We start from the raw sequence: 288358 nt of genomic DNA on the forward strand, positions 1-288358 counted from the left end.
CTTTTTCAAAAGGCAACTGGGCTTTCTTTGTTTTTCATTGAAGACTTCTCATCTAAGAAGCTTCTTCAGTTCAGTTCAGTTCTGTTAAACTGAAGAAGCTTCTTGGATGAGAAACGAAACGTCTTCAAGGAAAAACAAAAAAAAAAAGAAAAAGCCAATTATCTTTTGAAAAAGCACCTTCAGGACTCTTTTTTTGGATTATATTCGATATAGATGAAACCTTGCTAATTTTTTCCCTCACTTGACATTTTTGGCAAAAGGTTGAAAATTTATTATTACAGTCATGATGACATGACAGTGGGTGTTATTTTTGTTGCCAGTATAATCAACATTCCTTGATAGCCAGTTCGTTTGCTAAAACTGTGTTAATTTTATTTTATACTGAAATTTAACAAAATATGAATTATATAAACATGTGGTAGATAATTTTTAATAGGAAAAAGTTACACATTTGCATTTCTGACTTCTGTGCTGCTATTTAGCAATATTAAAAATCTAAGCAGTATGTGAAGCAAAGCAAGAAAAACTAAACAAATTCTCAAATAATCTTTTAAAAATAATAAATGACAATTTAGCTGCAAAATGTTGAAAATACACTCCTTTACTCACCAGCCCTTTATAAAAAATCCTGTCTTGCATGAAACTGTTTTCAACTATTTAGGTCAAATATATGCTTAAGGCATTTTCTTTGTGATTGTGGGTTGGACAGATGAATATTGCTTATATCACTCACAAACTTTATTTTTTTTCACAGGCTGCTTTTTGGTTACATTAGGCTAATATGAACAAAACATGAAAAATATGACCTAATATTATAACAAAAGGAAGGCGGAATCAGAGAATTGGAATATGCTAAATCTTTATCCTGTTGCTTTTTTCTAGTATATCTACTTGCTTATACGGAGCAAGAAAAATAACAGAACATTTTTCTCCACACTCTAAATCAAAGCACTTCTTGATAAAAAAAAATAATAGGTCCTAGCTGTGCCTAGCAGAAGCCACAAGGGGCAGATTTCCCAACACCAGTGGTTGTACGTATGCCTGGAATGTGGATGAGCATGTACTGTATATAAGTGTGAGCTGGAGAAATTAGGAATGTGTATTAGAGAGTGACAAACCCCCCAAAGCGTTTAATGTATTTTTAATGGGTTGAATAGAGTTGTTTAAAAGTTGTTTTGCTTTTCTTGATCAGAAGGAAAGTTGGTTTTTATTATTTTTATTTTTTATTATGTTCTTATCACTGCTGTGAACCACCCAGAGTTATGGCCCATAAAACAGACGGCCATATAAGTCTCATATACAAATAATATTACTCTTTTTCGTTGCCCGGGAACAAGATAATAATATAAATGATAAGCATGCAAACAGACTCTTCTGGGATAGGAAGAGGATGGGGTTTTGTATCAAGAAGTACTCTGATTCCGATTCTGTTTATCCTAAAACAGAAGTGGGATTGCACACACTGATTTGAAGGTTTTGCAAAGTTTTGTGGCTGAGATCCCGGACTCCACCCCCTGGCCTTGGCCATCTCTCTCTGCGTTTTGACATCTCCAAAATGGGCCAATACTTCTAAACAAATTTCTACATGCATATTCATCATAAAAATGTACCGTATATTGAACTGATGTCATGGTCTTGATGTTTCTCTTGCATATTAAATTTACTTCTTGCTTTCTGACAATAATTTAGCCTAGATGGTGCTGGATAGCTCTGTGACGGTTTATCACCTTTCTTGCATAGTGTAGCCAGGCGGCTGGAAAGTATAATTACTTGTTTTAAGATGTTTAACAAGAAAAAGGAAAACAAAACATACACATACCCTGGAGGCACATACAACCACTCCAGACTATTGTGGAGTTTAGCCTAAGTGCCTCCTGCTCTTCATACCAACCGCATGAGCTTCTCCCAATGGCCTTGTCTATGATTCATCTCTGCCACCATCATACTTCCCAAAGCTTTTTACACATGGGAAAGCTGATTTATGTCCTATACCTGAATCTTTGTGCTTTGTCCAGGTCTGCTTAGGCCCGCTCATGTATGAGTAGTGTGTGTGTGTGGCTGTCTTAAGAACATACATGTTAGCAGGGCTTTTTTTGTCATAGAACGCTCAGAACGGAGTTCCGGCACCTTTTTTGGATGGAACCTTGTAGGGTAGGCAAGGTGGGTTGTATGACACGTGTGAGTTCCGGCACCTTTTTCTTTTACAAAAAAAGCACTGCATGTTAGGGAATGCACGCATTCCTTCTCACGATCACCATGCTCGTTCCCCTTTTCTTTCCTGGCCACAGCCCCAGTCTCTGATTCAAGGTCTCCTTCAAATCGCATCACCTACGACACTTCCCTAGTTCGCATACTTTTAAATGCCAGGAAAATAGCTTCCTTCGACCGGGTGCCCTCCAGCTGCCTCGGACTGTGACTCTGCCCCCACCACCACCACCACCCCGGTTCGGAGAAGCTTGCAACTCCTAAGCCAAGACGCACGCCATGATACAGGCACCTGCACGGAGACAAAGAGCCTTCGCTCTCCGCCCCTGGAGAAGCGCGGATCCAAATCCCCGCGCGCTTTTAAGCGGCCGCCGTTGCGGTTGCGAAGGCTCCTTCCAAGCCCTCCCGGGGCTCCGAGGCTGACGCTCCCCCGGGCACCGGCGCAGAAAGAGGTTCCCGCGGGGGATCGGGCTGGGTGGGGGTGGTGGGGGGGTTTCCCCTGTTTGCCGTAGGAGCAGCGCTGGGTTGAGGCGCCCCGGAGTTTTTTTCTTTCTTCCGAAGGAGGTGGAGCTTCTTCGAAATCTCCCTGGCTGGACTTGGGGGGGAAAGCAAGCCCCTTTTATTCCTGAAATCGCGGCGGAGAGAGAGAGCGCGCGTCACCTCCGATTCAGCTCTCCAAGCTCGGCTTCTCGCCACGGCGGCGCCCAGCGCTTTATGCCCGGCTGGTGCGTGGGGTCACAGCGGCGCTTGAGCAAAGAAAGACGTACCGTCAAGGGAACGAGGGAGAGAGCGCCTGTTCTGCCGCCCGCAGGGCCCGGGGACTACGATTAGGGCTCAGTTGGCGGATTGGTCTCTCCGGCTAGCCGGCGCTCGGCGACTTGTTGGAGAGGCGCCTCTCTCTCTCTCCCGTTGCACTCCCATGGAGGAGGACGTTCTGGACAAACTCGAGGACATGGCGTCGGTGCAGGACTTCGACCCTCTGACGGGCAGCATCCCTGCCACCAAAGTGGAGATCACGGTCTCCTGCAGGTAAAGGGAGGCCGGCGTGGTCGGCGAGGAACGGGTGGGGTTTGCGGATGAGGAGGAGGATGGAGGATGAGGAGGATGGGGGGTGTGGGTGGGGGGGTGCTCAGTTGGAAGTAAGCGAGCGGCAAGTTTCCCGGCGCGTTAGCTGCTGCGAACGTGGCACGGGAGGGGCGCCGTGTTTGCCGCCAGTTCGAAGTTTTTCTGCCACGGCAAACCTTTCGGCTTTTGCGCGGCTGGCTGCTTGGGAAGCGGCTCGGGAACTTGAGGAAGAGAAACAACAACAACAACAACAACAACAAAACACCAACACAACGAAACGAGGTTGGGGGAGCCCGTCCCGCGCTAGCGGCGAACTCGGATATCGCTCTGTTTGCGGAGGGGGGTCAGGTTCGAAGGCTCGGTGTGGTCGACCCCCTGCCCCCCCCTCCCTCCTTCCCCACCCGCCGCATTCTCCTGGTTCGCAAATAAGAACAAGGAGATTTGCATGCACGTGCGCAAGTTCCAGGACGAGCCCGTGGGCGTGGTCTCGGGGAGCTGGCAGGTAGGGGGCGGGGCTCGTAGGTTCGGGAAGATCTCACCTGTAGAAGTACGAAGAGGAAGCCGGGCCCTTAATTAACCCTCTGGATGTGCAACTTGGTGTGACTGATTAAAGTTTCCAGAAGTGACTCTTCCGTTCCAAATCAAAATGAAGGTATCCCCCGCCCCCATATTATAGGTCGTTGCCAGGCAGTTAGTGGGGGAGGGGGAGGGAAAATTTTGGTCACTATACTACAAAAATGATGTTGAGACTTTGGACAAAGTTCAGAGTAGAGCAACTAAAATAATCAAAGGCCTGGAGACTAAAACATATGAAGAAGGGCTGCAGGACTTGGGTTTGGCTAGTCCAGGGGTCGGCAACCTGAAAAAGGAAAAGAGCCACTGGGAACCGGTTCCATCACACATAAAAAAAAGTGGGAGCTGCGTGCGTGTGTCCATGCACGCGCATGCGCAAAAAATGTTTTGCGCATGCGGAAAACGGGTTTTTCTTGCGCATGTGTGGACGTGCGCGGTTGCCATTTTTTTTAATGTGTGATGGAACTGGTTCCCGGTTGCGCGACGGCGACGGCCCGTTTGCAGAGCTACCGCCTTCGGCAGCCTGTAAACGGGCCGCGACAGCTTTCCCAAAGAGCGGTGCCGCTGCCTGTTTGCACGGAGGTGCGCGCGCACCCCTCCAAAGGTTTGGGGAGGTGCGCGCGCACCTCTCGGAATGGGCAGCGGCGCCACTTGTTGGGAAAGCTGCTGCGGCCCGTTTGCAGAGCTGCCGCTTTTGGACTAGAAGACCTCCAAGGTTCTGTTCTGTTCTGTTCTATGCTATGCTATGCTATGCTATGCTATGCTATGCTATTCTTATCAACTTTTGGGGATCAACTTTGTCAATCAACATTTGGGGATAGGATTTCATGGTAAGAGCTAGATCCCGAAGACCTGCTTTGGTTAAGTATCCCATTATTTTCAGTGTTGCATATATTCTGCTGGAACAGCTGCATGTGAAAAAGGGAAAGCCTGTATGTTCAATTAAAAATGAATTCTCCTGGTCTCAAGAAGGCCCTACTTGTATCCTTGTATCTCAGCCAGCAAGGCCAGGAAAGATCTGGAAAGTTGCCTCCAACAGGATGAAGGAGCTCTGAGTTACACGAACCCATTTACAACTGTTTCATATGTTAACAAAGATTGCCTGTGTGGCTCCAACAAACTTAATTCAAGGAAATGTTTTACCTAGATTGTGCTGTGTAATAAACTGTGAGAGACGACCTATTCACAAATAATGAAATAAGGATGTATTTGGGGAAGAATAAAAACTCCTGAGCTATTAAACCTGCATTAAAGCATTTTTTTATTACAGTATGCTGAATAAAAGTGGCTTTTGTAATACGAGAAGTCTACTGTTATACAAATTAACTTTAAAGCACTTTAAAATTCCAGGAAGTATTACAGATTCACTAACTGACATGGATCTAGGGCTTATGGAAAACATGGAGTATTTCTGCATGGAGAGCTAATACTGAACTCTTTCACACATTTTTGAGGTGGAGGAATGGATGGATAGCTGGAAGTTGGCGTAAGATAGGTTGCTGAGGACTGGAAAGATTATTAGCCACTCCCCACCCTGTTATGGAAGCTTACTAAGTGACTTTAGATCGCTAGTTGGTGTCCTTTGACTCAACCTACCTCACAGGACTGCTGCTGTTAAAAAAATTGGAGGAATGGGCCTCAAATGTTCTGAGTGAAGCTCTCAACTTCAGCAATTTTAAGATGTTTGAAATCAACTTCCAGAATTTCCCTGGCAAAGTGCTAAGCTGGTGAATTCTGGAAGCTGAGGTTCAGGCAATTTAAAGTTGATATAGTTGAGAATGCTGACTTAGAAGAAATACGGGATAAGAATGAAGAAGAATATTTGTACCTCAGGGTTGAAATGAGGGGTCCTTGGTGCTCTCTGAGCTTGCTTGTTTTCTTGCAGATGTTTCATTATCCAAACTAGGTAATATTATCAGTGCTTGGATAAGAGTCGGGAACAAAATATAAACAATAAGTAAGATATTTTGCAACCTAAATATATCTCTTTGGAATAATTAAGAACCCCAGATTTTTACATATCTGCAAATGCTGAATATGGTTTGTGGTTTGCAGTTTAACCAGGATTGATGTTTTTGCATATATTATCCAAGATCATCTTATAAATTGCATCATAGGAGAGATAACAGGTTCTCAGAACTATATTTCATAGTGATAAATATTCTGACTCTGACTGTTGTTGAATGATTTATCCCCTTGCTAAGACCCCTGTGCCTGGCCTGTATATGTGGGTACTATCACTGTTAACAGCCTTTGCCAGATAGCAGAACTCATGAAAGTACCTTTTATCATCCAGAAGTACCTTTATTTGCATGCAGAGAAGATTACAGTAAACAAGATGTAGATGATGAATGGACGGTGTTCCAAGGTCAAAAGACAGTAATGATCCTGCCTGTCCACGTGTATGGTGGAAGAGTGAAGCACGGAGGAAGAAGGAGCAGGAAGTACGTCCCAGAATGGGAGGGGTGAAAGTACGGGGTTAAGAAGGAGGAGGAAGTACCTCACAAAATGGGAGGGATTGGCTGACCACATTAACATAATGTTGTAATTCCCCCAAACAACCACATGGTGGCAGCATGATATGCATTACATAGTTCTGACGTGACAGCACAATAAATCTAAAAGAATCCACATCACAAATTCCCATGTTTTGGACAGATCTACACAGCAACCTTGTCCTTGGGTGAAGAGGGCCACTATCTGTTTGCAGAGAATATTTCTGTATGCTGTCACCTGTATAGCATTGCCTAGCCATGGCTGAGGCAACCTGGGAATGTGCTCCTCTTGGGAAGTTTTTTTTTTCTCCCTGTGCTCTCTCACTTCAGAAGTTGTATGCTGGCATTGCCGAATGTGCTGAAGTGACCTGATCTGTGTTGGCAATTGATTCTTCTAGTTTCCTGTGAGACCATCTCTTCCATCTGGTTTCTGACCTGTATTTCTATCTCTCAGCTTTGAGGGAGATCAGAACCCTGGTTACCATAGCCACTTGCCCTCTCTCCCCTTTTTAAAGGAGTTGGTTGTCTGGTTACCCAAGAGAGTATAAAACTGACTAGGATGTCCTTGGCTTAATGCATATAACTGGAAGTGTTACAGAAATAACTCATCTCTTGTTCCTGTAAAGCCTGCCTAGCTGGAATGTCCTTCCCAATCAATCGCTACTGCCACCTGGATCCCCAGTTCCTTATTTCTTCTTTTCCCATAATGTTCTTTGAGTAATTTACATTACTTTGGGTAATTTACATTAATTTACATTACATTACAGCCTCCCCTTTACTGAAACTCCACTTATTCCATGGTACTTATCTAATGACTGTCCAAATCCAGACAACCACTAGAGAGCAGCCAAGAGATATAAAATCCCAAGTGCTTGCTGCCATCTTTTGGTCAATATAATAAATAGGCAAGCAGCTGATAAATTGAAATATTTTTTTTAAAAAAATAATCAGTTGGCATTATAGTGGGAAAGAAAACAAATGGGTGTGTATTGTGTTTGTAATGATTGTGCATGTCAGTTAGAGCAGGATTTTCACATAGTGGATACTGTTTGACAGGGCTGGAACTTCAGCTGAGAGAACATCTCAGTTTGAGTGTTGTGCATTCAAGCTGTGCAGAGAAGAGCACAGCACAGAACCTTCTGGCTGCATAGTAAAAACAGCAAAACTCTAGGGCAGAGTGGTTTCTGCTGGCTCTGAGGCAGGAAGGGAGCTGTGTTGATGTAATCTTCCAACCTTTTGTTGTTGTTAGCTGCGAAGTCATGTCCGACCCATCGTGACCCTATGGACAACGTTCCTCCAGGCCTTCCTGTCCTCTACCATCTTCTGGAGTCCATTTAAGCTCACGCCTACTGCTTCAGTGACTCCATCCAGCCACCTCATTCTCTGTCGTCCCCTTCTTCTATTGCCCTCAATCTTTCCCAGCATTAGGCTCTTCTCCAGTGAGTCCTTCCTTCTCATTAGGTGGCCAAAGTATTTGAGTTTTAGCTTCAGGATCTGGCCTTCTAAAGAGCAGTCAGGGTTGATCTCTAGGACTGACTGGTTTGATTGCCTTGCAGTCCAAGGGACTCGCAGGAGTCTTCTCCAGCACTACAGTTCAAAGGCCTCAATTCTTTGGTGCTCAGCCTTTTTTATGGTCCAGCTTTCACTGCCATACATTGCAACTGGGAAGACCATAGCCTTGACTATACACACTTTTGTTGACAGGGTGATGTCTTTGCTTTTGTGCTGTCTAGATTTGCCATGGCTTTCCTCCCCAGGAGTAAGCGTCTTTTAATTTCTTGGCTACAGTCCCCATCTGCAGTGATCTTGGAGCCCAACCTTTTACACCCCTCTACTGGTGGAGCAGTGGGCTAATGCCTCCTTAAGTAACACCAACTGCCTGCAATTAGTGCAGGTTCGAGTCCCACCAGGCTCAAGGTTGACTCAGCCTTCCATCCTTCCGAGGTAGGTAAAATGAAGACCCAGATTGTTGGGGGCAATAAGCTGACTTTGTAAAAAAATGCTCCTGGGGGGGGCGAAAGCCCTAATAAGCAGGCATATACATAGAATGAAGGCTATTGCTAAGCACATTGATTTGTGCTTCTTAGATTGTAAGCCGCCCTGAGTCTTCGGAGAAGGGCGGGATATAAATGGGATTTAAAAAAATACCTATGCTAAAAGGGACATGGTGGCTCAGTGGGTTAGGACGCTGAGCTTGTCGATCAGAAGGTCGGCAGTTTGGCGGGTCGAATCCCGAGTGCTGTGTAACAGAGTGAGCGCCTGTTACTCATCCCAGCTTCTGCCAACCTAGTAGTTCGAAAGCACGTAAAAATGCAAGTAGAAAAATAGGGACCACTACGGTGGGAAGGTAACAGCGTTCCGTGCGCCTTTGGCGTCTAGCCATGCTGGCCACATGACCATGGAGACGTCCTTGGACAAGCGCTGGCTCTTCAGCTTTGAAACGGAGATGAGCACCGGAAACAACTAGCATGCATGTGCGGGGGAACCTTTACCTTTACCTTTAAATACCTATGCTGAATAAGGTATCTTATGGGAAGGGTCAGTTTGGTACACACCTTTTTGGAAATAACTGTTAAGTTCCATAGGACACCTTCCTAGCAACATGGGTAGTAGTCTATTGATTTAATATGAAATTTACAAAGGAAAGGGAATTATTTATTTATTTATTTATTAATGGGATTTATATCCCGCCCTATCTCCCGAAGGACTCAGGGCAGCTAACAACAATAACATATAATAAGTACAGAAATTAAGATAAAAATAAAATTAAAATCATCTGTGCAATAAATTAAAATTAAAAATTAAAAATAAATTAAAAATTGTAAACATAATTAAAATGTCTGTCAGTCCAGGTCAGCCAGGTGGAAAAGGAGTGTTATGGCAATGTTGAACAAATGGTACTTATGACCAATCCCTGAAGTTACGGGGGAAAGCCATGCTGTGATGTGTCATGTCATCATAATTCAGGCGCTTGGCAGTCTGCTCACACTTACAATTGTCACCAACCATAAGCAAAGTCTACACTGCTGGCACTATTCATTTGGAGAAACAAAAAAAGTCATGAAAGAATGAACAGACTCAACCTGCTTGCTATGTTATCTCAGCTGATGAAGAACCCTAAACAAACTAAAAGCTTGCATACTGTTTTTATGATATTTTGGTTGGATTTCAGGTGAAGGAGTGAATGGATGCTTCATACAACCAGACTAGTCAGGTTGTATGGGAAAAGAGGATGAGAAATTGAGAGAAGACAGTGCAGTAGGGGCAGAGAAGTCATTGTAAGATTATGCATTCAAATATAAGCTTGTATATGTGATATATTCCATGTGAAGGTGTACATCTGCATACCATAGAAGAAACATCCTTTTTCACTCCCTGCTAATTAATTGATTTGGAAAAAGAAATCCCATTTCAGTGCTAATATTCAACCGTTTTTATCTTGACCCAAATACATTCCGTACATGCAGTTTTTGTAATTCTTTTTTCCACAGACAGAAGTGGAAGAGTTCTTTTGCAGACAGATTGGATTCAGAGTATTTTTAAAGCAGCAGGCCAAAGAATTTCTTTAGATAATCAGAGCTGCCTAATCCATTTGGCAACTTCAGTACCTCTATTTGCACGGACACAAGCGAACATCGTAATGTTTGTGGTACACTTTTGTGACTCAGGACCTCGGTCTGTTAGTTTGTTAATGAAAACATTCCAAATAGTGTAGGAACTTGTGAGTAGTTCTGATTTTTCCCTTTGCATTGCAATTCTTTAAGGAGTATGACATCTTGAATCTCACATTCAGTCTGAAGTATTGCTTTTCTAGGTGTTGGCTAATTGGGTATAAGTAGCAGGGTCATTATGAAGTAAGCAGTGGATTGAATCATATGCAGTCAAGGTTTTTAACAATTTGAACAAAATGAAACAAATGCTTTCCATCCTGAGTCACTCACATTCATTCAACCATCCTTGCCCTGCTTTCAAATGGAGAGAACTCTTCTGAATAGGGCAGTAAGACTATATTCAACACAATTAGTACCATGAGGTGATTGTGCCTTGTGCTTCGCTGCCTGTCTGGGGGCTGAATTAAAGTGGTTTGTTGAATTAGCACAGTTGACCAACTTCATCTATCATTTTAAAACATAGCATGTTTTCAAATACTTATGTTACATTTCCATATTAGTCAGGTTTGGGTTGTTTTGATTTAGTATGCTGTGTGAACACAGTCATTTTATTTATTAAATTTGTATGACCACCATCTTGACACATAATTCTAGACAGCTAACAATCAAATCAAAATTATCCAAAATAGCTATTTAAAAAGCAATGTAAAGCAACATTAATGATCATGAGTAGATCCTCACAGTTTTTGCTATGGTTTAAAATGCAACTTTCTGAAACAGTTTGGGTGTCTCCTTTTTCCCCACTAACTCTAAACAGGACCAGGCCCATCCTCTACTTTTCCTACTTTAGGAAAGGAAGTTCTTCCTCTTAAGCTAAACCTTAGTTTGAGTTGTGATTTTAAATATAGTTACAATATTTTAATGTTTTATTTTTACCTTTAGCCAACTTAGATGGCCTATGAATGGAACAGCAGCAGTCCATCAATAATAAAGAATATTTAATTGTCCATTTGTTCAAGTTATATAGCTATCTAAATGCATATATCATTGTCCTTTCCTGCAAAAGAGTAACATTCAATATCTGATACATTTCAGGGTAGGATCCATATAAAAGTGCATCCATGTTCTGTCCATCCACTGCAATTTGCAGAAACTGAATCTTCCTTAGCTGCTTAAAACTAAAATTCACTGGACTACCATCACATATCACAGAACAGCTCAGATAATGTAGCTTTAGTGTCACTAGTAAAATCCCTTTGGTTGCTTAACTATATGTTGACCTCAGCTGTAGCCTTACAGCCATAAATTCTAAATTATTGTAAGAGCAAGTTGGCAACTTCCAAATTGCCTTCCCTAAAGAATTGCATCATAGCGTGAAGCTATTCTGTTACAAACATCCTCCGGCATTTAACTTTATGCCCACAGTGGAACTGCAAATGTAAAAGCTGCCATTTTACTACATGAATTTACATTCAATTTCAGAGCTTGAATTAAGGTTACAGCATGGGTCCCCAACCCCCAGTCTGTGGACCAGCACCGGGCTACAGCATGCCAGAAATCGGGCCACACAAACAAGCAAAATCCCATCCAGGGAATGCAGGCAGCACAGGGAACCATGCCTTCTCCGTTCTATGGAAAAACCTCTCCCTGGTGCTCAAAAAGTTGGGAGCACTGGTTTACAGCAATGAGAATTCATTCATGTTTGGGTAAACTGATGGCATTTACACTGTGCTACAGTTCATGTGTAGCTATGAGGTACTCAGTGAAGAATCCATTTAGTATATTCTAGGGTCTTTTCAACAATTAGCTAAGTCCAGGGTTCCATACATGGATAATGAAGTTGAGCAGAAGTCCTGCATTTTGTTACTGTACCACTTTACTGATTGTCTTCAGCCCAGATGTTTTAAGGAGAGTATATACCCTTTGGAAGCGCAAAATGCATGTGCAGAACTCCCAAAATCATTATTTCCTCTGTAAACTTGAACAGATAGATTTTCTGTTGAGATTTTTCTGTAAAGATTTTCAAGAACTCTTTAATTGCCCTGAATGGAAGCTTATATCCTTTAAAGCACAATTCCTGAACTTTGTGCAGAAGATTTTTCTTCTTTTAGGATGCTTGCATCTAAAAATAAGGTTAACGTGCCTAAATCTTCATTGCTTAGCTCTTTGCTGCTATATAGTGGTCATCTGGATTCAAGCAGCCCAAACATGATACCTTTAAGCAAGAAGGCATTGCTCGGCTGTTCTGTAACTAAGAGCTAGCTCAGATATTGTTAGCTACGGACAAGCCTATTATGCCTGAAGCTCACTCTTCAACTTAGCAGGATTCCCACACCTGCTAAGATGTTTGTGTCTGTTTCGGGGAGCCAAATTAGAAGTGGCAGTTAATTGTGAGAATGTATTTAACCTGCTCTTTAAAAAAAAATAAGTGGCAATTTCAAGGGAGCCAGGGACAATTTATGTTCTATGGTTCAAACAGAGTTCTTGATTTAGAAAGCTATAGGGAGCAATTGATATCCCAGCAGAAATAACATAAAAGAGTTGATGAACTAGAATTAAGCATTGAAACCAGAGAAGCCCAGTTGCCACATTCACACATCTCACATTTTCCCTGCCTTTACTCAGTTCACCTAATTTGCAGACATAGTGCACCACAAACTTGAAGGGGCGAGTTTGGACAGTATATATCAAGCTTTGTGGTTTAACAAGTTTGTGGTTCATTGTATGGCACAAAGGCAGGCAGAGGTTCACAGTTCTGAAAAGCTTTGAGTACAAAGATGGCCAATTCTTTAGCACTGAGGATCCTTCAGCTTCCGTGTTTATGAAGGAGAGGTGTTTCATTCAAACCTGCATCAATCTGAATTGGGGAAAAAGCACTGATAATCATTCCTTCTGTGCAACTGTTAAAGCAGGGTTAAGCCTTTTGTGATCTCACAGCCCCACAACATTTCCAGATTCTTTCTGTCTCTGTTTATGTATTCTTTAAAACCCCTGACTGCAGTGCTGAATTTAACAATTCCGTCATTTTGAGACAGGAAGCCCATGAAAAATAGTATTATAAAATAAAACTAGATAAAATCTTTCTTTTTCTTTCTTTCTTTCTTTCTTTCTTTCTTTCTTTCTTTCTTTCTTTCTTTCTTTCTCTCTCTCTCTCTCTTTCTTTCTTTCTTTCTTTCTTTCTTTCTTTTCTTCTCCAACCCTGCCACAAACCCAGATAGTTTAAGTTTCATCCTGTTGCATGTCATGGTCCATTCACTTTGCATCACCCTTTTGGAGCTTTTGTCCCCACCCCACCACCTCATTAAGTGCATAAAGAAGCTGTCTGCCAAACGTTTTCAGCCCTGTTAAAAGGGGCCAGATATTGAAAGCCTGATAATCTTTTTCCATAATTCAGTTATATTGTATTACCCATATGGAAAACCTCTGAGATCTAGTCCATTATTGATTGCTTTGGCTTCTGACAGCTCCCAGAGGTATAGGAAGATATTTTCCCACATCTGCCCCAGGAGTTTATATTACGGACAAGATACCTGACTTTGGATGGATGTGTTCTGCCAGTGCACAGTACTGAGGGTTTCTCCAATATACTTTTTAAAAACACTTCCATATATTTGGTTTTGATTGTCTCTTCCCTACCCAAGCATTTGCACTGGAACTTTGCTAAAATATTTTTGTGGCATTTTATGCTTGTTGATTCTTTGATATGAAGATTGAAGCTGTGCAGTATTACAGCGTAGATATGAGCAATTGATGAATTTCATATTCAAACAGTTTCAGAACCCTTGGTGAATGGTACCAGAGATTAATATCTTGTTACGGTATATTGTTTAACTTATCACTTTATCCTGAAAACTTCTATTGGTTTTTCAATTTGTAATTGTCCCCTTTCCCCATTATTATCTGAAAAACAAAACAAGTTGGAGTGAGTGTCTCCTTAGTAACCTTTTTCCTAAAAGCACATTTTAAAACTCCCATTCATTTATCTGTCATCAGTGAGTACCTAATGGAGTTTGGTGGCCCCCATGGTCTTACTGTTTGTTCCAAGGCATCCCTTTTAGATAATTGTCTCTTCCATGTGCTTCAGTTCTTTAAAACCTGAAACAGTTTTAAAACAGATTCATGCCTACGCATCCTTTTTCAAGGGGAGACTATGAAGAACTGAGGCAAATGGAGATGGCAGAAAATGAATCTATAGACATTATTGACATATTAAAAATAAATCACTAGGAAAAGAGAGGTAAAACACTTTTCTCACAATTTAAATATCTAGTTCAGATAGGTTTTACTAGCCTTGATGTAGAAATGTAGTAGTAATTTGATTGTCTGAAGGCTGTCCAATGCTAAATTAACTTGGTAGTCTTTTGATATGATTTTTGCCCATTTTAACGGCAACAGATTTGTGCTCTTAAGAAAAGGAAAGGAAGACACTTTTTGCCTCAGAGAACGAAATACTGTAGACATAAATGCTGTGCATGTAAAGCTCCAAGACATTCATCTTAACGGAAGTGTAGCAATATATTTCAAAAAGATCCCAAGTGCTGCTATGAGCTGCTAAACTATTAGCTAAAATAAAAGTATATGCATGGGTTTGTTTATTATACAGTAATTGCTTAACATCCATTGAAATTAAATATGGATGTCCTAGCTGCATGTGATGGGCTATACATATTTTTCGCATATTCCTGAGAGCGCCTAACATTCCTAAGAATGCCTAAAGTCCACTCTTTCTACAGCATTTATTCTGTAGTTGGTCCTACATCCATGAGAGTAAAAGAGGAGAACAAATCGCAGGAGGAGCCAAGATGAGAATGTGCAGCTAATCTATTCAATATTATCATAATATAATAAAAATGCAAAATTCAACAGAGAGAGGCTATGAATGTAAATTCCAGACTAGAATGTATAATCCAGAGCCATAATAGATGGCAGTGATAAATTATATTTGATTTAGGAGCCCTAAAATAACAGTTCATTCCTGTAGTGGCAAAAAAACTCAGTGCTTGGCCTTTTAACACACGTAAAAGCAGAAGCCAGTTCTTTTGGCACGCCCTCTGTGTTCTGCTTAGAACTTGGTTATATAGTGATTATATTGCTGCTTCCAGTTTTGTATTGATTAAAAATGTGGTCTCCCAGCTCTTTTAGCTTTTAGGATGTGCAAATGTAAACCTTGTTATAGGTTCTCTGAGTACTAGATGCTAAGTGCCTAATAGTGAACTGCTGAGTATCGCAAGGGAAACAAATTAATTAGAGTTATCCAATATGGGACACAAAAATCTAGATGACCTCTGGATGGTAGGAGAGAAAGAGAGAGAATAACTGAAAACTCAAGGTCAACATCTTCATATCTGGCTTATGTATTCCTGGAAATTTTAAGCTGACATCTTGCTGGGAATGTAGTGATCTGGCAAGGGAATGCTTACAAGGCTAGCCTGATAGTATCTCCCGCGTTATGTAAGATATGATGCAGAACAGGGATTTTTCCCTCTGCCTACTTCTTTTTATACTCAAAGTATATGAAAAATTGTGTGAACAAGATAAGCTCTGATGGGACTTGTAGGAGCACCTGAAATATACACTATACTTGTGTGTGTGTGTGTGTGTGTGTGTGTGTGTATTGCTGTTTTTAATAGGTTAAGGAAGTGCAGAGCAAACATCTTATTTTTAAATGCCCACTTTTGCCATTTTTATTGGCTTGTATTGTTTTTGATGAGAGGAGTCATGGGTTAAAAAAAATTCAGAATTAAAATACAGGATTAGATTTGGAAATCTGCTGTCTCCATAATTCATTAAACTCTCTTCAGCTCTGATTTACATTTTTAAATTGGAAGAGCACCTTTTCCACACAAACCCCCCACCACCACAAACCCATCAGTTTGTTGAAAATCCATAAAGTTTGCATTGCTCAATTTTTCTGATTTTTTTTTCTTTTCCTCAAGGGAGGCATCAGAGGGCATTTTGATGCTTAACATATATAAATCCTCTGATATATTTATTTCAAAGCACTTCAGATGCATTATCTAGCTCTAATCTTTGCAGCAACCCTGTAAGCTGTCTTCACCTTAACTTTCTTTGGCATAAGAGAGAGGGAGAGAGAAAAAAAAAATACTTCCAGGCTTTTAAGATTCGGTTATTATAGCCTATATCAACAACATAAAGTTTCAGTATTTCTTCTGGAGTTTGTTTCCTGACCTGGTCTACTTTAGGGCTGACACTATTTAGAGAAGTTACCTGAGTTTAATTTTTGGACATTTCAAGGAGAATCATAGAAATCAGTGTAATAATATTTCTGTGAAACAAACAAAGTATATACTTCCCTTGGAACTTGATTATTTCTTGTATTTGTAGTCTTCATGGGTCAGACTTGGATTAAATATAGAGGGGCATCTGATTTTGTCACCAACTGTTCTTACCAGTTGACAAGTTTTATTTCTTATTATTACAGATACTCTGGCCACACGGGGAGAGGGAAAGCACAAAGGAATTAGTAGTATAGCAAATAGATTGGTTAGCCTGGTGATGAAAAAGAAGATCCTACTAGATCTTAGCAATTCATAATGATTAATAATGGAGGAAAGATCTCCTGAACTTTATCTTGCTTAAGGACAAGTAGTGGTGGTACTCTATACATAAATCGCTCATACAACGTATGTCTTGAGCTTCAGCTTATTGTGCTTTCCTGCTTTTCTATAGATCAGTGACAAGATGATGGAGGACTAGCTGGGGGTTATCCTGGAAGGTTAAAAGAATGCCCAGCTTTTCTATAAAAAGGTAAAGGTAAAGGTTCCCCCGCACATGCGTGCTAGTTGTTTCCGACTCTAGGGGCCGGTGCTCATCTCCGTTTCAAAGCCGAAGAGCCAGCGCTTGTCCGAGGATGTCTCTGTGGTCATGTGGCCGGCATGACTAGACAGACGCCAAAGGCTCACGGAACGCTGTTACCATCCCACCGTAGTGGTCCCTATTTTTCTACTTGCATTTTTACATGCTTTCGAACTGCTAGGTTGGCAGAAGCTGGGACGAGTAACAGGCGCTCAGTCTGTTACGCAGCACTCGGGATTCGACCCGCCAAACTGCCGACCTTCTGATTGACAAGCTCAGCGTCCTAACCCACTGAGCCACCGCGTCCTATTCTGAAAGTCCTCTGCAATGCTTTTCTGCTGCTGTTTTACTTTTTTAAAATGAGTTTTCTTTTGTTCTCAAGACTTCCAGTCTTCATTTCCATGTGATATATTAAATCATGGCTCCTGCTTATACTGGGCTGCATAGCACAGATGAAGATAGACCGAAAGCACAGTTACAGGAGAAAGTGCTTGGCTAAAGGGAGAGTCTCATTAACTGAGGAGTCCTTGAGGGAGTAGTAAGAACAGCTTCGGTCCTCTTTCAAGTTGCTTGGTTTCTGAAAGGAAGCAAAAGGTTGAGATCCTAGCATGCCTATGGGATGCCTGACAAATTATCCAGTCTGAGGTTCTTTCTCTTTAGTACAAAGGAATCTGGATGAAAGCAGGGTGATTTATCCTATGATGATGTCCCAGATTGTGCTTTCCTGGAGCAATTGAGAATGCCAAGCATGTTACGAGGGCTCTGCTTTTGGAATTACTATCTCTCTATAACTGAAAAACAGACATCAGAAGTCCGATTGGGTTTCGTTTTGTTTTTTTAACACAAGGAAATATTAAAAGGAAGGGGCTAATTTCTGTGCCAGCTTTTGGCATCAGAAGCATTTAAACAGAATTCTCCAAGGATACTCAAATTTCCCTCTGCATTCTTCAAGAGATATTAATCCCTTCCATCCATTGCATAGGACCACATGTGCTGTCAAGACAAAATATATAACTTGAAATGTGCTTTCTTGGTGTTTTATTAGTGTAGCTACTATTCCAGCACAAAGAGTATTTCAGTTGTAAAACCAGTAGGAGGGGATGGTTCTTGTTGCTTAGCATTAGTAAATGCAGAAATAAGAATACCTTGCTGCGTAGAAGAAATTGCATCCCAGAATATTTTTAGTTTTCTGAATATATTTGGTGATCCTGATTAATCACAGATCCTGGCTTTCTTGGGGTTAAGCTTCTTGAAAAGCATTCAAAATAAGGAGGAAATAAAATAGAATGTAAGTGTCACATTTGGGAGACTTGAATTTTGGTAGTCTTGCTTTGTCATGAAACCTTGGGTGGTCAGACAATCTCTTTCCATTTAATCCATCTTGTGGAGCTATAAAGATAGTATGGAGGATGACAACAGGTAGCCATGGACAGCTGTGGAAGGCAAGAGGGAAGGGTAAGAGATGTCATGAAACAGTCATCATAGACTGTGGTGGGATTCAGATATGTGAACAACCAGTTCTCTGTGTGGATGCCACTTCCAGAACTCCATTCTGGGCTTGGGCAACAAAAAAATTAGCTACCGGTTCTGCTGAATTGATGAGAACTGGCTGAATCCCACCAATGATTATAGATGATATTAGGGATTGCCTCATTGCAATAAGGACAGCGAAACCAGTTTGGTTCAGTGGTTAAGTCACCAAGCTAGAAACTAGGAAACTTGAGTTCTAGTCCTGCCTTACGCATGAAAACTAGATGGGTGGGTGGTTTTGAGCCAGTCACTTTCTCTCAGCTCAAGTCATCTCACAGAATTGTTGTTCTGGATAAAATAGGAGGAGAGAGGAATATTAGGTATGTTCACTGCCTTAGTTATTTATAAAAGTAAGAAAGGTGGGTTTAAAAAAATCTTTTTAAAAATATTTCTCTACCCTTAATTATAGTTCACTGATAGCAGTACAACGGCCTTGTTTAGGGTGATCCCATCCCTACTAGTCAGTGACCAGGTCTAGAACCATCTACAGGGCTGTTGTGAAGATTATTTTGGATATTTAGTGGATAACATTGCTCAGGTCTGCTCCAAGCTGGACTCGACCTGGGCAGATCCAGGTGAGGTGCCTGGGACGCAATCTTATGGACTGATCTGGGATGAGTTTGAACATAGTACAGAATTCTCTGTGCTGAAAGCCTGGCCACCTGTTTGTTGGATACAGATCCCTACTGAATCATGAAAGCAGCCAGGAAGATGACCTGTATGTGGGTCCATGCTGTGGTGTCAGCTTCTTTGAGGGAGGAGTAATGCCTCTAGCCTTGAAAGAGGCAATGCTCCATCCCTTTCTCAAGAGGCCAAGCTTGGACCAAGCAGTCTTTTTTTTAAATACAGTTTTTACTGAAGAAATTTTTAACAAGATAAAAACAATACAAATGTTTGAAAAGAAAAAAAATAAAGAATTTGAATAAGTAAGAAAGAAAATAGAAAAAGAAATCGAAAGGAAATAAAGAAGCAACTGATCTTTTTGACAGCAGTTATAAATGCATTTAGGTTTCACCCTCTCTCTCTCTCTAAGGTTACATCAAAGTTTCCTTTTTTCCATGAGTTATCTTTTCTAACATTCAAAACCATAAATCATAAGTTTGGGTTTTTTTTCTTTTTTCATCTTTTATTCTCCATGTACTTGTTCTAGCAACTCTCGGGAGGATAACCATTTTTCTTTACCTACTGTTTCTTTCTTGTAAAATGCTTCTTATGCTGAAACTCGTAAAGGTATTTTCAGGCACAGTCTGGATTTATATCTGTTCCACATTCTTAATATGATACTTCTAATATTATGAATCTGAAAATCTACATTCACCTTAACTTTATTGTGCCATGGAAAAAACATAATCTCTAAACCTCATATTGTGCCCTTCCAGTCTTCCTTGTTCTTTTGCATCTTGAAGCATTTTATATTTAACTCTTAATTCTTTCTCCTTTCCATTAAAAATTAGTTATATCTTTCTGCCATTGTTTAAATGGTACATCAGTTGTCATTATAGATATTGTTTGAAATAAAAAAAACTCTTCCAAACAATGACAATTGTAGTTTCTCCTATCTGAACATGTTCCTCTTGATTTTATTCCATGTTTTAACATAATTATTCTGATATAACATACAATTCATGTTAGTTATAGTAATACCAAAGTATTTCATCTTTTCTCAATCTTAAAACCATTTTCCATCAATTCTGTTTGCTTTTTGATGTTCATATTTCTTACTAATACCTTTGTCTTTGGGTTATTAATGTTAACCCCAAGCTAATAACCCCAACCCCCAACCCCTATGAAGCCCTACAGCACCTTATAGAACTAACACCAAAAAATGATGTCCTTATCATCATGGGGGATTGGAATGCTAAAGTAGGAAGCCAAAAGATAACTGGAATAACAGGCAAGTTTGGCCTTGGAGTACAAAATGAAGCAGGGCACAGGCTGATAGAATTTTGTCAAGAGAATACGATGGTCATAGCAAACACTCTTTTCCAACAACCCAAGAGACGGCTCTACACATGGACATCACCAGACGGTCAACACAGAAATCAGATTGACTATATGCTCTGCAGCCAAAGATGGAGAAGCTCTATACAGTCGGTAAAAACAAGACCAGGAGCTGACTGTGGCTCAGACCATGAGCTTCTCCTTGCAAAGTTTAGGCTTAAACTGAAGAAAGTAGGGAAAAGCACTAGGCCACTCAGGTATGAATTAAATCATATCCCTGTTGAATATACAGTAGAGGTGACAAATAGATTTAAGGAATTAGATCTGATAGACAGAGTGCCTGAAGAACTATGGACAGAGGTTCGCGACATTGTACAACAGGTAGCAACCAAAACCATCCCAAAGAAAAAGAAATGCAAGAAAGCAAAATGGCTGTCTGAGGAAGCTTTGCAAATAGCTGAGGAAAGGAGGAAAGCGAAAGGCAAGGGAGAAAAACATAGATATGCCCAATTGAATTCAGAATTCCAGAGAATAGCTAGAAGAGATAAGAATGCCTTCTTCAATGAACAGTGCAAAGAAATAGAAGAAAACAATAGAATAGGGAGGACCAGAGATCTTTTCAAGAAAATTGGAGAGATGAAGGGAACATTCCATGCAAAAATGGGCATGATAAAGGACCAAAATGGCAGGGACCTAACAGAGGCAGAAGAGATTAAGAAGAGGTGGCAAAATTACACAGAAGAACTATACAAGAATGAGCTTAACGTCCCTGATAATCACAATGAGGTGGTCACTGACCTCGAGCCAGACATCCTAGAATGTGAAGTGAAGTGGGCCTTAGAAAAGCTGAGCAACAACAAAGCTAGTGGAGGTGACAGTATTCCAGCTGAGCTATTCAAAATCTTAAAAGACAGTGCAGTAAAAGTGCTACACTCAATTTGCCAGCAAATTTGGAAAACTCAACAGTGGCCACAGGATTGGAAAAGATCAGTTTACATTCCAATTCCAAAGAAAGGCAGTGTCAAAGAATGTTCAAACTATCGCACCATTGCACTCATTTCTCATGCTAGTAAAGTCATGCTTAAAATCCTACAAGCTAGACTTCAGCAGTATGTGGATCGAGAACTACCAGAAGTACAGGCAGGATTTCGAAGAGGCAGAGGAACTAGAGATCAAATTGCCAACAAACGCTGGATCATGGAGAAAGCTAGGGAGTTCCAGAAAAACATCTACTTCTGCTTCATTGACTATGCTAAAGCCTTTGATTGTGTGGATCATAACAAACTGTGGCAAGTTCTTAAAGAGATGGGAGTACCAGACCACCTTATTTGTCTCTTGAGAAACCTATATGCGGGTCAAGAAGCAACAGTGAGAACTGGACACGGAACCACTGATTGGTTCAAAATTGGGAAAGGAGTCCGGCAAGGCTGTATACTGTCGCCCTGCCTATTTAACTTATATGCAGAGCACATCATGAGAAAGGCAGGGCTAGATGAATCAAAAGTTGGAATTAAGATTGCTGGAAGAAATATCAACAACCTAAGATACGCAGATGATACCACTCTAATGGCAGAAAGTGAAGAAGAACTAAAGAGCCTCTTGTTGCGGGTGAAGAAGGAGAGTGCAAAACTTGGGTTGAAACTTAACATTAAGAAAACCAAGATCATGGCATCTGGCCCTCTCAATTCCTGGAAAATAGATGGGGAAGAAATGGAGGTAGTGACAGATTTTGTTTTCCTGGGCTCCAAGATCACTGCAGATGGGGACTGTAGCCAAGAAATTAAAAGACGCTTGCTCCTGGGAAGGAAAGCCATGGCAAATCTAGACAGCACACTAAAAAGCAGAGACATCACCCTGTCGACAAAAGTGCGTATAGTCAAGGCTATGGTCTTCCCAGTTGCAATGTATGGCAGTGAAACTTGGACCATAAGAAAGGCTGAGCGCCAAAGAATTGAGGCCTTTGAACTGTGGTGCTGGAGAAGACTCCTGCGAGTCCCTTGGACTGCAAGGCGATCAAACCGGTCAGTCCTAGAGGAGATCAATCCGACTGCTCTTTAGAAGGCCAGATCTTGAAGCTAAAACTCAAATACTTTGGCCACCTAATGAGAAAGAAGGACTCACTGGAGAAGAGCCTAATGCTGGGAAAGATCGAGGGCAATAGAAGAAGGGGACGACAGAGAATGAGGTGGCTGGATGGAGTCACTGAAGCAGTAGGCGTGAGCTTAAATGGACTCCAGAAGATGGTGGAAGACAGGAAGGCCTGGAGGAACGTTGTCCATAGGGTCGCGATGAGTCGGACACGACTTCGCAGCTAACAACAACAACAACAATAACCCCAACACAATTTTTTCCATTAATATTTCTATTCCTTCCAGAGGATCTTCCAAAATAATCACAAGGTTGTTAGCAAAAAACCTTTAAAATGTAAGTTTCTTTTTTAATCTTCACTCCAGTAATAATCTCATCTTGCCTTATATTCAATACTTCCGCAGCTAAAATAAATGGCAATGGTAACAAAGGGCATCCTTGCCTGATCTCTTTCTGTATCTCCAGGGTTTTGGTAATTCCCCATTCACAACTACCTGTGCCTTTTGTGAAGTATAAATCCATGTTACCCATTTGATAAAATTCTCACCAAAGCCTGTATCTTCCAAAGTTTTAAACAAAAAATTCCAGATCAAATTGTCAACGGCCTTTTCTACATCAGGAAAAATCAGTGCTGCTTGCTTTTCTTTATGTTGTTTTAAATACTTCAAAATATCCAATACATTTCTAATATTGTCTCTTCGAACCAGTGTTCCTGAATGATGGGACTTCTCCTTGTGTTTTTTTATACAAGTTTTATTGATTTTTTTAAATATTTACATATACATGTATTTGTGAAACAATATGGTAGTTGGGTAGTTAAAATAAGAAATGACCAGTTGTAAATAGTTCAGGTTACATCAACAGAGATGCCCTTTCTAATCCCCTTAGTTATTACATAGTCAAAATAAGCAAGTTAGTACATTTCTAGTCGTAACCTAGTCAATTAATAAAATTCAAAATATATTTTCACTAATACATATCAATATCCTGTTTTAAATTTTATCTAATTGCAATAGAATAGCATTAAAAATATTCTAGAATAGCCTATAGTATATAGGAAAAAGCTTAATTTTGGGGGTAACCCACAATTCCCTATTTCAATAAAGAATAATTCTTTTGTCTACAAAACTTACATTGTTCATTACAAAACATTCTTATGTTTTACCATTAAAGTCTAGTTTTCATCTTAACAAATCACCAGTTATTAGAAATATATTTTTTGTCTTAACCGTTCAACAATTATTAAAATACTATCTTTTATATATAAAATTCTAGATTCTATACTATAGTTCAAAAGTAACCACTCAATATTCTATAAGTCATCTTGACTGTACATCAATTATTAAAATGCTATCTTTTGATATGTCATTCCAAGTTCTATAATATAGTTCAGAGTTATATTCTAAAAGCTAACTTTTGTTTTCCTTTACAGATCTAAAAGCTAAATGTAGAGATTCCCCTTAATCCATAGCAAGATATTTTTATAGTCTATCTTTAGGAATCCCAAAAGAGAAACAAGTTCAGTTTTTTAAATCTAACTCTTGCCTTCCTTTTGTGCCAATCATGCTTCCCTCTTGGCATTTTTAAATTCTCAAATGTATCTTCCTTTCTTCCTATACCCTTATTTGAATCCAGGGAGCGTATCCAAATGTCAGTTTTGCAAGGAAGATGTCCCCTTTGTAACCATTGTATTTTTGCTTTGATAATTCAGTTTTTGATGGTTGATATAATATAGTTGTCATTAAATCAGTCAAATCTTTTTGTTCTTCCAATTCTATCTGGGTTAGGTAGAAAGTAGTAGCTGGTATTATGGTTGTCATTTGATTAATTGAATTCTCAATATAGTGTATTTGAAGGCTTTAGTGTCTTCACTCTTGGTGTTGCTTTCTTCAGGTGCTGTTGCTTTTTGGCTTGTACGTTTTGTAGTTGCCATTAAAGTTTGGACTTTAAAGTTTTCTGTAGGTTGCTTTTGTTGTTCTTTGAAATCTCTTATTTTAGTGTTAGTTTCCACTTCTTCTATTTGGTTTTGAATTATCTTTTCCTCATTTAAAGTCAAATTTTGATTTGGTGGCTTTACGTTCTCAGATTTTTCTTGCAGTTTGGCTTTAATTTGCTCTGTCATTGCCAAAATCGTGTCCAGTATCAGTTTATAATCAAGTGGTGGGATGTATTCATCCATTTTGTTGTTGTTTGCAGTTAAATCTTCCATGGAGGCTATTTTAATAATAGTCAAAGATTTTCCACCTCCTGAAGAGTTGTATTCAGTGCCAGGTGTTCCCACACTTATCTTTAGGCATAGTGTCAAGGACAGCTCTGTTATTCAGTCAGCTCTCACAACAGAAAAGGGAAATTTACTTGCTGTACCAAGTTTCGCCACAAGATGTCATCAATAACATATAACATGCAATGTAAGAATTTTCTTTTCTCCAAATTAATATAGAACTTTTGTAGGATTAGTCCAAATTTTTTCCTTAATTCACAGCTTAGAGAGAAGATAGTATAGTGGATCCCCAGCAACAAATAGAAGCTTTTTAGTAAATACAGATGAAATTGCTTAATTTATTTGCTGAATTAATTGAGTTTCTTTTGTAGCTTTAAGGCTTTAAGATTTGTTCCCAAAGTAGATATTCGCCGTTTTCTCAAAAAATGGGGAAGGAAATTTTCAGGAAAGTCCCACAGGAAAATGGTTGAGGGAATAGGAAAGGTAAAAGCTCACCCAGGTCCTCCATATTGCTTCTTAGTGCTAGGTAGTGCTTTTGGCTTTCGGCAGGGAGCGGCTTAGTGATCGGCCATCTTTATGGCCGGTCTCTTCTTCGGGCCAAAGGAGATGATCCCGGATTCTAGGGGAGGGCTGCCGTCCTTCCACGATCACAGAGAAGTCCTCCTCTCAGTAATCGCCCCTCCAGGGCGATTTTTGACCCTTTTCAGGGTCCTCCCAAAAAGAAAGAAACACACAACAGGAAGCAGACTGTTCCTGCACGTCCGGAAGCGCCGTGCGTGCGAACCGGAAGCCGGGACTTCTCCTTGTTGAGAAGTTGGTTGGATTGCCATGTTTAGAAACCCGGAGGAAGCAGATTATCTCAACGTGTTTCAGTCAAGTGTCAGGACTGGATTCAGGACAGAGACAATCTTGGTTATGCTTGTTGAAGACCTTTGGCAAAGCTGGGATGGAGGTGATCCATCCTTGTGCTTTTTGATTTCTCAACTGCTTTCAGTACCATCAACCAAAGTATTCTTCTAGACTGGCTCTGGGCAGTTGGAAATTGAAGGCAACATCTTGCAAAAGTTCTTTTCCTCTCTTCAGCTTCGGTTTGCATTAGTAATGGTTGGGGATGGAGAGGTCACTCTCCAGGTCCTTCTTTTGTGGTATTCCACAGGGCTTAATGCTCTCTTTATTCATCTTCAGCATATACATGAAACACTGGGTGAAGCTATGTGCTAGTTCAGTAACATGATGATGATAATCAGTTATATCTTTTGACCACAGACCAACTAAGTGCATCTATCAAAGTCCTGTCCCAATGCTTACATACCTGAATGGGGAGGAATCCTCTAAGTTCTACAAAGACTGAGAAGCTGTGGATATTAATGTCACCTAATTCTGAGGAAGTTCCAAACTTAACCTTGAGTGAGATTGCACTTCTTTATTCAAGGGTAGTGCACAATCTGGGGGGTCTTCTTGGACTCATCGTTCTAACTGGAGCTCTTGCTTGTGCTGTCTCCAAAAAGGTCTTTGCCCAGCTCCATTAGTACACTAGTTGCATACTTTCTTGGATCAAGAGGCCCTTCAGACAGTGGTTCATGCCCTAATCACCTCAAGGGTCAACTACTGCATTGTGCTGTATATGGGACTACATATACCTTGAAATTCACTTGGCAGTTTCAGCTGGTCTAGAAAGCAGCAGTGGAGGCAATTGTTTTCTCTCGTCCTTACTCTATTTGGTTCAATTATATTGTATTTTATTTTCTTTATTATGTTCTGAGCCACGTAGAAGCAGTTCTGGAGTTGGGCAATACCTAAATTAATTAAATTAAATTATGGCTTCTACAGGCCACCTACATGTACAGAGCCTTATGGATTTCTTGGAGGAAGGACAGGTTGATGTAATTAAATAGGCTTGAAGAATCTCTGGTCTTCTAGGTGTTCCTGAACTATAACTTCCAGCATGTCTCCTTACTGGCCATGCTGCTTACTGGGAACTGTAGTTCAGAGCTTCTCGATGACCACAGATTCCAGTTCTAAGAGCAAATGTCATTTTTGTTTGTTTGTTGTAAAAAAATAACTTTATGCCTTTCTTTAATGTATTTGCAACCAAAATGTTAATTTTTTATTATTTCATATCTTTTTAAGATTTAGATTGTAGCAAGTAACTGTTCAGTGTTTTCAGGGACAGAGGGGCAATTAGGTAGATATGGCATAGCAAAACCTTTTTTTTATTTAGATGTATATTAACATTCAGCCACATCACGGTTGCATCATAATGGTATTTTCTGCTCTTATTTATTCTGATTCTTCATTTAAAATAGCCTCATTACCATGAATGTGATTACAAAATTGTTATGGGTCCTGGAGGAGTTTGCAGTATCTAGCTGATGTGACTTAGCTTTGTCTGATGTATGTTAGGGACTGAATGATTACAATACAGCTATTATCTATTTGATACCAGCTGTAGAATAATCCCATGATATTGCTTCTCTAGTGAATCCTCCTGAATTCGTGGCTCTTGATGGTGGCCTCTTTCTCATGGAAAGTTGGGAATGAATTAATGTTAATGAATGAATTAATGTTCAGTGGCTTTTATAAGATGAGATGAAATGGAAACTTTCCTGGACTCATTCACCATGCTCGGTTTGTCAAAACAAAAATAAATCCTGTGACTGAAGAATATCCCTAGTTTATATTTTAGTATTCTCATGATCATTACTCCTGAATCAAATGCTGTTCTTCATTTCTTTCCCACCCCCCCACCCCTTGTTATATAGATACATGCCTTCATTAAGATTGTTGTGGCATTTGAGTCAAGCCAACTCCTGACACCCATCCAGGCATTTTTTGTGAAAGTAGGACAGAAAGAGTATTCAGTTTCTTCTTCTAGAACATTTTCTCCTTTACTGAGTCTAGCTTACATCACTAGGATCTTCTGGGGTCTCCCATCCAAGCACCAAAAAGATCCAATCCTGCTTAGCTAACATTATCTAGGTCTGCTTCCCAGCTCGGCATTAGATGAGGTTCAAATTCATTTTAATCTAGTAGCCTAGATTAAGACTGTTCTCGACTTACAGAGTGGCTGCTTTTATTGTTAGTTGAATAGTTCCATTAGAGTAATATTTACAGTCACAGCCAGCAACTTATCCAAGGTGTCAGAGCAGTAGGTCTTTCTGGATCTAAAGTGGAGATGCCATTGACTGAACATGGGTCCTAAAGCTGCAAATCAGGACCTCTACCTCTCAGCTGTGATTCGTCTTCAATTAATTGTAAGGTTTCTATGGATGTTTTGGCAACTGGCAGAGAGAGGTTTTAGCAGTTTCATTTTGTGCAGCAATGAAAGGGTCTGTCGAAGCTTTTAGCTTTCTATTTTCATCTTATAAAGGAGAGACAATATTGCAGGAAAAACTACAGTGCTCCCACTTAAAATGGCCCCCTTTGAACTGTTTTTTAAATTTTCCATTGGATTAAATCAGAAGTCCTCAACCTTTTGGGCACCAGGGACTGGTTCCATGGAGAAAAGTTTTTCCATGGACTGGAGAGTGCCTGGGTTAAATGCTGCCTGCATCTCACGGATGGGGCTTTGCTTGCTTATGTGGATTGCTTGCTGGCATGCAGTACCGGTCCATGCCCAGTACCGATCCATGGACCGGGGGTTGGGGACCCCTTGATTAAATTATAAAACCCAATTGCAGATTGTTGAATGAGGATCAGGAACTGTTTCATGTGGAGGAATTATAGAGAGAGTCTAACAAATGATGGCATTAAAAAAGTGTGAGTGGATTATGATTATAGAGTCTCAGGGCAGGCAAGTTTTATATTTTATATTTATAAAATATGTACATTTGCTAGACATTTCAACATAAAATTCACGATCATCTCTGAATTTTCTAACGGGTGAAGTGGCACTCATTCACATATCACAATAAGCCTCACCTAATTTAGCATGTTTATTGACTAAGCCAAAACCAAGCCAAAGTCAGTCATGTTGAAAAAAAAAGTGCAAGGTTGTTTTTTTCTTTTCTAGCCAATGTTCAGTTTTTCCTCCTTTATAACTTCCCCCATTTTGATCTTGTGTTGATTTAGAGATAGGAAAAGAGCTTGGAAACAAATCAGGGATAAAATGTGCAGAGATAAAGTTATTATGTAATTATAGTCACTCATTGTACCAAGCCACAATTGCATATAATAGCAATTACATGTAATAAGTGAGGTAAACAATAATATTTATGACAAGGAGGAAAGAACTGTACAGTCTTGCTGAAGTTCTTTTTTTACTTATAGAAGTGACTTGTCACAAAAATTTGCATGGAATTTTTAGTGTTGATTCTTTGTGATATATGAACAGTTTTAGGGGAAAAACCACCATGTTTTTAATTAGTATTTATTGGCTACAAAAAAGAAGACAAATAGTTAAGTCTTGCCTGGATGGCTCTTCTGCTCAGTCACTCAGCTCTATTTATCTTTCCATATGCTCTCTTTTTGGTTGGCAAATCTGCTTTTGGAATGATGATATCTGTGTGGCACCAATGCAAACTCTGTATACATGATATGCCTCTAAACCAGACCTGTCAAACACAAGGCCCGGGGGCCAGATCCAGCCCGTGAAGTAGGTTTCATGTGGCCCCCGAAGCCATCCTGGAAACAGTGAGGGAACGGTCCCCGCTGCCTTGGCCCTGGCTCAGAGACCCTCCTTCTGCCAGAGACCCCCAGATCTGTCCCACTCCTGCCCAGGCCCCCATAGGCACCCTTGATGCAAATGATGTAGAGCTGGCCACGCCCACCCAGTAGGCCATACGTACTCCAGCTGTGCCCACCCAGTAGGCCACGCCCACCCTAGCCATACCCACCCGGCCCCCTGAGGACAACCACAATGCTGATGTGGCCCTCAATGAAATTGAGTTTGACACCCCTGCTCTAAACTAGCTAGCTAGTGTAATTTAAAAAAAATATCTTACAGAATCACATTTTCTCGATCAAATTTCAAAGTTAACGTAACCAATTTTATTTGTTTGCAGACTTAAAGCCAACTTGGGGTGGTGTACAATTTCCATATTCAGATTAAAAACAAACAAACATATAAATAATATTGACAGACCACATCAGTAGGAAAAGAAGAAGAAAGAAACAAAATGGGAATGGACCAACAATTAAAATCCTACTCTTCACCAGAGTGAGGAGCAGCCGCATTCTATGGCCTGATGAAACAGTCACAATTTTACAGACTTTTGAAAAGCCTGCCAGGAAGGGACTATTCTGATGTCTGGAAGCAGTTATTCCAGAGGAACAGAAGGATATATGACAAGGTTTCTGAGTTTCCTGCATGTGGAGTCTCCTTTACTTGAGTCAGGCCAGTGTCATTAGGATTCTGGGAGAAGGTGGTCCCGTAATTCTGATTTTAACAGCCAGATTTTCTCTTTCCAAAAATGGAAAGCTTCCAAACATTTTCTTTCTTTCTTTTTTTCTTCTCAGTAAGCTTTAAGAGAGCTGCTAATGGAACCTAACATTGCTCTCTGTTTGATAAAACTAAGTTGCCTGGTTGGAGACACCACCACTGAATAATCAGACTCCTTCTGATTTATTTATTTATTGCTACCATAATCTGACACAGCTCTCCTTCTACAGGATCTCCATTGAATAATGTAATGTGCTTTATTGATCGGACACACTTCTCCCTTCCACAAACTATTTGACTATATAAAAAATTCCTGACAGTCCAAAGGGCTGCAGTGATTAGGAAATAATAAGTGTACCGCTTTTATGGATTTTGAATTGTTTTTCTCATGTACAACATAGCTACTGTTGTTTAACATTTTTAATATTATTTGAATAAATTTAAGAACATAAGGAAAGGCTTGCTAGATCAGCTCAAAACTCTCCTTCCTCACCCAGTCCTGAGTTTGCACCATGTTGGAAAAGGAAAGTAATCAGGTTGCACAAGTGGAGGTCTTGTTCTGTCAAGAAACAACTATTCTAGACCCATTTTTGTCTTTGCTTATTCATTAACACGCACATAGAAGCATAAGTTTTAAAAATGACAAGGAGTAAACAGCCAGAATGAATAATAAAGCAATTAGCAAAGCAACACTGACTCCCCTTAGAAATGTGCAAAGCCACGAGAGAGAATAAAACAACTCTTTCTCCTGCACTTGGGTGTCAGAAAGTTGAAAAGCTGTATGAGGTATTTTATTTGTAACAAAACAGAAGGTATTTGGCGGGTTGAAGGGACTTGAGTTAACCAACGAGAAATAGGCAATTATACTGAGATTTCAGCAATATTGCATGCAGAACAAAAACGGATTATCTTGGGAAAATGCTTTTATCAGGGCACCAGCCTCTCTCTCAGAATGCAAAGTTAAGCAGAAAACGAGAGGGTAGACTGAGTTGGAAACCAAGCATCGCTGGTTAAAACAGTATCTCACTGTTATGGTCTGCAAATAGAGTTAGAAGACTGACAAATTTAAGATGCTAATTACAGGCTGTGATGTTCTTGAATAGTGTGATAAATACAAAATGTAATCAGAGCTCACTGCTTTTCAGGAGAGTATCTATGCAGCCCTATTATAGTGCTATAAGAAACCTGTTTAGCTTCAGCCTTCCCCAGTAGGATATGTCTTCAGGGGAGAATTTAAAAAAGTGACATTGGCAGCATGACTGTGTAACTAAAGGCCTGCTCCTTTCTACATGTCTTCCTTGATGCATGCCTGCAGTGTTGAGGTTACAACTCCCACATTTCCCAAGCAATTTCCACCAGGGATGGCATGGAGGATCATAGGAAACAGATTCTCCTAGCTAGTTTCTTAGTGTCCCAAAGGTGCATATGTATAATTTACCCGGCAAAAGATAAGCTATAAAATTTTAGTCAGTTTTATAAACATATTTTTAAATTAAACATTCATTCAAGTTGTTTTTAAACTTGAAGGGAGGGCCTTCTCAGGGTGCCGCCGGTAAAAGAATGCCGGCGGATAACACCCAGGGGGAGGGCGTTCTCTGTGGGGGCGCCAGCCCTTTGGAACCAGCTGCCCGTGGAGCTTAGGACTGCCCCCGACCTTCGATCATTTCGCCGAGACCTGAAGACCTGGCTCTTCGAGCTTTCCGGCCCAGGCTGAGTTTTAATTGGGGTTTTAACTGGGGTTTTATATTTTTTCAGGGATTTAGTTTAATCTTTTTAAATTGTTCTTAATTTTTGTATTGATGGTTTATATACCCTGTAAACTGCCCTGAGTCCTACGGGAAAGGGCGGTATATAAATTCAATAAAATACAAATTCAAATTAAAGATAATTAAATCTGAGCCAAAACGACTTACCCAACTTCATGTTCATTTTTTTCCAGCTTTGATGAAAAGTTTTTTTTGCTTGGTTACTTGATTGCATTTGCTACGTGATTGCTGAGATGCTGCCCTTCTTGCTTTTATTTCCCACCGTTCTCTTTGTCTTCCCAGGTTTTAAAATTTAAAATTCCATCTAATGGGCTTCACTATACAGAGGCCCATAATTTTATTAATAATGTCATCAGATCATATGCCTGATGTTATAAACAAAGATATGCGGGTCAGTAAGATTAAACATCACTGGATGCTTTAAGGAGGATGAGAGCGGTGAAAACGAAGGAGAGAAAAGGAAGTAGCATTGGGTACGAATGAACTTTTTGCAAGATTTTAACTTCATCAGATCATCATCTTTTTTGTAATAAATGGTAAAGTTGGAAGGAATACACCAAACATGATTCTAAGTAATGAAAATGACTAGGGAGCAATAGCATGATTTTAAGAGCTATGAATATTCATGGGGGTAGAAGAGGAAAACCTGGCCAAGTGTTTTTCCATTGAGGTTAACACTTAGATGGGGTTGCAGACCTGAGCTACAAAGTCTGGATAACCAGTAGCTGGCAACAAAGCACTAGAGCTTTCTATATCTCTTTGCTACTATCTGGTGGTCTTCTGAAATTTTACCGCCCAGGTCTGGTAGACTGGTTTAAGGCACAACTTAGTATAACGTGGCCAAACTCCTGAGAAATGGGATGGGGAACCTTCATAGTAGAATTCTGAACTTTCCCAGAATCATCAGGATAAAAAAGATCTCTAGACAGTGGCACTAGCCTAGAATATTTTAGTGCCAGAGACAGAGTAGAAAGTGATTGCTCAAAATGCTTAAGGCCTGTCAAGTAATTTTGTAAGCTCAGCAGAAAATGGCTTCCTTGATAGCGTGAAACATTACCCGGCTGCTTTCTATTATGTTTTATTATTATTATTATTATTATTATTATTATTATTATTATTATTATTATTATTTATTCAATTTCTATACCGCCCTTCTCCCGAAGGACTCAGGGCGGTTAACAGGGCATATATAAATAACAATACAAAAATTAAAAAGAAATTAAACAAATGCCCAATTAAAATACAATAACAATAAAAACAGTAAAAAAAAACCATTAAAAAACCCTAATATTCCCCATCAGGCCAGACCAGCTAGTTCAAATAAGTGGGTCTTCAGCCCGCGCCGGAAGGAGCGAAGGTCTGATGCCATCCGGAGCTCAACTGGCAGTTGGTTCCATAATGCTGGAGCACCCACAGAGAAGGCCCTCCCCCTGGGGGCCACCAGTCGACATTATGACCCTCAAATCAGGTGCCAAAGGCCATTCAGGGACCTGCCAACTGTCCATTATCTTGGAAAGGTAGAAAGAAGAAATTTTAAGTGCACAGGCATAGATTTATAAAGTCTCTGGATTCTATAAGCAATACTATACACAATCAACTCTTCTGTTAGGGCTTCTTCTTCTTCTTCTTTTTTGTCTGCAGTAAAAATTCTAAACTAGTTGTACTGTGTCTTGGAGGCTTCTGTCAAGTCTATCCAAGAACTGAATTAAAGAGCTGAGGATCTAGAAATCTGTGATTTCCTGCAAGCCCAAGTGTTAAGGCTGACAAATGTAATGCATCATTCTGTCAGTGGCTGGCAGTGCTGAGGTTATTAAGCCAACATTAGTAACAGTAGAACAAATGGATCCGCCAATACTGAAATTGTTATATATCTAATTTTGGTCCTTTCTATTTATGTGGGGTTCTTTTTACAGTGCCTTTCTTTGCCCCACACTTTCTGGTATTTAAAAATTTGCTTGTAAAGTAGCCATATTCTTAATGCAAAAGGGACGTGACACGGCTTATTTTTTTCCCCTCTTGATTTGTGCCTTTCTCTTGATTTATGGGTCATTCAAGTAATACATAGCAGCCGCCTACACACATTCTCCTGTTTCTGTACATAATAGCCAGGCAGTGAGTGCAGCTTGTCAGTAAGGGATAGGGCATCTTGTTCAATGAAAGTGGATTATAATTGAAAGTCCTAGGATTCTCCAGGGAAAAAGCAGAGCTCTTTTAAGTGTCTGACCCACAAAGTCCCCTATCTTCACTGCAGAGAATGCCAGGGGTCATGTGGAAAAGGGTATCTGGGGCATTACTTAGAAATCATGCTTCTTTCTTATACTGTCTATTATATTTGCTTGCAGGTTTTGGTGAGGTCAAATGTATAGCTTAAGTACGAAAGATCAAAGAAGGGACCTATTCTCTGCAATAAGTTCTGGGATATCACTTCATAGCTCTTCACATACAGACACACACACATACACACACCACATACACACATAGAGATATGCAAACCTAACATTTCTATTCTGTACTCTTCTATTTGCACTCCTGGAGACTCAGCTGTTGCACTCCAGAACTCCTTGTTAGCTTTATCTCATATTACTGGACAGGGCATTTTTCTCCTTAATTATGATTTTTTTAAAAAAATAATTTAAAAATAGGAGGTAGGCTTTCTTGGTTAATATAGCTGGGTATCACTTCCTAGAAAAAGAGGATAAATAATTGTTCTCTAGATGCTAAATATTTGAGCCTTAAGAATGAATAATAATGGGTGACTCACTTGGTAGTTATTTCCAGTAGTTTCTTGTACCTGATACTGAATATTCATCTCCCCAATATGACTGATGTATCTTCTACTGCGCTCTGCATTCCCACCTTGCCTTGGGCTACATCATCATGGTGTCTTCTAGAAGAGTTGAAATTACAACCCCTAGGATTTCAGCCATGCTGGCTATAAATTCTGGAAATTGTATCTCCAAAACTCTTAGAGCACTCCACATTGAGGAAGGTGGGAATCACATAGGAAAAAGGTAAGTCTTATTTGATTGCCCTGGTTACTGATCTGCCCAGTTCTTTCAACTCAGAGCTGCCTCCTCCTTTGCCCAAATGCAACAGCTTGACCTGCTGTGATCTCTGAAGTTTGTTTGTCTTTAACATAGTGAAAGATTTCTTCTAGGAAAAAGTGTGCCAAGGAGTTGAAACAAGCTCCCTCTGCATTCAGTCTGTGTATCTTCTTACATTTAATTGGTGTTCTTGCGTGCTTCAAAGATAAGCTATTGAAAGGCCTGGATCTGAAACTGAAATGCTGTTAAGCTCTTTCTAATCCTTCATTATTTCTGCTATTCACTGATGGCACAATATGCCATTAGCGTAGAATCTAAAATTTAACCACATCAGCAAAGAATCCTATACACTTTTATGAACTTTATTTCCTTCAAGAATTTGCCAGTTTTCAAATAAAAATCTTAATAACAAGTATTGTAACTTTTCTAAGCGCTGTCCAGCACTTGCATAAGACTGTCGTGTCTTATTGTAATGCTTTCATACTGTATTCAGCACTTCAAGTACTGGACAGCGCTTAGAAAAGTTACAATACTATAGTTGTTATTAGGATTTTTATTTGAAAATAGGCAAATTCTTGAAGGAAGTAAAGTTGTTAGGAAGTTTCCCGAGACAAAATCTTAGTATTGTGAGATTTATGACAATTTTAGGAAAGATTACACCACCTGGCAGAGAATAAAAATGCCTTTTAAGTTTAAAGAAAGAAATATTTTTTTACATTTTTTATTCCATCAGTTATCAAGATACTAACTTGTGAAAATATAGTCGTTATAGTCTATTAGCCATCATCAACATCAAGAATTTGTGAATCAGTTATGGCTTTATTTGCTGTGAAAAGGACAATCTGAATTGGACAGTAATGATATTGGTGCAAAGTGCCAAAACAACATAATTTGTTACCTGGCTAGATAAAAAAAATTTCTGTACTACTTACAGAATGATTCAAGGCAACAAAATATGAAGCTGTTGCTTAAACTATTCTTGAATGATTACTAAGCATTTTGGTTCAGGCTGATTAAAGTTTTTTTGTGGGCTTTAGAGGGTCACAAGTAACCATTGTGAAGACTGAGACATGAATTTCCATTAAAAATGAATTAATGAATTCTAAATTACAGTGAAATTTGGTATAATTCCTTGACATATTCTTTTTAGAAAATAAAAGCTAAAGCAGAAAGGAAGCCAAATATCTTAACTAATGTGCCTTCAGTGCTGGCTCATTTAGCAAAGTAACTAGTTTAACATTATGTTAGTGACGTTTCCTCCAGTTGTGTTCATTTGCATGTGCTTTGGTATAGATACCTACACTTTGGCCATCATTTGAATTGATGTTCTGCAGATATGTTTCAGCTTTCATCTTCCCTGGCCATAATGGGTAAAAGCAATATTAATTGAAATTATTAGAGCTGTATTCCAGCTTATCTAAAAAGTGCCAATTAAGGGAAGCTGATTAAACTGGTCCTGGGAGATCATATGAAATACTAAATAGATTGAAAGAAAGTGTTGTTTCTGAAGACAGAAAACTTGTTCATAAGCAATAGTGAATTAGAAAATGCTTGGCTAATGTTAGGAAGCATATAATCTAGAAATAGCCATTCTGTTACAGTTGTTCTGTATGCCAAGCACAATAAGTATGATTTGGAGTATCTCGTTGGGCAATCAAATGTTCTCAGCCTATAGATTTGCCTGCTGAGTCAGCATGGTTACTGAGTAATTGTAAGTGAAAGATACCTTGCTTGAATGGAGACTTGGTCTGAGAAACCCATTCTTCTTGGCTTTGGTGTATTTATTTATTGCATTATTTGGTCTGATTCTTCAGCTCTAATTCCCTAGGTTACTTCTGATAGCTGTCCTGTCAATTTCATCAGAGTTCAATCATTTCTGGGTGTGTATAATTATTTGAAAAACAAAACACTTAATATTATTGTTTTTTTAAAAATCAGTTGAGAATCAGTGCAAAAAAACAACAAAACAAAACTAGGGAGGTTTTTGTCAATTCCATTTCTGAACTGAAAACACATCTATCCAGGTCCTACATAATCCTTTCTATTTTTTCCTCCCCTCCCCACCCTCCACCCCCCAGGAATCTTTTGGATAAAGATACATTCTCCAAGTCTGACCCATGTACGTAAGTGTTGCATGAACTTTTCTTCAAGATGAGTTTTGATTACAGTATTTGCATTTGTTCACAAAATTTCTTGTCCCCAATATTGCAAATGTGTGCAAATTACAATTTTAGGGCAAAATAAAATCCAACTTAAATATTTTTAAGAACCATTAATTTAAATCTGGGAAACATAATACATAATTATAATTACTGGGATTTACTAATCTTGGATTGTACATAGAATTAATATCTCCTGGTTTAAAATAAACAATTATTTACTACTTTAAAATGTGTTGTTGGCTTTAGTAAATGCACAAAAATGCATTACATGTGTGGATGATTGCAGTTTTCACTAGTCAGGTGATTCGCTTTGAATGCATAAAATGAGTATAGACAGAGCGAGTTTCTCCTTTGTTTTAAACAGAAACAGCTCTGAAAGGTAGATATTCATGCCTACATAGCAATTACTATGCCCAGCATGGGTCTCTAAGCTAGATTATACTGTATATATAATTCTTCTCCTGGTATATATTTCAAGCACATTTGAAAACCAGAATTAATAGCTTATTATCTCTGGCCCTCAATTCTTCAGCTTGAATAATTGCATTGCCTATATTTCTGAGATATGTGCTGTCCAGTGTTTTTATTTTATTTTTATTTTAGTTCTATATCATCCTTTTCCCAATAGAACGAAGGTAACAGTGCATTGATTGCTAATATATGTTAACTGACTCTCCTAGTCTGATACTTATGTATGCAAAATAAGCACCATCTGTATCCATGACACAGGGAAATAACTGGTTTTGGAGAAGCTTAACCTAAACCACCTTGAGTGCCAGAATAAACAGAACGAACACAGTATAATATTAGGTATATGAGAAAAGTTGTCAGAAATGCCAAAATAAGTTAGATTTTTAAAATTATGTCAACTAAACGATGCCACTGGGAAGGGAGACAACTCACAGAAACCAGTAAAGCAGGAGTGGGGAATGATGGCCCTTTTATGATTTGTAGAATTGAACTCCCAGAATTCCTGAGCTAGCCACCCTGGCTTAGGAATTCTGGGAGTTGAAGTCCATAAATTATAAAGGGGCCATGGTTCCCCAACACCACCGCTGCAGTAAAGATTGGCCAAACTTTGGAGTCTTAGAATGTAATTAGCACAGTGGGGGATAGTATGGAGTAGTTTGGAAAAGTCATAGAAGATGTTGTGACAGTCTAGATTTCTGAACAGTAGTATTTTGCACTGTAGCACGTTGTTGCAGATTCAGCTTGTGAAGTTCTAATTCCTTTGATTAGCACTGAGATTACAACTAGTATGTATAAATCCTTAGGCAGATAAAAGACATGAACAGCAGAACATGAAAAAAACAGCTTAGTGGGACATCATTTGCTCTCTGGCAGCTTCTCTTCATTAAAGTCTCATTAATCATTTTTACATTTTTGCTATGCTTTAGTAATGGGGAGCAATTGAAAGTGAGCCAAATATATTAGTGAAACACATTATTGGGTAATTTAAAAATCTTGTTTGGTTTTCTGTGATTTCTTTGCAGAGAAATGAGCTACAGTTCTCTGATTCTGCATTTAGCATAGTAGTAGGGTAGGCTTTGATAGGAGGTAGCCACAAGGAGATCAGATGGTAAAAGCAGCATCGCTGTGTCCCAATTCGAGTTATTTTTTAAAAAAAATGCATGTCATGTACAACCTTGTGATGTTGCTTTTTTATCTTGCCTTTATTTGTATAAATAACTCAAGGCAGCAAAAAAACCCTAATATTCTTTGTCCTCTTATTTCCCCCACACACACACACACACAACAACAGCAACCCTGTGAGGGGAATTGGGATGAGAGAGAATGAGTGGCTCGGAGTCACCCAGCTGTCTTTCCTGCCTAAATTGGGAATAGAACTCACAATTTCCTTGTTTCTAGGATGGTGCCTTAACCAGTAGACCACATTGGGTCTCTTGTCATTTTGTTGAAAGTATTTGACTTATAGAAGCAAGTATCTGCTTCTCAGTGGGAAAAAAACCAACAAGGTAATTTCTGAGCACCTCTCCTGTGGCCCTTTTTCTACTTTACAGCCCAGCTGCTTCTTTGCTACTTATACAGAAGGGGAAGCAAGAAAAAAAAAGTTTGTTGTAGGAAGGGTCAACCCAAAACTGGAATCAAAAGAAACATGGCAAAACTTTCTCTTTATGGATTTAGACAATAAATTAAGGCTACAACCCAAAGGCTATTGGTTTAGTTATTCCTTTTATTTACGGTATATTCTATTTTTATTCTAGGAACTCAATGTCTTCTCCCCCTACTTTGTATTATCTTTACAAAAAATAGGTTAAGCTGAGAAGTTTTCACAAAAAATATATAGCTTAAGCTGAGAGAAGACAGTGAATCCTCAATCATCAGGTTTTTTTTATTGCTGTTGAGGAACTGGGGATTAAATCTGAATTTCCCATGTTTGTTTATTTATTAAACTTCTATGCTACCCATTTTGCCAAGGTGAGTCTAGTTTTATTCAACAGAGTAAACCCACTGAATCTAATGAATTTGGATGGAATTAAGCTGCAGTGTTTTTTATTCTTTCTGACAAGAGTTCTAGTGACACTAATTTTAGTATAGGACTTGCCTTGGCATGTGGTAATTCCCAGTTGAATGTGATGCAACTTCTGATTCCAAAAGAGCCTTCCTTTTTCCTCCTATAAGCTAAGGCAAATAACTCTTGTGCTACTCCATTATGTGGGAAGACAATAGCAATCAATCATACTCGTGAAATTTATGTTACTCAGATTAATGGAGCTGAGATGTAAAAGTAAAGGATCCACTCTTTTGAGCTGCTGTATGGGACAGAGTGGTTAGGATGCTGAGTTGAGATACTTGCCTAACCAGTTTCTGTCAGTCAGTTTACCTCATAAGATTATTATTTATTTTTATTTATTTATTTATTTAATTTAATTTATATACCGCCCTTCTCCCGAAGGACTCAGGGCGGTGTACAGGGCAATGCAATAAAATACAATATACAAAAATTAAAAAAACATTAAATACTACAGCCCTATTCAATAAATTAATACAAAACTATAAAATACCCCTAAACCCATCAGACATTATGAAGATCAAACACAAATACAAAAGAAAAAAAGAAAAAGATGGTGGATGTTTAAGATGTCACACAGTTCAAAATGTGCTCCTTAGATGTGATTTGAATCTAAGGCCTGATCAAATCATGAGTTCTAGCATTTGTTGCAATTCGTTTCCATTCCAGTTTTCCATTATAACCTAGACCTAGAATCCACCCCCTTCTTGCCTTTTTGAGCTTGCAGGGAAAGGCTTTTCATTAATAGCAAAAAGGAAAAAAGAAATTTAGATGCTATTTTGGGGTTCATAGAAATAATCTTTTAAAAGAAAAAGGGGTAGAAAAAAGAAATAATGCACCATAGCTTTACAATTTTCAAGAATCCAGCCCTCTCCCCCTTCCCCAATCTCATCAGTGGGGGAATCAAGCTTCAGTAATTGTGTTTAGCTTTTCATCTTGCAGAAGCTTGTTAAGTCTACCTAATACAGTCTGTGCTATGTGACACTAGGGCTAAATTCTTTTCTTTGTGCCTGTGGCTTAGTAACTTGTGATTTTTCCCCCCTCTTTACAGTGTGTGTGCTGTATACTCAGGGCATAGAGACCAAACAGTGGAGAGAGGTATGTAACTTGTGTGATAATGGAAAATTTTGTGTCTCAGAATAGTAGTGACTCTCCAGCAGATCGTATCTCCTGGATCTCATTCTGCTTTCCTGCCTCTTACAATTCTTGCAAATCCCATTCTTGCCTTGTGCCTCAATCTCTCTCTGTGTGTGTGTGTGTGTGTGTGTGTGTGTGTGTGTGTGTGCACGCGCGCTTCTTTATCATCTGAAAACCAGACTAGGTTAAAGGCATTTGATGAAAATTCAGTTGGTTAAAAATGGATGAGATGCCTTGTTTACCTGTTGATCAGAGTGGTCACTGAAGGGTGTGAAAACTTCACTCAGAAAGCTTCACGCACACTCAGTATATGTCCATTGGATTACTTATGCTAGCGGAGCACAATATGGCAGTGTTTCTCAACCTTGGCCACTTGAAGACGTCTGGACTTCAACTCCCAGAATTCCCCAGCCAGCCCTGGGGAAGTCCTGACGTCTTCAAGTGGCCAAGGTTGAGCTACACTGCAGTACGGCATTGGCGTAGCTGGCATAAAGCTGCAAAAGGCTGATGGAAAGGTTCCAATTCATCCAATTGATGTGAAAGAGAATATGGGTAGAATTGGAAGTGTGTTGCAGAAGGACAGAAATTAAGGCCAAAGTGGGACATGAGAAAAGTAACTCTGGCCGTTGAAACCCAGCACATAGCAGCCACATGGCAAGATGAATTAAGGGGCTGAATTTTAGACATAAAAGAGAGGTGGGGGGAAAGCCAACCTCCATCAACTTTTGTGGGTTGTTGTTTATTCTGCAAGGGACACAGTGGCTCAGTGGGTTAGGATGCTGAGCTTGTCGATCAGATGATTGGCAGTTTGGCGGGTTGAATCCCGAGTGCCGCGTAGCAGAGTGAGCACCTGTTACTCGTCCCAGCTTCTGCCAACCTAGCAGTTCGAAAGCACATAAAAATGCAAGTAGAAAAACAGGGACCACTACGGTGGGAAGGTAACAGCGTTCCGTGCGCCTTTGGTGTCTAGTCATGCCGGCCACATGACCACGGAGACGTCCTCGGACAAGCGCTGGCTCTTCGGCTTTGAAACGGAGATGAGCACCAGCCCCTAGAGTCGGAAACGACTAGCACGCATGTGAGGGGGAACCTTTACCTTTACCTATTTATTCTGCAGACTCTCACTTTACTTTCTGCTAGGTCATGTCTGAGATTGAAATGCCAAAGGGGAGAAAAAGTAACCTGGAATGAGAAACAGAAGGGATAGAAGCCACAGATGGGTGGGCAGGTTTCCACTCCTGTCGTCTCCCTGAAACGCAAACTTGTTGCTTTTAAAAATAAAACCTCCTACTCTTCTTTTCCTACTTTTACATATTTTCACACACAACTGCTGCTGTGTGGGTGCTGGGGGGAATCCTAGGCCTTATTTCTTTGGCTCCACGATGTAACATTATGAGTGGGAAAGACCTGGATGATAAAGGTACTTGCTCCCCCCCCACTTGTCCTTAAATGCAAATTGCACTGAAGGGTCCAAATAATTATCCTTTATGTTTACAAGCCTCCTTATTTTCTTCACAGGTTTTTCTGCCCCCTTCCCCCCTACACCCCCAAAATCATGGAGAAGAAACTTGTAGATATTTTAGTTTTGGATCTGTAAATTGTTCTTGGCACTTATCAAAGCGATCGTCGCAAGAGACGGCACTTACACATGATTGTGTAGTGTTGAGTAATTTAGCAGTTTGCAGAACCCTGAGGACTGTGGAACTTGTGGATGACAATTTTCCTGATGAGAGGATATCCATGGATATCTGTTCCCTGAGGTCTTTCCTCTCCCCCAGCTCATGAATAGCTGAGCTACCCAAGTGACTTGGTGCCCTTGCAGGAAGCTTCAGGGCAGCTTAGCAAGAAGTTTAGGAAGGGATATGCCTGCCATATTGCATTGGGGAATGAGCCTAACTAATTTTCTACTGCTTTTACTTTTATCTAGGGACTTAGCTTGCTTTAGTGAATCATTATTGTGTTGCACTTTGTTATGAAATTGATATCCTGAAGTGGCTAAACTTCAAGCTCTGTGAGCAAGATGGGGTAAAAAGTAATAGAATAAATAAATAAAATATTGCTTCTCCATTTAAGGTACAGGGAGGGAAGTGACATCTCTCCACACTGAATGCCTGTTCTGCACTTAAAAGCTGCCTTCGCATAGACTTATTTGATTAGTAAATTAACCTGTTTTTAGATTCATACAATACGCTTTTCCTGATGAGTATGTTTTATTTAACACAGGTTTATGAATCATGCATTCCTGGAAGCATGCAGTTCTATGTAATGGCTGTTATAAGAAATGAATTTCCTACTCCATTTTACAAAGGAATGGGAGAGGCCTCAATAATTTTGCTGATTGCCAATGTAGTTACTTTTTGTAGAATAGCAAGAAGGGAATATGTTGATGATGCCACAATATGAAAAAGAGCAGATGGTGCTCTCCCACCCCACCATCCCAGTCCAATCATGTTGAAGCCTATCTCTCTTTCGCTCAGATACGTGGCTGTTGCACTCCCGTGAGTGCTTTCTATAAAGACTTTCAGTAAGGAGAGAACCTCTCTGTTCGATGAAATAAACTATTTGGAAACAGCACCACAGAGGTTTTGTTATTTGTTTCTCAGGAGCAATTCCATTATTTCTGCAGAAGGAAAGGGCCCCAAGATTTTTCTATAAGCACTTAAGGCTGGCTTAGCAACTACATCACATTTGGCAAAGCAACCGATCTGGTCAGGCTTTGTAATGTTGCTTTCTAAAGATTTTGGATCCCAGAATTCTCAGCCAGTAAAGGCAATGCATCTGGAGTCCCTCATTTTGGGAAAAAGCTTGCTTCTTAGAATGTGGACTCATCTCTACTCTGTCATTTACCCATTTCAAAAGAATTTGCCATTCTTTAAGGAGTACTTTTAAGGGCAAGGTTCACACTTCTGTTACTTTTGCATCAGGACAATAAGCATTATAGGGGCTATGTGACCCATTTTTAAAAAGAGCCTTGGTGGAGCAGTGGGCTAATGCCTCCTTAAGTAACACCAGCTGCCTGCAATTAGTGCAGGTTCGCATCCCACCAGGCTCAAGGTTGACTCAGTCTTCCATCCTTCCGAGGTAGGTAAAATGAGGACCCAGATTGTTGGGGGCAATTAAGCTGACTTTGTAATAATGCCGCTTGGGGTGTGTGTGAAAGCCCTAATAAGCAGGCATATACATAGAATGAAGGCTACTGCTAAGCTTGTAAGCCGCCCTGAGTCTTCGGAGAATGGCGGGATATAAATGGAATTAAAATAAAAAAATAAATAAAAATTTTTATCTTGAGATTCTCTCATTTTACCAAGCTAAACTTCAAAAGTGGAACAGATACATCACTGTTGGATGTGCCTTATTGTGATTGTTTTAGATCAGTTGCTATGGCTTTTCCAGACTTGAAGTAATCTAGATATTTTTGACGATAGCTGTCACCATCCTTAGTCATTATTGGCTAGGGGTGATTGGAGCTAGTATAACACATACGAAGTGCATATGGTTAGCGAAGGCTTCTTTAGCGAATTTGGAGCGAACAGTTGTAATCAAAGAATGAGCATGTGTGTCTTTCCTTATCATTATCAAATTCCCAATTCCCCAAAGAATCTTTCTGGCTGTTGGCAGTGTGTTAGTCATCCAGCATTTTCCCCCAACTGACAATTGTCTCTCAAAATTGGTGTCACAATCTGTGTAATTATTGGACCATATCACTGGATACCGTTTCTACTAAGAGTTAAAGTAGTGACGGAGAGCAAAAGTACAAGGTGCTTAACCAAGAGGTCCCTGGTTCAGATCTCACTGCACGTGTGAATTTGGGTGAGTTCAGCAAGGCCTCCCCCATCCTCCTATTGTAATAGAAATATACGATAGATAACAAAGATACAAAATTTCTGTAGCTGAAATCAGGGCATCTCTTCAACACTGCTGATTGAGCAGTTGAGCTGATGAACTCTGAGCTGAAGATCACTTTGCTGCATTTCCTCTGGAATATTAAAGTGGGCGATTTCCCAGTGGAAACTGCCTTCTGGGATCTATTCTCTTTCCTAGAGCCAAGGTGCTGTCTTTGTCCAGATCAGGGGTAGGCAACCTCGGCTCTTTTATGACTCATGGACTTCAACTCCCAGAATTCCTGAGCCAGCATAGCTGGCTCAGGAATTCTGGGAGTTGAAGTCCATGAGTCATAAAAGAGCCGAGGTTGCCTACCCCTGGTCCAGATGCTCTGTGTTTGTTCTTTCATTGCTGTGTTTTGGACAACCAGAATCAAGTGCTGTATTTTTCCCCATATTAGTCATAGATAAAAAGTCAGTGTGCACTGCCCTGTATCTGAATATGTTTTGGATTCCCTGAGATATATGTTATTTGGTTCCGCACTCATAAAATCGTGACTTGAAACGTATTTTCATAGATACATTCCTTTGCCTTTCCTCTTTTCCCCTCTCGCCCCTTCCCCCTTTGCTCTTTTCCTTTACCTTTCACCCTGTTGACACATCCCTTTCCAGTCCTGAAACTTCTCCTGGATTGTCCCACTGGAAAACTGTAAGAGTAGGGTCCCCTATTCAAATATAAAATTGCATGTGAGAGAGACGGAGAGGGATTAACTTTTCCCTCCAACCTATCCATTTTTTTCATATGGTGGATGAGATGAAATTAGAAATGAAACGTTCAAGCTTGCGACTTGTTCTCTGAAATGACATGGTCCAGGGGAAAAAAAATCTCTTGATTCTCCAACATGTACATGGGAAACATTAGCTGAAAGACAGACATCTTTCAGGCAGATCAGCTTCTCTTGTTATTTCTCTTACAACCAAATTTATTCCCTTTGATTCATATAGAATACTGCGAAGCTGAATTGCCGTCATCTTCCTAAGTTGAGAATTCAGTCCATTTAATACTTCTGTTGAAATACAAAGTTCCATTGGTATAGAATTAGCTTTAATTATTAAATGCAGCCTTCCCCCCACACAACACTGAACAATTCATCTGCTGCTCGTCTGGATGTTTTATGGTTTTTTGCATTTCTCTGCTGTGGACATAGATTACTAAAATGAAATGATTATTAATATTATAACTCATCACAGACATAGTTCCCTAAAGTATTGGTTCATATTTGAAAATAACATTTGAGGGTTATTTTGTCCTTATTTTCCCCCCTCCCAACTCCCATATAGCTAATCTGTGTATATTGCTATTCTTTGTCAGTCCCCAGCAACTCACTTCCCAACAGAGGATTTAAAAAGCCTAGAAAAAAAATTGAAAAGGCAGTAACTACCATGGCAAGACATGGAGAATGAACTAGGAAACTGAACTTGTTCAATACCTGAACAAATGCCCCTGGCTTAATTACAGCCCCCAGTTATAAGCAGACATTCAGAACAATTTGCTTGTCACTGCAGTAGTTCAGAAGTGCTCCTACTATAGGTCAGTGTTTCTCAGCCTTATCAACTTTATGATGCGTGGATTTCAGCTCACAGAATTCCCCTACAAAATGGGCTAAGTTTGAGAAACACTGTTCCGAATCATAGAAAGAAGCCAATTGAAGTTTAAGGTGACTGGGGATGCCTGAGATATTATACCAGTTTGATATCTGGAATATCTGGGAGGAAGGAAATCTCTCATTGGCCTTTGTTTCCAAACTAAAGGTATGATTTGGACTAGATGAAACAAAGGTTAGAGAGAACCTCTTTCCATATTTCCCTGGACATTTGAGATCTCCTTTTGGAAGCTGCTTAGTAAACAGGAGAGTCATACTGAGCTACACAGGTTGGGTATTGTGTGTTAGTGTGTGAAATAGAGAAGAGAGATAGTGGTGGTGATGGTGGTATGAATGTCTATGAGACTGGAGTTATGAAGATAATATTTTAGTACAAGAATGGGGGAATGCCTCAAATCAAAGGCAATACTTGGGATTGGGGGCATGTGATATAGAAGGAATAAAAAGCGACCTTAGATATTAGGCATGATTGTTGGTAGTGAGTTTTGCTCTGAGCCTAACCACATGGCTAAACATAAATATCCCCATTGTTAGAAGAGTGAAGGTATTTGTACTTGTTTTTCATATAAAGTTAGAGAGGGGGAAGAGTCCTTCCCTCATATGGACTGAACTCAGCTGATCATTTGTTACCTCTTAATAAGAGTTGAACTAAATGTGATATTCAATGTGTCTCTGTTGAAGGTAGATATTTTTAAATTGCAAATAGCAGTTGGTGGGTAGGAGGGACTGTCATAGCAATTGTGATGGGGGAAACTTAAGCCTTTCCTTCCCTGGAAAGCTTCTGGAAAATACGTTGGTTGAGGGAGAGAGGGGGAGAATTGTGTTTAAGGGATCATGTTTTATCACTTACTTCCTAAAAGTTTCATTTAAAGCTTGGTTCTTCAATGTGAGTAGGGTAACAATTTGTCAAAGTCTTCCTAGATCTGATTAGCCTTGCAGTTCCCACAATTCTTGAATTCCATTGACATAATAATAATAATAATAATAATAATAATAATAATAATAATAATAATAACAACAACAACAACAACAACAACAACAACAACAACAATAATAAAGTTGGAAGGGACCTTGGAGGTCATCTATTCCAACCCCCTGCTCAGGCAGGAAACCCTATACCATTTCAGACAAATGGCTGTCCAGTCTCTTCTTAAAAACTTCCAGTGTTGGAGCATTCACAGCTTCTGGAGGCAGGTTGTTCCACTGGTTAATTGTTCTAACTGTCAGGAAGTTTCTCCTTAGTTCTAGGTTGCTTCTCTCCTTGATTAGTTTCCATCTGTTGCTTCTTGTCCTGCAGCAGAGACTTTTGGTTCTAATCATCCGGAGGTTTCATGTTGGGCAAGGCTGGCTTATACATTATGAGTAAGCTAGATACGTGGCAGCTTGTAGATCTGAAAAAGTTCACTCTGAGGGCAATTCCAAGGTTCTGTCAGTGGCATTTATAGAAGTCACAGATAATCTCAATTCATCTCTACTCATCTTAATAGAATAGGATGCTTGGTGGAAACTGAATGCCAAACTGACAGGTTTAACCTTTTTTGAAGAAGAAGTAAGAAGCTTCAAATATTAACCCTCCAAGTGGAATCAATTTACTTTACTTTTCTATGCAGATAGCAGCACTTGGCCGGCCTAGTCTCTGCTCAGGAACTAAAGAGGGTCACACCTATTTAGGACTCAGAAAGGAGACCACCTGAGAACCATAAGCAAAATTGATCTGTAGGCAAAATTGGGGAGGTACCCTTCTCCTGCAAACCCCAACTCTGTGAAAAAAGCATTGGCAATAGAAAACCATGGTTGCTAAGAAAAATACGTGGTTAGACCTGTGAAGACATCAGGAATCAAACTTGACTCAAGGGTGTTTTTATTTTCACTGCAGTCACAGAAATTGTAACTGGGTAGTGAATCATGTTGCAGTTCAAGCTTAGATCCAATCATCTATCCCAAGTAGGATGCCCTCTAGCATCGAGCTTAAAACTGCAGAAATTAGCCTCAAGCCAACACACGGTGCCTCTGCCTTCCCAAAAAGAACAGATGCTCAGTCCATAGCAACATGATCCTTTGGGGGATTTGCTAAAATCATCCCATATTATTATTATTTTAAGCTCTGTGTTTTCCTGCTAACAGATGCATACCGAAAGTGACTCAGTTACTGCAATGAAGTTCAGCATCTCTGTATGGCAAGCACACCAACTGTATGGAAATTAGTTTTAATTATATATTGTGTTTAGCTACTTCTTTAGTCAACAAAGTGTAAATATTTTGAATAAATCAATGTGGATTCTTTGCTAAACAAAATGGTGAAGGGGAAGGAGAGAAAGGCAGAGAGCTCTGATGTTGTTCCTGGGATCTATTGGAGCCACGTGTCATATATGTCCACATGTCCACAGTAAGCCGCCCTGAGTCTTCGGAGAAGGGCGGGATATAAATGGAATTAAAATAAATAAATAAATATAGGTATCAGTTTTTAACTTTTTTATTACAGCATATTTAACACCCTCTCTTTTTACCTTTCTTTTCTTTTTCCCTTTCACATTTACTACATCTTTATTTGAAAGTACTTATTATATATGTAAAATCTTTTAATAAAAACTGCATTAGAAAATATAAAAAAATACATTAAAAATCAAAGCTCATAACAATCACATTAAATTTATACTTTTTAAAACATGAAGGCTTAAATTGCCTGAATTACACAAGAACTTTAAAAAAGAAGAAGAATCCTAGTAAATATACCTGGCTGGGAAAATTGTTCCAAAACTTGGAACAAAGGCCCTGTCCCTATTATTTAGCTGTCTCATATTGGAATATCAACCTCTCTTTCAACCTTATTAGGGTTAGGGTTAAATTTGTAATAATGTAAGAAAGTTGTTTTTGACCCACCTTTCCCAATAAAATGCTTATTCAGGTATTCCCGAGCTAACATAACCCTAATTCAAGAAGTTACAGTCTTTAAAAATCTGGTAGGCTGCTGTTTTGGCAGCGTTTCTCAAACATGGCAACTTTAAAATGGCTGGTTGGGGAATTCCAGAAGTTGAAATCACATCTTAAAAGTTAAAAGTTTGACAAACGCCGGCTTAAGGAATATCATTCTAAAGCAACTTTCTTGCACTACCCAACTCCTAACTTGTAGCTCTTGATTCTCTAGGGCAAGTTGAGGCTAGTGGGCACATTTGGCATTTTTGAAAACTGGGATTTTCAACACATTTGGAGTTTTTGGAAGCCCTGCAGGGCAAGGTTTGCCCAATTCCAAAATGGCACCAGAATTCTACCTGCCATTCCTTCTAGTTCGCCATCTTACAAACTTGTATCTCTGCTTTACCTTCATCCTTTTTGTGGGCAGGTGGATACAGATTTGAACAGCAGCCATGTCTAATATTTATTTTCTAAAAAAAAAAAGCAACAGAACAAATTTGGGGCCTATATGCGCTCTTCAAGGTGAAGTTAAACAGAAGTCTTAATATAAACTACAAAAATATTAACAAATGTTTTTTTTTTAAAATGCACAAATCAGGGGAAGGGGAATCAGAAAATTTCTTGGTGATCATGTTGGCATCATGTTATATTTTCAGCTCTGATAAGCCTTGTCTTGTAAACTGTGTCTGGGCATAGTTGGAAAGTTCATTCTAAAACATGCAGGCGTTGTTGGTTTTTTTTGAAGGAAACTGACAGGATGACATTTTCTACGGCACATGATAAATAATCCAGACCACATGTGTAAATAGCATGCCTGGTATATCTTCTTAACACAAATTTATAACTTGCTCTTATTCCCATTTATTTTACTTCCTCTCCTTTGCTCTTCAAATGGTCATAAAAGATAAGTGCGGCTGTACTCCTATTATTGGGGCATCTGCCAGCATAAATTATACAAGTAAGCTAAAGAGGATTCTAGCCTGTGCTGGAATATGATGGACTAAGGACCAAAATGCTTTGCCAGCAGTTAATTTTGCACTATTTATCTGCCTCTTATTTCACAGTATTGCATATCATGTGGGTAGGGCAAAGTTCTTGGAAACACTGTTTGCACTCCAGCTGCAAGTTATCTTAAATGGCAACCCCCAATTCTGGCATTATCAGAACTACTGGCATCCAGAGGGGGCATAAATTCTTTATTCAATTTATTTTTTGCTATATTTTATATCCTACCTTTCCTTAAAGAACTCAGTATAACAAGACCTACTTCCAGTTTCCCCCCACTACATCAAAACTGAAAGACTGGGCTAAAAGATATCAACCCAACATCACTCAGTAACCACAGCTAAAGGTGACTTGAACCCAAGTCTTCTCATTCTTCACCAACATCATTTATAAAAGTACTGCATCTAAGCAGTGCTAGCCATATTAGGTTTTATCTTGTGTTCTTTAACAGTGAACATTCTGTGGGATCCAATTTGGATCACTGGGACCAGAGGTTTAGTCTTCTGAGATTTCAGATTTGTGCTGGAGCCCAACCTCAGGGAACTTCTGTCACACCAGAATGTGTCCCTCTCACATTCCTGTGACGGAGAAATTCCCTGAGAATGGGCTCCCGCACAAGTCCGAAAAGTCAGAAGACTAAAGCTCTGGTCTTGATCATCCAAATTGGATCCTGCAACATTATCCTAGGACATGTATATTTGCCTTCATCCGTGAGTGAATATTCTCTTCCTTTCTGTATAACCATTTGCGTCATCCTTAAAAATATTCAGGTGACTGTAGCCTGATGGACACATTGAGCTTAATAGCAGAATTAGAGGCTGTCCTTGACTGTTTCACTCACATAGTTATAGCTTAAGTTCTGCTCTGAATGTTTTTGAATGATTACTATCTGCTCTTTGCTCAGTTTTCTAGAGTACATTCTCTTTATTTCATCAACAATACTTTCTTTTATTGCTTTTTAGATAACACCAATTTAAAGTTGGTGTCCCCATTTTCTTGCTCCCATTTGTGGACTTTTTCCCTTTGGAAGGCTGGCTTGAGGATGCAAAATCCTGAGACTCCTCTGTGACAAATACTCATCAAAAGCCTAATCAAACTTTTTCTTTTTTCCTCTTTGCTTCTGGCATCACATTTCATCACAGAAAGCAAGAGGATAGCTGGCAATTCAGCATGAAGTATGTAAAGACAAACAAAAATCCTGTTTCTGTATTTTTACTTAACTTTTCTTTGCCTTTTAAAGACACCTAGAATTCCCCTTTTATGGGAATGCAATTTCAGATCCCCTCATCTTAGCTAGCTGGATATGCTCTATTCTCTCTTGGCCTTGAAAATCTCTGCTGCCATTTGATGAAATTCCGCTACGTCCAGAGGTGGAGGTTCTGGAAATTCATCCCTTTGTTGTGTGAACCCCTGAGGAATGATGGTTCTAATTAATATCTGACTAATTGAAGCACTTGGAGGACTTAGTCATATAGCCTTCAGATATTCTCACTAGGCTAGCTTTGTCTCAAGGCGACTACCAGTTGTTGTGATGCAAGGAGGAAATTAGCAGTTCTTGATGCAACAAGCTTCTGTCTTCGCAAGTGATTTTTTTCCTCCTCCCCTTGGGTGATTTCACCGTTATATTTTGCCCTATCCCCCCAGCTGTGCCTATGTAACTGTGTGCTGCTTTCTGTGTGCGTCACTTGCTGTAGTGTCTCTAGCTTGCACCTAAATGTGGAGCATTTCTTCCAAATGTGCCTGCTGGCTTGGCAGAGTTCTAGCTTTCTGGAAACAAATCAAACAACTTTGGCTGCCAAGCTGAGACATTCTGACATGCTGGAGGTGGCACAGATTTTGATAATTGAAATATTATAAAAACAGTAATTTGGCTGAACCTCAGTCAATTAAATACTGTTTCTTGTTTTGCTTTCTTGTGTTGCATTCTTCTCTGAGCTGATTGATGCATATTCTACCTGTTTCTGCATTCATATTTATTATCTGCAGTGCTGCATAACTAGAAACAGCAGTGCGAGTACATCCAGCTTTAATAACTAAATCTTGACGATCAAATGTAAAGTGCAAAAGAGCCATGCCTTTAAAGGAAAAGATTTTTGATAAGGAGAAAGGGAAAGTTAACGAATCTTCCATGTTCCCTCTTTCTTCTCTTCTGTTGATGTTGTTTTATTTTACTGCCAAGACTAAAATCTTTATCCTGAAGCAGGAGCAGGCAAACTGTGGCACTCAGCCCAATTTCTGAACTGTCTGTAAGTTATCAGATCTCTGAAAGAAGCCTCTCCCCAGCCAGTGTGGCTATTTCTCAGCATGCTAGAAGTTGAAGTCAGCACATCTGAAAATTACTCACTCTGGGGACTAAGAGATGAAAGAATTATTTCCTGCTCTTAAGCCTAGAAGGCGGCAATTGATGAAGCGTGTAAGAAGCATAAAACAAAGATATTTAATGTTACCTCTTATTTAAATGTATCCAGCCTGGCCTGCATCCCAGGATCAGTTTGGAGTGTGATAAAATACTGTTGTTGTTGTGTGTTTTTTTCAAATCATCTTGCTAGTTGTTATATTGCTACTAGACTTGTCACGCTCATTGTGTTCCCTTTCCCTTTTCAGTTTGGCAGGACTGAAGTCATTGACAACACCTTGAACCCCGACTTTGTGCGGAAGTTCATCCTTGATTACTTTTTCGAAGAGAAGCAGAATTTGCGCTTTGATCTGTGAGTGACATATTTCTTGATTTTCTAGAGACTGAGCATGTGAAGGGAATATTAATTTGGCTGTATCCCGTAATTGGTGAGATTCTGTGAAGAATACAGTATGCAAGTGCTTTGCCTTATCAGGGGGTGCTCTGAAAACAACAACAACAACAACATGTGCAATGAGATCCAAGGGGGGCGCTCTCTTTATTCTGAGCTGCAAGGGCAGCAATAATTCTAAGCACATTAAAGGCAAAGTTTTCACTTTTCAGCGGGTTCCAAATTTTGTGAATATAATACATTGCATTCAACATTTTTATCTTCATTTTTCCCCCCAGTGTCATACTAATACCATTAGCATAGGGTTATGTTTCAACATCTGAATGATGTAAGGGAAACAGGTCAGAAGAAAATTAAGACACCTATATTTAGGCCTATTTTATGCTGACATTAAACTTACATAATGTCAGTGTAAAATAGACCCAAATGTAGGTGACCTAACCCTTGCTAGATATCCTTTGGGCCCTGTACTAGACATAGGAAATATTCTGCTGTTTTATTAACAAATCATTGCGTACGAATTTAACAATTAATAAAATATTAGCCCATTGATTTCTTAAGACAGAATATTCCAACTCATTACTCTAAATTATCTACAAATTACCCCACATCTATCTTAATACATCCTTTCACTTATAAATAAATTAACTATAGGTTTAGCAACTTTGAAAACATTTCCAATGATATCAGTAGTTTAGGAATTCAGAAATAACTATTTCTTGAGACCCAATACACCTCCAAAAGATACTTTAATCAAATAAGCAAAGATCAAACAGTCTTAGTGTGTTGTATATGTAAACAGTAATAATACTTCATTAACAGATTGTAAAAACTAGGAAAGCCGCCTGACAGAAAAAACACGCGGGAACTTTGACAGCTGTCAAAGTTCCCCGCACAGCGCAGGCGCCACCACTGACAGCTCGCGGCTGTCAAACACCGGACCAGGCGGAAGCCTGAGCTGTCAAAGTTCCCCGCACAGCGCAGGCGCAACCACTGACAGCTCGCGGCTGTCAAAACACCAAACCATGCGGAAGCCGGAGCTGTCAACAGAAGACGACGCGGATTGGTCCCGGTTTGACGCGGCGCCAAAATGAACACTCCTGATTGGCCCTCGCTGCCAGCTGCCGGCTATAAAAGCCGGACAAGTTATTCTATGTTTGCCTTGTACTAAATAAACCCTGTTGTTAACTAGCCTGTCGTCCCGAGTGGTCCTTAGGCTACTTCACTGGCGACGAAGGTGGGATCGCTCCGGAGCTGAAGTCACGGCCGAGGAAGAGAGTTCCCGGCAAGAGCTGTCACGGGAAGTTTTAACTTCCAAAGGAGCAACCCAGGACCGGACGACATGGCAAACTTCGGGCGTGTGAGGGAATTTGATACCCGCCATCCCGAGAGATGGCAATCACACTTAGGCCAGGTCGAGGGATTCCTCCTCGTCAGTAAAATCACTGACGACAGAGCAAAGGCCGCCGCTCTTCTGTACATCAGCGGACCTCCAGTGTATGATGCAGCCGTTGGCCTGTTCAGCCCGGTGCCCATCACAGAAGTCTCCTACGCGGACCTGGTGGACCAGCTGAACAAGTACTATATGCCGGCTCGCTCAGAACTGTACTGGCGGGTCCAATTCGCCCAAAAGAAACAGCGGCCGGACGAGCCCGCCAACGAGTTCATCGCCGGGGTCAGACACGCCGCACGGAACTGCTGTTTCCCCGACCTGGAGGACCGCATCAGAGACCAGGTGGTGATCGGTCTGAGGGACGAGAAGCTGCAGAAGAAGCTAACATCCAAAACCGACATGAGCCTGGCAGAGCTGACCAGAGAAATAATGGCCTACGAGCACAGCCACAAGAAGAAGCCGACAACCTCGACCCCAGAGAGCCCAGCGACCGTCTTCCAAGAGAGCGCAACCTTCAGCGACAGCGAAGAGTCGGTGGATTTCACTGACGGAGAAGCCCTGCAGCGCAGAATGGAACGCAGGCAACCAAGGAGAGGCGACACTTCAGACCGCCGTAGGTCCAGGAACCCCCCTCCGCCGCCGCCACGTTACGAGCAACGGGCCGCCTGTGCCAGCTGCGGGGGCAACCATGCCCGGGGAAGCTGCCGATTCAGAAACGCTAAATGCCACAATTGCGGAAAGACCGGCCACATCAAGCCGGTGTGCCGCAGCAAGGGCCGTGACAACGTCCATGATCTGGAGGCAAACTCCCCAGGTAGGCCAGCTACCCAGGCCAGCAGAGAAAAACCGCCAGGGCCCCTGGTAGAGACAATTGACAGGGTAAACAGCCTAAGCGCAAAGGTTAAGGTCTGGGTAAAAATTCAGGGGGTACCCTGCCACATGGAGGTGGATTCAGGGTCAGCAGTCTCCTTAATTTCATTAAAAACGTATCAGGAGATCTGTCGGCAAGGCAAGGGACAAATTCCCCTGAGGCAAACCCAAGTACACCTAGCTGACTTCCAGAAAACCCCCATTCCTCTGGAAGGGAGGGCTAAGGTCATAGTGCAGTACAAGGGGTTCAAGGGTCCCTTAGAGGTTTTAGTTACGCCAGGGAACCGCACCAACTTGATAGGGTTAAACTGGTTCGGGCCGCTAGGGATCGCCATAACGGGGGTAAACACAATTCAATCACCCAGCCTAGAAGCCGTTTGCAACAAATATGCAGACGTCTTCGATGGCACTTTAGGAAAATACACTGGACCCCCCATCTCCTTACAGTTAAACCCAGCAATCCAACCAATTAAGATAAGAGCTAGGAGAGTACCCTTTGCCCTAAAAGAAAAAATAGAAAACGAACTTGATCGCCTCATAGGCCTCGGGGTGCTTGAACCAACGGAGGGGGGGACCTGGGAGACCCCTATTGTCACCCCAATTAAACCTAATGGAGAAGTGAGAGTCTGCGCAGACTATAAAGCGACAGTCAACCTAGCCCTCAGCCCCCACGCTTACCCGGTGCCAGCGGTAAGGGACGTATTTGCTTCCATCCGTTCTGGCGCCATTTTCGCCAAACTCGATCTCACGCAGGCGTATTTACAACTGCCTGTCACTGAGGACACCGCGGAAGCCCAGACAATTGTCACCCACCGCGGTGCCTTTAAAGTAAAGAGACTCCAATTCGGCATATCGGCGGCCCCAGGTATATTTCAGGGTATCATGGAGAAGACCCTGAAGGGAATACCCGGGGTCTGCCCCTATTTCGACGATGTTCTCATCGCCGGAGAAAATGAAGCAAACTTAGCTGACAGGCTGTCAGCTGTGCTGAGCCGGCTCAGAGAAGCCGGCCTCAAACTTAAGCGAGAAAAGTGCTCTATTGGAGTCACATCCACTGAATTCCTAGGGTACAAAATAGACGGCCAGGGCATCCACCCCACCACAGAAAAACTAAGGGCTATTCAAACAGCACCCAGCCCAAGGAATAAACAAGAGCTTCAAGCTTTTTTAGGGTTATTAAACTTCTACCATGCCTTCATCCCCCATAAAGCCACTATCGCGGAGCCCCTGCATAGGCTCCTGGACAAGGGTACTGTTTGGTCCTGGACCAAGATACATGAGAATAGTTTCCAATCATTAAAACAGATTATCTGTCACAGCTCAACTATCACCCTATTCAGAGAAGATACCCCAATATGCATCGCTTGCGATGCCTCTCCCTATGGAATCGGGGCTGTATTAAGTCATCTATTCAAGGACGGTACACAAAGACCTATAGCCTTCTATTCACGCACTCTGACCAAAGCAGAAAGAAATTACGCACAAATAGACAGGGAAGCCCTAGCAATAGTTGCAGGGGTCAAAAAATTTCATGACTACCTTTATGGGAGGCCATTTACTATATTTACTGATCACAAACCCCTGCTGGGCATATTCACTTGGAATAAAACTACACCACAAATTCTCTCTCCGAGAATATTACGGTGGTCCACATTCTTAGCAGCCTATTCCTATCAACTAATACATAAACCAGGAAAAGAATTAGGACACGCAGACTGCCTCAGCAGACTGCCCATGCAAAACAAGGACTCTGACCCAGCCCCAGCTGGTCTGATTTTAGCAATCTCCCAACTTCCAGATTGCCCCCTGACTGCAAACATTATAGCCAACAATTCAGCCAAAGACAAAACACTTACCAGAATCCTCAAATGGGCCACAACAGGGTGGCCAGCTCAAAACCCACAACCCCAATTCCAACCATATTTTAACAGGAAAAATGAGATCTCCACCCATAGGGGATGCCTGCTGTGGGGAAATAGGGTCATCATACCAGAGAAAAACATAGACCAAACATTACACATTTTACATGAAGGACACCCAGGCATTGTAAAGATGAAAGCGATGGCTAGAAGTTATGTATGGTGGCCAGGCATTGATAAACAAATAGAAAAGTACGTGGGAGGGTGCTATACCTGTCAGGCGACCCGAAACGAGCCACCCCAAGCACCGATCCACAAATGGGAAACTACAAGGAACCCTTGGTCACGTATACATTTAGATTTTGCAGGACCTATCCAGGGCCAAAGTTTCTTAATTGTAGTGGACAGCTATTCTAAATGGCTAGAAGTCACTCCCCTTAGAAAAACAACGTCCGAATCCACTATTCAAGCCTTAAGAAAAATATTCGCCACACATGGCCTTCCAGACACCATAGTTTCAGACAACGGACCTCAATTCACCTCTCGTGAATTTCAGATGTTCGCTATGAAGAATTGTATTAGGCTGGTAACGTCGGCGCCGTTCCACCCATCGTCGAACGGGATGGCTGAAATTATGGTACGGTCCACAAAAGAAGCCTTGAAAAAATTCGTTAAAGGGAATTGGCAGAGGCGTCTCAGCCAGTTCCTCTTGTCACAACACACAACCCCATGCACAACAACGGGCAAATCACCAGCGGAATTGAGATGGGGGAGGAGGCTAATAACACGACTCGATAGACTGCACCCTGACACATACCCAGAAGAAAAACAGCACCCCTACCCAAACCGCACACTCAACCCAGGACAATTGATATGGGCACGGTCATACACGGACAAAAACAAGTGGGTCCAAGGGACAGTACTAAAACAAACCGGACCCATTTCATACCTTATTACCACACAAGCACACGGCAACATACGCCGCCATATTGACCAACTCAGACCCAGACAACCACCACACAACTCTGAGCACCCAAAGCATTCCGAGCTACAACCCCCCCCCGGAAATACTTCCTATGCCAAACCAGGAAGAAGAACAGCAGGGGAACGAACTACCAGAACCAGACAATCCCCCACCCCTTCGCCGCTCCAACAGGAATCGAAGAGCCCCCACCTACCTAAGAGACTATCAGTGGGCAGGTTCCAACGTCCAAGAGGGAGGAAACGCGCCAGGGGAGGGGTAAGGGGTGTGTTGTATATGTAAACAGTAATAATACTTCATTAACAGATTGTAAAAACTAGGAAAGCCGCCTGACAGAAAAAACACGCGGGAACTTTGACAGCTGTCAAAGTTCCCCGCACAGCGCAGGCGCCACCACTGACAGCTCGCGGCTGTCAAACACCGGACCAGGCGGAAGCCTGAGCTGTCAAAGTTCCCCGCACAGCGCAGGCGCAACCACTGACAGCTCGCGGCTGTCAAAACACCAAACCATGCGGAAGCCGGAGCTGTCAACAGAAGACGACGCGGATTGGTCCCGGTTTGACGCGGCGCCAAAATGAACACTCCTGATTGGCCCTCACTGCCAGCTGCCGGCTATAAAAGCCGGACAAGTTATTCTATGTTTGCCTTGTACTAAATAAACCCTGTTGTTAACTAGCCTGTCGTCCCGAGTGGTCCTTAGGCTACTTCACTTAGATAATCCAAAATGGGGTGTAATTTTTCCAAATATTGAGCGTTTTTGAAGAAATTATTAACAGTAACCTGGTTCAAATATTGTTACCTTTTTTTGTTCATGATTTCCACAATAATTATTTACCAGCAATCTTCAGGTTAGATTTTCCCATAATGTCAATTTCTCATGAGAGTTGGATCAGATTTTAATTTCCTTCCCAATATATAAATCTTGAAACTTTTAATGTGAGAAAACCAATTAAAACAGAAATCAAAATGTTGCCAAGATATAGGTAGGCAAGGTAGTAGCTTTCTAATTGTTCCCAAAATAATTTTTGAGATAAATCAGTTGAATTCCAAAAGCAGTATAGATCATAATATATGCCCAATGGTATAATTGAAAATTGACAAATTAAAATTCCCGTATTCAGATAAAAGTAATTCTAATATAGTAAATCTATGAGTCTGACAGCGCCATGAAAGTTTTCCAGTATTCTATCAATCTAGCTAAAACACTTTACAAATATTAACATAGAATTCTCTCTAATAATATACATCAACTTTGGATTTACTTTTATATTGATATTTATTCTTCCCTATAGATGCCTGGAGATTTTACACTATTTGTTTATATCATTATTAATCTGATTTAAGCAACTGGGGACTATTAAGCTAGTTCAACAAAGGAATCGAGGAATCATTATTCTAAGATATGTAAATGAATTCATACAAAATATGAAGCTATATTTTTTCAAACATTCATTGAAACTTTAGAACCAGTAAACAGTATATTAGATATCTCCTAATTAACGGAGCAACTTGAAAATGTTTACTAAAGTATTGTACTATAAATGGAATCCATAAATATTGGTTAAGAATATTGGTAGTTATCAGCAAAGGATACAGTATCATCAGCATGTAATAATATTTTGTAATTATCATCCCTTCAGGGTTGGCAAGGTGAGGAAACAGGGGCAGCAGGGATTTCAGGAATGCTCTTTATTGTAGGGTAGCATAACAAAATATTGAAAACCTGTCAAAAGATATATATATATTTAACCACACTTTATACCAGACATGTCAAACACAAGGCCCGGGGGCCAGATCCGGCCCGCGAAGTGGTTTCATGTGGCCCGTGAAGCCATCCTGGAAACAGTGAGGGAACGGCCCCCACTACCTTGGCCCTGGCCCAGAGACTCCTGCCAGAGACCCTCAGATCTTGTCCCACTCCTGCCCAGGCCCCCATAGGCACCCTTGATGCGAACGATGTAGAGCTGGCCATGCCCACCCAGTAGGCCATACACACTCTAGCCACGCCCACCCAGTAGGCCACGCCCACCCTGGCCATACCTACCCGGCCCCCTGAGGGCAACCGCAATGCTGATGCGGCCCTCAATGAAATTTGAGTTTGACACCGCTGCTTTATACCAATCAAAATCAAGACAGGGTTCTTTTGAGTGTCTTTCTCACACTTTTCCTCTTTCTTGGTTCTAAGTGATTTTTTTTCCTCCTCACTTAAGAGTTTTTTTTACTCCTTCCAAATGCAGATCCCATTTCCACTAATATTCTTAGATATTTATGTAGAGGCCAATAGTTCCAACATCACATTAAATAAAAGTAAACAAAAGTGTTAAAATAAACACTCTTGATGAAGGAATAATTCCTGTTGTGATAACCCTTATTACGGGCTAGAGAGCCACACTTTACTCCAATTTTTAAAATTTGAAGGGAAAACCAAATATATGATTTACTAGTACAATCAAGCCCAAAATTTCCGTTGTTAAGCAAGACAGTTGTTCAGTGAGTTTTGCCCCATTTTACGACCTTTCTTGGCACACTTGTTAAGTGAACCACCGAAGTGGTTAAATCTGTAACACGGTTAAGTGAATCTGGCTTCCCCACAGACTTTGCTTGTCAAAAGGTTGCAAATGGTTATCACAGGACCCCAGGACACTGCAACCATCATAAATATGAACATCTACCAATTATCTAATATTGTCTATTGCTTGGCATCATTTAAAGAAAGCAGATTGTTCCAGATGAGGTCTCAAAGGTTGTATACTTTCAGTGGCGTAGCGTGGGGGTGCAGGGGGGGCGGCCGCACCGGGCGCAACATCTGGGGGGGTGCGCTCGCACTGAGCTGCTCAGGGAACCCCAAGGGCTGCACAGAGTCGGCTTGGCTCCGCTCTCGAGCTGCTCTTTCTTGCAAAGCGAAACGAGTCCGGCAGGTGAGATGGGCAGCCACATAAACTGAATAAAATAAATAGAAGCGCCCAACTCCCCGCCCAGGCTCAGGCCAACTGCAAGCGCTCCGCAGGCGCCCCGGCAGGCTTGGCCGAGCGAAGATGGACCCGCCGGCTGGCCTAGCTTCATGCGCATGCGTGGCTTTATTTAGCGGGGCTCATGTGCGAGCTTGAATGCAGCGGCTCTTGCAGGTCGGAGCCCCGCCCAGCCGCCTTCGAGAGGGACCTGGAAGCATCCCGCATGCGCGCGACTCTTCTTGGAAAGTCTACGCCGCTGCGGGGTGCGTCTTTTCGGCGGTGCCGTGATGTCACCGCCCGCCCACCCCTCTATTTCCGCTTCCGTTTGTCTTGCCCCGGGTGCTGACAACCCACGCTACGCCACTGTATACTTTATAGCCTATAGGCCAAAGATTTGTCAATATTGTAGCATCCACTCTTAACAAAGGAGTTAATCTATTCATTAGTGTTGAACTTAGCTTCAAAAGTATAGCTATAAATAGAAGAGGGAAAAACTGTATGAAAAAAGGATTTTTGTATTCATGCGTTCAACAACATAGAAGGGGGAGGAAACAATGAATACCTTGCAGCTAAGTTCTCAAATTTGGACTGTTACAAATGATGCCTTCCGATTTTGTGCAAAAATGCCTTGGCATTGTTTAAGTCTTAGTAAATATATGTGAACTATTGCTAAAAGAGATTCACTCTGTAATTTTGTGGCAAACCATTCTCCTTGTATCCTTGGAATGAGCATCCTCCAAATAGCTATCCTTTATTTTATCATCCAGTAATATTTTATTTCAGTATCTATTAGTGAATGATGATGGAACCCTCAATGGAAGTGCATCTACATGGAGGGAAGTGTGTAGTGGGGTGCCCCAGGTCTCTGTTCTGGGCCCAGTGCTCTTCAACATCTTCATAAATGATTTGGCTTAAGGGATAGATGGGGAACTTGATGAGGGTGGCGAGGTGTAATTACTTCTCTACCCTCATCGCGTCCGCAGATAATCGCCCGGCCACCCTGTTTAGGGTGACTCGCTCCCTTCTTAATCAGGAGGTGAGGGAGGATCCCTTGCAGGGTCGTGCCGAGGAATTTAGTCAACATCTGTCGGATAAAATCGCTCAGATTCGGACCGGTTTGGACTCCAGCTGTGCAGAGTCTGGCGATCAGGACACGGGCGGTCTTGACAATGTTATTTGGGAGGAGTTTGATTCTGTAACCCCTGATGAAGTGGACAGGATTATGGGGAGGCTGAGCTCCACCACATGTTTATTGGATCCGTGCCCTTCCTGGCTGGTCTATGCAGCTAGGGAGAGGACACGAGGCTGGCTCCAGGCAGTTATATCTGCTTCTTTGAGTGAGGGTTATTTCCCCACCGTCTTGAAGGAGGCGGTGGTGAGACCTCTCCTCAAGAAGCCTGCCTTGGACCCAGCTGTATTGAACAACTTTCGTCCAGTCTCCAACCTTCTCTTTCTTGCGAAGGTTGTTGAGAGTGTGGTGGCGCATCAGCTCCCCCTGGTCCTGGATGAAGCGGATTATCTGGACCCTTACCAATCGGGTTTCAGGCCCGGGTACAGCACGGAGACGGCATTGGTCGCTCTGGTGAATGATCTCTGGAGGGCTCGGGATAGGGGATATTCCTCTGTCCTAATCCTATTAGACCTCTCGACGGCTTTCGATACCATCGGCCATGGTATCTTGCTGCGGCGTCTCAGGGGATTGGGAGTGGGAGGCACAGTTCTTCAGTGGTTCTCCTCCTATCTCCTGGGGCGCTCGCAGTCGGTGTTGGCAGGGGGGCAGAGATCGGCCCCTAGGTCTCTCGTTTGTGGAGTTCCTCAGGGGTCAGTTCTCTCGCCTCTCCTGTTCAACATCTACATGAAACCGCTGGGTGAGATCATTCATGGTTTTGGAGTTGGGTATCATCAATATGCCGATGATACCCAACTTTTCATTTCGACCCCAAACCACCCCAGTGATGCCCTCGCTGTGATGTCCCGTTGCCTGGAGGCGGTTCGGGTCTGGATGGGGAGGAACAGACTTCAACTCAACCCTGACAAGACTGAGTGGCTGTACATTCCGGCATCCCGGGACATTCAAAATGTTCCATCACTTTCTATGGGGGGTGAGCTCTTACCCCCCGTGGATAGGGCTCACAACTTGGGAGTCCTCCTAGATTCACGACTTACCCTGGAAGACCATATAGTGGCCGTGGCTAGGGGGGCTTTCACCCAGGTTCGCCTGGTGCACCAGTTGCGGCCCTATCTGGACCGGGATGCCCTGTGTACGGTCACTCATGCGCTCGTGACCTCTTGCCTAGACTATTGTAATGCTCTCTACATGGGGCTTCCCTTGAAGACCACTCGGAGGCTCCAACTGGTACAGAATGCGGCCGCAAGAGTTGTCTTGGGAGTTTCCCGGTACTCCCATGTTACACCTTTGCTCCACGAGCTGTATTGGTTACCAGTTGTCTTCCGGGTGAGGTTCAAGGTCTTGGTTATGATCTTTAAGTCCTTACATGGCATGGGTCCGGGATACCTCGAGGACCACCTGCTGCCGGCGTCAACTCCCCTCCGCCCTGTGCGTGCCCACAGAGAGGGCCTCCTCAGGGTGCCTCCGGTCAGGGAATGTCGACTGGTGGCCCCCAGGGGAGGGCCTTCTCTGTGGGTGCTCCGGCATTATGGAACCAACTGCCGGTTGAGCTCCGGATGGCATCGGACCTCCGATCCTTCTGTCGCGGGTTGAAGACCCACTTGTTTGAGTTAGCTGGTCTGGCCTGATGGGGAATATGGGTTTTTAATTGGTTTTTATTATTTATTATTGCTGTATTTTAATTGGGCATGGTTTAATTCTCTTTTAATTTTTGTATAGCTATTTATATATGCCCTGTGAACCGCCCTGAGTCCCTAGGGAGAAGGGCGGTATAGAAATCGAATAAATGAAATGAAATGAAATAAATGAACTCATCAAATTTGCAGACAGCATCAAACTGGCAGGAATAGCCAACATTCCAGAAGACAGGCTTAAGATACAGAAGGATCTTGACAGACTTGAACATTAGGCGCTATCTAACAAAATGAAATTCAGTGGTGAAAAAAGTAAGGTTCTACATTTAGACAGAAAAACCAAATGCACAGGTACAGTGTAGGTGGTACCTTGCTCAATAGTAGTAACTGTGAGAGGGATCTCAGAGTCCTAGTGGACAATTACTTAAATATAAGCCAGCAGTGTGCTGCAGCTGCCAAAAAAGCAAACACAATGCTAGGCTGCATTAATAGAGGGATAGAATCAAGATCACGTGAAGTGTTAATACAACTTTACAATGCCTTAGTAAGGCCACACTTGGAATACTGCATCCAGTTTTGGTCACCACGATGTAAAAAAGATGTTGAGACTCTAGAAGGAGTACAGAGAAGAGCAATAAAGATGATCAGGAGACTGGAGGCTAAAACATATAGGGAATAGTTGCTGGAATTGGGTATGTCTAGTTCAGGGGTGTCAAACTGTCAGCCCACAGGCCGGATGCATCACGTGGAAGCCACACCCACCCCATTGCCGGCAATGGCAAAACTGTCCCGATACATTGCGCGATGTCACGTGACATCATGAGTTTGACATGTCTGTTCTAGTTTAATGAAGGGAAGGATGAGGGGGGGACATGATAGCAGTGTTCCAATATCTCAGGAGCTGCCACAAAGAAGAGGGAATCAAGCTAATCTCCAGAGCACCTGAAGGCAAGACAAGAGCAATAGATGGAAACTAATCAAGGAGAGAAGCAACCTAGAACTAAGGAGAAACTTCCTGATGGTTAGAACAATTAACCAGTGGAACAACCTGCCTCCAGAAGTGGTGAATGCTCCAACACTGGAAGTTTTTAAGAAGAGACTGGACAGCCATTTGTCTGAAATGGTATAGGATTTCCTGCCTGAGCAGGGGGTTGGACTAAATCGCCTCCAAGTCCCCTTCCATCATCATCATCATATCATATCATATCATATATCATGCCATATCATATCATAGAAACATTTAACCACATTCATCATTATTTGCAGTAATGTTTCTATGAAGTACATTTCTCAATATCCTCTTTTCTACCTTAGTGACCATAAGAGCTCTGAGTCTTCAGGGAAATTCCCAGTTCATATAGAACAATGCAATATAAACAAAGAAAGATTCATCCCAGAACACATTCAATGCTCAGCTTCTGGAAGTTTCCCAAACTCAAGGTCCTCCAGGGGATATTTGGAAGTCTATAGGCATACTCTATTTGTTAAATGAGTCACATTTAATAGTATTTATAATAAACAGCATTTGATAATTAAAAAGATAATGGAATTATGTGAAAAGTATTAAGTGTCTAGGTAATTTGTTGTTAATATAGAATGATAGCTCAGAATTTCTCAACACCAGTCAGGAGATAGGAGGAGAGGCCTCAGAAAACAGCCTGTCCTCCATTTTTTATCCCGCTCTTTCATCAATCCCCAAGAACATCAGGACCACTTCACAGGTTCACCAGGGAGTCCATACTTAAAGAAACCTGTAGGATAAAGGATTTAGGAGTTGGAACATTTACATCCCAAGAGCCTATCCAGAAATAGATGGAGTCCTGGAGGACATACTGTATAAGGAGTCCTCCTAACCAACATGCTCAGATTGAAGAAGCTACTTGGATAAATGAAACGTTTCAAACCAACAAGAAAAGAAGTCCAGTTGCCGTGACTCAACTTCTAGACTACTCTACCTGGATGACTGAGAATCTTCATCAACATCAATACAGGGATATTAACAGTTCTTACAGCATTCAATCTTTGTCATATTCTATCAGCTGTACTCTTATTTCCATTTGCTGGATTTGCCATTTTTTTCTAATCTACTTCTTCCAGATGCATTCAAATTCAGCTGGCATAATCTAACAATATTATCTTTTGGATATGACTATGGGAGATGAAGTCTACAAATGACTGGAGAACACTGTTTTAAGTAACAGACAGGGAAAAGGATTCTGCTGTAACAGCAGAAACCTAATCTCAGAAACCCATGCCGAAGAAGTGAAAATCTTGCTCTCCAACCTGTTTCCTTCTTCATAGATATTGTACAATGTCCCTGTTGTGTAGGTTTTGCAAAAGAGAAATACCAAGATTCTACATGATTGTAATGCAGTGTGTGATCTCTTCTTCTTCTTCCCTGCAGTTATGATGTGGATTCCAAGAGTCCTGACCTATCCAAACATGTAAGCTAAGTATACATTTTCTTCTTCATTTGCATGGTGTTCTTGAGATACTTACTCTTTGATCCATTTTTTGCCTATAATTCAGTACATCATATTCATGTAATTCAATAAGCCTCAATTGTAAAAAAAAAACCCTCTTTGATTGATCACTCATATGATATATGCTCTACAGGCTTTTGGTTGCTTCTACTTAGCTGTATCTTTCATTGAGAGTATCACAAATAAGCCTGGATCACTATCTGTGTTTTGTTTAGAGTAGTGTGCAAATCAAGATTTCTAATTTATTCTTCTCTTACAAACTAGGGTCTAAAGCTATGTTTTTCTCTTAGCTTCTTGTTCTGTTTTTCCAGAAATAAATAAACTGATTCACGTAAACTTGGTTCACATTTAACTCTAAATAAACCATGGATTATTTAACTCTAAATAAACCATTCAGGTTTCATAAGCCACTCCCACTAAGAATGATAGCCAAGTGTAATTATGAATTGGATAGGAGCATGATAGTTATTAAGTTAAACTTCTTTACAGATTTAGTTTACCATGTGAAGCTTCCTGATATTGGGTTAACTTATTTAACTATAATGCATAATAACACCAGTTATGATTTAATGCAGTTGGCTAGGAATACAGGCAGAGAGATTTGTTACCAGACTTGGCTAAACTAAAGATACTAAGCTAGATTGCTATGGAGTTACAATTGTTTCAAATCCAGGCAGCATCACATATACTTGCAGATGCCCCAAAATTATTTAATACACTTTTATGTGAGATTATATAAAATGGCTGAAATATTGCAAAATTGACAAATCACGAAAAGGTTTTGCCAATCTCACCTAGAGATCTCCCTCAGGAATCCTAAAATCTTGGTCATCTTTCATTAAAAAGGGGGAGAGAAATTCAAATTTCAATCTTCTTGCTTCAAAATCTATAAGAACTTATGTAAGAACAACAAACAAAAGGATTATTTTTAAAAATTATTTTAATAGACTCATTTCAAAATATTGCATTTAACTGTGGGGTACCACAAATGCCATATACATGTACTGCAGGAATTTTGATGCTTATGGGGGAATGAATCTGGGTCTTTCAGAATGCAGTCTATGCACTGTAATCCTTTGAATAAAGGTTTCTCTAAGTTGTGAAATATTGCTAAAACTGCATTTTATTTTTGTCCATTCTACACATGCTTTGGTTCATTCTGTTGCTTTATCCTGAATTACTATAATGTTTTACATTTCAAATAAGTAAAAAAAAACTCCAAAAAAGTGTATAGTGAATCCCAGTTTTTATTTTTTGCTAACTACTTAAAACATGTATAAGTAATTTTAATAAGTACTCATTGCAAAGTGTAGGCTTATGGGGTGACAGCGTAAATTATAATAAATTGGCATGATTTGAGGAAAGAGATATTAGTCAAGTTATGCTGGAGAAAAAAATACCAGCCTATTTTTTAAAATCTTCTGTTTTACTAACATTACTAGCAGATTTGAGAATATGACAGTCAAAATGATCTCAACTATGCTGCATTCTGGATCTACAGAACAGAATCAAGGATGCCAGAGGCTGAAGCACCTATTACACCTGGACAGACATGGACTAGGCCAGGAGGTGTCAAACTCGCAACGTCACGTGACGTGTCGCAACATATCATGGTTTTTTTTTGCCATTGCCGGCAATGGGTTGGCACGGTTTCTCTATGATGCATCTGGCCCGCGAGCCAGCAGTTTGACACGCCTGGACTAGACACTGAGCCTGATATATAAAATGTTCTTGTTCCATGCGATTATCCTCATGCTACTATCTTTCCACCAGCCTGATTTTTTTTAAAATTCAGCAATGTTTTTAACTCAATACATATAAAAGCACGTACTGTGGCCAGATTCATAAATTTCAAGCTACTTAATCCCAGACTTCTGTTGTGAGAACTGTAAAAAGGAGCTACATGAGCTGACTGAAAGACTGTTCTTCTCCATAAGTTAACCAGAACAGAAGTTAAGTTTTTAATAATGTTTTGCCTTCAGTCTCTAGGAACTTTAGTTGGCCCTGCTAGGAGGAAAACTTTCATAACATTCATGTCAATTTCTTTCATCAGGATTTCCTTGGTCAAACATTCTGCACTCTGGGGGAGGTTGTTGGATCACCAGGAAGTCGCTTGGAGAAGCCTTTGATGTGAGTGTCTAGTAGTCAATGTCAACTGTGATGCCTTTAGTGGGCCTTCCAGCTTTTCTTATTCTGCAGTGGGTTCATTCCATCCCACCTAGTGATGTGTAAGGCATACACTGAGGTTTTTAGATAAATTCTATCAAAAAGGTAGGCTAAAGATTAATTTAACTTTGGGTAAAACCAGCAACCAGATATTAGCTTCTTTCCCATTCGTTATTATGTCTATGTCAGCTTTCCCCAACCTGATGCTCTCCCTAGATGTGCATGAAACTACATAAATAGTGGGTCTCTGATACATGAAGGAAAGCCAAATAAAAAGACCACATGTTATAAATTCTTCTCAAGTTTGTGAAAGTCAGCGTGTAATATTTTGTTCTAAACCTAAACGCACTGAAAATAAAGTCACCAAAACAATTTAGTCATTTTAACATGTTCAAAAATAGTAAATACAAAAGTCTATTTGTATCTCTGGTGAATTTGGGTTCACATAGATGAACCTCAGAGTAGGTCTATATCTTGAATCTTTTCTCCTATTTCTCGTATATGTAATTTGCACACTTTATAACTTTTTATATTCCCTCTCAGATGCATTAATATTCATCTCAAGGACATCTGCCTTTTACTGAATTTACCATCTGCATTAGCTTGTTTTAGAACTAGCTCTGTTAGCTACTTTTTCTTCATTTTGTAGAGAAATATGATTGTTTTTTTTTAAATTCAGTATAGCACTCCAGTTTTGAAAAAAATATTTTTAGTGCTGATTCTATAGGTCAAATGGATTTGCAGCTAATTCCAGCTTCATTTTTTGGCACATTTTAAACTCTATACCGTCTCCTTCTGCAGCTAGAATGCTAAAAAGAAGCTGGGGCTTATGATCTCTCAAAGAAAAGGAAGAGAGGCATGAACACGATGGCTATGTGATTTACAACAAATTGCTCTTTGCAGTGGCACCTAAATATGTTGAACAGTGGTTTATAGAAAACATGGTTTCTTAAGATAAAGATAGTCCTTGACTTAGGATTGGAACCAGATTTTCCATTGCTAAGCAAAGGTGGTTGTTCAGTGAGTTACACCAATTTTACAATCTTTTTTTTTTGCCACTGTCGCTAAGCAATTGTTAAGTGAATCATAATGGTCATTAAAATGACTCTGGCTTCCCCTGTTGACTTTGCTTCATGGAATCTGGCTGGGAAGTTCTGAAGTGGGGATTACACAGACTGCTGCAACCATCCTAAATACTTGCCGGTTGCCGAGCACTTGAATTTTGAATCATGAGGATGTGCAGTGCTCATAAGTGTAAGTCACTTTTTTCGGTGCCATTGTAATTTTGAAACATTGCTATCCGAATGGGTGTCAGTTGAGACCTACTTGTAGTAGATTATTTTTCAATGTGAGGCAGAAGTAAGATGGAGCCAATGTCTGTGAGAAAACAATGTAAAGAAAGGTAAATTCTCCTGCTGCATGTAATCTGGATTGTGGGCCACATCTTAAGATATGGGCAGTATTCTGAAACAAGCCTGAAGTCATATCTGATGTAGCCTTAAGCAATTTACTTTTGCTGCTTGCTTTGCTTCTTCTGATGTTCTGTTTTGATTGCACTCCTGATGCTTCTCTTTGGTTTCATTGCTTGCTGGAATTATGGATTTATTTTTAGATTTGATTGGTTTTACTGTGGATCCTTTTTAATTTGTTTTGCAAATTGGGAGCTGTTAAATTTGAAGGACAGTCAGGACTTTGCTTAATAAATAAATATAATGCAAAGTTTTGAACACATAGCATTCTGCACTTTCTACCATGCATCATGTCAACGTGCTGCAGTGGTTAAAGACCATCTTCACTGGATGGAATTTTTCCTGTTGTGCAGCGTCTTTAAAAATTTGAACTCAGAATCCCTTAGGAAAACAGGATACAGCAAGGCCTGCCAAGATTTTAGGCTACATCTTCCACAACTGATCATGTCTTCTGGGGTTGACAACATCTAGGGGACAGTCAGTTGCCAGCTCAGGAATATCATAATGAGTCCTTCATAATACCAATATGTTGGGTCAGAGCCATTGGTATTTTTAGGAGAAGCAAAGTGGGATCAGTGACATCCAAGGCAAACCATAACAATGCCAAAATTACATACGCAACATGACATCATCATGCAAATTCTTCTATTATGTAATGATATCCTGATGTCTGATGCAAATACTCAATTCATAGCATTTGTATAATGATTTTGTTATGGACACATTATTGTTCTCCACTCAGCAGAGAACCTTGAGGAAGATCCCAACTTCTTGGGCTAAGTCAAATCTCATCAAATCCTTGGTGAGAAGTTGATGTTACGAGTGCAAAATGTCACTAATGCAGCAGTATGCATGCAGCTTCCAGACCCAGCAAACGACACCTTTTTCCTCATTGTCAGAAAACAGCTCCAGAGTCTCCAGAAGGAAGCAGGTGCCAACGCTCTTCTTGCAATTGCCAGCCATAATTGAAAAAGAGAGATACATATAGCGAAAAAGAGAAGCTCTCTGCTGTCTTTTTGAGAAGCAGCTTATTAATTCAGATGCACCATGGGAGGGTAAATGCAAGGTGCAAAGCAGCATGTACAAGTGGTGGGGGCGTTACAGAAGCCCACTGTGGAATTAATTATCATTGCTGTTGGAAAGAAGCCAAAGCCCAAGGCTTCTCCCTTGAGAAGCAGCAGATAGGAAAAAAAAAACATAAAGAGAGACACAGAGCTCTTGATTCTGAACACCGTAAATACTGCGGAAAGAAGTTCACAAAAGAGGGCTTTGCTATGTACAGTTATCAAATTTAAACACAAAAGATCAGGTGTAAAAATGAGCTGTACAAGCATTAAGACCCGATGGGGGTTAAGAACATATATATTTTATTAAGGGATTTGTTTCTGAGCTTTTTTGGAAGCTTGCTCAAGATACATTGTCTTTTTGCTCACCTAAGATTTGCAGGTGAGCTGCAGCACATGGTCTCCAAGCAGTTTTCTCTAAAATGGAGAAGTCCCCTTCATCAAGAATTGGTTTTCCTGAAGTACTTCAGAATGTCATAATTAGTTCAGATCTCCTGACTATTTCACACCCTCATCAATGCAAGGTAGAGTTTTCCTTCCAGTAATGCCTAAGCATGCCCCACACTTCTTTGGGAAGAGGCCCCAAATGTTCTGGACTCTCCAGTGTCCTCCAATTATTCTTGAGCTTTAATTCCAACATAATTAACTAGCAGCCAGGTAGAAATGACTAGTAAAAATGAAAGTTACTGGGAGGAGGAATACATTTGGTGAGCAATATGGCACGTGTGTAGGATGGGTGCATGGTTATATTTTGGAACTGCAGCATCACTAGATGGTTCCTCTTTGTAGATCATTCTCATAATCCAAATTCTCTTAAGGACCAAAGCTGGGTTCTTCAGGTAGCTACTGAAACTAAAGAGGAAACTGGACTTCCTTGTTTTTCTTTAAAAGAATGCAAACAACAGCTGTCTGCAGGGAATATAAATCCTTCCATTCCCCACCATCCAGTTAGAGCGGAAGAAGCTTCTTGGATGAGAAACGAAACATCTTCAAAGAAAAAACAAAGTCCAGTTCCCTCCTGAAAAAGCACCTTTGGGACAACCATGACCTGGATGACTGAGAATCTCCATAGACATTTACTGAAAATAAACTGTCCATTCTGTTACTTTGCAAACTGTGTTCTGGTAGCAGCACAGTTTGCAAAATAATAACAATTATCCATGCAACAATTTTGGGCATTATTATTAAAATAGTTCAGTTCAGAAATAGAGTAGCTCATTGATCTTCTGAAGCACTGATGCTTTTTCTGTGTCCTAAAACTTTCTTCCTAACACTTCTAAATTACTGGATAAAAATCAATATTTTTGTTTCTTTTCTCCACCTTTCCATTAAAATTCCAGCTAGTGCTCCTGAGGTCTGTAAGTTAGGAAGGATTTATATGCCTTGAGTCATTCAGTTATATATTGGAAATCTTGATAACAATGACCATAAAATTTATTGTAGACATTCTTTTTCTCTCCCTTTTCAGCTTTCATTACCAATGGCTTTAAAACCAAAGATCCTCACCTTGAGGTGATCAAGCTACCTGCAGCTTCCAAACATTTTGGCTGTAGCCCCCCACAGAATCTATAAAGATTTTTATGTGGCCAAATATAATATATCTATGTATGCATATGAGGGACACGGTGGCTCAGTGGGTTAGGACACTGAGCTTGTCAATCAAGAAGGTCGACAGTTTGGTGGGTCAAATCCCGAGTGCCGCATAACAGAGTGAGCGCTTGTTACTCGTCCCAGCTTCTGCCAACCTAGCAGTTCGAAAGCACATAAAAATGAAAGTAGAAAAATAGGGACCACTACGGTGGGAAGGTAACAGCGTTCCGTGCGCCTTTGGCGTCTAGTCATGCTGGCCACATGACCACGGAGATGTCCTTGGACAAGCGCTGGCTCTTTGGCTTTGAAACAGAGATGAGCACCGGCCCCTATAGTTGGAAACTACTAGCACGCATGTGCAGGGGAACCTTTACCTTTACCTTTATGTATGCATAGCAATATATTTGAAGAATAATTTTAAATACTGTATTTTAGTCAAATAGGCAAGTGAACATATATCAAAGGAAAGTTAGTTTTTGTTAGCTCATGAATAATCTTGTGGAGTGTCACCCCCAAGTTACCCACAATACAATACATGCTGATTTACGGTCAAGTCATCCTGCTCTAAGCTGAAAATAACTATGCAGTCAATGTTGCAACTGAAGACAATATTTACTTGTTACATTTTTTAAAAAAACATCTACCTGGTTACGGATATATCTTAGTGGATTACATAAGCAATTGCACTCAGGTGTTCCCAAGTCAGTCTAGTATATTGGCGAAGGTCTTGAATTAGGATCATAGAAATCATCAACCATAGAGGTCCGCCTAATGCCTTAGATGACTTAGGATCAGTTATTCTCTCTCACACCAGGCTACTTCACTGAGTTGCTATTATGAGAGAAAAACTTAATTAAATAATTTAATTAATTCAGCTCAAACCCAGGTACTTTAGCAACTTTGTGTGGTTTACAATAAAAAAAGAAAACAATACATATAGAAAAAATTAGCTGAGCAAAAGACTAATTTAATAATAGAAAATAAAAAAAATCCAACTTGTAGAGACTCCACAACTACAGTTTCCCAAGGCTGGGAGACAGCCAAGTTTTTAATGATTTTCAAAAATGTGAGAAATGTATGGATCTCCAGGGAAGGGGGGATTTTGCAGGTGTCGCAACAGAGAAAGCGTTCCTCCTGAGTTCTGCAAGATGACACTGTTTAATCAATGGGACCTGGAGCGCATTTGCTCTGTCAGATCTCACTGGATAGCCCGAATTAATCAGAAATAAGTGATCCCTCAGAAAGACAGGAGTTCTGCCATGATAACCACCCAGAAGCCAACTGTCCAGACTGTCAAATTCTGAACAAACTGTAGCTTCTGGATGATATTCAACACAGCCTCATGTAGTTTTCTAATCATGAGTGTGACCAGAGCATGAGTGTCTATCTAAAGGGCTGTATACCCCTCTACAAACCTAATAAAGAAAAAAATAGTGTCACCTGAGTAGAATGTGCTATCATCTGGAACTTGTTGCTGTAGCCTGAAGTCTATGCCTTCTTAAGTCTCTCATTCACAGGAATGACTTGTGGATCCTAATGAATAGATGATATTAGAAGCAGACTTCCAAAGGACCAGTGTAGACCAATGTCCTTTACTTCCCAGTTCATTGGGCCCAATCAGTCTGTTCTCAGCATGGACTGTTTGATGGCTCCGCAAGAGCCATAGTTGGGAGGCTGAGGTTTCTCAAAGCAAAATCACAACAGTATTGATTTAATAAGAAGTAAAAAAAGCTGACTCTATATGGGCACAATTTATGTTCTGTTTAGATTTCCTGGAGCTGTGAGCAGGCCTTTCGAGCACACTTTCTCCTGTTAGTGCTCCTGCTACCTCATGTTTCACTCCAAAAATCTGGCGTAATAAAATTGGACAATTTGGAAGAGCTGGATAGCCTGTGAAGATCTGCTTGGACCTCTGATTCCAAACATCTGTCTGCTGCTTGCTTCAGTAAAAGTGAGGGCACCACAGGACAAGGAAGTCAGTGTGCTAATTTACAACTCTCATCACAGAAGTCCCATTGACTTGGGAAGATGAAGCAGAACATTTAAGTTCCATCCTCCTTAGAGGAAAACAACAATGTACATTTTTCTGGGTTACATTTAAATATTATCATTTAAGAATTAGGAGGCTTTGGAATTAGGAGGCTGTTCAGCTCCTGGCCTGGTGTTTGGCATCAGATCAGAAGCTCAGAACATCTCTGCAAAAGAAACTGGATGGTCTGGAGGTCTTTTACTTATTGTGGATGCTCAGTGGATTTTATTTTTTCATTTGGACCTCTTCTGACAACAACAGAAGACATGCTGGTAGTGAAAATGGCTCCCCCCCCTGAATTATGTTTCTCAATATAATTCCAACAGGCTTTAATAATAAAATGATGCCCTGAAGGCAGCAGGTTTCTTAAGTATGGTTTGGGCTAAGTTAATTCAAGATTATTTCCCATGAGATTATTATTTTTTAAGTTACTTTTTTAATGAAATTTTTAAAAGTGTGGAGCAAATGGTCCAATCTTCTTCAGCCATCCTTTAAATCCACCCATCCAATTGTTCATTTTTTCCTCCCCCCTCTTTCACAACAACATACACATACAAAACACAGCTTAGTAGTTATTTGTTATTGGAACCTCGGTTTCATTATGCAGATAACTCTTCACAGCTTTCCTTGAGTATGAGCTGCTTGCTGCCCTGTGCAATGTTCAGGTCCACTGAATTCAGATATACTAGTGAAAGAATGCTGCCATTCAAAGGGAAAGAAGCCATATTCATCAAGGCTACGAAAGGGCCATGTGGGATGGGGGCACAGTTCAGCCTCAGGGCTAATTTTGCAGGATGTATTGAGGATGAGGGTAGACATGGAATCAATCTGTCAGCTCCTCTTTAGAACAATCAGAAAAAGGGATACAATTCTGCTTGCTTGCTTCTGCAGCTGGTTCCCATACGAAATACGATGCTGTGGGATCTCCTTCATTAGCTCTTTCTAGTGCAGAAGTTTAGATTCTTTATATTTTCTTCTTCACGCAAGCCAGATCTTAACATACTACTGAATCTTGAAACTTTTGATAGGAGACAGACAAGACCTCCTTGAAGTCTCTCTGAACTTCACATTTATTTCATAAAATGAAGGCTGCTTAGGGCTGATTCACAATTTATGCTTGCTCCAGCATGAAAATGGGCTATCTATTGTGTCAAATGGTAGAACTGGATGGTGTTCTCGACATGCCCTAGGCTGCTGGACAATCAGCCTCCATCAGAGATATTTATGGTCTTCTTCTGGTGCGAGTAGAGCTATCTGGTTGACATGCTATACTTCATTCCATTGTGTACAAATGTGTCTGTTCCAATTGGCTGTGGGTGCTCTGGGAAATATTTTTCTATGTGCCTGCTCTCTGCCTTCAGTAGCAATAGCACTTAGACTTATATACCGCTCCATAGTGCTTTACAGCACACTCTGGGAGATTTACAGGGTCAGTATGTTACCTCCAACAATCTGGCTCTTCATTTTACCAACCTTGGAAGGATGGAAGGCTGAGTCAACCTTGAGCCAATCAGGATCAAATCCAGACTGTGGGCAGAGTTAGTCTGCAATACTGCATTCTGACCACTGCGCTACCAGGGTTTCAATACCTGTTTTGCATAGGGATGCCTCTCTTGAAAAGCTGAACTTTGGGTATGTGGGGTTCTTTCTTTCTTTCTTTCTTTCTTTCTTTCTTTCTTTCTTTCTTTCTTTCTTTCTTTCTTTCTTTCTTTCTTTCTTTCTTTCTTTCTTTCCAGGTTCAAAGGTTGATTGGTGAAGTGCTGGCCTTCCTTCCTTCCTTCCCTTCCTCCCAAATAGAATTGACAAGACATTGCCAAGTTTTTCATTTTAGCCCAAGCAACTGAAAGAGCCATAAAAGAAATTAGCCCATGTTTTTCTGGGATTGGTAGGAGAATGAAGCTGGAAAATTCACTGATCAGGCATTGTTTTAATAATGGCCAAGAGAGGAATCCAGGCTATCAATGTGGCCAAAATGAGGAAAGGGGATGAAATTCAGAAAATGGTTTCTTAAACAATCTATTTATGTATAAGAGAGAAACAGCTGAAGGAAGCAGCCCTTAATCCTCCACTGACTCAATAAAAAAGTGGGGCAAGCAGGGAAAATTCCACTTACAATAAGGAATAATCACACTTTGCTGTCCCTGCCATCTTACTTCCATAGTGATGGGGTGCTGATTTTTATGGTGACCATTGGAAATTTGAAAGCATTCAGTGCATTATCAGGAATCTTTGTCTCAGTTTGCTGATCTGCAAAAAGCTGTGACTGATTTCCTCTGTCTTGGCTTATTAAATTCATCTTGTCAGCACAGACTGTGAAAAACGGAAGCCTAGAAAGATTCTGGCAAACCATTTTCACATAGGTTATCTTTATTGCACCTGAAATTGTTTTTATATCTTCTGCAAATCCGTTTCTTTCTTTTCTTTTCTTTTCTTTTCTTTATTAGTTTTCCAATATTACAATAGTATCTTTAAAAAGCAACGTGGTGTCTGGGTTACAATAGTTCCATTTCAGACAAATACATATTACCGTATTTTCCGGCGTATAAGACGACTGGGTGTATAAGACGATCCCCTACATTTCCTGTTAAATTATAGGGTTTGGGCTATACTCGCCGTATAAAACTACCCCTCTTCCAACGCACACCAAATAAAAATTAAAAAACATCAGATTTGATTTTAATATGGTAATTTTAATTCAAATGCTTATGACATGCAGGTACTTAGTAGGAAAACTGTCACTTGTAAACATAAGGCTGTTTGTCATCAAACATGTCAACATAAAACAGTGCAAGTGGATTAAACTTTAATAATAATAATAATAATAATAATAATAATAATAATAATAATAATAATAAGAAGAAGAAGAAGAAGAAGAAGTTGGAAGGGACCTTGGAGGTCATCTAGTCCAACCCCCTGCTAAGGCAGGGAACCCTATACCATTTCAGACAAATGGCTGTCCAGTCTCTTCTTAAAAACTTCCAGTGTTGGAGCATTCACCACTTCTGGAGGCAGGTTGTTCCACTGGTTAATTGTTCTAACTGTCAGGAAGTTTCTCCTTAGTTCTAGGTTGCTTCTCTCCTTGACTAGTTTCCATCCATTGCTTCTTGTCCTGCTTTCAGGTGCTTTGGAGAATAGCTTGGCTCCCTCTTCTTTGTGGCAGCCCCTGAGATATTGGATCACTGCTATCGTGTCACCCCTCACCCTTCTCTTCTTTAAACTACACATACCCAATTCCAGCAACCCTTTTCCTATTTTCCTAATTCACTTTTTCACTTTTCCTAATTCACTCTAAAGCTTTCCTTGCACAGAGCCTTAAGTAACCCCAGCTGCCTGCAATTAGTGCAGGTTCACATCCCATCAGGCACAAGGTTGAGTCAGCCTTCCATCATTCCGAGGTAGGTAAAATGATGGGAGCAATAAGCTGACTTTGTAATAATGCTGCTTGTGGGGGGGGGTGAAAGCTCTAATAGGCAGGCATATACATAGAATGAAGGCTATTGCTAAGCACATTGATTTGTGCTTTAAATTGTAAGCCGCCCTGAGTCTTCGGAGAAGGGTGGGATATAAATGGGATTAAAAAAAAGACCAAATGGGAGATCCGCTCCAGGTTTTCCAGCCAGCCCGCCCAGTTCCTGAGTCAAATGTGTCCTTAGAGCAAAGCTGCTGCTCTGCTACACATTCCCCACCTGCCTTTCAAATTGCTCTTGCATTCCCCACCTGCCTACAGCTGCTCTTCAACTTTAGAAGGAAAAAAGCCCAGACCCCAGCCTGTAAAAAATCACAGACTGCAGCTTCTACTCCAATTGGTCCCGCTTTCCCTGCGCAGACTAAATGGAAGATCCGCTCCAGGTTTTCCAGCCAGCCCTGTCCCTAAAGTTTCAGCACCTGGCGTATAAGACGACCCCTGACTTTTGAGAAGATTTTCATGGGTTAAAAAGTAGTCTTATACGCCGGAATCTACGGTATTACAAATCTCCAAATTGTTGTAACCAATACTTCTTCTCTCTTTTTTCCTTTAATATATACTATCTCTTATCTAAATTAACATACTTCTCATTGCTATCCATCAGTCTTTAAAACATCAAACACCTTATATATTTTTCTAGCTTTAATTTTACATTGATATTAAAATTAAACATTTAAAATTTCTCATTTTCATATTGCTAAATAACCTCCTTTCCCTTTATACAGTTTTCTCCAATACCTAGTAATGTAATACACTTCTTATTTATCTCATTTCCATATCAATATTAGTAGTACAATATTAGAATAGTAGTCATTAGAATAACAATTGCAAGGAGGAGAAAGAGGAGGAGGACAATATAATATTCTTATTTCTCATTTATAGTTTCCACATATTAAAAAGTAACCAAAATTTCTTCCGTTTCAACATTTAATACATCCTCTCATGTCACTACATCCAAGTATATTAGTTAAATTCTATCATTTTTAACATATATACATCTTAATCCATATCATTTAAGGAACTCAGTATTTCAGTGTTAGTATTCATACATCTGTGTTTTATTTTTATTTTTTAATTAGTCAGTATTTTTATCTACTCATCAAAACAATCTCTCGTAATCCAAGTACAATCCTGTCTACTTTGGTATTATCTATTTCAGGCCTCTTAAGAATGTCCATATTTCTTCAATCTTATTCTTGCTTTCTTCCTTTGCCTTGTCATTTTTCGCTTCTTTGCCTCAGGGTTATCAAAGTATTTTTGTGTTGTTATATCATATTGAAGTGGCCCTGCAGTCTCCATTTTTGAAGGATAGAGGAGTCTGTTAACAGCACCAAATCTTCTCATTATTTTCACCTCTTGATATAATTGTCCTGGTCTGAATAGACTTTTTTCCACCTGTTTTCCATTATAATCTTCAAAAGTCTGTATTTGTTGAATATTTAATTCTTCTGCCAATGTATTTGATTGTTCAATTTCTTCTGTTAAGTTCTGTCCCAATAAAATATTAGTTGTAGTCACGGTTTGAGTTTGTTTCTTTGAGATGCTTTCTAGTTCTTTTCCAAAAGCTCTTATTTCATTGCCAGCTGAAGAAAGGAACTGATAAGTTTGGTAAGATATTTCCCACATAGCATAGATTTGTTTTTGAAACTCTTCCATAGTGAAGTTTCACATCTGGTGTTCAAGGTTGATCTTATCTTGTTTTTCTTAAATATTTTCTTGATTTTTTTAAAGAGAAAGTCAGATTACAGTTTCAGCTTTAGCCACTGGGTGTTCCCCAAGTACTTTGAAAATTCTTTTCTTTTAGCCCATTTCTTTTTTCAATGTTTTTTTTAAAAATACCCCTGGGTTTGCTCGCCGCTTATTTGAAGGGAAGGTTGAATTCCCCCCTCCCTCTCCACAGGGGGGAAGGTACTTAGCAGCTTATTTAGGTGAAAATAAGAAGATTAAGGTATATGAGAGGAATCTTACACCACCACCCCGCCGCCCCGTCTCTTCCACACTGCTTTAATGTTGCCTGATGGTAAGTTTGACTTTGGCTGTCTGCAGCCTAGTAACTGGTCATATTACTATGGTCAGTCTTTCATCTGCCGGTACAAAGGGAATGCAGGCACCAACAGGGGGGTTGCGGCTCCCCCGCATTTCTGCAAAAGCCCCTTCTATCTGGTTGCCCCTCCAAGTTGGCTCTTCGGCCCTTTTAGGACCCCCCAGTGATGCGAAACTGGACGTGGAAGACGAGAGCCATCCTCCAGACGTCTGTGTCGGCTGACTTAGCAAACCGGAAGCCCCCGTTTCTTTCTTTTCTTTCCCCTCTTCTAGAATTAGCCATTTTCCTGCTTTACTGTTTCAGAACCTGTTTCTTTCTTCTTTCCTGAGCCCAGTTCTTCAGGAAGTCTGACTGTACATGAGGTTCCTTGGTCTTGCTCCTGCATGTACAGTTCACCAGATCCTTAATATGTACAAATTTGCAACAATACAGGCAGAATTTGCTTTCCCAAGTAGAATCATTTATCCCAGTGTACAGTGTAGGACAACTTTCCGTAGTCTGGCTGGGTGATTATGGGGGTTGAAGTTCAACCTACTTGGAGGGCATCTGTTTGAGGAAAGTTGATATAAGTAATTGGGGAGATGTTCAGCAGAGCAGTCATTTTCTCACCAGTTCCTTAAGTGCTACTGAAGACTAATTGGTTTGAGCCTTATGAGTTAATGGCAAGGCCTGGGTAAATTTTCAGTTTTTGCTAGAGAAATGGCATCTGGCAAAGCCATGTCCTTTGTCTCTGCAATTTGTTAGTCAGTGCTCTCCAGCTGGTAGGAGAAAGGTTGCCACGCTTCACTGTCAAGTAACTGCAGCTAGGGCAATCTGTCATCTCTGCTCATTTACCACTACCATTACTCAGGCAGCATGGTGATCACAATCTTAATAAGAGACTCAAGAAGCCTCTCTGAGACTCAGTAGCAGGAACTAGCCTTGGTGAATTTGCTCCCTTATTGCTAATAATGGATTAGCATCATATGGAGAAAGCCACATTGCTTATTTTGCAGAGGCTGTCTACCAGTCATTGTGCTATCTGAGATATATCTAACTTGAGTTCCTTGTTCTTGGGCTCAGAATCAGGTAACAATACTGACTGCACTCTGATCTGTGGACTTCAGCTTCTGAAATTTTATATTGCCATTGGAATAAATTCCTGGATTTGAAGTCCTCACATTTGAAAGATGCCCAAGTTGAAGAAGACTTGTTTATTTAGGCAAAAGTTAATGATACGTCTGAACAAACCATAGCTTCTGCTAAGTAAACTTTTAGAGCATTTATACAGAAGGGATTCCTTCTGTTGTTCTCCATCTCATTGCCCCGCCAGAAATAGGATGGGAAGAACATGTGGACTTAAAGCTTGCAAAGCTTTCATTCAGAGCATGTCCACAATCTGGTGTTATCCAGATGTGTTGGAAATCAATGCTTCCACTGGTCAGGTGGGCTGGGAATTCTGGAGAGTTATAATTCAGCATATCTGAAGGACACCAAGATGGCAAGGCCTGCTTGACATTATGTGTAAAATAAACAGTAGTGGTGCTTCATGCTACCATCCCTGCATAACCCCAAACTTTCAAATTGCAAAGAGAGAGAGAGAGAGAAAGGAAACATTGAGAACTAGGTTATGCCACTGAATGTAGAAGGAGCAGAACAATAGGGAAGGGGTGAAATAAAACAGCTGGATAGTTTTGCAGATCACATGAAATAATCTTGAGACTAGGGAGATCCAAATTCAAGTCTGCCCTTAGCTATTGAAGTTCATTAGATGACTTTGGGACAGGCATTATCTCAGCTTAGCCTACCTTAAAGGGTTGCTATTGTGAGTATAAAGTTGGGGAAGGAGAAATACTATGTATGTCTTGAGCGCCTGGAGAAAGCACAGTTTATGAATCTAATGAACCTGAAGGCACAGGTTCCTAATAGCTAGCTGTAGAGCAGGGGTCTTCAAACTTGGCCCTTTTATGACTTGTGGACTTCAACTCCCAGAATTCCTCAGCCAGACTGAGGAATTCTGGGAGTTGAAGTCCACAAGTCATAAAAGGGCCAAGTTTGAAGACCCCTGCTGTAGAGACTGCCACCTACCAGATAGTACTTATCTAATAGTACCTAATACCTATTGATCAAACTGACCATTAGAAGACAACTGGTTCAATCAATTCAATGCAATGCTATTTACTGAACCAATCCTGCTAATGAATAAAAGGGATGGAAGACACTCCGACTGACTGTAGAAGCTATTTTTCCCCAGTTGCCTCCCATTCAGCTGAATGTATGAGCGGAAGCAGCCAGAGAGAAGACTCTGCAACTGTTGAACATTCCAGGAGAGGAGGAGGAAACCTCAGTCAAGTTCTATAAATATTGTCAAGGAAATTGTATCAGTGTAAGAAAGGAATTAGTCACTGTCTCTGTAGCTATGGCCCCATGCCAAGGAAATTTAGAAGGTATCATTGTTGCTCTTAGGGGAGATGCTGGAGGGAAAAATTCAGGCCCTATTGTAGTGGTTTTCTACCCACCCACCCCCGCCCAATATACATAAGAACTAAGGGTGCTTCTTGCAATGGTTTTTACTGTCTAATTGTCATGCCTTGCAGATTTTTAGTGGGGAGATGGAAGTGTCATTATAGCAGCGTTTCCCAACCTTAGGAACTTGAAGATGCGTGGACTTCAACTCTCAGAATTCCCCAGCCAGCTATGCTGGCTGGGGAATTCTGGGAGTTGAAGTCCACGCATCTTCAAGTTCCTAAGGTTGGGAAACACTGCATTATCGCATCTATCTACTTTTTCTTCTCTAAGAAATTCATTAAAGAGGGGAATACAGAAAAGCTGAATGGTATAATGTGACTGGCAACATTAGGTGCCTGCTGTCTGGAAAGTACCCAGCGTTGCTAACTTATATTCTAGAACTGAGACCTTTTGTCAAGGTCATGCTGTGTATTAAGCATTGGCAGGCATGCAGATTCTACAATTATCATATCTCTGTGCTGCATGTGATCTCAGGGGGATCTTTGTAAAGGAGGAGAATCGGGACAGGCGAGTGAACAAAAACAGGACTCAGGGCATCATGGCCAGAAGAGTCTCCTTCCTCGTTCATCATATAACTGCATACTGGGAGATGTAATTGGGAACTTCGTAAGGGAAATTCACTTCTGGATTTCTGCTGCAGTGGATGAGTTCAGCTTGTGTTCAAACAACATCCCCAGATCTTACTGGAATTTCTGTTTATCCTTTCAGGGGCTCCTGTTGTTTGTTATAAAATGTTTTTGTCAATTTTTGCACTTCTAAATCACTCACCTTACAGTTTCAATTGCTTACACTGAACTGAGTCTTTGATTTATGTGGCTTGATGTTGGTTTATTCAATAACACAAATAACCTAGCTAACCACAGTTTAGCTTGGAATTGTGAATGAATCTAGCCTATATTGTTAGTTTTTGGCTTATTGAGCCATATAGCCTGAGAGAATGTTTCACACACATGCAGTTCATTAATTTACACAGAGGCAACCTCAGACTTCCTTTAAAGTGGAACGTTGCGTTGTATCACTTAACCAAGCCCACATCCAAAGTTGCCAATGACAATCATCAGTAAATGTGATCAGTTTATAACAGAAAACATAGGCACAGTGCAGCTGATAGACTCAAGAATAGTAAGAAAGTTCAATGTCAAAATGTCAGGCCAAGATAGATGAGCTAGAAGAGTTTTACGTGATCATCAAGGATAGAATATGGATGGTTTTTGAAAGTAAGAAACATCACAATTAAACAGATGTTTCCTACTTTCCTATTCCAATGAATCTCAGTTAAGTCAATGCATAGTGAAGATATTGCCAAAGAATACAAATGTTTACGCTTTTATTTCATCTGGAAATATTTATGAATGGGGGTATGTGGACAGCATCAGGTTCACCAACTCATATTTTTTTTACCCTTTTGATTAGAGAAATTCACATATAAGTATGATTTTTTTTACTTCTGAGGTGTCTCTGATCCTGCAAAATTCCTATAGGCATTCTTGGAAAATAAAAATGGTGGATACTTTGGAAGGAAGATGACAGGAAGTATTTTTAGGCGGGTGGGGTGGAAGGAGAGAAGTGAAACGATGGCAAGGTATAAATTGAGTACAGGTAATTCTTGACTTACAACAATTCATTTAGTGACCGTTTGAAGTTAACAATGGCACTGAAAAAGTGACTTATGACCATTTTTCACACTTCTGACCATTGCAACATCCCCACGGTCATGTGATTTAACTTCGGATGCTTGGCAACTGACCCACTTTTATGATGGTTGCACTATCCTGAGAGATCACGTGATCACCTTTTTCGATCTTCTGACAAGCAAAGTCAATGGGGAAGCCAGATCCATTCTACAACTGTGTTACTAACTAACAACTGCCATGATTCACTTAACAACTGCGCCAAGAAAAGTCATAAAATGGGGCAAAACTCATTTAGCAACATAAATTTTGGGCTCAGTTGAGGTCAAAAGTTGAGGACTACCTGTAATTCATGTTTGATAATTCAGCATTTTGCAACTGCCATTTTATGAGAACACCGATGACGGGGCCCTTCAGATGTTAGAAATGCCTATTGGTTCAAAAGAAGCTGACAATTTCTGATTTATGGTGTTGAATTATATGTGATCTTATTGCTGAATGTTTATTACTTCAGGGCTCTGTGCAAAATGAGAAAACCAACCAGCCCTGGGTTATTGATAATGCATTAGTTGAGAATGGAGGGAAAAAATCATGCAGGGTGTTATGAAAAGAGTAGAAATGGTACTTGTGGAAATTAATACTGCATTTTTGTTTTATTCTCATATACTGTTTTTTCATGTTCATTTTGCATTAGTATATTAACATATTTAATTGTGTTCACCCACAGAGTGGCTTATGTGAGATATGCAGACATATATACTGAATAACATAAATAAATTATAATTTTAAGTCTGTTTTATTCTTTTTTTCAGTATGGGAGCATTTACGTTGCATTCCAAAACTGGGAAGCCTATGCCATCTGTCTCTAATGGGTAAGTCATATTTAAGCTTTCCTGCAGATTAGAAAACAGAGAAGGGTTGGTGCATTCCACCCATTCAAAATATCAATATAAACTGCATGAGGAATCAAAGTCTTTCTTGCCAAATTATGAGATATCTACTTATTGTTTTTTTTTTAAAAAAAAATCCTACAGTGTTATCCTAGCATTAATATTGGTCAAAATCAAAGTAATCTAATTTTGCTGATGGAGTGCTTCATTTATGCTTTGATGGAGAATTTCATGCAACAATATAATGTAATCAAACTCAGTTTATCATTATTGTGATCAAGTCCATAACAGCTCAGATGTGATCTTGACAAACTCAGTCTATTATTGTTGGCTCTTTCTCTCATTCTTTTCATTTTTAGTGAGAATTCAACAACTCTTGTCTCATTTATTCCCATAATAACTCTGTTGATAAAGTGTGGAGAGAAGGGGAACGCACATATCATCATTCCTATTTAATATTCAAAGCAGGTAGTACAAAATCTGTTGGGCTTCTCCTCCTCCTTCCTGACTATAACATCCAGTGTAGGACTTGATTGAGCTTGGATCTTGAATATCGAGTCATCTGTCTTTAAATATATTATGTATCTTCACAAAATCATCTGGATAATCACACGTATTTGGTAAATATGTGGATTGTTAAGCATGTAGCCAATTCTTATAATCAGGAGACTAGATAAGTGTTGTCTAGAAAAAAAAAATCAGAGGTGAGTGTTTTTGCCAGACAACATTAACAAAATTTATTCTATGCTTGATTTAGAATTCCTTGTGGTCTTGAATTGTTCTTCTTTTCTTAAATCTTCAACAGAAAGCTGAAATATAGTAAACAAACATGAATATCTCTTGAATCTTTCTGGGAAAAACTCGCCATGGCCAACTTGTCATGGAACAACTCACCATGGGACAAGAGTTACACTAAGAAAGGATGCCAAAGGAGGGACAAAATAAAATGTGAATGACAAAAAATTTAAATAATATTTTAATTATTTTAATAATTGAATTGTTTAATTGTCCTGCAATGAGTTGTCCCGCAGCGAGTTGGCCATGGTGAATTAAACATGGCTGCTCTGACTTATCCCATCCCAACTGGAAGTCACCACTCCTGATATGTGTGGACAGGCTAATTGATACTTGCTTCCCTTCAAATACATGACATGTCCAATTACAACCCTACAACTGTATGACAGTGTTTTCTATCATATGGAAATATAACACAAATTTAACACACACACACACACACACGGCAAGTGGCAGCCCTATAATATGAATGAATGAGCAAAAAAGCTCTTCCCATTTAATAATAATAATAATAATAATAATAATAATAATAATAATAATAAGAAGAAGAAGAAGAAGAAGAAGAAGAAGAAGAAGAAGAAGAAGAAGAAGAAGAAGAAGAAGAAGAAGAAGAAGAAGAAGAAGTTGGAAGGGACCTTGGAGGTCATCTAGTCCAACCCCCTGCTCAGGCAGGAAACCCTATACCATTTCAGACAAATGGCTGGCCAGTCTCATTTATCTGAGGAACTTGGACAGCTCAAGATTGAAAGATGCCCTTTAAAGAAAAGTGGTGGTAAAAGGGAACATAGATGAAGTATAAGGCGGAAAATAAACAATAACAACCTATAAGGAATAATATCCAAAATTGCAGCAAAGATTACTGCGATATCTGTTGCATCAGCCAGACATAATACTAAAGCTGGCTTGTTTTGGTTAAGGTCATGTTACTACATGGACAGCTCCGGGTAGTTTCTGACTGTAGAACCGATTGTTTCCTTCAAGGAATGTTTTCACTTCCCAATCTTGCCTGGGATCTTAGTGGTCTCCCATCCAAGAATTAATTGCATCCAGTTCTTCAAAAGTGATTTGAGATCAACCAAATCTTGCTATGTGCTGCCACCTGCTGGGCCACATTCAAATTGATACATGGGAAAAACTCATCACAGTTGGTAGCCATTACCACAAACCAGGATTTTGAGTTCACCACTCCATTACCTTACTCCATTTGCCATTTGAAAGATGATATTTAAAATCAAACCTTGCCTATGAAAGTAATGCAAATTGTTCATACTAACCATTTAGTTCTGACTTTGACTATGAAGAGAGTTTAGAGTTTGGAGCTGTGATCATTAGGCATCAATCGCTATGTAGAATAAGAAATAGAATATTTTCATATTTCCATTCATTATTAGTTGAATCTGTATGTATAACCATATCATTTTTCTAAACTAATCCTTTCTTCATCTATTGGTGAATGAAAATAATACACATCATAAGTAGGGTAATCCTTCTGATATAATTTAGGGCTTTATGTGATTTATATTTGAAAGATCATATTAGTTATTCACTGTCATACTTCTAATTTCCATACTCCATGAACAAATAGACTTGTCATCAGCTCTGAAAATTAAATCCATTTTGAACCATCATTATCCAAGACATCATCTGTCTGTGTGGAATTAAATTGACAAAATCATAAAACTGACACTTTTTTAAAAAGGAAAAAGAAAAAGTGGGTTTCAGGTAAACCACTTTTCCTCTTAGCTTTGTTCTATCTTGAGTTATGTCTCTCAATAGTCAACTTGATATGAGCATTCAAATAAATAGTTCAGTTCAGTTGCTACACATTCAGGCAGTGCTTTAATTTGCCCCAAACCATCATATGGTTTTAACTTGGGAAAAAACTTTCTTTGGTATTCAGATTTTATACCACCTTTGAACATATCTGATGTTTGAAAGAACTCATTTTAATTTGTAATATTTAATATACTTTTACAATGTCAGCTGTCAGCAAAATGATAGCTTGCAGCAAGCCAACAACCAATTCCACATAGAAACACACACATAAAATCACCCATCAATAGTAAATTAATTAAACCCCCTAGAAATGGCTCCAGTATTTTAAAGAATAAGTCTGATGCTTGAAAAAGCTACACATTTTAGATATCTTGGTTTATTTAATCCACCTATCAGAGTTTCCTGAAAAATGTATAGGGTTACTGAGACATTTATAAGGGAATCCAAACCATGCAACAGTAAAATAATTAATAAACAGAACATGAAAGAACATGCTTATTACTATGTACAGTATAAAGCCTATATCTCCATCTAACACAGGCACTCAGTAGTTAAACCAAAATTGTGTTATGTGGTCCTGCTTCACTTGATGGAAGTGGAGCTTTGGGCTTTAACGCAGTATGTTGAAAGGGAAAAGTCAAGCATTTCACCTCTGTGCGGGCCAACTTGCTTAGCCCAGCTGATCTGCTTTGGCAAATATATCTTCTATGCACGCACACACATTCATCAGAGATTGTCTGGGGCTGATTTCACAGGATGTTTTCACACAGTACCAAACACAGGGCACCTTTATGCTTCATGGAGCTGCATTGAAAGTGTGTTGATCAAAGCTTTAATCAAAACACAGTATTGTCAGCCCTAATGACGGATTTGTGCAAGTCTGAACATGCTTTCCCCCCCTCCCTCCCAGTATCTTGATGCAAACTATGGGTTTGTTTACTTGTATTACATTCTAGCCCTTGACTCATCCTCTAATCTGGCCTTTGCCTTGGTAGTGGCTCTTTAGCCTGTCCCTCAAAGCTATCTCTTCTTCTTTCTACTCCATTGCAGAATGTAGAAAAGAAGTTACAGGTTTGGAAAACTCAAACTTAATGCTGACATTTTGGAGTTTCATAAAAGGAGACACTGCAAATGGAACAGAAAAATAAAATTAACATTATTCTATACTGGGGGCAAAGATGGATGGAAACATCAGTCAAACTGTCTCTTTCCTCCCTTTTCTATACACTTCATAAACTATTTTCTCTCTTATTATAGAGGAATTCCAGGGAAAAAGTGTGGCACCATCATTCTGTCAGCTGAAGAACTGGGCAACTGTAGGGTGAGTCATTCTTTTCTCTTTGAATTTCTGTTCATGTCTTTGCTTTCAAAAAGCTTGTCAAAAGAAGAAAGGATGTCTTTGAATTCAAAAGCCCCAGTGCTAGGGAGTCCCTGATGGTCTAGAAAGTTGTTCTATTAAAGTTACACAGATATGCCATGATGCATCCGAGTCAGAGATATCACGTTGTGAAAGATAATGAGAGACTCTGATATTATTTTTTTGTGATGCAGAACCACACATAAGGTATATATTTAAGCAAGTTCCATCTAAAAACTGCTACTCTTAAATGCTTTTATTATATGTCCTGACCCACACAACTGCAGTACTAGCAAACTGGAGATCTCTTCCCCTCCTGGGGGAAAATGCTAGCTGTATGTATACATATAGACCTGTGGGTATTTAGTAAAACCATTGAAATTTACTTATTTATTTATTCAATTTCTATAGCCACTCAATTCAACCAAGTGACTCCGGATGGCTTACCATTATAAAATTATAAAATACTTAAAACCATTTTTAAAACTGTAGAAACAATGAAAAACATCTACAAAATAAGGTAAAGGTAAAGGTTCCCCCGCACATGTGTGCTAGTCGTTTCCGACTCTAGGGGCCGGTGCTCATCTCCGTTTCAAAGCTGAAGAGCCAGCGCTTGTCCGAGGACGTCTCCGTGGTCATGTGGCCGGCATGACTAGACACCAAAGACGCACGGAATGCTGTTACCTTCCCACCGTAGTGGTCCCTATTTTTCTACTTGCATTTTTACGTGCTTTCGAACTGCTAGGTTGGCAGAAGCTGGGACAAGTAACAGGCGCTCACTCTGTTACGCGGCACTCGGGATTCAACCCGCCAAACTGCCGACCTTCTGATCGACAAGCTCAGCGTCCTAACCCACTGAGCCATCATGGTTAATCAAATAATAGTGAAGGCAAGTAACAGGATACTTAATACATTACAAGCCCAAGGCCTGGGTACATGGACATGTTTTTAAAGCTTTGTGAAAAGCCAACAGCATTGGGTCTCTTCTAACTCTTCAAGTAGAGAATATTCTACAAGGCAGGGCTATAGCAGGAAAAAGCCCATCTTCTAGTTCTAAATGAAATATAACATACTTTCCTAGCTAAATACTTTGATAGCAGCCAGCAATATGAGTAAAACTCTCAGCAGGATGTACCATGCAGAAGTAAATCAGGTGAACCCCTAGTAGATCAGCAGGAGTAAATCATATGCAGAAAAGTAAGCTGGGCAGCCCCAAGGAGTCATAAGGCTGCAACAAGATATTTCACCCTACTTCTCAAAAAAAGGGAAATTACTGTAATTGTTAACTGAACATTTCTCATCATAATTATGGGAACATGAACCAAGATTACAGTCAACATTAGTACCAAAAGAATGCTTATAGCTGAAAACTAAGAGCTAAAATTTGTGTTGCTTAAAAGATAATAATGGGTGCTCACCAAAAATTGATGAATATCTTAAAAAAATGGACAGAGGAAGATTGTGGGCTTGATACCTAACGGTTTTTGAGATATAAATCTGGGATTGAGTTGTGTAACTTCATATCCCAAGTTATCATGGCACTGGAAATTACAGCATGAATATTGGTGTGGGGGGGGGGCTGGGGAGTTCTGCTTTCTGTTTTTTTTTTCTTTTTGTTGTGTTTATTTAGTTAGACTATTTTTTGAGAACTTCATATAAGTGCCTGAGTGGCAAACAAACACACACACACACACACACACCAAACCAATAAAATCACTTAAAAGTATATAATTTATTATTTATTTATTATTTAAATTTGTATACCGCCCTATTCCCGTAGGACTCAGGGCGGTTTACAGGGAAAAATTAAAAATACATAACATACAAAGTTAAAATCGATTAAAACTAAGATTAAATTAAGTCCCTGAATTTAAACTAAAACCCCATTAATAAATAATTAAAACCCCCTCAGTCTGGGCCAGACAGCTCAAAAAACCAGGTTTTCAAGTCCCTGCGAAATGAGCGAAGGTCGGGGGCAGTCCTAAGCTCCGTGGGAAGTTGGTTCCAAAGGGCCGGCGCGCCCACAGAGAACGCCCTTCCCCTGGGAATAACCCGCCGGCATTCCTTGACCAGCGGTACCCTAAGAAGGCCCTCCTTGTGGGAGCGCACAGGACGATGGGAAGTTGATGCCGGTTCCCACAAAAATTATCCTAATCACATAATAAACATATACACACAGAGACTTTACTAACATCCTAGCTCCAATGCCCAGGGCAGAAAAGGCAAGTCTTTAAATCTTCTGGAAGACCACAGAGTTAGGCTACCTAAAAGGGAGGAAGTGGTTATTCCATATGGTTGCCCCCATGACAGAGAAGGCACATTTCCTAGGTCCCAACAAATGACACTACTTCACCAAGGGGAACCAATCCACACCCACTTTGTCATGTCTGGTGGGACAGACAGACACTATTAGGAATAGACAATCCTGCAAGTAATTGGGATTCTTGCCATGTAGAGCTTCAAAGCTAAGAGTCAGCACCTTAGATTATACCCAGAAGTCCCTGGGAGCTAGTAGAGCTCATATTAGAGTTATGTTAAATGGGCCTGCTGTGATATGTCCAATATTGAACAAAAGTTTCATGTCAAGCCATTCTTCATCTGGATGAAACAATATCTGTAAGATGTAGGAGACATATAGTGAGCTGCATTACAGACAGGCAACAGAGAACCCATTAGGTGTAACATTTAAGGCACTAAACAAGAAACCAGCAGACCATGAGTTCTATAGCCACTTTCAGCACAAAGCCAGCTGGGTGATTTTTGGCCAGTCATTCTCTCTCAGCCCTAGGAAGTCCTCAAAGTCAAACTGCTTTGCAATCTTGTCACAAAAATTACTAGTCCAAGCCATTGCGAGGAATCAGTGCTGACTCGAAGGTGCACATGCACAGATCGTGTTGACATGCTGCACTAGGTATAGAAAGGCCAAGATTTCATTCTCAACTACGAAGCTCACAAGATCAACTTGGAACAATTATTCTCAGTGGACCCACATCATAAAAGGCAGAGTTTCACTCTTTTCTGAGAACTAGTCAGGCTGAGTATGTATTTGAAGTCTATCCCATCAGGAGAAAGCTGCTGTGGATTTTTTTTTGCACAGCCTATTTCCATTATAGTAAATTGACCTAAAAAATGCTGTCAAGTTTGTTTTTGCCACAGACAGAAGAAAAGCATGCTTTCTTCCACAGAAAAGGTTCAGAGCATCTGGAGCTTTAAGAGTTTGGCTGAGTTGTGTTGGTGACAAAAGAAGAGAAAGAGACTATGCTTGAGTGATCCCAACAGTCAAGTATTGGTGGGCCAGTAGAGGTTCACTATCTCTTTACAACCAAAGAGAGCAAAATAAAGCAATGGCTGTTTCTAGAAAAGCATCAGCCTATCTAAACTCCAGCCAAGCCAGATATTTTCAATCTCGTTTTCTCCCACGTACAGAAGATAGCACAAACAATATCACTATCTCACCTCATCTCACCCACAAGTCTGATGTCTACAAGAGGAATAAAATCCTAATTTCTCTCCTACACACGTTTGTACAATTCTTTGTCCTCAGACATACCCATGTTAAATTCCCATGCCTTCAAAACATGCATGCCGATCAGCACTTTCTCACCCTGTAAAAGACTTTTGTGTGTATACCTGTGGAAATGGGTGCACATACCATGTACATGGTGAAAGCTTAGGTGAAGAGTGAGGAAGATTCTCAGGGATGACTCACACCCTGGACGGTATCTCTTTACTCTCCTACCATCCGGTAGGAGATATAGGAATATAGCCAGCCGTACCAACAGGCTGAAAAATAGCTTTTATCCGTGGGCTGTTAGGCTTTTAAATGGGACGTAATCTTATGCAGAATTGACTTGGGAGGCCGGTGTGTGGTGTAGTTGGTTCAGATAGTGTGGTGGGATGGAGGGTTTTTTGTCACTGTGTGTTGGGGGGAGGGAGCACGGGGGGAGGCTCAGCTAATCTCAATGTACACATGTTGTACTTTGACAATAAAGGTTTATTATTATTATTATTATTATTATTTTATTATTTGTGCTTAGATTGTAAGCCGCCCTGAGTCTTCGGAGAAGGGCGGGATATAAATGGGATTTTAAAAAAAATTATACCATGTTATATTTTATCTCTATTGCTTTTTTGTGCTTGAATGCTTATACACACTCCCTGTTTGTTATCTAAAGTATGTGGAAAGGTTTGCATATTTGTATTTACTCTTTCAACGCACAAAACACACAGCCTTGCTATTGCATGCTACTTTCGACATAAGATCCACTCAGAATTTCAGGGGTACGCTTGAATGCATTTGAAGCAGCCCATCTGTTGTGCTGTAAAGGGAATTTAACTCCCCTTTCCATCACAACAAACCGAGACCTAAGCAATTAGCTTTACATGAGCAGTCCTGCAGCCTGTACTAGAAGTTGGGTTAACTCTTTCACTTGCACAAAGATGATTAGAAGCAGGAGATGACTCTGCTTCTTCACCCAGGGCCATATCTCCCTGCCCGTGGCTTACTAACTTCACTCTAACGTCGAAGATCTACTCATGACTACAGCTTGGAAAAGGAAGTCAGTCAAATGGACAAGAAACTGTTGTGTTGTACCTGCTAAGGAGACTAAATAATGTTCCAAGATGCTTCTTCCACTGAAGCCCATGTGATGCATTAATATTCATTAATTCAAACAATGTCAGTGAAGAAGCCATTATACTGGAGAGCCAGTAGTCCTAAGGACTCACTCTAATGCCCTTCCCAAGGACATCTTTTGTTTTCAGTGAGACATGGTCTGATTATTTGCTAATTTATATAAGGAGTTTTCCTTAAATCTGTTTTACATATGCATATCCCCCCGAAACACACATTTTTCATATATTTTTCTATGGGGGGGGGAGATTGTACTGCAACATTCTGGGAAATTTTAATACCATAGGACAGGGGTATCAAACTCCATTTCATTGAGGGCCACATCAGCATTGTGGTTGCCCTCAGGGGGCCGGGTGGGTATGGCCAGGGTGGGTGTGGCCTACTGGGTGGGCGCAGCTGGAGTGCGTATGGCCTACTGGGTGGGCATGGCCAGCTCTACATCATTGGCATCAAGGGTGCCTATGGGGGGCCTGGGCAGGAGTGGGACAGATCTGGGGGTCTCTGGCAGAAGGAGGGTCTCTGGGCCAGGGCCAAGGCAGCAGGGACTGTTCCCTCACTGTTTCCAGGATGGCTTCGGGGGCCACATGAAACCACTTTGCGGGCCAGATCTGGCCCCCGGGCCTTGTGTTTGACATGTCTGTCATAGGATAATTGGATCCCAGTTCCATATTGATTTAGGAAGGGTAATTTTATTACATTTATCTCCAAATGCAAATTAATCAAGATTCCCTTCCATTTCTAATCCCCAAGGATATTTTTAGGTTGAAGTGCAGCTTTCTTAAGTGGAAAGATGCATTTTGTGTATTCTTGGCATCCTGGGTGCTTATTCATATACCATTGCTCCTGAGATTATATCTTATATTAATGTTATTTGTCACCCTGTTGTCCAAGTTCAGTGCTTCATTCCTTATGCATTTTCCTGTATGATTTGCAAGGTACATTAAACAGAAATGGCAGTGATATTCCATTTCTTAATGCTTTCCAAACTCCCTTAGGAAGCATGAAAACATGTGCCAGAAGCAGAGATAAGGAAGCTTGCTCATGTTCTCATAAGTCAACCTGTCTGGATTTTTGCCTCTTTTGAACTACAATTTACATTTCTGATCTGTGGTTGTTATTTTTCCCCCCCTTCACTTTAAGCTTCAAGCAATCCTAGGTATTTGTTTATAAACTATGAAGTCCAGATTAGTAAATAAAAATAAAAAACCCCAGAAAATCAGAAGGGCCTTACCAGGTAACAACCACTCCTAAAAAGGTAAAGACAGCAAGACTCTTTCTTTATTTTACCCTGCATGCTCTATTCCTCTTTTTCTCCCAGTTAAAGTGGTACTTTTGGAAAAATTCAGTGTCCATACACACATAGTGATTCGCTAAATTTTCTCCTGGAAAATACCCACTGCTGACTGCCTCCAGCAGCACTGGCAGAGAATTTTGCAGAACAAAAATGCCTTGAGTTGCAATCAGAAAGGTTTGATAAGTGGGGTACTCATCTCTTCTGGCCTGCTTTCATGCTTCCCTACTGGTGGAAAAAGTCTCATAAAACTGACTTTTCATCTCAAACATGACACTTCAAGACACAGTGTGATCTTCAATGGTTTACGGCTTGAAACATTTGGCTTACAACAGCAAGGCTATTATTTCCTTAACACAGCAATATCTTATAGAGTATCTGCAGATAGTTCAAGCCAAATGGTTGGTCCTGGCAAGCATGAAGTAAAAAAAAAATGTATTATACATGAACTCCTGCTGACTGATTGTGATCTTTGAGAACTCCTGGCGGTGCTGGAAGGCTAGATAAGAGCAACCAATATACAAAATGGTAGAGGGAGCACCTGAGAAAATAATGCACCTCTTATTTAGTATCTCTGTTAAATAAATTGTCAAGCAGTGTGGCTATGAGCATTTAAAAAAGAATGCTACCATTATCAGGAGCTAACTGTGATTGTTAGTTGTGTGTTGTCTTTCTATTCCAACTTGAAGATGTATTCAATTCAATTCTGGGAGTTGAAGTTCACATATCTTCATGTTGCCAAGTAGAAAAATGGTGGCATGGTGTTTCCTCTATTTATGAAACATGAATAGTTTAAAAGACTGAGGATGCACTGTGGATGTAATATACTTTGATCTCGGAAAAGCATTTGTCAAGGACGTTCATTATATTTTTGTGGACAGAAAGGATAAATGTGGGCTAGATTGTTATATACTGGGTTCGTTGCTTGATTGACGAGATGAGACGAGTGAGTTCAGCAAGAATCATTCTTTATTTGCTTACAGGAACTGAACTGAGAAACAGGGCTGTGAATGCAGCTATTTATACCCTGGCCTCTAGGTGGCAGCCAATAGGTTTAAAGCAGACATGTCAAACTCGTGACGTCACGTGACGTCGCGCTACATATCGGAGCTTTTTCCCCATTGCTGGCAATGGGGTGGGTGCGGTTTTGGTGCGATGCGTCCGGCCCATGGGCCGGCAGTTTGACACCCCTGGTTTAAAGCAACCTATTGCTGCCCTAGAAGCAACCAATGGTGGCGCCGGAGAAGGGTTGTCTGAGGAGCTGGGAGCCGTTAGCCAGCTTCCCTGCTTAAACAACCTTCCAGCAATTAACCCCACGTGATACTCTTTAGTAAGACAAAACCCAATACATTACAAGATGATACTGTGATCTGTTAGATTTGTAACTGGTTGAACAATCACATCCAAAGGGGCCTTGTGAGTAGTTCTGTATTATCCCGGTGGGAAGGATTAAGTGAGATTCCCCAGGACTCTATCCATGGCCTCCTGCTACTCAATATCTAGATAAATGGTCTAGAAATGCAATGGAAGGCACTCTTATCAAATCTGTAGATGATACAGAGCTAATTGAGAAATATCTCAGAGCACAAAATCACAGCTCGAAACTACTTTGATAAGATTGAGCATTGGACCTAATCCACAGGATGATGTTGAACTATGGCAAATAGGAAAGAGATTAGGGAGACCTGATTTAGCAGCAATGTATGGAGTATCTAGGAGTACTCCAGAAAAGCTTCATCTACATTAGGAAAAATATTCATAAAATGCACCGCAGGGGAAATTGTACATAAAATCCACACATTCTTGCAAGTGAAAATGCAACTTATACAAGAATTAGGGGGAATATTTTAGCAAGTTTATTGTATTTATGGAATGCCAATCCTAACAAGATTTTTGTGTGCATGATCACAGAGCAGCAGTGACAGTGATTGATAAGTATATAAAGGTATTTATATTTTTCTAACTCATGGAAGCGGCTAGTTCCATTATAATCCTAAGGGCCTGGATTGATTTAAATGCCAGGAAGTGAAAAAGTGTAGTGGATGATTTATCTACTATGAAAATCATTGGCAAGCTATAACTCTTCTATGGGGAGTTCAGTTTAACATGCTTCAGTGCGGGGAAAGAAAATGCCCGAGTACCAAGGTCTATGAGTAAAAAGTCTTAGTTGTAGGTTCAGTATCCTTGTTTGATGCCAAACTGATAGCTTTCCCAGATTTTTCAAACCTTGCTCATGCTATTATAGTCCTTTCAGTTACACACTGGATTAGAATTTCTTTCCATGATGAGCTTCAGTCTTATTGGGCCGATTGCAAACTCTGTTATGTTTATGTGTAGTACTTTACTGTACCACTTTCCAGTATAACTTCTTAAAATTGCTCTGTTAGCTCAACAGCAATAGACAATATATTTTCTTCTTCCAATTCTAAGGATGTAGCCACAATGCAGTTCTGTGCCAACAAGCTGGACAAGAAAGACTTCTTTGGGAAATCAGACCCTTTCATGGTATTCTTCAGAAGTAATGAAGATGGAACGTGAGTACAAGTGGGTTTTTTCTGGGAATAGATTTGTTCCAATTTTAACTGACTCTTCACTAGCACACAGTGAAATTTTCCATTAGCACTTGCTGGTCATTCTGGAATTTTGTTGATGATTTCCCAGTCTGTCTTATAAGTCTGCATTTTCTGATGATCACTCTTTCAAATGCCAGTCAGATCCAAAAGGTTTTTGTTTAGGTCAGTCAGTGTAGCTGGTAGCTGCTCCCTACTTAGGGTTTCCTTAGTAATCAATCTTTTAAAAGCTTCATATAAAGAACTTGTCCAGGCTAATGCGCATCACAGACAAGACTATTGTAGCCATATGTAATCTGGCTTGACCAGTGCTTTTTTGTAAAAGAAAAAGGTGACGGAACTCACACATGTCATACAACCCGCCTTGCCTACCCTACAAGGTTCCATCCAAAAAAGGTGCCGGAACTCCGTTCTAAGCGTTCTATGACAAAAAAAGCCCTGGGCTTGACACTAAAACAATGGGTCCCTTCTTCTTAAATGTTCTTTACCTCACATTACAAAAATACAGTCATTTTGGTTAATTGAAAAGATCATCATTCTGCAATAATATCAAAGAAAATAAAGTGAAGATTGATAAGTATTTTTTTTAGCATTCTTCCAGTTTTGCAGTCTTAAGAATTAGGGGATCTGTATTGTAAAAAAAACAACAAGATGATGGCTATGATTGTGTGATTGAAGCTTTACCTGTTCTTATGCATGATCATGCTGTGATGGCCACCATGTCAATTGAACAAACTTTTCTTGTGAGTTGGGAAGGGTTTTTTGGACCAGTTCAAGTAACAAACTGATTTGAGGAGAAAATAAAAAGACTATGCTAAATATGCTAAGTTTTCAACTTTCAGGATCATTTTAAAAAGATGATTTATGGATATCCCTGAAATTGTTCATTAAGCCAGTAAGATGTGAAATGAGAAGTTGTGTTTAATAGAAAAAGGTTCTGGGCAAAAGTTAGCTAACAACAAGACAATTCCCTAGCTGACAATTCTGAATAATTAAATAGGCAAATGAAAGTCAGATCTCCTTGAAATTGTGAACATTTCCCTCAATTTTCAAAGTGCAAGGCTAGTGCTGAAATAAAATATTGGCTTGCATCCAAATTCCCAGGCTCAGACCCTAACATTTTTTGTGTGAGCAGGGTTGAGATCCATATTCCCAGAATCAAAATCTGATAGGTTTGGTAGTCTGGAACTAAGATAGGCTACCACTGTTCTAGGCAAACGCTTTCTCATTGAAATGTCCCAACCAAATTACAGCAAGGATGGTCAGAATGCCAGATTTGGGTAATTCATGTATTCTGTGTTTCATGTAGCCTTTAGCATAGCATCAGAGGATTTTTGCAAAAGGATTGTTTTACGTCGGTAGCAAGAGTGATCTGTCCTTCCAAAAAAAGGTCGGATGGGAGGAAAGGTGGACATTATGGAAAGTTGAGCTAATAGAAAAAGAGAAGAAGAAAAGAGTGATCTGCCCAATTTTGGCTCCAGTCATTACTGGAACATGGCTCCCAGCAGATTATTTCTTAAAAACACAGCCCCTGCCTGGAAAAAAAACTTCCCCCTCCCTTGTTTGAGAGAATGTGAGCTTCTCCTTTCTAGAGATATTGCCATATCTTTCTGGTTATTGCTATTAAACTGGTTCCCAATATACTGTAGTTCTGCTTTCAGTAAGTTTTGTCTCTGTAGGAATGGATATTGCACTACTTGTGCTAATAAAAGTATAATTTTAATAGAAAATATTTATATCCTCTGAAGAATGTTAGCTAATATTGCATGAAGTTGGTGCTTATTTCTGCTGCAAGTGCTTAGAGAATGCCAGTGTTTACAGCTATTAAAGTAATCCATTTTTGTCTTGATCCAACCCGGTGCCAATTTTCATTGTCCATGGTGGGTTGGAGAAGCATATTTCAAAAACAAAAACAATGAGATTTTTCTTTCTTCTCTATTGTTGTCAAACCCAAGGCATTTTTCAGTTTCTGAGAATTAACTTACAAACTAAATGGACTTTCTGTATCTTGGTAGATTTACCATCTGTCATAAAACTGAAGTGGTGAAGAACACTCTGAATCCAGTATGGCAGTCATTTGCTATCCCTGTGCGAGCCTTGTGCAATGGAGATTATGACAGGTACAAGTTTTATAGAATTAGAGTTAACATCTGGTATGGTTTGTTCATTAAAAATGATGTTAGGACTGGTGTCCACCAAATTACCCTCATGGTTCCTATTTCCTAGAATAGCTGGAGGTAATCCCAACATACCTAGTGGGACCAGTTTGGAAAAGATCAGCTTAGAAGAAATGAATTACAAACAGCCCCCTTTAGTTTAGCCAATATCCCTAGACTCCAGATGTTCCTCAGCCATCTGGGACAAACTAGAGCCAGCCATGCTTAGATTTCTAGATCAGTCAAAGTTGGCTAGTTATTACCATCTGTAATGAAAATGAAAGCCTGTCATACATGCTTAAAATGTACTAGAGTTACTTGTAAGCACCCATTAGCAACCTTGGACCTTAACTTAATGCACAAAGAAAGCTGAGGATGAATTTATTAGACCTGGTTGTAGAAAAAATTAATGGGGGGCAAGGAGCTTCCTGCAAAGATAGTTTGGATAGGTAAGACTTGTCCCCAGACTGGGGTTCACTTTACTGTAGGTATAGATGGGCAGAAAATACATATTTAATATTTCATATTAATATCTAAATACTTTATATATTAAACTCAACAACTTCCATGGCTGCATGAATGCACCGAACATGGCAGAAGCTGTCACATCCAGGAATTTAGTGATACAAAAGACTTTTCCTCCCTAAAGATTCTTAAGGGGGTTTAAAAAACACTGACAGTCCTCAGAGCTGTTCTAAATTAAAAAGGTAAAGGTAAAGGTTCCCCCGCACATGCGTGCTAGTCGTTTCCGACTCTAGGGGCCGGTGCTCATCTCCGTTTCAAAGCCGAAGAGCCAGCGCTTGTCCGAGGACGTCTCCGTGGTCATGTGGCCGGCATGACTAGACGCCAAAGGCGCACGGAACGCTGTTACCTTCCCACCGTAGTGGTCCCTATTTTTCTACTTGCATTTTTACGTGCTTTCGAACTGCTAGGTGGGCAGAAGCTGGGACGAGTAACAGGCGCTCACTCTGTTACGCGGCACTCGGGATTCGACCCGCCAAACTGCCGACCTTCTGATCGACAAGCTCAGCGTCCTAACCCACTGAGCCACCGCGTCCCTATTGTTCTAAATTAGGGAGCTGTTATTCTGTCAGCATTAGTGAAAAGACAAAGGGGGGGAGCAGCTGGGAGGGCTCCCCTGGGAAGGCTGTTTCCTGGCTTCACAGATGCAACTGAAATGTACTTAGGGAGTGATGAATGGATGGGAATGAACCCAAAAAGTAGAACAGGTTTGTTGGGAGAAGCATCGGCAATAGATTACTACTACATTGATAAAATCTGCCACGGCTGTCAGTCCACCGCAAAGGTCTGTTTCAATTCAGGAACGAGAGTCTTGCTGATGACGGATGTCCTCAAGAGCACCCAAGGATGATTGGCTCCATTATCAGGGCAATATACTCTTCACTAAGCTTGATGATTTCCTACATCACAATTGAATCTCTGCATCTGTGTTCGTTTGAGAACTACGCATTAACCGTAGCTTTTATCAGCATATTTCCTGTTGATTAGCAGCTCAGGCCTCTATACTATTTTCACATCAGTGCTTTGTGTTAATAGAACGCAACTTATTTCTGAGAAAGCTCTGTAAGAATCAAAAGCAAGAAATGCCCTCTGACTTTTCCAGGAGAAAAGTAAAAAAAAAAAAACTATACTGATTTTAATTTAAATTCTTTTTTTAAAGCACCTTTTTAATGCAACTCCCTGTAAATTTTTCTTAAAAGAGATTTTGAAGAGATGAAAGCAAATAAAATTCCTCTCTTAATTAATTTCATACAAATGTCAGGATGGTGTTCTGATGAAGGTGTTGAGTTGGGCTTGATGAGTCCCTGGTTCAAGCCAACTCTCTGCCATGGAAATTGACTGGATGATTTGGGGCCACTCACTCTGTCATGGTGCAGCCTTAACCATAGGATGCAATGCTATGTACATCACCCTGAGCTCCTGGGAAGAGGCAAACATAGATCTAAGAAATATGTAAATAAATAAAAAAAATGAATAGAAAATCTATTTATTCACAATAGATTTATTTTCCTAAAATGTCATAGTTGCACTTTTAGATGATTCTCATCTGCTGCAGAGACTGGCTTAAAGTAAGCCTTTAGTTACATGGGTCTGACTTTTTTCCTTGCTTCTACTACTATGTTCACCTAATGGAGCTAAACTTCCTGTGAGAATTTAATTTATCCACCAACTTTGTATGTAGTATTTTGAATTGGCAAAAGTTAGAAGTGTTAAGAATTTAAGCCTTCAGTCCCTAACACTTCCTTCCGTAATTAATTAGAATACCTTATTATTAAGTAATCCAGTGGCTTGGGAAAATTGGTTTCCATATTGTATCTTCACACCAGCTGTGTTTATGCTGGCAAATGTGCCATGTGGAGCATGAAGCTTTGTCTGTAACTAATTTGAATAAGATTGGTTCACATATTGGACTAAGCCATATTGATGGATAACTTTGTGTGAGATGACTGATATAGAGGTCTGCAATTGGTGTCAATGGACTTTCCCAATCTTTTCCTGGGGGTGAGTAGAGATTTAACCTTGGAAAGGGAAATAGGAGATCTTTGGGAAGCAAATTATTTCCATTTCCCTTCCCCCCCCCCTCTTCCATACCTCCTTAAGTGTCCTGAAAAATTGTTGTTGAAACTGAGCTGATCAATTGCTAAATGTTGTTGACACATTTAGAACTATTTGGGGTGGTTGTGATATTTTAAGGATCAGAAAGAGGATAGTTTGCTTCCCAGAGGGCCCCCACTCTTGTTCCCACCTAAAATTTTGGGGGGGAAACTCCAAACAAATAATATGGTGCTGAACTTCAAAATCTTGTTGCTTCAGGATTATGTGCAGCCATAAACCAAAGGTTGCCTACCCATTATATCAGAGAACCCAGCTATGGTGGTTTGTAGTTATGGCTTAATATCACTAAAATCCATTTTTAATAAACTAATATATGAATATGGATTTACCCTAGCTTCTCTGGAAAAGTTGCACTCATTAATTTAGCTATAAAGTGGTCAGCAATCTGCCTTATTTACAAAATGGAACCTAAAAGGATGGGGACTAAATCTGCTTTTTCCTCCATCTTCTCCATCCTTCATTGCTTGATATTTTTCCTCCAGATCTTTCACCTTCCTGAACAGGGGCATCTTCTCTCTCTCTCTCTCTCTCTCTCTCTCTCTCTCTCTCTCTCTCTCTCTCTCTCTCTCTGTGTGTGTGTGTGTGTGTGTGTGTGTTCTGCTCCTACCCTTTGTGAGTTCTATTTATTGATAAAGATTGAACCTACTTTATTTATTTTTATATTTTTCTTAGCTGCCCATCTCCCTCCCTTAAGCACTATTGTTAAATTATTGGAAACGATGATGAATATTTTTAAGAAGTTTCAAACATCTCTAGAACATAAATTATATTATTTGGTTGTGATTCTAGCAATATTATCTACTACTGTTTTGGATAGGTACATTGTAACCAAAAGTGGCTTGCTAAATCTACCTGGTGTATTCATGATAAAGGTGAAAGTCAGACTGGGAATACATTATTTGAATTTCTTTAGCCAGAATTCACCCTTAAGCTGGGTTCTCATGACTCAAAAGACCACAGATTAACCAGGCACATGTTGGGTGAATCCACCTTATATGGATAGATAGCCTCTAATTAAGTGATTTATGAGAATTAGAACATTGAATAAACCATGGCTCAGGTTTATTGGGTAAGTGTGCTGCGTGAATTCAGCCATAAAGTGCTAAACAAACATGCAATCCCGAAATGCTTACTAAAAGAAAATAAATCAGAATATTTGTCAGGGTTCATGCCAAGGTTTCCATCCAAAGCTGTAGCTCAAAACATTCCTCCGGTAGTGCCAGCATTTTTCCATGATATTGTCATAGTATCATGGAAAAATGCTGGCATTACCGGAGGACTGTTTGTTTAACCATGCAAAATATTTAATCACAATCGTTTCACAAAAGCTATCTGAATTAGATCTTTGTGGTTGTATTTCCCAGGAGGTAAACAGCCTTTAGAAATATGAGCCCACACAGAAAACATTACACTAATGAAGTAATTAGCAACCATATTTATGTTTTGTAAACCTTTTAAGTGCTAGGCACAGAAATGTGGAAGAGAGAGGGAGAGAACTTTGACCCCCTATTGGCTGCAGAAGCCTATGCAGCAAGTTGGTTCCTGTCCCCGATTCTTTTTACAGTTCTTCATTGCTATATGTACGTATGATTCCAAAGTAAACTCTTCAAAGTTGCAGTCCTTTATATTCTTATTGGAAATAAGCCTCAATGAAAAAAATAGGATGTATGCATTCAGTTGAAGCCTTTATAGCAGACATGTCAAACACAAGGCCCGGGGGCCGGATCCGGCCCGCCAAGTGGTTTCATGTGGCCCGCAAAGCCATCCTGGAAACAGTGAGGGAACGGCCCCCACTGCCTTGGCCCTGGCCCAGAAACCCTCCTTCTGCCAGAGACCCTCAGATCTGTCCCACTCCTGCCCAGGCCCCCAGAGGCAGCCTTGATGCGAACGATGTAGACCTGGCCACGCCCACCCAGTAGGCCATACGCAGTCTAGCCACACCCACCCAGTAGGCCATGCCCACCCTGGCCATTCCCACCCGGCCCCCTGAGGGCAACCGCAATGCTGATGCGGCCCTCAATGAAATTGAGTTTGACACCCCTGCTTTATAGTATACACAAAGGAAGAAACTTTCATCTATGGTCTTGACTTTCTCCAAACTTAAATTCTGAAGTCATTATTAATCATCCAGCAAGGTGACAGACATTTCCCAATGTTAATCCAGCATTTTCTATTTTTTGGGAAAAGTGATAACTGCTTAGTTAAAGCCAGTTGGATCCTGAGATTTTGAAGTGTTCACTGATCTTATGATATAACTCTTTTTATGCTGTTAGATTAAGAAACAAATAAAAATGTGTGTTAGTCCATTTTTTTAACCTTCTTAAATTATCTTTTCAACTGTTTGATATCAGAGAATGATTTGTAAAGAGTTCATTTTATTTCATCAGACGCTTTCTTTCTAGTTTCTAAACATCTGAATACAGGCATCCTTACCAAAAGGCTACATTTTTCAAGTTCTCTTTTGTAAAATCCATGTGATTCCTATATTTAGTATTCTTTTTTATTGAAGGCAGTAAGATATAAGATATGAAGGCAGTAAGATAAGCTGCAATCTGAATATGTCTCCTTAAAACTGAAATAGTAAAGTTGTCTATTCTCTGAGTTCAGTGGAATTTACTCCAAGAGTAGTATATGCATGAATATTGTATATACACTGGGATTAAGCCCTGTCAAGCTTAGTGGAATTTATTCTGAGTAGACATGCATAATGTGCTGATAATAATCTATGTTACATCAGATCCATTTTTTACAAGTTTGAAAATTATTCATTTTATAATAATTTCAGGGACTCAGCGGTTGGTTGTATAGTGGTGGTTTGAAACTCATGTGATTGAGAACATTAAAAGAAAATCCAAATAAAACTAGATAATTGATTTTTGGCTGTCTTCAAGATAATGAGAGGGTGCTGATATAATGAGTTTTTCTAGGAGCCAATTGGGAGGGAAATATTATTTATGTAAAAAGCTGCTTTTTTCCATTATACTGTCTGATTTGTACAAGATTGGGGAAAGTTTGCACTAAAATTTAGAAACTGGGAAGTAATACTAATTGGCTCAGTTAGGACATAATATTAAACCATAATTTAGAGCTATGTGTATTAAACCATAATTTAGAGCTATGTGAGCTTCAGGCTATCATGCACCTCTCTAATATAAAATAAGCTTTAGTTAATTAGAACAAATAACCGATGGCTATTTTCATAACTGACAGATTTTAAACTATAACTTCTAATGTGCACAAAATAATAGATGACTTTTAATGAAATGTCACTACTCACTGGCTTGTACTGACTGAATAAAGGAGAGTATTAAGCCAAGTTCATGATAACTTTGTCCTGCTCTTGACCATAATGCTAAATAAAGGTGTGCTTCCTAATTTTCTTGGATAAATGTATGTTGTATAAATATAAATAAGCCAGTGGATATTTCTTAGCTGTATGAAAATAATAAATTTTAAAAAATGCTTTTAATCCAAATATCATTGTTATACTTTTAATACAGATAATAGATTACCAAGACTTATTTGTATTTCTTTATTTTATTTGCTAATTAAGTGTATATCCTCCAAGAATAGAAATAAAGGATCCTGATACTGTGCTTTAATAAGATGCAGATCAAAGTCATCACAAAGTCTATGCAATCTTCCTGCATGTATAGAAATCATGCCTCTAATTTTCTAGCTACAAGTTTATGAAAAATGAAACCGACATCACTAATATTATTCCTCCTTGAGATAAAAGGTAATTCCCAAATGATAGGCTAGAATAATAGTACTATAAATGTAGCAGGCTATTTTATTAAGCCTGTTCTTGATGCTGCCTGATCCCTATCCTATTTTGCTTAGAGTAGAAATGAGAGACTCTTTGATGGCTACAAAAGTCTTGATCAGCCTTAATTATTGTCACCAGCTCAGCAGTACCATCCCTCTTCATTCCCTTCTCTTGGAGGAATTCAGAATTTGTTGTGGCTTACTAATTCATGTCAGTGGCTACATCCATGAGGTGAGAACAGAGCTTGAAAAGCTGTTTACCTGATTACTGTACTTGCAATTTAGTGTATGTTGTATATGCATACATGTGTGTGTGCAGAGAGACACAAATAGTTATGCACATGTGAACATGCCTCTAAGGTCTGTATGAAAGAATGCTGTTTGGTTATGTTGCCTCAGCTCAAGTGATCTGTTTTGGGACAATATCTTGATAAAAAGTTGCTTCATCTTAGGCTTCCAGTTGCAATTCCAAAGTAGAGTTTGGAAAAGTTTAGAAACTGGTGGACATTCCTTGAGGTACCTCATTGCGGGGAGTTTAATAACAACAGCTTCAGTTTTTGTATTCCCCAGTATATTTTTTTTTACTTTGTCATAAGGATATTAACTTTGGCTATCAGTTTCCTATAAGGTACAGTTGTTATTGTTTGCATTTATAAATCACATTTTATATGGATCCTCTAATTTTCTTTACTTTATAACAAGGATCTTCTAAGGTAGACTAGAATAAGAGAGCAAATGGCCCAACATGAGATTGGTAGAGACTTGAATATTGTAAGTTGATAGATTAAGTCTGACACTTAACTGGATGTATGTAGTCAAAATATGTGGTTGCATGGAATAATTTAGGAAGTTGAAAAAATTCCACCAGTTTACTGTAATCTTTATAATAACACTGCAAAATAAGTCTTTATTATTCCTGTGAAACAAATATATGACAGTGGAATAATAAGATTCTTTTCAAACAAGGAATATCCCATTTGAACATAAAGCTCAATATTTTCCTTGTTCTCTTGACCATGAAACAAATTTCTTCATATTGCTCTTATCAATAATTAAGATAACAAATATCAAGATAGCTTTTGGGTATCCTATATCATGATATTATCCTTAAGTATTGTAACATTATCGCCAAAGTTTACTTTTAACACCCAATACTTTTTCATCTTAAATTTAAATTCTTCTGCCTTCTGGTGTTTGATACATTACCCCAGAGCTATGAAAAGTGCAAGTGGACTCATTTTTAACTATTTGCTAAAGTAAAGCGTACGTATATGTCACTCTGTGTATATAAGTTTGGGTTTACTTATATTTGTAATCTGTTCAGTCATTGAATCTAGACCATATGAGGCTCCTAATCCGGACCACTGTCTGGTGCACAATGCCAGATATCTTGAACCAAAATCATTATTGGAGAAATAAATGCTTTTTCACTTGATCACACTCATATGGAAATGTGGCCTGAGGAATCCCATTTTCCAACACAGCTGAGCCTCTTTTCCACAGTGGTTGACGGAACTGCAAGCTTTCTATCCCCAGAATCTGTTGTTTTCTTCCATCTTGTTTCATCACCTCCTGAACAAGTCCAGAAAAATTATTAAAATTACTTTTTCCTCATTATGATTGCAATTTGATCTTTATTTAGTTTGTTTTGACTGCTGCGTGGGCCTTTCCCCCATTTTAGATGGTATATTTTTAGCTTTGGTTGCTATGGAAACGTATGACATTGGGACCAAGCTAGTCACAGATCAAGACAACAGACGCAATAGTCTCATTCTGTTTCCTGATTGAAAGTATGCTTTAAAATATTAACCTTTTCCTAGTCCAGTGGATGAATTATAAAGCTGCTACAAATCCTTGCTATCTGAAGAGTCGACGTTTATAAAAGTAGGAGGAATTAAAGATACCTTTATTTGGCATATTCTCTGGTGTGCCATGCTCTGAAATCTGTTCCTCTATAATCTGTAACCAGAGCAACACAATCATACTGCCAGGCTTGAGGCTAAAGGCTCCCCTATCTTAGCATTTTGTGTTACAACCAAAGGTATCCTAAAAGCTCACAAACAAAATATGGGGATGATGCCCTCTTCCACTATTGTTCCTCTTCCACTGTTGTACTAAAAGATTACTCCCTGTTGTTCAAGGAAACAATCTGTGGATGCATTAACATGTGTAGCTATTCATTGTCCAATCGTCCATGAATTGTTTTCTCCCCTTTGAAAACCAGTTAATTCAATGCCAGTAGGCATATATGATAACAGAAAACTATTCGTTGGGTAAATAATTACTTCCTTTTATTGAGGAAAGTCTTGAATTCTTCCAGTGGTAATATTAATTAGATCACTTTGGGATCTAATATTGTTGGAGAAACTATCATATTTTCTATACAGTATAAAATGGTATATATCACCATCTTATTTCCCATGCCTAATGTTGTTATAAAAATAATAGTCTAGTAGTTCAACCCAAACATCTTTATGACTGGTTTTTTCCAGATCATTCCCTTTTGTGTAAAATCAAAATTATATATGTTGTTCCCCATGATTGTGGTTTACTTCATTGTGCTTGTAATTGCTTCTTGGGTTCTTTATAATATTGACTGCTTTTCTTATATTATTTTCCAGCTTTATAATATCCTTTTTGAGGTGCAGTAAATAGAACTAGATGGTGATTTTTAGTGCTGCCTCAGCCCAAGGCTTCTTGCGGGTACATGGTTATTATATTGGCAGTTTTCTGTTTCCTTCCTAATGATTTCAAGGATTAATGTGGGTTGACATTTTCATGGAACTGTTGATTCCAAGTTCCCTTTCTTGATCTTTTCTGATCAGTTACTGCCAACTCAGCCCCCACTTTTGTATATATGAAATCTGAGAGCAGGAAGTGTTGCAAGAGGGTGCCATTGCTTTGCACTTGTTTACATTGAACTGGATTTTCAATTTAAATCCCATTCAACAGAGGGGGAGGGATTTTTTGAAAGCTCTCTCTAATCCTATTTTGATGTTATCAACTTGAGTAAATTAGTATCATCAAAAATCTTGGTGACTTTATCAACATTTGAAATAAAACAAAACTGCAATCCTGATGCAGTTTCTTGACAGACCCTTTTTTGCATACTTATCTAATCTGAAAGCCTTTTATTCTCATTTGCTTTCCATTCTTTAACCATTTACCACCCTCTAAGAGACCTACATAAGGGACGCGGTGGCTCAGTGGGTTAGGACGCTGAGCTTGTCAATCAGAAGGTTGGCAGTTTGGCGGGTCGAATCCCGAGTGCCGCGTAACAGAGTGAGCGCCTGTTACTTGTCCCAGCTTCTGCCAACCTAGCAGTTCGAAAGCACGTAAAAATGCAAGTAGAAAAATAGGGACCACTACGGTGGGAAGGTAACAGCGTTCCGTGCGTCTTTGGCGTCTAGTCATGCCAGCCACATGACCACAGAGATGTCCTCGGACAAGCGCTGGCTCTTTGGCTTTGAAACGGAGATGAGCACCGGCCCCTAGAGTCGGAAACGACTAGCATGCATGTGCGGGGGAACCTTTACCTTTACCTTTTAAGAGACCTACTGATTGGGGGAAAACTCAACAACCTACAAAGAGAAAAAAATGGGAGAAAACAACAAAAAGAGTAAATTCGGGTGCTAGTATAGATAGTCCTTGACTTACAGTCACAATAAGGACCAGAAAATTCATTGTGGTGCAATCATTAAGTGAGGCCTCATGTGACTGCACTCAATTTTATGATCTTTTTGCTGTAGTCATTAACTGAATCACCTGCTTGTTAAGCAGTAGCTCATACAACTGCAACTTGCAGCCTCCTGCCAGCTTCCCCTTTGATTGTGCTTGTTGGAAGCCAATTGGTCACAAATGGCAATCATATGACTGTAGGATGCTGCAACCAGTTGTTGTTAAATGCAGGCCAGATGCCATGCATCTGAATAATGATCATGTGACTGTAGGGATGCTGCAACAGTTGTAAGTGCAAGGATTGGTTATAAGCCACTTTTCATCATGAATTCAAGGACCAACTGTAGATATAAAACTGGGAGAAAGAAATTGAAGAGTTTACAGAGGCAGATCCAGAGAACCAGTGAATACTTTTTACAGTTAAGCTACTGAACCAGGAGCTGGGGATTTAAATTGTAGTTCTCCCTCAGCCATGAAAGCTCATTGAAAGTTATTCTCAACCCAACCTACTTCATAAAGTAGTATGGGGAAAATAGGAAGTTGTGTGATGCAAATCCCCTTGAGATCCTGTGCAAAAAGCTTGGATATAAGTGAAACCTGGATGTCTTTTAAGTCCCAGCTATGTGACAATTGTGTTACTCATGTGCACACAAGACATGTTCCATCCCTATAATAGTTTATTAAATATATATGCTGCCCAATTCCCAGGGACTCATCATACTATTTTCCCTGAAAAATCTGTGTTTATACTTGGATTGCTTTTATTTTAGGTTTTGGGACAGTTGGAGCTTTTGTATTTACCAAGGACACCTTGTTTTCCAGTTGCAGTACTCCTAACTTTACTTACAGAATCCTACTAAGGGAATGGTGCATACTGTTTATGCTAGCAGTAAAAATCAAATGGCAAGTTTTCAGTCAACATTGAAAAGTTGAAGTGGAATAACAATATAAATGAATTTGGTTTGTCTAAGATTTGGTTGTGAAATTTGCCAGCAAAATATATCAGGAAAATTAAGAATAAACAAAGGTACATCTGAATTCCTGATTTTTTGAAGGTTTTATTTTATCTGTCCAGGATCAAATGTACTGAACATAATTCAAATCTCTGCATTCTACACGATTCACTGTAATTTTTTTTCTTCAAAATCTCCCCAGATTTCTACACTCTAAAGTATACACATATGCATTTAGTAAGCAACCCAAGAAAAGGTTGCCAAACCCACTTTGACTGTTTAGAAAACAGCCTTTAGTGGAGCTCAGCAAATTCTTCACTTGATCTCTCTGAATTGTTGTTTACCAACAAAATCACCTCAGGTTTGGTTTTTTTTAAGAAAGGATTATTCTCCATTTTGGGGAAGGGAATAAAACTGAAGCTATCAGTCACTTTGAATACATTTTGTAGAATGCAGTAATTGTATGAAAAACCTTGGAATCAGTCTCCAGGTGCTCAATGCTGTAAAAGGATACTCTTCTTGAATGTTAGTTTCCAGGGTGTGACTTGCCATTTTCAGGGCATTTGTGCGTGAGATCTCTCCTAGTTAACAGAATGATAGAATACTTATTATCAGTTGTGTTTATTGACTTCAGTGAATACTCGTTAAAGTTTTACCTTTTTCAAGAATGATTTTTTTTTCATTGTTGCCCATCTCTGCTCGTCTATTATAATCTAGTTCAGAGGTCCTTAACCTTTTGGGCACCAGGGACCAATGCCATAGAGAAAGAGTTTTCTGTGAACAAGCGGGGGTGTGGTTTTGAATACTGCTGCATCCTGATGGAGCTTTGCTTGTTTGTGCGGCCCACTTGCTGGCATGCTACGGACCAGTGTTGGTCCACGGACCTGAGGTTGGAGACCCCTGATCTAGTTGAAATATTGGAATTGTTTGCCATTCTTCTGTTTTGCTTTGCTTTTATAAACATGAGCCTTTTCTTTAAATTGCTGGTGTGTGCAATAGTTTGGAAGTTTAGTTGACTTCAAGAAGCACTGAAAATATTGAGAAAGCAATTCTCAAGTCACAGAAGTGGGCAAGGGTGAGGGGATGTGGCAGTCTCTGCAAATGAGCTCCAAATGGAACTCAAGTCTGGTCTGACATCTCCACTCATTCCTGTGCCTCTGAGGATTCACATGTCACCTGTCAGCATACATACAGCCACAGGCAATTTAATCACTGTCATTTTGCTAACAAGAGTTTAAGAAGCCACTAGGCTGGAGTATTTACTGAGAATGAGCAGTGCCTGACATTGAAAATTGCATTGGAGTTAAGGGTAAAAGTGCCAGTGTCCCCATTGCCTACTTGGGAACAACAAATACCTCTGGAATCCTTGTAAGACATATATTAAACTGTTGGGATTAAATAATGTCAACCAGCCATTGGCAAATTTTGTCTCAGAAGCCTGTCTGTTTAGTAACATTTAAATGGTTCACATCTCTCCAATGTAACCCAGACAAAATAGATAAAATACATGTGTGGAAATCTCCCTTTTTCCTCATACTTTAAAGACAAACAACAATTTATATGCATTTAATACAATAATGTATATCTCATCCTTCAATCTCACAGAGAAACATACAAGTAACTAAAACATTACAAAAACACGGGAAAACAGAAATAATTAGCTGATAATAGATGCAAAGAAATCACATGTAACTAAAAGTTGAGAATGTTATTGCTTGACAAATGCAGTGTAAAATGCCACAGCTGATCAAAATTCTGTCTGAAGTTGTCTTCACCTGCCAGAAAAGGCTAAAAAAGACAGGAAATCAGACCTTCAGAGAGAGAGAAAATGCTTTTTTTTAGTATTTTGGGGTGCTATCAGAAAAATGATACATCACATGTTTCTGGCTAATTTGCAGCTATTCATCTTGGAACACAGAAAAATAACTTTCCGGTTTTATGTATTGGCAGGAAAGTGATCCAAAGACACAAACCTGGTAGAGCCTGGGTTTAAAAGAAAATTATTTTGATTTCTGCCTAGATGCTTATTGCTAATGATGCTGTTTTATTTTCATTTCCTCTTTTGAAACAGAGTAACTTTGTTGCCTTTCCACATCTGAAACCTTTTGGCCAGAGCTGTTATCTGAACATTAATTAACAAACTAGGACCAAGAGAACTCCCAAACTGTGGGATTAATTTTAAGTGGGGAGACCCTATCAATAAGCCCCCTCATTAAGAAAATTAACTCTACTGCCCTTTTTGAGAGAGAGAGAGAGATTCTCTGTCTTGTCTAAATTAAGCTTTTAATGAGTCCCTTCAAGCACATTATAGGCAGCCATTTTCCCAATAGAACCATGTATCATCTTGTGCATCCCAACTCTCTGGATAAAGGACATACTTTAATTTACCAAGTAGAATGGTCCAGAGGAAGCAAAAAAGGCTAATCTTAAAAAAAATCTGGCACCCTTATAATCTATTACATGGCTAGCAAGGAAGTTGTATCATTGTATCATGTTCTATGTTGAGTCAGAATAAAGATAGGGAGTAGTTCGCCCCCTGGTAATTCTGTTTTCCCTACATGGTGAGAGACTTTGATATAATCATGTGCTTATTTAATACATTGGTTCCAAGATGCTTATCCAGAAAAGGCAAGAAGGGCAGTTGTAGGCTTACTTAGGAGATTTTGTCCTATTTAGGGTAGCTGGAATAGTGTTGATACAGTATCCCCTAAATCCCACTTGGCTTACTTGCTCAGCTTTCTTAAAAAGAAAAAAAAATACCATCTCTAATGCACAGCTTGACACTTTTTCATGTCTGTGGTTTTCTCAGAAGAAAACTGTAATAGGAATTGCAACTTAACCACTAATGTCATTTTTTGCAGAACCATAAAAGTAGAAGTGTATGACTGGGATCGAGATGGCAGGTAAGTAGCATTTAGTTCCTTCACTTAGTCATTTTTAAAAAAATAAAAAATAAAACCTACATTGATAAAAATTAAATGAAAATAAAATGCGGAAAACGCATGCAGCATGCTTGAATTTACGGGCCTGCGTTCCCCACAAAAGAGGAAAGGCTTACTATCCCACCAGAATTCTAGCTGTGATGTTGAGAATGATGAGAATTATAAATCCAAACACACCTCACAGCCCCTAGATTTGTAAAGGCTTTATAAATCAACTTTAATGAAGAGTCTAAGTAAATGATGGGGAAGAATGAAAAGTAAACTAGAACTCCGTATATTGGTAGTTGGACCAGTATATACAAATTAAGGAAGTGAGGAATAGGCAGAATTACCACTGATTGGCTATGACATTTTGTTATTCCTCATCTGGACCAAGGTATAAAGAAATAGGAATCTTTGTTGTATATCACCTCTCACAATCCTATTTTCTGTTAACAGTCATGATTTCATTGGAGAGTTTACAACCAGCTATAGAGAACTGGCACGAGGACAAAGCCAGTTTAATGTCTATGAGGTGAGTAGCTTCTACAGGTGCCCCTTAATATTAGCATCCAAAGTTAATTGATATTGATGGATGACTGAAAAAAATGGTTGAAATGTTTTAACGAATTCTTGCGTTGAGCTAGCAGCCAGACTTTATGACACACGTGGTTCATTCTATTAAGACCCCTGCATTCTGTGCTGCTTTGATTAAAACCATGGGGTTTTTCCCCCCATGCCATCACTCTGCTGAACACTTAATTCCCAGACCACTGTCTCATTTCTCATATTTTCTCATCTTCTCATCTTTTCTACTATCCTCTCCTATTGGTTTCTTATGATTTATTCATTGTTGTTTGTAACTTATGATTAATGATTGTAACTATGGTTTATAATCTATAACCTATTACTTGCTGTTTATATGTACACTGTGAGCTTATGCACTGCAGACAAATTCCTTGTGTGTCCAATCATATTTGGACAATAAAAAATATTCTACTCTACTCTACTCTATTCTGTACTATTCTCAATAGTTACATGCTCTCCTTGAACCACATTTCTGTACTTATTACAATCTTTCCCATCCAAATAACCAAATTAACCTGTATGGTTTCTTGTCATTTAAAGTGTGAAATTGTAGGAAATGGCAGTGTAAGCCTTAACATAGGCTTAACTTAATTTTTTAGAAAGACAAAGCAAAATTTCCCTCCCTCTTCAAATTCAAGATGTCATTTATCAACTTCGCCCATCTGCATGATGAATTATGCTACTTTTTCCTGGCTTTATGACATTCTCCCTAGGCCTTTCCGAAACCATAGATCTAGGGGGGGGGGAGTTCCCATAGAGCATCAGTTCTTCAGTTTATTGTTCTCAAGATACATTGGACTAGTCCAGGGGTAAGCAACCTCGGCTCTCTATGCTGGCTCAGGAATTCTGGGAGTCGAAGTCCACGAGTCATAAAAGAGCCGAGGTTGCCTACCCCTGGACTAGTCCTATACTCCCTATTTTTAAAGGGGCTTTAGCTCAACACATTTGTTGGGCAGCTGGTTGGGGAAGGTTGTGTTAGGAAATCCCAGCTTAATTTTAATTAAAATGAGTGGGAGTTACATAAGACCACTATTAATTCAATAAGGTTTCTGCAGACTGTGATCTAAAATATCTTAATAAATAATAGTTGAACAGCAAATGGTACCCTTTAGCTATCCAAGTTATAGGAAGTGATACCCAAAGCCTGGTAAAATATTTTATTACTGTAAGGGGAGGAAATATCAAAGATCATCTTTCTCCCAAGCAGATAAAATACAAAGCGAATAAGGATAATTTCCACCTCTTTCATGACTTTCAGCTGGAGGCAGTTACTTCAAAGTTCATAATAGTATTGCTGCCCCTGTCAGAAAATACTGTCCCATTGAGGTTTCATTTCATCCTTTATCAGTTCGAACCCTCCAAAACTTTCGAATTTCAACACCCATTAACCCTGCCAGTGTGATTCCTGACTGGGAATAATGCAGGCTGGAAATGATGGCAATTGCAAGGAAAGAATCAGACTGTGGAAGGGTGATCTATTAACATTTTTTCCTCTTTTTTATCTATTCTGTTCAATCGTGCCAACTTTCTGAGACTGGATGGACGAGTTCCTGCCGTTTTCCTGGCAAGGTTTTTCTGAAGTGATTTGCCTCTGCCTTCTTTCTAGGGCTGAGAGAAACTGATCCAAAATCACAAAACCAGCTTTGTGCTTAAGGTGGGACTAGAATTCACAGTCTCACTGTTTCTAACCTGGTGCCTTAACTACTACACCAAACTGACTTTTATTAATATTATAGAACAGTTTTTTATAGTTACAATTGATTCCTTTGATTCCTGGAGCAGTAGCAGAAATTCTTCTCTCTTGTTGAATAAGATTCTAATCCCAACACAGGTCTTTCCTCTCACAATCAGTCTATTTTTAAAACTTGTTTTAGACTACAACACCCTTTCCATTTCTATGCATCATGTATCAATATAGTTTTCTCCTCTGCTAGGGGAAAAAATTCTAATATAAATCTTTCAAAAACCATGTATACTCCTGAAATACTGAGGCTCTAAGCCAATGGAGTAATGCTATCTATCTATCTATCTATCTATCTATCTATCTATCTATCTATCTATCTATCTACCTATCTACCTATCTACCTATCTACCTATCTATCTATCTATCATATTGCTATATATCTTCAGTATTTTCTAAAGGCTATTGGCCAAATTCTGGTCTACATAAGACAGGTAACATTCAGCAAGGAATGAAATGTTTATCCTGGTACATTAACCACGTTTTCTAAATGTGGTGCCTCCAGAGTTGTTGGCCTAAAACAAAGGAAATTTTTCTGCCCTATAAATTGAACTTGGCCCCTAAAAATATATGCACACATTCCTTGTATTTATAGAAGCATTTTCCCCCCATTTTTCAGTTGGGAGAAACAAACCCTTCAAATTCTCCCAAAATTTTCCATTTAGACGAGTTTCAGACCATTGCTTCTCTATACTATATTAGCAGCTTTCACAATCCTATAAGAAGATGTAAATAAAATATTTACAGTCTGGTGTTCACATGGAGAATACCCTCTGAAGTATACACCTGTTATTTTAGATGAAAATACATTAGTTTAAAAATGAACAATAACTTTTGAGCCTGACTTATATCTTTACGCTAAACCCCTTTTTTCTACTAAAATACTAAGAAGTATATCTGCTCTAGAGCTAAGCAGATATCAGTAAAAAACCACTGATAGGGCATTGGCAACCACAGTACCGTGCTAATTTCAAATCTCAATAAAAACATAAATAAGGGATTGCCAGTATGAGAGTGGAGAGAAGTAATTTCAGCCAGATTGTATGCAGTATCATAATTAGAGTGAATTGGTAGCTTGACTATTATCCGCTCCAGCTATATGATTACCAGTCTGTCTGCCCTATTCCTTTTTTAGAGAAAGCCATTTGAAAGATATTAACTCTATGCCTTAAAATGTATATAGCTTTTGCTAATTTTCTGTTCCAATTCATCCAGGAACTCAAGAAATTAATGTGGATTCTTTTCTCTTATATGACTTTTATATTTTTTTTGGTCAGATATTGTAAAGTCTCGGTGACGTTTCCCCATTTATGATTCTTTTTCTGATCTAAAAACTTTCAGACTTTTCAGCCTGAACTTCCCATTGTTTGGAATGGGACTACCAGAGCTTTATGCAACAGTTCAGTTGCACTCTCACCACTGAGTTATATAAAAGCATTATAACACTTGCTGTTCTATTTTTAACCTATTTCCTGATCTTCCCAAACACAGCGTTTGCCTTTTTCATTTCTGCGATTGCATGCTGAGATGATTTTTTTTTAACCTATCCACCACAACCAAAATATCTCTTTCCTGTTGAATCATTAGAGCTTAGGCTACCTGTAGATCTGGCAAAGAATTCTGTTTTCCTAATCCAGTTTGAAGGGGTTGCTTTGGCTTTTGTCAAATTGTAGTTTCACCACCTTGAATAATTTAGTGTTCTTGGCAAGCTTGGCAACTTCAGGGCTCATCTTCTGACCCCGGGTCATTGATGAATAAAATGCATAACATGAGGGGAGGGGTATGTGGGAGAGGTGTGGGGAGGTCATCACTTGTTCCATTGCGAAAACTGTAATTCTCTCCTCAATTCCATGTCATGCACAAACATTCTTATGAGATAACTTATAGGTCATTACAGGAGTCTGTGGGAAAAGCTTTTCCTCAAAAACTGTTTCCAAGTTGAAGAATATATATTTCCCATGTCTGTACAGCATTTGGTAAAAGCACTGCTGATGTTATATAATTGGCATAATTTATGTGATAGTGTCACGATATGCACAGATACCCGTGCATATCTACATACCTCTTGAGACTATTGACATGTAAGGTTAATATTGAGCTTTAAATAGTGCTCCACAAGTGCCAAGAGTCTGGAACTAGATTTGACTGAGTTCACACAATGCCAGCCCCACTTAAGCAGACCAGAACATGAAATCAAGTCTGTGAGTTGACAAAAACTGCTTTTATTGAAAGTGATCACTATAATAGAATATTGCACATGCTAAGTGTGCTGTACTTTGCCCTCCTGCCTACAGTTCAGTGAATTCAAGAGGCCTGAGCCACTTCTGAACGTTAGCTGAATGTTCCAGACTTAAAAATGTTTTAGCCCCTTTTACCTAGGTAAGTTTTTCAGTGTCTCTGCCAGGGCAGCTCTGTTCATATGGTGAACTAAACCACTATAAGTTGAATCCTGCCATTGTACCTTGTAAAAAATGATGAACAATTTAATATTAAAAAATTCAACCATTTTTTTTTATAAAACATGATTTAAAAATCACATCTTGGCATGACATGTGATCTCAGCCAATAGAGTTTGTATCCTGTCACTAGTTCTAGTTGTAATATGCATTGATGGTGCCTTTCTGCTTGAGTTGAAGATCTGACTTGACCAACAGATGACAAAGTCCATGTGCAGCTGAAAAACAGAGCTGCAGCAGTGTGCACGCCTACATATGTGGCCAGTTAGTTCAGACCCTGGGGTTCCCGTTATTACCAATCGTTTTTTGCATCGTAATGTCTTATGCTCAGTAGTCCTATCATAATAGTATCTAATGTGACAGTTCTAGGACAATTTCTCATATGACTGGCCTGACTAGGCGGAGGGAGATCCCAGCTGCTCCTCTCAAAGAGTTTGTCTCCTCAGCACGGGAAAAATGGGTAGGAGAAGAAGAAAATAGAGACGAGAAATTTGCATAGTTTATATAATTCACAAACTCTGCTCTTCCAGAGGACAGAATGCCATGAAATTGGAAAAGGAATCTACATTTCTGTTTTTCATAATAATGAAAAGAAAGACATTCTCTTTGGCAAAGGGCCATAAAATCAAATCTGATATTTTTTCTTATTTCTTTTCAAAGGAATGAAGGAACCCATATATAAGATTATATTTAAGCCATTAATAGGAAAACTTGTGATTCTCCAAATATTGCTTGACTGTAGCCCTTGTAACCCTCCCTACTGACTATGCTGGCTGAGATTGCTGGTGGTTAAAATTTAGCAAGAGCTTCTAGAAAATATATGATTAGTAGATACTTATTGTGTTATCTTTTTATAATGGAGCTAGCTGAACCCATTCAATGGAAAGCTGAATATTTCAAACTTTTTCTCCCAGAAATCATCTGGGTCTTCACACTTTGGCCTAATGTCTTGCTTTAAAATAGTTACTAACTAGTGCTGATATCTGTTGCCATCACCCAATTCCCTACTTGACACACTTCCTGTAACCTTTCTGTGTCATTCATTCATTCATAACATTTACATAACTGCCTCCACCCCCTTTTTTTTTTTACAAAACTCTGGGCGGCTTCCCATCCCAATATATGAGAAATACGGGATTTTCAAACCTTTTGTTCCCTTTCTAGCTATTAAAAGGTTAAAAAAATAAAATAGAATATTTCCTATAACACAAGCTTCTGAGTGTGTAGCTTAGAGGCATATGGCTAAAAGATTTCAGTCCTTGCTTGGTATATGGACAAATCTCACAAGATATAGACAAAATCAAATTTTATTATGAGAAGGAGATAAACTACAATGCTCCTTTTGAATGTTAAAGTTTAAATTACACATGCTTAACATTCTAAAAAAAAGTTACAGAGTTGCCTTAATCAGGGTCACCAACTAAACCACAGGTCTGCAACCCGCGGCTCCGGAGCCGCATGCGGCTCTTTAAGCCGTCTCCTGCGGCTCCCAGTTCTCTGCCATGTGCAGTCCAAAAAAAAAAGTGTGACTAAAAAAGTTCAACCAATCAATTCAAATATGCAGGGTAGGTACATATTTCGCCTTGACTCCACTCTTCAGTCAAACCCTGTTCTTCACATGTGCGCATGTACACGCATGCGCACACAGCTTTTGCGGCTCCCAGTTTTTCCTTTTGTGAGGGAATCAGTTCCAAATGGCTCTTTCACTGTTTCAGGTTGCTGACCCCTGAACTAAACCAAAAAGCCATAGAAAAATCAAAAGAAGGTAGGCCACAAAATGGGGTGGACCTGCTACAAATAAACAGAAAGCATTCCAGCAGACTCTTGAAAAGGGAGAATACAAACATTCCAGATGAATATATAATTTTTAAGAAGATCCTAAAGAAAATATTCACTCTTCATGCCCCTGCTATATGAACAAAAAAAATAATCTCAATTTTTTGAAGTAAGCAGCAAAAATTAATATTATTTTTCTGCATAGTTTAGAAAACTGGGTTTACCCCAATTTTTTATTCTTTTCCATGCAGAAAAAGCAAAGGAAAAAAAACAAGCACAGTTTTCTAGCTGGACCCTTATGTATTTCAAAAGAAATATCTAAATAGTAGTTTTCTGCATCCTCCAGCTTTGGGGGAGACTAATCAGAAGAAGTAAGGCACTCTCAATCTTTTTCATTCCTTTTCCCCTGTTCAACTACACACACTGCTTGAAAAAAATCCCTTTTTTCTTTAGAAGAGAGAGGGACTCAGTTTAACTTTAAATGTGGCCAAGAATCATGGTTCACTTGTGGATGTGGATTAACTGTCTGACATGAATTTGGTCACCTATGAATGCCATATTTTAGCCTGCCCATTCACAATATTTCCTTTCATTTTCCCTATCCCCATTTAAAATTACCCAGCCACTGTTATTTATGGATTAGTGAATTCTACAGAGAGTCTGCATTATGAAGGGCACTTCCATTGATTAGCCTTGACCCTCCCACTAATCTGCTATAGTACCTTTTCTTATGTCCAATAAGCCTGTATAAAACTTTGGCAATGAGCACTTTAAAAAAAAACATTCACAGATATGAATGAAGCATTCTTCACCAAAGTTTTGGAAAAGTCACATTACTTAAAAGTTTCATGTAAAAGCTTTAGGTCTTTTTCCAGTTGTCTGAATGTGTGCATTTGTATGCAGACTGTGACCTACTGAGATTTTCAGTGAACTGGGGTGACCACATGGATATATCTATGCTGCAGTAAGCCTTCAAAGTGGCCACATAAATCTTTTAAAGCTCGCAACCATTTTAATGCTTTGAAGAGGGATATTTTGCTGGCACCAAGGTGCCTTGCAAAACCGCCCCTTTCAAATGAATATGCAGTGAATTGTCTTAACACGTACAAATTCCAAATACAGCCGTGTCATAAATTGGTATAAAATATTATGGTGGGAACTTTATTTTCAAATTTCTTTCTAAAGATCCTTCAGAACAGGATTTCTCTTACATTTGCATTTCCAACTTTAAGTCTATTCTCATTTATTGAAATATTATATAATAAGTAGAAAATTATCTCAGAGTGGTTAATTTAGAATTTGATCATTGGCATTAGAGCTTAATTCAGAAATATTTTCTTTTAAACTTAGAACTGTCATAGTTCAATAATCTTCTATTGGAAAGAAGTCAAATTTGCACACTTGCTATGGTCATTTACAATACTAGATTACATAGTACACTTTGCATTTTCAGTTTCTTTTCTTTAAAATAATTTTATATTTCATAGCCGCATTTCATGGATTATATCCCAGGAGACATTTATGATTTGAAACAGAAGGAAACACCCAGTTTATTTGAATGTTGGGTCTTCCATCAGAGTATCTAATAATTCCAATAGCCAGATGATCTGTTGAACGAAGCAGAAGGACTGCATGGCCTCCAGCATAGTGCTTTAACTGCTGAGATAGTAGCAGTCTGGTGTGTACGTCATGGTAAAAATGAAACTTTTGCTCCAGAATATCTCAAATCTGTTAGCAAGGAAATCTGAGTTTCCTAATATGAATAAATTATACACTTTTTTTCTTTACTTTTTAACTGGCTTTGAGAAGAGGATAAGCAGGGCATTTTAACCTCATTCCCAAGCATTGGAAGCCTGATGCAGCTGCAGTACTAGCTGCTAAGATTTAATAGGTGTTGGCTAAACATTAGCTCCCCTTCATGGATTACTGCCTTGTCGTGGCGAAGGGGCTTGCGTAATTCAATGAAGCTATGAGCTATGCCGTGCAGGGCCACCCAAGACGGACAGGTCATAGCAGAGAGTTCTGACAAAACGTGATCCACTGGAGAAGGAAATGGCAACCCACTCCAGTATCTTTGCCATGAAAACCCTATGGACAGTACCAAAAGGCAAAACGATATGACGCTGGAAGATGAGCCCCTCAGGTCGGAAGGCGTCCAATATGCTACTGGGGAAGAGCAGAGGGCTAGTACTCGTAGCGCCAGAAAGAATGAAGCGACTGGGCCAAAGCCGAAAGGACGCTCAGCTGTGGATGTGTCTGGTGGTGAAAGGAAAGTCCAATGCTGTAAAGATTTTTTCTCCATAGGAACCTGGAATGTAAGATCCATGAATCAAGGAAAACTGGACGTGGTCAAACAAGAGATGACAAGACTGAACATTGACATCTTAGGTATCAGTGAACTAAAATGGACAGGAATGGGTGAATTTAATTCAGATGACCATCAGGTATACTATTGTGGGCAAGAATCCTTCAGAAGAAATGGAGTAGCCTTCATAGTCAATAAAAGAGTAGGAAAAGCAATACTGGGATACAATCCTCAAAATGACAGAATGATCTCAGTTCGAATCCAAGGCAAACCATTCAATATCACAGTAGTCCAGGTCTATGCCCCAACCACCAGTGCTGAAGAGGATGAAATTGACCAGTTCTATGAAGCACTACAGCACCTTATAGAACTAACACCAAAAAATGATGTTCTTATCATCATGGGGGATTGGAATGCTAAAGTAGGAAGCCAAAAGATAACTGGAATAACAGGCAAGTTTGGCCTTGGAGTGCAAAATGAAGCAGGGCACAGGCTGATAGAATTCTGTCAAGAGAATACGATGGTCATAGCAAACACTCTTTTTCAACAACCCAAGAGACGGCTCTACACATGGACATCACCAGATGGTCAACACAGAAATCAGATTGACTATATGCTCTGCAGCCAAAGATGGAGAAGCTCTATACAGTCAGTAAAAACAAGACCAGGAGCTGACTGTGGCTCAGACCATGAGCTTCTCCTTGCAAAGTTTAGGCTTAAACTGAAGAAAGTAGGGAAAAGCACTAGGCCACTCAGGTATGAATTAAATCATATCCCTGTTGAATATACAGTAGAGGTGACAAATAGATTTAAGGAATTAGATCTGATAGACAGAGTGCCTGAAGAACTATGGACAGAGGTTCGCGACATTGTACAAGAGGTAGCAACCAAAACCATCCCAAAGAAAAAGAAATGCAAGAAAGCAAAATGGCTGTGTGAGGAAGCTTTGCAAATAGCTGAGGAAAGGAGGGAAGCGAAAGGCAAGGGAGAAAAAGAAAGATACGCCCAATTGAATGCAGAATTCCAGAGAATAGCTAGAAGAGATAAGAATGCCTTCTTAAATGAACAGTGCAAAGAAATAGAAGAAAACAATAGAATAGGGAGGACCAGAGATCTTTTCAAGAAAATTGGAGAAATGAAGGGAACGTTTAATGCAAAAATGGGCATGATAAAGGACCAAAATGGCAGGGACCTAACAGAGGCAGAAGAGATTAAGAAGAGGTGGCAAAATTACACAGAAGAACTATACAAGAATGAGCTTAACGTCCCTGATAATCACAATGAGGTGGTCACTGACCTCGAGCCAGACATCCTAGAATGTGAAGTGAAGTGGGCCTTAGAAAAGCTGAGCAACAACAAAGCTAGTGGAAGTGACAGTATTCCAGCTGAGCTATTCAAAATCTTAAAAGACAATGCAGTAAAAGTGCTACACTCAATTTGCCAGCAAATTTGGAAAACTCAACAATGGCCACAGGATTGGAAAAGATCAGTTTACATTCCAATTCCAAAGAAAGGCAGTGCCAAAGAATGTTCAAACTATCGCACCATTGCACTCATTTCTCATGCTAGTAAAGTCATGCTTAAAATCCTACAAGCTAGACTTCAGCAGTATGTGGATCGAGAACTACCAGAAGTACAGGCAGGATTTCGAAGAGGCAGAGGAACTAGAGATCAAATTGCCAACATACGCTGGATCATGGAGAAAGCTAGGGAGTTCCAGAAAAACATCTACTTCTGCTTCATTGACTATGCTAAAGCCTTTGATTGTGTGGATCATAACAAACTGTGGCAAGTTCTTAAAGAGATGGGAGTACCAGACCATCTTATTTGTCTCTTGAGAAACCTATATGCGGGTCAAGAAGCAACAGTGAGAACTGGACACGGAACCACTGATTGGTTCAAAATTGGGAAAGGAGTCCGGCAAGGATGTATACTGTCGCCCTGCCTATTTAACTTATATGCAGAGCACATCATGAGAAAGGCAGGGCTAGATGAATCAAAAGTTGGAATTAAGATTGCTGGAAGAAATATCAACAACCTGAGATACGCAGATGATACCACTCTAATGGCAGAAAGTGAAGAAGAACTAAAGAGCCTCTTGTTGCGGGTGAAGAAGGAGAGTGCAAAAGTTGGGTTGAAACTTAACATTAAGAAAACCAAGATCATGGCATCTGGCCCTCTCAATTCCTGGCAAATAGACGGGGAAGAAATGGAAGTAGTGACAGATTTTATTTTTCTGGGCTCCAAGATCACTGCAGATGGGGACTGTAGCCAAGAGATCAAAAGACGCTTGCTCCTGGGGAGGAAAGCCATGGCAAATCTAGACAGCACACTAAAAAGCAGAGACATCACCCTGTCAACAAAAGTGCGTATAGTTAAGGCTATGGTCTTCCCAGTTGCAATGTATGGCAGTGAAAGTTGGACCATAAGAAAGGCTGAGCGCCAAAGAATTGAGGCCTTTGAACTGTGGTGCTGGAGAAGACTCCTGCGAGTCCCTTGGACTGCAAGGCGATCAAACCGGTCAGTCCTAGAGGAGATCAATCCTGACTGCTCTTTAGAAGGCCAGATCCTGAAGCTAAAACTCAAGTACTTTGGCCACCTAATGAGAAGGAAGGACTCCCTGGAGAAGAGCCTAATGCTGGGGAAGATCGAGGGCAATAGAAGAAGGGGACGACAGAGAATGAGGTGGCTGGATGGAGTCACTGAAGCAGTAGGCGTGAGCTTAAATGGACTCCAGAAGATGGTAGAGGACAGGAAGGCCTGGAGGAATGTTGTCCATAGGGTTGCGATGGGTCGGACACGACTTCGCAGCTAACAACAACAAAACATTAGCTGGACACCTGCTCGATAAATATTCCTTTGATTAAGACAAAAAAAACACAGAAGAAGATTTTTTTATTCTATACTAATGCTATATTTTTGTCAGGCAGTGAGGCACACATGTAACTTGATCTATGGCAGCCCATGATGGAGGAAAGGTGATACCGCAGCATGTGTTGGCCATCATGTGCTTGATGCAGAGTGCAGTGTCAGATATTATGGGTGTTTGGTGTGATAAGATTAAAATCTGGGGTCGGGGGAGGTCATGGCATAAAAACATTGCAAAAATGTAGTCAGTGTAGGTGGGATAAAGGACTGGATAGTCATAGGTACCAAGTTCATCCTAACGCATATACAATATTACAACTGATTTAATTCATATTTCATATTTGGCATGCTAGGAATTACACCTACTGTCATACTTATTTTATTATTTTATTTTATGTATACAAAGAAACTTTTATTTAAGATGAAAAACCAGTTTAAATTCCATTGATATTATGGTAAAATACCTCCACTTTAATACATACCCCCTCCCCAACTCCTTAAAAGATACCTGCTTCACAGGGCAAGAACAATATAAATTGGTTTTGGTGTCATATTAAAATAAAATCTTATTTTTGTATGTGTCATGGAAAAGGAGTGTACACTAATTAAGATTAACCTGGATTAAGATAACATCATTTGCCTTTTTAGAAAGATCTGTTGACTGTAACAGATGTGTTGATCTGTTTGGGACCTCAGGTGGCAAAGCTTCACCATCTCCTTGCCTGGAGTAGTTTAATTGGTGTCTCAGTTTTCATTCTCATTGGGCTTCTTGCGGGATAGTTGCAAGGACAAGAACAAGAAAAGCTGAATTCTTCCTATCGCTTTTCAAAAGTGTTTGTTTGTTTGTGGGAAGCTTTAGCATAAGTCCCTGCTCGCTGCATGGCTGAAATAGAACTCTAGCATATATAACTAAAGCAGAAGCCGGATGATTTGCAAATGAAGTTGTTTACAGCATACCCACATTTTGTTCTCTGGCTTCCTTTCCCACTTGCCTCTTCAGTCCTAGACTTCCTTTTTGTTTAAATAGAATTTGTAAACTCCTTGGGGCTGCATCACATCTTTTATTTTGTTTCCCAGTAGCCCTCTGCAAAGTGTCATAGATAGAGATGGAATTAATATAAACACCAGGAGAGCATCTACTGCTTCTAGTATACATTGCAGGTTCAGCCAGACCAGATGTCTCACAGAGATGTTTATTTAAGCATAATTTTTCTTCTTTCTCTCAGGTGGTAAATCCCAAAAAGAAAATGAAGAAAAAGAAATACTCTAATTCAGGAACAGTGAGTAACATTAGTATAAATGTACCTGATGTATTAAAATACTTCCCCAACATGTTATCTGAGTAATTTTGAAGTTGGGATTTCTTTTTTTTTTTTATTTGAGCTGCAACCATAGAAAATAGACATCAAATTGTATATATTGATGTAAACTAAACAGCAAATAATTTTTTTATTTTATTTTAATTCCATTTATATCCCGCCCTTCTCCGAAGACTCAGGGCGGCTTACAAGCTTAGCAGTAGCCTTCATTCTATGTATATGCCTGCTTATTAGGGCTTTCACACGCACACACCCAAGCGGCATTATTACAAAGTCAGCTTAATTGCCCCCAACAATCTGGGTCCTCATTTTACCTACCTCGGAAGGATGGAAGGCTGAGTCAACCTTGAGCCTGGTGGGATGCGAACCTGCACTAATTGCAGGCAGCTGGTGTTACTTAAGGAGGCATTAGCCCACTGCTCCACCAATAATGCATGACCTTCGCTGTTGTTTTCCCCAGCAGTTGTATTATACAAATACCAGCAAGAGGAAGGGCCAATAAAAACAGGTGGCTTTCAGTCCTGTATCCAGGATTCCACAATTAAAATAATAGACAATAGTGCAATCTGATTTGAATCAAAGGCAGACAGAACTGATAAATATTTCAACACAGAGTAAATGTAGAAAGAATTTTGAACTAATGTTAATTCCTGCACGCAAAGAAAAATGCAGGCATTTGGGCTGATTGATACATTTGCCAGATAAATCCAGATTATTTTGTTGGTAATTGTTAAATCTGGCTGATGTCTCTGGCATGATATATTATGGTAGCTTGCTCTTTGTTCCTTGTCCATAGGAGAAAATGATTAAATTGTTAGATATATAAGGAAGAGCCATAGTAGTAGATCCCATACAGAAAGTCTGAGCTTTAGTTCCCAGTATGAACTTATGGACCAGAGAGATTCCTGTTTGAAAAACTGGTAAGCCACTGTTAACAATGATGTTCTTTAATTAAATGATCTAACTCACTCTGTTCCTTATGAGTACAGTGACCATATGGTCTTTATTATAAAGAACACCCTTTATTTTAAAAAGTTATCCTTTAGATTTTATTTTTCAAAAAGTCGCTTTTGACCTTTTAATTTAGTCATTTAAGTTTTACTGTAGAAATGATACCGTTTAATGCAGTCTTTCACATTTGTGTGAAAAATATGAACATTGAATTATCTTTTTTAAACAAATTTACATATACTGTTTCTTTTGAGAGATTCTCCAACTGCTGTGACTGGTCTTGTGAGTCTGAGTTCAAATTTTCAGTAAAGAAATAAATGTTTCTTTTGGATTTTTGCAACCCAGATTTGATAATGTTAAAAAAAACAGGTGTGTGGTAACCTATTGGACTGGCAGTAAACTGAAGATGGGATGGCCTTGGACATGACTGCAAATCATCCTTAGCAACAGATGCTCCTGCCCCAGTAACAATTATTTCATGGGTCCTTATGTGACATACATCCTGTTTCTTCCTTTTCAAGGTAACACTGCTGTCATTTGCCACAGAATCAGAACATACATTTCTTGATTACATCAAAGGAGGGTAAGTGGTTTCTCTTACTAAAACACTGAAACATAACCCAGACATCATGGAAAAGACTGTTGGGCTAGGTATTCCTACCAACCTGTGCTTGCTGTAGCCTAATTGGTACAGAATGCAGCCGCGAGAGTTGTGTTGGGAGTCTCCCGATACTCCCATGTCACACCTCTGCTCCGTGAGCTGCATTGGTTACCAGTTGTCTTCCGGGTGAGATTCAAGGTGCTAGTAATGGTGTTTAAAGCCCTACATGGCAGGGGTCCGGAGTACCTTAGGGAACACCTGCTGCCGGCGTCTACTTCCCTCCGCCCTGTGTGTTCCCACAGAGAGGGTCTCCTCAGGGTGCCACCGGTCAGAGAATGTCGACTGGTGGCCCCCAGGGGGAGATCCTTCTCTGTGGGCGCCCCGGAGCTATGGAACCAGTTACCGGTTGAGCTCCGGACGGCGCCCGATCTTCGCTCCTTTCACCGCGATCTGAAAACATACTTGTTCGAGCAAGCCGGCCTGGCCTGAGGGGGGATTGGTGGGGTTTTTTACTATTTTTATTGGGGTTTTTTACTATGTATTAACTGTATTTTTAATCGGGCATGTATTTAATTATCTTTTATTTTTTGTAAATCTCTATGTTTTATTCTTGCCCTGTACACCGCCCTGAGTCCTTCGGGAGAAGGGCGGTATAGAAATATTAATAAATTAAATTAAATTAAATTAATTAAGATGGAATTGTATTTCAGCCAAAACAAATAAATAGAATAAATTATGCAAATGGCTAGTGTTAATTTGCTCTTTCATTTTCAAGATCTTGAAGAAGGCATAGTATGATTAACCCCACCATCAGATTTAGGGTTAAATTATTAAAACTGGATTACTTTTAAAAGCTATAAAGTAAGGTTTATGAATTCTGATTTGTTTGTAATATTAATTCTAGGTTCAAATGTTCCTCAGTGGCAAGCTACAGCCTGCTACAGATTTAGCAAGTCTGGCACCCCATTTATAGCCTCTAAAACGTCCAGAAATTTCTCCTGCCAAAACAGAGTGTCAAAATGATAATATTTAGTTGTATGATTTTAGGTATGAAAATATCTAAAGAAACAGTGGGAATGTTCCCCAAGTCTCCAGGAAGCGAAACATGTCCTGTTAAAATTCTCCAAAATCTTCAGAAGATAGATCCAAATCATGCTGCCAAAAGATAGCATCGAAATGGCCAAAGATTTTCAGCTGAAAAAACAGAAATAGAGATGGGAATGCAAGGATAAAGTTGTAGTATTGTGAAATGCTCCCATTTCCAACCCAATCCACCATACACCAAAGAAAACAAAACAGGCTAATATTTTTTTTATCCCTGGTCTCTCTGATCCCATCATTGACATCACTGGAGTTGTGGTCCCAAAGATCAAAAGATGGCTCCCATATAAAGCTTTCTTTGCTTCATTTCTCCAAAGAGAAGAAGCAAACAGAAGGGATCCAGCTGTTGCACCAACATGATTCTTGTTCCAGCAATGGTTTATTATCCTCATTAGACATGACGTTGGAATGCAATAGGTGATTCTCACATTTCATTGTAAAACTATGTTGTAGGATTAGAGATGGATGATAAAGATTTAACCAAAACCCTGAAGCACTGGGCTGGTGGCATAATGTCAAACTCGATTTCATTGAGGGCCACATCAGCATTATTGTTGCCCTTGGGGGGATGGGTAGGGGTGGCCAACTGAATGGGCATGGCCTGCTCAATGTCACTCGTGTTGGGGGGTCGCCTGTGGGGGTTTGGGCAGAGCTATGGGGAGATCCGGAGGTCTCCAGAAGAGGGGGCAGGACTGGGGCGAGCACCAGAGCCTGGTCCATTGGAGGAGTCTTGCCATCCCTCTTGGGCCATGTGAGGGTCCCTCAGACAGCAGCGTGGATTGCCTGGGGCACTGAGGGGGGGGCAGGCCTCAAGCTCCCAGGAAGCCGGGACCCCATTACCCAGCCTGGCACCACTTCTCGGGGGATGCCTGACTGCACTTGGGGCAGCTCCAAGGTTGGGCTCAGTGAGGCAGGGATGGAAGTCCCGGCTGAATCTTGGGGATGGAGTGCTCCTTGCCTTTCATGTTTGCCAGGACCATCAGGCAGGTGGGATGCTTGTCCAGTGTGTGTGGCAGAGCTGGAGGACAAAGTTGGATGGCGAAGGCTGAGGGGGCAGGGGCCACAGCATGGCAGTTTTTGCATGCCTTCCCCCCTTCACCCTGCCTCTGCCTGCTGCTTGGAGGGCTGGCCTAGCAGCCATGGCACTCAGACCCACCGTCTATCTTTGCTTGCCCACACCTGTCGTGGCTAGGTGGGGTGGGTGGGCGGCGGATTGCCTTGTGCTTCTGGTGGGCCAGATAGCATGCCTTCCCCTCCCCCAAATGCCTCTGCCTCCACCTGCTGCTTGGTTTGGCCTGTCAGCCGTGGCGTTTGGACCCAGCTGTACTGCTTGGTCTGCAGGATCTGATGGGTGGCTGAGGGACTGGTGGCATACAACTGCTGCCAGATACTGTCGGCCACCACGTGCTCACTGCCTCCTATGCATGTGCCTAGGGGGCGTCCAGCCAGGTTAGGGTGGGCTGAGGAGGTGGGGGCCAGTCTCTCGCTGTCTCCAGGGCGGCCCTGTGGGCTGGAACTGGGCCCATCACAGGCCAGATGCAACCCGCAGGCCTTATGTTTGACATGTCTGGACTAGACAAACGAGTTTAGTTTTATCTAGTGGTGGTAATTGGACTTCTTCTACTTTGAGAATCCCTCAAATAAGTATACAGGCAGTCCTTGACTTACTTCAGGTTGCTTAGTGACTGTTTAAAGTTACAACAGATTCCCCCCCCCCCAGAAGTACTCACAACTTGGTTCCAAAGTTCTGGTGACTGTGCTGCCCTATGGTTACACGACTACATTCTGAGTGCTCAGCAACCAGCTTGCATTTATGATCATTTGCAGCATCCCACAGTCATGTGACCACAATTTACAATGTTTTTGCCAAAAAACAACAGCATTTTCTTCTGATTTTCAGCACAAGTGCTCCCTAGTGAACAGTGGGTTCACTTAACAACCATGGTGTTCACTTAATGACCACATATTTACTTAACAACCCTGGTAATTCACTTAAAGGCTGCCACAAAAAAAAACTCATAAAATTGGGTCAGGTTCCATTACAGTTGTAAGTCAAGGGCTACCTGTAATCTCCTGATAAAATTACACTTTCCGTTTTGTTTCAATATGTTTAGCTTATATCAGAGTGATTACCAATAGAACTGATCAAGAAAGATGCTGCAGTTCTCTGACACAAGCTAATTATGTGCTATTTTCTTGCCAAATAAACAACTCTAAAATGCCACAGAAGAGCAGCCATTGAGCTATTTAGGATTTAAAACTTCACATATGCCTGCCATTCATACAGTTAAACACCTGGACAAGGTCATGTATCAGATACATCTGTATAATGTCATATTTATTATCACATTTTGTCCATCCTCTTTTCAAAAAGCTTAGTGCATGGGATTTTATGATAAAAAAATGGAAAGAGAAACAGATAGATTCCCCTAGCTATGTCAGTGTAACAAATGGCTTTGCTTCCTGATTTGAATTGTGCTTATTTGCACCATCAGACATTGAATTACTAATAAATTATTCAAATGAACACTGGAAAGAAAATTGTTGGGTACAAAATCCATGCCCAACGGTGGTGAGCAGACTATTTATTTTTTAGAAAGTGGAACTGTTACACAAGAACATAAAAAAAGCTGCTAAAAACACACAGGGTTGGATCTAATTTTTGCCATGCATGGAGAATGCCTGCTAAAAGGAGATTTTAGTCTGATGTTACTGGACTTCATGATATAAAATTAATGTCAAAATATGCAAACAAAAGCAAGAAAATATCTTTATATTTGGAACAGTATAAGACCATGTAATACTTTTGGTCCAGTGCCTAATTTATTAGACCTAAAAAGAACAACTTACCTTAGATAAAACAAGCATTTGGGGTAGAATCTTAAAGCATAAGCCAATAAAAGATTGAAGACAGGTAAAACAAATGAGAAATAAGGTAAATTAGGAGAGGCTTAGTTGTTACCATTTTCTGCGTTCATCTTACATGATGTAGCTTTATTACTTCCTATTTCTCTTCAAAGCTGCAACCCCCCCCCAAAAAAAAAATGAAGAAAAGCTTCTAAAAGTCCAAAGTCATTTTGAAGAAAGAAGCTAAAACACCTTGGAGAGATTGTGCTTTGCTGATATACTTTTGTCTCAGTCAGAATCCCTTTTGACTGCCAAATACTGAGTCATCACAGCCAGTTCTCATAAGAAAAATCTCTTTATATTCAGTCCACATGATTTTTCATATAGTTAATCAAACGCCTCTTTTGTTCAGTTTTCCCATGCATCACTTTTCCCATCCACTTACAAGACTGCAACTTTTCCTAACAAATGCCTTTAGTAGGTGGTCTTCCCTAGGGTGCACATTTTGGTGTTGAGAACTGGTATTGTGAAATTTGGAGATGTGCTCTGCCTGAAGGGTCACTAACTTATTTAGTCACACTTAGAAGTGCAAGTATTCCTCGAGTTACAACCGCAACTAAGCCCCAAATTTATGCTGCTAAGTGAAACATTTGTTGTTTTGCCCCATTTTACAACTTTTCCTGCCACAGTTGTTAAGTGAATCATTGCGTTTGCTAAATTAGTAATATGATTGTTAAGTGAATCTGGATTCCCTGTTGACTCTGCTTGCCAGAAGGTCTCAAAAGGTAATCACGTGACCCCGGGGCGCTGCAACCATCATAAATATGAACCAGTTGCCAAGCATCTTAATTTTGATCATGTGACCATGGGGATGCTGCAATGGTCGTAAGTGTGAAAAACGGGTCATAAGACGCTTTTTTCAGTGCCATTGTAACTTTGAACGGTCACTACATGAACTGTGGTAAGTTGAGGATCATCTGTACAAATTGCTTAGTTTAAAATGCTAGCCATATTTTATTTTATTGTAATGCATCTGGATTAGACAATGTGAAGGATACTGCAACAAAATGCTGCATTGTGGGAACCTCCCATTAAAAATGCTCCCTTCCCTAAGTAATAACAGTCACCATTTCATCATTACTAGGAAGCAAAGTCTTGATCGGGCTGTTATGCAGTCCTCTACTTTTCAAGTGTCCTGAATTTCTGCAACCCTTACAGTTCCCCAAGTCTGAAGGATATTTCCAGCCTTTGCTACTGCTTTGTTGTTGTTGTTTTCTATATATTGCTGATGGCTGGCTTTTGTTTAGACATTGGGCAGTGGGCTCGTTGTTTGCAGCCAAGAGTATTTTAGCTGATGTATCTACCAGCCATTCTTGGCCCATAAAAATCCCACATTCTCCATATGCAAATATCCAATCACCAAAGAATCCATCAGAGATCGGTTTGTGGCTTTTGAGAAGTACTAGAGTCTAGAAATCAATCTAAGCACATTCAGAGCACTTAACAACCAACAGGTTGTTAACCCATTATTAATTTCTCAGAAGGAATCCTAAAAGATGTAGATTCTTTGAAGGGTGAAGAGACTTCTTATAGTTATTCAGTATTAAAGAGGACCTTGAATGATTTTTGGTAACTAGCATACATTCTCTGAAATGTCTTAGTAAGTTTGTTTTATTCTTCTTTTTCTTGAAACTCGTTATCCTGTTACCCTTTTCATGTTAGTAATTCAACATGCTTCCTCTCACTGGCCAGTTTTTCCTTAGGGTCCTCTCATTTCAGGAGAAAGGTACTTAGTATAACATCTTACTAATTATTCCTTCCTTTCCTTGACCATCTGTTTTCTTTTTTGGTAGAAATCAAGTGAGCTTCCCAGCAAGGTTCCACTGCCAAGCTTGTCTGATGATTTCTTACTATCCTGAACAGTTATTAATAATTAAATAATAATGAGAAAATCACAAAAAACATAGTCCTGCAAATAGAAGTACTGTAGAATGACTGTGACAAAAGAAAGCATTTATTTAGCATGTGGCATACAATGTCAGGGAAATCTACACAATGCTGGACGCACTGCAGTCCTGACAGCCTAAATTGCTAGTTCATTCTGTTCAGTGCTTGTGTGCCTATCCTTACTGTACTGCAGGGAGATAGCGGTTTACTTTATACCAGTTAACTAGCGGCGCTCAGGATGCTGACTCTTCTGAGCTTCTTCACCTTGCCTTGTGTCGCGATGCCTCACATCCGGCCTGGTCCAGTGCCAGCTTCCGCTATCCCCACACACGAACAGAGCTAGGTTTTTCTCCCACTGAAGTAGTATCTACTTGTAATGTTGCATGCTTTTGAACCGCTGGGGTGGGGGGAGAGGGCAGGAGCTAGGGATCGATCAACAGGTATTCACTCCTTCTCACGGAGCCAGATTTGAACCACCCGTGTGCAGACCATTTCTGGCCAGCAGTTCCAGTGTCATTGCAAAGATAGTACCAATAAGGATAGGTTTCTGGATGCAATCCCAAAACGACTGGAGCACAACATAAACATCATCAGCATGGGCAAAATCATCATCTGTCAATTGCAGAAGACAGCTGTACTTGAAACAGCTTACATCTTGTAATGATACATTTAACACCATCAAACTACAACATCTGCTTATCCCAGGTTTTTGAAGGACTCTAGATAGATAAAAATGCCAAATTCAGTCTATTGGCTGTGTCACCAACCATAATTGATTATTATGAAGTTTGTTTTGAACTCAGCAAGCTGTGTGAAAGGTTAGTGCTTAAGGCCTGGAGACCAATCTGCTCTGTATTGCAGGAGATTATTATTTTTTTATAACTTTGATTTTACATTTTATAAATTTCCTTTATTACTTATTGGATATGCCACATCTCCAGGCTCAGAGGTAATATGGAAATAAACACAAATGGGGAGTGTCCTTAAGCCGTCCCACATGGCCTTTGAGCTTCTGAGTATTTAGGAAAATTCAAACACTACCAATTGAAGAAATGGAAGTATGGGGTTCTCAGTTTTGCATAGCCCCAGAGAGTTACATCTTAGTGCTCTTTCCTAGAGTTAAAAGTACATCCCTGGGCAATGCTAGATCTAATTTGGATGTATTTCCAGAGCAGCAAAACAAAGAAGCCTTTCCCCTCAACCTGGTCTCTGTCTTTCCACCAGGCATTTTAAAATGTTATCTCCCACTGACAGCTGCATTCTTTCATTGAAGGCTTGTATGACATTTGAAGGAAAGACCTGTCATGGGAGCAATTGCTTTTGGTGGAGGGTGGGAGATGACAGATTTGGAATCTCATCTAAGAAGGCTGCCAGAGAAATGTCTGCAGACAGCTTTTTCAATCATCCATTTTAATAGCACTAATGTTCACTGTCCTTTAAACCCCTATTCCCTGTTCACCTAGATATAGGCTCTGGAGCTGAGAATTGCGCTGATTCATAGGAACTCATGGAGGGACAAAGGGTTATTATTATTATTATATAGCTATTATATAGTTGTTAGTATCTGGTATTGGCAGCAATGAAACACGTCTTCACTTTATTTCATTTCATAGCATTTTAGGCCACTGTTTGGCGGGATTTTTATATTTATCATACAAAAAGCTGCCATAAAAACCTGTCAGCATTTTAATATAAATCATAAAATTATTTTAAATGTAACGGAAGGCCACCCAACATACATAGGTAGATGTCTTTTAGAAATGTCTTTCAGTGCCTTCCTGAATACTAGAAGAATAGGGTCAAGTCCATCTCAGGAGATTGCTTGTTTCACAGAATGAGGGCAACCATTGAGAAAGGCTCCCTTCTTTCTTCTCTCTGGGGTGAAACTTTCAGCAGGGCATAGAATAGAATAAAGTATAGAATAACCAAGCTGGAAGAAACTTTAGAGGTCTTCTAGTGCAGGGGTCCCCAACCTATAGTCCGCAGCCCAGTACCGGGCCACAGCCTGTTGACCACCAGGCCCTGGGAATAGCTGGCGAGCCCTGCCCCACTCGCCATAACACCAGTACACGGGCACTAGCAGCCAATTTGCGCATGTGTGGGGGTGCCAGCTCGTGCACCACGGGTGTTCGTGGCCTACTTGCGCATGCATGTGCATGCTAACTCCGCTGTTCTGCACGCACCCATTTGCACATTTCTGTGCTGCTCCCTTTTCTTTCGGGCCGCCAAGGTGGAAAGGTTGGGGAACTCTGTTCTAGTCCAAACTTCTGCTCAAGCAGGAGACTCTACACTATTCCAGACGATGGTTGTCCAGTCCCTTCTTGAAACTCTCCAGTGTTGGAGCACCCACAGCTTCTGGTGGCAAACCATTCCACTGATTAATTGTTGTCACTGTCAGGAGATTTCTCCTTAATTTTAGGTTAGATTTTCTTTGACAAATTTTCACCCACTACTTCTTGTCCTGTCCTCAGGTGCTTTGGAGAATAGGTTGACCTCTCTTCTCTATGACATCCCCTAAAGTATTGGAAGGTTGATATTATGTCACTCCTAATCTTTCTTTTCACTAGACTAGACACGCTCTACTTATATCCCACAACCGTTCATAATACAGCTTAGCCTCTAGACCCCTAATAATCTTTGTTTCTCTTCTCTGCACTCTTTCTAGAGCCTCAACATCTTTTTTGTATCATAGTCACCAAAATTGGATGCAGTATTCCAAGTGTGATCTTATTAGTGCAATATAAAGTGGTACTATCCCATCACATGATCTTGATACTATCCCTCTGTTGATGCAATCTAGGACTGCATTGGCTTTTCTGGCAGTTGTGGTACACTGCTGGCTCATACATAAGTGGTTGTCATCTAGGCCAGGATTCCTCCCACAGTTACTCTATTGAGCCAGGTACCACCTATTCTACACCTGTGCATATTGTTTTACTTGCCTTACTTTCTTGCCTTACTTTTCTCACCACTGAATTGCTTTCTATTGCATAGGGCCCAGCATTTAGGTCTGTCAAAATCCTTCTGTATCTTGAGTATATCTTCAAAAGTGCTGACTATTCCTCCCAGTTTGGTGTTCTCCACAAATTTGATAAAATTCCCCTTTTATCTCCTCAACTAAGTCATTTATGAATATGTTGAAGAGTACTGGGCCTAAGACAGAATCCTGAGGTACCCTATTGCATATTTCCCTCCATTTAAATATACCGGTAGTTCGATTGAGGACTACCTGCTGAATGTGACTGGCCATCCAGTTGCAAATCCTTCTATCCCATATTGTTCTATCTTAGGCTATGGTCTACTTCAGGGGTGTCCAAACTTTTTTCAAAGAGGGCCAGATTGGATGAAGTGAACATGCTGGAGGGCCGAACATTTTTCCGAACATTCTTTGAACAATTGCAATTAAATGCAAATGAATTATTTTATGCCAAGTTAATTGCAAATGGCATACTTTTCATTTTATAACATTAAGATCAACTGTCAGCTGAGTTTTCACAATGTATTTTAAATAAATTTTAAAAAAAACTTACCTGCACTAATGTGAAGGGTGAAACTGAGATCTGTACTGCAGCAAATAGGCTCGGTCTGGTACAAAGGCAGTGGTTTTGATACGCAAAATGTCACGGAGATGTGAGTCACTTAGTCTTGTCCTCACACGGTTCTTATTAAAGTTCATAGTAGAGAATGTCTTCTCACACAAATATGTTGAGCCAAACAAGCTCAGCATTTTCTTTGCAAATGTCCGAATCTCCTGAAACCTGCCCTTATCTAGTTGGCGGTAAAAGTTCACAAGAGAGAGCTGTTGCTGACGACTGCGTAACTCACTGTCACAATGCAGATCAATGAGCTCAAGCTGCAGCTGATCTGGAGCATCATCGGGGTCAACAGAGAATGGAGAGGAGAAAAGGCTGATCTCCTTTTCAATAGCTGCAAAATCTTGAAAGCGCCGTTTAAACTCTCCAGCCAGAGATGCGATGTCTGCTGCATACCTGCTCATTTGCACACTGATATTGTCCTGTGAAAAACTGTTCATTATTTCCTGCAATGCTGGGAAATGTATGGTATTGGGCTGTGTTTGTGACAAATGCCTTTGGAAAAGTTGCAGCTTTGTTCCAAAGGCCTTGATGTGTGAATAAAGCTGGTTCACCACTGCATCTTTTCCCTGAAGACTCGTGTTTAGTACATTCAGATGCTTTGTTATGTCAACTAGAAACCCCAAATCAGCCAGCCAAATAGGATCAGATAGTTCTCGCATCGGTTGTCCCTTTGTTTCCAAGAATTCTTTTATTTCCTTTCTGAGAGAGTAGAAACGCTGCAGCGCAGACCCTCGACTGAGCCATCTTACATCGTTGTGATATAAAACATCTTCATATTCAGCCTGGATGTCCAGTAGAAACTGTTTAAACTGGCGGTGGTACAGAGCTTTAGCGCGAATAAAATTAATAGTCTTTACAACCGGTTTCATAACATGATCATATTTGAGATATTTAGCACAGAGAACTTGTTGATGAATGATACAATGGAGTTTAATAGCTTTGCCTCCTTCTTCAATCACCTTGTTACAGATTAGGGTTGATAAGCCACTTCGTTCACCAGCCATAGCAGGTGCCCCATCAGTAATAATCCCAGTAATTTTGTTCCAGGGCAGTTTCATGTCATCTATTGCGGAACTAACAGCAACAAATAAATCTTTTCCTCTAGTTTGGTCCGTAAGGCTCTGGAGGTCAAGTAGCTCTTCAGTCACATTTATTTCATCGTCCACCCCTCTCAAAAAAATCAGCAACTGAGCTGTGTCAGATAGGTCTGTGCTTTCATCACAGGCTATTGAAAAGAAGTCAAAATCCTGTCCTTTGGACGTCAACTGTCTCTTAATATCTGATGAAATATCTTCAATTCTCCGTGCTATAGTGTTACGAGCCAGGCAAATGTTGGCAAACTCTTGCTTCTTCTCGGGACAGATATTTTCAACCATTTTCAAAACGCACTCTTTAATAAAATCACCCTCAGCAAAAGACTTGCAATTTTTAGCAATTAACATTGCCACGTCATAGCTTGCCTTTGTGGCATTTTCATTTGACTCACGGGCTCTTGTGAGAAATCGCTGTTGTGACATTAAAACTGCTTCAAGTTGCTTCAACTTTTCACTGCGGTCACGCCCTGTTAGTTTGTCATATGTGCTATGTTTTGTCTGGTAGTGTCTTTTGATATTAAATTCTTTATAAACGGCCACAGTCTCTTGACATATCAGACAAACACAGCGATTCCGTATTTCAGTGAAAAAAAATTCCACTTTCCACCTTTCCTGGAAACGGCGGCCCTCACTGTCAACTTTCCTTTTCTTATTTATAGTCGCCATTTTCTGTTTGACCTTGGAAGATGGAAACTGTGTTATTTGCTTTGACAAGGTCAGACTCTCTGGTAACAGCTCACACACTTCCACCACTTCACAAATTCTGCCCCGCCGCTGCCTCACCTTCCCCCCTGCCGAGGAGAGAACCAGCGCCGCACGCCCACCCCTTGCCTGGCCTTGAGGCTGCTGAAGAGTAGAGGGTGCCCAGGTAGATGGTCACAACCAATTGTTTCTGGCTGACAAAAGAACCATTGCACAAAGGGGCTCTGAAAGGCAATTTTCTCGGCTGCCACATACCAAGGGCTTCACCTGCATTCCTGGTTAGCACTTGAGAGGGGACCAACCAGAAACATCCGGGAAGAATTCAAGCCGAGCCCTTTCCATGCAGCGGAAAAGAAAATTGCCACTTGGAGCCCACCTGGCAACCGAGCGGTGCTCGCAGTGCAGAGAGAATCCGAGGGCGCGGCAGGCCCTTTCTCCCTGGCCGGCCCTCTCACCGCCCTCCCTCGTGTGGCAGGCCCTTTCTCCCTGGCCGGCCCTCTCACCGCCCTCCCTCGTGTGGCAGGCCCTTTCTCCCTGGCCCTCTCACCGCCCTCCCTCGTGTGGCAGGCCCTTTCTCCCTGGCCCTCTCACCGCCCTCCCTCGTGTGGCAGGCCCTTTCTCCCCGGCCCTCTCACCGCCCTCCCTCGTGTGGCAGGCCCTTTCTCCCTGGCCGGCCCTCTCACCGCCCTCCCTCGTGTGGCAGGCCCTTTCTCCCTGGCCGGCCCTCTCACCGCCCTCCCTCGTGTGGCAGGCCCTTTCTCCCTGGCCCTCTCACCGCCCTCCCTCGTGTGGCAGGCCCTTTCTCCCTGGCCCTCTCACCGCCCTCCCTCGTGTGGCAGGCCCTTTCTCCCTGGCCCTCTCACCGCCCTCCCTCGTGTGGCAGGCCCTTTCTCCCTGGCCCTCTCACCGCCCTCCCTCGTGTGGCAGGCCCTTTCTCCCTGGCCCTCTCACCGCCCTCCCTCGTGTGGCAGGCCCTTTCTCCCTGGCCCTCTCACCGCCCTCCCTCGTGTGGCAGGCCCTTTCTCCCTGGCCGGCCCTCTCACCGCCCTCCCTCGTGTGGCAGGCCCTTTCTCCCTGGCCCTCTCACCACCCTCCCTCGTGTGGCAGGCCCTTTCTCCCTGGCCCTCTCACCGCCCTCCCTCATGTGGCAGGCCCTTTCTCCCCGGCCCTCTCACCGCCCTCCCTCGTGTGGCAGGCCCTTTCTCCCTGGCCGGCCCTCTCACCGCCCTCCCTCGTGTGGCAGGCCCTTTCTCCCTGGCCGGCCCTCTCACCGCCCTCCCTCGTGTGGCAGGCCCTTTCTCCCTGGCCGGCCCTCTCACCGCCCTCCCTCGTGTGGCAGGCCCTTTCTCCCTGGCCCTCTCACCGCCCTCCCTCGTGTGGCAGGCCCTTTCTCCCCGGCCCTCTCACCGCCCTCCCTCGTGTGGCAGGCCCTTTCTCCCTGGCCGGCCCTCTCACCGCCCTCCCTCGTGTGGCAGGCCCTTTCTCCCTGGCCAGCGGGGCAGACGCTGCGCCAAGCCCGGGGCGGTTCGGCCAGCCAGGAAAAGGTGGTCCGCCCCAGGCACCTCCTTGCTGCATTTCTTTTTTTTTACCAGGGAGGGAGGAGGGCTTACCTGCGTGGCTCTGCCCGGCTGGTCCTTAGAGTGGGAGGCGCAGCGAGATCGTCCCCCCGCTAGAGAGAGACAGAGCCAGAGAAGCCGGACAAGAGGCGGTGTCGGGTTTCTTCACCCCACCTCCCTGCACTCAATCCGGCCCTCGAACAGCCCTCCCTGCTCTATGTAAATGTGGCCCTCCCACGGCCCTCCTGCGCCGCTCGTCTTCCAGGTTTGGGCGGTGACGCCAGGAGGGCCGTGGGAGGGCCACATTTACATAGAGCAGGGAGGGCTGTTCGCGGGCCGGATTGAACCGCCCCGCGGGCCGCAAATGGCCCGCGGGCCGGACTTTGGACATGCCTGGTCTACTTTGTCAAAAGCCTTATTAAAGTCTAAGTAAATGATGTCTATGGCATTTCTCTTATCCACTAATTTAGTCACTTTATTAAAGAAGGCAATTAAGTTTATCTGGCATGATCTGTTTTTAACAAATCTATGTTGGCTTTTAGTAATTTGTTGTTGTTGTTGTTGTTAGTTGCAAAGTCGTGTCCAACCCATCGCAACCCCATGGACAACGTTCCTCCAGGCCTTCCTGTCCTCTGCTATCTTCTGGAGTTCATTTAAGCTCACGCCGACTGCTTCAGTGACTCCATCCAGCCACCTCATTCTCTGTCATCCCCTTCTTCTCTTGCCCTCAACCTTTCCCAGCATTAGGCTCTTCTCCAGTGAGTCCTTCCTTCTCATTAGGTGGCCAAAGTATTTGAGTTTCAACTTCAGGATCTGGCCTTCTAAAGAGCAGTCAGGGTTGATCTCCTCTAGGACTGACTGGTTTGATCACCTTGCAGTCCAAGGAACTCGCAGGAGTCTTCTCCAGCACCACAGTTCAAAGGCCTCAATTCTTTGGCGCTCAGCCTTTCTTATGGTCCAACTTTCAGTCATACATTGCAACTGGGAAGACTATGCCTTGACTATACGCACTTTTGTTGGCAGAATGATATCTCTGCTTTTTAGTGTGCTGTCTAGATTTGCCATGGCTTTCCTCCCCAGGAGCAAATGTCTTTTAATTTTTAGGACTGCAGTCCCCATCTGCAGTGGAGCCCAGGAAAATAAAATCTGTCACTACCTCCATTTCTTCCCCATAGTAATAGTAATAGCTTTTAGTAATAGCTTTGCTCATTTCTAGGTGTTTGCAGATCCATTGCTTGATTATCTTTTCCAGGATTTTCCTAGGTGTCAATGTCAGATTGATTGGTCTGTGGTTTCCTGGATCCATTTTTTCCCCCTTTTGAAGCTCCATTTCCAGTCCTCTGGCATTTTTTCAGCTTTGAAAGATTTGGTCCAGTGGTTCCAAGTTCACATCTGTCAGCTCCTTTAGAACTCTGGGATGCAATACATCTGATCCTGGTGATTTGTACTCGGCTAGAGTGGCTAGGTGTTCTCTTATCATTTTTCTTTCCTATTTGGACTTGTATTCCTAGTCTGTCTTCTACTATAATGCTTTTGAAAGGTTGGTCTGTTTTTTCCTTTTGTGTAAAAACAGATGCAAAAAATTAATCAGTTCTGCTTTCTCCCTCACCTCCTTGTCATCTTCTCTCATTGGTGGACCAATTGTTTCTTTGATTTTTTTTCTTGTCTTTTACATGTTGAAAGAAATTTTTATTATTATCTTTGGCATTTCTTGGATGACTTAGTTGATTCTGAGCTTTAGCTTTCCTGACTTCATCCATGCAGATTAGGGCTATTTGTTGGTATTCTGTTATGCATCCCTCTGTCCATCTTTTATGCTTGTCCTTTTTGTCTCTCAGTTTACCAGAGAGTTCTTTAGGCAACCATGTTGATTTCATCTAAGGCCTCTTATTTTTCTTTCTCAATGGTATTGTGTTAGACTGAGCTTTTATAATCTCATTTTTCAGAGTTTCCCAAGCACCTTGAGTTGTTTTCCCCTTAAAAATTTCCATCCATGGAACCCTTCCTAAGCTTTCTCTAAGTTTGTTGAAGTTAGTTTTCTTTAAGTCTAAGACACTTGCTGTCACAAAATGCCATCATAGCCATTGTGGATTATGTTTTCAGTATTCCCACAATATGTGTTTAGACTATCAGCAATTTCCTTCAGTATCCTAGACCTAGAAAGCATTTCATCTAGTGTTCTTCATATTACCTATCTCAAGCTTCACTCCTGGTCCATCTGAATGGGACCATACAGCAGTTTTCATTGTTGTTGTTTGGAATATATGTTTTCCCATTGGAAAAAACAGAACCAAAATAAGAGTTGAGTAGTTCTATTTTTTTTCTTATCTGTTAGAAACTTACATTCTAAATAAGCAGCTGACATACTGATTCTTTCTTCTCTTACTCTTATTCTGATCATATCTGAGGACACATTTGTTTTTTGTTAACATTGTTCACCAATCTCAGCTCATTCTGTACCCTAACCAGTCTAACGTCATCATTACAATTCTGGTTTGTATGATATTCCTCAGTGAAAAATTCCAGTATGAACTTCCCATAAGTATTCTTTTTATATAAATAAATAAGACAGGCATTAATGGCAGACAAACAGCATGTCAGCCATATATGAGAAACATAGTAAGCTTACAATAGCACCATCTGCCTTTTTGGCTTTTCTTTGAGATCTCTTTAGGGAAAGAGATTTAAAAATTAAATCTTATTTTAATTTATTATTATAAATATAATTCTTGGCATAAGAATAATAATAGAAGGAAAAAGGAAGTAGAATGAATTTCATTTCTCTCAAAAGTGAATTTCATTTCTCTCAAAAGTTATGGACTAAATTACAGTTGTAGATTGTACAATTATATAGCCTAAATGAAGATTCTGTGATTTTTTTTCTAGGACACAGATCAATTTCACAGTGGCCATTGATTTCACAGCTTCCAATGGTAAGTTTTGATTTATTCATTGTTGTTAGTATGCTATGTATTTAATGTGTTATTTGCTTATACAATTTACTAGCGTTTAAAAATAAAATTGGATCATTATACTTTTATTAAAGTCATTAAATCTTAACCTTAAGCATATTGCATAAAAGTGCCTATTATGTTTCAAGGAAGCTACCATTCATTAGATCATAACCTAAGGGGACCCCAGAAAAACTATCTAATATCTCTTCTAAACCTATGAAAACTTCTGAAGCCAATTCTTTTTTAATTCTGAGCTTTGTAACATAAGGTCAGATTGCATTGCCTGCCCTGTAAATGTGGATGGCATCTTATCACCAAATTCAGTATCAAATGATAAAGCAAAATATTTATTCTGGAAACACAGTTCAGCTAGGAACCATGGAAAGGTGTGGTGAGATAATAAAGAAAAAGGCAAAATTAGCTTCTCTCGTCACTTTTTGCTTTAAAAATCAGCCTCAATTCACTTTAGACAGGAATGTGGTCTCCTGTTGTATTGATTTTTGTGAACTGGTTTCAGGGACAAAATTAGAAGAGGTGAGCAAGACTGGTGATGCATATATGAATGTAAAAGGTGCGAATATGTGCCTTGGAAAATCATTGCCAAGAACTTTCCTTATTTTAGCTGCATAAACAAGCTAATGCTCTCTTTTGTACATGCACACAATGCACGTCTGCTTGTACTTGTAGATAAGACCTCTGAATCAGATTCAAGAGTGTTTCAATATAGCAAGATAAGACTTATTATGCCACCTGCTGTCTCTTTCATGAAATTTCATTAGATGTCCAGATACAGGTAGTCCTCAACTTATGGCCACAATGGAGCCCAAAATTTATGTTGCTAAGTGAGACATTTGTTAAATGAGTTTTGCTCCATTTTATGACCTTTCTTGCCACAGTTGTTAAGTGAATCGTTGCTGTTGTTACGTTAGTAACACAGTTGTTAAGCTGCCCGTGGAGTTGAGGACTGCCCCCGACCTCCGTTCATTCCGCCACGACCTGAAGACCTGGCTCTTCGAGCTCTCTGGCCCAGGCTGCGAATTTTAATTTTAATTATTTTAATTTTAATTTTAATTTTAATTGGGGTTTTTATTCTCTCAGGGACTATTATAATATTTTTAATTGTTTTTAACTTTTGTATTTCTTGTTTTTAACTTTTGTATTTCTTGTTTTAATTCCCTGTAAAGCGCTCTGAGTCCTTCGGGAAAGGGCGGTATACAAATCCAATTAAAATAAAAAATTAAATAAATAAATAAATAAATTGACTTTGCTTGTCAGAAGGTTGCAGAAGGTGGTCACATGATGATCACATGACCCGGAGACAGTGCAACCATCATAAATACGAACCAGGTGCCAAGCATCCAAATTGTGATGATCCCATGGGGATGCTGCAACAGTCATAAGTGAGAAAAATGGCCATAAGTCAGCTTTTTCAGTGACATTGTAACTTCAGTCACTAAATGAACCGTTGTAAGTCTAGAACTACCTGTACAGTAATGACAATTACTACCTCTTCTAACTTCTAAGCCTTACACATCTTCCTGTGCTTCTATTATCTTTTTTTTCCCTTGCCATAGAAAGTTAGCAATGTAAAAACAACAGAATGACCGTGCTGTATAGATTTTACTTGGCAGTGTCTAAAGGCAACTCTAAAAATTGCTATTGTATGACAATTCAAGTATGTAAGGTGTGTATAACTGGCTTGATGTGTTTAAATTGTTTAGAGCATTTGTATATGGCCCTGCGTAATGTTGAGCAGGTATAGCAGAGCAATACAAGTGAATAACAGATTCAATACTAATTCAAATAGCAATGCAAATTCCACTTTATGTGTTTAAAATATAGCATCCTTTCAGTACTTCAAATACCAACCCCTGAAGTGCTTGAGAGGATGAGAACGTCATGATTGCCAGTTCTGAAAAATAATGTAGCATCAGGTGAAGCTCCTCACGGAGAGCTTCCCAATTACAGCATTCCAGATAAGGGTTTTGTTTTGTTTTGTCTTACTTTAAGCAAACTTCATCAATGCAGCTGGCTCCCAGGCAGTGAATTCACTTCTGTTCCTTCTCCTTCTCCCTCCTTCGGATTCTTCCTTTTTCTCTCTCTATTTTCTGCAGGCAATCCTTCTCAGTCTACCTCCCTTCATTACATGAATCCATACCAGCTCAATGCATACGCCATGGCACTGAAGGCTGTTGGGGAGATCATCCAGGACTATGACAGTGATAAAATGTTCCCAGCGCTTGGGTTTGGAGCCAAGATTCCCCCCGACGGGCGTGTGTCTCATGAGTTCCCTTTGGTACTGACACTTCCCTTTGAGTCACACCAGCATTCAAAAACAGCTCCCGGGGGACGCTTTGTTTCAGATCAGATCAAGTGCCAGACTGAGGAGTTCAATGTGTCACATTCTGAGATGCTTTTTCTGTAGAGAGCAAAATGCCATATAATCCTGTTGGCAGAGAATTTGTTTCATTGACAGTAGAATCAGTGGATCTTTTAAGCTGCAATCCTAATCACACTGACTAGGGAATAAGCCCTCTTTTCTACCCTGTTTATTTCTCCTTGCTCCTGGATAAAATGAATAGGCTGGCTGGCACTGTGTAGTCCTGCTTTCCTTGGCCATGGCCTGGCTTTTCAAGGAGCATGGAATTTACTTACAAAAAGTCCTATGGACCCCCAAATTTTCCTCACTACATCTTTTAGCAGGCTCAGCTAAGTACTATAGCAGCATCTGGAAGTCAAAGATTGCCTACTCCTGAGTTATAAGCCTTGAGGATTATAATAACAAAAGAAGCAATGTTATCTGGGGCCCTTTTAAATGTTGACGTATCTGTAAAATCAGCATGAACCCTCAACCCAAGAAAAAATGTCTTCACTACCATTGCTATCCCTTTAAACCCCTGAGAGGCAGCTTCAGTTGCATCTGCTTAATCTATGCTGCCAACAGGGAGGAAGTCCTTCATGATAAATCTAAGGATGCATGCATTACTTAGAGATAGCTAGCAATAGTTTTGTTTTTTCATGCATGCATGTTGTGTGATCTAACATGCAGGGAGAGAGATAAGATACATGTTGCATGAAATATATCCAGTCATAGATCAAAGCTGCCGTAGAGAACCACAAAGATAAAGCTCCTAATCTGTCTCAATAAAATTCTGATCTGGAGCAGTCATACACTCTTTCTTTTAAGAAGGAAGCCAAGTTTTATAACTGGGTCTTTAAAAAAAAACACTGTTATTCATAGGTAACCATCCACGTGCCTGGTATTTTTCACTTTGTTGTGGCACATTATTAGATGAAAGGGCTGTTTAGAGACAGATGGAAGGATTCAAGCAGCCAAAGGAAGATGGTTAGGATGCAGTCACTGCCTGGAGATTGCCTTTAGTTGTGTCTCCATTTTTCTGTTGCAGAATGGCAACTGTGACAATCCTCACTGTAGTGGAATAGAAGGAATCCTTGAAGCCTATCACCAGAGTCTCAAGACTGTGCAGCTCTATGGCCCAACTAACTTTGCACCAGTGGTAAACCACGTGGCTGGGTAGGTTCATACAAGTAATAAAGTACTTTATAAAGCATGACTTTGAAAGCTTCTTGCCATAAAACAGGCACACAAATTCATACCACTTGTTTTTACAAGTCAGAAACCCCATAAACAGGGGTGTCAAACTGCCGGCCCACAGGCCAGATGCATCATCCCAAAACTGCGCCCACCCCATTGCCAGCAATGGAGAAAAAGCTCTTATACGTCGCACGACATCACATGACATCATGAGTTTGACATGTCTACTATAAACTGACAGCTTCAATGGAATTGCATGTTGTATTTATTAGGATTGCAATACAGAAGGGAACATAGCCAAGTGACAGAACATATCCCACATTCATATTCAAAAAAGGAAAACAACTCTGAATTGGAGATGGTCACATGTACACTTATGGGATGCTAATTTGCATTCCTCAAAACAATTGGGCCATATGGAGGTTCACAACATCATGATAGGCAGTCTGATAGGCATAGAGCCTTGGTGGAGCAGTGGGCTAATGCCTCCTTAAGTAACACCAGCTGCCTGCAATTAGTGCAGGTTCGAGTCCCACCAGGCTCAAGGTTGACTCAGCCTTCCATCCTTCCGAGGTAGGTAAAATGAGGACCCAGATTGTTGGGGGCAATAAGCTGACTTTGTAATAATGTCGCTTGGCGGGGGCCGAAAGCCCTAATAAGCAGGCATATACATAGAATGAAGGCTATTGCTAAGCACATTGGTTTGTGCTTAAATTGTAAGCCGCCCTGAGTCTTCGGAGAAGGGCGGGATATAAATGGGATTAAAATTAAAAATTAAATTAAAATTAAAATTAAGAGAATTAACTGACCAGGGTAGGTATCATTGTCCTTCCTTTTCAGTTTGACATCTCATCTGCTCCTAAAGAAAGACCAAGTCAAACATGCCCACTCATACCTGTTGTTTCCCCCATTTTCATGTAACAAGCCCATGATTGTATTGGGACACACAAGCTACATGGACTGTCCCCCCAGGGTTTGTAGTGTTGAAATCACCCATGAAATCTGGGGAACTCCAACACCAATCCTAAGACAACATCCAGGAATTAATAGAGGGTTGGTGTTTAGATGGACTGTATACATCAGCAGCCCAAGCTTGTCTTTGCTACTTAATTCCACAGAAAGGCACTTGCAATCTAACTATATCCAAGTGCTCTTCATCAATGCGAGCATTTCACATACTATCACATCTGCACCTCACTCTTCCCCTGCCTATCGAAGTCCTAGTCTATTTTGCACTGCATTATCCTGGAAGCAAAGAACATTCCTTTCCTTATATCCATCCTAATATGCCACAAGCCCATTCCCTCAACTTCAACTATCATGAGCATCCAATGATTACGCATTACCCATACACTTAACATAAGCAAAACCCTCTCATAATACCCAGAATCCTACAAATCCTCCTGACTTGTACAGTTACAAGTAAAAGTGCAATGGACACTTTTTTTTGAGAAATGAATTGCTTCTACTAATGCTTGTAGGATTACAATTTGATGCGGTTAACTTCACCATTTGTGTTCAGTTCAGGGTTCAGAGGTCCACAAGAAGCTATATCTTATCGTATTCAATATTATTTCCTCCCAAATCAGATATGCCTCAGCTGTGCAGGACGGCTCCCAGTATTTCATTTTGCTGATCATCACGGATGGTGTGATATCAGACATGGCTCAGACAAAAGAAGCAATTGTCAATGTGAGTAGCTCACGTGGGGAATGTAGCAGTCTGATTTCAGCTTTGTCAAATGACAGACATATTCTTATATGTGGTGGGCGTGATGGGAAGAAAGGGCTTCAGTTCTGCAGCATAGCATATTAGTAAGCTGAGCGCCTGGAATTTACTGCTAGCCACAGTTAAGAGGTATAATCTTGCAGCCGTTGCATATTCCTCTTTTCCCTATTGTAAATCTACTGAATGTTCCCTAACAGGAATCATGGGCACTGCCTCTTTTACTAAATATGGGAAACCCTGAGGAAGCACAGAGGCAGGAAAGGCATTTGTTGGGAATGTTTCCATTTGAATTCCTGTATTGAGCAAGGCTTGGACTCAGGGTACGAAATGGACCTTTCCAATTTTGTCATTTTGTGTCCATATTCTTTTTCCCAAGCAACTGGTTTTTGGTTCCTATTATTAATACAGCATTTCCAATTAGATTCAGAATCAGTGGCATCCACCAGAAGGGGCAAAGTAGGTCACTCTGACAAAAGCAGCATTGTGGTATCACAAAAGTAGCCTTTCCCCTTTCTTACATATGTTGTGGTGTTACACAGACCCCAAAGAGATCAAGCTTGTCTCTTTCCTTATTCTAACAAAAGCAACAAGATCCTCCAGAGGCCACTGCTGATAATTCATATGCCTCATTCATACATAATGCCAGCCTACAAGAAAGAAACCAGGGTTTACAAGACAAAATGGATGGGCATCAAGCTAAGTCCATACTCAATGCATTAGCTCTTAAATATTGTGTGCATCGTGCCATGAAGTGCTCAGTGTATTGGTAATCCTTTCACTAGAAGGGGAAAATCTGTAGCCCTCCAGATGATGCTCAGCTACAACATCCACCTTCGTGGCCATGTTAGCTGAGGCTGCTGTTCAACAAAGGCTGGAAGCCCATGGATTCCCCACGCTTTATTTAACCAAATATTTAGCCTCATCTAATCCATGGGGTGCCAAAGCAGATAAACAGCAGTCAGCGTTAAATCACACAGCAAGAGAAAAAGAAAAAGGCTGCTAGCATTCCTTCTGGGGACTGCATCATGGAGAAGGTCTAAACTCATAGCCCCTCTTTTTTTATTTTGGTTGGAGTTTGGATCAGGTTTAGGAGGTTCAGCCAAATGTATCCTGGCCCTACCCAGGAACTGGGCCTCAGTGTTTTATATTGATGTTAAACTGTTTATTCTCCTCACACATTTGTGAGGAAGAACACGGCAGCCCAATGACAGCTGTCAAAAGGGCTGCCGCCTCTCATCCACGCAGGCGCAGCAAAGCGGCTGACTTTGACAGCTGTCAAGCTGCCGCGCAGGCGCAGCTCACTGACAGCTGTCAAAGTTGCCTGGGCCGCGCATGCGCAGAACATCCGGAGCTGTCAGAAGTTGCCAGCTGGCCACAGCAACAGCCCATTGACAGCCCGCGGCTGCTACAGCTGACCACGCTTGATTGGCTGCCGCCACGCGGCGGAAGAACACCACCCGCTGATTGGTTTAACGTTACAGAGTTAGAGTAGAAATAAGAGGGAATCCTGGCGGTGCCTCGCCCGGGACACGATCCCAAAATAAATCGTTTTAAACTGTGCCTGCTGCCTCCTGGTCTTCCCTCGACTACAAAACACTCAGTATACTGTGGGACAAATGAAAGAGGTCACTGCAGGCTTTTCCCACAAATAATGGGAAAGAAGAAGAAAAATCACTTCCCCAAAGCTACCCTTCCCATGGCTCCAATGAACCTTGAACTCAGGTTTCCCAGAGGGGATTTGAAGATCAGCTGGACCGTATGAATAAACGAAGCTTCTTTGTTATGCAGGTGTTTGCTTCTGTGCACCATCTGCCCCCACCCTTCTGTTTCCAGACATTAGGACACTGCCATGTGCTCCGCTTTTGATTCGAGTGCTGATGAGTAATGAGTGTACTCCTGATTAAATTGTTGCTGCAGTCCATTGTTCAACATTGCTAGAGATCTGTTATAGCAAAGAGCACTGATTATTGCCACTTCTGCATTTAACAGCAAAAACAGTCAGTGATTGCTGAAGGGGAAGAAATAGGAGTTAGATAATTTGATAACAGGACAGCGTGTTAAGGACAAGCTCAGGCAGATTAGAGAACACAGCGTATCATTAGAAATCTTTTTTTTTATTTTTTACTCTTTCAGTAACTTCCGCCTCTTGATTTTTAGTCTTTATTTAATCTTTCTTAATTCTTAATCCTTTTGTATTATTTTTATCACGCTGTAAGCCCCACAGGTGAATTTATTTTATTTATTTATTTATTTATTTATTTATTAATGGGACTTATGTCCCGAAGGACTCAGGGCGGCTAACAACCATAACATATAATAAATACAGAAATTAAGATAAAATTAAAATTAAAGGCCTCTGTACAATAAATTAAAATTAAAAATTAAAATAAATTAAAATTAGAATTAGAATTGCATATAGTGAGATGAATGGCATGTAAATTTAATAAAATTTAATAAAAATAAAGAATGAATGAATGAATGAATGAATGAATGAATGAATGAATGAATGCACAGAGGGCTGTGGAGCCAAGTAGTGAAGACATTATGATGAATTGAGTACAGGCAGCAAGTTGACTGCATGAAGGGAGGGAGTGGACCTCTGGATATATTTAATTCAGCTTTCTCCCTATTATTTTGTAGTTGTCTGTTCTTAATTCAGGCTCTTTCTTTGTTTCTTCTTCCCATCTCCGTTTTGCATGTCCTCCTCTATTTTTACTTGTTTCCTGCTGGTCCTCAGGCTGCCAGACTTCCAATGTCTATAATAATTGTGGGTGTTGGACAAGCTGAATTTGATGGTAAGAATCTATGTTGTGTACCTTGTCTCCAATATGAGATAAGATATATGAGAATATATCTGTCATGTATTTGCTTGAGCTTTCAATTAGCAACTGTTAAGCCTTGTATTGATAGTCATCTGTGCAAGAACTATCATTTGCTGAACATCTGAATAATGCAATTCAACAGGTAAAGTATAATGACTTAATTATACTTTGTGGAGAAAAATGGGACCTGAACGTTGATTGGTTCATTAAGAAAGCAAGTTGCAACATGCAAAGAGAATATTCAGTATATGATTCCAGTTCAACATTTTGAAAGAAAAGAGTAATGCTATTTTTTACAAGTCCCCCCCCCAGTCATTAATCAGTTGTTTGTGGCACAAACAAATTTTTGGAGCTTTTGGCTTTTCACTCTTATTCCCACTGAATGTTTAATAGTTGATAAGCATTCATTTCCTCTTCCAATGAACAGCAATGGTGGAATTAGACGGAGATGACGTTCGGATCACATCTCGTGGAAGGACTGCTGAACGTGACATTGTCCAGGTATTTAGAAGAGAACAATATTGCTTTATTGTGCACATTCACTAGCAAAATCTTGAAACCAGGTGGTTTCTCAGTGAGGTTTTTCTAAAATTTGTAGAACACTTAAACCTCAGATTATGTGTGAGCAACAATAGCCACCTTGCAAGTTGTCTGAACAAAATCTGTCAAGCTCTGAGTAAATAGTTTTCCCCAGCCTAATGGACATGGAAACATTCTAGTTTGGGATTATTATGGAAAGAAAGCAACTCTCAGGAGAAGAGCTGATTGGGAGAGCATATATTTACATAGAGAAATTTCCAAGTTTAATACATGATATAAAAGTTGCCTACATGGAACAGTGGAGAGTTGATAGACAAACATTTGTTGTGGTATAAAGCAGTTTATTTATTTATTTATTTATTTATTTATTTTATTTAATTTGTATACCGCCCTTCTTCCGAAGGACTCAGGGCGGTGAACAGGGCAATAAATACTAAAATACAGAAATACAAAAATTAAGAACAGATTAAACCATAATGCCCAAATAAAATAAATAAATTACATAAAAACAGTAATAAAACCCAAACCCATCAGACCAGGCTGGCTTGTTCAAACAAATAGGTTTTTAGATCACGTCGGAAGGAGCGAAGGTCGGGAGCCATCCGGAGCTCAACCGGTAAATGGTTCCACATCAGGCGCACCCACAGAGAACGCCCTCCCCCTGGGGGCCACCAGTCGACACTCTGACCGGTGGCACCCTGAGGAGGCCCTCTCTGTGGGAGCGCACTGGGCGGAGGGAAGTTGATGCCGGCTGCAGGTGCTCCCTAAGGTACTCCGGACCCATGCCATGTAGGGCTTTACAGGTCATTACCAGCACCTTAAATCTCACCCGGAAGGCAACTGGAAGCCAATGCAGCTCACGGAGCAGAGGTGTAACATGGGAGTATCGGGAGACCCCCAACACGACTCTCACGGCTGCATTCTGCACCAGTTGGAGCCTCCGAGTGGTCCTCAAGGGCAGCCCCATGTAGAGAGCGTTGCAGTAGTCTAACCGAGAGGTCACGAGCGCATGAGTGACTGTACGCAAGGCATCCCAGTCTAGATAGGGCCGCAACTGGCGTACCAGGCGAACCTGGGCGAAGGCCCCCCTAGTCACAGTTACTATATGATCTTCTAAAGAAAGCTGTGAGTCTAGGAGGACTCCCAAGTTGCGGGCCCTATCTACGGGGGGGTAATAACTCAACTTCTTGTACTCCTAATTTTTATTTACACTCAAAGAGGAATTAAACAGAGCTGAGACTCTAGCAAATTTTGAATTTGCAAGCATGACATGGGAATGCTCACTCAAGGATTATTGTTATAGGCATGGCCAGCAACAAAAATACCCTTATCAACTTAACATAACTGAGTAACTCCCCATTCCTGTATAGCCCCCTAGGTTGTTCTTTCCCAGTCTAGTATTTTAAAGATAATTTAATAATTATGGGGACATTAAAGCCTTGGCCATTATGTTGGCCTTAATAGCATAGCCTGGCCACTTATTTTAATTTATCTAAGATTAGTGAATTCTCTAACAAATTCTGTCTCTATTGAAGTGTTTCAGCTGGGAGGTTTGGGCACAATAAGCAGCTGGAGTATTTAAATACATGATTACCTTTTACATTACTTTGTGATGCTGTCTAAACTGAAAAAGAAATGATTATAAAAATATGTATGTTGATCTCTCTCTCTCTCAGTTTGTACCATTCCGCGATTACATTGACCGCACAGGAAACCACGTCTTGAGTATGGCACGGCTGGCTAAGGATGTGCTGGCTGAGATTCCAGATCAGTTCATCTCCTACATGAAGGGGCGTGGCATCAAGCCTAATCCAGCTCCACCTCCTTACTCCCCCTCAAGCCACACCCTTCAGACCGAAATCTGAAGATCGGGCAAAGAAAAGAGCAATTTTAGAGAGAGAGGCGTCGAAACACCTGGTCACTCTTTGGTGTCTGCCTATCTGTTTTCTGGGGCCTGAGATCCAGGCAGTATCACACCAGAATGAGAAAATCCACAGTGTTCTCTTTCCAAAAAGTTCATATTGAGAACTGTTTATGCTGAAATGTTGACACAATATGTTTAACTCATAGACATTTCCATTTGGGAAACAGCAAAAATGGGAGGGGGTGTTTTTTAAAAAGGACACACTCGATCATTGGTAAGCGTCCTCATTTCCTTTCAGGAAAGTAACCAAGATGGAGTCTAGTATGTCTTCAGGAAGTTACATGAGTAATTTTGCTTATGGTATGTGTGATGGATTTCCATAAATCTTCCAAGCATCCCTTTCCACTCCTCCTTCCAGCTTTGAGAAGTTTTGAATTATTGGGAATTTTTATAGCCTGTGTATCATCTGCCTGCCACATATTAGGCCTTCTGTCTTTCCTTTGTAACAGCTCAACTTCTGGATTGACTTGGCAGGCTAAATATTGTGATTGAGTATCTGTTTGATGTCATGTTGATGCTGCTACTAGTTCCTGTACTAAACCCCATCCCTAGCTTGCCCAATTCCCTTTATTGTTTGTAAATCTGCTTTGGCAATATTTGTGCAGGTTTGGATTGTTAATTAGTATGTCTTAATGCCTCCCTTAAGTCCCTTTTTAAATTTTTCTAAAGCTCTGGTTTCCAGTATCTACCTGGAAACTAATTTCTCTCTTGCCTTTGATATGTGACATTTCTGTGTGGGGCATTAATGACGTATTTGGAACATTAGAGAAGAAAATTAAAACTGAGCCTGATTTGTTTAAATACCTTATTGTGGTTTTGCCTATCAGGTTAGCAACATAAAACATTAACAACAGTCTGCTCATTCAGAGCAAATGAGAGCTGCCACATGAAAACAGAAAATTGTCCAAATTTCATAACTTGCAAATGCAACCCAGTACAGAGTTCCAGCAGTTTCTCAGCAGTTCCATTCTTTTCTGGAAGAAATTAAAATCATAAGAGTTTGAAGGGATCATGGAGGTCTTCAACCACCTGCCTTAGAGCATCCCAAAGGTGCTTTTTCAAGAGGCAACTGGACTATCTTGTTTTTCTTTGAAGATGTTTAGCTTCTCATCAAAGTTTCTTCAGCTCTGACTGGATGGTGGGGAATGGAAGGTTTTATATTCCTTGCAGACAGCAGATCATTTAGGCAGAAATCCTCACATCACCCCTGACAAATGCAGACCCCATGAGCCCTATTATACTTATCCAGGCAGATATTCCAATCCTATCACTAAGACCAGATGGAAAGCCTATTTGGATTCTGCTCATGAATAATTCCCTCAATGGCAGTAGGTAAACTTCCTCTTACTCATAATTGCTTGCCCATCTTGAGACTCCTTCCAGCTCTCCAGACCAAATTTTTGCATTGCTATTATTATCCAATTATACAACCACTCTGGTAGTTGATGTTCTCTTTCCATAGGAGAGCTAGCTAGGGAACAGTTCCCTGTCCAATGATGGTACCTAAATTATTCCCAGAAGGTAGGAAGGAGAAAGACAGAGAACAGAAATGAAATCAAAGATTATGCTATGTTCCTTCTCAGGCTTAAGTGCAAGAATTGAAGCTTCTGAGGATTTGAATATATTGATTATATAGGCCAATTAAAAAAAATTACGGTGAAGCCTCCACTTTCCAAACGTTGATTCTCATTTGGCAAAAGATGTACTACTTTGCTTAATTATTTGCAGCATCTCAAATATTCCACCACCACCCCTTTTAACTGACTGCTTTGTAGAAGTTCAAAGAAGGTCTACTTCAAGAAATCACTCTTTGAATCTTTCTGATCTGTTAATAAGATTTGCATTGCAGCTGGCTGGCATTTTGCTCAATTGTAGGAGAGTGAAAGAGGTATTAAGCAGCAACCGAGCAATTATGCCCAGCTGTCTCCTTCAGAGTGATAATACAAGGGATACAAGTTGCAAGGCACTTGTTCTACAATTAATTTGTTTAGGGTTAATCAAAATTTAACTAAAGGTAGTCTCAAAGGCGCTTTTTCAGGAGGCAACTGGACTTTCTTGTTGTTTTTTTGAAGATGTTTCGCTTCTCATCCAAGAAGCTTCTTCAGCTCTAACTGGATAGTGGGGAATGGAATGATTTATATTCCTTGCAGACAGCTGGTCATTTGCATTCTTTTAGAGCAGAGGTGTCAAACTGCCAGCCTGCAGGCTGGATGCATCATCTGGAAGCTGCACCCATCCATTGCTGGCATTGGCGAAAAGGCTCCAATACGTTGCGCGATGTCATGTGACGTCGCGAGTTTGACATGTCTGTTTTAGAGAGTCACTGAGGCCACTTGAAGGTTTATCTGTGTTCTCAAGATCACCTGAGAGGTGCAAGTGGACCCTTCTTGGAACTGCTGAAAGGACTGTGTTGTATATAGAGTTAGATGATGTCGTATCCCTCCCCCTCTGTTGAGAGAGGACTGTTCAATTTTGACGATGTTGAAGAAGTGTCTTGGATGAGAAGTGAAACGTCTCCAAATAAAAACAAGAAAGCCCAGTTGCCTCTTGAAAAAGCACTTTTGAGACAACCATGATCTGGATGACTGAGAATCTCCATAGACATTCACTTAACTAAAGGTAGTTAACACCTTAGGTATTCTCAGTCTCTATTTACTGGAACATCATTCAGCTCTTACAATTTGTACGGCAAGAGTGTGCATCCTTGATTAGCCCATCAGCCATGTTGGTCTTTGCACAGCACATACTTCCAAAGTGGGTGGACCCAGGACCTATTTTGGGAGAAGGTTCAGGGAACATAAGGAATAATGCCATGGGTGCTATAAACATCAAGGTTTAAGGCCTCTATTTTGTCCCCAATGTAAAAGAAAATTCAAGGACTTAAGCCCTCTTGCTCTACTGGGTCACTGATGTGAGGGACAAAGGAGTTTGCATGCTTAACATGTGAGATCAGATGAACCAGTTGGTCCATGACAGTTGTGGTCCAGAAGTTCCTCTGTTTAAAATGTCTCATGTACCTGAATTAAGACAAGTTCCACTGTAAGTAGAAATAATAACAGGATATTGCAAAACTCTGTAGAAGCCCGGTGTCCTAATTGTTACTAGACATGATGTCTTTCAGGTAATTTCCCACAGGTATAACCATCAGGTAAATTGGAACAAAGCAGATTAACCCAGGGACTGGAATGAAAGAAGAAAGTGTGCTGCAGCTGCCAGCAGTGTGCTGCAGCTGCCAAAAAAGCCAACACAGTGCTAGGCTGCATTAACAGAGGGATAGAATCAAGATCAAGTGAAGTACTAATACCACTTTACAATGCTTTGGTAAGGCCACACCTGGAATACTGCATCCAGTTTTGGTCACCACGATGTAAAAAAGATGTCGAGACTCTAGAAAGGGTACAGAGAAGAGCAACAAAGATGATTAGGGGGCTGGAGGCTAAAACATATAGGGAACGGTTGCTGGAATTGGGTATGTGTAGTTTAATGAAGAGAAGGGTGAGGGGTGACATGATAGCAGTGTTCCAATATCTCAGGGGCCGCCACAAAGAAGAGGGAGCCAAGCTATTCTCCAAAGCACCTGAAAGCAGGACAAGAAGCAACGGATGGAAACTAGTCAAGGAGAGAAGCAACCTAGAACTAAAGAGAAACTTCCTGACAGTTAGAACAATTAACCAGTGGAACAACCTGCCTCAAGAAGCTGTGAATGTTCCAACACTGGAGGTTTTTAAGAAGAGGCTGGACAGCCATTTGCCTGAAGTGGTATAGGGTTTCCTGCCTGAGCAGGGGGTTGGACTAGATGACCTCCAAGGTCCCTTCCAACTTTATATTATTATTATTATTATCCCTACCTATGGATCAAAGATGTCCTTATAGATTACATTATTGCAGCAACAGAAATGTGATACAGAATTAGGGGAAGAGATATGCAGTGTCCTTTCTTATCATTTCGGCTATATTGGATCCAGTTTATGGCTATCTTAGTGGTTTTCTTTGCCACTTATCTTTATAATACCCATTCTGTGCTAGTGGTTGTCTTGCCCATAAACTAGTCAACATTTTTTTAAAAAAAATTCCAGAGTTCAGTAGTGGGGTTCTTTTGGTGCTTAGTAAAAATTGCTGGATTTTGGCAGCTGATAGTGACTGACAGTTCAGTCCAGATCCTCTGTTGACCCCCAACTAGTTGGTGAAATTATTTTCAGCTAGAAATTCTTGGACTGAGGCTAGAATTATTGTATAAAACTACCCAGCCCATGTGCTGAATGATATAATCTCAGGGAGAAATCCTGAACTATTTACAATGAATGAGAGTTCTATTTTTCACTTTGCTTTTGCTGTGAATTATACTCCCCAAAATGTTACTTGCACAGCTATATGGTCTTCCAGCCCTCAAAATAAATTAATTTCTTTGTCTTAGCACTATACGGAGATTTCTCTTGCCCTCCCTGTCCTTTTCAGAATGAAAAGCTTCCAAAGGAGACAGTGGGAGGTATCATGGCCCAAATACTGAATGAGCAGAATGTCTGTGCATGTTGGTTGTAACCCATCTTCTATTTGTGCATTGCTGACAGTAAAAGTGCAACTGGTGGATGTTGTTTACTCTGCAGTTCTCTGTACTGCATCTTTGTAAAAGCATGGTGAAGCATGTCAGAACAATCTTGTCCTCACTTGTGTGAGTGGAAGAGCAAGAAAACCTACATCATGCAAATTGGTGCTCCATTGAGTAAAGATGCAATGTTTGCAAGAGAAAGATATCTGACATAAAAGTCAGCTTTTTACGTGGGCAAAACTGCTGAATCTCAGCCCCATTGAATAGCACTAAGTTGTAATGGAAACAGTGACTTTTTTTTTAGGCAATCTTTTGAAGACATGAAGTAAGGCTGTTGAACATGCAGTCTATTGCCCAAATCAAAATATCATCTACTTACCTAACTCTTACAGCCACTTAGCATGCTTTCACCTATCTATATTTCTTTCTTCATTCATAGCTCTTTTTATTTGCATGACAATGACTTTTATCTCTTTTATGCTACGATATATTCTATGTTGAATGTTTGATGTAATATGGTTTCTATTGGATTGCCTTAAATTGAAATAAATTATTCCTTTTATTTAAATAGCATGGAAGCAAGCATAATTTGTTAAGGTTATTAGATGCCGATTGCAAAATTGGAGAGGACAAGTTGGAAAAATCATTTCAGGAGAGACAATGCTGTTATATTGCATATACCGAAAAGAAGCAGATTATAGTAGAAAACATTTGGAGACATAATCATTACTGATATTTTTTTCTCATCGTTACAAGCGTATGTACAAAATCTTTGAACAAATTCTGAAAGAATAAATATTTGTGCATTCATCCAAATAGTACTTAAAATATACTTAATAACATAAATCAATGAGTGGGCAACCTGGACATCAATACAGTACAATAGCTTTAAACTAGGTACAATGGTGGTTACTAAGAGCAGATATTGAGTACATCTGTTCAATTATTATAATTAGATTAAACCTGGAGGCAGAATTTAAATGGTCTGAAATCAGGACAGATAGGCTCAATTTATAACTTTTTTCTATCTTTATAGGAAATACATATAAAGAAAGGCCCTTTTGACACAATTTGTGTTGACTCATAGATTTTGAACGTGCCTGAAAGAGCACGAGAATAAGATACAGCACTTAGTAGAAAACCAGAAACAATTTTGAATTTCAAATGAGATGGTGTGAACTTGAAAGTTTTCCAAAACTGAAAACATGTCTCAAGCTTGAAATACCTCAAAATTACCCAAATGGCCTCTTTTGAATGCAAAACAAGTGATTGAAGCTGGAAGCTGCTGTTTTCAACCCAAAATGGAGCATTTGGAAATAGAAATAGTTCAAATTGGTAAGGTTTTGCGTAAGATTTTAAGTCTTAACTATAGCTATTTACTGGATAATATTGGTTATGACTTGTAATGTATTCTTAACAAAGGCCAGTATTGCTATTATTCCTTCAAAGTAGAACTGGTAAAGACAAAAGTCCTAGACAATGGTGAAGAGAGATCCTGATGCGAGAAGTTTGAATTTAGAGTTTCTTATCCTCCAGGTAAGGCTCAGCAGTTAAAGATACTGAGCTTGTCAGTTGGAAAGATGACAGTCCAGGTTCAAGACCTGGGCACTGTGCAATGGGATGAGCTCTCATTACTTGCCCCAGCCTCTGCCAACCTAGTGGTTCGGAAGCCTGCAAACACGAGTAGATAGGTACCACTTCAGTGGGAAGGTAACATTCTGTATACCTAGACATTTAGTCCTGGTGGCCACATGACCACCAGGGCGTTCTCTGTGGGCGCGCCAGATTTATGGAACCATCTTCCGGTTGAGCTCCGGATGGCGCCTGACCTCCGCTCCTTCCGGCGCTATCTAAGAACTTACCTCTTCGAACAAGGTGGCCTGGCCTGATGGGATGGGGTTGGGTTTTATTAATGTGTTTGAACCTACTTTTTAATGTGTTTTAACTTATTGTAAGAGTTGTGGGCATTTTGTTTAATCTTTTTTAATTTTTGTATTTTGTCTTTTAACATGTACTGCCCTGTTCACCGCCCTGAGTCCTTCGGGAGAAGGGCGGTATACAAATAAAATTAATAAATAAAAATGCATTCCGACAATACTGGTTCCCTCAGCTAAGAAGATGATGAGTACCGCCCCCAGAGCTTGACATGACTGGAGAGGGGAACCTTTACCTTTACTTTATCCCCCTGGTAAATTAAAATCTTAGGGCTTGAAAATTCATGTTATATAACAAAGTTCTTAAACACTTTTGAGGTTGTTCAGTGTAAACTTTAAATCACTGAAAGGTTTTGTGATCAATTTGATATGTCTAGGACAACTGACACTACCAAATTCACACAGATCAGTGTGCAATAACATTCAAAAGGGCTCTGGCTGCCTGCAAAGTGCTGTGTTTCATGAAAAGCTGTCCTTGTTATTATGGCTTTGCAACATGCTAATTCACTGCAAGAAGCACAGACCTACATACTGCTGGCATTGGGAAGGAAATTAGGCACCGTAGAAGACTGGTATTAAAATAAAGAACATGAAAGAATAAGAAAAACAAAAAAGAAAGATTTGAAATGCAGCAAGTGGAATTATGTAAAAAAGATGCTATATTCTCTCCCTGTAGGGTGCTGGGCATTTATACTTATAGAGCAGACATGTCAAACACAAGGCCCGGGGGCTAGATCCGGCCCGTGAAGTGGTTTCATGCGGCCCGTGAAGCCATCCTGGAAACAGTGAGAGAACGGCCCCCACTGCCTTGGCCCTGACCCAGAGACCCTCCTTCTGCCAGAGACCCTCAGATCTGTCCCACTCCTGCCCAGGCCCCCATAGGCACCCTTGATGCGAACGATGTAGATCTGGCCATGCCCACCCAGTAGGCCATACACACTCTAGCCACGCCCACCCAGTAGGCCACGCCCACCCAGGCCACACCCACCCGGCCCCTTGAGGGCAACCGCAATGCTGATGCGGCCCTCAATGAAATTGAGTTTGACACCCCTGTTATAGAGTATCGGCCTCCCAATCTGGTATTTTACATTATACAACCTCTCTGCACTTAGTCAATGCAATACACATAAATCATTTCACACAAAGCTCTTCTCTGGATCTCACTTGCTCTAAAATGTTAAGATGACTCAAGAAATGTCTTTCAGGGTGGAATCAGGAGCTCTTGTTGAGAAAACAGAATCAAAGGGATATCACCTTGTTGTAGCCTGATGTAGAGTACCAAGGAAAGATTTGATCCATAGTACAGTTTTATGAGGAGAATCCATGGAACCTGTTCTCCCCCTTCATCTTTAAAGTGGCATTTTGACATATTGCTTAAACAAACTCCTAGTTTCAGACACTCATTCTAGAATGAGAGTGTAATACAGTGTAGCAAAAATCTAGAAGATGGTAGTTATCTAAACCAGGGATCTCTGCAGTTGGCAACTTTAAGACTTATGGACTTCAGCTCCCAGAATTCCCCAGCCAGGCTGGCTGAGGAATTCTCAAGAATTTAGGTCCACAAGTCTTAAAATTGCCAACATTTAGACCCTTGGTCTAAGCCTAGCAGTAGAGCAGTATGCTAACTAGTAACTAAATAAGACAAATCTACCATAATACTAATGCAATATAGACTAAGAATTAAAATCACTCAGTACAGTAAAAGGTAAAGGTAAAGGTTCCCCCGCACATGCGTGCTAGTCGTTTCCGACTCTAGGGGCCGGTGCTCATCTCCGTTTCAAAGCCGAAGAGCCAGCGCTTGTCCGAGGACGTCTCCGTGGTCATATGGCCAGCATGACTAGACGCCAAAGGCGCACGGAACGCTGTTACCTTCCCACCGTAGTGGTCCCTATTTTTCTACTTGCATTTTTACGTGCTTTCGAACTTCTAGGTTGGCAGAAGCTGGGACGAGTAACAGGCGCTCACTCTGTTACGCGGCACTCGGGATTCGACCCGCCAAACTGCCGACCTTCCGATCGACAAGCTCAGCGTCCTAACCCACTGAGCCACCGTGTCCCTTCAGTACAGTACTGAAACTAAAATCATATCCTCCAAATGGCATTGGAATCAAAACAGAGGCTTACAGATTTTAAAGAAGAAGCAAAAAAGAACTTGAGCCTGGCACTCAAAAAAAAAATCAATGTTAGTGCCAGATGAGCTTATGCTTACAGAGGGAAATATTTGTTTTTTTGTCTTTGTGTTGGCTGCTGGCAACTGTTTTCTTGGCAAGATTTCAGAAGTTGCTGGCTTCCTAGGGCTGAGAGGGAGTGACTGGCTCAAGGTCACTCAGCTGACTTAGTGCCTAAGGTGGGACTAGAACTCACAGTCTCCTGGTTGCCTTAACTACTATACCAACACTGGCTTTCAAGATAAGTAGGGTTAACACAAAAAATCCCTCATTTGACCCCTCAACAAAGAGGGGTCAAATGAGCAAGACCTTCCACACATTTTTAAGGCAAAAATAGGTCCATAAACAAGAAGCATCATTACACAAACTGTCCTTTGCATTGAGTTTGGCACACATCAGCTGTCTGGGAAGCTGAAATAATTTGGCTAGATGGTTTTCCAAACTTTTGGATGATTATATTTATACTCAATGAGTTGTTCAGAACAAAATAAACAAACCTGCTACTTGTCACTATGGTGGTAAAAATGTATAAACATCCAGGTTAAGATTTCTCTGATCTTGGATCATACAAAGCATGTCTTTCCCTCATCCTTGCAAATCAGTGTTCTGATCTCAGATGAGGGAATCTGCAGTTTTCCAGACTGACTCTTTGAATGGGAATTTTCAGCTTGGAAAGCTCCCAGAGAGTCCATGTCTTGCATAGGATTTGGGAAAGGAGATCAGAATCCAAGGGATTCTACGTGTTGCCCTTAGTCTTTTAGCACATTTCCAACCTGAGACAGGGTTTCAACTGGTCATATGAGATGAACAGCCCCAAAATAGCTCCATGAGTTCAAAGGGACTCACTCAAAGTATGAATTCTAATCCACATAAACATGCAGCTTTTCAGCCTGCCAACTTCAATTATATAAACCAGCCAATATTTATCATCACATAAAAACTATTAACAACCATTGTGTTTGAGACATTTATACATACTGATGCTTGTTGCCCACAAGCTGAATGCACCAATTCAGAACCTGTAATATTGAATGAAGGTAGAGAAGGCAAAGAAATCATAATTAAGGCCCTTAAAAATAACTGGCTGTTTACTAAAACTGAATGAGGAGAATTTGAACCACACATAAAGCTGAACATATTAAATGTGGGAAAATACTTAAGAAATATTAAACATTTCTAGGGAAATGCATCAGTAGGAGACTATTAAGCAACACCTATGGCTTGTGCAGTTCCCAGCTGGCCTTGGCTGACCTCTGAAAATTAAGCAAAGTCAGACTGGATTAGTCACACTTGGATGAGAAACCATTATCGCGTCCGCAGATAATCACCCGGCCGCCCTGTTTAGGGTGACTCGCTCCCTCCTGAATCAGGAGGTGAGGGAGGATCCCTTGCAGGGTCGTGCCGAGGAGTTTAACCAACATCTGTCGGACAAAATCGCTCGGATTTGGACCGGTTTGGACTCTGACTGGGCAGAGTCTGACGATCAGGACACGGGCGGTCTTGTCGATATTACCTGGGAGGAGTTTGATTCTGTGACTCCGGAGGAAGTGGACAGGATTATGGGGAGGCTGAGCTCCACCACATATTTATTGGACCCGTGCCCTTCCTGGCTGGTTTATGCAGCCCGGGAGAGGACGCGCAGCTGGTTCCAGGCAGTTATATCAGCTTCTTTGAGTGAGGGCTGCTTCCCTGCCGTCTTGAAAGAGGCGGTGGTGAGGCCTCTCCTCAAGAAGCCTGCCTTGGACCCAGCTGTATTGAACAACTTTCGTCCAGTCTCCAACCTTCGCTTTCTTGCGAAGGTTGTTGAGAGTGTGGTGGCGCATCAGCTCCCTCTGGTCCTGGATGAAGCGGATTATCTAGACCCGTACCAATCGGGTTTCAGGCCCGGGTACAGCACGGAGACGGCATTGGTCGCGCTGGTGAATGATCTTTGGAGGGCTCGGGATAGGGGATATTCCTCTGTCCTAGTCCTATTAGACCTCTCGGCGGCTTTCGATACCATCGACCATGGTATCTTGCTGCGGCGTCTCAGGGGATTGGGAGTGGGAGGCACAGTTCTTCAGTGGTTCTCCTCCTATCTCCTGGGATGCTCGCAGTCGGTGTTGGCAGGGGGGCAGAGATCGGCCCCTAGGTCTCTCGTTTGTGGAGTTCCTCAGGGGTCGGTTCTCTCGCCTCTCCTGTTCAACATCTACATGAAACCGCTGGGTGAGATCATTCGTGGTTTTGGAGTTGGGTATCATCAACATGCTGATGATACCCAACTTTTCATTTCGACCCCAAACCACCCCAGTGATGCCCTCGCTGTGATGTCCCGTTGCCTGGAGGCGGTACGGGTCTGGATGGGGAGGAACAGACTTCAACTCAACCCCGACAAGACTGAGTGGCTTTGCATACCTTCATCCCGGGTTTATTCGGATATTCCATCTCTTTCTATGGGGGGTGAACTATTACCCCCTGTAGATAGGGCTCGCAACTTGGGAGTCCTCCTAGATTCACGGCTTACTTTGGAAGACCACATAGTGGCTGTGACTAGGGGGGCTTTCGCCCAGGTCCGCCGGGTGCGCCAGTTGCGGCCCTATCTAAGCCGGGATGATTTATTCACGGTCACTCATGCACTCGTGACCTCTCGTCTGGACTACTGCAACGCTTTCTACATGGGGCTGCCCTTGAAGACCACCCGGAGGCTCCAACTGGTACAGAATGCAGCCGCGAGAGTTGTGTTGGGAGTCTCCCGATACTCCCATGTTACACCTCTGCTCCGTGAGCTGCATTGGTTGCCAGTTGTCTTCCGGGTGAGATTCAAGGTACTAGTAATGGTATTTAAAGCCCTATATGGCAGGGGTCCGGAGTACCTCAGGGAACACCTGCTGCCAGCATCAATCTCCCTGCGCCCTGTGCGTTCCCACAGAGAGGGTCTCCTCAGGGTGCCACCGATCAGAGAATGTCGATTGGTGGCCCCCAGGGGGAGATCCTTCTCTGTGGGTGCTCCGGAACTATGGAATCTGTGGGCGCTCCGGAAACTATGGCGCCCGATCTTCGCTCCTTTCGTCGCGATCTCAATACGTTTTTGTTTGTACAAGCCGGCCTAGCCTGATGGGGGATTGGTGGGGTTTTTTATTCTTGTATTCTTAATATTGTATCTTTGGGGTTTTATAATTGTAACATATCAATTGTTTTAAAATCGGGCAATTATTTAATTTCCTTTTAATATTTGTAACTTTGTATTTTATTCTTGCCCTGTGAACCGCCCTGAGTCCTCAGGGAGAAGGGCGGTATAGAAATATTATTAAATTAAATTAAATTAAATTAAACTATCCCCCCCCTCCAAGATATTAGACAATGTTATGACGCACAGAAAAAACTGACAGAGCTTTGATCACAATCATGGCTGCCATCTTGACTTTTCTGACCACATCCTCTGAGCACCCTTGCGATGCAAGGGAGTTGAAATAAAACATTCTGGGAGAAGACAATGTGTCACCGCTTCCAACACAATTTGCAAGAGTGTACTTTTAATTAAAACACACGATGTTAATCTGCACCACAGACCTGAACCAATTTGAAATATTAAACATACTTACAAGCAGAAATCTAGCATTTAAGTGGAAACTAGTTCTTAAGAGGGAGGGATGTCAAAGAAGTAACTGATGAGCATTTTACTGGTAAAACGTGTTTGTATCAATATTTCATAAATGGCTAAATTGAGGTGGGCAGGGTACAAACAAGAGGACAACTATCCGGCAAGTTACAATTCCAAAGGAGTTTTTGAAATTATGAAAGCATTTTTTTGTGTTTGGAGGCGAGGGACAGTAAAACACATGAGAGGATTTGTTGAATTAAAAGCAGCAGGAAGTAGCAAAACCTATCCAAATATGCAAGGGGGAGGGGGAATGAAGAAAAATAAATAATAGATTCACCCAGTGAAGTTTTTCTCATACTGTCTGCCACTGTGGGCCACTAAATAAGCATTTGCAAACAGCAGGGATGCCCTGCTTAAATAAACATTCTGTCTATACTTTAAAGTATTGCAAAGTAGGAGAGCACGGTGTTTGGTGAAGATGATAGGTGCATGTGCATATGCTATTCCATCATCCCCATTTCAACATAGCTTTTTAAAACTAAATTTGACATAAATTTGATTGACCACTTGAGGTGAGGGAAGAGGCGGCCAGTGGGTGAGGGTCAGTGAATGCAGGGGGCAACAAAGAATTATAGTAGCAATTTGTTTGTCTCTCTCTGCTGCCCTCTGGTGGTCATATGTATTGGTTTACTCAAGAGAAAGAAGGGGATGCATCTGCCTTCTAATCTAGGCAGTAATTTAGCTGGGCAGAGAGATTCAGTGAGAATAGAGCCCTTTGTTCCGTATATCTAGGTGAAACAACGAGATCTGAAGACCAAAGCAGGAAGCAGCAAAAGTAACAATGACTCTGAAGGGTTTTTCTTGCACTGTATGGCCTTCAGTCAGGAGTACCCATAGAAAGAATATGGGAAAGCACTCTAGGTCATAGGATAACAAAGGCACCACCCTCACAGATCGTTTTCCAGAAAATAAAATAAAAATTCTAATTCACATCTAGCTTCTATTAGTTTCCAGAGTGCTGTGTATATTTCTAGGCTCTTCGGTCCCAAACTGGCTTAGAGGCAGCCCGAGAAAAGATGCTTCACTCCTTCCAGGAGGGAAAAACCACAACAAAAACAAAATGGAGCCTGCTCCTCTCCTTTCTTAGAAACTCACTGAGAGAGGAGAACTTTTCCATGCCTGGTGAGTGGCTGAGAGTTTGATTTTCCTGGACTTTGATGATCTCTGACTGCTACCTTGATGGATTTCTTAGATTTGATTGTCAGAGGACATTCAGTGTTTCCTTTAGCTCTTTCCTGCCTGAACTTTTGGGGAAGAAAGATTTCTCCATAAACTCCCAATGTAAATACAGCAGATGCAGGCAGGATTCACCTGATCTGACATAAGGGAGTTGAGGACAATGGCAGTGTCACAAGTCCTGCCTCTTTGGTAGGTGCCTCATGACATTGCACCCAGGTATGAAATGGGTGAGGCTTGTGGTGGGATGCCACAACAATGCTTTCACTGAGGAAAACAGTAAGCGCCTCCAGCTGTCCTTAGTTGTGCATCTCTGCAGCATCCATGCTCTTCACAGAGTATGGGTAGGGGGAGAGTGCTGAGCTGATCATGCTGGAATCTTTAGAATTGTGGCTGTGGTCTGGTAGTGTTAAATGGCAATACTGATTGCTCAAGTTTTAGCTATTAAATTAAAACCATTAGTTCTCCTCCCAACTCATTTTCGGAGAACCACAGCCTAATCTTTTTTGAAGGGAGGCAGACGAAGAAGCTTGGACATATGTCTAGGGAGTCAGCTTTCTGGTCAGAATCTTTAAGGTCGAGTTCATGGGGTCTTGAATGGAATGAAGGCACAAGACAACTCAGTCATTGTCTCTGATGCTCACTCAGATAAGAAAGAACATATCCAGCTTTACAAACAGTAAGAAAGCTATGGTAATGATGTTCATACTGCAGCTAAAGAGAGTCACGTATACATTCTTGGAATCTATTTAGAGGTTCATACAATAAAGAGGGCTCCTGCTGCCTAGGAAAAAGGGAAACACAGTTGCCAAAAGAAGTGATGGAAAGGCACAACTCTTAGCCAACTCAGAGAGCAGAGGTGGTTGTAACTCTAGTGTTATTCTACTCTTCCTATCTCATAGCAAATAAATGAGTGCCACAAGCCAGGGTTCAATACAAGGGTGATTTGCTTGTAGCTCAGTATGTTGCATGAACCAAAATAATGTTTTCTAAAGCAAGGCCTGTAGCTTAATGTGTGATGTCAACCCAGATAATTGTGGTTTATAAAACAAACTATGTTTCAGTATGTCAAGGAAGTACAACCAATGTTATCATATTTACGAGTCAGGGAGTTTGTATAGGAATAATTTTTTTATGCCCAATAGATTTGTCTCTGAGAGGGACACAGTGGCTCAGTGGGTTAGGATGCTCAGCTTGTTGATCAGATGGTCGGCAGTTTGGCGGGTTGAATCCCAAGTACCGCGTAACAGAGTGAGCACCTGTTACTCGTCCCAGCTTCTGCCAACCTAGCAGTTCGAAAGCACGTGAAAATGGAAGTAGAAAAATAGGGACCACAACGGTGGGAAGTTAACAGTGTTCCATGCGCCTTTGGCGTCTAGTCATGCCGGCCACATGACCACGGAGACGTCCTCGAACAAGCGCTGGCTATTTGGCTTTGAAATGGAGATGAGCACTGGCCCCTAGAGTCAGAGACGACTAGCATGCATGTGCAGGGGAACCTTTACCTTTACCTAGATTTGTCTTTGCATCCCACTTCTTCTGGAAGTAGGAGATAAACAATGGAGAAGGCAATCAGTCATGTTGCCATCTATTCCAGAGGTCCCCAACCTTTTGGGCACCAGGAACCGGTTCTGTGGAGAGAGGTTTTTCTGCGGACCAGAGGGAGCATGGTTTCATGTACTGCCTGCATCCCACGAATGGGGCTTTCCAGTTTCTGGCATGCTGCAGCCTGGTGCCGATCCACTGACCTGGGGTTATGGACCCCTGATCTATTCTACTAATCAATTTTGTTAAAAAAAACCTGCGATGTCTAACTTTTGTACCAGTCTGGTACTATTCAGATGTATTATTCATTTATCAGAAACTTCCATCTTGCTGGAAAAAAATGGTTTATATTTTCATTTGATTTTTCCCCCAATTCTTTCACTATTTAGGTAACCACTGAAAGCTCATCGCCATCAGAACTCCTTGCGGTGTTAATACTTTTAAGCATTGGCAATTTGTTTTCAGAGAACAATAATTTAACATTAAGATTAAAAGTGCTGCTTTGTGCTCAGAACTCTGGCTTGCCTTCCTATTTCATTAAGAAACTTTCCTAAAATGCAGCAGCGACATCTAGGGGCCAGATCAATGAACAATTTTCTTTTCTAATGCTGATAGCTTGGGTAGAATTAGCCTAAGATTGAATCATAGAATCATAGTTTTGGAAGGGACATTGGAGGACTTCTAGTCCAACCCCCTCCTCAAGGAAAGGAGTCTTATACCATCCCAGTCAAATAGTTGTCCAGTCTATTTTTGAGAACCTCCAGTGACGGAGCACCCACAACCCCAGGAAACACGTAGGAGTCTGTGGAAAGCTGGAGGTGGCAGAGAGGTAAATCACTGTATCTGTGGGATAAAAACTATGAACACAAACAGGATGCCACACAAGGTTCAGCTGGATCTTTATTTCTAAACGGCCTGCCAGCCTCCTCCTAAATTACTCCTCCTAAATTATGATTAGGGGGCTGGAGGCTAAAACATATAGGGAACGGTTGCTGGAATTCGGTATGTGTAGTTTAATGAAGAGAAGGGTGAGGGGTGACATGATAGCAGTGTTCCAATATCTCAGGGGCCACCACAAAGAAGAGGGAGCCAAGCTATTCTTCAAAGCACCTGAAAGCAGGACAAGAAGCAACGGATGGAAACTAGTCAAGGAGAGAAGCAACCTAGAACTAAGGAGAAACTTCCTGACAGTTAGAACAATTAACCAGTGGAACAACCTGCCTCCAGAGGTGGTGAATGCTCCAACACTGGAGGTTTTTAAGAAGAGACTGGACAGCCATTTGCCTGAAATGGTATAGGGTTTCCTGCCTGAGCAGGGGGTTGGACTAGATGACCTCCAAGGTCCTTTCCAACTTTTTATTATTATTATTATTATTATTATTATTATTATTATTATTATTATTATTATTATTATTATTATTATTATTATTGTAACTGGATTAATTTAGAAATAGCAAAGATCAACAGATCTTCAAGACAGCTTGGTGTATTGGTTAAAGTATCAGGCTACAAACAAGGATAGCGTGAGTTCTAGTCCTGCCTTGGGTGCAAAGCCAGTTGGGTGACCTTGGGTCAGTCTCTATCTTTCAGCCCTAGGAAGGAGGCCATGGAAAACCATTTCTGAACTCAGGCTCAGATGCTGTGGATGTTCTTTTGCATTGCCTGGAGGCTTCTCTGCATCTGGGAATTTATTGGTCTTGGTTGGGATTGCACTACCCAGACAGACCCAGGGCACAATCTGGGGGTTCTCCTGAACTCCCAACTCTTGCTTGAAGAGCAGGTGGCAGATAATTAGGAGGGCCTTTGCTCAACTTTGTAGTGCATACCCCAGTTTCAGCTCTTCCTGGATAGGGAGACTCTCTACTTGGTCATGCATGCCCTGGTCATTTCCCAGTCATTGGACTTTTATGATGTGCTCTACATGAGGCTACTCTTGAAAAGTATCCAGAAGCTTCAGCCTGTACAGAATGTGGTCACATGAGCAATTTTTGACACCCCGAGGACAGTTCAGGTAACCTCGGCTGTGCAAGCTGCATTGGTGCCAATTTACTTCTGGATCCAGGTCAAAGTTTTGGTTGTGATCTTTAAAGCCCTGCCTGACATGGGGCCAGATTATCTGCAGGATTGGCTTTGCCCCATTACCTCAGCCCGTTCTATCCAGTCAGGCAGGGAAGGTATGTTGGGTGTCCTCCTAGATTCACAGCTCTCCTTGGAAGATCATATAGGAGCTGTGACTAGGGGGGCCTTCGCCCAGGTTCGCCTGGTGCGCCAGTTGCGGCCCTATCTAGACCGGGATGCCTTGCACACAGTCACTCATGCACTTGTGACCTCCCGTTTGGACTACTGCTCTCTACATGGGGCTGCCCTTGAGGACTACTCGGAGGCTCCAGCTGGTGCAGAATGCAGCCGCGCGAGTGGTGGTGGGGGCTTCCCGATACTCCCATGTAACACCTCTACTCTGTGAGCTGCATTGGCTTCCGGTTGCCCTCCGGGTAAGATTCAAGGTGTTGGTTATGACCTATAAAGCCCTAAATGGCATGGGTCTGGGTTACTTACGGGAACACCTGCCACCGGCATCAACTTCCCTTTGTCCAGTGCGCTCCCACAGAGAGGGCCTCCTTAGGGTGCCGTCGGTCAAAGAGTGTCGACTGGCGGCCCCCAGGGGGAGGGTGTTCTCTGTGGGCGCGCCAGACCTTTGGAACCGTCTACCGGTTGAGCTCCGGATGGCTCCCGACCTTCGCTCCTTCCGACGTGACCTAAAAACACATTTATTTGAACAAGCCGGCCTGGTCTGATGGGTTTAGGGGTATTTTAATGCTTTGTATTAATTTATTGAATAGGGCTGTAGTATTTAATATTTTTAATTTTTGTACATTGTATTTTATTGTATTGCCCTGTACACCGCCCTGAGTCCTTCGGGAGAAGGGCAGTATATAAATAAAATAAAATAAATAAATAAATAAATGTTGCAGACCATGCCAGTTAAAGAATTTTGACTGTGTGGGGTGCATGACAGACTTCACAGGGGGGGGCAGGGAGGGAGGGTGTGTGTGTGGGGGGAGGTGAAGCATAGATCAGGAAGGCCGTGTGAACGTGCACAGAGTGTGTGAGAGGTTCCTTCCTTGCTGTTGTACCTTCCCTTCCAGAGGTGAGGCAGCCTCCACTCTCATGGACTTTTGGAAATGTCTAGAAATCTGGCTCTTCTTCAGGGGGGAAATTAGCTGGGAGTGTAAACTCCATCATAATTACCCACACTATCTGCCAGCTTCCCATAAGAGCCAGCAGGGAAGTTGCTCTGTTGAATCTTCCTTTTACCCACACAACCTCCCCCAGCCCCTCTGCACTCACACTCTGCTGGTCACTCCCCTATCCCACGCACCTTTCCTGACCTGCTCCGTACCCCCATAGGCCCACCCTGACCCACATGGCACCTCTTGTGCCTCCACACACTCCTGTCTCACTCTTAGGCATCCTCCCTGACCCACTTGGCATCTCTCACACACTCTGCGCACATCCACGCACCCTCTCTGGTCTATGCTTCACCCTACACACACACACACACACATACACACACACATCCTCCCTGCCCCCCGTGAAGCCTCTCATGTCCCCCCAACACACCCTACCCGATCTTCACTTTAACCCCACAATGATAAGTTACTACAATTATTTATAGTTGTTGTAATAAAGAGGGGAGTCACTTCTTTATATTGTATATTTATTTTCTTTTTCTTGACTACCCTATATTCTATTTTTTAAAAAGTTCTTTTTTTTCTTTTCTGCATCCTCTATTTTTTCCTTTTTTTCTCTCTTTTTAATTTCTAACAGTTTTTACTGCCGTACTGCAAATTTCAATAACATTACTGTTTCAAAAAAAAAAATCCAGATGGGTCATCCCAGCCTTCTCCAGATTAGAACCCCTTCTGTCTTGTTCCCTGTATGAGCTATTGCCATTTTCCACTCTCCTTGAATTAGGCATAGGCCTACTGCTTCTTTGTCACCAAGATAGATGGAAGAAGTCATATAATCCTATGAAGGATACGTACATTTTTAAAGCATCACAGCTCACGTTAAGAAGCTTTAGGTAGAGGTGGTAGCTATATTTCTCAGGAGTGAATAAGCTCTTTTTTCTCAGATTTTCATTCCATTACTGGCTATAGCCAGAATCAAAGTGGACAGATTTAGAGGGGGCTTTTCTATGAACAGAGCGTGTGTCAGTGTGAGGCAGTAACAACAAAAGACAAGTACACCTAGGCAATCTTTTTCATCAGGAGCTGGGCAATTTGAATAATGTGAAGTAGAGAAGTGGATGGAAGGGGGAATAGTCTTAGGGGTAACCTGAATAACTGTAGGTTTGAAAAGATGCTGGTTCCCCATCTTCACAATAGAGGCTGAAATTATGACTCTTAAGGGATGACTGCAGAGAATCTTTCTTCCTGAGATCTCATTAGCCTATTTGGCAAGGCACTGGATTTCTTAACTCAAATATTAACGGTTATTCCAGGGACTCTTAATTCCCAGTGCAGAAGCTTCCATGCAATTAACATTGCGTCGAGAGACCTCCTTCTGTTGTTGCAACTAGAACCATTTGAAGTGAACAAACATGTAATATTCCTTGGGAATGAATCAGTGTCCAATTAAAGGTACACAAACAACTCAGAAATAAACAAAGCAAACGCAGCAATCTGTACTTCAGACAGGAAGAAAACTATCTGGAGACATTCAAACTGAGCAGCTCTCTCCAGATGCAGTAAAATATGTCATTGGTTGAACGACATGGCTCAAAAAGAAGCCCTATTTAGGAACAATAATGAAATTAAAAAGCAACTGTTCCTTCAGACATTTTAGGGAGTAAAGCAACTAGAACTGCAATAAACAAAAAATATCCCAGAACTATCATCTTTTCAGATGAAGTAACCAAGTAAATATTTTAAAATTGGTGCAAATTACAGTGGCTCTTGTGAACGCTTCATAGGAAACTTTCAGCTTGGCAATAACTTTGTAGTCCCATGTCTTTGGTAATCACAGCCTATATAACATACAGTAAGCCTTATGATGAGCTATCCAAAGTATCTATCCTACCCAGGTGGATGGTGCTTAGCCGATTCTGTCTCTTCCTTACCCTCTGAAAGAGATTCTTTAGTCTAGCTCGAAATTGGAAGGAGAGACAAAAACAGATAAATGGATTAATGCAGCGATTTGCAAAGGCCAGGAAGAATGTCAGGTGATACACTATATACTTATAAGCTGTGTTTAATAACTCTTCATACCTGATGAAGAAAATCACTAGCCAATATGGAAGCCACATGATCACAAGTACCGCCAAGTTGACCAAAATCATCACTGTAGCTCGCCAATTAATATGCAAGATAGCAGCTGTATGAATGGATATTACTGTCCTCATCCTTAGGGTGAAGATGATCCTTGAGTAGCAGATCATCATCAACAACATGGGAGGCAAGAATCCCATCCCTCCCAGGAGTCTTAAATAAAGGGTCATGTCTTTGTTTTCCATTTGGTTCACGCAAAATATTTCCCCTTCCCCTTCTACAAAATTCTCCAGGGGGATCATTTTATAATGAATCCAAACAGGAATAGTGAATAAAAGACAAACAATACAAATTAACACACAAACACTAACTATTTGCTTTAGGGAAACGGATATCACTCGCATTGGATGGATTATAGCAGTATAGCGGAGGAGAGAAATAGCCAACATGGTATAGAAGTCGGCAAAGGAGATCCATAAGGACAAGCTGTGATTAGTGACACATAACAGGTGATTCAAACACCACTTCTTGAGAATGGAATTGCCAAATATCACCAGGAGGCTGTAGAGGAAGAAGAAGAGATCAAGAGCTACTATGTTGATGTAGAGAAGATCAGTCAAGCGTGAGACGTGGCTGCCACTTTTTCTTTGGAGACCTCTGATGAGGACGGAGAGCAGCAAGATGTTTCCTGGAATGCCCACAAGGAAGAAGACAGTATAAAAAACAATAAACACTGTCTTGCTGTAGGACAGGAAATGTCCACTCAAGCTAGAGCCGGTGTAGTTCCTTGAACTGGAATTTGAAGCCATAGTTGCAGGAGGTCTGATCTGCTACACGGTTTAGCAATAATTTAGCTTTCCTTCTTCTGAAAACAAAAAAAATGTGACAATGAATTGAACCCAAAACAACAGAACGTGGGATAATTTCAGTAGTGAAAGTGTCCTTCAAAGTACTGAATTTTCCAAGAGTTCTTTTACCTGTTTCATTTCTGTCTCTTGCTCTGCTCTACAATATTTCTTCAGTTATTTTAATTATGATATATAGGTTATTTTTCACTTTAAGATCTGTTGTATATTCCAATTTGGCTTGCATGCACTCACTGAACATTTTGTGTTTATGGGTCAATGAAAACTGAATAAAGAACTTGAAGAGGGTGATTTGAAGTCATGGGGCTTTACACAGAGCCATTCCAACGCCGATTTCTAGAACAAAGTGGTAAATGCAACATGGGAAAATGACTGTCACTTCAATTCCTCCAATCAAACTATTAGGGTGGGTCTCATAATTTCACCCACCTGTTTGGCTCCAATAAAAATAAGCTTTTACAGGTGCTCACGCAAGAAGACAAAGTTGGGAATGTGCTCTGGAGCCTAGAAATCGGGTGCTCGGTTAATGGATTTCATCAAACCAAACATCAAACATCCACAGGAGCCTATGTGTAATTATATCCCTAAAGAATTAGATTTTAGTCAAACATAAGTATTAATGGAACCTAAATTTTATTCTTGCATCATTCTTAAGTTATATCTTCTGTCATTTTTATATCTGCCATCATGGAACAAGAAGTAAATTTCCCCATACTGTATTCAGAGCCTTAGGTCCAGCAAATGTATGTGGAGTATAAAATGTCAGTATTTAATTGTAACACACAATAGACCATCATGTGTGGCATCCATACTTTTTCTATCACAAAATGCATTGTTTGTAATATGAGGTAGTCCAAATGGGACAACATGACATCTATTCTAAACTTATTTCTACAACTTCCACCACCTTTTAGTTCTAATGCATCACATTTTTAGCAAAAACCATGTCTACCAATTCCATGAGTATTAACCTGAAAATGAGTAACTCGGTTTGTTTCCTGGCCTTTTGAAGCAATAGCTCTTACCTCACTGCTGGTGCCTGTACTAGGTACCTCCAGAAGAAAGCCAAGTGATTTGCAAGTTATGCTGCATTGTTCAGGAGCAATTTCTTCATGAGTTGCCTTCACTTTTCAGTACCTCTATTTATATTATTTTCAAACCACAAAAGGTGCACACCCACATACCTACCACCAGATGGGAATGCTGACTTGTTGTGCTGACAGTTATTACCAAGGAAAGCTTGCCTGTCAGCACCACCCATCATTTGCACCAGCAGGCAGCTGGTTTATAGGTTCATCCATGCATTTCACCTTCTGGAAATTGGAATGGGTTTTCCAACTGGAATGTAATGAGTCATTTTTCAATGGTGGTCATCCTTGATGGTTCAAAAATAGAGTTGTGTTAAGTTTACTATTGGCATCACCACCTCCAACAATAGTGTGGGTCCTACTTCAAAGGATCTTGCTTGACAAAGACTCCAAAAACAAATTGGTGCCATTAAATGACATCCAGGAAAGGGATGAGGTACTTAGCTGACCTCTGTGTAAGTCATCTCTTAGTCTGTATTCTCTCTCATATTTGTTATTTCATCACCCAAAGGTTAATATAAAAGTTTAACAATTGTGTATTCTATTACACAATTGCAGGCAATTTCCATGGGACTGTAGATTTTAGCTTGTAAAATCACACATCTCATCAATACAGTAAAAGTCCTACGTAGGCGACAAGAATCATACGACGGGTTTGTATCTGACATTTAGTAATCTGATGTTTTCTTTTTTTTTAAATTGAAAAGTTTTACAGTACATTTTTAAATTCAAAACCCCTCCCCTCCCCCTCCCCTCTCCCCAAACCTCCCCAACTCTCCCCTCCCCTCCCCCCCCCGACTTCCCAGAGCTAAATACAGGGTATAAAAATACAAACAAACATAATCTAAAATATGCAAACAACAATAAAATATTAAATTCTATCGCACTTTAACTCTTAATAAAATAACTACAAGCTAGTTATACATCATATAAATCCACTACTTATTCAAATGCTAAGTGAAACTTTTTAGTCCCATATTTATTCTGGATGTAATCAATCCATCTCCTCCACGCCACACTATATCTCTGTTGCGATTGGTCTTTCAAATACACTGAAATCTTTGCCATTTCCACCAAATTGGAAACTTTTAAAGTCCATTCTTCTATAGTCGGCAGTTCTTCCTTCTTCCAATATTGCGCTGCTAAAAGTCTCGCTGCCGTAGTAATCTGATGTTTTCAACTGTTACTAGATATAATTCCAATTAGGATATCACTTTGGGATTTGCTTCTTTATTTTGCATGTATCAAAAATTGCCTTAGCATATAAATAAATAATAATCTTCACTGAAATCCACACCAAGCTCTGTACATTTTTCCTTTTGTCTAATTCTGATTTTTAAAATGAAATCAGGAAAATGCATTTCTTCTCTAAAAACTAGAGGGAGATGTTTGGAAACCTCAAAAATATTACATCCTTGAACATTCCACGCCTTGTCATATTGTTTAATTATGATTAGAAATAAGAAGCTATTCTTGCTATTTATCTTGCTTTCCTTTTAATTCCAGGCACGTTACTTATAACAACACAGATATATAAGGTACCTTAACATCTAATCTTCATGGTTCACTCCATTTTCCTCCATATCTTTTTTAACAATTCATGTTATCAATAGCGTATACGACACTGAATCTCCAGTTTTCTCTCATATCTTCTTTACTGCTTTGTATTTTCCTTGTGCAGACTGCATGTTCTGGGCAAATCTAAACATGTTAAGCAGATCCTTCCTGATCCAGCTTGCCTTCCTGCTTGAATCCCATTGTGTATGAGAGAGATAAGATTCATGCACCAGTTTTAGGGAAAAGATGGAATAATGTCTTTCACAAGTGCATTGCTGAATAAAAGGGTTACAGGGAAGGACAAAGGAAGCAGCATTCAGGAGCAACACAACTTAAGCGCTACAATTAAAACTCTCAGGTGGAAAATAACTGCAGAAAGGGGATGAAGAACAGTTGTATCCTGATGGACTATAAGCACTGAGCAGCTAATGAGGGTATGAAATTTAAGGATTTTTCCCAGGGCTTTAAAGCTGTTCAGAAAAAAAACATGAAACAAAGCCCTCTCAGTAGCCCTCTGATTGGGTAAGGGCTTTTTTTCTCATAGAACGCTCAGAACGAAGTTCCGGCACCTTTTTTGGATGGAACCTTGTAGGGTAGGCAAGGCGGGTTGTATGACATGTGTGAGTTCCGGCACCTTTTTCTTTTACAAAAAAAGCACTGGGTAAGAGGCTGAGCTTTGAGCATTAATATTGATTTTTAAGTAGTATATCAATAGGGCAGCACTACTACTGTAGGTTTTCTTTTAAGAAAGGCAAAATGACTTAAGCCACCAATATAATTGTGTACTATACAACTTAGCATCCTGTAAACAATAAGAGGAATATTTGTGCTGACTAGGAAACAGTCAAAGATGCTGCTCTTTTGAGGGGGAAGAATAATGTTCCTAAATTCAGAAGATCCATCTCCTCCATTTCTGTTTGTAATGACTCCATGCTTCAGATCTTTCCACAAATATTTTACAGTTGTCATTTTATGCTAATGAGAAGTACTGATGTGGACTTGATTTTTTGAGTTTTGATAGTTTAACAAGAAAAAAGTCATCATGGAAATATATCCTCAAGACTTCATCAGTAGGTCCCAAAAACTCACTATAGCACTTCCCGAAGGCTGTAATTTTGTTGAGAGAAGCAGGAATAATTTCAGCACTTATTGGTGAGGATAAAAGACAACACATTTGAAGCAGAGCTGAATTAATGCGCTGGAACTGCTTGAATTTATTTTGACTGAAATGGCAAGTACTGTAAAGCTTTTCAGAGGAGGGGGGAAATGATAATTGCTGTTCTATTATTCTACTTTGATCAGATCCAAGACAGACAACTTATGTCAAGGATAGATAAAATACTAACGGCTGTAGTTTGTTCCAAAATTCGAGTGTCATTTGTTCAGTTCTGTTAGTCACTTGGATCAACACAGTCCTGAATCATCATATAGTGATTTTGTAACCTAAAAAATTGAACATATTTTGTCTCCAGTGACAAAAAATTCGGAAAATTTGTGTTGCCAAGGTCAGTCACATGGGAGACTGGGAAGCCAAAAAATTTTTCAACCGAAATGCTAAAATGGATGCCAGGACCAGATTTGTCATTAAATTTCATGCTAAAAATGGTATTGGTAACCTTTTTTAAAAATTGACTATATTTAGTCTCCAGCAACGAAAATTCAGAAAATTCATGTTGCCAATGCAAAGACATGGGAGGTCAGGAAGTTAAAATTTTCTTCAACAGAAAAGCTAAAACAGATGTCAAGTTTCAGGGTTGAATTTCATGTTTAAAAATGTTGTTGCTTGCTTTTAAAAAAATCAACCATATTTTGTTTCCAGCAATGAATATTCAGAAAATTTGTGTTGCCAATGTAAGGGATGTGGGAGACCTGAAGGCCAAAAAATTTTCAACCAAAATGCTAAAACGTATGCTGGGACAACATTTGACATTAAATATCATGCTTAAAAATAGCCTTTTAAAAAAAACACGACTGTATTTGGTTCCCCAGCAATGAAAATTCAGAAAATTCATGTTGCCAATGTCAGGGACGTGAGAGGCCTGGAGGCCAAATTTTTTTTCAACCGAAATGGTAAAATGGATCCCGAGTCATGTTTCAGTGCTGAATTTCATGCTTAAAAATGTATTGGTTGCTTTTTCTAAAAATTGACCATTTTCATTTCCAGTGATGAAAATTCAGGAAATTCGTGTTGCCATGTCCAGAATGCCAGAGGCTTGGTGACCAACTTTTTTTCAACTCAAATGCTAAAACAGATGCTGGGAGAAGATTTGCGGCTAAATTTCATGCTTAAAATGGTGTTGGTTGCTTTTTAAAAAAATAGACCATATTTCATCTCCAGCAACGAAAGTTCAAAAAATTCATTTTGCCAAGGTCAGTGAGCAAAAACAATTTCAACCGAAATGCTAAAACTGATGCCAGGAGACCAAATTTCATCTCCAGCAATGAAAATTCAGAAAATTAGTATTGCCAAAGTAAGGGACATGGGAGGCCTGCAGTCCAAAATTTTTTTAAACCAAAGTGCTAAAACGCATTCCATGTAATACTTCGGGGTTGAATTTCATGCTTAAATATTTTGTTGCTTTTTTAAAAAAAATGACATATAGTGTCCAGCAACAAAAATTCAGAAAACTTGTGTTGCCAAAGGCAGGGACACGGAAAGCCTGGAGGCCAAAAATCCTCTGTACCAAAATGCTAAAATGGAGGCTGGGACTAGATTTGCTGTTAAATTTCATGCTTAAAAATGGTGTCGGTAGCCTTTTGTATAAAAATTGACCATATTTGGTCCCCAGAGAGAAAAATTCAGAAAATTTGTGATACTGGTGTCAGAGATACAGGAGGCTGGGAGGCCAAATACCTTTTCAACCGAAATGCTAAAACAGATGCTGGGACCAGATTCCTTATTAAATTGCATGCTTAAAAATTTGAGATGGTTTGAATCATTTTTATTGCATTCATATAGCTACCCACCTCTCATACATAGTTCTAGATGACTTACTACAAGAATAATCAATAAAAACAACATAGTAATATGAAATTATTAGGAAGGCTGACTATTCTTGATAGAATGCTTTCAAGGCTCCCTAAAACGTCTAGAAGTGCTTTTATCTTGAATAGCCATGAATTTTAAAGGATTAGGGAAGCCACAAAGGTACATTGCTGGGCCACTACCTTTATCGCCCATGGGGTGGGCATTTCTTTTCTTAAAAGATTGCAGAGGGACATTTGAATGGGCAGCAGAAGTGGACCTGTACATATCTGGATGCAAGCCACAGTACTTTGACACTATTTAGATCTGGATGAAAACCAATAATCAATGCAGTGATTGCAACATTGTTAAATCTGTTACCCATAAGTAATTCAACCACCATGTGTATTTTGGACCAGTTGAAGCTTCCAAGACATCTTCAAAGCAACCGTATTTAGAGGATATTACAGCAGTGTGTACATGAATAGGAATCACTGTTGTTCAGACATCCTGGACCAATGTGGCCCATAATTGGCACAACTTTTGTGATCTCCACTTGTTGCTCTAGCAGAACCCATGAATCCAAGAGAACTCCCAGATCACATACCTGCTCCATAAGGGGGCAACCTTCTCAAGAGCTAAGATCAGGAGTGAAATAGAGCCAGATCCATCACCAAGTAACAGTAATTCCATTTTGCAAGGTTTTAATCTGAATGTATTTGAACTACAAAGGCTCTTACAAACTCTGGGCCTTTTGTGGTATACCCAATTCAGTCTGGAGTGGCAAAATAAAGAATAAATCTAGATATGAAATGTATCTGAAGTAAAAGTCCTATCAGACATGTGAGGAAGATGGGCAAACAAGGATGTGAAAGGGAAACTCTGATAAAACTGCAGTTGTTTATTGGGAAGGAGACAAGACAAAATTTCAGTCCAAAGATACTGGATGGGAGCATTATGCATTAAAATATTCAAAGAAAATTGTTACCATTCCATCCAAAACGTCAGATTTTAATGCTTGCTTACTCCACTTATAGCCGGTTAATCAGTGTGGTAAGAATGGTTCCATCGCTTCCCTAAGCTACATATAGCTATATAGCTAGACACACATTCTGAAACCAGGTGTTTTTTTTTAAGCCTAAAAATATCACTGTCTTCTCTCATCTCTCTCTGTTTAAGAGTGTGAAACCAGGTTGCTTGCTCTTAAAATATGATTCTGCATTTAATCAATTCAGGAATAATTTTATGCCTGTTAAGATCTGAACAGCGTGAAACATGAGTTTTGCTCAACCTCAACTTTCCACTCTCAGAATGGAAGCATACTGGGTGTGTGTGTGCGTGTGTGTCTTTTATTATTGGTGACCACATTTTCATTGAAATTATTGTAACTCTTGTACTGGCCTCAGTTCCATCGAAATTAACTTAATTTTTGCATTTGTTGAATTGTCCTGGGGCGAGTTATCCCACAACGAGTTGTCCCTTTCCAGGCTGGGGAACTGAAGTCCATACATCTTAACATTGCTGTGATTGAAAAATACTGCATTAAAGAATTGGAAATTTCTTGACGGATGACAGAGCATCATGACAGATGCCCCAATGCTCTCCCGTTCGTTCTTATTCATGACCTGTTTAGTGTGAAGCATAGTTTTTCAAAATAAATAAAAAATCTTGAGCCTTGAGCTTCTTTTATGAAACAAAAGAGATCTAACCTTTCTAATAGAGGTCTTGCAGACTATTCACAGGGGCAATCAAAGAATCAGTCAAGTTACTGTACAGAAGAGCACACTGGTTGAGAGAGTAAGAAGCAGTCAATTAAAGGCAAACCAGGGACAGAAACTAGATCTCTTTCATTTATACAAAAACCAGAATATTGCGCAGGAAGTCTGAAAACATGAGCTAAGTAATGCTTAGTTGTAAACATAATCCTATAAGACCCTTGATACTCAGAGTAAAGGTAGACAACATAAAATCCAAATAAAAGCCTATTTATTAATTCTAACCCAAATATTGCAAATATACAGAAAAATACCAGTACAAATTTATAATATAGCCAGGCATATTTACAAAACTCTATACATGGCTCCTTTTTGTTATCTTTTTCATGTTGCCTCAGACTGTACATCTTAGGAAATTCTGTATAGAGGAGTGCTATTAACAATGGCTTTTGGCTACATAGCATTCTGTAGCCATCCCACAGATGGTATGGAACAAGAATGGTCTGCCTTGCAGGCACATTAGGAAGACAATTATGCTTCAAAGCGCATGCAATGGCAACACTGCCATGGTTGCTATGTTGCTTGGGCAACACTTACAAAACAGTGAGAAATATCTCACATTATCTACATATTCAACACTATGGGAGGAAGACTACCACTGCCCAGCGTAGATGTGTAGCAGTAGTAAGCCCCTGATTTACTGGGCAGATTTCAGTTTATTGGAATGTTGTCACTGTGTCAGTCAATGTACTCTATCTTGAGAAGAAACGGCCAGTAGAAATGAGGCAAAGGAAGAGGTTCCTAGCCTGAGAGATAAATATCCAGTAACAAGATTTCTAAGCCTGTCAGAGATGCCTTAATACACAGAGAAATTTGACATTTACTAGAAAAAGGAAGTAATCACTTATTACATACACATTGTGCTGGAGAAGATCTGACAGGTTTTCTCCTATATTTCTAGTACCAGATTTCAGTCATCAGATCCAGTTTAGTGGAGCAATCTGATTCTACACACGGGGTTTCTGCACAAGTATGTTTAAATAGTTTTAGAGTAAAATAAAGGACTAAGTTTTACTTCAAGAACTGGTAACCATGAGCTGCAAGAGATATCATTGCACTGTACATGTTAGTAATATATCAGGTATGCTTGTGTACTATCCAATACTATAAGCAAAAGATAACTTGTGGGAGTTTTATGTGGAACAGGTCTTCCAGGAACAGACATTTCTTCCTGCCCTTTCTCTTGTCTTATAAGTATTCCTGTTGGTGCATTTATTTTTTTCATTAGGGATCAACAATCTGGAAATATTACTACTCTGGGCATCATTATATTATACAATGATACAAAGGGAAAAAAGGATTAGAAACCACAGTAAGGGTACAAGAATTGGGAGAGATGGTGGACAAATTCAAGACAACCACTTGCTTTCAGGCTTCTCACTCTCATTTTATTGCTATCAAAGGAGAGTTGGAAAGCACTACAACTATAGTAGCCTGCTCTATCTTGAAGTACCAGCTAGCTTTTGAACAGCTAACAAATCCTAAGTGGTCTGATGCAAGTCACTAGTGATAAGTTAACTGCATCTCAAACAGATCAAGCTTAGTCTTAGGGTCTGCGTGAAGATGAAATGAAATGGAAATGAATGGTGAGACAAATATTAAACAATTAATCACCAAAGAATGCCGAAGATGGGTCATTTGCAAAAAGGAATGTGTATGCTAGATCAGGATGAGATCGTGTAATGTGTAACATTGGTGATATTTGTAATTACCCAATTTAGCGCAATATAAGCTCGATTTTCTCCATTTTTAGTCAGTCCAGTCTTTGCATACTCTCCCACCCAACAACTATGATTTCCAATGCGGTGATAGCAGCATCTCAAGCATCGTAAGTATATCTCAAATACCAGATTGGTAGTATGGCAGTAGAGAAGAGAAGTCTCATGCACAGACCTTGAATGGATATTTTTTGCTGGTATGATCCTTTTACAGGTAAGACTGAAGGAAGGAAATAGATGGGTGAACATCATCATGCAAAACAACCTGAGATCCAGATGTAGAAATGACCTTAAAAAAAAGGCTCTTTTCCATTTTTTAAAAATAGTTCTACTTGCCAAGCCCAATTCTCAAATGAGGAAAAGTCAGTCACAATTCATTATTTTGAAAGAAACCGAAATTATTATCTGAAACAAGAGTATTTTCTTGTGGGTATAATCCTTTAATGAAAGGACAAATAAAAACCATCAAAAACTAAGGTTAATGTTTATGAACATTCCTTTGGAGTGCAAATAAAAGGATTCCGTTTGTTTTATAAATGAGGTGGGCAATATTGCTGAGTGTTTGGCAGCTTACTTATCACTCTGGATGCAACAGTTGAACCTGGAAACGGTTTTCTAATATTTTGAAGCAAGCACATGATATCTGTAATGGAATCCCTAAAATAGTCTTAAAATATTTTTAAAACGAAGAATCCTCCCCCAGCGTTTTCCCCAAATTTAAGAGGGGAAAACCTCAAATTTCAATTTCAGTAACCATGTACTACTGTCTGTACACTGCAGCTCTTCTCTCCACCACCAGTGGAAAAAACCTCACCATTGTTAGAGTTGGATTTACCCAATTGCCTTTCAACCATTGACTGAAACATGTCAACAATTGCTGAATGTATTGGAATATATTCCTCTCCTTCCATCCCAACATGCACCCCAAATATATTTTGGAGGATTAAAGAACCTCCCGGAGTCAAGATGGAAACTGCAGGAGGGAAGCAATGGAGTCACCCCATTGGGAAAGCAGAATACCCACATAAAATTCAAAGTTGCCTATTGGCCTGGAGTGCTTTTAATTGGTCAAGTGTTTTTTTTTTTTAGCAGAATCAGTTTCTATCTAGACTTCAAGACAGTTTGAATTAAATATTGTGAAGATTCCATTTCTATTACTTTCGGAAAACCAAACATATGATTTCAAAAGGGTATTACAACAGTTTAACTATACTGACATAAAGGGGCTCAGAAAGCCACAATAGTAAAATGGTGCCAAAGTGGCAAGCACCAATCTATTGCTTTCAAGAAGTGAAAAGGAAAATATTGAAAACTTCATAGTGCTGCCGCAAGTAACAAGCTTTCTTCAAGAAGCTGATATAATGTACTTAATTTGGTACCTAAGCAATGTACCTAATTTGGTACCTAAACAATTTAAATAACTCTTACTTCTAACAGATCTGTACTTCTTATTTTTTAAGATTTTTTTTTTAAAAAAACATCTCTTTCCCATCCAGAGCTTGTTTTTGATTGTGTAACAGGACACATGCTAATTTCACAGTTCAGTTCCTTGGAATCGTAGGATGTTGGGCTGCAGACGTATTTCAAGCCTTGGAGACATCCTTATGTTACACAGTACACATCTACCCATTTGATTACATTTTAGATAAAACAAAAATAGAATGCATTTTGGCACACAGCCCATTGTGATGCTGGTTAATACCCACAATCTCTGCCCAGCATCTCATTGCTCTGTTTGCTAGGAGTGTTGTTGTGCTAAAGAGATTCAATGCAATTTTATCACAGTGTTGGAGTGCAGTATGTTTCCCATTTGGGGATTTGGGAGTTTCTTCAAGCAGCATAGTACATTGTACCTAGTAATGCTAATATTTAGTGAAATCCTTATTTCACAGTCCTATTAGTTCTCCTTTTAGAGCTGGAGAAATCTGATTAAAATAAAATTATATTTAAATTAAACAGCTTTCCTTCTTCATTTATCAGAGTTAGAGAACCTTGCCCTCCCCTTAAAAATCTAATGCAGTTCTTGCAGCTCTGTTGGTTTTAGACATTTGATAGAAGCAAAAGGAATATAGACTTTCTCAGATACGGGAAAGGCATCCATATCAAAAGTAAGATGGACTGTTGGCATTCGTGCCCTTCTATAGCAGCAGCCAAACTTATGAAGTGTGCAATCCGAGTGAGACCATCACTACTCCAACAAATCCTGAGCAGAAAAAAGAAAGAAAAAAAAATATTATAAACTAGGTAAAGGTAAAGGTTCCCCTGCACATGCGTGCTAGTCATTTCCAACTCTAGGGGCCAGTGCTCATCTCCGTTTCAAAGCCGAAGAGCCAGCGCTTGTCCGAGGACGTCTCCGTGGTCATGTGGCCGGCGTGACTAGATGCCAAAGGCGCACGGAACGCTGTTACCTTCCCACCGGAGTGGTCCCTATTTTTCTACTTCCATTTTTACGTGCTTTCGAACTGCTAGGTTGGCAGAAGCTGGGACGAGTAACAGGCGCTCACTCTGTTACGCGGCACTTGGGATTTGACCTGCCAAACTGCCGACCATCTGATCGACAAGCTCAGCGTCCTAACCCACTGAGCCACCGCGTCCCTTTTTATTATAAACTAGTATTTTGAATTAAGAATTCTTCTCAAGCTGGCTGTGGTAAATGTAAAGCTAGCCAGTCTCTTAAAACAGTTCTTGCCCCCATTACCTCGGAAATCGTATTGTCTTTATAAACTGACATATGCTAAACAATATAGAAAAACAATTCACAGTTGTCAGGTTCTTAGCTAACCAAGACTGCCTAGAAAGATGCATGTTTAGGGGCACAGTCACTTGCCTCATCAGAGTCATCATGGTAGCCAATTTTACTGGCACCAGGTACGTCAAGTCCTTCAAAGCCATTCGCTTCTGCATGTTGCTGCAGGACAGAATACCGGTGAACCAGAAATCTAGGAATATGAAAAACACTGATGAAAGAACCATCGTACATTTGACTGTATCAGTTCAGACTCCTTGAAAGAGAAGTTAAAGCAGAGATCTTCTGCAGGTCTTAATATATCGGCTGCTATTACCAATCTCAATTTCTTCAGTAAGCTGTTTTACAGTAACAGTAAGCTATAAAAACTGGAAGGAATAAGGCCTTCAAAATGACAGAAACTGGAACGGTGGTCAGAGAAGTTACTAAGCCTAGAAGTAAACAGTGATTCTCATTATATCAGTGGCTCTCCAAGTCTGTGATACCAAATTCTCTCTAAACGATAGGCAATCCTCCATCCCCACCCCTTATACAACCAGACAACACTTCAGTGATTGGTGGATGATTCTGACGGATCGCCAAACTTTCCGAAAGTCTGATCTGAGCTTTACTCCTGCTCTGGGTGAACCTCTTACGTGTTTGCTCAGGCAAACAAAAGTGAAGGTTGCCACTGCTCTGATTTTGTCTATGCAAGCCTGTCAGCTTAAAAAAAAAAAAAAAACCTCTCCCCCCAGCTGCTCATCATTCTCAATGCTCCCCCCCCCATTTCATGTCTCTCATTGTTCTAAATCTAAAAGCAGATTCTTCTAGATTATTCGCAGCAGCATAGCTTCATATCTGGAACAATCAGCTGGCTCAAAGGGCCCAGAGGCCTCCCCACCCCCCACTGCTTTCATTCAATCACAAAGCCCAGTTCTGGAAACAAACAAAATCAATGACTGCTTTGGAGACAAAAAAAAGAAAAAGGAAAAAGGAAAGAGTTTAGCAGTATCACTAACACTCAGTTTATAGGAACACGTGTCTTGTTTCTCCTCACGTAAGGATGACATTGCTACCAATACATTTCAGTCTCATTCTGTTGCTTCCACATCTATGTAACAAAGACGGCATTTCCTCCCCCCCCTTAACAGCTCTATTTGTCATTCTCCACTCTGAGGCTCACCTTCCCCCACAGACGTATTTCTTAATGATGACTACTCCAGCCACAACAGTGATGAGCATCAAGGCAATTACAGCCAGGATGACTGGAGTAGAGTGAGAAGAAGTGTTCTGCAAGGAAAAAAAGCAGAAAGCTGTCTAAAGCTTTAAGTAACACATTATTAGACACAAGACCATTATTTATTTATTTATTTTTTAATTCCATTTATATCCCGCCCTTCTCCGAAGACTCAGGGCGGCTTACAAACTTAGCAGTAGCCTTCATTCTATGTATATGCCTGCTTATTAGGGCTTTCACACACCCCCTAAGCGGCATTATTAAGCTGACTTTGTAATAATGCCGCTTGGGGTGTGTGTGAAAAAGCCCTAATAAGCAGGCATATACATAGAATGAAGGCTACTGCTAAGTTTGTAAGCCGCCCTGAGTCTTCGGAGAAGGGCGGGATATAAATGGAATTAAAATAAATAAATAAAATAAAAAAATTATTACAAAGTCAGCTTAATTGCCCCCAACAATCTGGGTCCTCATTTTACCCACCTCGGAAGGATGGAAGGCTGAGTCAACCTTGAGCCTGGTGGGATGCGAACCTGCACTAATTGCAGGCAGCTGGTGTTACTTAAGGAGGCATTAGCCCACTGCTCCACCAAGGCTCTTATAGTTACAAGGTGCTTCTCTAATGATCTTTCTAGCATCTCTCAATTGCTCCTTACCAAAAGGGCCTTTGCACTCCTGTCCTGAATGCAGCAGAGATTTGGAAAAGAAAAAAAGAAAGAAAGAAATTTGAAAAAGGTGAAGCCCTTTGCAGTTAAGATTCCCTCCCTCAAAATGCTAGTCAGCAGCTCGTCTGCAAAGCAGCTGGTCTCAGCAGCTGGTTTCCGAAGCTCATTTATCACAACGACTGCACAAAATTGAGGTACGTAGTATCAGAAAAATGAATGAAAAATTATGAAAAATACTTCTTGGGCATTCTCCCACTTTTTGGACTATGTTAGAATGTTTTCCCTTATCCACCACAATTATTTCAGCAGATATTTTTTTTCTTTTCATTTTTTTGGGTAACCTACCAAGGGGCCTGAATGCAGGTAGTTGCTTGTGCACTTTTGCTTCAGATCCGTCTCTTTACGTTTGGGATTCTTCCCACCTACACATTTGTCCCCTGGAATCTTCCGATATCTGAAAATCAAAAACAGTTTTAATAGGGAATTGGGGATATAATAACAATAACAATAATAATAATGAGTTGGAAGGGACTTTGGAGGACTTTTAGTCCAACCCCCTGCTCAGGCAGGAAACCCTATACCATTTCACACAAACGGCTGCCCAGTCTCTTCTTAAAAACTTCCAGTGTTGGAGCATTCACAACTTCTGGAGGCAGGTTGTACCACTGATTAATTGTTCTAACTGTAAGGAAGTTTCTCCTTAGTTCTAGGTTGCTTCTCTCCTTGACTAGTTTCCATCCGTTGCTTCTTGTCCTGCCTTCAGGTGCTTTGGAGAATAGCTTGACTCCCTCTTCTTTGTGGCAGCCCCTGAGATATTGGAACACTGCTATCATGTCACCCCTCGCCCTTCTCTTCATTCATTAAATTTTCTTCTAATGAGTGAGAGCATCTCACGCCAGCAAAGATCAGCTTTCTATACCAGTGCCAGTTCAGAACAGGGAAGTTGAAGGCTATTTATTTGTCTGATTAACCTTGAGTTATCTCAAGCTCTAAAACACTCCCCTACACAGTGGCGTAGCGTGGGGGTTGCAGGGGGGGTCGGCCGCACCGGGCGCAACATCTGGGGGGGGCGCTCGCACTCGCAGCTCTCTGCCCCTGCCTGGCTCACTCACTCTCTCTCACTGTAGTGCTGGCTGTGCGAATCCGATCCGAGCCGCCGGGTCGCCGCCCACTGTGGAGGTGGGGGGGGTGCCAGGCGTGCGGTGTGGTGCACGGGTTAGGGGGCACAAATTACTTGCCTTGCCCCGGGTGCTGACAACCCACGCTACGCCACTGCCCCTACAGTCAGCATTACTTTCGGACTGGCCCTTCAAAATGGCATTTAACATGATGGCATACAATCAATGAATGTTCTTATCAAGCTCTATGCTCTCAAAATATTTCATCAATAAAACGTTTGGGTCAATGTAACATCTAAGTCAGGAGATTATGGGACCCTAAAAGACCCAACAGTTTAAACATATCTATTTTATAAAAGGACCCACAACACTAAGGCCATCTTCCAATTTCTCTTGCTGGCTAAGGACATCAATTTGCATGCTGCTGCTGATGCATTAGAATCTTACAAGAAAATTACCCGCTGGTCTTTAATAGCTCTTGCTTCCCATACAAGCAGAATTCCAAGTCATGACCCTTCAGCTCTGGCTGCTCCACACATTCAGACTGATTTTCTGGGCGGAAATAGCCAAAATCACTAGGGGAAGAATAAACAAACAACTACATTAGAAAGAAAAGCCACTGACTTCATCTGAAACATATATATGCATGTTTACACAAATATTTACTGATATTTAGCTTATGTGTGTAAAGAAGACTGTAAATATTTTGACTGTTATCATGATACTTGTGGTTATATAAATATCTGCAGAGGGGACAGGTGATTATTAAGATGCTTTATCATGAATGTAATGCACACATACACACACATATAGACACACGTGCATGCATACCCTTTCAAAATAAATAATGAAAGGTCTTTCGGTGGCAGGCAGTGCAAGCAGAGCAAGCAGAGGAAGATACAGAAATGACAGGTGTTCCTGATTTCTGTTAGTCTCTCAGCTATAGTCTTCTATTTGATGGTGCCTTCCCAACTCAGTATGAAGATGGTATTCCTGAATGCCAGATTAGAAAACAATAAAATTATGATAACATTCAGGATCATCTGGCTGTGCGCTATTGACCTTACCTAACGCGTATTACAGAGATCTGGTTGTTGGAAAAGATGAGGTGAAATTGTCCCTGTTCTCTTTGCCATACTGGTCTGGGGACAAAAAGTCATAGTTGCTTCAGTTTATAATGACTTCACTCCCAACAAAGTGCCCTGCTTAATAACTTAGGAGTTTTGAATGTTTGTCTTTCAGCAGAAATGACCAGAACAAAATGAAGATTCACCTGAACTACAGAGAGTCCTTGACTAACAATTGTAGTTGGGACTGGAGCAAGGTGCTGGCAAAGCACAATGTCATGTGACCACATTGCTTAGCAGCAGCGATCCCAGCACTCTCCGATGCTGTCATTAAGTGAGAAGTGTTCATTAAACAGGCTAGTAAGCAGATAAGGATGGCATGAGTGCTGCGGGTCCAGTGATGGCTGTTGCCAGGCAGGTGGAAGGTGCCGGAATGGCTCATAAGAATACGGTAACTACTTTTATTGTTAACTCCACGGACCAGTCGTTTCTCTACTTGAGCTTACTGTATGGTATGTTTCTAGACTGATGACATCATCCCACCTCATTACTCATGCATACCTTACTTTCTTGGGATTTATTCAGGATTTCAAACAGTAGGCTATCCTGAACTCTACAGGTAGTCCTCCACTTACAACAGCTCATTTAGCAATAGCAATAGCACTTAAGACTTATATACTGCTTCATAGTGCTTTACAGCCCTCTCTAAGCAATTCAGAGCCGCCATATTGCCCCTTCCCCCCAAAAAAATCTGAATCCCCATTTTACTGACCTCGGAAAGATGGAAGGCTAAGTCAACCTTGAGCCGGTCAGAACTGAACTCCTGGCAGTGAGAAGTGAGTTAGCATGAAATAGTGCGTTCTAATTACTGTGCCACCATGGCTCTTTTTTAGTGATTTGGTCAAAGGTTCCAACGGCACTGAAAAAAAGTGACTTATAGATGTTTTTTCACCCTTATGGCCACTGCATCCCCATGGTCACGTGATCAAAATCCAGCCATTTGGCAACTGACTCATATTTATGATTGATGATGCAGTGTCCCAGGGTTATGTGATTACCTTTTGTAACTTTCTGACAAGCAAAGTCAATCGGGAAGCCAGATGCGCTTAACCACCGTGTTACTAACAACTGCTATGATTCACTCACCAACTCTGGCAAGAAAGGTCATAAAACAGGTAAAACTGACTTAACAAATGTTTCACTTAGCAAACTTTGGGCTCAATTGTGGTCGTAAGTTGAGGACTACCTGTATTTGGCCATGTAGTAGGACATACTCTGAATGGTACTGTCTTGGACATCATTCTGTTCCATTTTTTTCATGGACAGGTCATTAGGTAGCAAGTTTTAGTTTGGTGTAGGTAACTTGTTGCCTTCCATATTTTGGATTACAACTCTCAAAACCTCTTATTGTTAGCCCTGATGACTTAGGACATTAGGTTGTCTACTCCTACAAATATGAGCCTATAAAATTTGTACAGATGGAAGATTTACTAAGAAATGTACAGCGATGGCTCCTGGGGGAACCATGTTCCTGTTTTAATATCTCTTGATTCTACTCAATTCCAGTCAACTGCTCGAAAAAAGGAAATAACACAGATAGTTCATGCAATGCAATGATAAAAATACTGGCAAGCAAGTTCGCTAATTTTCCAGGAAGTTCAGAGTGGTAGAAGAAAGCTTAATTAAATTCTATTAAATCCAGGTTAAAGCACATATTCGGGCTTATACTATTGCTGTTTTGGGAGTACGATATTCAACAACAGCACTGTACAGAATCTCAGTTCTTGAATTATCATCAAGATTCCCTTCATATAACAGGTAAACAATAAGTTTACTGAGAGAAAGCCTTATCCTGATCCTCCCAACAAACTTACTTAAGATGACTGGTTTCTACTTTCATTAACAATGCAAATCAGAAATCTGGTCCTACCAGTTTACTGATCCACTAATCTTTAAGATTAACAAAAATGGGACAATGCTTAACAAGCCTGCTGATTTCTCACTACCATTATCTAACCTGTTTGCAAACATTCAGCTGATGAGCTGGTTAGTGAAGATTCCCATATTTCCAGAGGACACTTTTTTTTTGCATTGCGCTTCCAACTGCCTGTTCATTTTCCAGAATAAGCATCTAATTTGTAATACATTAAATATTTAAGCCACACATGTATATAATTGAATGTATTATATCCATTCATGTATTGTATGAATGAAAAATACATTAAAAAATAGGTCTTGTGCCAAAATTAAAGGAATAATATACATTACAATTTTAGGACAATGGTATTACTGTTTGCTGAATCTTACTGCAGTGAGAAATGCCTTTTTAAAGAAATATTGACAAGTGCAGCCATAACTGAGAGGATAAGTTCAGGTCTTTTGTGCAAAAGCACAAAATAGTGCCATCTCAAACAAACCTATAAATAAAACATGGTAATCATAACCAGCTTCTAGCACAACTCTTACTGCTTGCTGTAGTAATCTCTGACACATTAACTCACATTGCTTTCTCTAGTTCACCAACGGTCACTTATTTCAATAAATTTTGTAGTTTGGACTATAACTGTGTTATGTCATGTCATACACAGAAGGTGGCAGTGTTCACACTTCATTATTTATTTTTTAATTCATTTGAACACGTTTATTAATGTGGTTAGTGTGGTTCTAAAATACTATGGTTTTTGAATCCAGCCACTAGATTTCATAAAACATGTATAGCTTTGCAATTAGATCAGAATTAGGCCATTATGATTTGTTCATCAATCAGTGCTTAAAACAAAGCATATTTTACTGCTATATGTAAATCAAGACATTATCTAATGTCTGACGTGTAATAGGTCACCAGTGACACAGATCAACTTCCCTAATGACAGTGGAGCTGGATTCTGCCGTCACAGTCTGAGAAAATAGAAGAGACTTGAAAATGGCAATAAGAAAATTGATCCAGTGGAGTAGAACAAAGGAAGCAGAAAAATGGGGCCTGACCTGGGAGCAGTCCCAGAGGAGGGGGAGGGGGGGACTAAGAAGGCACACAGTGTCTCTGGTACAGTTCAACCACATGATACAACTGAAAATCTTGAGCAAATGCTGTGCCATTATTACTGCCTGTAGAAAAGCTCTAGTGGAAAAACATACACGAGAAAAAGTAATCGCTCTAACCATTTCATAACATTTAAAAAAGACCAAGGAAGGAAAATGCCATTCTATGCATCTAATGAAGTTTCTAAAAGCAACTTATGAAAGCTTATGCCTTGTAGTAAAATTTGTTAACTGAAAAAGGTGCTACCAGATTCTTGATTTTTAGCGTACCAAAGAAAGTCATCTAATGTGCAAATGCAGACAGATGGCTGTGTGGTCACAATGTAGTCCCGGCCATTTTTACAGACAGATGATTTGCGAAGGCGTCTATATTCCTCCTTGTAGCCCAGTATGCATCCATCTGTGGGATTATTGGGATTGCTGGAATGAGCCAACCACTTTGTATAGTCCTTTTCTTCACCTGAGGAAAGAATAATGGCCAGATTTCTAAGATTGCCAAAAGAAACTAGAAAGAGTAATAAGTGTTTTTCCTGACAATTTTCAATTCTTCGCAAAGTGATACACTCGGGTATTACGGGACCCTAGGGGAATTGTGTAGTTTTTCCAGTTGGGAGTTTGCAAAACTACATCTCCTGGGCCCTGCATGTGCCATATACACCAATCAACAAAAAGGGATGAAGGGAGACATCCCTGCTCCCCTGTACAATTTAAGAGAACAAAGACGGAGGAGACGTTTTCTAGAATTACATATATAAATAGCTGGAGTATTTATCTGTGCTCTTACATTGGCCCCAAAACTTGCTCAAATTCTTCCAATTGTTTTTGAAAAATTCAGAGATTTCCAGAATTAAATATGCGATTTAAAATTATCTTGCCTAGCTCTGAAAATATTAGTGACTGGAGATCTGCAGCTGGCATCATAATGGGTGCCGCTGGAGGGTGGGGAAGGTGCAGGTCACATGCAAGTTGGGCAAGTGGGCTACTGTGTTGTGAAAGCTGAGAGACGGAGAGACAGTGCGAGGGCAGGGAAGCTGAGGAAAGGAAAGCACGGTAGGCGTGCATGGAGGCTGAGCAGAGGAAGGCATGGTGAGGTAAGAGCTCAGGGAGGCTGAGGGAAGCAGAGTTTGGCACAGTGCTCAGGAAGGCTTTGACTTTGCATGTGGGAAGCCAACAGGGAAGATTCTGGATGGTGATTATCTGACTGTGAGATGCTACAACTGTCATTAAATTCAAGCAGATTGTCAATTGCCCAAATCATGATTACGCAACTGTGTAGGGGTACCGGAAGGGCCGGAATTTTGAGGACTGGTTGTAAGTACAACTCATTCAGTGCTGCCGCAACTTGGAACACTCACTGAACAACTGGTTGCTAAGCAAGGACTACCTGTATTCTAATTGGAAAGGTACCAAATCACATCAGTATAACATCATAGCCTATGCAGGATGTTCTGCCTCAGTTGCTTTTCTGGATTCATAAAGCCGTAATCGTGTGTGGGTGGCTGCTGCTATTTCTGTAAGGAATAAGATCACTCACAGTCTCTGCTGAGGAGATCTTGGAAATCAATGGTATATGAGATCCACTGGCGAGATAAGAAGCTCTCCTGAAATCCCCAGATGCTAACATTCATTGATTTTGCTCCAGGTTCTGAGGCCAAACCAGTGAAAAAGATAGGCTGCTCGCTGAAAACATAGCTGTGCCAGCACTGTCCTTCATCTGTTGAGAACCTAAAATAAATAATTATTAGAAATTTGGTTTCGAATCATGATCCAGATCTATTTAAACTGATCAGACAGCTAATTTAACAACAGTCCCTAACAAGATGACTCATCTTATTAAGCCAAAAAAATGTGGAATCATACAGGAAAAAGAAACCCAAGCATATACATAAAACAACCTTGCCCCCACCTCTGTTTTTTTTGGGGGGGGGAATGAGGAGGAGATGGTTGAAAAATAGATTTTTTTTCCTTTTTCCTCAACAACTCACGTCTTCACAAGAGATTACGGTAGTTCTCTCTTAATGACCAGTCACCGAGCAACTGGTCGAAGCTGTAAGAAATTTCTTATGATCCGGATAATGTTCCAACACTTCCCTCCCTCCCCACCCGTCATGTGATCACATTTTGAGTGCTCGGCCACTGTCCTGCATTTACAGCCATTTGCAGCAACCTAAGGTCAGATAACCGCAATTTATGGTTTTTGCCATAAACCAATGTTTATTTTGGGTTTCCAGCAAAAGTGGTCACTGCAAACAATGAGTTTGTTTAAAGACCACAGTGGTTACTTAGTGACAGTGATGTTCACTTAACAACTGCCACATTTGCTTTATAAAATGTGCTACAAAAAATGTCATAGAATTGGGTCAGTGATCCCAATTGATGATCAGCATGATTTACAGCTGTAATTTTGGACTCAACTAAATTGTAAATCAAGGACTACCTGTATTACCCCAAACTATATGCTCAACTATGATTGCCTTTCTTCTTTGCACACTTTTTCCTTGGATATAATTCCATGTATATTAACTTCAAATTGTTCTGGAGTTTATTTCTGAAATAAGATTACAAATTCTGTTGTAATCCTTTTTATGTAAAGCTGGCTCTTGTCCATTTTCATATATTTCATATGTTCTAATTTCAGAGCGATCCCATTTGACATTATACCAGGAAAACAATTTCTTTGAACTTCTGTAACCAGTCACGTGGAGGCTGAGAACCAAACAGAGAACTTCTGTCCTCTTACTAAACGAATATTAGCAAAACTCTTGCGTACTTAATCTCGTTGACAAAATGAGTTTGTTCAACAGCCACAATGATGCCTCCAGAGTCCAAGATTGCATAGTGATGGGGACCTTCAAGTGTCCGTGTCCAGGTGTAGCCACCATCATCCGAAATGTAAACATCTGGGTTTGTTATTGAGATAGCATCACCAACACTTCCTGCAACATAAAGCACCATAAATGGCAATTGTATCAATTTTCTCACGAAGACCTATCACATGTATTTCTTTGTCAAGCCCACAGTCTCTCACATCCTTTACAGCAGACATGTCAAACACAAGGCCCGGGGGCCGGATCCGGCCTGCGAAGTGGTTTCATGCGGCCCACGAAGCCATCCTGGAAACAGTGAGGGAACGGCCCCCACTGCCTTGGCCCTGGCCCAGAGACCCTTCTTCTGCCAGAGACCTTCAGATCTGTCCCACTCCTGCCCAGGCCCCCATAGGCTCCCTTGATGCGAACGATGTAGAGCTGGCCATGCCCACCCAGTAGGCCATACGCACTCTAGCCACGCCTACCCAGTAGGCCACGCCCACCCAGGCCACACCCACCCGGCCCCTTGAGGGCAACCGTAATGCTGATGCGGCCCTCAATGAAATTGAGTTTGACACCCCAGCTTTACAGTGTATCTCTCCTAATTAAGCAGGGAGAAAAAAAGCAATCTAAAGGTAGGGAAGGATAACAAGAAAAGTCTCTGCTCTTGTACATTATTTCATTGCATATTATGTGTGCATAAGATTAATTCATTACCATGAGAAATAATAATTCCAACAGCATTTGGTTCAGTCAGAGGTGCCATAGGTACATTCAGCTTCTGGGAGATGCTATAGGATGCATGAATGTGAAGGTTGCACTGTAAATATAAGATAATCCAAACAAGAATGAGAGACAAAATACAAGTGCATCATGGATCTGATTTCATTAAATGCAAAGCTAGCATCATTACTCATCTCAATGCATCTGCCAATATAGAAAAACTTTACTAACGCAAAGCCAAGGCAGACTAAATTTAAGAATCAAAATCTCAAAAGTGAAGCAATTCATTCAGAGCCTACATGGTCCAAGCAACTTTTTAATTTTATAGGATCAACAGTTTTACATTTTCTTCTTTTGGCTAAATCAAAATCCACTCAGTATACATTTTTTCAGAATTCTACTTTCCTTGCAAAATGTTCCTAATAATATTTTTAACTTTAATTTTATCTCAAATTCTAGGCATTAATCTGTCTTGCACATGAATTAAAACAACCACACAGGTCAGCTTCCAACTAAACAATTCCAAAGGCTGTTCAATACATGAATTTTGTTCGTGTAACATCTTGACATGATTCCTTGATCTCAGTAAAAATTAGTTTGGACCTACCGTACATATTTCTTTTGCTTGTCAACATTGAATTTACACCTCATTTTTGCATTAAAAAACAAACCTTTTCTTTACTTTTGGCTGTTGAGTCACACTTGGCATTTTCTGGTTTCCTCAAGTGGACCCATTCCCCTCCTTCATCAAAGGTAATCACAGACTGAATGGAATTATCTGATAGAAGGAAGAAAAAGAAAAAATCCATTATTTTGTCTAATATACTATAATCCATACAATATCCTCAGAAAACCTAAAATTTGTTGGGGTTGTTTTGTTTCCAGGTTATGCAACCGCTATTATTCCAAGCGTCAAAGAACCATGAACTTTTACAAAAAAAAATACTAAAAAGTTTTTTCTTTAGCAACCAGTTTTTATTTTTCAAAGGCAAATTACACTTTAATTAAACTAAAGAGAAAACAACATCTGAAGTTTATTCAGGAAAATAAGTAGATAAGGAAACCAACCAACAAGCAAACCACCCATTAGTGTCATGCAAGAAAGAATAATCTTCCTTCAGTAATTTCTTTTTACAAGTTTATAATAGCAACGGACTGTAGATTCTTCTCAGGGATTTACATTGTATGAAAAAGCACTTTATATACATTGATTTAAATTCATTTCTCAGAAAATGAGGAAGGAAACAAGATAGAAATACAGCTTGTCCTGTCTGTGTTACTTACAATATAATAATCATCCCTATGCTTAGAAGCAATTGGGCCACTATATGTAGTTTGACCTCAACGTTTCAAACACCCGTTCCTATGCACAGGTGTTATTTTTTTGATTTGAATAAAACATAATTTCCATATAGAATTTCAAAGTTTTACATTTCCACTCTGAATAAAACGTTTGATCTCCATCTGCAGAAATTGCTTGCCTTACCTCATAATTTGGCACATATTAATTTTATCTTCTTACTTTACCCAAGTAATGTAAAAAGTTTTAACTTTCGGCAGAAACTAAATAGTTCTAGTCAATATGGCATAAACAATGACAACCAAAGTGCTAATTAATTCTGACATTTTATAAAAGTGTTCCACAAGAACATCTTCTAGATATATTCTAGATAGGAGTATTTCTTTCATTCTAAATGAAATTGTATCCAAATATTTTAACCATTATCTTAGAAGAATTCAGCAATCCTATAAACTTTCAGTGACAATTAAAGAAATTTGAAAAATGAAAACCCACCCACTGAAAGCACACTGGTAATGTAGGTGCCTCGTAGGGAGGTTATATTAGTGAAATCTGTCTCTCCCCCAGTGGTAGTATAGAGATGCCTTTCCAGGGACTTGGAGTATATGATGCCTTGATCATCAGAGGTGTAAATTGTTCCATGTCCGGTATCTGGAAAAGAAACAGCAAATTGAAAGGTGAGAAACAGCATTTTACAGAAGGTGGTTTTAAGTTGTATCATAATTCACCAACAAACTGTAAGTTACTAGAAAGCTCCTGCACACAATCTGTATTTCAGATCAGCCTAAAACCTATTGCAGTAATAGTACGCTAAATGAAGAGCCAGATGAAGTCTACCTAAGTAAAAAACATGTTCATACAATGTATTTGTTTAAACTAGCATGGAAAAGAAAGTTGTAAAGAAGTCCACGTTTATATACATTATACTGACACTGAGAACAGATTTTCAAAACAACAATTTGTAAATTTGCTGGAAATCTATTTACTAAATGTGCAATTCAAACACTTTTGTCTCAGATAAAATCTTTGTCCCTATATAATGGTAACAATTTAGAGAACCACTTTTCTTTTAAAATGAAATTATGTAAGCATAATCAAAGCAAAATTTGGATATACTGAATGATACATCACCCATTTTGTATTCCTCTCACCTCCAGGTTCATCTACATGCATAAACACCATGTCATCATTTGCTGCCAAAATAGAGTAAAATTGTTCTTGTCCAACCGAAGGAAGTTGAGCCATGTTCCACGTTTCACCTTCATCTAGTGACACATGGATTCTTCTTGTATTAGTCTAGATAAAGCAAAAAAAAATTCTCTAGAAACATCCATATTCATTTATGAGGAAGCTGTTCATAATATGAAACTAGAAAATGTTTACAAGGATATATTGTTTTTATAACAATTACACATTAGAGCAGCCTTGCCTTTGAGAAAATATAGCAAACAGAAGCGGGGCAGGCAAAGTAAAGCTAAAATCCTCTGGGGCTCAATTGGGCCGTGTGTGTGCTTGGTGGTGGCCACTACATGGACAAAGGAGCTTTTGGAAATGAGGATGCTGGAATTACTGCTGATGGAAATGATATGTGTGCACTGAGAGTATCTTCTCAACTTCTCTAGAATAGCCTTTGTTTCCTGAATCTGAAAGGGGTGGTAGCAGCCGGCATCAACTTCCCTCCGCCCTGTGCGCTCCCACAGAGCAGGGTGCCACCGATCAGAGAATGTCGATTGGTGGCCCCCAGTGGGAGGTCCTTCTCTGTGGGTGCCCCGGAGCTATGGAATCGGTTGCCGGTTGAGCTCCAGATGGCGCCCGACCTTCGCTCCTTCTGTCCCGATCTGAAGACATTCTTATTTGAACAAGCCGGCCTGGCCTGAAGGGGGATGGGTTGGGTTTTTATGGTCATTTTTAATATCTGTATTTACTGTTTTTAGTTGGGCATATGTTTAATTTTTTTTTAACTTTTGTATTTTTGTATTTTTTATATATCTGCCCTGTTCACCGCCCTGAGTCCTTCGGGAGAAGGGCGGTATATAAATAAAATTATTATTATTATTATTGGCGGGGCCTTAGAGCAGGGGTGTCAAACTGCCCGTCTGCGGGCCGGATGCGTCATGCCGAAACCACGTCCGCCCCATTGCCAACAATGGAAAAAAAGTTGCAATACGTCGCAACATGTCACGTGACATTGAGAGTTTGACACCCCTGCCTTACAGGCTGAGGCTGAAGGGTGCCAAAATATATGGATGGAGAAATGTATATAAAAGGACCTGCAACAGATGGGTAGGAAGATCTGGTAGGTAACAGGCTAGCTGTGTGAGGGAGAGCAGGCTACAGACAATAAAGAACACTGATATTAGTTATAAGGTGAGAACATCTAGCAACATCTACAGATCTCATAGCCAAGCATGATACTTGGGCTGTAGTGGGGAAAATTCATGGATGTGGTATATCTTGGGAGGAACAAAAAAACTGATGCAGGCCAGGAAAGAGGAAGAACCAGACCAAATTGACTGGCGTTATTTCTGCAATCTTTCTCTTAGGCCAGTCGAGTATTTGTCTCCTTCCCATTCACATCAACCAGGAAAGTACTTTTCCATCAGCATCTGCACCAGAGGAAGAACTGTGAATAGTTTTTGTTTGTTGTTTACCTTATTTGTTGTGGACCTCTTGCAACAACTCAATTGCTAACAGTTTAGGAACATTGCATTCATTCAGAGATATCGAATGAAGCTGTGGAGTTGATAAGCCGAGTTTTTCACCGCTCTGACAGATAAACGTTCCAGGAAGGGTAAAGGAGGAGGACTGTATGTGTATATACACTGTGAATGGTGTGTTAACAGCAGATTGGTGTACACGTATTGCTCCCCAGATGTGGAACTGATGACTGTTATATGTAGGCCTAGCTAATCTCAATGTACACATGTTGTACTTTGACAATAAAGGTTTATTATTATTAGAGGAAAGAAAAAAGAGCCTGATGTGAACAAAGAGCATCAAGTCTATAGAAATACAAAAGAGGCCCAAGCATAGTTTTCTTACTTTTTCTATCATCACGGATGCAAAGAGAAAACGACCACCTAGGCCAAAGGAGTAAATGTTGTTTCCTATAGTCTTGAATGTCTTCCCAAAGTCTTTAGTTTTCTTTAACTCCAATAATCCGATATCAGTTTCTTCAGAAGAGAAATAGATGCATTAAGATCACTCCATTTAGAAACAGACACGCTCCCTCCATGACACGCTAAAGAAACAGCTAATCTCCTTCCAACCTTGTGCAGGAACCCAGCCTGCATAGTGAACATGAGCATCTGAAGAAAGAATTTATACACACAGACTTCCATTTTGCAGACATCCACATAAACATCAGGTTGGAAAACCAAACTACCTCAGAAAACAGATTAAATACTTGAAGACCTCTTTACATCAGCAATCTAGTTGATTCATATTTATGGTTATGTTATATATGGCTTTCCATAAGCAGCAATTTATATCTAGTTGTAATAAAAAGATTCTTTTATTGCTCGCCATCACTCATGAACTGGCTCAATTCTGCATCTTTTAGTTAAAAAAAATTAACTACTTAAATTTCCCCTGTCCTAAAAGTTACATTTCATGCAATATGTCATTGGAAAGTAGGAAAAATTAATTACTGCTGTCTTGATTATGGTTTCACTAATACAATAGTGGTGTATTTTTTTTCCAAGATGGCTAGTCAGATTTATAATTGTTCTTATCTTCATAGTTATAAACTTTAGGTGTTATTCATAAGTACTTTGGAAAAGGGGATATGTGAAAACCAAGGGTCACATGTCAAATCCCTCTCCTCTGAAACTTCCCTCAATATCATAATCAAAAGTTAATTTCATGCCGTATAAAGGCAGTAAATACCTATTTACTAGGCAAAAGTTCTGTGAATTGGAAATGCATCAGCAGCAGAAAGAGAGAAAGAAGGGAACAAAATGGGACTACTGTAACTCCTAAGCACTAGCAAGCAAGCTGAGGTTTTGACACTTCCCACAACGTTTAGTCACAAGACAGTGACATTTTATAACTACAATTTTCTATGGGTGGATCCCAGGGAAAAGATTCCAAACACTGATAAACAAATATATAGATATAGCAAGAATATCATTTTCCCGCATTAAAATAACTGCAGATGAATAAGCTATGGTCAAGACGTCTTGAGGCTGTGGACTCAAAGAAAAGAATTCATAAAATCTGCAAAAAAAGCTCTAAACAGAAGTAGCTTTGTTTATTATACTGTTACTTACTACAAGAGCCATTCAGGTAGGTAGTAAAGAAGATAGTTCCACCAGAACCCCTAGGATAGATCAAGAGAATATAATTAGGGTAATGGTAGAAGGCTAACTAAACAATTGAGACTTCAATTCTGTGGGATGGCTTCATATATATTAAATTATGGCTTCACTATGGTGTATTAAATAAGCTACAATTAACCAGATTGTTACTACATTGGGGTAGATGATAACACTTTGTGTAGTTAAATAGATACAAACCACTAAATCAAAAATCAGAATTGTGTGACAGTATTATTTTGGGTTCGGTATAGAGTAGGTTTTCCAGCTGTTTTAAAATTCAGTTTCAGGAATGCTGTAATGTAACCCAAAAATATGGACGTTTCAGTTCTAATTTTAAATAAATTGACTGAAGAATTATGAGGGGTGAAGTTCAAGATATCTGAAGGATATCAGTTTGGGCAACTTCATGTATACAGATGAGTTGTCACAAACTGTATCTAATTAGTAAGCCAAGCTAAGATTTTTGAAAGTTAAAAATGCATTAAGTGGCAGAAGAAGCATTAGGATTGTATGAAATCCACAGATAAGCCTCACTGAAAGTAACAGTCACATAGTAATAGGGAGTTCACTTTTATATAAATTAGACTATTGGTTTATCACTATGCTAATAAACAGCAACTTCCCAAGGTCTTATGCAAAAGTTTTTCTCATTTATGTAATATACTTTTATTTGGAAATGTTTGTTCCAAATCTGGGTTTCCTATGACAGCCTGTGGTCATCTCCCCACCTATTTTATATCTGCTCACTAAATTACCCTGGTATACTCAAGATGAAAATTAGCAAAAGCAATGCATTTGAATTTAACAGTTACAAAATTGGCTCATTATATATATATATACAGCTCTTGCTATGTACACAAAATGTTGAAATAATGTAAAAAAAATCTCATACAAACAAGAGTGGGTTATTTTTCAGAAATGGCATATGATACAATTGTAATCCTAAATAAAGTCTTTAAATGCTTTGTTCTAAACAGCTTTCTACATGTTTTTACAAACTATCAGGTATAGCACCTTTAATATACACTTATTTTAATATACATTAAACTTTCAATATACATTTATGCTACTTTAATATATATTAAACTATCAGTTTTCCCTGGATAGCATTCATTAAGAAATTTACCATTTGGCCAAGCAAACATCTTTGTGAATTTCTTTCCATTTCTCACCAAATGTCTTTGATATCCACAAGCTACCCTGGAACATTTAGAAAGAGTTGCTTATTATTGGTTCATCATATTCAAGTGATTGGCAATTAAGAAAACAAAAAGTCCATAGTAAAATTATACACGTTTACATTTATAGTGTACAGATTAATCTGTAACCTAATTTATTTAAAATTTCTGATGTAAAACAATGAAGATTAAGAGAAAGCCAAAAAAAACAAAAAACGGAAAAACTTAAAATCATTTTACAATAAGAAAAATAACTCACTAGGCCAAATGTAAGATTGAGAAGAGCAACATTATCTGCAATAGCAACTGAATTTCAGTAGGAGAGAGACAGGCCTCTCTTAGCAGGCAAAGTACATGGCCTCAGTAAAGGTCAAATTTGTTGAACATAAAGAACATAAAGAATAGCCTGATGGATCTGTTGAAAATGTTCTTTTAACATCCTGGACCTAATCGGTTAAACCATTGAAAGTCAGAACCAGCACTTTGAAATGTGCCCAGAAACAGAGCAGAAACTAGTTAAACTCTAGAAATAAAGAGAATTTACATACTCCTGAAAAAACCAGTCCTTCCCAATTAGGACCCTATTATTCTGGACCAACCAAAGCTTATGTAATATAAGTCTATCAATTAAAATTGGCTAAAGAAGTTCAATCATACTTTAATCAAATGTATAATGTTTTACAATCCTCAAAGAAAAGGACTTGTTCATCTAGGCCAGGGGTCAGCAACCTGAAACAGTGATAGAGCCACTTGGAACCGGTTCCCTCACAAAAGGAAAAACTGGGAGCCGCAAAAAATGTGTGCGCATGGGTGTACATGCGCGCATGTGCAGAACAGGGTTTGACTGAAGAGTGGAGCCAAGGCAAAATATGCACCTACCCTGCATATTTGAATTGATTGGTTGAACTTTTTTAGTCCCACTTTTTTTTTTTGGACTGCACAAGGCAGAGGACTGGGAGCCGCAGGAGACGGCTGAAAGAGCCGCATGCGGCTCCGGAGCCACGGGTTGCAGACCTGTGATCTAGGCCAGGGGTGGGCAATTAATTTTCCAAAGAAACCACAAGAGAAACATGGTTTGCTCTGGAAGGCCCCTGCCATCACTGCTCAATCCCTCATTGTTGACACCCTGATTCCGAGGCTGCCAACACTGCACTGACACACTGCCCCCCCCATCAACACACTGATGCCGATGCTGCTGACACCCCAGCCCCTGCTGCTGACACTGCTGATAACACAGGCCAGACTGGGACTGCCCATAGACCAGATGTGGCCCACAGGCCATAAAATGTCCAAGTTTCATCTAGATCAATCACTATTTTTTAGCCCCACCTTCTTCACGGAACTGATGTTATAAAGGCAAAATGAAGAAAAACCTTTATATGAACTTGCATGAGCTCCATAGGGAAAATCAGAATATAAATATAGGTAGCCCTTAACTTCCAACAGCAGTTGGTACCTGAATTTCAATACTGATGTAAAGTATGATCACATCACTTAGTGACAGCAAACTCTGCAGAATTACCCAGCAATTTGTTAACTTCCCCTGCTGGTTTTCCCACTAACCTTCGGAAGAAATCATCAGAAAAGGTTGCAAATTACAGTCATGTGAACACGAGGTCATAAGCGCAAGGCAGTTAGCAAATGGCCAGATTGCAATAATATAAATGCAAAGATGGTCAGAACTCTGAGGACAGGTCATAATCACAATATTCAGTGCTATCCTAATTCAATGCTGTCCTAATATCTGAATAATCATCTGTAAATCTAGAAAACATATATTTTTCTAAATAGAAATTGTGTCTATAAGTAGTCATTCAAAATCATCCCCCCCAAAAAATACTTCCATTTTAGATCACAAGATCACAATTTCAATTGCCACACCAATGAAGAAACCTCCATCCCCTTTCTCCAAATCTTACCTCAGTACTGAGGGTCAATAACAAATCAGAATTCAGAGGGTGATAAATTATTTGAGTTAAAGGATGGAAAGGAAGATCTGTTAGTACAAAATTCTTCGCAAAATCAGATGATCGGAAGATTCTTCCACCATGGAATGGTCCAGATCTATCCCCAGTCAGTATGACCTAGAAAATGAAAGATGAGAATCATCTCCCAAACATTCACATAGGAGCTCATCCCCACTGCCAGTTTGTCATGTATTGAAATTAGAATGTCTGAATCCTTATTTAGAAAAGTTTTTAAAAGTACAAAATAAGTCCCTGAAAAAAAAGTAAGCATAAGTAGCATTAGAAATTCTAATGCAAGACACTGGGTTTATGGTTTTTGTGATGACAAATGGAACTGCTTTGCTATGCCACAAATGATTTTATGAAACCCAATAAGGAAATCTCTAAAACATTAAACTATTCCTGCTTATCCCTCTGATAGAAATGTCAGGGAAAGAAAAATCTTATCCATATTATATCTATGGACAGCCTCAATAATGTAGGATGAAATTATGTTGGGAGAAAAAAAACATTTATTTCGTTCTGGAAGCAAACTAATGGCAGTAATTTAAAATTCAGTACAAGTTAGAAAAACCATAACCTTATCTCCCCACTAATGACAGATAAGTCCTATACAGTTTATTTAAGACAGTGTGCAGCAAGAAGGGGAAAGAAGAATTAGATGATACTAGCCTACTCTAACAAGTAAGGTTGTGAGGTTGCATTGCAGAGCTGCCCAATTTTCTTTAGGTCAAGGGCACCCCAGATTTTGAACAGCACAGTAAAAAACACAATCCAAACGTGGAAAGTGATAAGTAGGAATCCAAAAAAGCTTAAGAAACACAGTTTGCTCAAACCTTCCTTTGACCTTTTAAAATCCAAGAAAAAGTCAATATTTTCGGACCTATTCATTAGGTTCATGAAACCATGGTGAAGCAGTGATTAAAATGCAGTATTGCAGGCTAACTCTGCTCACTGCTAGGAGTTTGATTCCATAAGGACCCACACTGTTGGGGGCAATATGCTGACTCTGTAAACCACTTAGAGAGGGCTGAAAAGCACTGTGAAGCGGTATATAAATCTAAGTGCTATTGCTATTCAGTAGATCAGAATGTCAAACTCGTGACGTCACGTGATGTCATGCAACATATCGGGACAGTTTTGCCATTGCCGGCAATGGGGTGGGCATGGCTTCCAGATGACGCGTCCGGCCCACGGGCCAGCAGTTTGACACCCCTGCAGTAGATGGTCATATGCCAGAGATGAACCTTGTCAGTTTTTTGCATCACTCCTCTAGAATGCCTTGGCAAGTAGCAACCACTGGAAAACTAAGAATAAACTTAAATCCACTTAGGTAAGTAATAAACTTAAATAGTTCCAGCCATGTTAACAGCTGAAGTTCAATCTTAAATCTATTCTCCAATACTAAGCTAAATTATTAAAATGCAGCCGTTTTAGACCCTTCATCTCAAGACTTCCAATTTTATCACAAAGTATAGGGCTAACAAACAGCCTACTCTGCACAGTAATAACTAATTGTTCCTACCTTCCCTGAATTCTCTGGCCCAATAGCCATTCCAAATTCTGTTCTGATGAAAGTGTTGTTAATGAGGTCTGTAATATCTGTGAAAGTTTTCCCATAATCTTCACTAAGATAAAAGGGGGGAAAAAGACAAAGGACAAAAATTACCCAAACAGCTTGAAATAATCATTTGTCTTATTGAAGCAATAAAATAAATATCAAAAAGAACTGGAAAAATGTAAAAGTTAACAATGTAAAAATCACTTAAGAGGTTTTCTATGGCAAGATTTAGTTCCACGAGGAAATATGTGCACAATAATAGAATGTTTATATATGTGCACAAATATAAAAAAAACAAATTGTAGTGATAATTATCCTTTACACAGATACAGCTACCGTATTTTCCAGTGTATAAGACGACTGGGCGTATAAGATGACCCCCCGACTTTTGAGAAGATTTTCATGGGTTAAAAAGTCATTTTATATGCCGGAAAATACGGTACTACACTTTATCATATAAAATAGCTCCCATATTTTAAAATTCCTCTCATTTTCAGGTAATCGTCAAAATAGTTAACACAATTAAAAATTAAAACAAGCAGTCAATTACACTGTAAAAAATGCCATTAAAACCCATAAATCTGTACCCATTCTGAAAGTAGGAACCATAATCATAAATGGCGCCTTCTACTAAACCTCTACGGAACAAAATTGATTTGGCTTGATATTAGTAGCACTGATGATTCAGTCAGAGAAGGGTTTTCAAAACTGGTGCTCTCTCATAGCTAGAAGGATCCACACCAGGGGTAGGCAACCTCGGCTCTTTTATGACTCATGGACTTCAATTGCCAGAATTCCTGGGAGTTGAAGTCCATGAGTCATAAAAGAGCCGAGGTTGCCTACCCCTGATCTACACAGTAACTATTGCACTGAAACAGTCTGTATTAGGATTGTTCTGGAGCAGTCTTTCTCAGTCTCAGCAATTTAAGAGGTGTGAACCTCAACTCCCAGCACTGGCTGGGGAATTTTGGGAACAGAAGTCCACACCTCTTAAAATTGATGAGACTGAGAAAGACCACTCAGCCTTAGCCGAGGGGCTTTCCCAGTTCTTCCACAGCAAATCTTAATTTACTGACCGCATGTCAGTAAATCCCTCTTCTGCCTGTGGGAATCTTGAAGTTGGGAGCAAACTACCACTGTACAGTATGCCAACCCTTGGCAGGAGCAATTCCTTTCTAAAAAGGACTACTTCTTCAGGCTTCCCCTCTCTGGTGCAACTTGTTCTACGGAACTACTGAAAAATGGAAAAGCAGGAGCAGTCAGCTACACCAAAGCAAATACTGGAGGAAAAAGTCTAACCAATATTTCTTGTTTCCAGCTGAGAAAAAAATAAATGACTGTAATTCTAGCCTGAATTATACGAGATGTTAATTGGTAGGTGAGGCCTTCATCTTATCTCAGTGTTTTATTAACTCTACTAGGCAGTGCTTTTTTTGTAAAAGAAAAAGGTGCCGGAACTCACACATGTCATACAACCCTTGCCTACCCTATAAGGTTCTATCCAAAAAAGGTGCCGGAACTCCGTTCTGAGCGTTCTATGACAAAAAAAGCCCTGCTACTAGGAATCAAAAAGGGGGCTGCTTCTGAAGTTATTTCCAACAGGCAGAGGAAAGAGATGGATTATATTTGCTCATCTATTAAGATAAAAAAGTCCTGGGTCAACATGTTCTTATTTAAAAAAAACAGGTTTATGTTGCCATTGTTTAAAGTTAAGCATGGAAAACTATACATATTTACAGGAAAGCAGCATTTTAAAGGAACAGGTCACCCAACATTTAATGGATGGAAACAGGCTTTTGTAGCAATTGAGCACTGAAGCAATGCTGACTTAAAAAAAAGAAAGAAAACTTAATAAATATCTGATTACATAGAACTATAGACAACTATAAAGTCTTTACCTTCGGTATAATTTAGACTGCCCAAAGCTCACGATGACTAGAGGAAGCTGGAAAGTAGTCAACACAAGAATAACCTGGAAACAGAAAGTGGAAAAGTTATTTAGTTCAGATAGTCCAAGAAAACAACCTTGTCTATTTTAATAGCGTTCAATTACTTTAATAGATGCTATATAATAGCAAAGATAACAAAAGGGTTCTGGCTAACAATTGGTTTCTGTCAGGCTCAACTGCTTTCAGCCACATTTCAGCATACTCATACAATGCGTCTATTCAAAAGGTAGATCAACCAAATAAAAATTAATACAGCTGGATGAATAAGTCTCTAGAAATTATTGCATGTTCATTTCAAAAATTAGGTGTTATACATTACAATTTTCTATTATATTAAATAATTTTATGAAAAAATATTCTACCCTTGTTATTAGTTATCTAATCCTTAAATTCCTATCCTAAACCATCACCCTATTTCTCCTTTTCTTTGCTGGAGGAAGAATAATTTATTTAAACCTTCATAACCTTTAATCAAAAGAGGAACTTAAACTGTCAGTAGAGTCATACTTTAAAAAATATCTATATAGCTTTGATGGAGCTATGAATCAGAGCTAATATATGATCATTCATTTGGCCAAGTATAAAATATTTTAAACTGTGCACCTTCATTCTGGAATGTCCACTTGCCCTTTGATTATTGAAACTGTGTAAATACATGGATGATATACTCATTAGACTAAGACATTAATAATTAGAATGTTTAGAATTTGGTATTTTGTCCCCTCCTCCCAAAAACATATTTCCAATCTTAACACATCATGAATTGGAAGTGTCTGCTTTTCAGTAATACCAGAAATGGGTCTGTTCTCTTATGCTGAGCATCAGTGAAATTCCTGAATGAGCATTAGACTGGATTATTGAAACTGAAGAGAAAGATTCCATCAGATTAGTATTTATTTATTTGTCATCCAATTCCAATGGGCTGAACTCAGTATGGCCATGGCCATACATTTCACTGGCACAAAGATGATTTGCCACTGTATTCTTCCACAATTATTGCCCGGGGGGGGGGGAGTCTCTTATCTAAATATTAATCAGGTTTGACTCTACTCACCTTATCTTGAGATGAAAGTTGGCCAAGTTACTGACACTATTAGTAATTTAAATAAAGGCATATGAGAAGCAGGCAGAAATAACTTGATTTAAGATTCCATTATTTTTGAAAGAGAGAAAAGGAAGTTGGCAAAACTATATCATCTGCTGCTGGGCACCTCCCAAACGTCTCTTCCTGGTTTAAAAGGAAAAACTGGAAAAACATATATGATTTCCCCCTAATTCTTCTCCCAATATGCTCAATTAAATCCAACTATCCATGAAGTCAGCTGACAATTTATATGACCCCTTGTGCCATGGGTCTATGACAATTCCCCCATGGCCAACTTGCAGCAGCCAACTCACCGTGGGACAACTCGCTGCACAGCAAGAGTTACACTAATATCAAAGAAATGGTGGAGTAGAATGATTAAAGAAAGGATGCAAAAGGAGGGGCAGAACGAAATGTGAATGACAAAAATTAAAATAATTTTAATTTATTTTAAATAATTAAATTGAATTGTTAAATTGTCCTGCAGCGAGTTGTCCCGCTGTGAGTTGGTCATGGTGAATGGGCCGTGGTGAGTTGGCTGTGGTGAGTTGTTCCATTCCATCCTGCTACTGTCACTTGCCCTACACTGTACAATGGATAATCTTAATTGTGTCTAAAAATTGGCTCAAAATTACATATATATAAAAATGCTCTGAAACTGAACCACTCTCTTTCAGCATGGGATGAACAAGCAACAGCTCTGTGTAGGATATTAAGAAATGTGTGGTTTTCTCTCCACATCAACAAGGCTTAATCACTGAAGCAATTATCACTGCAACCCTGAATGAGTAGATAGATGTTACTTACCAAACCTGTGAGTCACTTCATTTACACAACAAAACACCCACAAGAGTTCTTTGTTCCTGAGTAAGACCGCAATATTTTAAAAAAGAACCAGAATAGCTTGCAGCTGTAGAGAATAGTTTCTTATCACCTACCAGGCAAAAATACTATAATTCTTTTTTATTTGGGATGGTTAAGGCAAAAGCATCTTTATTTGAAAGTACAAAACCAAGTCATGGCATGGAATTATTTCATATATTATACTTTTGCTTTTTCTGAATACTTAAAATATCTGATCAACCAAGTCTTACTTACTCCAGTGCTATCTCCAATCCAGGAAAGGGACACTGAGCCACTGAGGTCATTGAAGACACGCTGTAAAGACAATTGCAGATACATTTTAGTCTCTGCTCCTGTTGCTGACATTATTCAACAAATACGGTAGCCCTTTCACTTTCTTCCAAGAGGGCTAGAAACTTGTTTCTGGATACCATATTCCTCACAATCTTATTGCATGTTAAATTTAATAGTTATAATTTCCCAATAAGGTATACAAGAGAACAGATAATGTAACCCTTATGGAGTTGATCCTCTAGAGCAGTGTTTTTCAACCTTTTTTGGGCAAAGGCACACTTGTTTCATGAAAAAAATCACGAGGCACTCCACCATTAGAAAATGTTAAAAAATTTAACTCTGTGCCTATATTGACTATATATAAAGTAATTCTCTTGAATAAGAATCAAATAAACACAAAGAAAGTATTTTATAATTACTTTTCAATTTTTCCCACGGCACACCAGGCAACATCTCGCGGCACACTAGTGTGCCGCGGAACAGTGGTTGAAAAACACTGCTCTAGAGCAGGGGTCTTCAAACTTGGCCCTTTTATGACTTGTGGACTTCAACTCCCAGAATTCCTCAGCCAGCATCCCTGGCTGAGGAATTCTGGGAGTTGAAGTCCACAAGTCATAAAAGGGCCAAGTTTGAAGACCCCTGCTCTAGAGCATGTGTGCGCAGCCCACAGTCACATGACGCCCCAGACAGCTAGTAATGCAGCCCCACTAGATTGTAATTGTTTAACATTACTGTGTGACCTAATGCCAAAGCACACTTACAAAAGCAATTCTTGCTCTAGCATAGAACATTACTACTTCCTTTCATACTTCCTTCTGTTTTATTTTGCAGAATTATTTAAATATTCTTGGTACATAATACAGCTCTAAAAATAATTCAGAATTGTCCTAAACTGGGAAAAGATTGCTGAGACTAATAGATTTCCCAGAATTAACATTTATTCATAAAGTATCATTTAACACTATTATTAGTATTACTCTAAACAGCAATTTCCAACTTGATGCAAATACTGTTCTCGCCATGGTTTCCCCCCCCCTTTTTTGGTATTAGAATTAAGACAGTCTAATTAACAGAAGTACAAGATCAGAACCCTCAAACATTTTTTAACCCAAGTTGGAATAAATAAAAAAAGGCTCCTCACATTTCACATTCTCTTCCAAGATGGCTTAAAAAATTATTTGGGTACAGCAACTGCTAAGCACATTGATTTGTGCTTTAGATTGTAAGCTGCCCTGAGTCTTCGGAGAAGGGCGGGATATAAATGGGATTAAAAAAAAAACAAAAAAACCCTGTAAACTAAACATAAATTAAATAGGCCAACCATCCATCGTTACAGTATGCAACTGGTCTTCAAAAACTGCCACAATACATAATCAGAATACGGCATTAGACAACTCTGTGTAATGTACAATAGTAGTCCAAAGTTCTCTTATTTGTATTCCCTGAAGGCTGTGCCAACACCTGCTCAGTAGGTTCAAAGCCATAACAATAATCTTGTATATTGCATAAGGACGACACTCTTAATGTTCCAAAGATACAAACCAACCATGCTGTTGTATGCCTAAAGATATATGTTGATATTACTTCAGAAAGAAAAACAAAAGCAAATTCAAATCACTAATTTTTCTACAAAGGCTGCAATGTTTTCTTTACAGCTCTGTAAGCACCTGACTCAGAAATATCACAATTCAAACACTGTTATAAAGTAGAAAACATACTACTGATCAACCAAGATCAGTGTTAAGAATCAATATGAAACACACAATCCCTGAATCTCCAAATATATGAGATGAAAACGTCCCAGGCATATTTATTACTTCAAAGTAAGAAAAATAAAAGCACATTAACAATGCAACATTGGCACAATTACAGTTCAGAAAGCCAAACAAAGGACTTCATCCTCAGGAATCCAGGTGTTATTGTTGGTTCGCTGGGGGAAGAAGAGGGCACACAAGAAGTGCTGCAAAACACAGTCTCGTTTTGATACTGCTTTCCTGAACACCATATATTGAATGCTGTACAAATAAAAATTATAGTAATTGTAACTAGCCATGTGTTTCATATGAATAACAGTTTAAGAAAGAAGCAAACACTGTGTTATAGCTATACAAGTATATAAAATAGAGAAAACTGATACTATAGGGTTAAATTACTCTTGGCTATGGAAACATAGCTGTAATTAGCAACCAGTCTGAAGGAGGAAGAGGTTGCTAAGAGCCATTTGTGTAACAGACAGCTTCCTCAATAAAGAAACAGAAGGGGTAATATGAATGCTTCTCCTGAACTATTCTAAAAGCTGGTATCTAATTCAAATATATCTTTAGCTTTGTTGCTAAATATCAGCCTACTGGCAGAGTTAAAATGTAGAAGCAGCAGTAAAACTAGATGAGAGCATTTGGGGGAAGAACAAGTTAAACAGGAGCAAGGAAGACAGAAAAATGAAGAGAAAACCAGGAGTTATTATTACTTGTGACTTGAAACAGAGCTTTTAAAAAATCTTAAACTGCTGGATGGCTCCACGGCAGACCCAATGAACTGTATTGTCCATATTACTTAACAACATATTACTTAACAACAAAACTGCATCCAGTTTTGGTCACAATGATGTAAAAAAGATGTTGAGACTCTAAAAAGAGTACAGAGAAGGGCAACAAAGATGATTAGGGGACTGGAGGCTAAAACATATAAGGAACGGCTGCTGGAATTGGATGTCTAGTTTAATGAAGAGAAGGACGAGGGGTGACATGATAGCCGTGTTCCAATATCTCAGGGGCTGCCACAAAGAAGAGGGAGTCAAGCTATTCTCCAAAGCACCTAAAGGCAGGACAAGAAGCAATGGATGTAAACTAGTCAAGGAGAGAAGCAACCTAGAACTAAGGAGAAACTTCCTGACAGTTAGAACAATTAACCAGTGGAACAACCTGCCTCCAGAAGTGGTGAATGCTCCAACACTGGAAGTTTTTAAGAAGAGACTGGACAGCCATTTGTCTGTAATAGTATAGGGTTTCCTGCATCATCATCATCATCATTATTGTTATTATTATTATCATTATTATTATCATTATATTATTATTATTATTATTATTATTATTATTATTATTATTATTATTATTATTATTATTATTATTATTTTTAAAAGAATCCCAAGCATTTAATTCTACATTTCCTCCAGGAGCTCAAAGCAATTTACTTTTTTTTAAAAAAAAAATCACCCAACCCCATGATATATACAGATAGTCCTTGACTTACGATCACAAGTGAGCCCAAAAATTCTGTTGCTAAGTGAAACATTTGTTAAGTGAGTTTGCTTGTCAGAAGGTCACAGAAGGGGATCACGTGACCCAGGGACACAACAACCGTCATAAATACATGCCAGTTGCCAAGCAACCGAATTTTGATCACATGATCATGGGGATGCTATAACGGTCGTAAGTGTGAAAACTGGTCATAAGTCACTTTTATCAACGTCATTAGTAACTCTGAACAGTCACTAAACACAAAATAAGTTGAAGAATACCTGTACTGAGTTGAAATGGACAGACCCAAAGTCACCTAACAAAGTTTCCATGGCTGAGGATAGATTTGACGCTGGGTTCCCACACAGGAATCCTTGTGACAGCCAACTCCTCTTCAAGAATTATTGACTAATCTGATTTCTCCAGAGAATTGCGTAACATTTTGGCTTTAAAGCCATTTTGGCTTCATAGAATGCCTTTTGGTTTTGAATATGAAAAACTAGGCACTGAAAAATTTGGTTGCATAGTTTTCTCCCAATTTTTGTACTTTTATAAGTGCCTATAGTTCTAATTCTAGAATAATCACCTATTCCATTTTCCAAGGTTACACTCAATTCTTTTATGTCAACAGCATTAGAAAGTTACTTCCTGGCATTTTATTAATAAAAAGACTATGGTTCCTTTTTGGCCTCACAGTACTGACAGTATTATGATTATAACTCTGTCAACTGTTCAATTGTCAGTTGAAATAAATGTATAAATGGTCAAAATAATTTCTGCATTCAGAAATTTTAATCAGCAGTGAGTGGTCCGTTCTTGATACAGCAGTCCAAGAAGTACACCGGAATCCTGTAGGATCCTCCTACTTTCTTCAGAACATCTGCGTTCTGAATCACTGTGCAGTTTCTTCCACATTAGTCCTCATTTTCAGAGCACTGTAATCTTTTATTAGAGACTGCAGCAGTATGTTATTAATTTTGAGACTCCAAGACAAAGCTACATACTAGGCATCTGAAGTTATTTTGTTAGTTCTTAATAGCTTTTACTGCTATTTTTTTGTATTTATTTAGTAGTGCATGCATTTCCTAATGTATTAGTTGGTTTCTAATAAAGTACTTTTTTTCTGTTGCTCACAAGCATTTCTGACAGAATTATTTTGGAATTTGGTCCTATCAATTTTCTTGATTTCCGTATTTCTCAGGGCCTTCTTATAAATTATATTTATAAAACATATTTAGGTACAGCCTACCTATATCTATGTAGGTAGACTCTATCTCACATTAAGGTACTAAGTAACATTTATAAACTCCACATTCATAAATATATGGAGAGTTTGCTGCTTAAATTCTCAGCAATTTTATATCAATTGATGGTTGCTATACAACATTTATTTTGAACATTTATACATTTATTTCAACTGGCAATTGAACAGTTGACAGAGTTAAAATCATAAGCTGGACGTGGCACAGATTTCTGTTTATATTCATTTTCCTTCTATATATTTCTTTGGGTGAGTCTTAAAATTAAGGTCATCTTCCTTGGAAGCAAGTTCAGGTAGCCCACAACTTATGAGCACAATTTCTGTTGTTAAGCAAGACAGTTGCTAAGTTAGTTTTGTTCCATTTTATGACCTTTCTTGCCACAGTTATTAAGTGAATCATTGCAGTTCTTAAGTTAGTAATATACTTGTTAAGGGAGCCTGGCTTTGTTTGTCAGAAGGTCAGAAAAGGTGATCTTGGGACAATACAAGTCATAAATACATGCCGGTTGCCAAACATCTGAATTTTGAACATGTGACATGGGGATGCTGCAATGGTCATAAAAGTGAAAAACGGTCATAAGTCACTTTTTTCAGTGCCCTTGTTAAGTTCAAACAGTCACTAAACGGATGGCTGTAAGTTGAGGACCACCTGTACAGAAAAATAATCTCAGTGTGCTGAAATGTTTTTTGCAACTTTACAGTGAAATTCATTTTAAGAAATTGCAATATACAGGTCATAGGCATTGTGTACAAGATACAAAAATGACATTTTCTGAGGCTTTAGCATTAGATATGTTCAGGACACACAACATAAATTATGTTTTCTGTTCACCATTAATTTTTACAAAGCAATTTTATTAGTCGCCTAACTCCAATGGACTCTAGAAATACGTAAAATATTTATATATTTTAGTACAAGTCAAGCTAGCATTCTGCTGCATACAGAATGAGAACTGGTAGCTCAGAAACTTTGTTTCTGGTCAAAATCAGAATTTAATGAAAACCTTGTGCTTATACTCAAGCTGTAGAAACCTAGTTAGCATTTACTGTTAGTTCAACAAAATGTACATTAGAATTTGAAACATATGGCAAGTAACTGCATATCAACAGTTATGGATTGCATAATGAGTAGAATTACATGACAAGTACATTTTAGAGAAAGTTGGAAAACTCCTGTTCATGTTGAATCTCAAGTGCCAGGTTCTTCAAATTTCTTCAGATGTATGGTTGACATATCGCAATAACTGCAGTTTGCTGAGGTATTACACAATCCAATTAAAATACTGATTCTAACTGAATCTATTAGGAAAATTCCCCTGCCTTGTTAGTTTGCAGATGCAAGAGCATTTCTTAGTTTATATTCATTTATTAAAACCGTATACGCTGCTACACACTTCCACTCTGAGACTATAGGCTTTAACATCACTGCCATGCTAGAATTGATGATGTTTGTCGTTTTAGTTTTGCTGTTTTTTGTGGTACTTTATTGAAGGCGCTGCAGGGAAACTTAAAAATCAGTTGAATGATATCCATGAAGGTGCTTTAAGCTAGAGGATTGAGGAGTTCTCAAGATTAAGATAGTGGAACTATAAATGTATACCATAAGAGAGGGCAATTTGCAAAATCATTATAGATGCACAAGGACCGGGAAGAATTAAAAGGAAAACAAATAGAAAATGAAAAACAGATGGCTTCAACTATAAAATAGTTAAATAATCATATCCAGCAAGTTAATGTGAATAGCTCTTGCATCAAAGTTGAAAGAGGGTTGAGCTGTGTATTGCAGAGTTTTCCTCAAGCCTGTGCTATTCAATATACTTTTAAATTAGATAAGGGGTTAAAACTGGATTTATCAAATGTCTTGACAGCACAAAGGTAAGGAAGGATAGCAAACATCTTGTAGAACAGTATCACTATTCAGGTGATTCAAGCAGCAACAATAGGCATCAACTAGCAAATTAATTTCAGTAGAACAAACATCCTAATTTGGGTAGGAAAAAGTTATGTACACCGAATAGGGGATACCACATTGGGTAGCAGCATATGAGAAAATTATTGGTACAGCTTGATGAAACACAAGCTGAGCATGAGCCAAGAATATGATGCGTACACAGAAAAACTCAAAACCATCCTAGACTGCATTCCCCAGAAGGAACGGGTTGAGATCAACAGAACCAACCCCACTTTCCTCCTCCCTATTTTGCATTGTTCAGATTACATCTACAATACATTGCCAAGTTCTTGGCACTGCAGCTTAGGAAGGATACTGACAAATATATTCATGGAATGAAAACAAGATATTGGTTTCAATTTTTGTAAGTGTACTTAAGTGTTTCGTCAATATTTCGTTTTGTGTGTTTTGAAAAATAAAAATAAAAAAAGGAAAAACCCAGGAGGAACAGTAGGAAGTGTTGAGTTTGTTTAGGCTGGCAAAAATGTAATGTGGGAGGTCTCTGAAATATGTGAAGGATCCATGTAGAGAACAAGATAAATTTGCTCAGCGTTGTTCTAGAACACATGACAGTCAGTTTACACTGGAAGATAATAAAGAGTTCAGTTTGATCACCATTATGATAAGAGCAGTTCAACAATAGAAACCACTAGCTGGGGGAGTGGGTAGATTCGCCTTCTCCATAAGTATTGCAACAGAAACTGACTAGCCATCTGCCGTAGAGTTAGGTCTTCAACCAACGCCCTATCATTATTCTAGCAGTTTTTCCGCATCTTCTTCAAGAAACCACATTTCCCATCCCTGTTTTGTTTTAGTTTTGTCACTAGTATTAATAATCATCTGACTACACTGTCACTTCACAGATCAAGTTAAAAGATGTACTAGCCTATTTTTTCTTTCTATAAATATTTGTGGAATATTAATAATGTTTAGTATTTATGCTTTAAGATTTCTTGAACTAATTTCCTCACTATACCTAAGCACATGTATTTTTTTTTTAAATTCCATTTATATCCCGCCCTTCTCCAAAGACTCAGGGCGGCTTACAAGCTTAGCAGTAGCCTTCATTCTATGTATATGCCTGCTTATTAGGGCTTTCATACACCCCCCAAGCGGCATTATTACAAAGTCAGCTTAATTGCCCCCAACAATCTGGGTCCTCATTTTACCTACCTCGGAAGGATGGAAGGCTGAGTCAACCTTGAGCCTGGTGGGATGCGAACCTGCACTCATTGCAGGCAGCTGGTGTTACTTAAGGAGGCATTAGCCCACTGCTCCACCAAGGCTCTTTTCCACCAAGGCTCTGTACCACGAGATCTTCACTATCTGCCCCTAAATTTGGTACTGCATTTCTTATTTGACTATACATGCATTTATGTAGTTACATGCATAGTAGATCCAAAGTGTAGCAGATCGAATAATATCTAGCCACAGCTGATTTAAGAGGTTCATATTTGCTTGGAATTAAAAAAAAATTTAATCACATTACTATCATACTGCTGCAAGGATAGCAATCCTTCTGTATGCAACTCTGAAAGATGCTCTATTACTCGTAGATGTCATAGTTTAATGCCCCAGTTTCTCATTTCTTCCACATGAACACCAAAAATTAATCAAAAAATAATGCTTTAAAATAATAAGACTCACGATTGAATTGTGCAATATTGTACATAGCAGCACAAATACTAGCACCAAACGGCATATATCATCTATCTCTGCATGTTATAGCTATGAAAACACTGCACCTGCATCACTGCTACCTTAGCAATAATAGGAAGGATTACACGAGAGGCTGCCACCCTGAAATGCAGCAGTAATGACGTGTTAGCTGGGGAACAGCTGGGGAACAGCTGGGGAAATTCAGATCTTCAATAAAACAGACATTCAAAATCAAAATTGCTTACTTGAGATTCCTCACTATTAATAACTCATTTAGCATTCAACAAGAGTGAAAAGCATAGCTTAGCACTTTATTTTGCCAGAATTACTATAAAGTTAACAAATTAGTGTCACAAATTAGTGTCCTTAGCACTTCAGTGTCACAATCTTTCTGGAAGACTACAGTAAATAGCAGGATCACAGCATCTTCCTGCGTCTTGACTTAAGGCAGTTCAATTACCATTGAATCATTCAGATGACACTGCCAGAGCATATTTGTCATCTGGAGAATTGTAATTTATAAGTTCTGATGATGTTTAACATCCATAATTAAGCAGGAGGGATAGTACAAACTGAAAGGAATGCACTTATGGTAATGTCATAACCACCTATTTAACCACATATATGAGATTACTGTGAAGTAGGATGTAGTTTCCCCAGTGCCCAAAGCATTATAATAAATCTGCAACATTGCTAGACCAATCTTTCCCTCAAATTAACAAATTATATTAACAATAACAAATTATACCGGTAGAACCGCCAATATCTCAAGTGAGTTGACATTCAGCATACTGAATATGATCCTAACAATAGTAAATAGTGAGCAGTATTCACAATTTATTACATAGAAACCTGAAGGGGATGAGAAATTGGGCCTATCAGCATTAATAATGCTTTCTGCGATTTGACTTCAGGAAGACTGAAAATAATTGTGAGAGTTAGTTCTCTCATTGTCTAAGAAAAGCAACTACTAGGACTAATCTGTCTATTCCCAAAATAAGAGAAATCTAGAACATGGGTGCTCTGACTACAAGAAAAAGCTGTTCTGCCTTTACACAATTAGGGGCAATAAACACTGACTTCGCTATAAGTAAGACACTATGGATGACTTAATTCTTATTATGGACAGAATTCTTCCATAATAGCTTCCCATTAGGGCCAGAATGGAAACAGCCAAGAGCACATATCAGAGAAGAAATTATTAATTTACTTCCAACATTGTGGCACTCAAGAAATAACCCAAGAGAAAAATGGGGAAACAACCTCTTCAGCATTACTTATTCCAGGAGTAGCCCTCAGCCCTATTGCTGAAGCCTCAAGAACCAATGATACTACACAATCAAAATTCGGTAGTGCAATGCAACATGAATTTTGCAGAGAGGAAAGACTGTAAGACTGACATACTCATTTTGTATTAAATCCCTGAAATTTCCTCCCTTATTAAAATGGGGGGAGGCCTTGAAATTGAACCTTCACCCCTTTTCAGTGTAATATGTACTTTCTGAAATATGTAGTTCTTCTTACTATCTTCCATAGCAAAGTAAATAAAAACACAGTATCAAACCATTTAAACCTTTCTTGTCTTAGACCTAGAAAAAGGGCAGAGAAAGGTTAGCACTCCTAGAAACTCATTCAAACCACGAAAAACTGGTCTTATTGAGCCAGAAATTATATATTGCCCTTCTTACTAAAAGTGATATCATGATGGCCTAAGATTAAAGTATGGATTGAGAATGACACACAAAACAGCTTTCTTTTTTAGGGTTGCCCACATATCTAAATATAAAGAACACCTATATATAACTACAGTAGTAGCACTGTAATTCATTCTTCTCAATAGTTTATTTCTTGCAAACAATATCACCACATGTAATGTTATAAATCAATGGTGCAGAAATGATTCCCAAGTACCCTCTGATATCTCACAACGAGCCACAATAAAAACAGAAAAACACAACAGCAGTAATAAAAATATGTAAAATAATAAAATAGTAAAGAAGGCACTGTTAAAAAGAATCCTCAACTTTTAGAAGATGATTAATGAGGAACAAAGAGTGGCCTCTCCTGAGAGAATTCCAGAAGCCACAACTGTCAACGCTGCTAACATCGAATGTTATTGCTTGACAAGAGATGAAGAAGTAGCTATTTCATATGTTAAACTTGTGTATTGCTTTAAGAGATTCAGTTTAAAGTTGGGAGGTGGGAAGAGGAGGATTGTACCTTCAAGGCCATCTCTAACTAAAGAAGATAAGACCTTGGCAGATTTTTCTAACGGAAGGGAAACTGATTCTTTAAATTAATTGGAGAATATGATTAATGACAAAATTAGAAAGGTGGAGAATTGTGTTTTAATATATGGTGCAAGGGGCGGAGATTTCAGATTCCAGCTTCCTTCAAGCAAGTATTTGCTAATAAAAGACTTTTAAGGTAAACAATGCCTCAGAGTCACCTGAAAAGCCCATATGTCGGAAACTTGACAACAACAATCACTAAATACACATTTTTAAAAAGACATTTTTTTTGTTTTAAAACAAAAACAAAGACAACACATAACACATTTCCTTACTTTTGTATTTTCCAAGTTAGCTAAATAATAAACTACTTACTGTTTAAATAAAACAATAACATTTGGTTATTTATCCTGTTTTTATTTTTTTATTTATTGTCTTGGGGACTGTGGAGACCCAGAAAAAATCTTATGACAATGATACTGGACACTGGCACTTTGTATCACCATGCCCATTTCCCAAGGTTTTTTTCTATAAAAAATATAAAGACAAATTAGTGATAAATAGGGTAGAGACTGATCACCATAACAGTCCAAAAATAATGAATATTTAAAATAGTATTTTAAAGTATTTTAAAAAGTATTAAAATAGTATTTAAAACTATTCTTTTAAAACAATCTACCATATCTGGTTAATGAAAGACAATACGAAAATGCTAAAAAAATATTCAGATAAAAAGAAATTAACTCCCTATTCCACTTAGCAGATAGAAAAATTCAGTTTTAATTATGTCAATTATGGTTCTTATTTCTTCTACTGCAATGGATCTTAGAAGATACTGGCTAAATCAGGAAGGGAAATTTTGAGGATAAATTATGAGTTAGTAGTAGCACTGCCAAATATAGATGCCCAACAAATAGAGCCTAGGTCTCTCTTTTGAATACCTAGGCATCACCTTTCATAAGTTCCTTGTATAGAAAACACATTTAACCACTATGGACACTACTCTGAACTACTCTTCCAAAAGAGGGCAGCTGATAGCCCCTACACTTAATATATTCCACAGCAAGATGACAATCCAAATGCTGTATGGGGATGGGGATGAGATCTGATGGTGGATAAGGTTATTGCCCAAGTGGAAGTAGTACAGAAAGCCATTAAGAATCCCAGAATGCAGACTTCACTTCTTCTGTTATACCACTAATTATGGACCAAACTTTTGTGTCCTTTCTATAAATGTATGCCCTACCCACATTGGGATAACGTAGCTCTTGGAACAGAGAAAAATATTAGAAATATTTTCCGTTATATATTCAAGATGGACAGTATTTAATATTTATTTGTTATGTATATGTAGGGGTGTGGGTCTATACATGTGTTGTATATAGTATGTTTAGGTGTGTGTCATGTATGTGTTTCACTTTGAGAGCAGGCAACTAAATTTCATTTTTGATGTGTGCCGCTGTGCCCACAGTAAAATGATAATAAAGGTTATCTTATCTTATCTTAAATAGACTTTTTGAAAGGGATACCAATGAAGAGGCTACTGCAGTTCAGTCACCTGGATTTAAAAGTAGGATTTATCATTAAAAACATAGAAGATTCTCCCAGTATGTGCTTAACACTGCCAGGGTCCCACTGAGAGAGACATTTGTGTTCCTTTGCTTGCAGGTCTCACATTTTGAAGGAAGATTTTGTAAGGGCCTTGTTAAATATCCTCTGTCGTTGTAATGTCAGTTAAGGGAAGAACATTATTCACTACATCCTCCACTATCCCCTTTATGATGAAATAAGGGGCCAAATTGTCCATGATAGGAGAATTCAAAGGCTCAGATTTCAAATAATCGGATTATCTTCTTGCGGCGTTTCCCACTGATAATAGTCAGGCTGCTACTTTTGCTTTATTATTATTTAAACTTAAATCTTAATCATAGCTCTTGCTTTATTTTATTTCAACCTCTTTGCAACCAATATTTATTTTATTACTTTTACTGTCATTTCATTTTATTTTATATATTGTGTGCTATGCTACATTGTTAAGGTTTATGGTTACAACAATTTTCATTCTAGTGTTTTCTCGCCAGTACAAGGCCTGCTTTATGAATCAATGAATGCCATTTCATGCAATCAAGACCAGCAACCAGGTCCAAATGAATGATTTTCATATCCATGTTACCTGTGTCCTGCCATCATTGCTTTGATCTTCCACCTGGTCATTTGCTACCATTGTTAAAGCGGTAGGTGGTGCAGGAAACAATGTAGGGTGCTACTTGTAGAATGTAGCCCACCCCAACGTAGGCAGTTTTCTCACATTTTCTCTGTTATTGGTTGCAACACTCATTGCTGCCAGACTATATCATCACTGAGCTGATCAAGAAGGAAAATGCCTAATGACCAATGGAACATGCTTTCCATGGCATGGAAAGGTCACTCAAGTGTTTTTGATGGTTGGCCAGCATTCAGCGCCGTACAGTGCTGCTGGGCAGATCATCCTTCCCCCACTTTTGATTTTAGGCATACTGCACTCCTGTGAACATCTTCCACCACAGCCATGTTGCATTCACCTTTGCACTGTCAATCATCAATTCTCAATACTGCTGTCACTTTGCGGGTGGCATCTTAAATAACAGAAGTTTGTTTTCACTACTAGATCTTCACTGCTAGTCTCAAGATATTTTATCACTTTGAAAAGGCAGAACATAAATTAAATATGATTTATAAAGTTAATTAGTAAGAGAATTAATGGGCATTAATACAACTTAAATTGAATTTAAGCAACATAAACATACTTAAATTGATCCTAAATTTAAACATTGGAATATTTTCCATAAAATGTAAATAATTTTGAACTGTGTTAAGATGCTTTATAATTTCTTGACATTAACATCATTATCTTATATGCCATGAAGTTCACCTCTTCACGAAGAAGCACGTATACTCTTCTTACATTTATCATTATTTAAAGTAACACAACTGTATAAAATAAGTGTGACATTGTTAAATACATGAATATTGTGTAATTATAGCTCTATGGTAGATGCAAGGTCTAAATGTCCTATGCCAAATTACCTTTATGTTTCCCTAGATTTGGCTTAGCCCTTGTTGGGAAAGTGTACATTTCATAGCCCAGCAAGGATAGCTCCAATATAGGTTCCCAAGATACAGAGTGTGCCTTAGTGTCATATATAAAACAAATCAAATAAATCTGATACTGAGTTTAAACTTAATTCAGAAAATAGAAACCATTTATAGAATATAATTCTGGACATGGACTTAAACTACATCTGAAGTTTGAGTTCCTTTAGCATAAGACTTTTAAAAAAGATTTTGCTTACTTGTTATAATAACTACAGACGCTAACAGATTCACCCAAAATTGTTTTGTTTATTCTGATTATTCATATCATATCATATTGGTTGCCTTTCCTAATTACTGATAACAAGTTTTAAAGTAGTACACTGATATAAGGTCATCTTTAAACACAGAACTATAGTTAATTAAAAATTCTTTAATTTTGTACAGCTTGTAATCTTTTTCTATTTTTTAATTTTTATTTTTTCCTTCTTTTTCTTTTTACTTGGCTGCACTTTTAAATATCTATTTGGAAGAAGAGTCCTAGTTAGCTGATAAAAATGGGTTTGAGACAGCAGCATGAGGTTCAGATATAAGTTTAACTATTACTTTTTAAATGTGGAAAAAGTCTATAAGAACATTGTTGAAAACCATTGTTAGCTTTTTAGTCTCCAACAGGCACTCTCTATTCTATTACAGATGACAACGAACAGACACTACAAGCAAACAATTCCACATTCTTTCACATGCTGAGACATCAAGCTCTTATAAGGCTCTTTTATAACATAAGCTTTCCACTAAAAAACAAAAAATAACCCTTGTGTAAGCTAAAGGCAAAAGGCTGGCAAGCAAGTATCCCAAGTATTTCACATTTCAGTGGCCGATGGAATTAAACCAAGATCTCAATTCCTTTCCATTCCAGCAAAAATAAATATAACAAAAATGACTTTTAGAAGCTTATAATAACTATAAGCTGAATATCTGAGATATATCACATAACAAGGAATGATTTCCAACTTCCAAAGCTCTACTGAAAGCAGACCTTTAATATCAATGAAATTTTAGGGCAAACAAGGGAAAAGCAGGAATAGATGAAAGGAGAAAATAAAAGAGGGCAGGTACAGATCTCCAAATATTGAACTTGATTTCCCACCAGACCCACACAGTATGGTTAATGGTAAGAGAAATCAGGTCCAGTTCCAAGCCCGGAGGAAAAAAATGGAGGCTGACTGCTTAGGAAAAAAGGTTCTTGTTACTGATGAGCAGAACCAGCAACAGCATGCAGTTCTGGGACAGCGGACAAAATGGCTGAGTGGATGGATCTTTATAGGGTTCTGATTGAGATGCTCCAGGGGGTTGTGCAATGTAGTGAGCTTTGTACCAATGGTGGTGGGTTAATCCTATTATGTCCTAAAGGTCATGTCCTGTCCTTAGAATTTGGGTAGGGAAATGTAAATTCTTAATCCTATCAGCTGAGGGGATTGAAGGAGTTTTGTTTATGAATAGATTGGCCCAGTCTTTCTTTTTTTTTATTGAAAAGTTTTAAAATACATTTTTAAAAACATACACTCACTCACTCCCCCTCCCCCCACTTCCCCTTTCCCCTCCCTGACTTCCCAGAGCTGAATACAGGGTATAAACTTTAACCAACTTAAGCTAAAATATGCTAACCAACACTAACCAAATATGCTAACCAACAAAGACACTATAGATTCTATCACACTTTAACTCCTCTTAACATAACCAAATAACTAAATAATAATAACTAATTAGTAATACATCATATAATACTAATACTTATTCATATACTAAATGAAACTTTCTAGTCCCATATTTATTCTGAATATAATCGATCCATCTTCTCCATTCCAAAATATATCTCTGTTGCGAGTGTTTTTTCAAATATGCTGAGATCTTTGCCATTTCTGCCAGGTGAGAAACTTTTAAAGTCCACTCTTCTATAGTAGGCAGTTCCTCCTTCTTCCAATATTGTGCTACCAAGAGTCTTGCTGCCGTAATTAAATTTAACATCAATTTAGTATCTATAACAGTACAATCTGTAATAATACCCAACAGAAATAACTGTGGGGAAAAACTTATCTTTTTCTTAAATACCTTCTGCATATTCCACCAAATTTTAATCCAAAAAGCTTTAACCTTTTTACAAGTCCACCATATATGATAATAGGTTGCACCATCACAACCACACCTCCAACATTTGGGCTGATAATTCGGATACATACATGCTAATTTTTTTGGATCTAAATGCCATCTATAAAACATTTTATAAAAATTCTCTTAAATTTTGTACCTGTGTAAATTTCACATTTCTGACCCATATCTTTTCCCATATATCCATCGTTATGGGCTCCTGAAAATTCTGGGCCCATTTTATCATGCAATCTTTAACAAGTTCCGTTTCTGAGTCTATTTCTATCAGTGCATTATATATCCTCCTTATATGCGCTGGACTTTGATCTCTTTATTTGTTTAACCAAATTTTCATCGGTTGTCGAAATACCAACTTTCTGATCTTCCTTCCATCTAGCTTGTAACTGACCATACTGAAACCAAGTCTGCACTATTCTTTCTTCTTTTAAAATATTAAATGGCTTTAATTGCCATACATTCCTGTCCATTCTGAGAATTTTTTTATATGTAATCACATCATGTTTGAATCCCACACTTATATTTTCTATTGCATGTTTAGGTATTGCCCAAATTGGTATTTTATAATTTAGCTTATGTCGATATTTTTTCCAAACTCGCAACAGGGCATACCTTAATATGTGTGTCTTAAAGATATTATCTACCTTCTTATCACACAATAAATATGCGTGCCAGCCAAATAATAAATCAAATCCCTCAATATTCAGTAATCTCCCTTGTGTTAGATTAAACCAATCACTAATTGATGATAGTGCCGCAGCCTCATAATATAGTTTAAAATTGGTCATTTTAAGACTACCTCTTTCACGTACATCTTGCATTATCTTCAATTTTACTCTTGGTCTTTTCCCTGCCCAAACAAATTTATTAATACCTTTCTGCCATTCTTTTTTGAGTATAGGTATCATTTGAAACAAAAATAAAAATTTTGGTAAAACATTCATTTTCACTGCTGCGATTCTCCCCAATAAAGACAATTGTAATTTTTTCCAACTATCTAACTCTTTTTGTATTTTTAACCATAACAATTCATAATTATTTTTATATGATTTCGCGGCCCAGTCTTTCTTAATAGGTACAAAATATCCATCTCTAAGACTTGAGGCTTCTGCTTGAGGCTATTAAGAAAGACTGGGGCTGCTTTCTGCCTTTGTTAAGATTTTTCTCCATTTCTCCTTTGGGGAAATATTCTGCCTCTTCTTAATATTAAGAATAAAGAATATTTTAATCTGGGGAGGGGGGCTTTCCTACAAGACAATAGGAACTGCAGTCTAATACATGCAGACCGGATAGAGACTACTTCAAATTATTTTTTGTCTTTTAGTCTACTACTGGTGACTGCACAACAAAGCTTTCTTGGCAATAATATGGATGTGGTTTGCTGCTGTTTTCTTTCACAATGTTTTTCGACTTCTCGGTCTAAGCTTATAACTCCAAGATTTCTTAATGAACTCTTGTGTAATATTGACCAGGTCTGATCCAGCTAAGCATTTCTAAGATCAGCCAAATCTTGTTTTGAATTATCTTCATATTAGGAAAAAAAATCTATAGTACCAATGACATGTATTGGATAGTTGGATATTTTGGATAGTTGGATATTTTGACTATAACCCCCTAAATTCCCCCAAACCAGGAAAACTAGGAAAAGAAACATTAAACAAGTTGGTAAATTAACTGTGACATAATTCCCATACTGTGAAAGGTACGCCATAAATAGCCTAAAGAAAACATTCTAAATGCAGGCCCATTGTCTTACCAGTTGGTCAGGTTCTCCCTTTCTATTAAGGCCAGATCTCCAGCTTGGTCAGCAAGAGTATGAAATGAATGTATTACCTGACTTCCTACTTTGAGCTCTCTAAAAAAATAACTAGAAAAAGCCAGACTTTGGGGGAAAGGGGCATGGAGGCATCCTTCTGTTTAGATGCTGGCAAGTGAATACACAAAGATACAGACTGACATAGGATACTCAAAATACATATAACACATTGATTTGTTACAAAACTCAAATAAAAAAAATACATTTCATGGACAAGAGGGGGAGGAAAGGTGAAAAAGCAAAGTGTCATTGAATTATACATAAGGATACAGATTGCCTGATACTAGATATTCTTTTTTGCACGTATCTCAAAAGATATATTCAGAACTAACTCCAGAGAATGGGAACAGAAAAGAATGAAATACAGGCATGTACAATGAGCAGGAAATCTCATCTGGTTCACCAATGGGGAATTAGATGACCCACAGTTATTTATTAGGGTTTTTAGACTGTCACACACATGCAATATTCTGATTTAATTAGAAAAAAACCCTTCCAATGTACAATACAATAATTAATACCATTGACTATGGATATTAAGATGAATATGTTGATTAGAATCACACTCATTTACATATGAAATTTTTCAGAAAAATTCACATTTCTGCTTCTTATAATAATTATTTTCTGCTTCTTATAATAATTATTTTCCCTATAAAAGCGTTTAAGTATTAACATGTACCTCTCTTTGAAAATCCAGTAAGGTACTATATTGGTTCTAAAGCAGTTATGACAAAGCCCGTTGAGGCAAATTACAATCAGATAAATTAATGCCAATACTATGCGTCATATATTTAAGGGTAATAATACATCAGATATTACACAAAATACAAAAGCAGCACAATCTCTATTGAGAAAGAACACAATAAATAGCATGTCAGAAGAACATTACTTTTTAGAACCAGATTCAACGGAGGCAATCTGCATTTAACAGAGCTTTCAGTCCTACATGTTGACAAAACTGAGAAGACTTGGATTTAGCAAAATACCAGCTGAGAATTTATCGTAATCTCTGGCAGAACAAAACTGCTCTTTCTACTTTGTCACATATAAGAGTAATAACACACACAAAAATGGCATCAGCCATATGGACAGTATAAGTAAAGAATAAATGTAAGAGTAATCAGGAATGGGAACAGTATTTTTTCAAGGTAGATATATACTTATGAAGTGCTCAATTCTGAGGATTTTCACTATTCTCTTCATTTTAGAATTTTATTTTAAAAGCAAGCAACAATATAATTCCAAAAATAACACAACAGAAATCAAAACTATTACCACAGGAAAGAGCTTTTGCAGAATACTGACAGATGAAGAAAAGCTTTAGCATGCAAACTGGTTTTCTTTCTTTAGAACTGGTTTTGGCCTTTGTTACCTATATTTAGAAATAATATGTAGCTATTATCACTAAAGATGCCCACAAATTTGTTTTCCATAAATCAGAAATAAAATGTAGGCCTACTTTGACTTTTTCTATTTTCAGCAAGGCAAATACAAACAAGGAAACAGGAATGGAAAGGCAATGCAGCCAGGTGAATGCATGGATTCAAATTATCTAACATTAAAACACACCAAGAAAGCCATCAGGTTAGATCATGTTATACAAATGAGGGACTGAATTAGTAAGGAAGAAAAATAGGCCTATCAAAGAAAAGTAGAAAAAAAATAGGAAATAAACATTCACTGTAGAATCCTATTCTCAGGCCTTCAGTAGTTAGTTTACTTTCTCTCAAGGGCCATTCCTGTGTCCAACTGTCACATTATCTTGACAGAACTTTTTTCCCCCTAAAAGGGTGCCTACCAAATGCATTGAACCTTCAAATTTCCAGATAGCATCAGGACAATAGGGCATCGAGAAAGACTGGTGTAGTGATGGGATTAAGGACCTCAATACAATGATCTAAGACAGAGGTCTTCAAACTCGGCCCTTTTATGACTTGTGGACTTCAACTCCCAGAATTCCTCAGCCAGCGCGCTGGCTGAGGAATTCTGGGAGTTGAAGTCCACAAGTCATAAAAGGGCCGAGTTTGAAGACCCCTGATCTAAGATTTAACTGCATCACTGATGACTCTTTGCTCCATAGGAATTGACTTTTTATTTTAATCAAGCTAGTAATTTCTAGCCCTGCTATTGTAGGAGGCCTTGATCGTACAAATGCTAATCTCAGAATCAGTATGCATTACTTTTAAGACCCAAAGCAGACGCTGATTAAGAATTGAGTACGCTCTAGGCAACCTTTACCTTTTATGAATGTCATCAGTGTTTAGACACACAGAATCAACCAAGAGAAGAAAAACTGACCAGCTAAGTTGTTCCTTTACTTTCAAAAGCTCCACACCGGTTTTTGGGGGCTGCTATTCTGTCAAGGGAAACGGTGCACCTTTCACACTATTTTTCTCATTACAGCGGGTGAATATCAGCCTAGCCTTTTGCTCAGGCGGAGGGGAAAAAAAGGTGATAAGCACTTTATGCCCAACTCCCTCTAACTAACCTACCAGATCATTGAGCTCCCTTGTCATCTAAAGGTGTGGCTGTCTTACCACACATGCACCACACTCCACCTCTATACCTAAACACACACACACTGGGTGTCGTGTTACCTAAGGACGAAAGAAAACAATCTGCTTCGTTGTCGTGCTACTTGATCTGTCCTCAGTCCAAGATAAACAGGGCGAACCAAGGAAGCTCATCCAGCTGTTGGTTCTCAAAAAGCACTTCTGCCCATGTTAAAGGCACCAAAGCGACACTGGCGGATTGCAGAGAGATCGCGCCCGGACGTTGCCTCAATTCTCTCTTCATTCCAGCGGGAAGTTCGGTTTCCCAAAGTCAAAAACCCCCCGCCCTACATCACGAGCCTTGGCGGAGGCAGCAGCGCTAGCAGCCCCATCCGTGCCCCCAAGCCTCGCCTCTCGACCCGGCCAGGAAAGCCACTCCCTGCTCTCACCTTGTGAGTGTTGCTGCCAAGCACCTCCTTGCCGAAACCCTCGTCTTGCGGGCCGCATCCAGTCTCCGGCTCAGCCTCACCGCGTAACCCCCGCCGGACCCGCAGAGTCTTCGCCCCGAACCGGATCTCTCGGCCGTGGAGCGGAGCCGCCAGGAGCAGGAGCAGCCCTGCCTGCACCAAGGACGGCGACCACAACATTTCTATCCACGCTCCCTACCACCAAACTCCTGGCCGTGCTCGGGGAACTGCTCACCTGCCGCCCGAGCCGCAAACGCCTCATTGGGCTGCGCCGAACAGGTATGCAAAAGCCATTGGCTGCAGCACACGTCGATCTGTTCGTCTTTCAGCCGCCGGCCAACCTCTCCTGAAGCTTCTTTTCCATTCGCGCAGCTATCCCCGCTTCTGCTTTTTAAGTGGCTCGCTGAACTGCCGATCGGGGCACAAGCGGACACTTCATTCCACCGGCCAGCGGCCATTGGCTATTCCTATTCCAAGCCTCCTCCCTTTAAGTGAACCGGCTGGTCAATATCACCCCACTTTGAAGAGCGCTTTGCTCATTGGTTGATTTCCTTCAAGCGTTTCCTTCTTTCAGATTCCCCGAGTAATTTAAAGCTTCACGAGACTTTACTCCTGTTGCTAGGATGCCAAGTTTTGTTTTTGTCCTTTCTTGTTTTTTAAGGGTAGCGATGAGAGCCGGCTTTCGTCCATTGTGTGCGGTCGTATCGAATGGTAGAACGAGGCATTCTCTCCTATCAAGCGTTTTCCTCTCATTGGCGATATAGAGGTTAAAAGCTGGCCAAGATAGGAATTATCCTTACGATATTATAAATGTTCCTGGGTTGTTTCTGTAGATCTTTAGAGAATCATTTAATATGTGACAAAATTATTAAGGGCTACTTATGGCACATGGAGAAATTAAGCAGGTAGTAAGTAGTGGATAAAAGGGACACGGTGGTGGCTCAGTGGGTTAGGACGCTGAGCTTGTCAATCAAAAGATCAGCAGTTTGGCGGGTTGAATCCCCAGTGCCCCTTAGCAGAGTGAGCATCTGTTACTCATCCCAGCTTCTGCCAACCTAGCAGTTCGAAAGCACGTAAAAAATGCAAGTAGAAAAATAGGGACCACTGCGGTGGGAAGTTAACAGTGTTCCATGCGCCTTTGGCATCTAGTCATGCCGGCCACACAACCACGGAGACGTCCTTGGACAAGCGCTGGCTCTTCGGCTTTGAAATGGAGATGAACATTGGCCCCTAGAGTCGGAAACGACTAGCACGCATGTGCGGGGGAACCTTTACCTTTAAGTAGTGGATGGACACCTCCAGGAATCTCTGAACTAGTATTTCTCGACCTCAACGACTTTGAGTTTATGGACTTCCACTCCCATAATTCAGAATAATAGAGTTGGAAGGGACCTTGGAGATCTTCTATCTATCTAGTCCAGAATTCTAGCTGGCTCAGGAATTCTGGGAGTTGAAGTCCACGAGTCATAAAAGAGCCAAGGTTGCCAACCCCCTGCTCAAGCAGGAGACCCAATATATCATTCCTCAGCTAGCATGCTGAATATTGAAATCCATGCAGTTTAAAATTGCTGAGGTTGAGAAACATTGCTGTAAACTATGTAATCAGGGTGGTTGGGTGGAACCCCTGAAGAAGGCAATGATAAACCACTTTTATTTTACCAAGAAAAAGGGTTAGGCCCTTATTCTTGGGAGTGTTCTAAAATGTGCAGCAATTGTCACAGATTAATGCAAAGACCTCTGTAATTTGTCTCTACAAACAATCTACATGTAGTTTCAAATGTTGCCACCTTTCTTTCTCTTCCTGTTTTACTTCTTTCTTTGCTTGATCTCTTGCATGAATTACAGAGAACTCAAAAGGTTTTCATTAATTTTGAATACCAAATGAAAGTCTGGGACATTTTCTTATGCAGAAAATATTGCTTCCTTTGTTTTTTAAGGACTCTAAATATCAGGTGCAACAAGCAGCTTGCCACCGTCCATGATCCTGCTGATATTTAACAGATAATATTTATTCAGTCTTTTAAAGTCTTATTACTATATTCTGAACAAAAGCAAACAGATTTTCTCTGAGGATCTGGATAAATACTATTTTTCTTCATACAAGAAATATCTTGAGAATCATTAGTACGCCAGATCAATGAGCAATTAATTACTTGGCTGATCTGCACTTCCCATTGCCTTGAATGTGGGCCCTGTAGATCAGAAATTATGATATTAGTAACAAGTCAAGTTGGTATTTATATTTTTCCTAAAAAATTGATATTTTTTTCATCGAAAGGAGATACGATTCATTATGTCTGCTGTTTAGAATTTGCATTTAGTACAATCCTTAGTGCTACACTACATAAAACTGTACTGTATCAAAATATAAGCAGCCATTGAAAAGATCTGAGGCAGGGCATACTAAAAAAAAAGTGTGATAATGCTGGTGATGACCATTAAAGCCCTAAATGGCTTGGGTCCGGGATATCTGAGGAAGCACCTGCTGCCGGCATCAAGCTCCCTTCGTCCTGTGCGCTCCCACAGGGAGGGTCTTCTCAGGGTACCGCCGGTAAAAGATTGCCGGCAGACAATACCCAGGGGGAGGGCCTTCTCTGTGGGTGCGCCGGCCCTTTGGAACCAGCTGCCTGTAGAGCTTAGGACTGCCCCTGACCTTCGATCATTTCACCGAGACCTGAAGACCTGGCTCTTCAAGCTTTCTGGCCTGGACTGAGAGTATTAATTGGGGTTTTAATTGGATCTTAATTGGGATTTTTATATTCAAGGTTAATGTAATCATTTTATTTGTTTTTAATTTTTATAATTGTTATATTGTTTTCTTTTTAAAAAACCTTGTGAACCGCCCTGAGTCCTACGGGAGAAAGGCGGTATATAAGTCTAATAAACTAAACTAAACTAAACCCTCCTAATGTAACAATGTTTTTCTACTCTAATGATTAATGCTATAATGCATCTTACGTAATGAGCTGCAAAAGCCGGTATCTGCCCTGTAGCACAATAGGGTTGCTAAATTCTGACCGTACACGTGCTTATAATCTAAACCTAGTTAAGAAATTATCTCCTAGGAAGGTGACAGATTATGGTCTTGTTTATATCTGCATTTGAAAATCAAGGAATGAATAGCTGCAATCCAAAGGATTGCACAAAATGAATAGTGAAATGCACAAAATGAATAATATGCATGCTCTCACCTCATTCATACCAAAGGCAAATTAAAGTTTTAAGGTTACACGCAAAATGAAAATGTATTCTCAAAGCTATAAACCAGAACAGACTATAAATCTTCAGACTGAAAAAAGAGAATTAAACAAGTGAGAAACTTAATAACAGAATGACAGAGTTGGAAGGGACTTTGGGGGTCTTCTAGTCCAACCCCTTGCTCAAGTTATACGTTTGTTTTATCTTGCCTAAATGTAGAACCTTACTTTTCTCACCATTGAATTTTATTTTGTTAGATAGGGTCGAGTATTCAAGTCTGTCAGAATCCTTCTGCATCTTGAGCCTATCATCTAGAGCAGGGGTAGGCAACCTCGGCTCTTTTATGACTCGTGGACTTCAAGTCCCAGAATTCCTGAGCCAGCCATGCTGGCTCAGGAATTCTGGGACTTGAAGTCCACGAGTCATAAAAGAGCCGAGGTTGCCTACCCCTGATCTAGAGCAGGGGTCCCCGAACCCTGAGCCACGGACTGGTACCGGTCCGTGGCCTGTTAGAAACCAGACCATGCTAGCGGCAGGCAAGCAAAGCTTCATGTATGCCTGTGGGGGATCTAGGTTGCATATGAAACCTCCCCACCCTCCCCAGTCTGTGAAAAAATTGTCTTCCATGAAACTGGTCCCTGGTGCCAGAAAGGTTGGAGACCACTGATCTGTTGATGTCATCTGAAAATTTGATGAGTTCCCCTTCTATCCCCTCATCTAAATCACTTATGAAGATATTGAAGAGTACTGGGCCTATCATTATTAGCATTCTTAAGGGAAAGGGAATGTTGTTGTTAGCTGCGAAGTCGTGTCCGACCCATCGCGACCCTATGGACAACGTTCCTCCAGGCCTTCCTGTCCTCTACCATCTTCTGGAGTCCATTGAAGCTCACGCCTACTGCTTCAGTGACTCCATCCAGCCACCTCATTCTCTGTCGTCCCCTTCTTCTATTGCCCTCGATCTTTCCCAGCATTAGGCTCTTCTCCAGTGAGTCCTTCCTTCTCATTAGGTGGCCAAAGTATTTGAGTTTTAGCTTCAGGATCTGGCCTTCTAAAGAGCAGTCAGGGTTGATCTCCTCTAGGACTGACCGGTTTGATCGCCTTGCAGTCCAAGGGACTCGCAGGAGTCTTCTCCAGCACCAGAGTTCAAAGGCCTCAATTCTTTGGCGCTCAGCCTTTCTTATGGTCCAACTTTCACTGCCATACATTGCAACTGGGAAGACCATAGCCTTGACTATACGCACTTTTGTTGACAGGGTGATGTCTCTGCTTTTTAGTGTGCTGTCTAGATTTGCCATGGCTTTCCTTCCCAGGAGCAAGCGTCTTTTAATTTCTTGACTAAATCAATGCAATATGTGCAAAACGTGGATGCAGCCCAAATGTTATTGTATTTTTTTAGACCAACTTGAGGATCCTAGTGAGTTAACTAGAAAATCAAACAGAAACAAAAAATGGCAGTAAGGACAGCCCCAAAATCGTAAATAGCCAAGTTGATTAATTATAACAGAGGACCATGATTACATAGCCATTTTTGCATGTTAGTAATGAATTTATGAGCATGGTTATTTGCACTTGGAACAATGCTGTAATGTGTGCGTGCATGAAAAGGTGAACAGGAAACTAAGCTAGCATGTAGAGAAATTGCAACATGAAACTTGGCAGGGAAGAGTGGGGGGAAAAATATCATGCAACAAGAACCACAAGTTGTAGCAATCATGTATACAGTAGGAATCATGAGCGGGGAGGAGAAGCAACATATTTGAGCAGAGTTAAGAGTGAGATAAAATATTCTAATAAACTAGAATAGTAAATTAAAACACAACCTAGTGTTACTAATGGAAGAGAATATTGTAGCTCAGGTTTGAGCTGTGAGGTCCTTGCTACTCTCTGAGCTTGGTTGTTTCGTTGAAAATGTCTGCAATTTAGTGTCCTCTAAATAGTTTGGATTCCAACTTCCATAACTCCCATCTACCGTAGACGTCCACTGGGCCATTAAACCAAATGAACTGCAGGCTACCATGTAGCTAAAAAATCAACTTTGCAAATGGCGAATCTACAAATATTCAGCTGTAGCAGTCAATAAAACTTAAGCGGTTTTTTTCCCCAATTGGCATTCTGTAGAGGTATTGGGATTATTATTTGATTATGTTGGGTGGGCATTTTGAAAGTTGCAATATGCAACTCAAGAATATCTAGAGGTCACCAAATTACAGAATGCTGCAGTAGGCACATTAACTTTTATTCTTGCATCACAACTGCAAATTGTATATTTGGTTTAAGACAAAATTAATTAACCAGGATAATGTGACATAACAAATCATTCTCATGCATTTCATAATATATGGCTATTAATTTGTAAACAAAACACTATTTTTTCCATGCCATGTTCCAGTTGAACATTGGTTAAAGTAGTGATCATCTGCCAGATTGAAACTGAAATTATTTGTATAAAACAGAAATTAGCAAAAGAAAACTTTGAATTATGAAATGTGTATGTCCAAATAGAAATAAGAGGTATTAATTTGTTTTTATATAATTAAACACTCTTTAAATTGCTACAGGTAATAAAATGTTTAAAAAGATTGACAGATGATATATTTGAGCTTCTTTCATTTATTTTGTACTTAGCATATTATATGTTGTGCTAAGTTTATAAACCATTTTTATTGATTAAATCATGATCTGAGGCTCATGAGGCAAAATCAGCAAATTGTTCAATGAACCAAAGTTAAATGAACAATGGCTACATGCAATATAAAAACCTATTATCTCAGCATCTGCTTTGGTGACCCATATTTAGTTCATTAAATAAAAGAAGCCCCATTACCTTTTTTAAAAAAAACATCTCTATTCTACTTGGACATGTTAGCACAATATGGATCCAGCAGGTAGAGGAAGTAATACATCTAGTAAAGGTAAAGGTAAAGATTCCCGCACACATGCGTGCTAGTTGTTTCCAACTCTAGGGGCCGGTGCTCATCTCCGTTTCAAAGCCGAAGAGCCAGCGTTTGTCCGAGAACGTCTCCGTGGTCATGTGCCTGGCATGACTAGACGCCAAAGGCGCACAGAACGCCGTTACCTTCCCACCGTAGTGGTCCCTATTTTTCTAATTGCATTTTTATGTGCTTTCGAACTGCTAGGTTGGCAGAAGCTGGGACGAGTAACAGGCGCTCACTCTGTTACACAGCACTCGGGATTCAACCCGCCAAACTGACAACCTTCTGATTGACAAGCTCAGCGTCCTAACCCACTGAGCCACCGCGTCCCTAATACATCTATTACTGAATATTAAATGAGATAGCTAAGCGATCAGTAATTGGGTTAGAAAAACAAAGAACAATTTCATTGAATCATGAAGCATTTTGATGGGATACATAATTTGATCCACATGAAGTATCACAAAGTCCAATCTTCCTGAAATGGCAAACAGGCATAAGAACATAAGTAGTACCATAGAGGATAGCAGTCTTGCCCAAAATGTATTTGAAGTGAAGAAGATTGAGTCTAAAGCTAAGATAGCAGATAAATATTTAGTTTATCCTATCTCCTGGACTAAGACTAAAGATTTACTTTTTGGGTGGCTTCCATCAACAAAAGTTAGGTGCTACTTCTTCGCAGATTAAACTAGGGGAAAAAGACTAGGGAAATCGTGAGACTATCACACTGTAGCTGGTACTAACAACTGTGCTCAAAGCGAAATATAAAAAAGCCTTTGTCTTAAGTGCCAGGAGGATTTTTCTTGTACAAATCAAGGGGGAGAAAAAAACTAGTTGCAAAAAAGGAAGCATTTTGTATTCTGGAAGAACCAGTTGCATCCTTTACCGCATTTTCCAAACACACAGTCCCATTGTAGAATGGAAAGTAGGTCCTTTTTTACCCAGGGTCTTATTTAACTTATGCTTTATATTAATATTCTCCAATAGGATGTTTTTCAGTGGATATGAACTTCAACTCCCAGAATTCCAAGAATATTCAATGCTCAGGCAACTTTTTTATTTATTGCTCATTAAAACTACTAACTTCTGGAAATAATCCCAGAGCACCCCATATTGGAACATGCTCCCCAAAGGTCAGAAATAATACATTGTTATGGATTTGGGGTTTTTCATTATATTAAGAAGTGGCATTAAATAGCCTACAGATTTTATGTAAAAAGAATGTACAAGCATCCTTATTCCTTTTATGCATAATTAAAGAGTATTTCCCCAGCTCTCTAAAACTCCCATCTGTTATCACTTGGGTGGCATTAGATCATTGTCTCATCCTCCTTGTAACATAATATTTGGCAAAAAGTGGCCCACATTTATTCAAAGTTTAAGAGCATTTTCTAAGGCATAATTGTATACCTAAAACAGTTTCAACAGTGTTCCAGTTAGTCATCAGAACCTCATCGCTTCTAGTTACTGTAACCATGTTTTAGGCAAATGGCTGGAAAATGTGTTAAGGAGTTAGTCTAAAACAGTGGTCCCCAACCCCCGGTTCGCGGCATGCCAGCAACCGGTCCGCACAAACAAGGAAAGCCCCATCCACGAGATGCAGGCAGCACACAAAACCACACACCTTTCGGTCCACGGAAAAACCTCTCTCCAGGGAACCGGTCCCTAGTGTCCAAAAGGTTGGGGACCTCTGGGCTAAAAGACAAATTTACTTTATTTTTTTGGTGCCTTGAAATCAGTGTTGACCCCTAGTGACTGGATTAGTCACTGCAGTTTTTGTGGCAAGATTTTGGAAGTAGTTTGTCATTGCCTCTTTTCTAGAGCTGTGAAAGTGACTGGCACAAGGTCACCCAATGGGCTTCATGCCTAAGGCAGCATTAGAACCCGCAGTCTTCTGGGTTCTAGTCTGACCAAACTTAACCACTAGACCAAACTGGCTCAGATGTATTTTAATTATCTTTTTTTTTGCTAGAATAAGGTCTGCTTCATGTGGTCTGTGCTTCAGGTATATCTACTTTCACTTTATGGATAGCTGGTCTTAAGTAATTTCCAGATCTATCAAATGGACACCAAACAGAGCACCTTCCATAGAAGATTTGAGTATCTCTGAATGAGGGCATGCAGCATAACCACAATGATTATTCTACCAACATGCCACCAGATGGTAGCAAACAACAATGATGCAGCCCTTAGGTTTTCAAATGGCTGGGAAAAATTTAAACAAATCAGGTTTTGGAGTCTTGGAATATCTTATCTTGCCTAAAGGTTTGTGTTTCAGGCTGCAACTTCTACTTTTCCCAGATTGATTTTTAAAAAGTCAAAGCATTAAGTTAAAATTAATTTAAAAGGCAGGCCAGTGAAAATTAATCAACTTTTTATATTGGCCATCTGCTGAATAACTGTCCACTTTATAAAAAAGAATTGTGTCTCCCTCTACTTCCATTGCCTCCTTTATTTAAGGAGAAAGTGGGACAATAATCTGGGTGACACGCATCAACCAATAGAAAAAAATATTTTTCTATATTTCTAACTTTTTCCCCCTGTTTTGGAACCATCCATAACTGATCTCTGGTTGTAACACCCAGTTCAGATAATGAACTTCATCCCAGAGAAGGAAAATACTAATCTAACCAGATGCTGACCTAGAACACAGAGAAGCTATCTCATGCACACTTAATATTTTAAAGCAATGTTTCTCGACCTTGGCACTTTTAAGATGCCAGTGTTGAAAAACATCATTTCATACCAACAACTAGCAAACTATTCTCAACCCAGATACTCACGTCATGTATCTTAGAAACAGTCTATCTACACCTTCCAATGGACACCTTCTCTCTAGCAACAGAGGTATTTCCACTACTGAGTCCTCTTCTTTTCGCCTGTTGGCTTATAAAATCAATCTTTTTCTCAAGTTTCATAACTTCACCTTCAACAGCTCCACCTAAACTGTTATTTAGGAGTGAGCCATGAAGGGGGACACCAGTCAGGTTTGAATACTGCAGGTTTCTTAGCATTATGCCAAGAGGCCCAGCTAGTTCAAACCTTCAGACTTGAGTGAGAGCTTATGATTGCTGAACCCCAGTCGTCTCTCAATTAGTCAGCAAAGCTCAATTGCTACAGCTGCAACAGGTTACTACAGGGCTCTAGCCCTAAAATCACAGGGATTCCTTTATGATTTTAATAACAGATAAATCCTGGTTAGGAAGACTTAGCAGGGTCATATAAATCAATGAATATGAATAATCTGAGTAATTGCGCAAAGCAAAAACTATCTGGAGCCATCATACTCTGTCAAGCTATCTTACATACTTTATGACATTACCTGCCACAGTTGTTAATCACTTTCAGTTGTTAATAACACAGTTGTTAAGTGACTCTAGCTTTCCCATTGACTTTGCTAATCAGAAGGTTGCAAAAGGTGATCACAAGATCCCAGGACACTGCAATGGACATAAATATGTCAGTTGCAAAGCATCTGAATTTTGATCACATGACGATGGGGATGCTCCTAGTCATAAATCACTTTTTCTAGTGCTGTTGTAACTTTGAATGGTCATTAAACAAACTATTGTAAGTTGAGGACTACCTGTAATCCAATCAGGAAGTGACTAAGGCTTGAGTGACTGCACGCAACAGAACATCACTTCATCAATGAACTTTTTCGTTTGACTATAGACTGATTAATCCAAGTTTTCTATCTGGGGAATTGGAGTTGCTATTCATGTACTTACACGATTCATATTATTTTCCCTCCTGACACTGGAAGATGTATTTATTATAAGGTGAAAACCCAATTGGATAATTTTGTTCAAAGTTCACTTTCTTTCTACCCATAATTTGGCCAGAAGAATTTCAGAGGTCTTCAAATATTTTGCCTTAAAACAGTCATTTGCCTGGGCTCTGCCCTCAGTCAAAAAGTTAGCTTCTCAGGGTCATTGGCCGCAAGCACTCATCCTGCCTTCATAGCCAAGTCAAGCAAAAATATTTAGGAAAATCTGGCAGAATTAGAATATTTTCAGAGTATTCAGTACATATTATCAAATATGGGTCAATCCTTTGATACCTTTCATCAAAACTAAAGAAAACCTGTCCAATATCACCCGAACCTGATTAACAAATATTAATATAAATCAATATTAATATGCTTAATATATAATTATGTACCTCTTCTTAAAATCTTCATTCACTACCAAAGTAGCAGTCAATTCAAATTCAGTGAAGAAATACAGATTGCAGAACTGGGTAACCAGCTGTCATTGACTAGCATATTCACTGGACACCTCAGCCTTGGAGCTCTCTGTAATTCTCAGCCAGTGAGGACAATTGTACTTTCAATGAAAGCACCTTTCATGTCTATCAAGAATCTTATATAACCTTGACATGTTCCACACTGGATACTTTCCACATCAGAGAATGGAATATTAATTGTTCCTTCTGTTTGGTATATGGGGAATTCAGATCTGTACAGTTGTAAACATTCAGTAGCTGTTGCCACACTTCACGAGTTCACACCTTTTTAAGAAATAGAAAATGTTCAGTTTGTATTGGCAACATATGGCAAGAAGCTCTCTAATTTATTTCATTCTTGTGTTTCACTGCAAAATAAACCAGGTATGTACTGCACAATAGTGGGACGTGGTGGCTCAGTGGGTTAGGATGCTGAGCTTGTCGATCAGAAGGTCGGCAGTTTGGCGGGTCGAATCCCGAGTGCCACGTAACAGAGTGAGCGCCTGTTACTCGTCCCAGCTTCTGCCAACCTAGCAGTTCGAAAGCACGTAAAAATGGAAGTAGAAAAATAGGGACCACTACGGCGGGAAGGCAACAGCGTTCCGTGCGCCTTTGGCGTCTAGTCATGCCGGCCACATGACCACGGAGACGTCCTTGGACAAGCGCTGGCTCTTCGGCTTTGAAACGGAGATGAGCACCGGCCCCTAGAGTTGGAAACAACTAACACGCATGTGCGGGGGAACCTTTACCTTTACCTTACTGCACAATGTGGGCAAGCACACCAGACCTGTCAACACTTTCTTAGGTTAAACTTGAAATGATCCTGGGCATTTCTTTAAGGAGTTGTCAACATGTGCTATGTGTCTCTGTATGCTCTGAATCACCTTTTCATCTTCTGAATCCAGATGGGAGTCTCCCGATACTCCTATGTAACACCTCTTCTCCGCGAGCTGCATTGGCTTCCAGTTGCCCTCCGGGTGAGATTCAAGGTGCCGGTGATGACCTATAAAGCCCTAAATGGCATGGGCCTGGATTATCTGAGGGAGCACCTGCTGCCAGCGTCAATTTCCCATCGTCCTGTGTGCCCCCACAGGGAGGGCCTCCTCAGGGTACCGACGGTCAAGGATTGCCGACGGGCGATCCCCAGGGGGAGGGCGTTCTCTGCGGGCACGCCTGCTCTATGGAATCAACTGCCAACGGAACTCCGGACTGGCCCTGACCTTTGTTCATTTCGCCGGGACCTAAAAACCTGGCTCTTTGAGCTATCTGGTCTGGATTGAGGGGTTTTAATGTTTTTAAATTGTGATTTTAATTTTTTGGGGCTAGACTTAATTTAATTTAATTTTAATTTTATATTGTATTGTTTTTAAATTTTGCCTTGTAAACCGCCCTGAGTCCTTCGGGAGTAGGGTGGTATATAAACCAAATAAATAAATAAATAAATAAATAAATAAATAATACACGAAACCCGACACTTTCCTACTTTCTCCTTGACTTGTTCAAATAGTTAGCCCATCTAGCGAGTTGTGATGGGGGTTTCCCGATACTCCCATGTAACACCTCTACTCCGCGAGCTGCATTGGCTCCCGGTTGCCCTCCGGGTGAGATTCAAGGTGCTGGTGATGACCTATAAAGCCCTAAATTGCTTGGGTCCGGGTTATCTGAGGGAACACCTGCTGCCGGCATCAAGCTCCCTTCGTCCAGTGCGCTCCCACAGGGTCTTCTCAGGGTACCGCCGGTAAGAGACTGCCGGCGGACAACACCCAGGGATAGGGCCTTCTCAGTGGGTGCGCCTGCCCTCTGGAACCAGCTGCCAGTGGAGCTTAGGACCGCCCCCGACCTCCGTTCGTTTCGCCGGGACCTGAAGACCTGGCTCTTCGAGCTCTCTGGCCCAGGCTGAGAATTTTAATTTTAATTTTAACTGGGGTTTTATTTGTTCAGGGACGGATATAATTTTTTAATCTGTTTTTAACTTTTGTATTTTTTGTTTTAATCACCCTGTAAACCGCCCTGAGTCCTTCGGGAAAGGGCGGTATATAAATATAATAAAATAAAATAAATAAATCTAACAACAACAAAAATAGCCCTCATAGTATGCACCTATGTTTCATTCTTACCTTTCTTGGCCTTACACCTTGCATTCAAAGTGAGGATATTCGTTCAGAAATCTTGTTCACAAAATATATGAAAAACAAAGTCACCTGGAAGGAGCTTAAGCAGTCTACACATGTAATCATGTTTCTTTTCTAAACAAAAAATTACCATTAAGGGAGGCTCGGGTTTTTTTTTAAAAAAAGGCAGGTATAGCCTAAGGTGTCAAAATAAGAGCCATATAATCTTTGGGTGACTAATAGCAGGTTCCTCCCAACTGAAATAATAGAAATAATTCCTGCACATATTTCATTACATGCCATCAAATGGATGTCAACTCTGAGTACATAGATAATTCTCCAGGAAGACCTGGCCCATGCTTGTCTTTTAGGTCTTCCAACAGCTTACCCATTGCTACTGTAACTGAATTCATCTACTTAGCCCCTGCCTGTCAACGTTCTCTTTCCTTTTACCCTTTCCAGGATTACAGCCTTCTCAAAGGAACTAAGTATTTGCATAATATATATGAAGTAGGATAATTTAAATCTGGTCATTTTTTTCTCAAGTGAAAAATTTGGGATTTTTGTTCAATGATCCATTTGTTTTCTTAGCTGTCCACAAGTGTCTTCTCCAACACCAAAATTCAAAAATGTCAATGTTGTTCTGTTCCTACACACACACATACACAGGCTTTGACCTCCCATTCAGAGCCAAAGGAACTTATCCATTAATACATAGAGCTTAAGTGCAAATAAACCTTGCCCAGATACTGGCACTTTTATTTAGCATTCAGTGGTTAAACCCTAGGGAACATTCTGATCTTCACCGTTCAATCACTCCTGTCCACTAATCTCATCCTGCCCTCCAATTTTCACCCAGGAGAAAGACAGCATATATTTATTTATTATTTGGATTTATATACCGCCCCTCTCCCGAAGGACTCGGGGCGGTGTACAGGGCAATTAAAACACTATATACAACACATAATATACAAAAATTAAAATAAATTAAACCAAATAGCCCTAAACAATAAAACACGTTCTAAAATGTAAAATTTAAAATCTAAAATCCCAGTCCCTCAGTCCAGGCCGGCAAGTTCAAATAGCCAAGTCTTCAGGTCGCGGCAGAAAGAGCGAAGGTCGGGAGCCATCCGGAGCTCAACAGGGAGCTGATTCCAGAGGGCAGGCACGCCCACAGAGAATGCTCTCCCCCTGGGGGCCGCCAGTCGACATTCCCTGACCGACGGCACCCTGAGGAGGCCCTCTGTGGGAGCGCACAGGACAATGGGAAGTTAACGCTGGCAAGAGGACTGGCAGTCAATATTCTCCTGCGTCTCTCACTTGAGGGTGAATAAATCCAGCCTCACCTTGCAAAATACCCTCCTACCAACCCCCAATCAATTCAGATCTCTCCTCTCATGATGGCAACATCCACAATGTAACCTCCCTCCACATAAACCATTTCAAATCTGCCCTGGTCCACCAACTATAGGGCTAATTTGTCCAGTACAGTAGTCTGAGGAAGAAAAGTGAGGGCATCAAAATGGCCAATGCAACACGTGGTTAGTCAGGATGCAACCACAGGACTTTTCTAAGATTCTCCTGTAAAATTACCAACTTATTCCTGTTCTCGTTGTCATCCATTGGACATCCAGGTTCTTCATTACATCAAGGACTCCTGCTGCTTGAATACCAGAGCCAGTGCAACCTCTTTACACAGAGTTGACCTGTATCCACTCCATCCCAGGAGGATGAGAGCAGAGCTATTCCTCTGTATCCACTACTTCTGTAATGGATGTGATCTCTTGCACCTTGATTCCATCTTGCCCTGCCAATCACTTGAGTCAAGAACAACAGATCTGCAATGCTGCCAGATTCTGTTGCTTGCCACCTGCTGTGTCTTCACAGTTTAAGTACAGAGCTGAATGGAAACAGTACAAATCCACTGCCTACACTATCCCTTCTGTCCAATGCCTGGGAAGATACAAATGGAGTTTTTCTCTGCTGCTGCTCATGCTGCTGCCTCCTCTCCCATTTTTTTCTGCTGGCCTGCACTTTGCCCCAAGTCGAGACCCCATCTAACAGCCCATACATTACCTCTAACATACCAAAAGCCCTCAAAAACATCACGTCCCATACCACACATCCACCTCGGCATGGTTAACAAATATGTATATTTATAGAAAAATTGTTAAGAAATTCAATCTTGTTTCTTTTTATCCATTTTTTTCCTCTAGGTTTTATTTTGGAGTTTTAAATAACTGATTGAATAAATCATTACATATCAAGAAGGTAACCAGAACTGCTTCATTTGCTTAAATATGCTGCCCAATTATCTCATGTTCCACAGGAGGGAGCTAGGTAAAAGGCTAAAAATGGGAGCGCCAGGAATGACTTTTGAAGGCCACATGTCTGGGAGTTTGGTTACTATCATGCCATCCAGAAAAGGAAGAAAGTTTAGCCTACTGGTAATATTAGAAAGACACCAGATACCAGCAGTTAGACAACATAAGGGAAGTAATATACAGTAATTATAACTGTATGTACAGTGGTTGAAGCTGTACTGAATTTTGGGAGGTAACCTTTCAGTTTGTAAGAGACTATATTGTCCAAAGGGATCTCCTTTCTCTTTTATAATGATTTATTGCTCTACTCAACTGCTGCTTTAATCCCAATGACTATGTTTCTATTCAGCCTTCCACAACCAGCAATGTGGTCCCTGCAACTAGGATCAAAGTGCATTTTGTACTTAAAAACTGAATAAAATCTGCAGCTAGTTGGAGCTTTAAGATGTTCATTTATCCTATTCAAACAACAGACACAGGTAGTCCTCAGCTTACCACCATAATTTAGCCCAAAAGTTCTGTTGCTAAGTGAGACATTTTGTTGGTTTGCCCCATTTTACAATCTTTGTTGCCACAGCTGTTAAGTGAATCACTGCAATTGTTAAACTAGTAACAGTTATTAAGTGAATCTGGCTCCTCCCCACTGATTTTGCTTGTCAAGTTACAAAAGGTGACAGTGTAACCATCATGAGTCAGTTGCCAAGTGTCTAATTTTAATCACATGGCCATGGGGTGCTGTAATGGTTGTGTGAAAAACAGTCATTATGTCGCTTTTTTAGTGCCATTATAACATTGTAACTGAACTGTTGTAAGTCGAGGACTATCTGTGCTAAATAATAAAAGTACTGAAAATACGTTTGTGCATGGAAGAGCGAGGCAATTATTCCTCTCTCTTGTATGCATCCCTGAGAAAGCCAAATTTGATGTATAAGAAACATTTGAAGATGCACCTACTCTAACACTACTAATTTTAAGCATTCCTCCCACCTCAGAACTTTATTAAAGAATTAGTGACATAAGAATAACAAAATGATTTATTCTAGTTTCCTCTTGTTGAAGATCTTTATGTACAGAAACTGTAAAAAAATCTTTGCGCCTTTAAGAGCAGGCATACGTGCTGCTGAAATAAAGTTACGGGCACTGGAAAAAAACTGAAGTTTCAGTTTGCTGTGGTCAGGGAATGAGGCAGTTGGAAAGCTCCTCCTCTCATCAAATATCTTTGATGACATCTTCAAGTTCTTCTTTTGTGTACATGTGGAACTTCTTCCCAGGTTGCACTGTTGCAAGCTGCAAGGACAGCAAAGGCAAGTTATAAATATTTGTTCACATTAGAAAGTAGCAGCCCTTGACATACAGGAGATTGATTACTGCACATGAAACAGATTATACTATTCCACGGTCTGAATACTTTTGGCTTGTAAATCTTTCCACCCCAATACATTTCTAAAAAAAAAAGTCATTTCTAACATGCTCTAGTTCTTCAAGCTGATCTGTGACAAGTCTGTACCTAAACCAAAATATGCATGTTTCAGATATATGGTCTGTATATGGAATAAGGACAGGACTGTTTTTGTGGAAAGTATTGCAGAATTGAGTGGTGAATAAGAGTGGGAGCTGAGGGGTCTCCTTGGAAATGGTTATTATCAGCAACTGAGATAAGGCCAGCGGAGATCTGAAGGGAAGGCACTGGGAAGCACCAGGCTGGCGAAATAAATTGCACTGGGAGACTCTTCTTTACTGCTGAGACCATCTTGGTATGGAACAGGCATTGACACTATAATACAGCACTGACTAAGAAAAGGCAAAAGAGGGAGGTAAGATGGGAAGGGGTCAGCACAGTGGTGGTGGTTTTTTTTAAAATTTATCTTCTGCAAAAATACCATGCAGCAATGTCAGCATGGTGACTGAGGGAAGGTGAGGAATGGAAGAGAGGGAAAGTACTAGAAGACCAGGGACTGGGGGAGGGGCAGGTTGATAGAAATGCATTGGTAATCTAATGTTTAAAGATCATGGCAAGAAACAAGCCAAAATACAGATAATCAGTGGGGGGGGGGAAGAGAAGGGGTGGTGCAGGAAGGTATAGTACTGAGAAGATTCAGGCGCCAATCAAGAATCCACCAATAAAAATCTCCTATAGTCCAAATATTCCATCTGTTGTGTTATATCAAAAGACACATTTCTGTTTTGGAGAGAAGACCACTATGTTAAGCTTATGTTGTACAGTGTAATCACAGCATTTTAGTTCTAACTCCCTCCGCTTTAGTGATTTCCTGACACCTTTATGCAATTCACTTAATTTTTGTTGGTCTTAAGCAGGGGTCTTCAAACTTGGCCCTTTTGTGACTTGTGGACTTCAACTCCCAGAATTCCTCAGCCAGCGTGCCTGGCTGAGGAATTCTGGGAGTTGAAGTCCACAGGTCATAAAAGGGCCAAGTTTGAAGACCTCTGGTCTTAAGGCTACCCTCAGTGGCTGCATTCAGCATTGCATACATCCAATTTCCTAAAAACCATTGCAATAAAGTTACTTGGCAGCTTTATTGGTTTTTCCAATATATTCTTTGGGAAGGTTCTTTGACCTCCCACTTTAACCTTCAGCCTTGGCATTTCCAACTGATATACTATCCATGTTTGAATAAGATCTGATATGCTTTTTGTTAAAGATCACCTAAAGGCACTAGACTCCACAGCCTTGTTCCATGGCTTCAATATGTTCTAGCTCCTGAGTTCCTTACCCTGGCCATGTTTGGATATCCTCAACCTTAATTCATCAAAAACAATTACATGGCATTTCGGATATCAAAGCAGTACATCTCTCAATTCCAGCTGTTGGGGAACAGAAAGTTTTCTGTTTTTCAGTTAGGTACCTATCCACATTCCTAATTGTCCAGTTAGTAGAACGGGGTCCCCAACCCTAGGTCCGTGGACCTGCACCGGTCCGCGGCATGCTAAAAAACGGGCCACACAAACAAGCGAAGCTCCATATGTGGAATGCAGGCAACACATTAAACCATGCCTTTTCCAGTCTGCAGAAAAACCTCTCTCCACGGAACCGGTCCCTGGTGCCCCAAAGGTTGGGGACCGCTATAACAGAACATTGAATTAGATCACGGGTGTCAAACCTGATTGTGTCACGTGATGTATCGCAATGTTTTTTGCCTTTACGGAGCCAGGGTGGGCATGGCCAGCATGTGATGCATCCAGCCTGCAGGCCACCAGTTTGACACTCCTGAATTAGATAGAACTTGAGTCACCAGTATTAGTTTTTAAGATTTTAAGTACTCTTGTTTATTCACATCACATTAATTTTTGCTACTATAGCAGTACAGTACCTTTCCATTGCCATGCAGATGTTAAGAAGTTAAGTATATGGGTCACTATTTCATTGCAAAGGTATCAACAATCTAATCTCAGGAATATCAACACTGAAGCAGCAGAGCCAAATATGCAACTTTTAGGATCCTAAAATCCTACCCAAAAATAATTGGGACATACATTCCATAGCAAATCTAAGTTACTTCAATACCTGTGATGAAATTCCTTTAACGTGGACATAGTAGGAAAACCTTTAATAAATGGATTAACATACCTCAATGTTAGTTGCATTCAGCTTCTCTTCCATAACTTGTTTTAGAATTATAAGGGACGACTTAATTGCCTCTTTCAATGTCATTGACTGTGAGAGAAATCATGATATTTAAGGCTGATATGATAGGCACCAGGTTGCTGTAGTTATCACACTGATTGGATATTTTTCTTAAATTATACAAATGCTAAAGTAAGTCATTATACAAAATGATATATATAAAACTTACTGGACAGTGCTCTTACTCCATATGCTAGCCTAAACTGAATTTACATAAATCTCAATTCTTTGATGGAAAAGTATTCATAGAAATCTCTCTCAACAATTGGATGCAGTTCACCATTGCAAAAATATTTTTATAATTGAGAACATCAGGTTTCAATCATTCATATCATAACATGTTATATTTATCTAAAGACGATACAAACTCTTGTTTAGGCATGAGATTAAATTACTAATTTGACTTGTTAGTCAAGAAAGCAGATTTAAAATATCTCAAAATTTCTTTTCATGATATTTCTATAAAAGGTTCTACTCCTGTGAACTTCTCAGATCCAAAACCAGTTTAGATACCAGGAGCCTATAAATATGTTGAAAAAATATTCAAAATGCCATAGGTAATGACACTTTTCAAAACTGCTCAAAGTATATTGATGACAAGCATAAAGATAACTCAGGTGATTCTAGAACACTGTATTAAAGTTACAACTCTTTTAAAACCAAACAGGATCTTGTGGATACTGCTACAATAAAAGTCACACTTAGTTTTCTTTCTCTCTCTGCTTACATCAAGGAGCAAGGCCAAATAAAATGGACTTTCACCTTATGATAAATCTCTTGCAGTGAGCTTTGTGCACCTTCTGAAGCTGATCCAATTGCTCTTGCATCACACTGTACAAAAGTCCCAGAAGGATCCATATGAAATCTACATGCATAAATAAAAGATAGGAAAATGCATAAACCATCAAGAGCTATGCAGATCATTGATAAAGTCTGAAGTTTTACTCTATGAGTTGTATTTGACTTGAAACAGATTGTGTAGATACACATCTGCATATCATAATCAAATGGTTACATCCAACAAATTTGGGAAACTAGTAGGGATAGCCACAGTTCTACTACATGGCTTAGAGCAGGGGTGTCAAACTACCGGCCCACGGGTCGAGTGCATCACGAGGAAACCACGCCCACCCCATTGCCGGCAATGGGGAAAAAGCTCCAATACGTTGCGTGACATCGCGAGTTTGACATGTCTGGCTTAGAGGCAGAAAATATAGCATGGTGAATTAGATTCATCTGCCTTGGCTTTCTTTTTAAATGAGAATCTGCCAAGAAGGCATCATATACTCAGCCAGATGAGAAGAAATGCTTCAATACAAAAGAAAAAAAGGACACCTTGGATGCAAATGTTTAGGATGTTTCCTGTTCTTTTACTAGCCACAAAAATATCACCTGTATTAAATTTTCCTTCTCTCTCATTCTAGCTTTCTCCCTCTCTCCCTTTTTCTCTCACACACAATCAAATCATATCAATTTCTATTCACCTGTTGTCTAAAAAACGTAAGACTGAAATTAGATTTGTCCTTTCACAAATTAAAATAACCAAGATTGTCCTGCAGAAATTACTTTTACACTTTCTATAGTCAATTTTCCTCCTTTGGCCAAGCTTATAGTGTGAATAAGCAACTATCACTGCCCTTCCTTTCTTCTAAAAGACTCCTATGAATTTAATCTCACTATTTTTTGCACTTTCCAGATTTCTGAAGCTTTCTTTAGGATTTAAGTTCCTAGAGCTCATGCAATTACTTGTACACCTATAATTCTACAAACCATATTAATGATTTTATCAAAGCTATCTTTTGAAAAACAGGTTGCTGGATTTTATCTAGCAGCTCAATGATTGGTCCACAAGCACTTTAAACTAAATTAATAAATATGATGGCATGGAAGGCAGTAATATAACTGTGTGAACCAAAATCTCTATAGGCATAACTGAGTTCTTATAGAAATACATTGATGGTAGAAAAAAAATCTTTAGGAATGGTTCAGAGTTGAAATAAATTACCTTATTTTCTTGCAGCCATTTAATAAATTTCAGCAACTGATAAAATACTTTACAAACCATAACAGTTCATGTTCTTTAAAATACATCTTTATGGTGTAATAAGTACCATTTCTCATTTGCTTGTTTTAACAAAGAACATTTTGTTATTGAACAGTTGGTGTCAACTATCATTTCCTCTTATCATGAAACTGTGTTCAATTACTGAAGAAAATAATTGAAGATAAGAGATGAAAAAAGACAGCCTAAAGATGAAAGAAATCTGAGTTTATTAAAATGCAATCTAAATGCATTTAGATAGTGTGCTATCAAATGTATTTTGTTTGTATAAAGTAAACTGTGCTGGTTAATGACAAATTATTTAAAAAAAACTACAGACATAAAAGTTTAATGTTATTTTACAATTTTGGATTATTTTTCCTTTTGGAGATGGTTAATAGCTTTCCCTTCCTCATTCTCAAGCCTTTCTTGCACTCTTAGCTGAGCTGCTTCCACTATGAAACTTAGGACAACGTTCTCCTTTAAAATGTGCTTGGAACTTTGAAGTGCTTCTAGTTACAAGGACTCCCTCAAACACCACCTAAGGAATGCCACAGAAGATTACAGATATTAGATTACATTGGAGTCTGCCAGTTCTTCTGAAACAAGAAAGGAAACTTACTCCTTCTCTTTATTTTCACTGAATTTTGCATTATCAGAGGCTTTATACTTATACAGAAGTCATATTCTGTACAAAGTGCCATTCAAACTGCTTTTTGGGCATGTATCTATAGAAGAATCATTGAATTTCTTGTTCTTCAACCTTATTGATAGATACAAGGAGTTTGTGCTCTCATACCAAAATCAAATTTATCATATTTTTACACCGGTGCCCTTGCAAACACTGGAAAATCTTTGGATTATTATTATTAATATAGCTTTCACTATGAAAATGTATACACCTTTGCTTTTTTGGCAGTATCTTTAATAATGGTGACAGATACTAGCACAAGAGAGTTTGGAAGCTCCTATAACAGGGGTCTTCAAACTTGGCCCTTTTATGACTTGTGGACTTCAACTCCCAGAATTCCTCAGCCAGCCAAGGGAGTTGAAGTCCACAAGTCATAAAAGGGCCAAGTTTGAAGACCCCTGTCCTATAAGATTGTAAAAGTCAATTTGCACCACCCAATCCAGTCTTCATCTACTGACATTCTCCTTGATTTCTAAGTTGATTATGTAGAACTCTATGGCACTCTGTCTTCTAACTCAGCAGTGATAAGTAGTCTGGATTTAAACACATAAATAATGAGAGTGAAGAAACAAAACCCAACTTACAATTGAGGTCCTTTTTCATCGACTCCTCCAAAGAGTAACGCCACACCAAATGGCCTCGACTAAAATGAAATCATAGAAGGATCAGGCATTTAATGACCCACTAACTGAAGAATGCAATTGTCAACAATGGGCATTTAACTAATAATTGACATACATACCATTGCACCTGGATCAGCATCTTCTTCTCCAAACTGTAACGCCAGGTTGGACACAGCTTGTGTCACACTTTCCACAGTCATGGTTTCATTGTATGTAAACCAGTGATTCTGAGATGATAAAAAGAGACATCTATGTCTCTTTTCATAAAAGATACGCTTCTTCAGTACATAATCTGCATCCAAACTTAAGCCAAAATTACAACCATAGGAAGAAATGCACAAAAGATTACCTACCATCCAAACCAACTGCAATGTGGTACAATGAACGCATAATAAGGGGCAAGATGTTATGATTCATGGCTAATTTGTTGCTCCCTTTAGAATAGATATGTGCTATGAATAATACTGTCTATATTTTCAATTCAAGCTTAAAAGTTCTTTTAAATGCTTCCAACCACATGGGAAGCATTCTACCATAAGCAGTTTCTTTGCAGACTGTAGCTTATTACATGAAAGGAAGCTAATCTCACAACCACAATCACAGAATCAATATTCCATAGTTGAGTAGCTTAAATATTTTGCCATCTGTGCAGAAACCACTCACAGAAAAATGATTTATGTACTGTTAAGTGTGATTTGAAAGAGCTCCTTGATCCAAGGATGTAACTTGCAAAGATTATGGAAATCATTCACTGAAACACATTTTCAATTTAACCACACATCCATAGCAAGCAGAGTCCTGAAAGTATGAAGTTAAAGATTATTTGGAAAACAGTTTTACCTGTGCTCTAAAAGTACCTATTCCCTAAGTTTTACATATTCTTTTTCTTTATTGGATACAGAATTTTAAAAGAGAAATAAGACTATTAAAATGTTGTCAAACTCAGTTCAGAGAGAGCCATCTTAAAGCCATGATAGTAGAGCATATTCTGACATCACGGGTTCTTCTAATATTTGTGTAATTGTAAATAACTAGTGCCAAAAAATGAGGGATGTACAGTAATGGAATCTTATTTTCACCTTCTCATATTCATCTTGAATTCTACATATTCTTTTCACATGAAATTTAATTTGTTTTCTGCAGTTCTGCTGCCATATTTGTTTTAAATCTGAGTGAATAACAAATTTTCTTAAAAAAAATGTGGAAGAAAAGCAAGATGCACAAAGATCAGTATTTGAGTTTTACCTGTGTCTCAACTCTTGCTTTGTCAATTAATGTCTTTGCATCAGCTATCAAGCCACTCATTGCACAACCTGAAAAAAGGGAGATAGAAATTAAAAAGTACCAGCCTCAGCACTGATTCATGAGACACCAATGATTGACTGATGAACATTCAAATAAACAATGCATTTTTAATCATCCACATGCATATTGATACTCCTAAACATTGTAAAAGTTGAAAGTCAAATTAACTTTCGTTCGACAATACCATTGTTCAAGGCTATATTAAAATAGTTAAAATTAATGTTAAGCACAGAGAAAGGTAGATATAAATGAACTCCAGCTCCAATTCTCATCAGAGGCGTGGATGTGATTATATTAAAAAATGGCCTCAAGTACAGAGGACAAGCTAACATTAGAGGTCAATCAATGAGCTTCCAACAGAGGAGTTGGCTGGGGATCAAGAACGCACACTGCAATTCCCAGCTCTCCAATTTCTATATTTGGAGAGAAACTTTTATTAGAGAGGTCATATAGAAGCAAGTTGCTTCTGATTTCTACATTTGATTCTATATTGTGCTGATTTCAAGCCCAGAAACCCAATCATTACTAGTAAATATTAATTTCACACCAAAGGAAGTCTACATATAAGCTCATATTATAGGAATTAGAAGACCACCAAAGAAAGACGTTTAATCATATCCATATTGCAATTACACTGCAGAATTTTCTTAAAAATTAACTTTCATTCTTACCTATGTGAGAATCAATTTCTACAATTTTCTCAATACTGCTTGGCTCCATAAGTGGGGATGTAATCCTCTTCTCCACAGCCAGGCAAACTCCTTCTGATGTCTGGATTCCAATTGCTGTGGAACCAAGCTAACAAAAATAATAACAAATCATTTTAAACACTTTTTAAAAACTCTGGATTTGCTTTATATAATCCAAGAAATACTCGGTACATACAGTCTATGATAGTCAGATGCAGAATTTCAGAAGAGTATTAAACAAATAGGATGTATGCTAGATGCAACCAAAACCCAGAATGCAAAGAGGAGAGGCAAATTTAGAGCATATTTTCATTTACGCAGGTGTGTCAAGTCTTAACTTGCTGTATTTTGATTCTAGACCTTCACAGAAGTTCTTAAACTGTTTCTATAGGGACGTTTTGTGCAATAATAGATACATCATGGCAAATAATGGCAAAACCCTCTCAAACAACTCCCCCAACATTATGCTTATATAAAATAAGGAGAAAGGGCAGTTTTGGAGAAGAAACGTTTAAATCAATGGTCAATGTTTTGTCCTCAAACTGCAGGTATGCTAATAACTGGACCGTCTTTGATTATCATGGATCAGGGAGAAAAACTTTTTACCATTCACTCACTGTTACTAGTCTCTCATCCTAAGTCAATATGTGACATTGGACAAACTGTACTAACATTACCTATAGATCTGGTGGGTCTATGACAACGTGGCACAGCCAGCTCACCAAGTCACCTCAGCCAAATCACTGCCAAGTTGCCACAGGACTTTACACAGCCAACTTGCCGCAGGGACAATTTGCCACAGCTGGCTGGAGGGAGAGCTGGGTGGGCAGACAGACAGGTGGGAAGAGCAGTGGCTTCCCACTGGAGGGAGAACCGGACACGCAGGCAAGTAAGTGAGCGGGGAAGAGTACAGAGTGGTCTCAGAGGCTAGTACATCCCATTTTCACACACCCTGCTGCCGCTGCTACTATATTGAGCTCTGGCGGTTCAGAAGTTGATCCATTCATCAATGATGATAGAGTTCAGGCTGTTTTTCTGGGTGGGAGGCAGCTGGGCATGTCCTATTTTCACCCACCCCACCACCCTAAGCTCCAGGACCTTGCAGCAGCAACAGCAGATGTGAAAATGGGATGCCCCCCCACCAATCCCTCCCTATTGCCTGCCCCCACCCACTGCTGCCACTTTTCCAGGTCTCTTCAGCTTGGGGCTTGGTGGCGGCAGCAGTGCCGGCAGCAGCAGGGTGTGTAAAAATGGGACACCCCTGGCCGCTGCTGCCACTGTGCACACCTGCTCACTCGCCCAGCCACCCAGCTCTCCCTCCAGCCGTCTGCAGAGAATTGTCCCTGCAGCAAGTTGGCTGTGTGGAGTTGTCTTACAGTGACTTGTTGGTGAGCGGCCACACTGAACTGGTCGCACCAAGTTGTCCCATTCCATGATCTGATAATCAATTCTTTTTTAATACATACAATAAGTCCTGTCAAGCCCTTATATGATTAAGTTCATCCCATGCAAGAAATCCCCAAGATCATTTTGTATAAAATATATCATGCATCTTCTCATAGCAGTGTAATTTGCTTCAGATATTTGCAACTGTTGTTTTTTGATGTTAAACTCAATTATCTTCAGAACAATAAGGACCTGGCTTGGCTCTGAAAAAGGCCCTATAGCACAGATACAAACTATTTTAAAATAAGTGTATTTTTAAATATTAAATAACATGCATTATTCAAATCATTATGACTTTGAAACAACAGATAAGATGCTCATAACACCAACTATGAATAGTCTATAGTCAATCAAGTTTGTCATCAATCTTTCAGAGAGACACGCAGCTCTAACAAGGGGTCTTTGGTCCTTCTTCTTCATTGGTAGCTCTAACGAAAAACTACCTAGCTATCATTGTAGGCACTGATGAGTCAATACTTAGTATACTAAGCTGCATACAAACAGTAGAATATTTGCTTCCCCCTCCCCCTCTTTTTTTACAGATATATAAGGTAAAGGTAAAGGTTCCCCCGCACATGTGTGCTAGTCATTTCCAACTCTAGGGGCCGGTGCTCATCTCCGTTTCAAAGCCGAAGAGCCAGCGCTTGTCCGAGGACGTCTCCGTGGTCATGTGGCTGGCATAACTAGATGCCAAAGGCGCACGGAACGCTGTTACCTTCCCACTGTAGTGGTCGCTATTTTTCTACTTGCATTTTTACGTGCTTTCGAACTGCTAGGTTGGCAAAAGCTGGGACGAGTAACAGACGCTCACTCTGTTATGCAGCACTCAGGATTCGATCTGCCAAACTGCCGACCATCTGATCGACAAGCTCAGTGTCCTAACCCACTGAGCTACTGTGTCCCTTACCTTTACAGATATATAGGGGTCTACAATTCTGACACAGACTAGCCAATTAAAAAAAAAACCCGGTGCACTCCAACCCAAGCTCTCAGGCAATAAAAGTAGACCAGGACATGACAACTTTCCTGCTAATCCGTAGGCATTTTTCAAGTGGTTCTAAGACATCCCCACTCTTAAATCTGCTACATTTGGCCCATCTGGGAAAGTCTAATAGGAATGCTTAAAGATCGTCTACTAATCATTCATGTGCAGCTATGTTCAGAATAAGGAAAGCTGAATTTAATTCTATACAGTGCAAAATGATAGCACTGTCACCATGCCAAAAATAACCCCACAGGTAGTCCATTGTGACTGTAGTCTACACTACAACCATAATCAGGACCAGAATTTCCATTGCTAGGCAAGGCATTTGTTAAGTAAGCTACACCCGATTTTATGATTTTTTGCCAGTTATTAAGCAAATTACACATTAAGCAAATGTGGCTTCCCCCAGTCTCTTGCTTGTCAGAAGGCACATGGAATGGTCACAAATGGTTATCACATGGCCCCAGGATGCTGCAACTGTTCGAAATACATGCCAATTGCCAAGCGCCCACATTTTTTCATGTCATCATGGGGATGGTATGACAGAACAAGAAGCATGCAAAGAAAACTAACACGCAATACGCTGAAAAGACAACATTTCCTCTAACCATAAGAACCCTTGCAGGAATTTTAAAGCCTCCAGTAGTTACTATTATTATCCCATCTGTTAAATGTTTCTTCTGAATTATGAAGCTCAGGTTATGTATAAAGCACTCCCTCTTAATGTTTCTCCTTACAACCATGAGTTAGGCTGCAGTTTGGCCCAAAGTCACACAGTGAACCTCCACGGTTTAGTAACAACATGAACCTATATCACCGTAATCCTAGTCCACACTGTACTCACTATAGCAGATTGGTTCTCAATGCAATAAAACTTGATGTTCCTGTTGCGGCATACTAAATTGCTTACTAAATCAAGCAATATAATCAAATTGGGAAGTGATTTTTCTCTTTGTTTCAGTAACCATACCATGTTTAGATGTAAAGAAGAAATATAAGTAGCTTATTCTTATGAAGCTGAATTTGAAATATTGTGTGTAAAATGTTAAACAACTGATTCCTGAGCATTTTTCAACAGGACCCATCACATTATCCCAGTTATTTTCATTATTCTAACATTTCACAGAGATTCCATTAGATGCAACTGGGTAAGTTAAAGAATATGACATGCAACAATGCCAGTCTCAACCAAGGAAAGTAGGACAATTATTATGACTGCGCAAAAGCTACCTCAGCATTACTTCAAAGGAAGTGCAGAAGAATTGGATAGTATTGCTCAAACTCTATTCTCAAACTGTATTCTCAATCTTCATTCACTGTTCTGAGATTCCCCCATTCCAGTCCATCCAGTTCTATGAAACAGTTTTTGCACAATAGTTTCAAACGTACTTTGATAGCTTCAATGGCATATTCCACTTGGAATAATCTTCCTTCTGGTGAAAAAGTGTTCACACCTCTGCAAAAGAAAGGAAAGAATCAAGAGTCACATTGAGCATTTACTAGAATTTAGAATTTGAATCAGACTTATGCAATAAAGTTTGACTTAAGTAAAGACAGAAAGACAAAGTATTTTTCTAGCTGAACTAGACTTGTTGCAAATAACCCAACAAAGGTGTTTTCAGAAACAGGATAAATTCATGAAAGATACAACAGCTTCCAGACCTGGCAACTACAAGTATGTATTTATCTACAGTAGCAGCTATTCAATCTTCATATCTTAAATAGCTTACATTTTATAGCAAAAACATTCCACCAATATTGAGGAGAGGGGGGGAGAAATCCCATTTTTCCCAAACAGGCAGCATTCTATTTAGCAGTTTAGTAAGTTTTAAACTCCAAACTTCTCAGAAATTTTAAGAAGGTGAAGATATCCCAATTTTAAGAAGCTTGTTAAGTCAACACGTGACTTGAAACAAAACAGTGACAGTAGGGGCTGAGCGTTTGAAGATACTGCAACATGTGAGCAAAAACTAAATGTATGAAATGATTTATTAAAAGTCACCACCAAATTAATTTTTTTCTTCTTGATAAATATCACGATGTATTGTCAAAAGTACTTGGCAAAGTTTATTTGGCTGTCCTGGTTCGCACAGAGTATCATTCTAAAAATATATCTGTGTGTAGTTTTTCCTACTGTGTAGTTTATTCAACAATGAACTATAACAATACTTGATTTCAGTGAGCTGCTCCAATCACTGATGAGCATAACCGAAAGCAAAAGTTTGAGGATCACCATTATGACTAAGGAAATGTACTGGCCTTGAATACACCGTAATTTGACAACACAATTAGGCCCAGTCTGCTGCGAATAAGAATACTTTAATGGATTACCAGCAGCAAAAGTATTCAAGAAGATCGGAACAGTCCGATTTCTGACTAATAAACTTGAGAAATGTCACAATCCCTGCTATTTTCTTTCCTCCGGTAACGAGCAGACACAGTTAAGGCAAATCGAAAAATCTATGAACAAGCACCCCAACGGAAGAATGAGCCAATTGAAATTAAGTATTCAGAACAGGGGTCTTCAAACTTGGCCCTTTTATGACTTGTGGACTTCAACTCCCAGAATTCCTCAGCCAGCTTTGCTGGCTGAGGAATTCTGGGAGTTGAAGTCCACAAGTCATAAAAGGGCCAAGTTTGAAGACCCCTGATTCAGAACCACCGTAATTGGAAACTTTCTCTTTCACCGCCCTAGCGCTTAAACTTTGCACTTCCAACTTAAGTAAAAGCTACTTTTTCCGCCGGCGAAAAGCTTTCGCGGGACAGCCCAAGAAGGGGACGCCTTCTCCAGGGAAACTTCGTCGGAGGAGCGCTTGGGCTCCAAACTCTAGACGGGCAAATGCAAAGACGGGCTTTTTTTTTTTTTTTTCCGCGCAGGCAAACCGCTCTCCGTTCCCAGGCGTATTTAGGCACGAGGTCCGACCGAAGCGCTTCCTTTCCGAAGAAAGAAGCAAAAAAACGCCCAGAACCACCACTAGAGATCCTTCAGCAGAGGCCGGCAAGCTGGCGGAGGGAGGTCGCCTCAACTCCTGCCGAAGCCTTGGGACGAGTCGGTGGGAAAGGAAGGCCGCTGCAGTGACTCAGCCCCGGCCAAACCAGGCCGCGCTTCCGCTTGGCCTGCCCGCGCTTACCTGTCGTACTCCGAGCGAGTGAGGAACATGCTGGCAACAGCAGCAGCACCAGGGAAGAGAGATGCGCGCGCCGGACGCGGAGCTTTCACGTTCGAGCCTCGACTTTAAGCCCGGAGACGGCTGTGGCCCCTGTCAGCAGAGCAGCCGGTTTCATCCGCCGCTCCGCAACGCGCATGCGTCAAACTTCGACGGCGTAAGGCCTCGCGTGCCTACCGGCCAATAGAGCTCCGAAGCGGGAGCTTACAATGCCGTCGTGCCATTGGCCCGGGGGAAAGGTTCGTCCCAAGCCGGGATTGGCTAACGGTTGCCATGGTCGACGTGGGATAGCGATCCCGCCCTTCTAAAGATTGGAGGACAAAACTACTAAGTGACGCGGCGGCGGCGGGGAGGGGGGGATTCGATGAGTTCGCTCTTTTTCTCCGAGAGTCGATCGTAGCGTTTTCCCCTTCCTCGCCTTCTCTTTCTGTGATGACTCGTTATTTTTGGTAAATAAATAAACAATTTAACAGTTAAATGTTTAACGGGGGCAAAAAAGGGCGGCGATCTTTACCTAAAATTGTCGATAAGCGGTAGCGATACTTAAAGCATGAAACGTGGACCAGCTCATTTTGAATATTTAGACACCAGTCCTACACGATGTACTCTCACCCGTATCACAGTTACCCATTCATCCTGTATTGAGGTTCAGTATTCAGGTAAGGAGGGACGTGGTGGCTCAGTGGGTTAGGATGCTGAGCTTGTCGATCAGAAGGTCGGCAGTTTGGCAGGTTGAATCCTGAGTGCTGCCTAAGAGTGAGTGCCTGTTACTTGTCCCAGCTTCTGCCAACCTAGCAGTTCGAAAGCACGTAAAAATGCAAGTAGAAAAATAGGGACCACCACGGTGGGAAGGTAACAGCGTTCCGTGCGCCTTTGGCGTCTAGTCATGCCAGCCACATGACCACGGAGACATCCTTGGACAAGTGCTGGCTCTTCGGCTTTGAAACGGAGATGAGCACCGGCCCCTAGAGTTGGAAATGACTAGCACGCATGTGCGGGGGAACCTTTACCTTTATTCAGGTAAGATCCGCTTATCAGGACGACTCTGAAAATACGCAGCATTTGGGTGGGGGGGAGACCAATATATTCAAAGTATTAATGAACTGTCTCCCCGGACTGCAGCCTATATATTGTGGTTGATGGACAATACTGTGTTTCATCCGTTCCAAACAAAAATGTGGTTTGTGTGGCTGCAATTCATGTTATATGAAGGCACCCTTGTGATTTATTAAATGACAGTTAAACGATGGCTTAAACCAAGCTAATGAGACAAGCAGTACTTGTTGTTCTGATGTGTCAAAGCAATGGACTGAAGAAGGGACCCAGGGTGCTATAAAGCAAAAAAAACCCTATATGTAATCCTTGTTCATGAACACAGTTGGGACTGGCAACTTGGCCATTAAACGAAGCAGTTGCTAAGTAAAACTATGCTCTTTTGATCTTATTTCATCTTTCCTTTGCTTTACAGACCAACGTAACTGCAAACAGTTGCTAAACAAATTTCTAATAAAGATGACCTGTGCAGAAAATACCTCCAAAACAAGTCTCAAAGGTGACATCCTGATGAGAAAAGCAATAGTAAAATAAATGTCACCCCAGAATATTACTGATCAAATTTTGTATGTTTCCATATATTTCAGCTGCATAACCTTGGCCACTTGTGCTTGTCAAAAACCTCCAAACTGACTATGCAGTGGGGAAGCTCTTGTTTCCTATAAGATAAGCCTTTTCTTGAATGTCACTACTTACCTTCCAAAATCCCATGAACAGTCCTCCTATTTCTAAGAAAATCATTAACTCCCTCTTTAAAATATCTCCTGCTTTTTTTAAAAAGAAAGGGAAAGGGAAAGGGGCTGATGTTGAAGTATACAGCAAAGTAGTCCCTGATAATCACTCCTATACTCTACTGTCTAAACAAAGTTCTAATTGAAGGTTTCAGACATTTGTGTAGAGTAATGCAGGGTTTGTTATTTTTAGATTAATAGCCATAAGGTGGGAGAGGTGGAATTATGGAATGTGTTGGGAGGTACTCATGAGCAAGGCAGATGGAGCTGGATGGAGCAAAATTGAAATCATAAATTTTTATAGCAAAGGTATTTTTCTTAAATCTCGCTTAAAAGGTGTTTTTCCCCTTTCCCACATTTATTCAAAAAACCCAAGATGTGTACTTTACCTTAGCTACTAAAAACTGGTGATGGCTGAGAAGCAATGTGGAAGCCAAATAAAAGCTTTGGGCTAAACTTTGTATAACCCTTTCATTGGTGGGCAGAAATGAGCCACCCTGCTTGTTGACCATGGGTGCTCTCTTTTTCTCTTTTGCAGTCCTTGGAGCCCATTTACAGCACTCAAATTTGTTGGAAAAATATCAAAAATCAGCAGGAAGCAGGGAGAAAAAGGTGTTTGCATAAGCTTAATTCATCAGTGAAAGCATAAGTCCCACAAATCTCTCCATATGGCAGGAAATTGACTAAAACCTCCACTCTCTGCCTTCTATAATGGCATTACATCATGGCTTTGCTGACAGCTGTGCTTGGCTGCCAAGAATACTAATACAAAATAGACCTCAGCAGCACAAAACTACTGACCCCTGATGCTAGGTTATTGTGCACAATATTAAGGCCTCATTAATGAGGGCCCTACATTTCACAGTAGTGCATTGCATGGGTCAGAAAATGACATGGTAAAATATTCACTACTGCTTGCTTAAAAAGACAAGCTGAAAATGTCCAAGGCTTAAATTGGAGAGGTGTCACTTGAAATTCTAGACACTTTGATTCAGTTGTCTAGGTAGAGCTTTTTGCAGAATCCATATATCTATATTTCTGTGAATGTGTATTAATTACATTTATAGACTGTTATTCACTCAGAAGCCCAGAGTGCATTTTCCTGTTTTCCCCCTATAACAATTCTATAAGATAGGGTGGCAGAAAGAGAATCATTGGCCCAGGTGGTCTTAAAAGGGATTATTCCAGGGATCTCACCAATACTATACAAATAGGAACTGCACCTGTTTGAGGATTTTTACAGAGAACTATTCCTAGCATTACCTTTTGCAAAGAATGTGAAACTATTGTGCCTTTCCTTCTTTAATGGAGGGGGAGAAGCAGAAGAACTGATGAGAATAACAAGCGGTTCATGAAAAGAAAATAACATGATCAAGTTCTTTTGTTCAATTCTGTGTATGACACAATGTGACTGTAGTGTAAAAAGTCTACGTGGGAGCATCCTCTGTCACTTGAATGAAATTATTTCATCTGCCATCAAGCTACAATTTGGAAATAACTGCTTTGTAGCCTACGGTAATATAGATATTTGCTGAATACCAAAGCTTACATTCAGCATGACTTACTACCAAGGAAGTACATAGCCATAATTATAGACCTCTTTCTTGAACATTTTGGAATTGGGCTGGCCAGAGGATAGTATATTTTCTATTAGTTTCATTTCTACTATTTTGAAATCCAAACAACACCTTCAAGTTCAGGTTCATAATGTTCTTAGATCTTTCTTGTAGTACAAACACGTTTGTGTATTTTGTATGGTCCCTGCAAGTGGCACATTGGAACTATTTGATCAATGTTTTGCGTAGGTCATCTTCCTACAAGGACTATACCAAGACCAATTTGCAAAACTTAAACTATTTTTACGCAGGCATTAATTTCATGGCTCTAGTTCCCTAAATATAGGAGGGAGGAATGCTGAGCCAGCCATAAGTAGAGTAGGGCTAGGGGACTCTGTTCTATCACATAAGGAAATATATTGGAGGTGTAAAGCCCAAGGCTTAAACAGTGATTTAAAAGAAGGCGATTCACAAGTGAGTTTCAAATTACATCACATAGAAGTCTATAATAAAATCTTATGCTGCTGATTGCAGCTACCAAACATTTAATGTCCTGCATTAAGAAAAAGTCAAACACTGCTTTTCAGAAAGTCCCAGAGAAGGAACTGAAGTATGTCCAGTTCTATTATGTCCTTCCTTGTTTTTTCTCTGGATAAAATAAGAATGCCCTGGAAAGTATGTAAAATCTATGCAGTATCATCTTATATAGTAATTGTCCAAGAAATTGTAATGACAAATTTTAGCTTTAAATACCCAGAATGGTTTAGCATAGACAACAGATGCAATCTCAATTACATTTCCTTACTTTTCAAAGTTGCTGTTTCCTCAGGTTACAAATAACCCTCCAAAGAAATATATCAGCAAGGAATAAAAGGTAGGATTTTGGCTTCTGATTTTGCTATTAGCATACTCAACATCCAAGCAAGCATCTTTTAATCATCACTATCTGTTGACCTGCAGAAAAATTGGGCTATAATTCACATGATTTCCATCCAGCATGAAGATCAGCCATTCTAGCTGGCAGATAATGCAAGTTCCAGTCAAATCAGTGATGGAATTCAGCCAGTTTGTACCACTTCGGCAGAACTGGTAGCTAATTTTTTGTTGCCCAGGCCCAGAATGGACTTCCGGAAGCGGCATCCACACAACTAGTTGTTCACATATTTGAATCCCACCACTGAGTCAAATGCAGAAAAGTCACTAGGTAGAGAAGAATGCAAAGAGGCAAGCAATTGTCCCAGTGCCTCAGATGCTTATGTGAACAGGAGTTCTGTAGAATGAGGAAAAATAAATTCATAACTAAGCTTTTTAAAATAAAAAGATCTTTTGTGCAACAGTCTCACATATTTCTTTTTCATTGGAAAAATAAACCTTATGATAATGTACTTGAATATTCAAGTCACAATTTTCTTATTTACCTGTGAATTTGCTGTATTTAAGAATCTACACCAAGAAAGCAAAATTTCAATTTTTCATATTTTTGCATTATTAATGATACTTTACATATGATTTAGAAAATAAAGAATAACAGATGAAGGAAGATCAGAGAGACCCTGAATTACTTTCAAAATCAATTCTATAGATAGTTTTTTTATATTTTTTGTTTAAAACAGCATTTCCAGAATATTTTAATATTGGCAATAAAAAAGAAAACATAATTAGCATAGGATAAGAAGATAAAGAAGAAACAAGTAAATAACTGCTGCTTACCTAGGTTTGTAAATTCTTATTTAACTTCCACAGATTAAAATCAGAACATAACAATCTTTGAGTCACCCTACCCATTATCCTATCATTTTTCAATTACCCGTCAAAAGAGGACACAGCATTCTGACTTTACCAGTATGTCACTATTCTGCTAGAATGTATTTTAATCATGAGAGCAGAGCAGACAAGTGCTGTAATCAAAATACAATCTGAAAGTCATTTGTCTTGTCTCTAATCTCTATAACTGAAATAAACTGGCATAAATACAGCTTGGCCTGTTGTTCTCAATTTCTAGTTATTGTTTAAAAGCATTAACTGCACATAGTATATTTATTATATGGTAGATTAAAAATAGGAGGGACGTGGTGGCTCAGTGGGTTAGGACGCTGAGCTTGTCGATCAGAAGATTGGCAGTTTGGCGGGTCAAATCCCGAGTGCCGTGTAGCAGAGTGAGTGCCTGTTACTCATCCCAGCTTCTGCCAACCTAGCAGTTCGAAAGCACATAAAAATGCAAGTAGAAAAATAGGGACCACTACGTGGGAAGGTAACAGCGTTCCGTGCGCCTTTGGCATCTAGTCATGCCGGCCACATGACCACGGAGACGTCCTCGGACAAAACGCTGGCTCTTCGGCTTTGAAACGGAGATGAGCACCAGCCCCTAGAGTTGTAAACGACTAGCACGCGTGTGCAGGGGAACCTTTACCTTTACCTAGATTAAAAACATAAATAAATGAGATATCTATCTCTGATTAATTTGGCTATTTCCTTTGCTTCGGGTTAAAGAGTAATGAACAAATTTTCCAGTAAAATAATAAGTACTGCAAAATAGATTTAGATTGTAAAAATCTGAATGACAACTAGATATTGGTAGTAGCAAATAGTTGGGGCATCTCTTTGCTACCATCTAGTAGTAAAAACCCCTCTGTCCAGCTGGCTGATGAAAATGATCTCCTCATTCACGGGTATTTGGTAGGAACCACAGTCATGTCATAGACATTGTTATAACAACACACTATGTTTGATGTCATTTGCCCTGCCTTGTTCCCCTCTTATGGACACCCATACTTAATGTTCATCACAACAAATACATCTGGCGTTCCTCTGAAGCTGAAATAATCACAACGCTATTACCAAACAGTATGAGGCAAGAAGACTTCCTTAGGAGGAGGAGTTTCCTTTGGGAAAGTCCTATTTGGGACTCAGTGTAGAGTGCAGGATTGTGAATTTGTGTCTGAAAGGTTCAAAGCTTGGTTTGGGCCTATTTTTTCACTTCACAAAAATGAAAGAAAAGCACTTGGATGCAGGGTGGCTTCGGCCTTTTGGCGATGACAGATTATCCTTCTGGATGAGGGAGAACCTACAGATCCCCAGAAGAAGATAGGAAAGCCTTCATAATTCCTGAAGTAAAGTAAATGTGGGTGTCATGGTTTGTAGGAATGGGCGCAAGGAAAGTCTGGGAATAAAGCAAACAAGGCCTGAGTTTGTGTGTCAGGTAAAAATACTATTCAATTTTTGTAACATTTAGGCTTACCATATTTTCAAGCAGACAAGCCAGGATAAAGATCATGATCAGCAGCCAGGGAGTGTGACTCTTAGTAGTGTTTCAACAGTACTTAGTACTGTTACCTCCCTGTGTGCAGGTAAAGAGGGGGCATATTTGGGTAGACTGCTAAAGAGGGGGACACATGCATTTAAACACCCTCACCCTTTGACTGTGGTAAATTGCACAAAGGGGAAGCAAGTTATGACAGATGGGATGAATCTGTCATGCAGACTGACAAGCTGTACAGTCTTATTTGCCAGGAAGTGGGGGTTTTTAAAGCCTGCAATAGAGCAAAAAACCAGAACAATCCTGGTCAAACCAGGATATGTGGCCAGGAGGAGTGACCCTGGAATAGCTTCAGATTACCATTTCAAGTCTGATTATTACCAGTTAACCATTGGCATAGTTTATTGTACTATGCTGTGTTAAAATTGTTAATGTGCTCATACAATTCTTTAATCTGTTAAAAGAATGATAAAGGATTTGACTATGTAACTACTTTTACCTAACTATAACTCATCAAACAATTCTCCTTTGATAAACATGGTTTGACATTGTGTATCTCACAATCAGCTCCATATTTAATGTAAAGTTATTAATAATTTTTATTAATGTCTGAAATATTAACCTATATCCATCTATTACTAAACAAGGCCCATTGAGTCAGGATAAGTATGTGTAAGGTTAAATCTGCACATGAAAATTCAGGAAAAGGTATAGAGCATGGGTGTCCAACCTTTTGGCTTCTCTGGGCCACATTGAGTGAAGAGGAATTGTCTTGGGGTGCAAATAAAATACATAATGTAGTTAATGTATCTAACTCACATAATGTTAAAAGTTCATGATCTTGTGGGGCTGCATTACTAGTTATCTAGAGCCTGCATGCAGCCTGTGTAGGCCATGGTTGGACACACCTGCTCTAGAGAATTAATATCTACACTGAGACAAATCTGATACATGTGTGGGGAATCACACAACTGCCCCCTGTGTCAGTATGGTGTGCTGTTTATAAGGTATTACAGGATTACTATAAAACCTACTTTGAGAATTATTTTATGTAATTTTTCAAAGCATCTAATTTAAAGAATAAAATAATTTTAGCAGAAACAAAAAGTGTTGGCACATAAGATATATTTTGATGTACATCAGTATGTGATGAGAAACCTGCTTTGTTTGTTAGTAGTAGTTCACATCTTCAAAGTTCCCAGAGAAATGAATAGCAACTTCCTGTTTACACTCTTAGTTAAACCAAGTTACAACAATGACTAAATTCAACCTCATCTTTGCAAATGTTCAAACTGCTTTTTTATTTCTAATATCATTTAACTTAAAAAGATAAAATATCACAACTTTCTGAGATTTTATTAATGAATACTTATTAATTCTTATTAATGAATAAAGCTTGTATGAAATATATTCTAAACAGTAACATGAAATAATCACAGACTGAACACCTTATTTTTTATTAGCACAACTTTGAAAATTGGGATTCTTAAAAATATGGAGGACAATCCATAATTGTTGCTACAAGGAATCTCTGAAAGTGATCAAGATAAACTTGGCAAACAATTTCTGCTTTGAAGCTGCTATTCTTTTAAAGGATGACATGAGCTGGCAATATGGAAGAAATTACATCTTTTGGAAACAGGCCTGGTGAGTATCCTAATAAATGGCAAAACAGACTAGTAATTTTATTTGCCTGTATTTTTTTTAATTGCTGAATTGTGACATATTTGGCAAACTCTACCAACCTCTACAAAGATGAATAATGTTGCTAAAATATGGACTTTTAAAAAGCATTCTAGACACTGTTTTCTTCTTAGGCTAATATTTTGGTCTGACAGTTAAATACATTTTTTCCTTTTAATTCAAAACATTACTGTGACAAAATTTGCAAAGATATGGGAATTCCTTGGAATTTATACTTGCATATCTAGACATTATAATTTAACTTTTGTACTAAAATGCAATTTTATTCTCCCCAAATACTTTGTGAATATCAATTTATTATCAAAAAATAGTTTTTAGATAAAATAAACAAACTATTAATACTTATGGACTTGGCGGAAAAAGATGCTATTCTTAATATTGCATCAGATAAACAGTAGATCAAATGCACATTGGAAACCTATATACTTATCTAATCTACTTTCATTTAAATTATTTTACCTAGAACAGGGGTAGGCAACCTTGGCTCTTTTATGACTCGTGAAGTTCAACTCCCAGAATTCCTGAGCCAGCATGGCTGGCTCAGGAATTCTGGAGGTTGAAGTCCACGAGTCATAAAAGAGCCAAGGTTGCCTATCCCTGACCTAGAAAATTGTATCATATTAATACCATCATTCTATCACCTGGGATAGAAAATAGCAGTACTTCAGAGTCTCTTATCCATCTGTATGGCATTTAAAAGCTAAAGAAAAAAATTCAAGCAAAGGAGATCTATCACAGAAGTACTGATACCTTTCTTGGCTAAGGAACTACATAAGGAATAGACTTGTATGTCCCTAAATCCCCCAATGCTGACTTTTAGAAATGAGGACCATATGTATGGTTTCTGTAACTGCATTCAGCATTGTACGGTGCTGAGTACATAGATAACTAGAGAAAGCATGCAGGTATCCTTCCAGATGTGAAAATGGATAGAACTAATTCCTAGTCATCTTAATATTTTAATCTCATACTATTTATATTGTAATTTAACAGCTGTGATTAATATGTGTGAACATAACATCTGTTATATGGGCCCTACATTCTATTTTGTCTATTGTAATTAGAGCATTTATATTTCACTCCTGGAGTACATTCCCAGAATAGCTGACAATAACTTTTGAGCATCAAAATAAAATACTAGCGTCAGTACTGTAAAATCAATAATTTAAAATAGCATATGAGAAGATAAAAGAGCCAATAAAGTATACTACTAGTCAGTTTTGAGAGATCTGGAAAAATAAAAATAATAGCCAATCACAACTTAGTAGAGCTTAATATTGACTTTAATAGTTTTAATGGCTTTAACAGAAAAAAATATGTATAGCTAAGGATTAATCTGTGGGATTCTTAGTGCTCTCAGAACTTGGTTGTTTGTTTGAAGATGTTTCATTACCCAACTAGATAACATCATCAGTGCAAGCAGTTGGGTAATACATGCAAGCAAACCACCAAGCTCTGAGAGGACCAAGAACTCTACATTAGCTTTGCTCATACACTACATTAAGCACAAAATTAAAGAAAATATGAAGACTGTTTTTTTAATAAAAGGAAATATTTCTTCTAAATTACATGTTTATGAACTTAATTGTACAAATATATCATTGTATATCAGGTCTGAAAAGTGTTAGGAAATGTACAGTTGCAAGAAAAAGTATGTGAACCCTTTGGGATTACGTGGAGTTTTGCATGAATTGGCCATAAAATGCGCTCTAAACGTCATGTAAGTCACAACAATAGAAAAACACAGTCTGCAAAGCAGCCCCAAACCATGATACTCCCTCCGCCATGTTTTACAGTGGGGATGAGGTTTTGATGTTGGTGTGCTGTGTCTTTTTTTCTCCACACATAGTGTTGTGTATTTTTCCCAAACTCAATTTTGGTTTCATCTGTCCACAGTATATTTTGCCAGTAGTGCTGTGGAACATCCAGGCGCTCTTTTGCAAACTTCAAACGTGCTGCAATATTTTTTTTGGACAGCAGTGGCTTCCTCCGTGGTGTCCTCCCATTTACTCCATTCTTGTTTAATGTTTTCCTTATTGTAGATGTGTCAACAAAAATGTTAGCATGTGCCAGAGATTTCTGTAGGTCTTTAGCTGACACTCTAGGATTCTTCTTTACCTCATTAAGCATTATGCACTGTGCTCTTGCAGTCAGTTTTACAGGACGACCACGCCTAGGGAGAGTAGCAACAGTGCTAAACTTTATCCATTTGCAGACAATCTGTCTTACCGTGGACACATGAACATCAAGGCTTTTGGAGATACTTTTGTAACCCTTTCCAGCTTCATGCAAGTCAACAATTCTTGATTGTAGGTCTTCTGAGAGCTCTTTTCTGCAAGGCATGGTTCACAGCAGACAGACCAGTAAACCCAAAACAGGTGTGTGTTTTTAAAGGGCAGGACAGCTGTCAGCAACACATCCAATATCATCACACTGGTTGGAGTCAAGGTTGGCTCACTCCTGGCTCCAATTAGCTCTTGGAGAAGTCATTAGGCTAGGGCACAGGTCGGCAACCTGCGGCTCCGGAGCCGCATGCGGCTCTTTGAGCCGTCTCTTGCGGCTCCCAGCCGCCCGGTGCGCGCGCACCTCTTCCAACGGGCAGTGGTGCGCGCGCACCTCTCCAAATGGAGAGTGGCACCGCCCGTTTGGAGAGGTGCACGCGCACCTCCCCGAATGGGCGGAGGTGCGCGCGCACCTCCCCAAACCTTTGGAGAGGTGCGCGCGTACCTCTGCGCGAATGGGCAGCGGTGCCGCTCTTTCAGGAAGCCCGCCGCGGCCCGTCTGTGAAGCTGCCGAAAGCGGCAGCTTAGCAGAAGGGCCGCGGCAGCTTCCGCAAAGAGCGGCGCCCCTGCCCATTCCGAGAGGTGCGCGCGCACCTCTCCGAACGACCGGAGGTGCGCACGTACCTCCGCGCGAATGGGCAGCGGTGCCGCTCTTTCAGGAAGCCCGCCGCGGCCCGTCTGTGAAGCTGCCGAAAGCGGCAGCTTAGCAGACGGGCCGTGGCAGCTTCCGCAAAGAGCGGCGCCCCTGCCCATTCCGAGAGGTGCGCGCGCACCTCTCCGAACGACCGGAGGTGCGCACGCACCTCTCGGAATGGGCAGGGGCGCCGCTCTTTGCGGAAGCTGCCGCGGCCCGTCTGCTAAGCTGCCGCTTTCGGCAGCTTCACAGACGGGCCGCGGCGGGCTTCCTGAAAGAGCGGCACCGCTGCCCATTCGCGCGGAGGTACGCGCGCACCTCCGGTCGTTCGGAGAGGTGCGCACGCACCTCTCGGAATGGGCAGGGGCGCCGCTCTTTGCGGAAGCTGCCACGGCCCGTCTGCAAAGCTGCCGAAAGCGGCAGCTTTGCAGACGGGCCGTCGCCATCAGGCAACCGGGAACCGGTTCCATCTCATTTTTTAAAAAATGGCAGCCGCGTGCGTCCGCGCATGCGCAAAAAACCTTTTTGCGCATGCGCGTGCATGGACACACGCACGCGGCTCCCTCTTTTTTTAATTTGTGATGGAACCGGTTCCCAGTGGCTCTTTTTCTTTTTTAGGTTGCCGACCCCTGGGCTAGGGGTTCACATACTTTTTCTACCCTGCACTGTGAATGTTTACATGTTATGTTCAATTAAAACATGACATCAGGTAATGTTTGTGTAGTATTATTTTAAGCAGACTGTGTTTTTCTATTGTTGTGACTTACATGACGTTTAGAGCGCATTTTATGGCCAATACACGTAATCCCAAAGGGTTCACATACTTTTTCTTGCAACTGTATCTGGCTTGAAATGTAGCAAGTGGCTTTTAACTGGCATAGGACATTCTTAGCATATAACATGGTTAAATATTACGAACTAAAAATAAGGTTCCAGACATAATGCACATTTCTAGTTTTAATGCTTAGAGCCTGAATGGACAAAGTCCAGTATTTTATGAGCTCTGAATTTATCTTGCTTATTGAGACAGGATTATCCTTTGAATATTAATTTCCTGTGGACCAACTTTAACAAAGGCATTCCTAATGGAAAGCTTCTCCTTGAGGGAAGATTATAATATGGAGTCACTACTGACCTTTAGGAAATTATTTTGTTTTGGGGAACAGTTTTTAAATCTTTGTTAAGTGTTGCATTTCATGATATTATGAAGTTAATTGCCAAAAGATAGTCTGATGCAGTCTTATGCTCAAGAGCTAGCTGAAAAACTATATAGATTGGGTAGAAACACCACTGTCAGGCAAAACATAAGTTATTATTGAACCCACAGAATATCTCTGATATGCCAGAAAAACATTTCACTGTCAGTAAAAAGGTTACAAAGTGAGGGAACTGTGGATAGGATGGGAGTGGGGATAACAAAGGGAAGAAGCATGCTTATCCTGTGTTCTTCTAAAGTACCATCTACGTCAGCTCTGGATCTGGAGCAGGAAAAGTGATATTGCTATTAACTTCAACAGGATTTGGGGGTTAAGAAAGTATAATATCCACATTAATAATACAGTATTGCCTCAACTGAATGAAAAGTAAGTTTATCAATTACCAAGACATCACTACTATTATCTAAACATCAAACGTAATTCCTTTGCAGATATTTGCCTTCATAAATTGTTTTGCATAGTCAGAATCAATCTGTATTGTAATGTTCTGAAAGGGTGCTCAGAGTTTGAGACTGTAAGAGTTGAGAGAGCTCTACTGCAGACTAAATCATGTCCTGTAAAGATCTAATGGTTTCCTTTATACTCACATCTCCTGATTTACTTTAGTTATACGTACAGTTGCAAGAAAAAGTATGTGAACCCTTTGGGATTACGTGGAGTTTTGCATGAATTGGCCATAAAATGCGCTCTAAACATCATGTAAGTCACAACAAAAGACTGCTTAAAATAATACTACACAAACATTAGCTGTTGTCATGTTTTAATTGAACATAAGATGGAAACATTCACAGTGCAGGGTGGAAAAAGTATGTGAACCTTTGGACTTAATAACTGGTTGACCCTCCTTTGGCAGCAATAACCTCAACCAAACATTTCCTGTAGTTGCAGATCAGACCTGCACAACGATCTGGAGTAATTTTGGACCACTCCTCTGCACAAAACTGTTTCATTGTAGCAATATTCTTAGGATGTCTGGTGTTAATCGCTCTCTTAAGGTCATGCCACAGCATTTCAATCGGGTTGAGGTCAGGACTCTGACTGGGCCACTCCAGAAGGCATATTCTGTTCTGTTGAAGCCATTGTTTTGTTGAATTACTTGTATGCTTTGGGTCATTGTCCTGTTGCATCACCCATCCTCTGCGGAGCTTCAGTTGGCGGACAGATGGTCGTACGTTTTCCTGCAAAATGTCCTAATAAACTCTGGAATTCATTTTCCCATTAATGACAACAATCCATCCAGGCCCTGAGGCAGCAAAGCAGCCCCAAACCATGATGCTTACAGTGGGGATGAGGTTTTGATGTTGGTGTGCTGTGTCTTTTTTCTCCACACATAGTGTTGTGTATTTTTCCCAAACAACTCAATTTTGGTTTCATCTGTCCACAGTATATTTTGCCAGTAGTGCTGTGGAACATCCAGGTGCTCTTTTGCAAACTTCAAACGTGCTGCAATATTTTTTTTAGACAGCAATGGCTTGCTCCGTGGTGTCCTCCCATGTACTCCATTCTTGTTTAATGTTTTCCTTATTGTAGATGTGTCAACAAAAATGTTAGCATGTGCCAGAGATTTCTGTAGGTCTAGCTGACACTCTAGGATTCTTCTTTACCTCATTAAGCATTATGCGCTGTGCTCTTGCAGTCATTTTTACAGGACGACCACGCCTAGGGAGAGTAGCAACAGTGCTAAACTTTCTCCATTTGTAGACAGTCTGTCTTACCGTGGACACATGAACATCAAGGCTTTTGGAGATACTTTTGTAACCCTTTCCAGCTTCATGCAAGTCAACAATTCTTGATCGTAGGTCTTCTGAGAGCTCTTTTCTGCGAGGCATGGTTCACATCAGACAGTGCTTCTTGAGACCAGTAAACCCAAAACAGGTGTGTGTTTTTAAAGGGCAGGACAGCTGTCAGCAACACATCCAATATCATCACACTGGTTGGAGTCAAGGTTGGCTCACTCCTGGCTCCAATTAGCTCTTGGAGAAGTCATTAGGCTAGAGGTTCACATACTTTTTCTACCCTGCACTGTGAATGTTTACATGTTATGTTCAATTAAAACATGACAACAGCTAATGTTTGTGTAGTATTATTTTAAGCAGACTGTGTTTTTCTATTGTTGTGACTTACATGACGTTTAGAGTGCATTTTATGGCCAATTCATGCAAAACTCCACATAATCCCAAAGGGTTCACATACTTTTTCTTGCAACTGTATATCATAACAGAGATAAGGTATGGGGCACCAGGCTCCAGCCTCTCACATGCCTTTACTGTCCTCAAAGTGAAATTCTATTGATGAACCATGAGATGCCTTGCAATCAAAGGGAGCACTTTTCATAAAGCATGTTCTCTCCAAATATGACCTACAGTTTCAGCATACAAGAAGTTCTTGTTTAGTAACTACCAGTACAGTTGTGACTGGCAACTTGGTCATTAAGCAATGCAGTCACTAAAAGAAAATGAAAATTTTCTTATGATCTTACCTAACCTAACCCTTCCCTTTGCTTTACAGAACTGCAAAAGTTGTAAATGCGAGGATTGGTCATAAAGCTACTTTTTCAACACCATAACTGCAGTCACTAAACAAGGCAGTCACTAAACTAGGACTTCCTGTATTGCTCATGTTTCTCTTTCTACAATAGAAACTGGGACTGCAATCCAATGCAAAATACTTGGGGATAAGGCCTACTACTGGACCCTACAGAAACTTTTCAAGTATTTAGCATTGGATTGTATTCTCAGTGACTTTATGTGATGGAAATGATGGAAATATGTAAGAATAAAACTTTTATGAATTATTAACTGTGAAGACAGTCCAAATTTATTTAAAATATTTTATACTGTTCCTCATGCCAAATTTGAGGGGAAGGAACAATATAAAATACTAAAATAGGAAAGAAGTCAATAACAACTCGCAGACTACAGTAAACACTTCAGCTACTAGCTGAATTTCCAAGGGAAATAATTCACAGGACAAAATGCCTCTTCATTGTGGAGAGCACACACAAATTAATTAAGTAATTGAAACAGGAAAAAAAATATTTAGACATTAAGTAATAAGCTATTTGAAGCAGGATCTAACTATAAATGAACCTCGTGTAAAAGATATGCCTAAGTTTGACAGGAACAATTTAAGAATGGGAAATAATTGTCTTCCTATGTGTGGGGAAAAAAAATTAGCATTGTACATCTATGCTGCTAGAGAGACCTTGGCAAGACAATGAAATTCATCCAAGCGCAAACATTTACCACTGGATCTCCCCAGTTTCTGGGGGACACAAGCCTATAATAAAATTAAATCTGCAACACCTGGCAGAGACACCACAAGCCGTCCTATTTTACATCAAATGGAAGAAAGGCATCTTCCCGTCAACCACTCTGTGTTTGCAAGGGTTAATTTAATTTTCCAGACGGGCGTCGAAATCTGCGACATGCTCGCTTCGAAGCCCGCATCCCTTCAAACTTGATATGCATTTGCTTACTTGCATTGAAAGAAAGAAAACGACGCCCTTCCCCTCTCCCCCCCTACCACCTCAGCGCAGGGGTCTTCAAACTTGGCCCTTTTCTGACTTGTGGACTTCAACTCCCAGAATTCCTCAGCCAGGCATGCCTGGCTGAGGAATTCTGGCAGCTGAAGTCCACAAGTCATAAAAGGGCCAAGTTTGAAGACCTGGCTGAGGAATTCTGGGAGTTGAAGTCCACAAGTCATAAAAGGGCCAAGTTTGAAGACCCCTGTCTCACTGGCTGAGGAATTCTGGGAGTTGAAGTCCACAAGTCAGAAAAGGGCCAAGTTTGAAGACCCCAGTCTTAGCGCATTGGCCGAGCTCTGTGCCTCCCAGCACTAAAATGGTCGAAACGGACGTTCCCTTCGCAAGCAACCACCGCGGTCCCAATTACTTACACCTTGACCTACCCGCCGCTGAAGAGCGACCGAGCGAGGCGCGACCTTGCTTTCTGCCGCGGAGAGCAGAGAAGCCGCCGGGCGCCTCGGCTCGTCCGCCCCTTCGAACGAAGGCGGGGCCGCCGGCAAGGAGCGCCGCCCTCAGCGGCTTCAGCCGGCAGCCCAGCCCGCGCGGGAGGCGAGCCCCGCCGCCTGCTGTCGCGCAACGCGCTCCCTCCCTCCCTCTCTCTCTCTCTCTCTCTCACTCTCTCTCTCGGCGAGTTTGACAGGAGTTCCGACGGGGCTTTTTTTCGCCGCAGGTCCGCGGAGGAGGGAGCAGCAGCCGCCGCCGCCGCCTACGCCGCCAACTCCAGCCGGGGCTTCCCTCGCCTGGATCACTCCCCCGCCCACTCGCCAGAGAGGCAAAGAAGCCGATCTCGACCCGGCGACCAGCTCTTCTCGGAGCATGTCGGAATCCAGAGCCCAGGCAAAGGCGGCGGACGAGGAGTCTCCCAACCTGGTGGTAGGGCTCCTTCGCTTGCCGTTTTCTCCCCGCCTTGTTCTTTCTTTCTTTCTTTCTTTTTTCTTTCTGACTGTCCCTCACTTTCGGACGCCCCTTTCCTAAGTCTCCCTCCCCCTTTTTTTTTTTTGCTTTCCCTCCTGGCTGACCTGAAATCCCTGCCCTTGTTTCTCCCCCCCCTCTCCTCTTTTTTTGCTTTCCTTGCCAGGCCCAGCTGTTTGGGGGGATACGTTGGGGCCGCCTGGAGGAGCCCCTGGGATTCATTAAGGTGCTGGAGTGGGTAAGTTTGCTCTTTCGTGTGCAACTTTTCCGCTTTTGCCTCCTTCCCCCCCCCACCTCCTCCTCCTCCTCCTCCCCGTCCCGAACCTGGAAGGGAAGAATGATAATGCGCTAAAACTGTGGCCTTGGTGAAGTTTCATCAAGGGAAGGGGCCACACCAGGCTGGGAAATTGGACCTGGGCTGTGTGCAGGAGCCGGTTTTGCTGGAGAGAGTGCCTTCTCCGGCAGACCTTCTATGTGCAAGGAGTCTGGATTTATGGACTGGGGTATGTATGGGTACAGTGGCGAGCTGCGCTCACATTTCACTCAGGCGGGCTTAACCTTTTTGGAGCTCTGATTCTGCACATACCACGCCTTAACTTGTCCCTGAGCTCACAAATTCTCTCTCTTCTCAGCGTTCCCAAGAGGAGATTAGAAACTCTGGGTTTATTTAGTCCACAGCACAGACCCAGCGCTAGGAGACTCCACTCCAGGGCTGTAGTTTTGTGTGTCTGTTCCCACGGGAGAGGAGCATTTCAATTTGATCACTAGGAACATTTTCAGATTTCTACCCATTTTTAAGCAAAAGTTAAAGGGGGGGGGACTGAATAAGCCTTAAAGGACCCAAATCAACTCTCTATTTTTTAAAAAGAAAGAAGGAAAACCCACTTCCTTTTTAAAAAATAATATCCTGTTTTATATTATAAACATTCATATATAGCACTGTCATGCTCTACTGCCATTTGTTCTATCTTTAGACAATAGTGGTACTACTTAAACATGAATACATTTTGTCAAAAACATATGGTTAATGATTCCAATTTGTGTAATTGCACAAAGCATGTTCAATACTTGTTCAGACTCTGAAAAGAATCCGGGAGGAACTGAGTGGTAAGGAGGAAAAAAAAACTTGACCTAACAGCATTCTATTTAAGTGTGCAGCAGATTTGGATGAGTTTAAACTTCTGTGAAAACACATCTTAAGTACTTTAAAGATAATGCAAGTGGGTCCCCTAGTAACCGCAAGGACTTGTCTTTGCATGATGCATGGCTTGAGGACAGCAATATCTGCATTGCTATATGAAGATCCTGGTCATGGCAATTTTGTGCATTGAATGACTGGTTAAAGCATTGGATCGTAAGAATAATGTAGCTCTAATGTCTAATGACGACTGGCACAAGAAGACATTGCTCTTCTTAGATATGCAATATCAGTAGTTGTCTTCTTTCATTGTTTCAAATGTGTGCAAAGGGTTCTTTCACAGTCTACAATTGACACTTTATATTTTTTTTATTATGCTGTGTTGCTGCCTGACAAGATCTTTAGATTCACTAAGCACGATCAGATCTCTTTCCACTTTTTAGCTTTGTGATAGGACAGTTACATCAATCATCTCAAGAAGTTTCCATTTTAGAGCGTAGGCTAAAATTAGCATATGTTTCAAAAAGCAAGAAAGTTCTAATGATAAATCTCCTTAGCAAAAGTCATAGGGAACTGGCCACATAGTGACTGTATCTTGAAAGGATTCCTTGGTCCTACCAGATCTGTTCATTTTATTCAATGATAATGCCTTAACTACGAGAGAAGTATTAAACTACTGAAGAGATAAACCCAGATTTTTCATGTTTTCTTGCCTTGAGATATTTTTCATAATATATGGCTGCACAGACTATCTGCAGTGGTACAGATAGTACAGGTACTCCTCGACTTACGAGCACCATTGAGCCCAAAATTTCTATTGTTAAGTGAGACATTTGTTAAGTGAGTTTTGCCCCATTTAACGACTTTTCTTGCCACAGTTACTAAGTGAATGACTGCAGTTGATAAGTTAGTAACCCGGTTGTTCAATGAAGCGAGCGTCTCCATTGATTTTGCTTGTCAGAAGGTTGTAAAAGGGGAACCCATGATCTTGGGACATACCAAAGGCCATAAATATGAACCAGTTGCCAAGCATCTGAATTTTGATCACATGATTCTGGGGGATGCTACTACAAAGGTTGCAACTCTGAAAAACGGTCATAAGTCACATTTTTCAGTTCTGTTGTAACTTTGCCCGTTCACTAAACAAACTGTTGTAAGTCGAGGATTACCTGTACTTTCTGAGTACAGCATTTCCTTTTCTATACAGAAGCTTACTCTCAATTATATCTTTCACATCTTGAGAACCCCGGTATCTATGTGGTACTTTTCCAGTCTAGTCCCTTTTGTCTATAGAAAATATAAAGCTGACTCTAAATTCATAGAAGTCATCCCTTCAACAGTTTCTTTAGGGCAACTCATTACTGCTCAGAGCTGGAGCTTGATTTTTCCCCCTGGTGCACAAGTAGTGTTGAGGACTCTAGTGCCACCATTAGCTGTTAGGCGAAATCTGGAATTGCAGATAGACTGCAATTTACTGGAGCTCATGAAAGCAAAGTCGGTATTGGCTGCCAGTAAACATTTCTGGATACATTTTATTAAATCAAGACACAGGTAGTCCTCAACTTACAACAATTTGTTTAGTGACCATTCAGAGTTACAACAGCACTGGGAAAAGTGACTTCTGACCGTTTTCCACGCTTGCCACCAATGACTCGTATTTAGGATGGTTGCAGGGTCCTGGGAGGTCATGCAATCACCTTTTGCAACCTCCTGCCAAGCGAAGTCAATGAGGAAGCCAGATTCGCTTACTAACTGTGTTACCAACTTAACAACCCCAGTGATTCACTTGACACCCGTGACAAGAAAAGTCATGACACGACCCAAACTCACTTAACAACTGCTTCACTTAGCAACAAAAATATTGAGTTCAATTGTGGCTGTAAGTCGAGGACTATCTATACCTGGTTTATTAGGACAGGAACAAATGAGAGCCTGACAGATATAAAAGTTCGGTTGCTGTAAGAGTACAGTAGCTTTTTTCTGAGCTGTTTATATTATAATTTTGTTCCAGCTATTACTTTTAGTTCCATTTAAATGCTAAACATCCTGACAAAGCCTTTCTTTTACTCCTTTCTTTTACCATTTTTTCTTGTATCACTCCCTTTTCCCTGCACTTATACAGACACAACTAATTCTGAAGTTCTTCAGTCATAATGGTATTTAAGCAGCACATCTGCTAGCTTTCATCAATTTTCCTAGCTGAGCTTACGGAAACCCATAGGAGTACTGTGAAGCATTCATCATAATAACTGAATAGTTGAATTTTGCTTAGTTTGTTTGTTTATTTATTTATTTATTTATTTATTTATTTAAATCCCATTTATATCCCGCCCTTCTCCGAAGACTCAGGGCGGCTTACAATTTAAAGCACAAATCAATGTGCTTAGCAATAACCTTCATTCTAAGTATATGCCTGCTTATTAGGGCTTTCACACACCCCCCCCAAGCAGCATTATTACAAAGTCAGCTTAATTGCCCCCAACAATCTGGGTCCTCATTTTACCTACCTCGGAAGGATGGAAGGCTGAGTCAACCTTGAGCCTGATGGGACTCGAACCTGCACTAATTGCAGGCAGCTGGTGTTACTTAAGGAGGCATTAGCCCACTGCTCCACCAAGGCTCTTTTGGGTGGATGTTAGTCTCATCCTAGGGGTCTTCCAAACCAGGGACCAATGTCTGATTTAGGCTCTTTTCCCATAGCTGTCTTGTTATGAAGTTGAACTTACCGAGGATGTCTTATCAGTTCTTTGCATGACCCATATTGGTAGATGTGCATACTGTATGTGTGAGAGAGTTGAGCGTAATGTGTAAATGAAACAGTTTTCGTTCAACTGGCATTTCCCCCCCCGCCCCCCATTCACTTTTATCTGCTCTACCATGGTGCTTGAAAAATCCTCTTAATTTAGCTTTTCTTGATATTGATGCTTCGTTATTGTATGGTTCAAATCAAAACCGACAATTTTCCTGAGTTGAAACTTCATATTTTCTCTTGCCTATGCAGAGGGAGATAAGCTAGGCAATGCTAATAGGATCATAAGTGAAGTCTATACACAGCAAGAGCAGACTGAAATTTAATTTTGGTCTCTTCCAAAGCTAGCATCTGCTTTTATATACTATTAGTCTTGACTTTTTCTACAGCTTTTGCTGAACTTTGCTGATGTCCGGCATATCTCTGAATGGAATGATCTGTTAAATATGAATAAGTCTATCAGCTTCGAGCACGTTCTTATAATGTGGATTTCACTTTTTGGGTGGGGATTGATTTTATGTAGCTCCGGGCAATTGATATTGAAACAAAATATTTTTCATATATGTGCCATAATTGTTGTTTGTCCCATATTTGGGGTCAGACTTTAGCCAACCATTTAGCTTTCTATTGAAGCTGATGGAATTATTTCAGTGAGAGATGCATTTTTTTAAAGCTATTTGTTAAATCTAAGGATTCTAATATTGTTTACTATCCGGCAAAATAGCAAGGCATCTTGCTTTTTTTCAAAAAAAAAATTGATGTTTATTCTCTGATAGAAATTGAGTATTTTGGCTTCCAGCAAGCTATTTCTTTTCTTTCTTTCGTGATTTTTTTTTAACATATCCGAGAAAATACGCAGCTTTTTAAAGAAATGATCAGATTTGTGTATTGCTTGCAAATTGTTTCTTCAATGGTTGATGTGCATTACTGATTGATGTGGTTTATTAAAAAACACTTTTGGGCCATTTTAAACCTTGGTGGTTGTCTGCAATTTCTGGGGTCTTGGGATTATTCACAGGAGTTGGTAAAGCTAAATATGTTGTCTTGTTTAGAGAGGTTCTTTCCCCCCTTTTGATGGTTAGCAGGTTTAATCTTAAACTCCTCTCCCCTTTTTCTTCAGCTCTTTGCCATTTTTGCCTTTGGAGCCTGTGGTTCTTTCAGTGCAGAAACAGGGGCTACTGTGAAATGCACCAAGGCCCCTAAGGAGACAACTGCTATTACTGTGCAGTTTGGATATCCTTTCAGGTAAATGAAAAGCTGACTGAAGATATAATGTAAAATTAAACACTGTTGGTAATAGCCTCTGATAAAGGGGAAATGGTTAAATTATAATTCTTAGGGTTGGGTTGTTGTTTTTTTATGAAGATGTCCTTAAAACTTTTTCAGTGACAAGTAATTCTTTAACTATAATTGCTCAGCATTGCAGGCTATTTTTCAAACTATTCCTCTGGAATTGCCTTAAATCTCTTTAACTACTGATTCAAAATAAATCGAATTAAGCCGTGAAAGAGTGGTGTCATTACTACGAGGATAACTGGAAATTGCTCTGCAGGGTGTTACATCCAGAAAACTCACTTGAGCATTTTATCTTGGATATGCTAATTTTTTTTTTCCTTTTGAGTTTGTTTTTTTTAAAATCCCTCCAATTTTTCAGATCACTTCTGAGAATTCTTTTTGTGTTTTTAAAGTGACTTGTCATGCAGCATAGAGTATTACTACTCAGGAACCAAGGCCAATTGTGCCTTGATTGCACAGAGCAGATTTTATAGAGCTCTGAATCCCTTTTCTTTTTTTTCAATTGTTCAGAGATTTGGAGACTATTTGTGCAGAAAAATATAATTCATCTTAGGAACTAGTGCAGCGGTAGGCAACCTTGGCTCTTTTATGACTCCTAGAATTCCTGAGCCAAAGTTGCCTACCCCTGAACTTGTGTATGCATGCCACAACAGAAACCACTTCTGACCCATCGTTCAGACACAGTGGTCAACCAAGTGGCTATTGGATCTTTGATGATTGAAAAAGCGATTCAGTGACTTGTATACTATAAATAAGCTACATTCCATATATTGGATTATTTTTTTGTAAATTCAAAGGCAAATTCTTTCCTAAAAGCAATACTTTGGACAAAGGAGGAGTCAGTCTTTCTGATTCCTTAGCCTGCATAAAGCTATGTAAGCCCTGTAGACCGTTGAACAGAAGTTATAGTTAAGAAGTTATTTTTGTTCTTTGATTTCACAATGGGATGGATGGGAGAAAGCTGTGCCATACCTCTCTCCCTTTTTTTTTCTTTCTTTCTTTCTTTCTTTCTTTCTTTCTTTCTTTCTTTCTTTCTTTCTTTCTTTCTTTCTTTCTTTCTTTCCTATTCAAATAATAAATCTATTCCCAACCATGTAGACTGTAAAGATTAAGTCTATCTTCAAATCAAACTTGTTCTGGTGACTTCATGGCTATGACCATGCATTAAAATGATTGATTTATTACATGGCTATGACCATGCAGTTTTCTTAGCAACAACAATAGAAGAATTTTGCAATTGGTAACTTTCTAATTTGTTTTATTTTAATTTGTTAAAATAAAATGTTGTTTTATTTTAATTTCCCAGTCTAGCCTATAGCCCTGGGAAGCTCTGGTAGTCCTTTATGGTGACAAAACTAGTGGATCAGACAAATGCTGTGGATATAATTTATTTGGACTTCAGTAAGGCATTTGATAAAATAGACCACAACCTACTACTTGATAAGATAGAAAAATGTGGGTTAGACAGCATCACCTCCAAATGGATTCGTAGCTGGCTGACCGGCCGTACTCAGTATGTGGTCCTGAATGGAACTTGCATCTACATGGAGGGAAGTGAGTAGTGGGATGCCCCAGGGCTCTATTCTGGGCGCAGTGGTCTTCAACATCTTCATCAATGATTTGGACGAGGGGATAGATGGGGAACTCATATCAAATTTGCAGATGACACCAAGGTGGCAGGAATAGCCAATACTCCAGAAGACAGGCTTAAGATACAGAAGGATCTTGGCAGACTTGAACATTGGGCACTATCTAACAAAATGAAATTCAATAGTAAAAAAAGTAAGGTTCTACATTTAGGCAAGAAAAACCAAATGCACAGGTACAGTGTAGGTGGTACCTTGCTCAATAGTGGTAACTGTGAGAGGGATCTTGGAGTCCTAGTGGATATGAGCCAGCAGTGTGCTGCAGCTGCCAAAAAAATCCAACACAGTGCTAGGCTGCATTAACAGATGGATAGAATGAAAATCACGTGGACTGTTAGTACCACTTTACAGTGCCTTGGTAAGGCCACACTTGGAATACTGCATCCAGTTTTGGTTACCACGATATAAAAAGATATTGAGACTCTAGAAAGAGTACAGAGAAAAGCAACAAAGATGATTAGGGGACTGGAGGCTAAAACATAAAGAACGGCTGCTGGAATTGGGTATGTCTAGTTTAATGAAGAGGACTAGGGGTGAAATGATAGCAGTGTTCCAATATCTCAATGGTTGCCACAAACAAGAGGGAGTCAAGCCATTCTCCAAAGTACCTGAAGGTAGAACAAGAAGCAATGGATGGAAACTAATCAAGGAGAAAAGCAACCTAGAGCTAAGGGAAAATTTCCTGACAGTTAGAACAATTAATCAGTGGAACAACTTGCCTCCAGAAGTTGTGAATGCTCCCAAACTGGAAGTTTTTAAGAAGAGACTGGACAACCGTTCGTCTGAAATGGTATAGGGTTTCCTGCCTGAGCAGGGGGTTGGACTAGAAGACCTCAAAGGTCCCTTCTAACATTATTATTATTATTATTATTATTATTATTATTAGTAGTAGTAGTAGTAGTAGTAGTAGTAGTATTTATTATTAGTATTTTTTTTTAAATTCCATTTATATCCCGCCCTTCTTCGAAGACTCAGGGCGGCTTACAAGCTTAGCAGTAGCCTTCATTCTATGTATATGCCTGCTTATTAGGGCTTTCACACACACACCCCAAGCGGCATTATTACAAAGTCAGCTTAATTGCCCCCAACAATCTGGGTCCTCATTTTACCTACCTCGGAAGGATGGAAGGCTGAGTCAGCCTTGAGCCTGGTGGGATGCGAACCTGCACTAATTGCAGGCAGCTGGTGTTACTTAAGGAGGCATTAGCCCACTGCTCCACCAAGGCTCTAGTAGTAGTAGTAGTAGTAGTAGTAGTAGTATTTATCCAAGTATGCATTAGGCCTAATTTTGCTTAGCTTCCAGGTTCAAACATGTGCTACCACCTTCTGGAGATAAATGTTTTAAATTCAAGGCTTAAAAGGGACATTCCCATGTGAGAAAATTCTTGTTACACAACACTAACAGTGAATTAGAAAATGCATTGACCTGCAGTGGGAGAAAATACTGTGATCTTCAGAAAACTTTGTAGGTGAAGAGGTTAACTCAAATGTATTATTTTCGGGGGCCTTATCTCTAGAAGTATACCATCTGTTATTTTGTTTGGGGATGTACCTGTTCAGTTCTGACAGCTAGAAACAAACCCTCCCTTCTTCCAAAATATCAGCATCTCCAATAGGAGTTTATCCTCATTACAGACATATTCAGACAAGCATTACCATCAGCCTCCACCCATGCATCTATAAAGGGCCCATGTCTGAAATAGCTTGGTTAGAGACAACCAGATGAGGTGAGAATTCTGTTTCCAGCTGGGTACCTTGTTTCCAGATCGGCATCATCTCCAAGAATGGCAGGTGGAGGTCCCAGCTGCCTTGCACTTGTATCTCAGCATGTGGTTTTGGGAGTAGTTTGATTCCTTTCCTCCCCGCCCCCCACTGTGGTTCAAATATATTAAATTCTATTTCACATATGATATGTGGGGGAGAGCTGGATAAAAATAATATAGTCTAAAACTTTGAGACTTCCCGAGGGCAATTTTCATTGAGGAGTTTAGCAGATGTCAGTTGGTACTCTGTGGATTAACCCTGGCAAATCAGAGTGTGTAGCAAGAGTTGTATCATCTGAATTAAATTACAATAATAATTATGGTACAACACTTCTGAACTGTTGTTTCCATTTTTTCTTTCCTCTCACTTCCAGGTGAGCTTTGTTACAGCAGGTTACCAGCTGTGTAGGAAAGTGCTGTGCAGCCAAAAATACAATAAAAGCATTTTGAGAACTCTGATTTGCTTCAAGAGGAAAAGGAATATTTTTTTTGTTACAAACTTAAAAGCAACAGCTGACCCAATACAGCTGTCATTTATTGAGGGGTATATAAACCAGTAAAAAAATATCAGCAGTTCTTTATATAAATCTTAGTGATTAGACTTGGTGGCCTTGGTGATCCGTGCCCTTGCCAAAAACAAGAGGCAGCACTGG

The 288358-nt window shown here is 40.0% G+C and overlaps 5 protein-coding genes across 7 annotated transcripts in view; 2 read left to right on the forward strand and 3 right to left on the reverse strand.

The window, feature by feature from the left end:
• Positions 1-3124: 3124 nt before the first annotated feature.
• On the forward strand, positions 3125-154367 carry CPNE5 (copine 5; the record flags this gene model as incomplete). 2 transcript variants are annotated; one of them, XM_083357802.1, is made up of 21 exons in its annotated part: positions 3125-3234; positions 36814-36854; positions 40482-40528; positions 52575-52678; positions 65940-65979; positions 68072-68148; positions 84798-84857; positions 88704-88767; positions 97158-97261; positions 99313-99417; positions 113351-113392; positions 113870-113945; positions 126371-126424; positions 127936-127997; positions 143745-143791; positions 145927-146108; positions 147220-147347; positions 148958-149060; positions 151834-151891; positions 152346-152419; positions 154135-154367. In XM_083357802.1, 21 exons carry the CDS (start codon positions 3125-3127, stop codon positions 154321-154323), a joined length of 1767 nt encoding a protein of 588 aa, XP_083213928.1. In that variant the 3' UTR covers positions 154324-154367. The 2 variants fall into 2 exon arrangements, with proteins under 2 accessions (XP_083213928.1, XP_083213929.1); XM_083357803.1 differs by lacking the exon at positions 84798-84857 and having other exon boundaries at positions 3158-3234.
• A 20073-nt stretch (positions 154368-174440) lies between these two features.
• On the reverse strand, positions 174441-175469 carry LOC310637635 (galanin receptor 2b-like; the record flags this gene model as incomplete). Its single annotated transcript, XM_083358137.1, has 1 exon — positions 174441-175469. One exon carries the CDS (start codon positions 175467-175469, stop codon positions 174441-174443), a length of 1029 nt encoding a protein of 342 aa, XP_083214263.1.
• A 7636-nt stretch (positions 175470-183105) lies between these two features.
• Positions 183106-233160, reverse strand: SORT1 (sortilin 1). The gene is made up of 20 exons (XM_083357801.1): positions 232839-233160; positions 212464-212523; positions 210231-210304; positions 208297-208399; positions 206724-206888; positions 204753-204826; positions 203579-203628; positions 202350-202480; positions 200459-200603; positions 199803-199958; positions 198679-198785; positions 198002-198104; positions 197248-197413; positions 196012-196202; positions 194748-194937; positions 190830-190946; positions 189599-189707; positions 188538-188644; positions 187457-187568; positions 183106-186832 (listed from the first exon to the last, which is right to left on the reverse strand). Exons 1-20 carry the CDS (start codon positions 233034-233036, stop codon positions 186818-186820), a joined length of 2373 nt encoding a protein of 790 aa, XP_083213927.1. The 5' UTR covers positions 233037-233160; the 3' UTR covers positions 183106-186817.
• Positions 233161-248668: 15508 nt separating this feature from the next.
• On the reverse strand, positions 248669-262394 carry PSMA5 (proteasome 20S subunit alpha 5). The gene is made up of 9 exons (XM_083361103.1): positions 262207-262394; positions 260465-260531; positions 256627-256753; positions 255896-255963; positions 254770-254877; positions 254612-254670; positions 252058-252160; positions 251239-251325; positions 248669-248939 (listed from the first exon to the last, which is right to left on the reverse strand). The coding sequence occupies exons 1-9, from the start codon at positions 262233-262235 to the stop codon at positions 248862-248864; spliced, it is 726 nt and encodes a 241-aa protein (XP_083217229.1). The 5' UTR covers positions 262236-262394; the 3' UTR covers positions 248669-248861.
• Positions 262395-278839: 16445 nt separating this feature from the next.
• SYPL2 (synaptophysin like 2) overlaps positions 278840-288358 on the forward strand; it is an 18351-nt gene continuing 8832 nt past the window's right edge. The window contains exons 1-3 of one of the 2 annotated variants that reach the window (XM_083357812.1): positions 278872-279074; positions 279280-279351; positions 284121-284245. In XM_083357812.1, the coding sequence (XP_083213938.1) occupies positions 279018-279074; positions 279280-279351; positions 284121-284245 (254 nt within the window). In that variant the 5' untranslated portion in view covers positions 278872-279017. Of the gene's footprint in view, positions 279075-279279; positions 279352-284120; positions 284246-288358 lie in introns of both variants that reach the window. The other variant, XM_083357813.1, reaches the window with a different exon arrangement.

The sequence above is a fragment of the Vipera ursinii genome (assembly GCF_947247035.1).
Source record: "Vipera ursinii genome assembly, chromosome: 3".
Classification (NCBI taxonomy): Eukaryota; Metazoa; Chordata; class Lepidosauria; order Squamata; family Viperidae; genus Vipera; species Vipera ursinii.

Coding starts and splice junctions, on each gene's coding strand:
- SORT1 (XM_083357801.1), bottom strand. CDS start 233,036: ATGTTGTGGTCGCCGTCCTTGGTGCAGGCAGGGCTGCTCCTGCTCCTG. Junction 203,629..204,752: donor GATGTTTGCTTGGCCAAATG/GTAAATTTCTTA, acceptor GATCTATCCTAG/GGGTTCTGGTGGAACTATCT. Junction 200,604..202,349: donor CATCCGTGATGATAGAAAAA/GTAAGAAAACTA, acceptor TGCTTTATCTAG/ACTAATACAAGAAGAATCCA.
- PSMA5 (XM_083361103.1), bottom strand. CDS start 262,235: ATGTTCCTCACTCGCTCGGAGTACGACAG. Junction 256,754..260,464: donor ATGCCATTGAAGCTATCAAA/GTACGTTTGAAA, acceptor TATTTTTGTTAG/CTTGGTTCCACAGCAATTGG. Junction 254,878..255,895: donor AAGCAAGAGTTGAGACACAG/GTAAAACTCAAA, acceptor TTATCATCTCAG/AATCACTGGTTTACATACAA.